Source organism: Misgurnus anguillicaudatus, chromosome 16, assembly GCF_027580225.2.
Source record: "Misgurnus anguillicaudatus chromosome 16, ASM2758022v2, whole genome shotgun sequence".
NCBI lineage: Eukaryota > Metazoa > Chordata > Actinopteri > Cypriniformes > Cobitidae > Misgurnus > Misgurnus anguillicaudatus.
The window spans coordinates 33185825-33464841 of record NC_073352.2 but is presented as its reverse complement, the minus strand read 5'-3'; the positions used below and the strand labels follow the sequence as shown (position 1 = coordinate 33464841).

The following is a 279017-nucleotide window of genomic DNA, read 5'->3' as shown; positions in this document are numbered from 1 at the left end:
AAGCCAAGTGAGGTGTGTGCTTTTCTTTTTAATCTGCTTTCTTTTCTGGATAACTCATTTTGACTCCCCGCAGACCTCGTGTGCTCTCTGCATTAGCACTGAAAGTATTAACACATGTTCCCAGCAGTATAAATGAGTTTGGGCTAAATAGTATAAAAATCATTTAGAGGAAAATTTCCAGTCTCTTTTATTTTTAATCTAGGCAGTATTTGAAACCATTCTTCTGGAAGTAATTACAAAAATATGGAAAATTGTGTTATGTTGATTTAAAACGTAATGTGTTTAGAGTTAGGAAATGGTGCGTTGCATCTGTCTGAGATTGGCTGGTTTTTATCTTCTACTTTATATTAACATCAGATGCCGTCTGTGTTTTAAGCTCGACTTAATCAGGAATATTAAAGTGTTTCGGTTTTTGCGCTGAATTCATCTTGATGTCTTAAACAACTTTAGTAAAAGTTTGGTAGATGTTTCGCTGAAGGGAAGATGCATTAAAGCCAACATGGAATCAAAATGACCCCATTAGTGTATGATACATTGATGCATGCTATACATACCGTAAGATGAAAAGCGTTTGTTTTTGAGATTCTTATTTAAAAAAAAATTTGGCATAATACTTGGGGTTGTACCACAAAGGTAGCTGGTTGTAACACAAAGTCACAGATGGCAGGTTGCACCTGAGTTGCCCTTGAGCAAGGCATGTTTCCCCCAATTGGCAACCAAATTTCCCCCCAGGCGCTGCAGTGATAGATGCCTACTGATCCATGTGTTCACTGCACACTGGGATTGGTTAAAAGTCTGCATTTTTTCCACATTTGGCATTAAGCGCAGAGAGTTGAAAAATGTTTACGATCGTCAATGCCATTATTTTGACGTCCAATCGCAGTGATGGAGGGGTGGGACACCACACCAACTGGCGCATCAGCTTCCAAAGTTGTCCTCTGATTGGTTGAATTATTCAGGATTAATTGTGTTGCCACCTTTAACGGATCACCTGAGACAACAAAAAGCCAAAAAGTATGCAAGGTTCAAGTCTTTATAAGATGTCCAAGAGTGGAATCTAAAAGAGATACTTTCATATGTTTGCCATTGCTGTTATGACTTTCGTAAGACGTTCGGAGACGTTCATAAATGAATGAAATCGGTCTGTAATTGTGAAGACATTTCCTTGCCCAAAAAAATGACATGGTAAACAGCAAAATGTGATTGGTTGCTTTACATGTCGGTCATATGGCCTTTAGGAAGGTCCTTGGCCATTCAAAGTGGTCATGGCTGTAATATCACGCGAGACAGTCATTACTTGACTGACTTCTAAACTATTCTGTTTTATTTAAATTGAAAAATATAAAATTTTATTAAATAAAAATTTCTAATACATTTTATGTAATGGGCAATGTTGGGGAAAATTAATTTTTAAAGTAATGCATTACAATATTAAGTTACTCTCCAAAAAAGTACAAATTTTTCTGTTTGTTACTTCTTACTTTGCTGAGGCTTGATCTCTTTCAGGCCTTGCAGGTGGCTTTTATGACTGAGAAGTTCAGAAATTGCATATTTCTATCGCAAAAATTACTGAAACTGTGCTCAGGCGCGCACGCATAGACTGCGTAAATCCACGTTAATACGTTCAGTTTAATGCAGTACATTGCAGTACATGTTTTTTACATCGAATTTAATAATCTCAAAAAAGTAACTTGCATTACTTTTTTCAAAAAGTAACTAAAATATTAATACATTTATAAAGTAATGCGTTACTTTACTCAAAAGTAATATTACACATTACTTGTAATGCGTAACCCCTAACACTGCCAATGGGTTCAAATTCATCAAAAATCTGCGGATACATATCGGCGCTGATAAATCGGTGCATCACTAGTAAAAACCAATGCAATCCACACATGCAAAGAAATCAAACCGTAGATGTCCATAAATAAAAGGAACAGTATGTTAGAATTTATATCAATAAATCATAAAATGGCCCTGATATGTCACTAGACATTAAGAAATCATTTTCATTTAAAATACTTATATCACTAACAACAGTGGTCTAGCCAGGATATTGATATTTAAAAAGTGGAGTTGCACCCCTCAACTGATGTTTATGTTGTCATGTTGTGTATTGGCCACCAGTTGTGTGATTGCAGTACCAGTTTTAACCACAAGTTTTGTGATTGCAGTACCAGTTTTGGCCACAATCCTACATACTGTTCCTTTAAGTTATGTGTAATCATGTAAAATGACACAGGCAAAAGTATTGGACCCCTGAAGAAATAAGGTGCAAAAAGACATGGAAAGCCAAGGCAGTCAGTAATAAAAAGCAATCCTGCCCCTTCTCAGTGCTAATAAGAACAGCTGTTCAATCCCAACTGATGGCCTATAATATAGTGTATCACCAAGGTGTCATCCAAAAAACATCTCATGATGGGTAAATCCTAACCCAAACACACAGCCAAGGACAACTCAGACAGAAAAGAAAGCTGCTGGAATGGCCCAGCCAATCAGATGACTTGAATTCAATTGAAAATATGGAAAGAGCTAAAGATCAGAATTCATAGAAGAGAATCTTCAAGATTTGAAGGGTTAAAATTACACCTTAGCAATGCATGCAACATTTCAGTAAAGGGAGTCACACACCGGACGCGCAGCTCAGCGCCGCACAGCGCCGCGCCTTTCTAAAAAAATCAAACACATTGCTTTCAATGAGTATACACACACGGCGCCTACAGGTGGCGCCTGTCCGCGGTGCCCAGCATTGACTCAGGAAGTTGCTTAAATCCCTGTCACACCACATAGCGCCACTCACATAGTTTAATATTAAATAACATCATATTTGTCCCAAGTCATTAACGATTAACATTGGCTGCTAACGTACATTTTGCATTTTGAAGTATACGCTATCTGACTTAGCGTGCGCTATTTAATGTGCACTTACGGTTTACGATACCTCAGAGTTGGCATAGACGTGACGCAACATGCTGCTGAGCTGCGCGTCCGGTGTGCGACCCCCTTAAGCGTGTTCAATACTTTTCCCTGTGTCATTTTACACAATTTCACATATCTTAATTTATGGACATATATGTAAATACTTATTTTATCTGATGATCACTAGACATATTAGGCAACATTTCATTTGTGCAATGAGTAAAATGTATTATTACGTGCTAATGAGCGATCGATGACGCAGATGACGTGTTTCAAAATAATTGTGTTTGGCTGTGGACATCACAGTCACTAAAAGTCAGGTGTGCTCCACAAATACTAAAACAAGTTCAAACAGACAACAAAGCATACAAAAAGATACAGAAAACCCTAGGAAATAAGATTTTCTGATTTTCAAGGTTAGAGTTTTACTTTGAAGAACTCGCTCAGATTGCAACATCAGCTCGTCTTCAGATCGACTTCTAAAGGATCAGATGAGAGACAGTCCTTCAGGGTTCGAATAAGAAGAGAGAAAGCGATACGCCCCACCACTGCTATCAAATGACCTTCACAGAGTAAACGTATCCATCTGTTGTGTCTGCAAAGATGATGAGAGGCAGCCAAATAGTGTTTTATAATTAGGTAAAAATGAAGCCGACATAAACACATAACCATCCATCTCCGTTAATGTCTGTTTGGGCATTTAGAGGTTTAACTAAACAAAGCTTGCGAAGGACAGAGAAGCAGTCGTACATCTTTGTCTGAGCTATTGCATTAATAATGTATTAACTTTTTTCAATAACACGACATGATGTTTGAAATAAAAAACAGAATAGTGTGGCTTGCTGCTATATTATTTGGTGTCTTATTCTCTCTTACCCAATTTGGCATTTAAGAAGTTTAAAATCAAACTGTTTGCAAATTGAATGAAGGATTTTGACTTATGTTTGTAAGCAGTAATTTAACAGAATTTGAATGTCTTACCACGACAGAGCTGAATTTCCTCAGCAAACTACTGTAGGGAATTTGTGGTATTTTAAAGTGTCTTTGGTAAACAAGTTACTCATACTTACTATAGTAATAATTCTTACACCCTGAAGCTATTTTGGGGATTTTCGCCTGGATTTGGCCTACCCAATTTCAAAAGCTTCCCATACCCACATGCAGAGGTTTACATACAAATGTTTGGTATCATTTTACAGGAAACCCTTTGAAATTACATAAAACACTGTTGAAAGTGCTAAACATGGTTGTATGTGATGTCAGTCCTCTAATAAACACAAAAATAAATAGGCGCTTTTTGATGGTCTTTTTCTAAAGTTTTTATTTGAAAGTGTATAACTCTGGCCCTGGGTGCCTCAGCTCCCTGCAGACAGTTTTGTTTGATTCCAGCAATTGCCAGCTTACAGAGGAAAAGGGAATTATATCTCTATCATAATCTATGCAAAAGTTATTTTACTCCAACTGATGGGAGGAATAATACCCTTTTTGTATTTTATTTCCACCTAAAAATATTTGAAGTGCACTCAAAAAAATGATTCATTGGACAAACTCAATAAAATTGTGGGCAGGATTTCCATCCAATATGAATGTGTACCCCTAACTCATAAAAAATTGCTTTACACAATTAAAATAAATTGAGTTAGTCCAACTCAATTTAAATTAAATGGCAATACTCAATTAGTTGCCTCAACTCAATTTACTTTAGTCTGAATAACTCAATTTAGCGTAGTTTCAATAACTCAATGTAGTGTAGTCTGAATAACTGTCAAATCCTCTCTTGTTCAATTTCCAAAGGACACAAGGACAACTCAAATTTCCACTTAATCACTTTTATTTTTCTTTTGGCTTTGTCAGTTGATTATTTGTCCAGTGAATTAGGCAGTGAATTAGCAGTGAATTAGGTTGTAAACCTTTAAACAGAGAACAAAAGTAAAAGTTTTTAACTAAACATTTCAATTAAATATTCTAATTAAACATTTTAATTAAACATTTCATTTAAACATTTCATTCAAACATTTCAATGAAACATTTTAATCAAATATTTTAACCAAACATTTTACATGAATTTTATGATAAATCAAGTACTTAAACCTTTTACATGGAATAAAACAGTACACTACAAAGTAAATAAACATTTCACAAACCATTGGCGTCTTTGGACTGAACCTACGAGTGAATTTGGAGTGTCTTCTCTCTGAAGTTTGTTTCTCTGAATGACTGAGGAACTCCATGTTTTAACAGGTGCTCCAAATCAGTGACAATGACTAATCACATGACAAGCAGCTGATTTACTGCTGCTGATGCACTCTGGGAAATGTAGTTCTTTAAGTCTCATAGCTGAGATTCTGCTCAACACTTCCCACTTGAGCTCCTGGTTTTTCAAACCCAGAGGTCACACAAGTTCTTTCATACCTCTGCTTGTTCTTCAATGGGAATTAGAATGACAAGACGTCTGACATCTCTGTGGAGAATTGTGGCTGGGATTTTGGTTTGGAGCCTCTTGGTTTTTTCACTATTAGCTCTAATGGGACCTTCTTTGTCTTTCGCATTTGTGATGTGAACAGGATAGCTGGGAAAAGTTCTCACAAGCACATCTCTTACAATTCCTTTGCTGTCAGCATTAACACCGACCACTCTAGCCAGCTTGTATTGTCCTCTCAAGGCGTTTTGGTCAGCCAGCCAAACCACATCTCCAACTGCAACATTTCGCTCTTTGGTGTGCCATTTGTTCCTTACGAATAGATTTGGTCCAGCCAATTGGCTCCACTTCTTCCAGAAATTGCTTACTTCTGCTTGAATATGTTTAAGTCTTCTGTAAGGGTAGTCATCAAATTGAAAATCCCCAGGGTCTCCCTTTGGATTGGCACGTCCTAAAAGCAGAGAATTTGGGGTGATGTACTCTACACAGTCTTCTCTGCTTTGAGTTCTTGCATCGATGGGTCTCTCATTTGCAAGGTTGGCTGCCATGAAGAGAAAAGTTTGAAATTCTCCCCATGTGAAAACACCATCTCCACCAAGGTTGCTTAATGCCCGCTTTACTACTTTGACAGCTGCCTCTGCTGCACCATTTCTATGGGGAGAGTCTGCAGGGTGAATCTTCCATGACCATTCTGTACCATGAATGGCAGCTGAGTAATCAATTTCAGACTTGTTTAGTTGGTTCATCAATTAATAAAGAATCTCCAGTGCAGGACTGGATCACAAAAAGTTAGTCCCAGGGTCTGAACAGAGTATCATCGGGTTTCCTCTCAGTGAGGTGAACCTTTTATAGGCTAGCAAGAATCCTTCAGATGACATGTCACTCACCACTTCAGTATGGATGGCTCTAGAAGCCATACAGCAGAAAACTATTCCCCATACTCTGAGTCTAGTTCTCTTCTTGACCTCATCTTTCACTTCATAAGGGCCAAAAAGGTCCATAGTGGTGAATTCAAAAGGTGCAGCCGGGCCTGTTCGCTCTAGAGGCAAGTCAGCCATGATTTGTTGGCAGTGTTTTGCTTTGTTTTTCCTGCAAACCACACAGCTGTCAACCACTTTCTTGGCAAGTCTCCGGCCTTTTATTACCCAGGCTTTCTTCCTCATCCGGAGAAGGGTTCCTGCCACTCCCTCGTGGTTTGCTTTGTGGGATTCCTGTGCCAACAGTGTAGATACCCATGCTTCAAATGGTAAAACAGGCACTGCTGTCTTATCTTCATTGAACATCTGAATTCTGCCCCCGCAAACTAGCAGTCCAGAGTTCACATCTTTGTATACTGCCAGTCTGCTAAGAGTTGTGTCTGCAAAAACTGTACCTTCTTGAGCAGCAAGAAAGATGTCTTTGAGTGCATCTTCTTTTTCTTTGACAGTCAGCACAGCTTGCTTGGGTGATCTAACTTCCCACTTTAATTGTTTAGGGGCCCGACACTTCCTCTTCAGCCACTGCCTGGCAGCAAAACAAACCCAGGCAACGACTCTCACCAGTTTGGACAGACTACTGGATCTTCTTACTTCGATGAGATTTTTAACCCATCCAGTGGGCTTCATACCTAGAAGAGGAGTTGGATTTACCACAGGTATTCCCTCTTGAGTTTTACTCTTTGGACTTTCCTGATTACCTTGTGGGTCTTCATTTTTCTGACTGCTTCTGGCTTGAGCTCTAGTTAATGCAACTGTGAATGCCTTTCTCTGGAGCTTGTTGACACTCTCCCTGGCATGAGCTGCAATCTCTCCTGCTGATTTTATAAGCCACTTCTCCACTGGCCACTTCAGGAACTCTGGTCCATTTTGCCATGTAGAATTCTCCCTCAAATCTTCAGGAGCGCCCCCTCTCGTTATGATGTCAGCTATGTTTAAATCTCCACGGATCCACCACCAGTCTTGCACTAGTCCAGCCTTCTGGATTTCACCCACTCTATTTGCAAAGAAGGTTTTGTACCCATAACTGACTCTTTGAATGGCTCCCAAGACTGTTTGACTGTCGAGTAGATGGAACCATCTCTCGATTTTAATTCGAGCATGTTTTTCCACATACTTCCTGATCCTAGATGCGAAAACAGCACCACAGATCTCAGCTTTTACAGCTTCTCCCTTCTGATCCAGGGGTGTCAGCTTGGCTTTCGACTCAACAAATCGAACTTCAGTGCCTTGACTTGTCTCCCATCTTAAGTACATCACAGCTCCATAGGATTTGTCACTTCCATCAGAGAATGTGATGCCCCAAGGTTTTCCTTCCCAGCCAGCTGGTGTGAGGCTCCTGTGGAATTTTACCTGTCCAAGCTGCACATATTCTTCAAAAAGCTGTATGCCTTCTTCTCTGAGGCTTTCTGAGAGAGGTTGGTCCCAAGTTTCTTGGGTTAGTTTCCCACCCCCTCCCTCTTGGAATGCTTTTCTTACAAGAATTGCTCCCTTCTGTTTTGCAGGTGTGACTAAGCCAATTGGGTCGTACAGTCCAGCCACTTGGCTTAAGAGAGCCCTCCTAGTCAGTGGCTTAGGTGTCTCAGTTCTTACCTCCTCCTTAAGAAGATCTTTTCCAACTCTCATCTTCTTTTTCCTTTTGGAAAAGTTAACTGAGGTTAACATGTAGAGCTTGTCTTCATCCATTTGGTAGCCGATACCCAAGGCTTTATTGTCTTCACCTCTCATTTGATTTGGAAGAATTAAAGTTTTACTTTGTGTTCCTGTTAGACCCTCCTCCGTCTCTATTTCTTGCCTCCCACTTTGCCCTGACCGGACCCATGGTTTGAGGAAGAAACCTCCAGCTTTCAAGATCTCTTCCACATTTGCTGTAATGTTGTCAAGTTTATTTAGGTCATTATGGGAGGTTAAGAGGTCATCTACATAGCTGTCCTCTTCAATGACTCTGCGCTCATCTTCTAAGTGAAGAAAGTTGGGCAGGCGTGCCGTTTCCCTCATAGCCAACTGAGCAATGCAACCAGCAGGTCTGTCCCCAATATTGACTCTGGTAATTGCATATTCACCTATCTCTTCATCTGGGCTGTCCCTCCAGAGGAACCTATGAAGATGCATCTCACGCTCCTCCAGCCATACAGAGTTGTACATTTTTTTAATGTCTCCTAGAGATGCATACATCCCTTCTCTGAACCTCAGCAAGACAGCTCTGATAGGGTTGAGAACGTCTGGTCCCTTCAAAAGAAGATCATTCATACTCACGCCTTTGTATTTCTGGCTACTATTCCATACAATACGAATTGGTGTGGTCACTGAATGAGGGTTTGGTGCCACCAGGTGGCTTACGTACCACACTGGTCCGTTCCATTCATCCATAATTTTGTTGGTGAGTTTTATGGCTGCGCCTCTTTCAATCATTTCATGTATCTGATTAGTATATGCAACTTTCCAGTCTAGCTCTCTGCTTAGTTGCTTTTCCATCTTTAAGAAACAAGCTTGGACTGCACCTTTGTTGTTTGGGAGAGAGGCTGGATCTACCGTCCAAGGATACTTTGCATCCCAATGTGGCGCTGATGTGTGAGCATCCCCCTTCTTGTAGGTAAGACCTCCTTTAATGATCTCCAGTTCCCTCTCCTCTGCCAGGGTCATTTCTTTTCCTCCAGGTGGACAGTTTCCACAACGGCATCCTCCACATCTTGGCTCACATGCAGCTCCGATGCTATCCCAGTGCCACCACTCTAGGAACTTACGGTTACTGACAGCTGTAAATTTGGTCTGAGCTTCATCTTTTCGCTGTGGCTGGGCTGTATCAATTGTTGGACTTTTGATTTCTTGATATTTGACAGCTGCTGTCCTCATGGAGCGAGCAAAGTGTGTTCTGGACTCATATGCTGCTACCTCCACTTCTTCAAATAAGTCGGGATGTGCTCCACCCACTGTCTTACCCAATGGTCCCTCCCACAAGACGAGGTCTCCAATGATTTTTACTCTCTGTGGAGCGAGTCTTCTCTCTCGGTGGCTAATGAGAAGTTCAACCTCTTCTGGCCTTTCCAATTCTTTCAGTTTGACTTCTGGGAAGAATTTTCTCAATTTTTCAGGTTCAATTACTTGATGCACTCTGGCGATTTCATCCAAGCCGTAGCAGACCATTTCATGAGCTCTCTCGGTTCCTTTTGGTGTTTTGACTCTGACTTTGAGGAGATACCTTTGTGTGTTCACTTCCATAGCCATACCACCAACTCCATGCACAACTAAAGTTATCTTCTCATGTCGTAACCTTAGTCTTTCAGCAGCCTTATGGGTGATGTAGTTTGTATCTGAAGCAAGGTCAATTAAAGTCCCAAGCTTCTGCCCTGCGTTTGCAGTGACTTGCATCAACATCATTATAACTGGAAGTTCAGAGAGCCCATTTCTCTGCAGTAGCTCAGACTGGCCTGAAGCATCAAGTGTCACTGCAGTTTTGTTGGTGTTGGTGAAAGCCTTTCTGCATCGATCTGCCATTTCTGGAGAAAGTTCAGACAAGATCTCCTCTTGTTCCTCGGTTAGTTTGCCTTCACCTTTGACGTCTTTTCCAATCCTTCTCTCTTCCCCTCTTTTGAATTCTCCCTTTGGGCAGAGGAAAAAATGGTGGTCTGGGGCACCACCTTCCCTTTTACAGTCCTTATTTCTGCATAGGAATGTGTCTCTGCAGTATCCATCTTCATCATGGCATCCAAGACATTTTCTGCATGCTCCCAGCTTTCTTAATACAGCTTTCTTCTCAGGTAGTTTAAGTCTTTTGAACTTTTTACAGAAGAAGATTTTGTTGTTGTGCCCTCTCTCACCACAGACACCACATCCTTCATCAAACTCTTCTTTCTTTGTGGTTTTTGTTGAGGCGATTTTTCGGTCATACTTTTTGTCTAAACGATCTGATTTCTCCACCTTCTCCACAGTTCTGAGCTGTTCTAGTCTCTCCAGTATTTCTTCTTGACTTTTCAAGAACTTCAAAAGCATGGCAAAGTGGTTGTCTGATGTGACATTGTTCCTGGGTTCAACCATAAACATCACCCAGTCTCGTTTAATAAAGTCAGGCAACTTGCTTTCAATGGTTTTTATTACCAGTGGGTTATTTATGGCTCCAGAGTTTCCTAACTCTGTAAGATCTGCTAGGGCCTTCTCCACTGACTGTATGAGGTCAATGACCTTTCTTGGCTGGTTCCCTTTCACATGTGGCATCTTCTCTAGCTCTTCAAGGATTTCCACTGTGATGGTTGACTTGTTGCCATATCTGTTCTCCAAGACTCTGAACATGTCTTTGGCAGTGGTGTAGGTTGAAAGTCTGAGGTCCCTTGAGATTCTGTCATCCACACTTTCCAAGAGTTGAATTTTCTTAACTTCAGTTGATCCAGATGGCTCTCCCTGCTTTTGCAGGCTCTCCCAGTCTTTCCTCCATCTGTGATATTCTCTCTTGCTTCCATTGAAAATAGGTAGAGAGGTTGGCTTTATTCTTACTAATGGAGTGGATGTTGCCAGTTGGGATTGTACTGGTCCTGTGCTTTGCTCATTGATCGTCCGTGCAGTGACAAATTCAGCTCTCCTTACCTCAAGCCTGTAGTAGGATGCTCTTATGTCCTTGACTCTTCCATCTAATTCATCCTTTAACTCTTTAGGGATCCATCTCTCCCATGTTGACATTGCTGAGATTGCCTCTTTTATTCTCTTGTCCAAGAGACTGAGGTGCACTTCATAGCCCTCCAAATTGGCACTTTCCACAGCCACATCAGCCGCTTCATCATTGCATTTCTCTGCTTCCGAGATTGCCACCAGAAGTTCACTCTCTCCATACCTTGACCACAGGTTTGTTTGAACAATGGTTCTTATTTCCACCAACTTTGTTTCACCTTCCTTTACAGATCTATCAATGTCGGCTTCTTGCTGTTCATTAAGACTTGCTTCCTTATTTTCAGTCTTAATGTCTGCCTCCAGTCCAATTCTGTAGTCATCATTGGCATCAAGCATCTTCCTGAAACAATCTGAAAGCTTAGTGTATTCCTCCTTTAACTCCACTTGAAGCATTTTGCTTGCTTCTCTTGAAATGAAGTTGGCTTGTCTGGTGAAGCTGCTTTTTGCAGTGGTCCTCTCCTTTTTGAGCTGCTGGACCGTCATCCCCAGGACATCTTCTGCCATCTTGATTTCCTCTACGTCAACAGCTTATTGCTGGATCTGAAGCCGTTTATCCTCAGGCCAGGCTGCTTCGCGTGGTTTACAACTGTCAAATCCTCTCTTGTTCAATTTCCAAAGGACACAAGGACAACTCAAATTTCCACTTAATCACTTTTATTTTTCTTTTGGCTTTGTCAGTTGATTATTTGTCCAGTGAATTAGGCAGTGAATTAGCAGTGAATTAGGTTGTAAACCTTTAAACAGAGAACAAAAGTAAAAGTTTTTAACTAAACATTTCAATTAAATATTCTAATTAAACATTTTAATTAAACATTTCATTTAAACATTTCATTCAAACATTTCAATGAAACATTTTAATCAAATATTTTAACCAAACATTTTACATGAATTTTATGATAAATCAAGTACTTAAACCTTTTACATGGAATAAAACAGTACACTACAAAGTAAATAAACATTTCACAAACCATTGGCGTCTTTGGACTGAACCTACGAGTGAATTTGGAGTGTCTTCTCTCTGAAGTTTGTTTCTCCGAATGACTGAGGAACTCCATGTTTTAACAGGTGCTCCAAATCAGTGACAATGACTAATCACATGACAAGCAGCTGATTTACTGCTGCTGATGCACTCTGGGAAATGTAGTTCTTTAAGTCTCATAGCTGAGATTCTGCTCAACAATAACTCAATTCTGTTATTTTATATAAAACGTTTTTGTATCATACTAATTAGCATAAGCACATGTTAGCATGCTAATAATAATAACATTTGATACTTTGGATGAGCATGTGAGAAGAGACTGATCTCCAAACAGGCATTAACACAGCTCATTGAGAGAAATACGTCACATCCACAACCTAACCACAAGCGACACTCTTCTGCACGATGGTAACCAAACAATTTGAAAAAATATAACACAAACGCTTATAAATCAATAAGATAAACGGACATTAAACACTATTAAGTCTTTCTCTTTACCTAAAAATGCATAAAATAACACTTAATTACTCTCCAAAAGCAGTTGCATGCAAAGCATGCTGGGAAATTATTTTTCCAGAACCCAAACTCAAACTAAATGTGCTAACGCAATTAAAAAGAAATCAATAAATTATAGTACATATTCATTTTGTGTTAGACTAATTAAATATATATACTTATTGCTCTTAATGAGGTATTTTACATTAATTGAACACAATTTTAATGTGTCATTTCTAAGAAGGGCTTGAATCATTTTTTTGAGTGTGCTCCCATAACCACATACAGTGGAATAAATGCAATTTCTTTATATTATTTTAAAGAAAACCCTTTGAAGTTACATAAAAAGCTCCTGTTTGTGACAAATATTGTTATTTATGTTGTTTTTCATATGATGAAACACCAAATTTTCTTTTTTTATGTTGTAAATACTGTCTTTGATAGTGTATAACTCTGGTTCTGTGTGCTCTAGCAGACTGCAGACAGTTCTGGTTGTTACCAGCAGCAGACAGTAAACACCCAAAAAAAGAATGATCTCTTTAGCATGTCACATTCAAAAGTTATTCTTATTTTACTGAAGTGTGCGAAAATACATTTTTCATGTTTTGCACATATAATAAATAGCAAGGGATTATTCATGCACACAACCAAAGAAAATGCTGTGAATGGACTCATTGTTTAGAGTAGGACCTAAGAGAAAAGATGGTGCATCATTTGTGGCTATATGTGCTATCTGAGGCAGTTCATGCTCAAGTTTCACATACGTTTACAAAAGACGATTTTTACCTTATTATTCATTCAACTATTGTTGAATATGTGTTGATAATAGAACAAAAATAACACTGTAGCCTTATTCCTGAGAGTGAGAGCTTTCATTTGATATTAGACTTGCCCATGTTTGTCATATTTGAAAAATATGAAATATGTGAATATTAAATCATATAAAAAATTATGGGGGGGGGTGATATGTAAATTAAGTGTAAATAACTTTCTTACAGTAAAAGATTTCTCAAAGTGATGCATATCTGCAGAAAGTAGAGACTCTAAGCTTTCAAACAGTATCTCATATGTGTTACTGGGGTCCATGATGGACCATTAAAGATTAAAAGAATATTTTATATTGAGTCAAAATATGAAATTTTGTACCCGGGACAGGGTCCTCAGGGTTTAAGAGGTTAATTACTGTATGCATAATTACATGCAACTAACCCTTAACCAAACCCTAACACTATAGTAAGTACTTGTTACTTTATATTACTTAGTATTTAAATATATAATATTTAATATTTATAATATTTATAATTTAAATATATAATTACACTGTAACACGGACACTGTAAAATAAAGTATGAGCGAATTTGTTTTTGCCATCAAAACTTGCCAAACACCTATTTTTGTAAGCAATTTATCAAACATAAAAGCCATAGGAAGGAGGGAAAATAAACAATAGTTGCTCGTAAAGCCATAGCGTCCTTATTTAAATGCCGTAATGAAAGGTTTTGATGTCAAAAGTCAAATGTGATGCACATCACAGGCAGCATTTATAAAACATGACATGTGACCTTTAAATGTGAACGTCTGTTAATAAGAGATTGAATGAATGCTTGTAAACTCATTAACAATAAACAATATATGAACTTGGTTACAAGTCTGACCGCTATGCAGTTAAAAGAATCATTAGTTCATAGTTAACACTGTGTTGTGTCTTGATTCTGTGTGTTAGAGATGGATTATGTGGGCCGTCCCACCGAATCGGTGCCATTTGCATGTTGTAACTCATCAAAATTAAAGTTCACTATTTTATATTTTGTACACTAAATCTAATAACACGCATATTTTACTTTTCAAAATGAGTATTGGTCAATCTTAGGTTACTAGTTTATTCTTGGTTTCTTATTGGAGGATGGAAGCATTTCGGTTTTCAGCATAGATTTAGCAAATACATGAAATATAGCTGAATAAAATATGTGCATGAAGACACTAAACAAATTCTATTTTTATTTTAAAATAAATCTATAACATTAAAGAAATAATATAGATAACAGGACTGAGCATTAATTAAGACTGACATTCATAGTCATAGCATCAATATCATAAAATATACAGAAAAGAAAATGAGAAAAGTGACTTTTGATCTTCAAGTGGCCTTCAGAAGATCCAGATGATGTCACTTTCTCTTGACTTGTTGAAAATTCCTATTTTATATTTAAATAAAATAAAAGATGTAAAAGTAAAAGATGGGATATTGACCACACAAAAAGCAAAAAATAAAGATATCTGAAGAATTTTATGCTTTATGTTTAAAGGTAAAATATAGAGATAGAAAGCAGGGACAGATAAAAAATGCTTTTTATCATAGGGGTGGTTTCCCAGACAGGGATTTGCTTAAGACAGAACTAGGCCTCAGTTTAATTAGGAAATATAGCTAGTTTTAACAAACATGCCTTACTAAAAACATTACTTGTATGCATTTTGAGGCAAAACAAAGGGCACTCGTGTATTTTAAGATATGTTAGTGCAAGTTGTTTTTAGTTTGAACAGCTCTTACATTTACAGTACCTTAGTCTAGGACTAGTCTAATCCCTGTCTGGGAAACCGCCCCATAATGTTTTAAGTTATGTAGTTTAAGTTTGATATTATTAATTATTAATGTTAATATATACTTTGTCTCAAGATGCACACCAGTAATGTTTAAGAAGTTTATAAAACTACTTAAATGTCCTAATATAACTAAGGCCTAGTCCTGGATTAATTTAAACCCTGTCTGGGAAACCGCCCCATAATGTTTTAAGTTATGAAGTTTAAGTTTGATATTATTAATTATTAATGTTAATATATACTTTGTCTCAAGATGCACACCAGTAATGTTTAAGAAGTTTATAAAACTACTTAAATGTCCTAATATAACTAAGACCTAGTCCTGGATTAATTTAAACCCTGTCCGGGAAACTGCCCCATAATGTCCTGGGGACAGAAATGGCACTGATTGGACTGGCCTATGTGTTATGGGATCCGCCGGGCTTAGCACTCATTCCATCTGAATGATTGACAGCTGTGTTAGCACTGCCCACTTGTCTTTTACGTCTATTCATTCTGATTATGCACGCCTTCACTCTGCATTAGTCCAGGATTAATGTTGTGTGCATGCGTGTGTGTGTTTGGGTGTGCATGTGTGTGCGTGCGTGTGTGTGCGTGCGTGTGTCAGCACTTTATCAATGGACAGAAGAGTTGCATCATCCTTCATTGAGTTTCGACTCAGTCAAGCATGGTGGGCTGCATGTGGGGTTCTACATAGAGGAAAATGTTTAGATGTTTCTTCTATTGGTTAAGAGAAATAAAAACAGAAACAAATGAGACAGTTGTTCAAATACAGTAAGAGTACAGACCTGTAAAATAAGCGTGGGCTGAAATGACTGTATAAGTAAAAAAATCCAGATTTGGGTCAATTTGATAAGAAAATAATAGATCGCTGGAGAACGCATATTGAGAAACAGCCAATGTGTTTTTTTAACCATAAGCACACAAACACATTGTATACCAAATACAAAAAATAACGTTGTTTTTAGCAATGAAAGGTGCTCTTTAAGATCCCTTTTGGTTGTTCACAAGTTTACGACGCTAAATACAGGTATAAACGGGATGTGAAACATTTTGAGCTCGTCCACTTTGACCACTTTCAGAGGTAGTCAAAAAACACTGGACCTTATTGTTTTTGTAGTATAGACGCTCATGTGGTCAAATGTGTACTAGCAAGACCACCTACTCTCTGTCTACAAGTACAATATTTTTGCATCAGTCCCGACTTGTAGGGAGAACCCACAGTGTCCAGAGTGGTCTTTTGGATTTTATTGTATAAAACCAAAGCGAATAATCTTCGCCTCTTTCAATTTTGTTTCATTTTGCGAGTGTGTAAAATTATTTCAGAAATTTTGCTCTGAAATAAATAAAGAGAAAGCTCTCACATACATGTACAAAACATTGCACAGCCTGTTTACTAACAACACAACTCAAAATAACTTGTGATCCGATCAACCAAAACGTATCATAATACCAGGTGTAAACAGGGTCTGACTGCAGACTTGGCAAATCTGAGCTATATAGATATGGAGGATGAGGAGTGCAAAAAAAATAAATAAATAAATACATGTACGAAGAAATATTTAAAACAAACATAAATAAATAAATGCAAAAATAAATATGCAGAGAAATAAAAAAATGAACATAATTGAGTATTGCAACCTTTATTTATTTATTTTTCTATTAAAATATTTTTAACACATTTATTCATTTATGTATATATTTATACATTTTCATTTATTTATTTATACATTTATTTATTTTCACATTTATTTATTTATTTTTAATTTTTGCACTCCCAGTCCTCCATATTAAGAAGATCACAGATGAGATATAAAAGAGGTCTCATCTGTGATTTTCTTGTCTCATTTATGTCTTTGTCATTAATCCAACCCAGCGCACCGAGCCAAGCCATGTGTGTCTTTGTCTGCGAGTGTGTCTGTTGTTCGTGTGAGTCAGAGCATGTGCGTGTGAATTTTAGCGTGTTTTTTGATGAGGCCGTTCCAGTCAGCAGATGGGAAGCAGGAAGGGTCTCATCCCTGCCCTTATTGGCTGCTCACGTCACAGGCACGCTGGGAAACAAACATCCCTGAGCCAAGTTCTTCTTGTCTCCAGACCTGGTAAACATTCCTCATATTATGACAGATTTTAATGTGTACTTTGTGGAATAGCAACAGATCAACTTAATAATACACGAAGACGTCTTGTGTAAGGTTTATGTAAGTAATGAGATCTAATCTAAGATAAATAAAGACCTTGAAACACCCGCACATATGGTGTTTATCCCACTAGTATTAGACTGAATCAGATTGTCTCTCAGTTTTATTGTTGAGAATATGATGTAGCACCTGGTCTGACCGGGGCAGAAATATAATCAGCAGGTTGTTAGCACAGAGATCAACATTTTTGGTGTCAGTGAGCTGTCGAGACTTGTGTTCCCTTTATGTCCTGTGTGTTTAGCAACAGTGATGCGGTTATGAGTCATCCAAAACTATTTTTAATGATATTCGGGTCGCGGTCAGTCAGGTCGTTGGAAATATAGATGCCAATTAGCTATTTTAAACAATTACTACTTTTAAAAAAATGAGGGCCAGGGAGCGGATCGGGTACAATATATATTTAACATTTTTTCGCGGTCCTAGTTGCGGTCGGGTTAGTTGAAATCGTCGGTCGGGTACGGGTTGTTTATACATTGACCCGCGCATCACTGTTTAGTAAAGACTGATCTCACGGAAAGTCGTGTCATGAAAAATTTTATTAATTTATTTGTGTTCAGCTTTTTTCGAGCCTTGAGCACGAATGTCTTTTTCGTGTCACTTGCACAAATTTCTATAAATAGTTTTTCATGTCCGTGGCACGACTTTCTTTTTCATGTCATTTTTTGTATTGTTTTCTCATAGTTTTTTCCTATTTTCTTTCCATTGTCGCTTGGGGTTAGAATCACTTTCTGTTAGGTTTGTAACCCAAACCCCAAATCTAACCCCAACCCCAAGCGACAATTATTTAAAAAATTAGATTTAAAAAAAAAAACAATAAATAAAAATGACACGAAAAAGAAAGTCGTGCCATGGCCACAAAAAAATATTTATAGAAATTTGTGACACGAAAAAGACATTCGTGCTCAAGGCACGAAAAAACGAAATTCCGTGCCATGGACACAAATAAATTAATCACATTTTTCGAGACTATAACACGACTTTCCATGAGATCATGTTGGTTTAGCACAATACCTAATATTTCTAATATGTAGAAATAACTAGGATCAAGAAAGTGATTTTGGGGTAGGACTGTCTGTTTGACCAAATAATGGAAGACACGGGGAAACGTGTTTAAAGAGTCATTTTTGCAGTTTAGTTTATTGCTTACTGTAAATAAATTCATATTAACATACGTTTTTGTTTTACTTCAACTTAACAAATTAAGTGAAATAATTTCAACTTGTTAAGTTATAAGTTAAAGGTGTAGCGGAGGATTTTCTCGAATTTTAGAAAAGAACCGCCTTCTCCCCTTTTTAAAAAAAATGCAATTTCCCAACACTCCTGATTGACAACTAGGAGGACCAATAGTCTTGATGATCCACCCGGAAAAAGAAAATCCTCCGCAATACCTTTAATATACTAGTGAAAGACTTAGGGGTTGTGCACATCAAAACTTTCAAACGTGGCTGAAAACACCTGGAGGACGCCGAATGCCAGTTGTTTTTCAGCTGAGCACTTTGGTAGCTGTGATACTTGAGCTGTGAGCCAGTTGGTTGTTGTGATTCTTGTCCCGCCCCTCCTTCACTGTAATTGGATGGCCGTGTGAGAACTGACATTGACGAGCAGAGCTTTTCACCCAAAGTTGAATCTCTTTCGACTCTCGACACTCAGCGCCGAGCGCGGAAAAACCGCTGAGTGACGTATTCATGGCATGGAAAAAAAACGCTAACTGCTAGCTTATTTGAAAAATGCTGAGCTTCCATTGGAAACAATTGAAAACATGCACCAGCCACGAGCGTAAATGCTTTGGTGTACACGCCCCCTTAAAGGTGGGGTGCATGAACTCTGAAAGCCAATGTTGATATTTGAAATCACCTAAACAAACACGCCCCACCCCAATAGAATCTGGACCTTCTTTTGATAGACCCGCCCCACACATTATTCCCCAGGCAACGATGTCGGTTAGTAGACACGCCCCTTACTGCTGATTGGCTACAAGTGTGTTTTAGTAATCGGACTGACTCCCTTTTCCAAAGTGTTTTTCAAAAATCATGTACCCCACCTTTAAAATAGTAGGTTCAATTTACTTGCATAACCAATTGGTTTAAACTTGCATTCAGCATTACAGTAGAAATTAGGCACTTTATCTTTAAAAAATAACAATTCTCACTGAAATGTCAACTGAGTATACCGAGGTTTGTTACTGCTACAATAATGCAAGAAGCTATTTGCATGTTCAATTTTTATGCTTTCAATCTGCATTATGGCACAGAGTACTGTATGTTTTGGGAGATAATTGGTATTCAGGTTTTCCCAATGTCACAAAACTATTATTGGTTGCAAGGGTAGTTGTGTAGAGACAGAGGGATACAGAGAGATTATGAGGCACGGTAAAGAGAGTAGAGGTCACTAATGGCTTTATTACTGTTGTGTAATAAGAAATCGCCCGAATGGAAAAAGGACATCTGCCACATATTAAACCTTCACACATTCTCTCAATACACCTCACTATACTGAACCAGGTTAGGACTTCCAATAGGTTGTAATCTGGAAAGAGCTTTTCAACACCTTTTATTTCCTTTTACTGGAAACTTCACTGTGAAACAAATTATGGGAAAAGAGATTAAACTGTTATTGCTCAAATGTTGCTCTTTCATAGCTCAGATAGAGATTTGATGGAGTTTTTCAGTTTGGGACTCAACTTATGCTCGGTACACACCAAAAGATTATTACATCTTATAAGATTTTCAGAATGTGGTGCATTTTTGTGAAGAACTTTGATAGAAATCGAATTCAAAGCGATAATCAAAACATACACGGAGGTTGAACTGTTTGCCCTAAGGGTTACTTCCGGGTTTTTTAAGTTGGGTAAGAACGCCACCTAGTGGATAATAGTGTTATTACGCATTGCTGGAAAAACTCGTCATTAGCAGGAAAGCATTTTCTCTTTATTAACGAGTTAACTTGTGAATGGCGGATAAAGAGTTAACTTCGTACAAATTAGCCAACTTGTACGAATACGTATTTGACCTTTATTTTATTCAGAAAACGTTATAGTGACAGTAATTTTATTCATTTGTGTCACAAGTTATGAAAATCGAAGTCCATACCTGTAAAATAAAATATGAACCTCAGCATTGAGAAAAATCTCATGCATGGTCGTCATGAAAGCACTTCACAAAACAACCTCGGGGCTTTTGGTTCAAAGGCATGCATGTTTGGAGAAATATTGTTTGATTTTAAATGTTTACTTCAAATTTGAGAGGAGTAATATTTATTCCATTTTTATTCCACATTTTTAAAAACACAACAGACAGATGGTAGCGCTTTAAAGTGATTTATTTAATAAATAATTGCATTTAAATTTTGTAAAAATGGCCTAGTCCGTCTGCGCTGCCCCTGAGGAGGTCTGTCCACGCCACTGGCCAAAACACATTTATGTCCAAACACCATTTAAAAGTAGACTTAGCATAATATGAGCCCTTTAAAGCATAAAGAAATTCCTGTTACAGGAAAACCTTTTACAGATGCTATAATGATGCTCAAAGATAAATTTAAAGTGAAAAAATTATCAACTTTAAAACCAACACAAAACAACATACATAACCAATTTACTGTTGTATTGTAAACTCACCTAAAGGATTATTAGGAACACCATAGTAATACTGTGTTTGACCCCCTTTGGACCTCCTTCAAAACTGCCTTAATTCTATGTGGGATTGATTCAACAAGGTGCTAAAAGCATTCTTTAGAAATGTTGGCCCATATTGATAGGATAGCATCTTACAGTTGATGGAGATTTGTGGGATGCACATCCAGGGCACGAATCTCCCGTTCCACCACATCCCAAAGATGCTCTATTGGGTTGAGATCTGGTTCCTGTGGGGGCCAGTTTAGTACATTGAACTCACTCAAGAAACCAATTTAAAATGATTTGAGTTTTGTGACATGTTGCATTATCCTGCTGGAAGTAGCCATCAGAGGATGAGTACATGGTGGTCATAAAGGGATGGACATGGTCAGAAACAATGCTCAGGTAGGCCGTGGCATTTAAACAATGCCCAATTGGCACTAAGGGGCCTAAAGTGTGCCAAGAAACCATCCCCCACACCATTTCACCATTGCATTGTACAAATTATCGTGAGATCAGGCTGGATTTTTCGTTTTTTAAACCACTTGCCAACCGATGGATTAAACGTAGCGTGCAAACTTATAGTCATAGTTTAGCTTGACTTGCTGTTATATTATTAATGTGCTTACAAAAATATTGAGAAATTTACAACCGGGACATTAACAATTTTCTTTTTTACAACGTAGAACAAATATCTGAGACTTTGGGCCAACAGTCAATTATAGAGTTAAATTGTCGTTGTACAACCATCATTAAGAATTACACAAACCATTATTCATGTAATATTAATAAGGAGCTACAGCCATAGTGCAGCTGCATATTATAGCTCTTATACCAGCAGGGAGAATGAATTGCAAATGAGTCATTGCAAGTATTTATGAGAGAGAGAGAGAGAGAGAGAGAGAGAGAGAGAGAGAGAGAGAGAGAGAGAGAGAGAGAGAGAGAGAGAGAGAGAGAGAGAGAGAGAGATGGGGGCTAAGCTCTAATCTGCAGTCCAAGTCAGTTTGCGCTCAATTTTAACAAATTAAATAGCGTCTTTAAGTGTCGAGTCATGTTTAAATTTTCACTTTAGTTTTCATCAGAACAAAGGCACAGTTTGATTCACCTGCATAAACCTCTCTTGAATATGTATGTGCACTTGCTGCCTCATTTTGGCAGTCATTGAAAATCATTCACAGAATTTCAATCTCTCTCTCTCTCTCTCTCTCTCTCACACACACACACACACACACACACACACACACACACACACATACACACACACAAGAGTTATATTACAAGCGGTTGCTTACTGGCCCAAGTCCAAAGAGCTCAGCCAAAAGTCTTTCTGACATTTTCCTCTGTTTCAAAATCTGGCTCGGGTCTTTAATATATTTCTGCGATTTTTTGGCCTGTTTCAGCGTCCACCATGAAGAGTAATATCACAGCTCTCCTCGACATGCACCTATTTGAGGTGATTTGTGTATGTGAGACCAGGACAAGTTATGCACATAAGTTTAATATTTAGTATTGGAGATTTCTTCAAAATAGTCCAAAATGTGTAACTATTAAGTATCAACTATTACTAACTGTTTAAATTATTTTTCATAATTACAGTTTTTCTGAAATGCTAAAACACTAAATCCCAATCTCTAAACCAAATTCATAGTGGCCTAAACACATTTGTCAAATCATGCACTCTTTTTGCAAAACTGTAAACACAAACTCCTCACTAAAAGACACATTTTACACTGCAATGCACTTGTTTTATAAATGCTAAACACAGGCAAAAGTTGAACTACAACACAGTTGTCATCGAGCAATCACATGGCAGTTGCTTCAATGCATTTAGGGGTGTGGTCCTGGTCAAGACAATCTCTTGAACTCCAAATTGAATGTCAGAATGGGAAAGAAAGGTGATTTAAGCAATTTTGAGCATGGGATGGTTGTTGGTGCCAGACGGGGCCGGTCTGAGTATTTCACATCTCATTTCAAAATTTCACATTTCATCTGCTCAGTTACTGGGATTTTCACGCACAACCATTTCTAGGGTTTACAAAGAATGGTGTGAAAAGGGAAAAACATCCAGTATGTGTCAGTCCTGTGGGCGAAAATGCCTTGTTGATGCTAGAAGTCAGAAGAGAATGGGCCGACTGATTCAAGCTTATAAAAGAGCAACTTTGACTGAAATAACCACTCATTACAACCGAGGTATGCAGCAAAGCATTTGTGAAGCCACAACACGCACAACCTTGAGGCGGATGAGTTACAGCAGAAGACCCCACCGGGTACCACTCATCTCCACTACAAATAAGAAAAAGAGGCTACAACTTGCACAAGCTCACCAAAATTGGACAGCTGAAGACTGAAAAAATGTTACCTGGTCTGATGAGTCTCAATTTCTGTTGAGACATTCAGATGGTAGAGTCAGAATTTGGCGTAAACAGAATGAGAACATTGATCCATCATGCCTTCTTACCACTGTGCAGGCTGGTGGTGTAATGGCATGAGGGATGTTTTCTTGGCACACTTTAGGCCCCTTAGTACCAATTGGGCATCGTTTAAATGCCACGGCCTACCTGAGCATTGTTTCTGACCATGTCCATCCCTTTATGACCACCATGTACTCATCCTCTGATGGCTACTTCCAGCAGGATAATGCATAATGTCACAAAGCTCGAATTATTTCAAATTGGTTTCTTGAACAATAAGTTCACTGTACTAAAATGGCCCCCACAGTCACCAGATCTCAACCCAATAGAGCATCTTTGGGATGTGGTGGAATGGGAGCTTCGTGCCCTGGATGTGTATCCCACAAATCTCCATCAACTGCAAGATGCTATCCTAACAAAAAGGGCCAACATTTCTAAAGAATGCTTTCAGCACAAGGCGAAAGGGGGTCAAACACAGTATTAGTATGGTGTTCCTAATAATCCTTTAGGTGAGTGTACAATAAACATGTATTTTTCTGTAAGCAGATGTCCTGTATGTTGTGTTTTCCATTGTTTTAAGGTAGTGTCTAATGGATGCTCTTTAGTGTTTTATATTATATACTTTTATATGATTTGAAAGCTTAGTTTGATTTTGTGTACAGGTGAAATGGTTTTGAAGAGACTGTTTGATTTTGCTAGAAGAGTCAGGGCTTCTGTGAATTTAGTTTGACACTTTGGATTTGTGTTTAAGGTTTTAAGAAAATGAGTTCAAAAAATGATGGTTTCAAAAAATGTGTTTTAGCATGTAAATATTGCTAATAGCAATAAACATCTTCATATTAAACCATTAACATAATCACAATTAAAAAGAAATATAAAACAAATGCATACAGGTTTGTAACAACATTAGAGTGAGTAAATGATGACAGAATTTTTATTTTTGGATGAACTATCCCTATAACACCCAGACTGAGATGTTTCTGAAAGAATATTTAGTGCCATCTAGTGCAAAAACATTCACAGTGCAAAAACACTTACAGTAATGGAGGACGAGAAGAAATGTGGTCAAGATCAAAGTGGATAAGGCTTGTTCTAGTCTTGTAATAACAAAGTCTGACTAATCCTGAAACATTACGCTGGCTGTCATTTGATGTGTCTGTGCATACTAGGTCTTTTGTTTGTGTCGTCTGTTAAAACCACTTGCCAACAGATGGATTAAATGTAGCGTGCAAACTTATAAGGGTCATAGTTTAGATTGTCTTGCAGTTACATCATTATTGTGCTTACAAAAATATTGAGAAATTTACAACCGGGACATTAACATCATAACAGCCTAAAAGGTTGTTTTATGTATTGTTTTGTCTGTCCTTAACAAAATATATGTGAATGGTTTTGTTCCCTATACATATGTTTATACTAGATTTTATTTACTGTAACTTGTATTTCAATGAATGTGTCTGTTAACATCATATATTGTCATTTATTGAGTAATGCACTACTCCTACTGTACATAAATAAACTCAGTTTATAATAAACAACTGAAATTTTTCAACCTGTCAGAAAGACTTTTGGCTGAACTCTTTGGACTTGAGCCTGTAAGCTTGTCGTGTCAAACCAAACTAAAACATTTTCGTAGAGATCATTGACATTTACAGATATTAGCAAAATTAGTCTTGGATATTTCACAGCACTTGTGTTTCTTAACAGCACGTCTTGTCCTGTTGCCTCACATGCTGGTCATGAGTCCCATTGTGGTCCCAGCGGGGCCTTCAAGTTCAGCTGTTTACTGGACCGTCCCACACTTCCCAGAATCTGCAGTACGAAGAGCTCCTCCATTCATACCGAACCTTTGAGATGAATTAAAGTCAGACACCCAAAGATCAAGGGCAAAGTTTGGTAAAAACCAAATGGACAGGAGATTGCTGGTGAGAAATGGGCATCGTTTTTGAGTAAAGAGGAAAGTTCTGGTGTGATTTAGATAGTTAGCGAATCTAGGACAGAAAACCAAAAACGACGACTTAATCGGAGGAAGAAATCAATCGTCATGGATCCGAACGCAGACGAGTGCAGTACAGATGGTTCTGGTGTGGAGGACATGGGAACTCAGATCAATGGACTGGTGGTTCAGATCATGGAGACCATGCCGGTTCTGCTTGCGCGGATCAGGCAGAAGGTTCTGGAAGTGTCTATTTTGATCTGTGTTATTCTGCTGGTTTTCTGGGTGGCTTTGTTTCTCTACGGCAGTTTTTATTACTCATTTATGCCCACAGCGAATTATATTACACCGGTCTACTTCTCCTACAGGTGAGGACAATGAGCACAGGTGAGACTTTCATCTTAACATGTCGTACCTGATGCCTTCATACACTCTCTGAAAAAAAGTTAAAAAGTTGTACCTGGGACAGTACCTTCCTAATAAGTACCATTTAGCTACAGATATGTACCCTGAGGTTCCAGTATAAAGTACCAGCGAGTACATAAGCGGTACCAATATGTAACTTTTATTTGCAAAAGTGTACTTTTTGAAAAGGTACCACCCCAGTGACAACTTTTGTATCTTTTTCGGGGAGTGTATGTAAATGTTTTGTCTGATAAAACAAATAAAATGCAAATAATAAAAATAACATTGTTACATCAGCTTTTAAAAGAATGAGAAAACTGTAACTGTGGGTTCACACCAGATGCGAGTTCAACGATTTGCGCAAGATTAAGTCAATGCAAAGACGCGATCAGATGCGTCCTCACGTACGAATGACGCCATATGGCTGGCGCATTATTTGCCGCGAAAACACGCTCTATTCGCCTCAACCGCGTCTTCTCCCAAGTTGAAAATATTTAATTTGAGCAAAAAATTTGCATGACACGAAGTTAAATCCCGCGGGTTATCTGGAGCGAGTGATGCGATACCCTGCATGCAGCTAATATATATTCCAGCTTGTAATATTTCAGGGCAAGTTCATCCGTCACTGGAGCAGCACCCTATAAAAAGGTCCTTATGCTACGTACACACCAAACGCGTCGCATCGCGTTATTCGCTCTAGGTTGCTCGCGTGATTTCACATCGTGTCGTGCTAATTTTTCGCTTGAGTTGAATGTTTTCGGCTTGGGCGGGGACGCGTTTGGGGCGAGTGGCGCGTGTTTTTGTGGCAAAGCGCCGCCCATATCACGTCAGTTGCATCAGCCCATACGAGGACACGTCTGATCACGTCTTTGCATTGACTTTGTATGTAATCTACTCGCGCAAATCGTTGAACTTGCGTTTGGTGTGAACCCACAGTAAGATGCTCATGTTTTCAAAATATGTGTTCTGTGCGTCAAGTGATCTTATGTGCATCACGTGTTTTGTCAAAATAAGTGCCTGCTCCAGACGCGTCTAAAGGGTTTGTGATAAAAGAGACGCTCGCGTTTGCCAGATACTCGCATAACCTCATGCATAATCAGAGTTTACTGTTAAGGGAGTGTCTTGCGTGTATTTTGTGAACGTGGGCGTCTCTTTTGTCATAGGCGGCTTTGATGCGTGTGCAGCGGGCACTTGTTTTGACAAGACATGTGATGCACATGGTTTACATGAGCAACACACTTATTTTGAATTTTTTTAAGTTTATGTCATTTCTGAAGCAAAGTAATTTTGTTTCTTTTATAGTTTCTGATGATGTTTCAGACCAATATCATTTTGATATTTTCATCAAATGTGTGTTGATTCTTTTCAGGACAGATTGTTCAACCCCTCATCATGTTATGTGTTCTTTTCCCGAGGCTAACGTCTCTCTTCTGAGGAATGGAAAACACCAGGTGAATAGTAATGTTTGTTTAAATCACCATATTTGTGGTTCTGTTTGTCTCTGAAGATTATTAAAGAAGGCTATCTTTTATAAACTATATACTGTGCTGTATGTGAACCAGTATGACATCACAATGATTCATGTTTTTTGGCTGTGGGGTTGTTGTTGTTTTTTTCCATTTTAATCAGATTTTGCCAAAAAGTAAAGCAGATCTTTTTTCTTACCCATTACAGGTAATGACATACGGTCAACCCTATCAGATCACACTGGAACTAGAGATGCCAGAGTCTCCAGCCAATCAGCAGTTGGGAATGTTTCTGGTAGAAATGTCGCTGTATACTAAAGCCGGTCAGATTATTGACATATCTGCACGTTCTGCAAGTACAACTCATAAAAACACAATACTATATGTGACCCTGGACCACATAGCCATAAGAAGCACAGGTATATTTGTAGCAATAGCCAACAATACATTGTATTGGTCAAAATTATAGATTTTTTTTTAATGCCAAAAATCATGAGGATATTAAGATCATGTTGCATTAACAGAGCATTGGGCAGCTATCACCTCAGTGCCCGGGGAGCAATTAGGGTTAAGGTGCCTTGCTCAAGGGCACCAAAGTCAAATACTGCCGGCCGTGAGACTCGAACCGGCAAGCCTGACTATCTAACCATTAGACTACGACTGTGATTTTCTCCATATTTTTTCAAATAGTTGTATCACGGACAAATATTGCCCTATCCTAACAAACTTACATCAATGGAAAGCAACTTTCAGATGATGTATAAATATAAATTTCAAAAAATTAACCCTTATGATTGGTTTTGTGGTCTAGGGTCACATATACTGTAGATCAGTGGTCTCAAACATTTTATCAATAGCCTCAGTTTTTAATTATGGCTGTCAAAAGATTAATTGAGATTAATCAAATACAAAATAAAAGTTTGTTTTTACATAATATACACTGTAAAAAAAATTTACAGTAAATTACAGTATTTCTGGGTATTACTGGCAACTAGCTGCCAGTAACTTACTGTAGATTTTACATTTATGTTATTTACAGGCAACAGTTTGTTCAAAGTTAAATGAACATGAAACATTTTCAGTCTTTATCTTCTACAGTAAGTTACTGGCAAACAGCTGCATAATTACAGCAAATTTTTTGCAGTGTATGCATGTCCACTGTGTGTAATTATTTTGTATACTGTATATAAAGTTTGGACACACTTGATTAAAATGTTAACTATGATTTAAAAAATCTTTTAATCTGAAGGTGTATGGTTAAATGCATGAAATTACGTTTGTAGAAAAAAAAACCTATACCTGTGCCAAGCAGATTAATTTATATAATTAGAAAACTAAAAATTTTTTTAAATATTATTTTTTAAATAGATGACTTGCACTGAATATTAAAGGAAAATCTGTCAATAAGAGCCCAGATTAAATGTGAAGTCCTTCAATATTATAATATTATAAAATTCAGTCTAAAGTAAAACTTCGAGACGCTTCTTGATAAAATGACACAAGTATGGTTTTACTTCAGATGATAAAATATAACAGAATTTTGATTTATTTTTGGATGCTTTCAGTCACCAACATAATTCCCACAGTTGTATTTGTGTTATGCCATAGTTTGGACGAGTTTATTATTGTTCTGTTATGTGGAAAAATATATAAATAAAGAACGAGTGAGTGTGTCCAAACTTTTGGCCTGTACTGTTTATGCAAACACGAACTTTAATTTTGTATGCGATTAATATTTTGACAGCCCTAATTTTAATATTTATTTATTATTCTTTTTTAAAAGCTTGGTTTCTTTTATCTATGTTAACATTTTAAACAAAATAAATTATGAATAAATAATGATGATGACCAAACAAGTATAATGATAAAATCAACAAGTAAAATGTTTTGAGTAGACTATATTATAAAAGTATCCCTCCTGATTATTTTATACATTGTGGTAGCCCTTGCTCACAAAAAGCACCTCTGCTGTACTGTAGATCATGTATTATCTATGCAATGCAAATGGTTCAACTATTAATGTTCAAATGTTCAAAGATGTATTTTTGTGTTGGTCCAATTTTTTGCTGGTTTACATTTATGCATTTGCCTGCTGCTCTTATCCAAACTAAATGGATAGCGCAATGCTTTACCAATTGAGCTATACAGGAACACAAGAACAAGCTAGGCTGGTTTGGTGCTGGATCAGTATACTCTTTATAATGAAGCTGGGTTGTGGGGACACAATCATACAATTTGCATCCAGTTTTTAACAATGCTCTCTCTCTCGCTCTCTCTCTCTCTCTCTCTCTTGTCTCAGGCAATGCTCCATTATCGCTCCTCTCTGCTTCAGGCTATGGACACCATGATCTTTTCCCCAATGTTGTTAACAGGAGCGTCCGAGCAGAAGCAGTTAGTCACTGCCGAGCTGTACTCAGAGTTCAGAGACGATTCTGTAAGTGTAATCTTACATCCAGAGACAAAGAAGGGTCCAAAGACGTACATTTGGCTTGAACATTGAACAAGTGTCAACTGTACATGTATTCATCACTGGGTTGTATGAATTGTGTACTCTGTTGATGGACACACAGTTAGTAGCTGTCGCTTTTTTTCAGTATAAACCCACTACTGGTGCTGTTATCAAGATTTATTCCCAGCATATTCAAATCTACAGAGCAAATCTCTACATCTTTGCCCACTTTACAGGCATCAGGTTTGTGCTTGTGTGTGTTAATGTGTGTAATGTGCTGTGCATTACAGTTTTTACATTCAGGTGTTTTCCTTTGATCTGCATCAGGTACCTGCTTTATCATTTCCCCCTGATGACAGCAATCATCGGGGTGATGAGTAACTTCGCCTTCCTCAGTTTCATCATCGTTCTCAGCTTTCTACAGTTCAATCTGGGTGATCGCAGGTCACCCGCAAGGACGGGCAAACAAGAGGTTCATATCAAGTTTAGTTTTATACATGCACTCTTAAAGTCACGGAAGTAGCCCAGTCGTGACGTATATCCGAAAAATAGTAGGGCGGGACTTAAATTCATTAATTGAGAATTAATTGGATTGTTAGAACTCAGTCATGTTGCTATTTGCTAATCGTAGCAATCTTTTCCCGTGCTCCGCCCTCAAGCCATTACCTGTGAATGTAAGTAAGGAGATAAGCATTTTGATTTGAAATAAAAATAATAAAGGTCACGGAAAAGTAATTTGTAAAAAAGTACCACAATACCCCCGCAAAAAAATTAAAGGAATAGTCTACTCATTTTCAATATTAAAATATGTTATTACCTTAACTAAGAATTGTTGATACATCCCTCTATCATCTGTGTGCGTGCACGTAAGCGCTGGAGCGCGCAGCGACGCTTCGATAGCATTTAGCTGAGCCCCATTCATTCAATTGTACCATTTAGAGATAAAGTTAGAAGTGACCAAACACATCAACGTTTTTCCTATTTAAGACGAGTAGTTATACGAGCAAGTTTGCTGGTACAAAATAAAACGTAGCGCTTTTCTAAGCGGATTTAAAAGAGGAACTATATTTTATGGCGTAATAGCACTTTTGGGAGTACTTCGACTCGCCTGAAAAGTCCGCTCCCCTTCTCACTCTCATAATGGGAGAGGGAGGGTGTTACTGCGCCGAGTCGAAGTACTCCCAAAAGTGCTATTACGCCATAAAATATAGTTCCTCTTTTAAATCCGCTTAGAAAAGCGCTATGTTTTATTTTGTACCACCAAACTTGCTCGTATAACTACTCGTCTTAAATAGGAAAAACGTTGATGTGTTTAGTCACTTCTAACTTTATCTCTAAATGGTACCATTGAATGAATGGGGCTAAGCTAAATGCTATCGAAGCGTCGCAGCGCGCTCCAGCGCTTAAGTGCACGCACACAGATGATAGAGGGATGTATCAACAATTCTTAGTTAAGGTAATAACATATTTTAATATTGAAAATGAGTAGACTATTCCTTTAAGTTTTTAATTTCAATTTCATTGTGACTTTAAAAATAGAGGTGCCACAAAGGGTTCTTCACAGTGATGCCACAGAAGAACAGTTGATTTTAAAGCGGGCATATCATAAAAGTTTGACTTTTTCCATCTTTAAGAGCTATAATTGGGTCCCCAGTGCTTGCATCAACCTAGAAAATGTGAAAAAGATCAACCCAGAAACGTAGTTTTCATAAACCATTGTCTGCAAGCATATAAAAAATAGGTCATTGAAATTTGTCTCCCCTTGTGATGTCAAAAGGGGATAGTACCGCTCCTTAATCTGCACTATCCAACAACGACACTGTCATTTAGTGCATAGATCAGCTTATTTGCATTTTAAAGGACACACCCAAAAACGGCACCTACAAAGTGGCAATTTTAACATGTTATAATAAATTATCTATATGGTATTTTTAGCTAAAACTTCACATATGTACTCTGGAGACACCAACGATTTATTTGACATTTTTAAAAAGTCTCAACTTTCAATCTCAATTAAATGGATAAAATCATGCAGAATAGCTTGAATTGCTGCCGATGTGCATGTGTTTGTTTCTTACAACTTGTTTTCTTTCATCAGACTGGTTTTTCGTTTGATTTGAATGAAGATGAAAAGAAAGAATCAGAGAAACCGAATGATCAATCTGAACTTCAGGATGAGGGAAATAGCAAAGGTGCACCTGTTACCTACTGCAATTTGCAACCTATGTCTTATTAAAGTAGTGATGTTTTAGTATTCATTACAGATACAAAAACTATAATTAACAACTATCTACAAAACTAGTAGCCTTACATATCTTGATTTTAACATGCATTGTATTTTTGTTCTGTATGTGTATACAGCCAATACAAAATGCTTGTTGGATTCCCCCATTATAATAAGAAATATAGACACCACGGATTGCAGTTCTGATGAGACGGAAGAAATCATTCTGGAGACGGGGGTGGATGAGAGTGAAAACTCTAGAGAACCGGAGGAGGATGAACCCATTTGTACGTTTGGGTCGGGGGAAATGATTTTAAGGCAAAGGCATTTGTCACCTGTGATTGAACAATCATCTCAGGCATTAACAGACACTGGAGATAAAAGCAACTATGGTGTTGGTGCCTGTTTAAGCTCCTAATACCAAAAAAATCAAACTGTCTGCTAAATGGGGTAAAGGTTATGAAGAGCAAAGGCCTTCATATGATCTCATTAAATAGTATTTTTGAAAATGCAAAACTAATAGCTTGTATTTTATTTAGCCTATTTTTCAAAAAAGCTTCTGTGTATTTTGTATTCATGTTCTCCAGTTTATTTTTGTCTGCTGACAGGATTTTTATTCAAGCATATTTTACTTTTAACCTGTTAAAACTTTTCTTTGTTGCTGAATATTTAATATTAAGTATACAACATTGTTGTTGTTGTTTTTTCAGCTGCATACAGTGATACTATGCTGATAAATAGCCTTAATGGAAATGTTATTTGGTTATGGCTTATGTTTGGAAAGCAACACATTAATTTGCATTTATTTCCATGTGTGGCTCTCTGGAAAACACATTACCCAATGGAGAGATATCCATTGATGCTGTTACAATTCCTTTGTATATCACTTTATTAAAAGGTTTTGTGTGCATGTGTGTGCGTGCGTGCGTGTGTGTGTGTGTGTGTGTGTGTGCGCATGTTGAAATTTCTAGTTTATATTTCTTCATGTTCATCATGCATTCTTAGTGGAATATGATGTTATTCTGTCCTGACTTTCTGGTTGTCTTATGTACAGTTGAATAAATAGTTTAACGCTATGCTGAATCTCTCAAAACTTGAATATGGTCTGGTCATATTTCAAAATTTACCCTTAAATCCAAAGAAAGGTTTAGTGTGATTAAAGGGATAGTTCACTTTGAAATGGAAATTCTGTCGTCATTTGCTCGTCGTTGTGTTGTTCTAAACCTGTGTGAATTTTTTTTCTGATGAACACAAAAGGGGATATTTTGAGAGGTGATGGTGAACACACAGAGGAAAGTGACTATTGACTTCCATAGTAGGAAAAAAATATTTTGGAAGTATTGGGATAAATGACTAAGAAAATATTTTGATAAATGATGGTTAGCATACAGTTGACGGTACCCAATAAATTCCATCATATTTTTTATTCCTATTCCTACTATGGAAGTCTATGGTCGCTTGCTGCTGTGTGTTTGCCATTATTTCCTAAAATGTCTTCTTTTTAGTTCATTGGAAAAAGAAATTCATACAGGTTTAGAACAACATGAGGACAAGTAAATGATGACAGAATTTTTTTATTTTAAAGTGAACTATCCCTTTAAGTTTTCTTAGCATTTTTAATGACAGTAATGAAAAATACAAAAGTAAAGCATATGTTTTATAAGGCAGTGGTTTTCAAACTGGGGGGCCGCGAGATGGTGCCAGGGGGGCCCCAGTTTTATGACATTTTATGAAATACATTAATTTATCATGATTTCTGTGTAAATAAATAAAAAAAAAATAAGGCTACTAACCAAAAGCACTACTTTTTTGTATAATTTAATGTTTTTTTAATTAAAATTTTGAGTTTTAGAACAGTTTTTTGTCACAAATTTTCTTTGGGGGGCCGCGAAGGAATGTACCTTACACAAGGGGGGCCGCACGCTGAAAAAGTTTGGGAACCACTGTTATAAGGGATAATGTAGGCAGCTGATTATTACTGCAGAAATAAGCCTTAACAGTGTGATCAGGACCCGATGCGTATCAATATTTCAATATTGATTTGAAATATTTTATTAGCTCATTTTTCACGAATGCAGATCTTTCGGTTTAAAGTTAAAGGAAAACACCACAGTTTTTCAATATTTTACTATGTTCTTTCTTCAACTTAGACAAATTAATACATACCTATCTTTTTTCAATGCGTACTATTAATCTTTGTACAGCGCATCGTGAATGTGTTAGCATTTAGCCTAGCCCCATTCATTCCTTAGGATCCAAATAGGGATGAATTTAGAAGCCATCAAAATAAAACGTGTTGTTTTGTTAGCGGATAAAAAATGAGAGCTAAATTGTATGGCGGAAGAGCACTTAGTTTGCAGCACTTTGACCTCGGCGCGCAGTAACATCATCACTACTGACTACTCCCCATCTCGCTCAAACTTCCGTTAATATTACTTCCGCCATACAATATAGTTCTCGTCTAATTTTTATCTGCTTACAAAATCTGCCACCATGCTTACTCGTGTAACTTCTCATGTAACAGTCTTTAAATAAGGAAAACATGGAAGTGTTTGGTGGCTTCTAAATTAATTCCTGTTTGGATCCTAAGGAATGAATGGGGCTAGGCTAAATGCTAACACATTCACAATGCGCTGTACAAAGATTAAGAGCATGCATTGAATAAAAATAGGTATGTATTCATTTGTCTAAGTTGAGGTAAGAACATAGTAAAATATTGAAAAACGGTGGTGTCTTCCTTTAAGACAAGACGTTCCAATGTCATAAACACGCTATTTGGTTTAATCATTATATTTATTTTTTGTTTAATATTAAACTTTGCCTGTCAAAATAAACCTTCAAATTTTGCAACGGGACAATCAAAATCAAGCATTCCAGCAAACCATGTAATAAATAGACATGTCAAAGGATATGGTGTGAAAATTGCTTTATTGTCTTTATTTCCTTAAAAATCAACTGTAATTATGCAGCTGGTTGCCAGTAACTTACTGTAGATTTACATTTATATTATTTAATGGCAACGGTTTGTTCAAAGTCAAGTGAACATTAAACATTAACAAGTCTTATAAAAACTATAAAATAAAAGCTTCATGCAAAGCATTTTGGGAACCAGAAATCCTCATCAACCTTTACTGTTAACCTTTCCTTCAGATTTTGTTTCAGAGAAAGCTTTGCATGAGGCTGTTATTTTAGTTTTATTCTGTAAAGATAAAGACTTAATGTTTAATGTTCATTTAACTTTGAACAAACCTTTGCCTGTAAATAAATCTACAGTAAGTTACAGCTGCCAGTAAAACTTATTTCTACAGAAAGTTTTTAAAGTGTGTTCAGACATTTTTGTGCTGCTATCCATTACGGGGTGTAATTCTCAGGGAATGCTGATAAAATCTGTGGTTAATGCACTGTAAGGCTAAAGCATCTATCAAGTAAATGAATGTCAATGTGACTATGGGTCGTCTCTTCTCCGTTTTCCACGCTATAGACTGTGGGTGAGTCCTGGATTCAACCACGAAAGAGCTCATTGTTGGAAACTTGTGATGTCACATTATGCAAATCATTGGCGGCGGACGTTGATGGCAAAACTTTGAGCTTTAACTCTATGTTACCAAACGGCTGAAGAGATGAAAGACTGGTGAGTCTGGTACGTGGGAGTTTGTACTTTAATCCTATAAGCAATTGTTTTGAATGTGTGTGGGTTATTTCCTGGGCACAAATTAAGCTTTTTCTTACATTTTCATGCCAGTTATGTAAGAACCCAGCAGATGTGGTGTAGCATTTGTACACCAAATGTGGAATTTGTGTCCAGGATGAATGCTATGACTTTTGGGATTGAAATAGTGCTATTTTTTTATACAGTATAGTTTTAATATACTAATTGAAGAGCTCAGATGAAAAGAATTTAAATATTTTCTTTAAAATTAGCATTTTTTATGCAGTATCACTGAATGGCCTGAGGCCAGGATCAAGCAAATTTGAAGTGAAAGTATTTGATGCACGTAAAATATGTGCGAAAAGCATTCGGTTAATATCATCTAACTTTTGATGGAGGTTTAGCGGCTTTTGCATCTGAGCTCCTCAATTGTAATGCCATATATCTGTTTGTCTATCCAAGCAATTGTTTACAAGTGATACAATTGTGTTTCTTTAAAGGTCAAAACAATGAGCATTTCCATCCAAGCACCTTCATGAAGGGTTTGGATTTACCTCTGCAAAGCATGAGCACATTGTCGGGGAAATTGAGCGCTGCGGGTGATGGGGAGAGCATGAGAGATGACGTACGAGCAGAAGAAAACATTTCGGATTTTTCTCCATCTCCAATCAAACCAAATCATCATTTAAAAAAAACAGGCTACCGAATCAGACCTAAACTGGCCTCCGCTCAAGCCGTCCTGTCATCCAGACTAGGAGAACCGATAGAAACGCACACAAATCTACATGAGGATAAACCAGAACCTTTGGATTGCCTACCAAGACCTGGTAAAGAAGTTATCACAGGCATGGACACTGAGGAAAAGCAAGTGATGGAGGTTGAAGCACGTGTTGAAGAAGATTCAAAGATGGTGTTTAATGCAGAATCTAGAAAGAACATGTGGAGAAGCAAATCTGACCTTAAGGAAAAGCTGAAGGGCAGGATGAGGGAGAGACTGGGTGGAAGTCTGGATAACATTTACGAGGGCAAGGAGAGAGAGAAGATGACTGAGAGCAGAAGGCAAAGGCAAAGGAGTTGGGCTTCAAAACAAAGAAACATACAAGCAACTGGGACTTCAAGAGATGGGGAACTTTATTTAAACAAAGGTACGGAGAAAAAGGGTGAGGAACAGACTAGAGAAATGAAAGATTATGTTCCTCATCCTGTCCTCTCTCGGGTTCTCCTATACTCCTCAGCTTCATCGTCCTCTTCCTTCAACAACTCTTCAGCAGAGAGCGACGAGGTCTTCAGCGAGGGAGAGGATACAGCTGCAAGGAGAAAGACCTTGAATAAGGTGAGAGGAATTCTGGGAAAGGGAACGACGATGACTAGCTGTTAAAAATAAATGTGCTTAAAAGTTTCGCCATAGAAGAGTCATTTTTGTTTCCTCAAAAATAATTTCTTTCATACCTTTTTATAATCTAAAGAAGATTTTGTCAATACAAAAAAAAAGGTTTTTCGAATGTTAAAGGTTTAGCCAGAATTTGTTAGTTTATGGTTCCATGAAGAATTTTTAACATCAATAGAACGTTTTCGCTGTATAAAAGTTTCTTTGTGATAAATATATACTATTAAAGAAGAAATGTTTATTTTAAGAACCTATGACTGAAAGTTTCTTCAGGGAACCAATAATGGTTCTTCTGTGGCATAGAACCCTTTATAGAGCCTTTATTTTTAAGAGTGTAAAAGTGTACATTTTGATGTGTTCAAAGCTGCTAAACAATTTGCATTATTTTGAAAGAGTACCATTATGCATTTGAATATGACATTTGCATAGTTTTTTAAAGAGAGACCAAGTAGATGTTACTGTCGAATTTGCAATTTTCCTCAAAACAAACTTGTTATCTGTCAACTGTACAACTTTAGCACATGCTGTTCTTTACATGATGGACAAATACTGAGAAAAGAGTTATATTTTAGGGACTTTTATGCCTTTATTAGGATTGGTTAGTAGAAAGATGACAAGAAAGTGTTAAGGGGAAATAGGGGAGGAGGATCAAACTTAGGTCACTCACTGCAAAATATGACTTTCTTACTTGTTTTTTTTCTTGTTTTTAGTACAAATATCAAAAAACTCTCAAATGCATGAATTTGTGTTTAAAACAAGTCAAAAATCTGCCAATGGGGTAGATTGCTGCCAATCGGCAAATTGCTTGTTTTATGCACAAATTCACTTAAATTTGATATTTTTGTCTAAAAATTTGACTTATTTTCTTTGATCTTGATTTAAGAATTTTTAAATACTTGTATTTAAAACAGGACAAAAATACTAAGTAAGAAAGTAATTTTAGTGCCTTGAGCACACTGGCACTGTGGAGCTATCGGCGCTGACAGGGTTTAGGGATAGTTCAACCCAAAAATGAAAATTCTGTCATCATTTACTCATCTTGATTTTTTTATTTTGATGAACACAAGAAGATATTTTCATAAATGATGGTAAGCATACAGCTGCCGTTACCATCGACTACCATAGTAGGAATACAAATATTATGGAAGTATTGAGACAAATGATGAAGAAGGTATTTTGATAAATGATGGTAAGCATTATGGTAACCATTGACTTCCATAGTAGGATAAACAAATATTATGGAAGTATTGTGATAAATGATAATGAAGATATTTTGATAATTGATAGCACACAGTTAATGGTACCCATTGAATTCCATCGTATTTGTTTTTTCTACTGTGGAGGTCAATGTTTACCATCGGCTGTGTGCTGACAGTCATTTGTCAAAGTGTCTTCTTTGGTGTTCATCAGAATAAAGAAATTCATACAGGTTTAGAACAACATGAGGATGAGACATGATGACAGAATTTTTTCAGATTTTTTTATATCCCTTTTAGATGATTTTTAAGAGTTAATGATGTTTGATATGTTCTTTTAACCCGTAATCATTCTTACAAATAAAAGGGGTTTAAGATAGCATAGAAGAACCATTTTTGTCTGAATGCTTCTATACAGAACCTTTCTGCAGAACATTTATTTCTTTACAAAAACAGTTCTTTAGATTAAAAAAGGGTTTGAAAGAAATTATTCTTCTTAGAACATTTAACAAAATTGCTCTTGTGGAACCAAAAATGGTTCTTGTTGTGAGCACCTTCATTTTTAAGAGTGTTGTTAAAATATAAAGCATCAAGGTGATAGCAGCTTCATTATACATAACTGTACTGTACACAGTTTGAATATACTGCATGCCAAAAGAAATTAACCCTTTTCATTTTCCAGTGTCGATCATGGAGAACATTTTTGACCATGATGCAGTGGTCCAAACGCACACAGAGCTCATGGATCCAGCTGGCTGGTCACCAAGGTATGAAGATCACTGAACATTTTCAAGGTTAATTTAACCCAACAGATGGGTTTGTCCATGTAGTTTACCCAGCCATGGGTTGAAACCACCCAGAATTCTTTTGAGCGTAACCTCAATATTCTAATACTTAAAGCAAAATGAAAATTCTGTCATCATTTACCCATCCTCATGTTGTTTAAAACCGGTATGACTTTCTTGTTTCTGTTGAACACAAAAGAAGATAGTATGATAAATGATGGTAACCACACAGTGACCTTACCCAACGACTTATATAGTAGACTAAACAAATATTCTGGAAGTCAGTGGGTACTGTGAACTGTGTTGTTACCATCATTTATCATAATATCTTCTTTGAGTAATTCCTCTGAGAAATATAATGTTTTGTGTGTTCCCTTCAGGTAATGTTAAGCTGAGCGAGGGTGGTGAGGTACTGAAGAGGTTTTCTGAGGTAGAAGACAGCTGCCTGCAGGATCTCATGTCTGATGCGCTCTGTCAGTTCGTGCCTCATTATTATGGACACATCAGTCAGGACGGAGAGCGTTTCATTCGTCTAGAGGATCTATTGAGTGGTCTTAGATCTCCTGTGATCATGGACTGCAAAATGGGTGTCCGGTAAGAGCGAACCTAATGAGAGCTTAAACTCTAAATACAGAATATGTTGAATAAAAAAATTATTCAAAAGCATATAAACAAATACACAACCATTCAGAAAGATAGACAGATGGACAGACAGACAGATAGAGTAGATAGACAGATAGAGTAGACAGACAGACAGACAGACAGATACAGAAGAAAGATAGATACATACAAACAGACAGGTACAGTAGACAGACAGACAGACAGACAGACAGACAGACACAGACAGACAGACAGACAGTCAGTCAGATACAGACAGACACAGATAGACATATACAGACAGACAGACAGACAGATACAGTAGACAGACAGATAGAGACAGACAGACAAACAAACAGCAGACAGAAAGATACAGTAGACAGACAAATACAGACAGAGAGACAAACAGACAGACAGACAGACAGATAGATAGAGACATACAGACAGACAGATACAGTAGACAGACAGACAGACAGACAGATACAGTAGACAGACAGTCAGATACAGACAGACAAACACACAGACAAACAGATACAGTAGACAGACAGATACAAACAGACAGACAAAAAACAGCAGACAGACAGATACAGTAGACAGACAAATACAGACAGAGAGACAAACAGACAGACAGACAAATAGATAGAGACATACAGACAGATACAGTAGACAGACAGTCAGATACAGACAGACAGACAGACAGACAGACAAACAGATACAGTAGACAGACAGATACAGACAGACAGACAAACAGACAGACAGATACAGTAGACAGACAGATACAGTACACATTCAGACACAGACAGACAGACAGACAAACAAACAAACAGACAGACAGATAGAGATAGACAGACAGACAGACACAGTAGACAGACAGACAGACAGATACAGAATAAGATAGATACATACAGACAGACAGACAGACAGACAGGCAAACAGACAGACACAGAAGAAAGATAGATACATACAGACAGACAGACAGACAGACAGAGTAGACAGGCAGACAAACAGACAGACAGACAGACAGACAGATACAGACAGATACAGACAGACAGACAGTCAGATACAGACAGACAGACAGATAGACATATACATACAGACAGACAGACAGATACAGTAGACAGACAGATACAGAAGACAGATAGACATATACAGTAGACAGACAGATACAGACAGACCGACAAACAGACAGACAGATACAGTAGACAGACAACAGAGTAGACAGACAGTCAGATACAGACAGACAGACAGACACACGCGCACACACACAGAGACAGACAGACAGACATATACAGACAGACAGACAGACAGACAGACAGACCGATACAGTAGACAGACAGACAGACAGATACAGTAGACAGACAGATACAGACAGACAGACAGACAGACAGACAGAGACAGACAGACAGACAGACACACACACACACACACACACACACACACACACACAGACAGACAGATAGACATATACAGACAGACAGACAGACAGACAGACCGATACAGTAGACAGACAGACAGACAGATACAGTAGACAGACAGATACAGACAGACAGACAGACAGACAGACAGAGACAGACAGACAGACAGACAAGACAGACAGATACAGACAAACACAGTGAACAGACATACATACATACAGACAGACAGACAGACAGATACAGTAGACAGACAGACAGACATACAGATACAGTAGATAGACATATACAGATACAGTAGACAGACAGATACAGACAGACAGACAGATACAGTAGACAGACAAATACAGACAAACACAGTGGACAGACATACATACATACAGACAGACAGACAGACAGACACAGTAGACAGACAGACAGACAGACAGACAGACAGACAGACAGACAGATACAGTAGATAGATAGACAGACAGACAGGTACAGTAGACAGACTGACAGAAAGGTAGAGTAGACAGACAGACAGATACAGACAGACAGACAAATAGATAGAGACAGACCGACAGATACAGACAGACACAGTAAGACAGACAAACAAGACAGATACAGTAGACAGACAGACAGATACAGTAGACAGACAGGTACAGTAGACAGACAGACCGACAGATAGATGCAGATAGACAGATAGAGTCAACCATTATTAATGTTGATCAGTTGTTTAAAACCACATTCATTTGTTGATCTGTGTGTCTGTGACCTTTAACTATATTTGAGTGAGACTGCCCCTAACTGCATCATGAGTGTTATTCAAACATTATTCACAGGACATATCAGGAAGAAGAGATCATTAAGGCCAGGACTAACGCCAGCATGCGGGCTGATATGTATCAAAAGATGATGAAAGTAGATCCGGCATCTCCAACTCCGGAGGAGCACGCACAGGGAGGCGTAACGAAGCTGCGTTACATGCAATGGAGGGACGACAGCAGCACTACCTCAACGTTGGGCTTTCGCATAGAGGGCATAGTGGTATGAAAAGAGATCAGTCCCGTCAAAGGTGTACTGTCATAGCCTGTAATGTATGAAATATAATTTTAAAAAAGCTATGAAAATTCTCTCATAATTTACTCACACTCATGACCTCCCAGATTAATATGACTTTCTTTAGCTAAACACAGATGAATAACTTTATATTAAAACGCAAAAGTTAGATCTCAAAATAAAATGCTTTAAGGTGACATTTTTTATATCTTGGATATAAACATTTTAAAGTTTTTACTGTTTTGGCCAACATTTTGATGTCATTTTGCTTTGTTCCAGATGGGGAACGGAAAAGTATTACGTGATTTTTACAAGACACGCACAGATGCCCAAGTGACAGAAGCACTGTTATCTTTTACCAAGAGACAGGTTCATATTCTAGTAAGTGCAAATCCTTTCATACTTGATTTTTTGTTTGCTCAATATACTATAGAGTCACACAAACGTTTTGTTAAAATAACTGTAAAATTGGACATTTACTGTTGTATCCATGCATCGACGGGTCAGGGCGGTATTGGTGGCAAAAGAGGGACCATCACAATATGGTCATAATGTTTTGGCTGATGTCAGGTTTTATTGTGTTCAGTTAATGCCAAGCTAATATAAAAAAATTTTAAAAAAATATTAACTTTTGAGATTATTAATAGAATGTGCTTTAACGTGGGCCCATATGACTTTCTCTGTGCTTCCCTGCTTGATAAGCCTTGCTTGTTTACTTACAAATGTGCAAAAAATCAAATAAAATTCCTGTGTTACACATTGTTTATCCCAGAAGGCCTACAAATCCAGATTACAAGCACTGAATGAAACACTACAACAGTCAACCTTTTTTAGCAAGCATGAGGTCAGTAAAACTTAATTTTGCTACCCCGTTCTCCTTTCAAAATGCATTTTAAGGGACCTGGTTTCACCTTCACCTCTAAATATCTCATCTTAGATCATAGGAAGTTCTCTGCTCTTTGTCCATGACTGCAACGGCAAAGCTAATATATGGATGATAGATTTCGGAAAGACCATCCCAACACCAAACGGTGTCCAGTTGAGGCATGATGTTCCATGGGTGGAGGGAAACAGGGAGGACGGATATCTCCTTGGTCTAATCTCTCTCATCTCTCTGCTGGATGAAGCCATCATGGAAGCAGAGGAACACGGTCAAGAGCCATCATTGGAAGTCTGAGGCATCCCTTCATTTCGTTCATTGGTTTCAAGAAGAATCTCTAGAAAAAAGCATTTTCAATTGGCATGGAATTAAAAACTCTTACATTACTGTAAAAAGCAATATTTTTGTATACTCAATGAGGCTGCAAGATTGGATCCTCTAGTCAAGACTATTGACATGTAACAGTATTAATAAAGCATTTACATATCTGTTTACTTAATGCTTGAGATGTTATGAAAAGCTACTGTGAAGTGTCGGTTTGATATGGGATATGGCATGATAAGCCAACCATAAGATCTACAGAAAATGTAAATATTTAACTCTAAAAGAAAATGTTAGTCAGTGCTAAAAGTGAGTCTGCTTATTTTCCAAGCTGAATAAATGTATGTCTTTTTTAAAGCTGATAGTTTAAAATGAAAACAAAAAAGTTTTGTATGTCATTTTTTGCTCATGTCTATGGTAAAGCACGCGCATTTCTGCTTAGCTACAGTAACGTTTTCAGTTTGCCACGTGCATCGGTGAGAGCACGCGATTCCGCGCATGTGTCAGATATCAATTTAATGGGGGCATGATGATGACTCGCTACCGGAAGAATTACCCTAATCTGTCGGTGATAACACGTGTTTACCCTAGTTGTTCAGGTACCCGTTACTATAATTTATGCCTTTTATGAGTCGTTTGTGACTTCAACTAAAACTCATCAGAAGTTCAATACTGTATTAACGTTAATTAATGCAGTGGTTGACAGGTTTGATTAAACATCGTAGACCTACGCTTTAAATCTGTCGGTGTTAACACGTGTTTACCCTAGTCGTTCAGGTACCAGTTACTATAATTTATGCTTTTTATGAGTCGTTTGTGACTTTAACTAAAACACACCAGAAGTTTAATATTGTATTAGCGTTAAATATTGCAGCGATTGACAGGTTTGATTAAACATTGTAGGCCTACGCTTATCTTCACATATTAATTATACAAATTGCATTATTGCAACATCGAGCAAATACTCCAAAGCATGCCAAAGAAAAAAAATAATTTTGAAAGAAATGGTGTAAAAGAAGTATGCTATGACGTCACTCCAAGTACTGATTTTTAATAATATTTATCTTTTTATTTGTAAATTCATGTAAAAATATTTCCAAATGTGTTTTTTTATCCGTTCGTTTGTAATTTTATATATTACGTTCACGTGTATTGATAATTGAGGTCGAAAAAAATTCAACCAACATCAAAACAGTTAACTTAACAGAAGGTATAACATGAGCAATTTATACGTATAATATAATATAAAACTATATAAAACAATTTTTAAAGTTTAATTGTTTGGTAATTATCTAGCTAAGAAATCCGGAAGTGCATTCTGTGGCAATTCGTTTTGGCGCAAGGCATTATGGGAACAGTAGTTCGCTACAGTATAGTTGTTTTCTAAACAGAACGCGGTTAAAATTCTTATTGACTTTTAAAAGCACTTCAACGTATGATAAAGCAAGCGAGGTAATATGCGGCTTTTTAATAGAATTTGAATTTTTAAAAAAATCAGTAGGTTTGTAGTTTAATTATGGCGGAACAATGAACAAAAAATACAGCAAAAGTGTCCTACCCTGGCGTCTGAAATCGTCTCGTCCCCTTCCCTCAGACTCGGATGGTCCTGCTGTGAGACAGGTGTGGAGGACTGATGGCAATCTGAAAGGTAAGTATATGAGCAACCTACAGTACACTGTTTACGTGTGCACATACTTTATATGAACAGCTAAAACTGCACTATTTAAATTCTTTATTTATTTATTTATTTTGTATTTTCTGTATAGTAAGGTGACCAGATTTTTTTAAATGAAAACCGGGGACATTTCCTAGCCCAATGGTCTTAATATGATTAAAATCGTATTTGTTGTTATCTGTAAATAAAAAAATGGGGACTGGGGACGAAACATTTTCAGCAAAAATGACTTTCTTACTTAGTATTTTTGTCTTGTTTTCAGTACAAATATCTGAAAAATTCTTAAATCAAGATGCATTTTCTTCATAAGCAAAATCCTCTAAGAAAAAATCTAGCTTTAAGACAAAAAAATATTAAAATGAAGTGAATTTTTGCTTAAAACAAGCAAAAAATCGTCCAATGGTGTAAGATTGTTTTGCTTGTTTTTGCAAATGTAATATTTTTGGTCTAAAAACTAGACTTATTTTCTTGGGTCATTTTGCTTATCAAGGAAATGAATCCTGTTTTAAGAATTTTTGAATATTTGTACTAAACAAGACAAAAATACTTAGTAAGAAAGTAATTCAATACTAAGTAAGAAAGTAATTTTTTTGTGTTTCTAATCTAATTAATTTCTGTAGCATAAATCAGTTTTTTTTCCTTTTTTTATTCTGTGCACAAATATGACATACCTTATCAAAACTTAATTATAAGGTACTACTTCAGCTGATTTAATAGCATTGTAACTTTGGGTTTTCAACTTGGGCGAAGACGCGTTTGAGGCGAATAGCGCGTTTTCACGGCAAACGCCCCGCCCATATCGCGTCATTCGCATTGCCCCACTTTGTATGCAACCTACTCGCGCAAATCGTTGAACTCGCATCTGGTGTAAACCCACAGTAAACGTTAAGAACAGAGGAAATAATGCAAAATGTAAACATATTAAGCCTACACAAAACAAATGCTCGGTACCATGCTGTGATCAGTTCACTTCATTGATTTATTATTTTAATTAAACATGAGTAGTTAGTACCTTAACCCCCGGTAACTTTGACTGTTTTTATATTTTGACTGATGATAACTTGATGACGCTTTCTCATGTGTCTCTTAGTAAATTTTCTTCGCTAAATCAGAGAAGCTCAACTAAGAAATCAGTGTAGCTCGCGGCCCCCTCTGCTGGTGAAAATAATCATTACATGATTGCTCCGGTCTGGGACTATAAAGACTACATGCTGATCGGGTTGTGTATTTGCTGGTTGTTTTGGACGTGCTGTAAAACGGGGACATTTCCGGGGACAGCTTCAGTCGGGGACAGAACACCAAAAACGGGACTGTCCCCGGAAAATGGGGACTTCTGGTCACCTTACTGTATAGGCACGTGACTTAAGTTGTTGCAACAATGAAAAACACTGAAATAGAATTGAATTTAAATAGTTTTTATGATTTATTTTATGTAATAAACTAAACACATGTTATTCACTGTACTGGTTTATTGCATGCACACATGCACTTTGTTTTGCATTACAGAGCATTATGGTCGCAATGACAATCAGCAGTTTTTTAACCGTGGAGGTTATAGGTCCTTCAGGAACCATTCTCACTGGCGTGCCAAACCACCAAGGCAGTTGGGACCTTGTGGCAGGTTTCCGGGTGGCAGCGTTGATGGGTCAGCCAGTATAAGCAGTCTCAAACATGACTGTGGGAAATATTTTACTGTGATTGTGTCGTCTAAATGTTGGGGTTTAATTTTCACTCCATGTTAACCTGCTAAAAAATATTATTTTCCTGCCTAGGTCTAACTGGAGGGGAGACGGGCAAACGGAAAGGGGAAGAGGGGGAAATAAGTTTAAGAATTTTGGAAGGGGAGGTGCATGGAGAGGAAGACAAAAAGGTGGAAGAGGAGGACCGATCTTTAGGATTACAGTAAGAATCAAACAGAATAACACAGTTTATTTAAATTTTACATCAAAAATGAGAAAATGACCTCATGGTCCATTCTAACCAGTAATATTAAACAAATAGTGCTGAATTTCAGATATGAAACTAGTCAATGTCCAGCAATGGATTTAAAGATTTGTGATCTTGAATTGTAATTGATTTAAATGATATGAGTCCATAAGATCTTTATGTCTGCTACACAGATACCACGTGCAAAGAAATATAGGCAGCATTGGCTAATATCATCACTTCAGACACACAGTCCCATACCTTTCAAGCCACTACATGTAAGTAATCGCAGATGTAAAACATCCACCAGAGGTCAGCAGAGTTTTATTTGATGTGTGAAGTGTTGTGTACTTGCCTTTTTATTAATCTAAAACCTTTATTATATTTTAATTTAACTATAATTCTTTTCGAGTTTTGGTCAACACTTAGTTTAAATCGTATATATCCCTGCTAGTATTTGCAACTGCTTTGTGACTAAAATCTGTGTTTGTTTGGTGATGATGTCTCATTGTGTTTGTATCTAGTACTGCACATCAGGTCAAAGCGTTCACTTCTATGTGGAGGATGAAGCCGCTGCCAGCGCCCTGCGCAGACTGTCACGCAAAATCACAGACAGCGAGGGTTACAAAGTACTGTATCATTCCTACTATTTAAAACTCTTCTCTGTCTTTACTGGATTTATTTGGCTTTAATCAAGGCTGATGATTAAAGTCAACATGAAACATTTATTTAATCTTAGCAAAGTTTTACTAAAACCGGTTGTCTTGACATCTTTAGAGCATTGACATGCTTGTTTTGCAGGTGGTTGTCTTTGCAAACCCTTGTTCAAGTTTTCCTGTGCAACAAACCAGCCTGAAGCCAGAAGATCTGAAGCATTTAAAGGTTATAATGACTGCTGTTGATGAAAATGTGCTTTAAAAACACATTATTTTGTTAGACATGCTTCTTGTTATACTAAAGCCCGGAGTATAGTCTGTTTTTTGCATGTATGCAAAGGTACGTGCATGGTCGAACACACAACATTGCAAAGTATAGTTTATTTGACTCGTACGCGTACACAGACGTTCAGCACATGCGCATTCTGATGACGAAAATTGTCTCACGCATGCTGTACCCGCACCCTTGCGTACGCATACAAAAATTCACCATACTTTGGCCTTAAAGAGCACCAATGGTCCGATTCACGATTATACATTTCCTTTGGTGTGTGTGTATTCGTTCCTGTTAATGATATGCAAACGGTACAAAGCCTAAAGTAAACGATGACATGAGTTATCGTCTCCAACGTAGGTCTTATTTGGATTACAACAAACACACGGATTGTAGGCAACAGTTTACTTCCTGAGATTGGTGATGTAGACAAGACCGACATTATCATAATTCCTCTCGCTTCTGACTCACAGCCTGTAAGTTAAAGGTGCAGTGTGCAATTTTAAAAGAAATGCAAAATAATATACAAAACATATTATCAGGGGTGTATGACCTTTTGTAATGAACCATTATGTTTTTATTACCTTAGAATGAGACGTGTTAATCTACATACACAGAGGGTCCCCTTATGTGGAAGTCGCCATTTTGTGCCACCATGTTTCTACAGAAGCCCTTAAAGGAATAGTCTACTCATTTTCAATATTAAAATATGTTGTTGCCTTAACTGAGAATTGTTGATGCATCCCTCTGTCATCTGTGTGCGTGCGCGTGGGCGCTGGAGCGCGCTGTGACGCTTCGATAGCATTAAGCTTAGCCCCATTCATTCAACTGCACCATTTAGAGACAAAGTTAGAAGTGACCAAACACATCAACATTCCCCCCATTCAAGACGAGCAGCCACACGAGCAAGTTTGGTGGTACAAAACAAAACGTAGCGCTTTTCCAAGCGGATTCAAAAGAGGAACTACATTTTACGGCGCAACAGCACTTTTGGGAGTGCTTCGACTCGCCTGAAAAGTCCGCTCCCCTTCTCCCTCTCATAATGGGAGAGGGAGGGTGTTACTGCGCCGAGTCGAAGCACTCCCAAAAGTGATATTACGCCACAAAATATAGTTCCTCTTTTAAATCCGCTTGGAAAAGCGCTACGTTTTATTTTGTACCAGCAAACTTGCTCGTATAACTACTCGTCTTAAATAGGAAAAACTTTGATGTGTTTGGTCACTTCTACCTTTATCTCTAAATTGTACCATTGTATGAATGGGGCTAAGCTAAATGCTATCGAAGCGTCACAGCGCGCTCCAGCGCTTACGTGCACACACACAGATGATAGAGGGATGTATCAACAATACTTAGTTAAGGTAATAACATATTTTAATATTGAAAATGAGTAGACCATTCCTTTAACGGACAAACTTTTTTTACTAGGTTTTCTCCGACAATTACACATTTTTCTGGTGGCGTCTACTGTAGCTTTTCTATGCATTTCAAAAGCAAGGGGTGAGCAGTAGACTGAGCCATTAGTTGCAATTTGCAACCTCACCACTAGATGCCACTAAAAAATACACACTGCACCTTTAACTTCTGTTAGCGTTGCATTGTGAGCGAATCTTTCAAACATGGTAAGGAGCGTCACATTTTCTGTCTGACGTATCTGGCAGAGGTTTTAAGGCCAATCACAATGTACAGATTAGCTGGCCAATCAGGAACAGTTTTGTACAAAATCCATGCGTTTCAGGAAAACAGGGAAATCTGAAGCTACAAAAATGTAGGGTATGTGGAAAATGTGTTTTTTTTTATAAACCATGTGAACACATTGTATTATGCCAAATACACAAAATAATGTTGTTATTTAGCAATGAAATAGATGCTCTTTAATACTTCTGATTGTGGTTCTGTTTCACAGAAATGCATGTCTAAACGTTTTGATGTCTCCCAGAAGTGTCTTGATCTGAGCAGCATCCACACTGATCCAAGTAAAACTTAATAGCATCCCAACATTGGCCAAAATACTGCAATTAACAAATACCTTTTTGGTTGATGAATTTGTTAAATGTTTGCAAACTTTTTTTCCCCCCGCCAGCCTTGGTTTCTCAGAAAATTCAGGTGACATTGAACAAAAACAACTGCGTGAAGGCTGTGTTAGCAATCATTGAGGAGAATATCCCAGCGGTAAGATTGCACAACAGCAGGTCAAATTTTGTGAATTTACATCGCATGCATGTATCTTGGATTTATGTTTTTTACATTAGCACAGTGGCTCAATGGGTAGCACTATTGCCTCACAGCAAGAAGATTCTCGGTTCGAGGCCCGACTAAGTCGGAGGCCTCCAGGTCTTGCTAAAGCCATATTAACCATTACAACCTCCTCCATTCATATCAATACCAGTGACTAAGGGTGTCACGATTTCGATTTTACAATTTTAAATCGAAACTGATCGAAATTAAGTCACAACCTCGAACTTCGAAGAAAAATGGGATCGTCGATGCTGCCATGCCCCCATGTCACGTCCGGTCGGCTTGCCAAGTGGGGAAAAAACTCTCAGAGGTGCCTTTAAAAACATTGGTTAGGGGAACGCGATTTATATTTTAAACACAAGGGATGTTAAATGTTAAAAAAAGGGATTGCTAAAACTCCTTGAAATGCATATCATAAACGGGATTACTACCTAGTCATCTGACTTCGGACAGAGCGCAGCTCTCTGCACGTGCACAAGAGCGGGTTATATTTTAAACAAAAGGGATAGTTTGCTTCAACTCGCATGAAACGCATAAAACTGAAAAAATACGTAAGGATTACTACTTTAGTTTACGTTTAAAATTCGGACAGATGTGAGAGCGTGTGCACGTGAGACAGAGAGAAGTGCAGCTGCATGATGCGCTGCATTTATTTCAGATGCTAGGAGTCCAAGACGTGCGCATTAAGTCCATGTGCGTGCAAGAAAGAATCCTCTCTCTACAAGCTCTAAACCCCCATGCAAGAAAAAGCACGCAATGTGCATGTTAATGCAAAACTATAATAATAAATATTAATGGCATAGAATTTTTTTGAGAATCGAATCAAATTGTGACCTTAGGATCGAAAATGTAATTGAATCGAGGATTTGGAGAAAAGTGACACCCCTACCAGTGACATATCTTGGTAATATTAAATATCTTCATTTTTTATTGTTAACTGGTTCTCGCCATAAATATAGTTCAATGTATACATGAAAAAATAAGGGTTTTTTAAGATCCATGACATTTACTATGAAACTCCACTAAAGTTCAGCCACAATATCTGGACATAAATAGGAGATCAAAACATCCAGCTGCTGAAAAGGGTTAAATAAATAACCCTACAATTGTATTTCTCTGGTAAACGGCTGCGTGAGATTTGGCATAACTTGGATCTTGATTTCAGAAAACATTTGTCAGCCCTCTCAGGGTGATCTCGGGTCATGCACGGATATTAAGACAAATACATTGCTTTGGATAAATTGGAGTAAAAAGTCTCTTCTCTTTCTGTCACCCTTCACAGTTGTCGTCTCTAAATCTGAGCAACAACATGCTGTTTCACCTGAATGCTCTTGCAGATCTGGTGCAGAAAACCCCGAATCTGAAGTCACTGAATCTGTCTTGTAATGAGGTGAGAGGTGCTTTTTTTGACAATTATTATCTTACTTAATTCTTTATTTTCTGTTAGTTTACTCCAATCTTTAAATGTATTAGCATCTGTCATCTGTGATATTTCGTTCTATGTGACTGTAGCTGAGGTCTGAGGAGGAGCTCAATAATCTGAAAGGTCTCGGGCTGGTTGAGCTTTGGTTGGACAGAAACCCTCTGTGTGATTGTTTTGATGATCAGACCTCGTATATCAGGTCAGTATGAGTGTCCAAAAGTGAATTTTAGGTCTGTTGGTAGTAACTACAGTAGTTTTGAAATCCCTCATGGGTCAAGATCTGCATGGGCTCATTCAAAAGAAATTCATAAGTAAGGATTATCAGTTTTTAGTAATCCTCATCCCATCATAGCATTTACTTTTGATTTGGTTTATGCTATGCTACGCATGGGCCTGTGAAGCTATACTTTCAATCTAAATGGCATTTATAACCCCATTCATACAGCATTTTGGTCCCAATAAATTTCTGTAAAATTGACACAGAAACGATGCCGTAAGGGGCATGCCACGTTATCGCAACAAGAAGTTAAAGTTTAAGCTCTTTGGCACAGGGATTTAAATGCAGATCAACATTCACAACGAGAAATTTTGGCAATCTGGACTAAGGCAGAGATTAAGAAGCTCATCACTATCTGCGCTAAAGCTAAGATCATTCACCAGCATGACAGAACAGCACATCACACACTTCTTATGATCTTGTCATAAACTAAAAAATCACGGATGATTAGCAAACTTCTGTGAAAAAACCTAGCTAGTGCAGGACTTTAAGTCTGTGTGTTTACAGGATCTTTACGGTATGTGTGTATATGCATGCACAGATTGCGGAAAATCATTGACAGTGTGAATCAAACGATACTGGACCAATCCCAGATGCATTTTCCATGTAAATATCTGTGTGAAAAGGGCTTATTGTCCTATATATGAAGAGCTCAAATGCAAAACCCTCGAAGTGCATCTGACATGTTTTCTTGTAAATTATTTTTTTATATTTTTTATATCAGACTCTCGATAAGTTCTGCCGATAAACTGGTATTTTTAAATGCTTGAGGGCCGGAGTTAAGAGGATTTGAAGCGAAAGTATTTAATGAATGTAATATGTGCTGACAGCATTATCTTGTTTTTGACAGAGGTGGGGTTTTGAGTAGGGATGCACCGAATGTTCGGCATCCGAAGTTATTTGGCCAAAATGGCAAAAAAAAACATTTCGGTGCTTGGAAAAGTGAAAACGTCAAATAATTTTTTTCTGAGCCATAAGGTCTTTGATGATGTAATTAACTCTTTTGCAGCCAGCATTTTTCATGATTTTTACAAAAGTTTAATGCCTTCCAGAAAATGCTCCTTTTTAAATATATAAACATAATATATATAAATTAAAAGAACAGACCCTCTGCTTTCAAACAAAAAAATCTGTTTCATCCTACCTTCTGTTTTTATCACATCTCAAATATGTGTAGGTTTCATCAAAAACACACAAAATTTTGAGCAAAAAGCTGAGATAATTCCATTTTTGTGAAGGACTTTTGAAAGAGATCAGATGCTGAGCGATCTTTAAAACATACACGGACATACAGCTGTTTGCCCTAGGGCAGTGCTTCTCAAATAGTGGGGCGGGACCCCCAGGGGGGGCTCGAAGTAACATCAGGGGGGCACGCAAGACCCCGGGGAAAATACTTTTTCAGGAAGTGATTTTTTTTGCACTGTCACGCTGATAAGCCACTTATTTTTTTTTATTAATATTTATTGATTATATTTAATTTAATTTTTCAGTATCAAATGGTCAAAAAATATTATACTTTAAATAAGGATTGTTTTTTTTTAAGGCAAATTGATGCATTTTAAGTCTTTTTTTGTTAAAGGCTAAAAAACAATGTTAATAAAGTTATTCTTTGTTGTAAGTTGATCGATATTTCTATTTTTGTGTTTTCTTTAATGTTAATAAGGATACAATGTTTTGCAGATGTGTCATTTTATAGACAAATTATACTATTTACAGTCGCGGCGGAGAGTTGGGGGGCGCGAAATGTTTACTTCTTCCTAGGGGGGGCGTGACAGAAAATAATTGAGAAGCACTGCCCTAGGGCAATACTTCCGGGTTTTATAAGGTGCGGAATCCACCTGGTGGATAAAGGGGGGATTGCAGATTGACGAGAACTCGTCAATGGTGGGGAAAGAGTTAAATAGTAAGTTAGTCAGCACAGAGTGACATGTGCGCAAATGCAGCAAACATGTTGGTAAAAGCATTTAAGGTGTCAGAGAAAGACGCAAAAACATACAGCACTACAAGTTTCATTTATCTTTTAAAATCAAGACATCCTGAACACCATGCAGTGTATGAAAAACACACACTGCGGCGGCGATGAGTGTTTGTCTTCTGAATGCACAAGCACGGAAAAAGAGAGACTTTAGCTCTTCATCTCACGTCGTAGAACGACGAAGAGCGTCAGCAGTATGTAATAAAAACTTCATAAAACCAGTAAAGTCCTACAATGACAAACATGCTTATATTAAAAACATGCTTTTTATGTGTTTGAATGTGGGTGGGTTTAATTTTTATCTTTTCCTTTTGTGGGTCGGGTACATCACGTTTTCTTCTTGTCTTTATTGTCGTCTTTAACAGGGCACTGCGTGAGCGATTTCCCAGGCTTTGTAAACTGGTGAGTTTTTTTCTGCATCGATAATGTTTTGAATTAACTCAACTCAGTTGTGCAGTCAAACACTTTGTGTTTATCAGATATAAAGTCTGGCAATCATTAATTTGTCAAGGATACAATTTCATCGAATCTGACTTCCATCCTTATCTAGTCCCATCCTACTTTTTTCTCAGTAAATATCCTGTTCAAACAGACAGATTTGAATAAAAGTGAATTTTAAAAAGCGAATGCCACTAATTTCTCTTTGTAATGCTGTTGTGTCTGTAGGACGGTCATGCACTTCCACCTCCCATCAGTTTTGGTATTGAAACCAACACAGTTCTTCCTCCATGTAAGGTAAATGAAATGGTCACTTTTAAATCGATGTGAAGGAGGTCTATGTTGTGTTTTTGACAATATGTGTTTTTATTCCAGAGCAGCTATGTAGTCTCAGATGAAATCATGAGTGTCATTCAGCGCTTTCTACAACAGTAAGTCAATGTGTTTTCATGTGTGGCCATCTTAATGATTTTCCTAAGAAACTTTTGCCAGCATTGATGTGTGCTTTCTGTTTCATGGCAGGTATTACAGCCTGTATGACTCTGGAAACAGACAGCAGCTGATGAACGCTTACCATGATGGAGCCTGTTTCTCTATCAGCCTGCCACCCTTAACCAATCCCACAAGGTCAATATTTCCCCGTTATCACTTTAAAGGGATAGTTCACCCAAAAACGACAACGTCATTATTTACTTACCCTTATGTCATTTGAAACCCCAATATCTTTGTTCTTCAGAACCTAAACACAGATCCAGTTTTGGGTTTTCTGGTTATAATGGGAGTGGATGGTGAATGAGGCGGTCACCATCCTCTCCCATATGCCCCATTTCCACCAAGGCAGTTTAAGTGCTGGTTCAGAAACAGCCTAATTGTTTAAAAACAGAGACGCTGCTGTCACTACTTAATGTCCTGTCACTTTCCCAGGTGCATGTTAGGAGAGTATCATGATGATAACCGCAATCTTAAGCAGATCACTGACTCTTGTAAGTTTCACACCCTGATGAACTTGCAAATCATCCACCTGTTTCTTGACGTAAATGTGGGGGCGCCGCCATCTCTGAGCCATATTAGCTAATACAAACGCAGTAAATCTCTACAAAACATTTGTTTACCATAATCCATGCACAAGAACTGAATGTATATGTGGCGCACATGCACTCATGATCTGTATTTACAAATCCATCCAGTAAAACCTTTCATAGAAACTGTCAGTAAACAATAAATACAATAATTGTTTAAAAACAACTAATATTATGCTGATAAAAATCTGCAGATTTATTTATTCTGCTACTATAAATTATTACAAAAATGCCATTACAGTACCGAAAATATACAACATAATCTGCTTAGTTAATGTTTATAATAGATTGTAATGTGTTTGCGCATACTTTTGTTATGTTTTAAATGAAAAGCAAATACTTTAAGCAAGCAAATAATTTCATAGGCTCATGCCTCCAAGTGATGTAATAATATTTTCATAAAACGAAAACAATACTCAATACATGAAGTAGTTTAATATGTTTATTATGGGTTTTTTTTTTTAATAACTTACAATGTGTTGAATGAGAAAGATACTGCTGACTGTGTCAGACTGCGTGAAGCTCAACGTGTCGCCATAAAGTCCATTAAAAATTGCAGTTTAAAAAAAACTCAAATCAGAGGAACAGTTGTGACATTTTAAACCAGCCCCTGAAAAGTTAAAAACACTCAAGTCTTGGTTAATTGCATGTTACAAACACTCGACTGACTTTCCCATTGTAAAGATACTGGTATGTCTCTGTGCTTTTATATTTGCGCATTGAAGATCCGTCACTTCCGATCAACAACTCAAAATGATTGAATATATCTTCATATATCAAGACACTTCTTAATTTCATCTCACACTGGTTCATATATGGCAGGTGTAGTAAATATTAACTCATAAAATCAAGTTTTATGTGTGCTCCCACTACACTGTTTTCTACCGGCTGGCTATTGAACCGGAAGTCTCGCGCAGGAAGGAAAATACGTCACATCACTCCGTTTTCGAGAAACAGGTGGATAGAAAGAAATTAAAAATGTCTTTTTGAAGTTAAAATCTTACTTTATTTAATATTGAATCCTATGCTTACAGCCACACGGATCCGCAACCTAAAACGCTCCCGGCTCAATGTGGTCGCCTTTCTCAATGAACTGCCGAAGACCCAGCACGACATGAGTTCATTTACTGTGGATGTCAATACGTATACGGTAAGTTCTTTATAGGCTGTCGCTAAACATCTTGTTTACAGATTTCCTTTTATCACAAATGAATGCCATCTTATCTTTTCTGCAGAACACTCTGTTAGCGTTCACAGTAAGTGGACTGTTCAAAGACGGTGAGGCTCGTGGTAAAAAAAATATATATATAATCTATAAGAGCAGTGAATGTTCATCCTAAAAAGAAAAATGGTCCTCTTTTCAGTTATTGGTGGATCGAAACAATCTGTGAGGGGATTTAGTAGAGCATTTATCACAGTTCCTGCTCCGAATTCTGGGTAGGAAAAGGCACATTAGTGAATATACAGATACTGATGCAACTTATAAGAAGATATCCTTTCCATATGAATACGTTTATTCCTCCTCATTGCATTTTGCAGTCTGTGCATAGTCAATGATGAGCTCTACGTGAGGACGGCCTCATCTGTGGAGATGCAGCAAGCATTTAAAGCACCACCAGCCCCGACCCCCTCAAGCAGCCACCCAGCCTCCACCCTGTCGGCATCCCAGCAAGAAATGCTCTCTGCCTTCTCACGGTGCTCGCAGATGAACCTGGAATGGTCTCAAAAGTAAGAGCAGAAATTCTGTATATTGACTGAACTGGAGGGACCAGAACTATATGAGGAGCTCAGATGCAAAAGCCGCTAAACGCCAGCTCTGTCAAAAATGGGATAATGATATTGTGTGAAAATAATGTGTTTTGTAAACCATAAACCATGCAAACACATTGTATTATACCAAATACACAAAATGACGTTGTTTTTAGCAATGTAATAGGTGCTCTTTAAGGGGTGGTTTCTCGGACAGGAATAATCTTAAACTAGGACTAGAGCTTAGTTTAACTGGGAAATATAACTAGTTTTTACAAACATGCCTTACTAAAAACATTACTTGTGTCCATTTTGAGGCAAAACACAGGGCACTGATGTATTTTAAGATATGTTAAAAATAGATGTTATTAGTTTGGACAGTTGTTACTTTATTTTAGTCTAGGACTAGTCTAATCTCTGTCTGGGAAAACGCCCCTAATAGTCTGAAAGGAATGCCCATTTACCAGGGCTCCCACAGTTCCTTGAAAGTTTGTGAATAAGGGGGGAAAAATTCAATGCCCTGGGAAATTTTTGAAAATATACATGCATAGATACAGGTCATTGAAAGTGCTTGAATTTATTTTATGCAAAAAGTTTTCTGGAAAAAACTCCATATTATTCCCTGTGTAGTGTAGGATAATATTATAAAATATTTAGACTTTTTAAGCACACATGCTAAACTGTTTGCTTTAAATGCTTATATCTTCTGTATGTGAATGTTGATTCATACAAAATGCTTATTTGCATAGTTGTGTTTGACACATGAAAACGTCTCGGGTTACGTATGTAACTGTTGTTCCCTGAGAAGGGAACGAGACGCTGCGTCTTCCTTGCCATACTTCCTGTGTCCCTGTAACGTCGTCTTTGGTAATATTTCAGATAGCGATATACTTCCTGGCTCCCGCATCACCCTGTCTTTGTCGTTAAGAATTTGATAAACACATTCACACTCACTTACCCCTGGAGGCGTCACCGAAGTGTCACCGCAGTGACGCAGCGCAAGTTCCCTCGAAAGGGAACTGTAACAATGTATCTTAAAAGGTAAAACGATGTAACCTTGCTCTCACTTGAAATGTGTCCCTATATTTAGTCCTTGAATTTGAGGGTATTGGACTTTGAAAGGTCCTTAAAGGAATATTCCAATTTCTTAAAAGAAAAATCCAGATAATTTACTCACCACCATGTCATCCAAAATGTTGATGTCTTTCTTTGTTCAGTCGAGAAGAAATTATGTTTTCTGAGGAAAACATTGCAGAATTTTTCTCATTTTAATAGACTGTAATGGACACCAACACTTAACTCAACACGTAACAGTTTTTACTGTAAACGATCCCAAACGAGGCATATGGGTCTTATCTAGCGAAACGATTGTCATTTTTGACAAGAAAAATAAAAAATATGCTCTTTTAAGCCACAACTTTTCGTCTAGGTCCGGTCCAGCGCGACCTAACGTAAATGCGTAGTGACGTAGGGAGGTCACGTGTTACATATATAAAATGCAAATTTGCGGACCATTTTAAACAATAAACTGACACAAAGACATTAATTAGTATCAGTTTACATACAACAACGTAGGAACGGTCCTCTTTTAACACACTTGTAAACACTGGGGCGGAGTTTCGCGTTCGTCCTCTGTGACCTCTTGACGTCATGACGTATTGCGTGGGGTCACGCTGGCACATCACGACCGGACCTTGACGAAAAGTTGTGGTTTAAAAGTACATATTTTTTATTTTTCTTGTCAAAAATGACAATCGTTTCGCTAGATAAGACCCTTATACCTCGTTTGGGATAGTTTATAGTCCTTTTGAAACTCCGTTGAAAAAAACTGTTAAGTGTTAAGTATTACATTTTGGGCTCTATTAAAGTCCATTAAATGAGAAGAATCCTGCAATGTTTTCCTTAAAAAACATAATTTCTTCTCGACTGAACAAAGAAAGACATCAACGTTTTGGATGGCATGGTGGTGAGTGGATTGTCTGGATTTTTCTTTTAAGAAAATGGAACATTCCCTCAAAGGTGTGGGAACCCTGATTTACAAAAAACATGTTAGATGCCCGTGTTTTGCATCTAAGCTGTTCATAGAACGAGAGAGAAAGAGAGAAAAATAGTTTAGGCTAGTTGTGTTGTGTAGTTTTATAGATTTCAATCATTACGCCCACCCCATACAGTGTATCTTGTTAAGGCTTGTGTGTTGAAGTTATTTGTGTTGCTGTTAGATGTCTGCAAGATAATGCATGGGATTATCACCGAGCTGCACAGATTTTTACAGATCTGAAGGTAATGTTCAAGCAAAGATACTAAATTGTTTTTACTCATGACTTCTAAACATATTACAACATAAATTCAGATTTTTAGTTTAATTGCACATGAATTAAGCAGAATTTTCCACAATTTGATTCATGCTTAGATTATTTTGAAGTAGACGATGCTTCTGGAAATCTTATCACATTCATTTGGGACATGAAAATAGCCTTCTTGTTCCATTCACATGTTTTGTGTCTCTTGTAGGAACAAGGAAAGATTCCTGAAGCAGCATTCATAAAGTAAATGATTGAAATTCATATTAAAATACATGTTTTAATTTGTTGTTTAACAGTGAATTTGTGATGCCAGACTGAAGTGAAATGCAGAGATTTGTTTTACATTGTTTTATTTTTGTGTTTCATTTATTCTTTAAAGACTCTACCTCAGATTGTACTTGAATAAATAACACAATGCCACTGGTTCTTTGTTATTTTTAAAAAGCACTTTTTCTGTTTTAATTGTCATGTTCATCATACATGTGTTTTTGTTTTACTTAATAGTAATAAACGCTAACATGGATGTTTACATGGAAATAAAGTTTACGTTTATTGCACATTTTCTTCAGGTTTTCTATGTAAGACTTGCATCAACTGAGTACCTCAAGTCAGTTAGATCAAAGAAGATTTTTATGTATATTATCACAAGATGTGTGTTAAAACTGTGAGAAAGCAAAGAAGAAACATGCATCAAGAAAAACACGACTGAATTTGTGTTTCTGAGGATCATAAAAAATGTGATCTTAAGATTTTAATTTGAAGGCACGAAATTAATTTTGTAGACAAATATAAACTGTTCATATATATATATGACAGACAGACAGACAATATAGAAATCTCTGTCTAGTAAAGCAAAAGCTTTAAATGTCTATTATATTTAACCAATCAAGTGTGATTTAATTTATTGCTTATATTTTGACCTTCCCAAGATGGCGGCGGCTCTGCAGTCCAACTTCCGTGTTCTTCTAGTCGCTGTGACGTCACGACGCCACTCGCTCATTCCTAGTATGAAAACAATAAACAACCCAGTGAACCCACTGCCTCAGAAGGACCGTAGAGCACCCGTCGCGTATTTTCCCTGACATTTGTGATTAAAAGAAGAACCAGGGCGTCGGGTTGCTTTGTATAATCTACCCGCTTAGCACAAATCCAGGTCCAAACACGAAGACTCGGGGCATTTTGGTGTCAAAGCATAGGAAGTTAGACGGTCTCGTCCATCTCATCTCGCGTTCACTTCGTTTTTCTCGTCTGCACACAATACCGAGGGCTCTTAAATCTGTTATGCAGGACTGGTCTCTTGTTTCGCCACCTCTCAGCTCCCTCTCCCCGTCTGTCGTGGCCCTATGTCTCGGTGGCTGTTCCCCTGGTCGGGCTCAATAAAGAAACGGGCCTGTCGGTACCTCCTGCAGCACTACCTGGGCCACTTCTTGGAGGAGAGACTGAGTTTGGACCAGCTGAGTTTGGACCTGTACAATGGCAGCGGTGTCATTAGGGAGATTAACTTGGATGCTTGGGTAAGTGAGACATGTCCAGGCCTTGTTCTGTAAGATATATCCACCATCATGTGTCTCTCATTTGTCCTGCCAGTATTTCGCAATGTCTGGACACACTCGAGATCAACACAACTTTAGATTGCACTTGTGACGTCATTTGTGTTTTTGATAACTTCAACTTTCACATTCTTTGTCTGTTTCTGGAGTTGTCATCAGTCACACCATTTTACATGGTTACATTTAATCCAGATTAACTCTACATACAGTATGATACATTTTATCAATGTTTGTGTGTGTAAAACCCACAACATATACACACTGTTAACACAATTTGAGCTACACGAACCACAACATCCTTTGCTTGTTTTACAATCACCGCCTCTTTTGGCATGTTTTCCCTGTTTTGTTTTTGCGGGTTGCCAGATGTTCACCTTTAGATCCCCTAACACAAAAATCTTCTCTTTCAGTCGGTCAATGAGTTCTTGGAGTCTTTAGGAGCTCCGCTAGAGATTGTCGAAGGTTTTGTGAGCAGCATAGCGGTGACTATTCCCTGGGCGGCACTTGTGACGGACCACTGCACCCTTGAAGTCACTGGATTGCAAATAACATGCAGACCCAAATACAGAAACAGTAAGTAGGGCTTTATAAAGCTGTCTGAACTGCTACTTAATATAGAGGAGTACCAAATGTTATCATAACTTATGTATGTGGTGTTTTTTGATTAAAATACTCTCCAATCCCAGTTCACCATCCAGAGCTCTGGTAAATTCTTTGGTAACCTTAAATGGGAGATTTTTCATGTTTAAGTGCTATAATTGGGTCCCCAGTGCTTCTATCAACCTAATGTGAAAAAGATCAACCCAGTAACTTTTGGTTTTGGTGAACCATTCTCAAGCATGTGAAAAAAATTGGTCATTGAAAGTTGGCTCCCCTTGTGATGTCAAAACGGGATCTTAATATAATAATACCGCCCCTTAATCTGCACTATCCAACCACGACACTGCCATTTAGTGCAGAGAGAGAGGAAATAATTGACCACCCAAATGAGTTTCAATAAAACACCATTATGGCAATCAGTGTTCACATTTCATCAGCTCATTTGCATTTAAAAGGACACACCCAAAAATTGCTAATTTTTGCTCACACCTACTGGTAATTTAAACATGCTATAATAAATTATCTATATGGTATTTTGAGCTAAAACGTCACACACGTATTCTGGGGACACCACAGATTTGTTAAACAAGTCTTGTGAAATGCCCCCTTTACCATGAGTTCACACCAGCCGCGTTTGAGGCGTCAAATTCACATCTACCGTACCTAGTTTGAACAGTTTGAGTTTACTTGCTTCATTCGCGCGTGAAATTCTAGTAACTGAGACATTATGTGGAAATTCGCGTCATTGGGTAGAGCCTTCTGCGAATCTGCTCACTTTCTGTAATCACGTCACTTCTAGAGCCAGCTCCTGATTGGTTAACACTGCACGTTTTTCCGCCAAAGTTAAAACATTTTAACTCGCGCATTTGCCGCGGTAATGCTCAATTCATTCCATTTGCGCAAACGAGGCGGAATCTCGTCTACCGCGCTGCACTAAACGACTCATTTCCGCCGTGAGACCTCCAGACGTGCGTCAACATGTCTTCACATTGACTTAACATTGAAATCACTCGCGCATGATGCCTCTACCGCAGCTGGTGTGAATGAAGCATTAAAGGAATATTCCATTTTCTTAAAAGAAAAATCCAGATAATTTACTCACCACAATGTCATCCAAAATGTTGATGTCTTTCTTTGTTCTGTCGAGAAGAAATTATGTTTTTTGAGGAAAACATTGCAGGATTTTTCTCATTTTGGTGGACTTTAATAGACACCAACACTTGTTACTTAGCTCAACACTTAACAGTTTTTTTCAACGGAGTTTCAAAGGACTCTAAACAATCCCAAACGAGGCATTAGGGTCTTATCTAGCAAAACGATTGCCATCCCCGACAACAAAAACAACAAATATACACCTCCAAAGCACAACCTTTCGTCTAGGTCCGGTCCAGCGCGACCTAACGCAAATGCGCAGTGACGTAGGGAGGTCACGTGTTACATATATAAAACGCACATTTGTGGACCATTTTAAACAATAAACTGCCACAAAGACATTAATTAGTATCAGTTGACATACAACAACGTAGGAACGGTCCTCTTTCACCACACTTGTAAACACTGGGGCGGAGTTTCGCGTTCGTCCTCTGTCACCTCTTGACGTCATGACGTATTGCGTCGGGTCACGCTTGCGCATCACGACCGGATCTAAACGAGAAGTTGTGCTTTAAGAGTGGATATTTGTTATTTTTATTGTCAAAAATGACAATCGTTTCGCTAGATAAGACCCTTATGCCTCGTTTGGGATTGTTTATAGTCCTTTGAAACTCCGTTGAAAAAAACTGTTAAGTGTTGAGTTAAGTATTAATTGTTGGTGTCCATCAAAGTCCATCAAAACGAGAAAAATCCTGCAATGTTTTCCTCAAAAAACATAATTTCTTCTCGACTGAACAAAGAAAGACATTAGCGTTTTGGATGACATGGTGGTGAGTAGATTGTCTGGGTTTTTCTTTTAGGAGGATGGAATATTCCTTTAAAGAAGTCCTATTATCTCCTTTTACAAAAGTCTTATTTGTACATTATTGCAGCACTTCTCTTCCCAAATGTCTCTGGCTCTGTCCGAAATATCCCCCCTATACCCTTAAATAGTGCACGAGTTGAGGGAACATATAGTGGACATTATTGAGTGCACTCATTTAACCCCACAATGCACTGCAATAATAAGTGTACAACCGATGTACACTCGCAGATAGTCACTGTTTGTCCACTGAGACACGCAGCGAATTATTTCTCGGCGGAAAGTGGCACCCGCACTGCAGCGCTTCCACTTGTTTTGATTCACTTTTTCGAGTGAGCTATATTAGTGAACTAATGTAGAGAATAGTGAATGAAGGTATTTACGTATTTATGAAGGGGGCTTTTTCGGACACAGCTTGAGACTCTCTCTCTGTTGTAGCTCTGTTAGAGCATGCTTTTGAGATGTCCCACCCCTTACCAAACAGCCAACTTCAGCTTATTAGGTGTAAACAGCAATTTTGTCAATGGTTTTGAGCCAGAGTCCGATAATGACAATAAAGAACAACAATTGGATGAACCAGAACCCCTTTGTAACTTTGCAGACATTTTTAAAACAGGAAAATTACTAAATAAAAGTGTCTGTTAGATGGGAGCTGGGACTCCCAAGGATGGTCCTCGTGTATGACGTCCAGCATGCAGCTGGCCCAGGAGTGCCTGAAGGACCCACCCGAGGCGTCCGAAGAGCCACCTGCTCCGCTGGAGGGGCTGGAAATGTTTGCACAGACCATAGAGACTGGTGTGTATCCATCAGATTTTATGTTGATCAACATTTTTTAATACTGATTTAGATTGATTGGAGTTTATTACATTAAGAGAGTTTTTTTGCCTGTATATCATATATTCATGGCTGTCTTCCATATCTAGTTTCATGTGGTACAAGTTTTCCTCACTTCATGTCTAAAAACCTCTGTGAAAAAAGTGGTTAGTATTGTGTAATAAAAATCAATCAAAACAGAGTACATTATATTGTCTATTCGCCAAAAAAATACAAGGTGGAGTAATGAGAGATGCATGAAATTCAGATTTCATGCATCTCTCATTAAATAAGAAATTGTTTAGAAAATCTGTACAGTTTAGGGCTGCATACGGATTGCTCGCAATTAATCATTTGCAGAATAAAAGTTTTTGTTTACATGTATGTGTGTACTGTGTATAAGAATTATGTATATAAAAATACACACACACAGGCATATATATTTATGAAATATTTATATGTATATATAGTTAATATTTTTATATAATTTATGCTATATATTTAATATATAAATATATACTTATAAATATATTTTTTCTAGGGCTGTCAAAAGATTAATCGCAATTAATCATATACAATATAAACTTTTGTGTTTGCATAATACATTTGTGTGTGTATTGTGTGTAATTATTACGTGTATATATAAATACACACATGCATGTATATATTTAAGAAAAATGTTATTTATGTATTTTTTGTTTATTTATATAATCTAAAATATATCAAAATATGAATACACACACACACGTACATGTTTCTCAAATACATGCATGTGTGTGTGTTTTTATATACAAAATAGTTATCCACAGTGCACACACACATATATTAATGCAGAAACAAGCTTTTATTTTGTATGCGATTAATCACGATTAATCTTTTGACAGCCCTAATTTTTTCTTTAAATTATACGTGTGTGTGTGTGTTTATATATACATAATTATACATTACATGTACACACACATATGATGTAAACAAAACTTTTTTCTGCGAACAATTAGTTGCGATTATTCTTTATGCTGACCTAGTACACTTACTCGGGATTAGGGGTGGCACGGTTCATAAAAAAAATCCAAACCGTTCGGTTCGCTTGTCTCGGTTCGGAGCGTGTGTGCGTCGCACGGTTCGATGGTTTATGGCATGCACCATGTATGTAGCCTCGTGCCCTGTAAGTTACCTCAAATAGCGTGTTTCCCTTTCGCGAATCGCGCGAAACTACTGAAACTATAAGTTTAATGTGTTTGAACAGCCACACGCGACAGCCTTCTCTCCGCTCATTTATCTAATCTGAGGTACTGAACACAATTGTTTTACGTCTTTTCTGACTTCTACCGCAAACACACGGTGAACAGCGCTATTTTTAGCCTTACATTGATAAAACGAAAGCGGCTGATTTCCGCGTAGTTTCATTTTGCTAGCGTGTGAAAGTTGCGCGATCTTATTTCATAAATTGCCCCTCAAAGTAATCAAGACAGAAGTGGTCAGAAGTGGACAAAAGAGACGGATTTAAATATTACAGGTGTAAACGTTAAAAAATTAAAAGAAAAAATAACAACAAGAACCGTACTGAACCGAGAACCGTGACCCTAAAACCGTGATACGAACTGAACCGAGGGTTTTGTGAACCGTGCCACCCCTACTCGGGATACAGTATTTTACCACATCATGCCGTAATAGACCAACCAGAATCAACTTTTCAAGATAAGCGAATAATGTCAGTAATAATGCACTATTATTATTCAATTCTGCTGTGCCATTGTCTAGATATCAGCATCAGCCATTAAAAACTCTTAGCAGTTAATCATTACTGCCTGTCATGACATATTTAGATTCAATGGCCTGTTTGTATGTTTGCAGTCCTTCGTCGAATTAAAGTCACCTTCCTGGACACCATCGTGCGAGTAGAACACCATCCCCTGGATGCTGAGACGGGGGTTGCCTTAGAGATGCGCATCAAACGGTCAGCAATTACATCTTTACCCAAATACTCTAGTGATGCATCTAAAACAGTATTGTCTGTTTATTTTTTATGTGTGACTCTGTCTGTAAAAACCCAGCTGAAGTAATTTTATGTGATTTTGTGTGTTTTCTGCAGAAAATTAAAAATGTACATTTTGTGAAAATATAACCTAGATATCTTTAATATTGACTGATGTAGGTGATTTTTAGATATGATTTTGCTTGTGTATTGTAAATTAAGGTTGCTGTTAAAATTTTTTGTTATTGGCATAACAAAATGCATACTTTCTGTTAAATACCTTCCAGATTGTTAACATTCTTTAGGTCGATTCACAAGTTTAACTGGAAACACTGTTGTGACATCTTCATTGACACATATAATCATAGTTTCTTATAAACACACCCAAGTTCATTACTTTAATAGTGACTGAGCCTTGTTCTATCTCTGGTGGTGGTGTGCGGTATTGCAGGGTGGATTATTGTGATGAGGCTGTGAGAGACTCAAGCCAGACAGTGCCTGTGGACATCCACCAGCCACCAGCTTTCCTGCACAAGATCCTACAGCTTAACTCTGTACAACTTCTCTATGAGACCTTAGGAGGAACGCAGGTCAGACTCAATATTCAAAACATTTATTCAACCAGGAAAGCATCACTAGGGTTTGAAATTGAAGGTTATTTGATCCTCTTTCATATTTTACAGGGGCTGATTCATTCTGATGTTATGGTGGACAGCAGGGAGGACACGAAGAAGTCAGATGAGGATGATGAAAAGGATGAAGATGTAGTAGATGATGCTTCAGAACCTCCTCATCCATTACCATCCCAGAAGCCCCCTGAGCCCCTGCTGATTGGACAATGCTCAGGATTTATAGAGACAACGGTCAAAATTAAACAAAATGAAATGCTGCCTGGACCCAAGGTTCGTGTTCACAGAGAAAAGTATAAATGTATAAGAAAGGTTTGAGAACATTTCATCTAAGATACATAAATCTTCTGAATCAGTGTGATCAAATGATTAAATTAATGATTTGGTTCAATGTGCATGAATCATTTTGATAAGTTTGAATCTTATTTCAGTCATTTGCACCGTTTAAATCTCTCAGGAGCTTAATGATGTCTCTCTTCTCGTAGTTTGAGTTGGATGGTAAGGTTGGTTGCATCCACCTGCTGCTCTCCCCTACTCAAGTTACTCACCTGACGGACCTCCTATCTGCCCTCTGCATAGAGACATCAGGTACGATCCTTACCTGAATGTGGTCATGTGCCACAGAGATTTGGACAAAGCAGTGCTCAATCTTGTTACATCCAATATCTATTACTATGAATAGGAGACAATGCAACGCTCATTATGGCCACTTTGTTGACAAAAGTCCCGTCTTAAGGGAGTCACACACCGGCCGCGCAGCTCAGAGTCGCGTCTAGGACAACTTGGAGGTATTGTAAACCGGAAGTGCACATAATATAGCGCGAGCTTCGTCAGATAGCGTCTATTTCAAAATGCATGATGAATGATTTGGGACAAAGATGATGTTATTTAATGTTAAACGCTGTGTGGCGCGACATGGATTTGAGCGACTTCCTAAGTCACAACTGGGCGGCGAGGACAGGCGCCATCTGGTGGCGCCGGTGAGCGTATACTCATGGAAAACAATGTGTTCGTTTTTTTTTTTTTTTTTTTTTTTTACGGCACGGCACTGAGCTGTGCGGCCGGTGTGCGATCCCCTTTATGGCAAAAAGAACCAATCATGACTCGATAATTCGGCCTCGGAACCTTTTCATAGTTCCCTGACTATTTGTGGTACTACATGTTTTGAATGATTTTAGTACCGTACCACACTTTGCTGGAACTAAATTAGCTCCTACTCCAGAGTAGAGTATAAACGGCACAAGGCAAACTATTAGTAACGTAAGGGTATGTTTATTGGCCAAAAGCATGCTATAAAAACATCTCAAGCCACATTATAAATTATAAATATACAGTTTTACTCACTTTACGAACATGTTATGCAACATAAGCGTACCCAAGAGTACAGATATACAAAGTCAATGAAAAGACGCGAATTGGCACAGGTCAATGCAAATTGGGTGGCCCCGAAAACACTCGTTATTTGTCTTAAATGCGTGAAAATATTAAACTCAAGGAAAAAATTAGCATGACACGAAGTTAAATTGTGGAATTGGTGTGGAATATTTTCTTGAGAAATCGCCCCAGTACTCATTTTAGTAAATTAGATCCTGAACTAAGCGGTGCGAAAGTGACTAAGACTGGTGATTATCTGTAGCTGAAACCACTTTTAATAAACATGTTCTTAGTGCAATTTGAGCTTAAAGGAATAGTCTACTCATTTTCAATATTAAAATATGTTATTACCTTAACTAAGAATTGTTGATACATTCCTCTATCATCTGTGTGCGTGCACGTAAGCGCTGGAGCGCGCTGCGACGCTTCGATAGCATTTAGCTTAGACCCATTCATTCAATGGTACCAATCAGAGATAAAGTTAGAAGTGACCAAACACATCAACGTTTTTCCTATTTAAGACGAGTAGTTATACGAGCAAGTTTGGTGGTACAAAATAAAACGTAGCGCTTTTCTAAGCGGATTTAAAAAAAACCATTGAATGAATGGGGCTAAGCTAAATGCTATCGAAGCGTCGCAGCGCACTCCAGCGCTTACGTGCACGCACACAGATGATAGAGGGATGTATCAACAATTCTTAGTTAAGGTAATAACATATTTTAATATTGAAAATGAGTAGACTATTCCTTTAACGTTACATTTACATGGGGCGTAAGCGGTAACGCTTCCCATTCACTTTCAATGGGGGACGAACTGTTTCATGTGTTGCCGAACTGAATTGTAGATCCGTCAGCGCCGCGTCACTGCCCTTGCTCACGGCAGATGTTTGAACATTTCTCAACTTTTCATGTGGCGACCCGTGTGTCAACCAATCAGATAACCTTATGCAAATAACCTAGGCAGAGCCAGCTAATTACATTTATGGAAGACCAGAGCATGTGTTGCGGCCACGATGATTGGCTGTTGGCCACACTTTAGACGAGCCTTCCGTCAAGCGTTTACGCTTCCGTCCCATGTGAATGTACCGTAACAGACACATTTAGAAAAGCTTTAGGGTTTAATTAACCAGTCAGTCAGTGGCCGGAGCTTTATCAGTGTGACATCACATTAACAAGAATCAAAACAGCAAATTTAATGAGACTGCTTTGGTTTAATGTGGATTACAAAAAGAGAGGGCGGATTTTTGTTTTTATCGCAGGGTTGTTGTTTTCACACACTGCCAACACACCAACAAGCACCTTGTAAAAGTGGATTTTGCATAAAATTTCCCCTTAAAAACTTTATCTTTGTAGCTATTGGCATGAACAAGGCCTTACTGTGTTTTATATTTTCGTCCATCTCTGTATGTTAGAAGGCAGCAGTGGTGGTGGGGTGTCTGGCGGGGGAGTCTCCAGACCTCTGGGTTCGGATGATTTGCGTTTAATTGAGGAAGATCTCAGTAAACAGCTAAGTGCAGAGATGATGGACAGAGATCTGGAGCTGGATGCAGAGCCCTATGTCACCAGTATGGAGAATGGAGGCAAGTACAGAGAGAGAGAGAGAGAGAATATAGTTGGAGTTGTTATAGCTAATTTAGATGTCTGATTTCAATTGTGAAGGCATACTTTCAGAATACTATGCAGGCATAGCCAGATTAGTTTGTGATCTATAGTCAATATTTTGTTCTTGTTCTTTATTTCCTCAGAGATGTTTTTCTCGATGGGTCCCGGCTATATGACCAGCAGTATGTTGTCCACACGCTCTGGCAGTGAAATGTCTGACAGCATGGAGTCGTCCATTCACAGTCAGAGTAGCGTGGCCCAATCAAACCCTATGTCGTCACAGGTGCGTTCTGTTGCTGTCCACTTCCTTTGAAATTTTGTGTCTGCAGCTTGTGATTGGGTTCTTTATCATTTTAACCTGCAGGGTTCTCGCCGTTATCCTGTACCAGGATCCTTAACTAGTTTACCGCAATGTAGCAGACCCTCAAGTATGTATCCGAGTACACATGCATAGTCTTTTGTCTTTCTTTTAATGCAATCTATACTTCTTTATCCCCTTTAGAACGTTCATCCCGTGGTGGCCAATCAGAGCCACTAAAACCAGACTCCTTAATCCGCCTCTCTCTTGGCGGAGTCACTCTGACTCTGCTGGAGCAGGAACCGCCCACCAGGCCCGACGGGCTCTCGTCATTGGCCGAGGTGTCACGGCTGTTTTTTAAAGAGCTTGCTTTCTTTAAAGACAGCATGTTTAGCGAGAGAGACTTCCAGAATCTACGAGGGGGTTTTTCTAAGGCGTGTCCACACTCTCACATCAGGTACATAAGGAATCAAGTTGCTCGTTTTGTAGATCTATGTGCATGCATTTCCTCTGATCCTCTCTGACCTTTTCCAGGTTGACCGGTGCCGCTGTGCAGCTGGTGTGTGAGATGCGGAGCGCAGGGAAGCACATCCGAGCCATGACCTCTGACCTCTCATTCAGTAGGCTGGAACTACTGGAGTCCCTGTGGGACTCTGGTGGTCCACAGTACACAAAGGTACACATCACACCTGTCAACAAAACATTCGAAAAGCCTTATTACTTATTAATAAATATGTGTGCACGCACACGTTTTGTTCTCCCAGCTTTTGCAGTTTCAGTCAGCTGGCGGCTTCACGATGGGCACCGCTACCAGACCATGTGCTCAGATTCACCACAGTCTTTGTGAGAAGCACATGCGCAAGGTACCACAATTCATCTGTGATCTTATACATTTACACACGTACATGTTTCAAGTGTGTCCCTTATAGGATTATTAGGAACACCTGTTCAATTTCTCATTAATGCAATTATCTAATCAACCAATCACATGGCAGTTGCTTCAAGGCATTAACGGCTGTGGTCCTGGTCAAGACAATCTCCTGAACTCCAAACTGAATGTCAGAATAGGATAAAAAAGGTGATTTAAGCAATTTTGAGCGTGGCATGGTTGTTGGTGCCAGACGGGCCGGTCTGAGTATAATCTGCTCAGTTACTGGGATTTTCACGCACAACCATTTCTAGGGTTTACAAAGAATGGTGTAAAAAAGGGAAAACCTCCAGTATGCGGCAGTCCTGTGGGCGAAAATGCCTTGTTGATGCTAGAGGTCAGAGGAAAATGGGCCGACTGATTCAAGCTGATAGAAGAGCAACTTTGACTGAAATAACCACTCGTTACAACCGAGGTATGCAGCAAAGCATTTGTGAAGCCACAACACGCACAACCTTGAGGAGGATGGGCTACAACAGCAGAAGACCCCAGCGGGTACCACTCATCTCCACTACAAATAAGAAAAAGAGGCTACAATTTGCACGAGCTCACCAAAATTGGACAGTTGTAGAAAAATGTTGCCTGGTCTGATGAGTCTCGATATCTGTTGAGACATTCAGATGGTAGAGTCAGAATTTGGCGTAAACAGAATGAGAACATGGATCCATCATGCCTTGTTACAACTGTGCAGGCTGGTGGTGGTGGTGTAATGGTGTGGGGGATGTTTTCTTTGCACACTTTAGGTCCCTTTTTGCCAATTGGGCATCATTTTAAATGCCACGGCCTACCTGAGCATTGTTTCTGACCATGTCCATCCCTTTATGACCACCATGTACTCATCCTCTGATGGTTACTTCCAGCAGGATAATGCACCATGTCACAAAGCTCAAATCATTTTAAATTGGTTTCTTGAACATAACAATGAGTTCACTGTATTAAAATGGCCCCAACAGTCACCAGATCTTAACCCAATAGAGCATCTTTGGGATGTGTTGGGACGGGAGCTTCGTGTCCTGGATGTGCATCCCACAAATCTCCATTAACTGCAAGATGCTATCCTATCAATATGAGCCAACATTTCTAAAGAATGCTTTCAGCACCTTGTTGAATCAATGCCACATAGAATTAAAGCAGTTCTGAAGGTGAAAGGGGGTCAAACACAGTATTAGTATGGTGTTCCTACTAATCCTTTAGGTGAGTGTATGTGTATATATAATGTTTATCAGCATGTTTGTCCTTTTCTTTGTGTAGAGTGGAACCAGACGGCGTGTGGTGCGCAGAGACAGTGCCCTACAGGTTGAGCTCGAAGAACTGAACTCTGAGTTGGACCTGGATATTTTAGGTCGACTGGAGTACATCTTGCAAGCTCTGAGTCACTGCCCAACACCACCTCAAAGAGCACACACTGCTGAGGTCACTGCGCATCCTATCCTGTTCAGAAACGCCAATCAATTCTCCTTTTAGTTTTATGCTAAAATTCCTCTCTTTTCCTCTCTGAGCCTCAGTTGTTAGAGCTGCACTCCTCTCTGGTGCTTCAATCTCCTCACGCTGTGCTGAAGGTGCGTTTCCCTATCCCTGATCTTCGACCCCCAGGACTGAGACGACCCCTGAGCCAGCGTGCGGTGCGTAGTGAGATCTTGAGCTTGCAGATCTCCAACCTGGAGCTGAAGTCTCAACAGGGGCCAGATGTTCCTCAGGAGAGCCCCTTGAGCCCTGGAGCCAAACTTACCAAACTGCTGGAGGCTTGTTTCACAGATCTGCATGGTGAGGGGATGATGAGTTTTAATGAGCCATCCAGTGTACATGTCAGCATGATATAAAAATATATCTGCATTGTATACACTTTTTTATTATTGCACAATTCATCAATGGATGTTTTTTTGTACAAAAAAAGTGTTTTATCTGACAAGCAACTTAAAAAAATATGTTGCATTACTGCATTGGGTTAAGCATGTTCAGAAGGCCATTTCATGTTGTGTGTTAATATTGAAGTGTACTCTCTGAGCTATTCGTGTGATAGTTATATGTTATGTTTGCTTTAGGAGTGTATGAAGGCTGGGAAGGGGAGGCATTTCCCTGTATCCGTGTACAGAAGAGTCCAGATCCGCACAACCCTGAGTCCATGCCCAGGTGAGAAAGTGACTGTGTATATATCTACTGAACAATTGTCTGAAAAGGTGTACATAGGGTTGCCAACTTTCTCAGTCTGAAATACGGGACAAAATATGGCTTGCCGCAGCAGTCCGGATATGGTTTTGTGTACAGTGTATTTAAGCCATTTGTCAAAATAATAGCTAATCTCCTAATTAAATATTAATCTATACCTCTTATGCCATGGCAACATACGGTAGGTTTATTTAGTTTGTCAATTTACTTTTAACACAGTCCTTCAATCAAGTAAACATTTTAATTACCTTAAATATCTGTCTAAAACACTTGTGACACTGCTGCTGTTGCTGCTGACATCAAAGTACCGCGAGAGCATTGCCATAGCAGTCTCCTCTGTATGATTTCTCAAATCGCTCTTGCAGGATTTTTTTATGTTATCTGCCTCTTGGTTCTTGTGGCACCACATGAAGTCTAACAAGCCTGTTAAAACAGTCACTGGTTAAATCAGCGTAGCAGTCAAAAAACTGGATGCAGGACCCAAAACACGGGACGTCCTGGCTAATACAGGACAGTTGGCAACCCTAGGTGTACATCAGACAAAATATTTATTTTTTGATAATTCAAATTAATTATTTTTTAATCAACATAAAAATCCTTTTAAGATATTCTAGTTTTTATAATGAGTTTTATATAAAAACTAAATTCGTACGTCCTCATTTAGCAAGGTAATGTATTTATTTCACAAATTTGCCTGAATTTGATTTGGGAATTACACAAGGAAAATCTCCGGAATTGCTTGACATCAAAAACATTTCTACCCAATTAAAATGTCAACATCAAGATCATCAATTGTGTTTCTTGAACTCAAATAAGAAAAACGGTGATCGAATAATGTTCAACTTTACCTGCTGTCTGTAGGATCCAGGTGCGTGTGCATGAGGGTGCGGCAGGGTCTGATAAAAGAGGTCCGTGTGAAGGTCTGGATGGAGATTTAGGTCTGGGCTCTGTGTCTCTGGAGAATCCCTGTGAGCTCAGAGAGAAGAACAGCTCTCCATTCTCATCCAACCGCACTATGTTTGAGACAGAGGAGGTAAATCTGTTTCTCATTTGTTTATTTGTTTTATTGCTTGTTCTTTATTTTGATTGTTTTGTTAAAATTACTTCTATATCACACGTGTTTTATCAGGATGTATTTTCTGTCTTTTCTGTCGATTTGATTGCAATTTATGACGTCATTTCCGTCACAATTTTTAAAATGGCAAGAAAACTTTAAAGGGGGGGTTCAATGGTATTTCATGCATTCTGATTTATTAACACAGTTTTAAGAGTTGGTTTTGTCATGCTAAACAAATGCAAAGTGTCAAAAAGGCAGTAGGACGTGTTACAGAGTATTTCTGTGCCGAATGCACTTCGCCAGGGTTCGTACAAGTTTTGGAAAGTTTTAAAGTTTTTTCGAATACGGGACGGATCCAGCTGACGTTTCAGGTGTAAGCCATACATATCACTTCTTTTTATGTGCACTTCCTGTGGAAAAAACACGCCCACACGTCAATCAGTGGGAGAATGAGAACCGAGGACGCTAAGTCACCAGCATTACTTCACGCGACAACTTTGTTTTTTATCCAGGCTCAGCAATGGCCCAAAAGAAAAAGTGTGTTTTTGGATGTAAGGAGAAGAAATTTGGATCAGTGAACATTATGGAAACAATATATATGAAGAGTTTCGTTGCAAAACGAGATAAATCCATTTTTTAACATTTTTGTGAAAACATGTTTATTATTATGTCATCATGTTATTATTTTGTTTCTACTTAGCTGTATTTTTTAAGTTATGAAGGGATAAATCAAAACAAACCAACTGCAGGTGCATTGAAATTAATTGGAATGCACAACCAAAAAACGAGATTTCTGAACAATTAAAAAAATGGTGGTTATCTCGTTTTGCAACAAAACTCTTCATATATAGTCTGTTTATCCGGGGTTGCAGCGGAGTTCTACAGAACACCGGATCCATAAAAATCACAGTTTAGCTCTAAACACTTCACATCCCTATTGCGGAGCTGTCACTTTCTGCCACAAGTTGGGCTCCGCCCACAAAAAACATCATCTCTCTTTGCAAACACACAAAAGGTCTATAGGTACTCCAGATTAACATCAGATACGCAGAAACAGTGTGTGTTATGGGAGCTTTAAAGCGTTTTTCGAAATTGCACTAGGGATGCACTGAATGTTTGGCAACAGGAACTGTTCGATTGAAAATAGCCAAAAATAAGATCAAATAAATGCTTTCACACTGCCAACATCTTTGCTGCGTTTATAAAGCATGTGCGCGCCCCTCACGCTATGTTCACATTACCATGTGTGTCGCCCATCTCTTTTAATAAAGGTCGTTTAGAGGCATTCCTAATTCTGGTTGTATGATCAAATGATTAACCATCCTTTTAGTAAATGACAAAAGACAGAGGACATAAACTACACTGTTTCACTTTTATTGATAGTCGCTCCTGAAAGTCGCTCATCATTTGCATAAAATTGAACTGTTATGTTGCTGAAGACACCCATGCCGGTAGGATTTTGTCACTTTGTTCCTGTGTGGCTTGTATTGTGAACGGTGCATAACTCTATGCTGGTTGCTTTTTGATTGCGTCATCAAAAACATTTTCACATTTCACTTATCCAGCCAAACACCAAAAATGCTTTTTTGCTATTTGTGGCGGAATAGTTTCGGTTGCCAAACATTCGGTGCATCTCCTGACATAGTAATTAAAAGATTTTAGACCGATCCATTATCATATGAAACTGAAAATATATCTCTGCCAGTCTCTGGTTTTAAAAATGTCAAGCATGAAAATTTAAAAATGGCTTAAATTTACTTTTTTTCCCACCAGACATTGAAAAACAAAGTCTGGAGTAAATGGGAACATTAATTTAAAAACTCTTACTTATCATTTAACACTTTTTGTAGCATAATTTAAAAAATTAGTCCTAAAAAATCTCATTACCGCAACAGTCAGAAAACATCAACACTGACATATTTTCAAAATGACATGACAAACCTGAAAGAACATAATTTGGAGGTTCTGCATTTAAAATCAAAGTATTATGCTTCTATTAATTAAATTAACATTTAATAAGCATCTGTTGCGGTAATGATAATCAAAATGTCGTGTAAGCATTCTGACAAGACAATATTTCAAATTAACTGTAAAAAATGATCTTACCTGGTAGCCATCTTGAAGTAACTGGTCCATGTGCTTGGTCACTCAAAATCAAACTTTATTAAAATTCTGTATGTGTGCTTACACTGTTCTCAAAAAGTGTTGCGGAGGATGAGAACATCAGGCATGGATACATCATTTTCCTAATTTTTCTTCATTATTATTATACATGAATATTCAGTACATATTTTTTCTGTCATCTAAAGTAGTCTAGCAAAACATCCATTTATTTTTTTCTTAATATTTTTGTGTTAATTTGATTAAATTACAACATAACGCATGTTCAAACACAGCCGGACACATTGCGGTAATGAGAATTTCAGCAGAAAATGAGATAAAATGTACAATTATAAATTCTTATGTTGAAATCACACATTGTGCAAGGTAGAACACGGTATTGTGTTAATTCTGATGCTTTTTAATGTTACTATATTACACATTTTAAAGCTAAAATCATTAGTGCCGTGGTGTTTCAATGGTTTCGTGAGAATCACCCATACAACTGTATCTTCTGTCTGGTTTTCATCATTTCATCTCTCTTTTTATTTCAGATGGTGATACCAGCAGACCCAGAGGAAATGAAGGAGTTTCAGTCTCAGTGTATATCTCAATGTCAGTATGTGGTTGATATCACGTTTCCCGTAGCATGTGTCCTCCTGCCCAGTAAAGAAGCCTTCCAGAGCATATACAACAGGTTTGCTTACACTACTACCATCAAAAGTAAATCTCATATTCAGCTTTAGGATTTTAATAGCATTGTTCGTCTTTCTTTCTCCCTAGGATTAATAATGATCTGTTGATGTGGGAGCCCCCTCCATCTCCACCTCCCCAAGGACCCTCCTCTTCTTTACACCGTAGTCCCTCACATCATCGCAGAGCTGAAGATGATGAGTTTTACCTTTGTAAATCTGCCTTCAGACTGGGTCAGTCCACATGTCGTATTTCAAACGATAACATGCTTTGGTTTCAATGAAAGATTATCTTCTAATATTATTTTCGTATCCTCTCATCGCAGAATCGGACTCGGAGGAGGAAGAGACTCAGTTTTACTCAGCCAGCCAATCGAAGAGGAGGAAACAAGTGGAGCCTCAGTCTAGCCATGGACTCAGCTTGCTTTGTTTAACCGTGCTGATCGGCAAAGGTCGCCTTCAAGCCGTGACTGACTGCAAGGTTATTCTCAGGAAAAATATCATTAGTTCACAAGAGGATATGTAATTAAATATAAATAAAACACCTTTGTTGGACCAGGTATCAAAATGTCACTACATTAAATATGTTGATGAGTCGTTCTCTTCATCTCTAGAATGAAGCTGGTCGCAAAGTGGAAGAGTGTCACGGGGAACTCGTTTTGGATTTAGAAGGGGGGAAGATTTTTAGTGTGTCGCAACATCTGAACAACCCCAATCTTAACTTCCTGACCATAGAGAGCAGAAAAGTGGAGCTCTATCATAAAGGTAACATCATAAAGGACACGTTAATTTTGAAGTTACAGGTATTTAGCATCTTTCTCTTATATTTACAGCGGAGGTCGCCGACTCCCCTATCCCTGCAAGATTGGAAATGCCCAGATTTACTGCCCCTGGATATCTGGACCCTACCATTTACCCCACGGAGGTGGGGGTGAGCAGCGTCGGTGGCCGAGAATCTGACATTCAAATGCTGTCGACCGCCATTAAAATCACATTAGACCTTGAGAGAAATGTCAAGGTTTGTGTTTCACCGCCTTGTTTGCCACTGCATGACCTGTAGACACTTTTATTATTATGAAGTTATACATTTGACCAATTCCAGCGTTATGCATGTGACGTTTGCAGTATATTGAAATATAAATTCTTAGAGAATGAACCGTCTATACTCTTGTTTTCTGTTTAAGATGAGGCAAACATGCATGCGATGCGACATAAAAAGGACACAAGTTTTTGGGAGACAACACACTTTGGAGGAATTTTGTTGGAACCAAAAGCAATAATAACCAATAAATGTAGAAGGGACGGTTTTTTACCTCTTTCCCTGCCTGCGTTTTTAATTAAAAGTTTTTTATGATTTCCAGAAAATGTTCTTCTTTAAATATATAAACATACAATACGTCAAATGAAAGAACAGAGCTTCTGCTTTTAAGAAAAAAAAAAACATTTCATCCGATCTTCATTTGTTCTCTTTTTATCACTTCTCAAATATGAGTAGGTTTCTTAAAAAATACCAAATTTTGAACAAAAAGATAATTGCATTTTTGTGAAGGACTTTTATTAGAGATCAGATTCAGAGCGATGATCAAAACATACACTGAGTTTTTACTGGTTTTGGATCAGTGGCACTTTAGTGTTTTATAAGTTGTGTTAGAGCGCCACCTAGTAGATAATAGCGGAAATATGGATTGTCATAAAAACCTGTCATTGGCAGGCATGAGTTTTCTCTTAACCCGTGTGGGTTGTTCAAATTCACTACTCTTTCGGGTTGTTCGCGGCTGTTAACAGCTGTAAAAAATTATCAGATGAATATTTTTTCACTTTTTTTGCATAAATCCATTAATCAACCTCAGAACTGATTAAAACTAACAAATGTTTCTTAAAAAAACAATTTTTGAGTTCATGACTGATCTCATTGATTTGGGGGGGGAAACGCACAAAATGACTTATTTTCAATATAAAAAGTGATTGTGAACTAGATTTGTGGTAACCTTTTTGGGCATGTCAAAGATTGGTAAAAATATTGGCTTTGATACATTCTTAGTTTTTGTGCAGCATCAGATTTGATTTTTCTCCCACATTTACTTTTTTTGCCCAAATGACTTTCATTATAACATTTTTTGATTGCATGATTTTTTTGGGGGATTTTTTGAAGCCATGACATCATATAATCACACATTTTTGATTATTAGTGGTTTTTCCTTTTGCAAAGAGATAAAATTTGTAATTTTTACTGTTGATCACCATTTGGCACCATTAACCCTTTACTAAAGTTTTAATGGTGCCACATTTGTCAGCCGTAAAAATGAGACAACCAACAATAAAGAAATGTGGTTATGATGGAAGTCAAAGGGGCTAAAAAGCCACAAACAACTAATTAGGGAGAAAAAAATTAAATCTGATGCTGGTCAAAAACTAAAAATGCATCAAAGCCAATGTTTTTACTAATCTTTTACCTTCTCAAGACTGTGAAAAAGTTTTTTTTTTTTAATAAACAGTCCACAATCACTTTTATATTGAAAATCTGTCATTTTGGTGTTTTGATGTTTCCCCAAATCAGTGACATCACTTATAAACTTGGCAATTAAAGAGTTAAATACTGTAAACATTTGGTAGTTTTGAACAGTACTAAGGATAATATAACAGATTTATGCCAAAAAATTTGAAAAATTAATCTGATTTACAGCAATTTAATTTAGTGTCTGTTTTCATCCACGAACAACAGAAAGGGTAGAAAATTTGGCCACAGTATATTGAGTTTTTGTTAAATTTCAAAGCATTTTCTCAAAATATGTGTCAATATAGGATTTGACACCAAAAATCATTCCATTTGCTGAAACAGAGAGAAAGTTGTGGCCAAATTAAGACAAAAAAAAAACAGTGGCTGTTAACAGCCCGAACAACACATCTCGAGTTATTTCGTCCATTAACCCTTATAACTCCTCAATGGTGTGGAAAGAGTTAAGGAACATTTATTATTTATTTTCACTTGATTTTTGTATGCGCGTTTATGAGAAAAAACAACTTTATGGATGTGACATTTCTGAAATTTGCACTTAACTATTAAAAAATAAAAAATGCTTTAAAAACTTTAACCAATACTTTGCATGGGTACCACCAAATATTGGCATCTAAGATTTCAGTATAGTTAAAAACTTTACTTTTCATGATAAAGTTGACATTTTTGGATTTGCTCATTTCTGACTTATTTCTTTTGCAGGAGTTTGTGGTTGCGTTGCGACTCCATGGTGCTACTTTACGACATCACATGGCATTGACCAATCACAGCTGGCATGAACAGGTTGGCAGTCTGCATATAAAGCTTAAATCTTTTCACGGTGTGTCGGATTTGTCTAATGTGCATATTGCATTTTTTTATGCAGATAGTTGATTTCCTTGATGTTATAGATGATGATATTTTAGGATACACCGCACCTGCTGTCATTACAGTACTACACACTCATCTGGCCACCTGCGCGGTCGACTACAGGTATCACAAGACTCCCGACATCACAAGACTTTTCAAATATCCCTACAGACATTCTTACTCTTTCTTTGTCTTTTCTCTCCTCCAGACCTCTTTATCTTCCTCTGCGAGTTTTGTTTACCGCAGAGTCCTTTTCTCTGTCCAGCAACATCATCGTGGACACGGCAACCTTTCACCTCAGGTACCGATGATGGGTTTCCGACCCAGACGGTTTTATGGATTTGATGAAATTTATGTTCATTTGTTTTGTGTTTTGTTTTTCTTGTAAGGTTTATCTTGGATGACTCTGCGCTGTACCTGTCAGATAAATGTGAAAGCGATACGGTGGATTTGAGACGAGGTTTGTTTTCAAATAATGCACTTCTGGTTAAATATGTGAATAAGCAGTAAAAAGTATTTTTTAATTATATTTTCTCTCTGCCTTAGACTATGTGTGCGTGTTAGACATCGATCTGTTGGAGTTGGCCATCACCACATGGAAAGGAACAGACTCTAGTAAACCAGTTAGTGTCCCACTATGACTGACATGAACTTTCCATACATTTGAATTATTAGTATATATTTTTCGGTGTTAAAGTGATATTAAAGTAGCATTTCACCCATAGAAACATGAATCTTTATTGAAAGTACGTCATATTTGTAGTCGAAATGTAACATACATTTTGAATTTGGTGCCTTTTTGACTGAGAAAAGGGGTGTTTGTAGTCTCACCCCCTCAACAAAGATATTGGACTTCCTGCTTTCAATGATGCAAAATGATGATTTTTACATCATTGAAAGAAGGAAGTGCAACCCTAAAATATGTATTTCTCCTGTCTCGGCGGCAACTGAGGAAATGATGCACGACCATTCAAAAACGTGACTCAGGTTCCAACTATACAAAGCTTAATATTTAAAGGGACACTTCACCCATTTGCATTAAAGCTGTAACGATAAATCGCGTATCATATTAAAAAGACCCGTCTAAAATCGATTCTGAATCGCAAGGCTGCGATTTTGTGTTTTATGCGCAGCTTGTGCGTGTCAGTAAGAAGTCCTTATCAATCTAAAATCATTACGAGTCGGAGTCATTTATAATGTGCATTTAAAAAAGAAACACTCGTTAAACAAAATCATTCAAATATTCTTTATTATCATGAAAATACAATCTGAAGAACGGCAATATAAATATTCTTCTAGACATTTCCTGGAATAGTGTTTGTAATCCTACTTCTTCTGTGGCACAAAGGTAGTTTCTGCAAGAAAGCGCCCTCTGGCTTTTGGATGTGCTCGGATTTCATCGTAATTCATTCAAATTCATTCATTGAGAAAATGCGCATTTGCACGATTAATCGTTACAGCCCTTTTAAATATGTGTTCAGAGTTTATCACACCACAATAAAATGTGTTATGAAATACCCAGACAAATTTGAAATGATAAAAGCCACCAAGTAAATTCCTAAAATCCGGGAAAAGTAAGCAGAATTAAAGTATGCTCTGCAATCAAACGTTGGGGGCGTGTCCACTGTCATTGCTGAAACCATGCCCACTCATTTTCCAGCCCCCTAGAGTTAAATATTTTATTTTTAACGTTTTGGAATCGATTCAGCCACTTTCCGGGTCTGGTGCTAGCACTTTTAGCATATCTTAGCATAATCCATTGAATCTGATTTAGGGATGTTAACAATTAATCGATCTTCGATTAATTGTCGATAAGAATAAAATCGATAAAACTTAACGATTGTCGAAAAAGCAAGCACATGTGTCCGGCGCCTGCGCAAAGCACATACACAGCTGGTGAAAAAACTAACCAAGCGCGAAGAAGTTAAACTAGCCATGATCACAATGATGCTCGATGCCAAACACACACTTGGGCTTTTTGTCCTCATTCGAGACGAGGCTGGCTGCTAACATAACAAAATTGCATCCGCAGAGGATCTGAGAGGGTCCGATGCCGAAAATCTAAACAGTTAGGATACTGAAAGCAAAGACCCTCTTCAGGGAAGCCTGCAAGATTAGCATAGCAGCGCTGCTAACGCTGCTTTAGGGAAGGCGTCCAGAAGCCGTTTTTAATAAACAGATTAAAATGAAAAACTTAAATTCTGGCAAGAAACTGTTAAGTGTAAACTGTAACTGACTGTCGTCCGAGGCAAAATCCGCTTCTTGTGGGAGGGGCAAGTGCTATGCGGTTGTCTGTTTGCAAGATGACTGATGTTGATTGTGCATTTATCAAGAGAGTTACCAGTTTGTATTGGGTAACCTTACTATAGGGGGAAAATAAACGGCGCGGATCGATAAACGTCACGTGACTCAAAAGTGAAGTGTGTATTACAACTTACCAGGTTGCCCAAAGTCCTTACTGACACTCTTCCAAGCGAGGTCCTTTTTATTCCTGTCTCCTCTATAGAAATAACAACTTGTGTCATATAGCTCAGAGTGACTGCTTGAATGAGTGACTCCGGGCGGGGCTGCCACCACAGCAGCAGGCAGGCTCCTGATTGGTTAACGCGGCGCGAAATTCCGCCAAAGTTCAAACTTTTCAACTCGGGCGTCACCTGCAAATTCGCGTGAATCGCAAAACACTTGATGATAATGAAACTTTTATTTTGTCATGGATGCATACGACTGTGCGGAGTGCCCGTTATGAGGCGGAGTTTACTGTGTCTATTAGTCATTATATTTCGTTACTAGATTAAATTGATGATTTTTATCAAAACACCAACTACATTGACTCATTTTACAATCCCACTAGCATATTATTTAGACAAAATAAAATCTTTTAATTCGCGTGAGGAAGCTGGCGTTTTATGCACACTTTTATGTCATTGGCTATATGCCACTGCTGTAATGGCTTATTGCACTATTACTGTTAACGATTATTCGATTGATTGATCGTTAATTTAAATGATCATCGAATATGGGAAAATGCATAATTTGACATCCCCAATCTGATTAGATCATTAGCATCGCAGTCGAAAATAACCAAAGAGTTTGGATATTTTTCCTATTTAAAACTTGACTCTTTTGTAGTTACATAGTGTACTAAGACTGACAAAGAATTAAAAGTTACGATTTTCTAAGCAGATATGGCTAGGAACTAGATTATTACGCCAGAATGAGAGTATAGTTCCTAGCCATATCGTCTTAGTACACGATGTAACTACAGAACAGTCAAGTTTTAGATGGGAAAATATTTTTTATACTTTTTAAAGCGATGCTGATGGTCTAGTCGGATTCAGTGGATTGTGCTAGGCTGTGCTAGAAGTGGTACCGCCAGACCCGGAGATCAGCTGAATGGATTCCAAAACTAAAAAAAAAATACAGTATTTTCCGGACTATAATTCACACTTTTTTTCATAGTTTGGCTGGTCCTGCGACTTATGCTGAATTTACACCAGCCGTGGTAGAGGCGTGAAGCACGAGTGTTTTCAATGTGTCAATGTGCGCGTCTGGAGGTCTCGCGGCGCGGATGAGGCGTTTGGTGTGGCGGGAAACACGCGATTCCGCCTCATTCGTGCAAATGGCGTGAATTGAGCGCCTGGTGCGAGACGCGTGAATGGTGGTTTTTGTGCATTTTGCGTTTGACGCGAAATGGCGGCTGCCGCCCGAGTTGAACTTTGGCGGATTTTCACGCCGCATTAACCAATCATGGGCCTGCTTGCTGCTATGGCGGCAGCCCCGCCCAGAGTCACTCATTCAACCTGAAGGAACGCTTGATATTGTCTGTGAGCAGTCACCCGGAGCTATACGACACAAGTTCTTATTTCTATAGAGACAGGAATAAAAAAGACCTCGTTTGGAAGAGTGTCAGTGAGGACATTGGGCAACCTGGTAAGTTAATACACATTTAACTTTTGAGTCACGTGACATTTATCGACCCGCGCCGTTTATTTTTCCCCTATAGTAAGGTTACCAAATACAAACCGGTAACTCTCTCGATGAATGCACAATCAACATCAGCCATCTTGCAAACAGACAACCGCATAGCACTTGCCCCTCCCACAAGAAGCGGATTTTGCCTCTGACACTCGTCACATGCAAAATCCGAATGCATTCAAACTGTTCAAGCGGCACACTAGGCGCGGTAGACGCGATTTTGAAGCCCGAAAACGCGTTTAATGTAAACGCAGCATTATAGTCAGGTGCGACTTATATGTCAAAACTAACATGAACCAATAGAAAACATTACCGTCTACAGCCACCAGAGGGCGTTATATGCTGCTTCTGTAGCCTACCCCTGAAAAAATTAACTGAAACATAAACTTAAAGACAACTGAGAAAGACTAACAAAAAAGACAAACAAAATGCCCCCAAAAAGAAACTTTTATTCTGCAAATAACAAACTGCAGTTAGTAAAATATGCAGCCGAAAAAAATAATTTTCTAAGTAAATGTGATTTATAGTCCAGTGCGAGTTATATATGGTTTTTCCTCTTCATGATGCATTTTTTGACTGATGCGACTTATACTCCGGAGCAACCCAACTTATAGCCCGGAAAACGCGGTAAATGTTTAACTCTAGGGGAGCTGGAAAATGGGTATATTTTCAAAAAAAGTGGAGTGTCCCTTTGACTTCCAAATACCGCTACAACCTGAATGGATGCCCGTGATTGTGTTAGGGGCGGAGCCCCATCTTCAGTGGCTCCAGTGTGTCATCGAGCCACCATTTTAACCCTGCCCAAATCATCCTGAACACAGAAATCTGGAAAAACTGTTTAATGCTACATAAAATTCAGCAATACATTTCGAACATTTATGATGTGTTTATAAACAATTCTCTGAAATGACTTTATTATCGGTGTGCAATATTTCCAGACCCAGCCGCTGTTCGAGCTTCGCTGTTCCAATAACGTCGTTCACGTGCACACCTGCGCAGACTCGTGCGCTGCTCTGGTCAACATGCTGCAGTACCTGGTCTCTCAGGGCGACCTTCACCCTCCACCCCGCCACACGTCTCCAACAGAAATCGCCGGACAGAAGCTTCCGGTGAGATTTGTCTGCTACAGTTCTGGTATACTTTATATTTTTGACCTTTGAACTCAACTCTGGAGTGTCTGTTTCCTTCCGCTGTCTGAAAGTCCCGCCTCCCTCCCTTCATGCCCACCAGCGGAGACAGCCGAGATTAATCAGTATGACCTCACAGATGCCTTGATTGACACAGAGAGAATCCTACAGGAAGACGGACAAGATTTTGGTAATGCAAGCAACAGTATCTGTGTGTGTGTGTGTGTGTGTGTGTGTAACAGAACAACATTAATTTGTCCACCCTGTATTTGTCGAGCAGGCTCTCCCTCCATCCGACGAGCCTCACCTGTCTCCGTCTACTTGTTCCCGGGAGAAGCCCCTAAGCCCCGCCCCTCAGTATTGGAAGGGGAGGAGTCTGATCTTGACGGACTGGTAACCACGGCTATGGAGGTTCATGCGGATGTGATGTCAGAGGACGGCTCCGAAGGTTCCACCGACAATGATGACTTTTGCATCCTAGAAGCTCCTGGGATGGGCATTCCGGTTTGTACCTGCAGTTTGATTGACATCCATTTGCTAACTACGTTTACAATTTTTAAAAAATATAATGCTAACTCCTCTGACAGCCTCGAGATGGTGAGCCTGTGGTGACGTTGCTGTCTCAGGACCCTATAAAGGTGCGTGATGGGTATTTCTCACGACCACGAGGCAGTTCGGACCTTCTGCGTGCTCCGGTCCGGTTTCCAGTGCCTCAGAATAGAATCGTGCTCCGAGAAGTATCCATTATATGGCACCTGTACGGTGGGAAAGATTTCGGGGGCAAACCCAGCTCCGCTCACGCACAGCACAGTCATAAGTAGGTTTGAGATCAAAGTCTCACAGAAATCACAAGATACACGCAAGCTACAAAGCCTTGAGATGTTTACGTTTTTCAGGGTTCGAGCAGCGGCTCCCGGCGCACGCGGATCCCCTTCTCGTTCAGTTGGACCTTCGCGGCCCCAAAATTCTTGGCGCTGGGTTGGAGGAAGTGGCAGGCAGCACACGCTGCTCATGGAGATACAACTCACCAAGGTAAAACGAGTGTGTTGGATGGTAAACTTTGTTCAGGGTTCCCACAGGTCCTTGAAATCCTTGAAAGTTTGTAAAATCTGGGGGGGAATTCAAGGCCCTGGGAAGTTTTTGAACATATACATACATAGATACAGGTCATTGAAAGTGCTTGAATCTATTTTATGCAAGAAGTTTACTGGAAAAAAATCCATATTATTGTCCTAGTTTAGGATAATATCATAAAAATTCTTGACGTGCTAAACTGTTCGCTTTAAATGTTTATATCTTCTGTATGTGAATGTTGATTCATACCAAAATGCTTTTTTGCATAGTTGTGTTCGACACATGAAAACGTCTCGGGTTACGTATGTAACTGTTGTTCAATGAGAAGGGAATAAGACGCTGCGTCTCCCTTGCCATACTTCCTGTGTCCCTGTAACGCCGTCTTTGGCAATATTTCAGATAGCGATATACTTCCTTGCTCCCGCATCACCCTGTCTTTGTGGTTAAGCCTCACCATTGGTTAAATTTGATATACACATTCAGACGCACTTACCCCTGGAGGCGTCCCCAAAGTGTCACCGTAGTGACGCAGCGCGAGTTCCCTCAAAAGGGAACTGTAACAATGTATCTTAAAAGGTAATACGATGTAACCTTGCTCTTACTTGAAATGTGTCCCCACATTTAGTTCTTGAATTTAAGGGTATTGGACCTGGAAAGTCTTTGAAAGGTCCTTAAATTTGAAGTTAACTAAGGTGTGGGAACCCTGTTTGTTTCACTCAGCAGTAGCTGTAACCACTTCCTGTGATCTCCAGGTCAGTTTTCAACATGAGACGTACCCAGTGCTGTCGCCCTCGGGGCAGGACGCAGAGGGGGCGGGGCTTGGAGAGCAGCCTATTTCCCGTCAGGTGTTTATTGTACAGGAGCTGGAGGTGAGAGACCGACTGGCTTCCTCTCAAATCAACAAGTTCCTGTACCTGTACACCAGCGAGAGCATGCCGCGCAGAGCCCACTCCAACATGGTAAGGTTTACTGTGCTAAAACTGACTGTTTACGATAATCAACATTACGCTCCCTTTTGCATAATGAATTACGCTCTTGACATGTTTTAACCCATTATTATGTGATATCAGGTACTTATGTAGTCATATGGATTGATGGATACATACTCACTGACTTTACCCACTTTATTAATCCCTGTAAGGGAATTGGTTGTTTTTTCCTTTAAAAATTTGTCTCTGTTTGTGTTGTTTTGTGCTGTAGCTCACTATCAAAGCACTACAGGTGATGCCTGAATCGGGTCTGGGCGGTCCAGAATGTTGTCTGAGAGTGAGTCTGTTACCACTGCGACTCAATATAGACCAGGTACGTTATCATCTATATGACATCATATCTTTATTATTCTGCAACTTTAAGGTTAAAAGACTCCAGTGCACATCATGCATCATTTGTTTTTATTTTTCAGGATGCACTTTTCTTCCTAAAGGACTTTTTCAGTACCTTGGCGGCAGGAGTTAATCCGTACCTACCGGTCGACCCTGCGGCTGAGGTTAAGGGCCAATCTCATTTCTCTGTCTTACCCCTTCCCCTTTGTCTTCGTCTTCCCCTTGCCCCTCGAAACCGAGTAAAGGGGAAAGGGGTAAGACAGATCGTTCGTCTAAAAAATGAGACACCACTCGATTATCGTTTGTGTCACTTTCCCTTGCCGCTAACCGGCTGCTACGTAAACAGAGAAGCGTTGACAAACAAAGAAGATGCCGTTGTCTCAGGTTGTGGTATCGATTGCCTGAGCGGAGCTCAACAAATAGCGCGTAACTTAGCTGCTAGCTAGCGCCTTAACTAGCGATTCAAAACAAAAACATTACAATTAAAACAGCTTGAACATTTTATTAAAAGTATCATAAAACATGTGTGTCATATAATCTCAATTAAACTGCAGAAAATAACGTTACTTTCATTTGTGCGACTCCTTGACAGTTCGACTCTTGATGTCGGCTCTCCTGAGAAATTCCTACGTTAACGTTTACCCCTCTCTTTCAAGTGTGGTCCTTATCACACTTCGTTTCAAGGGCTATGTATCCCTACGCCTTGGCCCTTAGTTATTACAATTTTTTAATCTAAAGCCTGATTTATACTTCTACGTCAGACCTGCGCCGTACCCTCTACGCAGTACTATACAATTGTTGTGTATGTTGTTGAAGAAGCCTCAGCAGTGGTGCTTTGATGGATTGCAGTTGGTATGGATCACGAACCACGGTTTGGCTGGCATGCGATTCACGGATTAATACGCAAACTTAACGTTAAAGTGAATTTAAACAATTTAACCGCAAAAAAAAGGCGTTAAAGTGAGCAGTTTACGCACAAATGCGCATATGGTTGAATGTGTCCGCTCCTGCTCCAGTCAGACATGATCATCCCTATGCCCTTCGAAGATTAAAGTTTTTATGTGAAGCCACTGTTTATGCTGCGCTGTTTAAAATTCGCCCACCGTCTGTGTGTGCGCAGGGGTTTAAGGGCACTCAAAAGTGTACACATGGAGAGACGCGTTTCAAAGAGCAAGCGAACATAAAATCTTTCTGTTCTTGACAGGGCACATATAAACAAAATGATCTCCACAATATTCTTTTTCTAATAAAAACATTTGTTTATGTCTTAAGTGTATGTATAGATTAACTTTTTCCCCGCCAGCGTTTTTAAAAAAGTTGCCAGCCAGCGCCAGCATTTTTCATGATTTTCACAAAAGTTTAATGCCTTCCAGAAAATGTTCTTCTTATATAAACAAACAATATATCAGATGAAAGAACAGACCCTCTGCTTTCAAACAAAAAAAACGTTTCATCCTACCTTTATTAGTTCTCTTGTAATCACATTTCAAACATGGGTAGGTTTCTTCAAAAACACCCAATTTTGAGCAAAAAGCTGAGATAATTCAATTTTTGCGAAGGACTTTTGATAGAGATCAGATGCAGAGCGATCTTTAAAACATACACGGAGTTCTTTCTCTTTCACGTGACGCGCAACTTCCGGGTTGTATAAGTTGTGGAAGTGCGCCACCTGGTGGATAATAGCGGTATTGCGGAAAGACGGAAAATCTCGTCATTGGCGGGGGAAGCGTTTTCTCTTAATTGACGAGATATCTCGTCAAGGACGGTGAAAGAGTTAAGATAAGCAGAACTGTGAAGAGACGGTAACCTCAATTAACCTACTTAAGTCTGTGTCATTAATGTTAATCAAACAGCCCAAGACAAGGAGAAAATCACTTCTGTAGCTCGAAAAAAATACTAATTATATTTAATTTATACAATAAAGACAGTTTTATGATTCATTTGATTTGATTGTACCTACTGCTAATTTTAGACTTTACTTAATGTGCAATTTTGTCCTTTTTTTAATAGATGTTATTTCTTTATTTGTTATTAGATTTTCCCACTACTTTTTTTTGCTAATCCAAAAAATGATCCAATCCGTGCCTCAAAACCGTAATGTGACCTGAACTGTGAGTTTTGTGATCGTCACACCCCAGTAATGGCGGCATATAGACTCTTGTTACAATCCGATTTGTCAAATATCACTTTTTACTGTCGCAAGCAGAAAAGCATACGTGAGCCTGGACCACAAAACCAGTCTTAAGTCAAATGGGTATATTTAAATTATGAATTTTTTTATGCCAAAAATCATTAGGATATTTAGTAAAGATCATATTCCATCAAGATATTTTGAACTGTATATTTCCCAATGTAAATATATCAAAAGTGTATTTATCATTGGTAATGTGGGTAGCTAAGGACTTAATTTGGACAACTTTAAAGGTGATTATATTTATTTTATTTTTTTGCACCCTCTTATTCTAGATTTCCAAAAGTGTTATCTTGATATTATCCTATCCTAACAAACTACACAACAATGGAAAGCTTGTTTTTCAGCTTTCATATGATTTATAAATCTCAATTTCAAAAAAATGTACACTTATATAAATTTTTTTATGAATTTCATAGCATCGCTTTTCCTCATATGTGACCCTTGTTTTGTGGGCCAGGGTCACATGAGGAAAAGCGAAGCTGTATGTCGCAAATTTTTTACCTGAGGAAGGGGTTTCTAGCAAACCAATCACAGTGCTTGCGGTCCGCATAGAATGATGTGTTGTTATATTTTTGGGGAGGTACGCGACGCGTCAGGGTATGGCGTAGGGTATGCATGCAGCTACCTCGATGTGGAAGTACAATATAAATTGGGCTTAATCCTGATTATTTGACATGACTACCATTGCTTTAGTCTAGGGCTGCAACAACTAATTAAAAAATCGATAATGACATTCATTGTGAACGAATTTCGTTCTTCATATTTCGATTACATGCTCCCACACCACTGTTAGACAGCGCGGACACGAATCCATTTCATACAGCCTGAGCTGTGCGCTTATATTTAAAGGGGTGGTTCAATGGTATTTCATGCATTTTTCTGCAAGTTAGAGATGAAAGGATTCACTAAATATAGTCATTGGGATGCTTTTGGACTAATTTTGAATGGCCATTGGGTTGGTTTTGTTATGCGGATCTGGCAAACAAAGTGGTTAATAAAGATTTAATTTCCTTTAATATAAGTGAGTATTTTTGAACCTAACAGCTGACTATTACATTTTATTTCACCGTTTTAGTCTTTTGGTGAATCCTGGTTTAGTTTCAAAGACGACATTCAGTGTCCAAATTCTGACCACTACATCTCTTTCGCTCGTTTCTTTTTCCAGTTAAGACTGACGCTTCTCTGAAGCATCCGGACGACACAGATCCTGCCTCTGCATTGGGTCCCGATCTCGCAGCCTCCGTAGAAACGACCTTTAGTGAGCAGAGCTCCTCTTCGGCTGGCTCCTCCTCATCTTCTGACCAACCAATCTACTTTAGGTAAAGACAGACACCAAATCGCATTGCAATGTGCAACAGGACCTCTTTGGTCCATTATCAGTAACGTTCTCTTTCTTCTTTAGGGAGTTCCGATTCACATCTGAAGTCCCCATCTGGCTGGACTATCAAGGAAAGCATGTGGTCATCGAGCAGGTCGGAGATCATATTATTGTGTAGTTCCTGTATTGAGTTATGAAATGCCAGTTTTTTACTAGATATAATATAAGTCTCAGGTGTGCCTAAAAATACCCAAAAAAATTTAGCATGTCCGAAATGCTCCTTTTTGAGTAGAAGTTTTCATGTGTGTCCCTTTAAATGCAAATCAGCTCCATACTCCCTTACCAATAGACAGTGAGCGCTTTTAGTTCAAATAGGTCTGATTTCTGTGAATACAGTCTGGGGAAATAGTATACTTAGCTGCTTAGGGTTACAACGTGCTAACAAACACATTTAGTAATGCTTTTGGATAAAATGAACCAGTCAGTCAGTGGCTGCGGGCGAGGCTTTATCAGTGTGACATCACATTAACAAGAGAATCAGAACGGCATGTCTAATGAAACCACTTTGGTTTAATGGGGATTAAAAATTATTTTTTTTTTCTTTGTAGGGTTGTTGATCACACCCTGCTAACACGTTTATGTCCAAACATTTTGTAAAAGTGGATTTTGCATAATAGGTGCCCTTTAACAGCATGCACACATGAACTAAAACTAATCTAGAAGGATCTTTAAAAGATTGATGGATCTTTAGATATCATCTGTTTTTTTTCCATAGGGAACATTTGCGGGCATTCTGATTGGTCTGGCTCAGCTGAACTGCTCTGAATTAAAGCTGAAGAGATTATGTTGCAGACATGGGTATTAAATCATCTCCCGTTCTCTTTAATTTATTCATTTTTAAGTTACACCTTGTCTGCATTAATGTTATACACCAGCTAGTCTCGCATAGCCAAATGTTCACTTCCATTAAATCCACACGACGTGTCTTGTCTCAGGCTGCTGGGTGTTGATAAGGTGATTCAATACGCTGTGAACGAATGGCTTGCCGACATCAGGAAGAACCAGCTGCCGGGGATTTTGGGAGGTGTCGGACCCATGCATTCTGTCGTACAGCTTTGTGAGTACATGTATTTTGCAGTTCTGTAGTGTACTGTAGGTGCATGCTTATATTTAAATGACTTTTCACGTTGTAGTTCACGGCGTACGAGATCTCTTCTGGATGCCCATTGAACAGTACAGGAAGGATGGGCGCATTATTCGAGGGCTCCAGAGGGGGGCAGCATCATTCGGCACCTCCACAGCCTCTGCGGCCCTGGAGCTCAGCAACAGACTTGTGCAGGCGATTCAGGTGCGTGCACAGGCAAATAATAACGACATGATACACAAGAACTGTAAATAGAATTAATTTACGTGCCATATCTTTCTGTTTCCAGGCCACCGCTGAGACCGTGTATGACATCTTATCTCCCACTCCTCCTCTGACACGTTACATTACAGAGGGACGGCCCACCACGCGTCCCAGGCGCACCCCTCAACCAGCTGATCTCAGAGAGGGTGTGGCCAAGGCCTATGACACCGTCAGAGAAGTAAGTCTTTATTTTTATGAATTCTTTATTGTTTATATATATATATATTATGTAACAGTTCTCTATTACAGCTTTATCAGTTACGATAAGTAAAATAAACATCATATTGTGTTTCACAGGGAGTGATGGACACAGCTCACACCCTGTGCGATGTGGCATCTCGCGGGCACGAGCAGAAAGGTCTTCCCGGAGCAGTGGGCGGGGTTTTGCGCCAAATCCCGCCCACGGTCGTCCGCCCCCTTATAGTTGCCTCGGAGGCCACTTCCAACTTGCTCGGAGGCATGCGGAACCAAATTAAACCGGACGCCCGGAAAGAGGACTTCTTAAAATGGCGCACAGAAGACGGGCAAGAATGAGATTGACGTGGACTAAAGTCGTCAGATTTTTGTTAGCGTGAATGTTGAAATGAAGTACGAATGTGAGTTTATCTGTGAGCACCATGCAAAAACATAGGACGACAAACTTGGCATTTTTTAATCGCTTCCACACGGTTGCACACTTTGTCTTGTGCAATGCAAATTCGTTTTGCACTTTGCAAGAAGCTGAGCTCTCCATACAGCCGAGTGCAGTTCGTCTTCATCTTGACGTATGTGTATAAAGAAGTATGCAATCATATCGGTTTGCAACCTGTGAGCTCAAGAGCAGATGTTTTCCCTACTCATTCAGCATTGGGTTGAATCAATATTTCCCCTATAAAGTATTACAAACTTAGTTTAACAAATTTCTGATTTAGGTAAACGCTCATTATGTGACTATATTCTGGTGGCCTTACTAAATTTTGTGAGTGATTCTTTGACCTCTGATTGTGTTTTTAAGCACAGTCGATTTTCCTGGTGTCCTAGTGCCATAATATATTGACATAAACACTTTAAATGTCTCTCTCTCTCTCTGTGTTTAACTCTTTCTGTCTTTATTAGTAAGGGAAGACCATTTTTATTTGTAACTTACTATGTTTCAGAATGCATTTTTTCCTTATGAAAACATGTCTGACAAATATACCCAAAATCAAAGAAAACATTATAGAAAATTAAAGATGCAAAATTTGCAATGTTACATTAGTTAAATGACAAAAACATATCACCTCTATAAATGCTTTTAAGCATTTTACCTTGAACTGTTTTCAATACAGATTTAGTTATACTGTAATACAGTGATTTGTTTTGCTATAGCCTATTATTGTAAAAAATAAAGTTACTGGATTGCAATCATTTTTTTATTAGTAGTCAAGCAAAAGGCAGTGCAACATTTTTGGCATTTATCAAATGTGCTTGACTTTTTCCCAAAATAGGTTTTGTTTTAAAGGAAAACTCCACTGTTTTTCAATGTTTTACTGTGTTCTTGCCTCAATTTGGACATGTTGATGCATGCCTCTCTTTGTTTAGTGCGTGCACTTGGTCTTTGTGCAGCGTGTTGTGAATGTGTTGGCGTTTGGCCTTGCCCCGTTCGTTCCTTGGGATCCAGGCAGGGATGAGTTTGGAAGCCACCAAACACTTCCATGTTTTCCCTATTTAAAGACAGTAATATTGAAAGAAGTTTGAGCGAAAGGAGTAGTAGTCAGGAGTGATGATGTTACTGCGTGCCGAGGTCAACGTGCTGCAAACTAAGTGCTCTTCGGCCTACAATATAGTTCTCATTTTTTATCCGCCACGTTTTATTTTGTGCCACCATACTTACTCGTGTAACTACTCATGTAACAGTCTTTAAATCGAGAAAACATGGAGGTGTTTGGTGGCTTCTGGGTTCATTCCTGTTTGGATCCTGGGGAGTGGGTGGGGCTGGGCTGGGTGCTGGCACATTTACGACGTGCTGTGCAGTGATTGGGTGCACGCATTGAATGAAGAGAGGTATGTATTAATGTGTCTTGGTTGCGGTGATAACATAGTAAAATATTGAAAAACGGTGGTGTTTTCCTTTAAGCAAAACTCTTAATCGACCCTGACATGTTTCTGACTAATTTTGTGCGCTTTACCCTTTATTTAGAAATTTACCCCCAAACCAAACAGCTTGCTTTCATTTCATAATTGCCGCCTTGTTTTTATTTTTATTTTGTATTTCTGGCTTATGAAATGTAAAAGTGATGTTGAGCATTCGATGCCCTTTCTCTCTCTCTCTCTTCATTAATTGTATAATGTATGCGGGATGTGAGTTTTGGGTATTTTGTGAGTTTATGTGTACAGCGTGTGTTCGGAGTGAGTGTGTAAGAACATGCATGTTTGTGTATTGATGGTTGTGACTGGTTGCCTGTGTGATTTGTGGCTACCAGTGTACATTTATTACGTCTGTAATTACAATATCACACGCTGTAAGAAATACCTGTATAGTACCAAGACAATGCGTAAACAAATTAATACAAAAAATAAAATTGTGCATTAGAAAAACATTTAAGAAATTACATTTTGTACCATGACTTTATTTTTTGGATGTGCAACTGGATGCATAACAGTGCCAGGACGAAGACAAAGTTGTGTTCACCTTATATTTAAAAAATAAACACATGATAACAGCATGTGAACGTAAAATAACATGAAGTTATGAACTGTCGCATTAAGGTAACAATGCTTTTTTAATGAACTGAATTTAACGTTCAATAATAAAAAATAAAAATTCAATTGTACACATTTAACTTGGGCAGTCAAACAAAAAATTTATGTACAGATAACTTTAAACGTCACTTAGATTGACAGGTCTGTGTTTGGTCAATCACTTTGCTATTCTTGTGTTTATTATAATGATGAATGATGTTCCTCATTTGAAACAGCTGTGTTGATGGTGAAGACGTCCTCAAAAAGTAATTGTTTTTATTCATCTCGGTAAACAGCTGCTTTACGATCCGGCTGTTTACTTTTCCGGCAAGCTGAGGGACTGATGTAACGTTCCTTAAAACATCTCTAATGTCCTTGTGATTACCTTCATGAATCTTGTCATACAGCACATAACGATCAGAAGATCCTGTAACGGGATGTTCGTAAACATCTGCAACAGCCGCCTTGCTCTGCAACCACGGTAGCGACACGTTCAACTGCCCACTTTTGGCCAGATCTACATTAGCTTGAGTGGGCTCCGCTAAGCATCCTTCAAATGGAGCGATGGGTATCTGTTCGGGTGCCCTGCGATTCGTGTGAGTGGCGAGACCGTGTGCATACTCATAAATGATGATGTTTGGCATGTGTTTCCATGACAGTAACAAATCGGCGAAGTCTTGAGGAGTTTCAGCTCGCAGATTGTTTCTCAGACTGTACACAATCCCACAGGGACACATGATCACTCCCCACCCTCCTATTGCACAAAAAAAATGTTGTGTGCAAAAATTGTAATAGTTAAAATATTTTTCCTTTTTAACAAAAGCAAAACATTGTATATCAGAAAAGACGCTCACCGGATGGAGCCCAGATCTTCTCATAAACTTTTTTATAAGTTTCCCCAGACTTCATGTCATCTGACAATCTCAGTAGGAGTTCACTGTAAGATCCAGTGGAGTCCAAACCACAGTCTGTGCACAAGCTTCGAACAACATCAACCTATCAAAAAGATCATGAATTTAACAAAATATAAATTTCTCAAAATATACCTTGTTTTTATGTAAACAAACCTTCTGTTTGAAAAGTTCGTCTCTAAGCTGTTCTTCTGAAATCAAGTTCTCTGATGCAGAATTGGAAACGTGAACTTTCTCAAACTCTGTGTTTAGCACCGTGTCGGAGCGCCGTGTGTTCCTGCCAATCCAAGGAGCCCAAAAGTGAAAGGATGGTGGAACTGAAAGTGGATTATAACCATCATCTGCAAACGGCAACAAAATAATAAAAATAAAGGAATTATTTGGCATGTGCAGAGGGGCTCAGAAGTTATAAAAAAGTTTATATAAAACTATGAGATTAAGAGTTGACCTGAACAATTAACATGCTTTTCTTTAATAAAATTTTTTTTATTACATTTTCATAAATGAGTGACCTAAAAGCCGTCACTAGGGTGGTACCCCCTCATAAATTACACATTTGTACCTAAATGGTGCATATTTGTACCTGAAAGGTACCTCAATGATACATATTAGGATATTTTAAAGGGATAGTTCACTCAAAACTGTATACATTTCTTTGCTCAAAATATTTTCCTTTGTGTTCATGTTTGGAGTCAAAACATTTTTAAGCACCACTGACTTCCATAGTATTTTTCTTTCCTACTATGAAAGACAATAGTGCTCCTGTGTCCTGCTCGATCTTCCTTTATTTAGCAAAACAAAGACATTTATACAGGTTTAAAATAACTTGAGGAAATGAATAAATAAATATTGAAGAATCTTAAATATTAATACTTAAATATTATTTGTTTTAATTTTTGTTTGAAATTTTAGAACGTGTGCATGTACTTGCAACAAATCCTTGAGCAATCATCTCCTTGGACAAAGCCTCCCAGAATATTTCCACATTGACCTCCCCTTTAAAATCCTCGGGAGGTTCTTCAATGTCATTTTCTGAAAACATAAGAAGCGGCAACTTGTTAAAAAAAAGTACTAAATAAGTTAACAGTATTTAATTTTAAGTAAAATTTATTTTTATTTTGCAAAGCGGCTTTACATGAAAATAAAGAAATGTTTTATTTTAGTGCTGGGCACAGATTAATTGTGATTAATCACATACAAAATAAAAGTTTGTGCTGTGTGTAATTATTATGTATACATAAATACACACATTCATGTATATATTCGAGAAACATTTACATGTGTATAAATTTATATTTATATATATTTTTATGATTTCTGTATTATTTATAAATTAAAAGACACACACATATATATTTCACAAAAAATAACTTTTATTATGTGTGCGATTAATCTTAATTAATCTTTGCCCAGCACTATATATAGTGGCTTTATATATATATATATATGAAGAGTTTCGTTGCAAAACGAGATAAATCCATTTTTTTTTATTTTTGTCAAAACATGTTTATTATCATGTTATCATGTTATTATTTTGTTTTATGGTGCTACTTAGCTGTATTTTTTAAGTTATGAAGGTTTAAATCAAAACAAACCAACTGCAGTTCAATTGAAATTAATTGGAATGTACAACCAAAAAACGAGATTTCTAAACAATTAAAAAAACAATGTTTATCTCGTTTTGCAACGAGACTCTTCATATATAGCCACAAAAAAATAGAGACCGTTTCAATAGTCCCTTTCAGTTTTTCGAGATTTATTATTTATAGATGTGTTTAAATAAATGATCATTTTGGTTTTTATTCTGTCAACTACCAACAACATTTCTAACAAATTCTTAATAAAAATGATGTTTTCATTTTTACTGACAATTGAAATGGTTAAAACACTGTCAAAAACACTGTCACACACTGTCAAAAAAAGATGCAGTGTTTTCTGATCTTTAGTACTGCAGAGAAAACAATTAAGTTCAAATTCATTTCTCAACACCGAAACACTAATGTTTTTACATGTATTTTAGGATTTTTTTTTGGAAAAACCTTTCATGGGTCTTGTATTAGTAATACTTGTCAAAGTATTAAATAAAAAAATGTCAATACTTATTCCCTGTGTCATTTCACTTGATTTATTATGACTCAACTTATATACTTAAATGTTCTGATTTCTTTGTATGAATTCAATATTTGGCTTGATGGCTACATCAGGGGCCTCATTTATAAAGCATGCGTACGCACAGATTTGATCGTAAAGTGTGCGTACACAAAAATCCACGGCAAAGTTCATAGGGTCTTTGATGTGGAAAAGTGCTTAGTGCCACGTCAGGGTCTGAGCAGACGTACACACTTTTGCTTGTCTGATTGCTGCATGTTTTTGGAAATATAAACTATTCTTGGTGTTTGAAATTGGGTTTAAACATTGACAAGCGCTCTTTTATATGTCTATGACATTAATTAGGGATCGTTTAAAGGCGGAGATCTGAAACTGCTCGGCTGCGCGCAGATGTTCAAGTTCATTTGCGATTTATAGATTTGAAAGGGGTACGTTTGGTTAATGAATCACACGTACGCATGTTTGATAAATGATTGTAAGATCAAATGTAGGATGTTTTTTTATGCAGCATTTTATAAATGAGGCCCCAGGTGGAAATTTTGTGTCAATAGCCCACTTAGAAATCCCCTTACTGATAAATATATATATAGTTTTTTGGGCCATTTTAGCCTTTTTTTTACACAGTATGTAAGGAGAGGACAGAAAATCACAGAATGGAGAGAGGGGTACTCGGCAGGACCTCAAGCCGGGAATCGAACTTACATCACCAAAAGCGTGTCTCCGCCATATGTCGGATCACTGCCCACTACATCAATAAAATAAAACAGAAAACCTAGTAAACTTTATTCAATTTATGATTTAGAACTGTCTTACCTGAATCCTGCAAAGGTTTTTTCTGTAAACCCATTATGACCACAGGTGGATGATCTCCACAGGAAACACACGAGAACTTGTATTCATGCTCTGTAAGAGCTTCAAAATGTAAATATGCACGCAGGACAGCGTCTGCCGGTGGATACTCCACACCTGTCATGAGCTGCAAAAACTCCACCGCTCTGCTCACTGAAGTATGAACCTAAGAGAAAATAAAGTATCATTCAATTTACATTTATATAGCGCTTTTTCATAATGCTGCATTGTTTCAAAGCAGCTTTACATGGAAAAACTTATTAAATGCATTGCATACATATAAAATATAGTACAATTTTATTGTCCTCAAAAATATTGTAAATCTACTAAAACTGTATATTTTACTGTGACATTTTGGGGTGGTTTTCCGGACAAATCTTAAGCCTAGTCCCAGACTAAAATACATGTGTGGACAGAGCCTTAACCTATATTTTCTGAGGAACAGATTAAAACAGTCATGATGACCACTTACTGTTATAAACAACTACCACAAAAGAAAGTCAAATGGATTTCGACATGAGCGACTCCATGTACTAGCTCCTTTAAAGGGGACATTTCACAAGATTTTTAAAAGATGTCAAATAAATCTTTGGTGTCTCCAGAGTACATATGTGAAGTTCCATGTAGATAATTTATTATGTCATGTTAAAATCGCCGTTTTGTAAAAATGTGCCGTTTTGGGTGTGTCCTTTAAAATGCAAACGAGCTGATCTTAGCACTAAATGGATAGTGCAGATTAAGGAGCTGTATTCTCCCCTTCTGACATCACAAGGGGAGCCAAATATCAATGACCTATTTTTTCACATGCTTGTAGAGAATGTTTTACAAAAACAAAGTGACTGGGTTGTTCTTTTTCACATTTTTTAGGTTGATACAAGCACTGTGTACCCAATTATAGCACTTAAACATGGAAAAAAGTCAGCTTTTCATGATATGTCCTCTTTAACATGTTCATACAGTGATATTAGCCTACATGTTGTTACCTGCAAGAGGTTTCTCAAGGTTATGCATAAGGGGATGTCGAGGATGATGTCATCGTTGAAGTTATGGAGGCCATCTTTCCATTCCTGGTACCGGTAACACATTTCACACTCTGGACACTGCTTATAGTAGGTGGCAACATCTAACATTTAAAAGAATCATTGCCTTTCATGACATCATAGCCGAATAGCACACAAGCATCTTGATAAATCAATACCCTACCTTCAATAATGCACCAGTTGGTGAGTATTTTTGCAGTCTGTGTTATCAGGATAGGGTCACTAAGGGGAACGGCATCCGGACATCTCTGACATATAATTTCATTTGGCCAAAGCGATCTTGGGTGGCTCCTCTCTGTCGATGGCACGCAGATATCGTACGGTAGGTTGGCAGGTATCTTCTTGTTTTGAAAAATGTAATCTACCATGTTTTTGAGTTCATGTTCCTTTGGGGGATACACGGTATAGTCATCCATCTCTTCTGGATAGTCATGTTGGTCTTCGGATAGCGCTTCTTCAGTGCTAATGAGTGGCCGAAACAGCTCAGGATGGGTCTGAAACAGGTGCCAGTGGGCGATGTATCTGTGAATGCATGACTGTCGCTTTTTTGCGCAGGGGCAGTACCACTTGTTCAATTTTGTCTTATAAACCACCATGACACGGCCCAAAATGTGGTGGGACTCGAAAACCGAAACGCATTTCTTGGTTTGCAGGGCCCCAATTGTAACGTGAACAGAAAGCGGCACGCAGTTGCTTTCAGCAAGCCGCTGGTGAGCGAGACACATCTTTTCGGTTTCCTCGCTCAACCACTTCGCTCTCGCCATCTCTGTTAAAGTTTCTTCTGTAAGCGAGACCTGTTCGGCAGAAGACCGGCAGTAGGTCACAGACGTAATGTGCTTGCATTGGCGCGGCGGTAAGCCGCTACTCTGAGCAAGTTCCAGGTTTACCTGACACTCGTTGGATTCACAGATGACTCTGTGATTTTCTCCCCATGTTTTGTACTGTACGTGGAGTGGCACGCAACGACCGTTTGCGATTTTTAAAACGGCAAATATGCCGTTCGTGTTATCAATACACTGGCTGGTGAGGTGAAATGTGGCGTTTAGGTCTTTTATCGGGTCATTGGTGTGTTTGCGGTCAATATGTTTCTGTAGGTTGCATTTATTCATTAGGGCATTGCAAATCGGGCATTCTGTCTTGACAACGGGTCGGACGCGAACCTTGTTCGAGAACACCTTGTTGGAGGACTCTGTGTCTGTATTGATGTTTACTGAAGTATCATTTGAACTGTAGGTGGAGGGTGTTTGTTGGACATCTGGAGCGGTCACTATTGCTGTAGAGGTTACTGACGTTTCTTTGGTTTTTGGAGATGTCACAGCTTTTTCCGTGGCTGATGGAAGATGCAGTTTGTGTTTACAGACTTCCAAATGGTTTTGAAAATCTTCTTTCCTCAGGACCGTAGTCGTGCAGAACACGCAGTGATAATGGAGTGTCGTTCTACAGCCCAGTCCACATCTGTGAATGGTGAAGTCTAAAAGAAAAAAAATGACATTTTAGTCATTTATTGTGACACAGTATGTTTGGACAGCTAATATTTAATCGGCTAGTGTTGTTCATACCACCGTGAGTAATTGCTTTTTTATAGTGACATTTGAGATGCGATTTTAATTTAGCCAGTTTTGCTGGCTTGAAGACGCTGGACTTGCAGAAAGGGCAGTGGAAGCTGCTGCAACAGTCTTTGCATTTTTCCAACTTAAGGATTTTTCTCCCTCGCTGAATCGTAACATGCGTCTAAAAAGGGAAACATTGAGAAACATTGCTTAGTTTTGGGAACTTTGGGAGCATAAAACGCAATACAATGTAGTACAGTGTTGTAGGCTACACTACTTACAGCCGTTGATGTAAAGAAAACCATTAATAAAACTTTCATAATGCCAATTGAACCTATATTACTGTGGGCGTTATATTATAATAGACATAAGTCACGTGACTAGATCCACTTGTGAGGTACATTTGACCTACAGTATTTTCTTTAAATAGCTTATGTTAGGTTATCAACCAAATACATAATTAATAACACAGAATGCAAAAATAATTGAAAAAAAATGAAAGTTGGTTATAAGTTCGTAAAGGTAGGCTTACAGTGACGAGTGCAGCCGTTATCAAACCAAGATATCTCATTCATATTAGCGTAAGATTAACGAAAACTTGTCTACAGTTAAAAGCCCAATTTGAACCGATTCATTGCGGACAAAATAAACATTACAAAAACAACTTACCACGCTTTCTGCCATTGTTCATTTTCTAAACTGCGGTCCTGTGCTGCTGTCCGGAAACTGCTGTGACGTCATGTCTCTGCGACTTCTTCACAGATCCGCTGGCGCTGGAGGTCCGCATATCTAGGCTGCATTCGTCATCAAGACTGTCGTATTTTAAAATATTAACTATTATAAACGTAACTATTATTCTCGGTTAATCGTAAATTGTTGTCATATGCTTATGACTTGCGAATGTAATTCTCAGTTAACTTAAATAAACCAGGCTTGATTACGTATCCAGCCTGCATATGCGACCTCCGCAGGCTGCAGCATTTGGATTGAAAAACGGCCTTTGACATATTTATGTTCACTGAATAAAACTCGAAAAAAATTATTTCTGGGCTGAAAGTTGTCTCTTAAAAAAATAACAACAAGATATATCGTTTTTAATTAATAATGGTTGATTTCCATGTATAATGCTAGGGAGAATGCATTTGATAGTTACAATATAAATATAATTGTTTCATCTTTTAATTACTGTTAACGTTAGTGTTATTGTTGTTGTCAAAAATGCACTTTAAAATTGTTCCTCAGGCGGAACCAAAAATGACTGTATTGTTTCTCGCCGTACTTATTTTCGCCGTTGCACTCAGTCATCCCTTCAGACGCATGTGGTTATTATGCGTGTTTTTTTAGTTCATTTTGTACTTCTGTAACTAAACACGTGTAATCTGTAGCAGAAATATATACCCACTGACTGTCAAAATGAAGCTGTTAACACATAACATGTTAACGTCACACGTAAAAGGCGTAACTAAAGGATACCCGCTTATCATTAAGGTAAGCTTGAAAACTCTTTAATCAAGTCCACTTAAAATTACCCAGCAACGTTTAGTATGAATCGGCATTTAAACGATGACTCTCTTTATTGTTGTTGTCTTTGATCATATTTGTGTGAAGGCTACAGAGGTGAAAGTGAATGAAGTTGAGTTTAATCCTCAATTTGTGACCCGGATGATACCAAAGCTGGAGTGGAATGCCTTGATCCAGGCAGCAGAAGGGGTGAGTCTGCAGGTATTCAATCATACATTTATTTACTACGTGTTTGTGTATCTGGAGTTACAGAATTTGTCAGCATAGATGCTTTGAATGTTTATTAACAGCTTGGACATTCGCAAGACCTTCCCAGCACGCTCATACCAAACTATGAAAACGATGACGATTTTCTGCGCAAAGTTCACAGAATTCTGATGGAGGTGAGGAAGCAGTAATCCTGCAAGGCCATTTTCCATGAAAAAAAAATAGGGGAACAAAACTAGTTTCATGCCATTTGTTTTTTAAAGTGTTTAAATAGTGCTAATAATTGTGTCGTCTACTTTCAGGTTGAGGTTATAGAGGGATGTTTACAGTGTCCTGAGTCTGGAAGAGAGTTTCCCATCTCCAAAGGTGTTCCTAACATGTTACTCAACGAAGATGAGTGAAAGGTGATGCCGCTGTTATCAAATTCCTACAGCATCCCAGACAAAATGTCTATACTGTGTACTGGACCTGAACGTTTCTTGGATGCCATTTTGTGTTATTAAAAAAGATTACAATATTTGAACACAATCCACGAGTGTGTGGATTCAACTAATGTTTTTGTTTGTATTTGTTTCTCCTCCGAATTGCCATTCTATTCTGTACCATATTAAATAAATTTGTATTGATTTAGTTATTCTTTATCAGATGTCTTTCAATCAAGTTGTGGTCACCATTTAAACGGAAATCTCAGTACTTCTTAAAGATTACAAATGGCAGGCATAATGTACTCATTCAAAGAAAACACTTATATAAAATTTAGATATGAACTCTAATACATTTGGTCTTTTCATTATGTTGTAAAAATATTATTTTATAATATTATATTATGTTATCTAGATCAGTGGTTTTCAAAGTTTTTCAGCGTGCGACCCCTTGTGTATGGTGCATTCCTTTTCCTTTTGCCCCCCAAAGAAAATTTATGACAAAAACAGTTCGAAAACTCAACATTTTAATAAAAAAACATATTAAATTATACAAAAAAAGTAGTGGTTTTGTTTAGTAGCCTCATTTGTTAGGTTTAATTACACAGAATTCATGATAAATTAATGTATTTTATAAAATGTCATAAAACTGGGGCCCCCCTGGCATCATCACGTGGCCCCCAGTTTGAAAACCACTGATCTAGAACAGAATTTTTCAAACTGGGGGTTGCGCATCCTAGTGGTTGACGAGTGAGCTGCAGAGGGTTAATGTGTTTATAAAAAACAATTAATTACAATTAAATCATAAAACGTAAATAAAAAATACAATTAAAAAAATCTAACATATAAAATATTTATTTCATATTATATCAATAAAGGAAACTTGTGCCAAATGCACAGATTAATGCAATAACATTTAATGTGTTGTCCTTAACTAGACACATTTCTGTATTGGAACAACACACTTTGTGTTGTTTTTAAACATCTTGTGTTATCCCTTTAATTTATTTGAACACAAAATAGGCACGAAATGACACATAATGTGTTAAATAGGATATCACAAAACAATGTTTAAACAATTAACATCCTTTCAGTGTGCCAATAAACTTACTAGATGAAGGTCCAACAATAACCAAAATACTACTCATAAAAACTTTAAAAAGGGCTGAAAAATGTTTTTGAAGTTAAACATGCAAATGTTTAAGATATTTTTATTAGGATATTTACTTTAAATCTTAGGGGGAAGGCTACTTCATATAAATAATTTAATATAAGAGGGGGTTTGGCCGACAAAAAAGTTTGAAACCCCTGACATAAATAGACCCTGACCACATTATTCTGACATTTAGAATGGTACAACTATAGCAGTCCATGTGAAAAAGTAGTACACTTTCATAGAGTACTTAAAGTACTATATTTTCGCACACTAATTTAATATAAGTGTACTTCACTGTGCTATTTTGAGACACCATAAATATGAACTAAAATGTGCCAAAAATGTATTTAAAAAATGTATTTAGGTAACACTTGTAGTAAACTTGAACCCATCTTTGTATGAAAGTTAAGTTCAAGTTTAATAACTAAATATATATTTTTAATACAGAGATAGTGAGTTAGAAAAGTGCATTTTAGTTCATATTCATGGTGTCACATAATAGCACAGTCAAGTACACTTATAATCTTAAGAACATCTTAAAAAGTACTAAAGATTCATTTTTTGTATATTAAGTACAAAATTAGTGTGCGAAAATAAAGCACTGTAAGTACACTATGGAAGTGTACTACTTTTTCACCTGGGAGGGGTGAGTAAACTTAATAGGGACCAGATTTGATTTTAAAATTTGACACCTGGGTCATAAATCATACCTCAAGCAAAATAAATAAATAACTTGGTATAACAATATTACCATAATGATACAGTGGTACTGCTAAAATGCATCTTATGCATCCCTACAAAGGGATTTTGGATTGTTGCAACTGTTTACTTGAGGTCAGCTATAGTAGTTACTCTTGAGTAGAGCAGCCAAATATTTTTTCACATCACACAGAAAGCTCAGAGCAAGATGACGTGGCAAGGCGGATACTATATTTAGTTTAAGGGAGGTTAAAAGGAAAGCACGGGATATGCTGTTTTCTATGCTCTATTTTTACATCTCATTTTGCTACACCGCAGCTAACCACCGGAGCAGCCCTGCAGTTTTCATTCACCCGCCACCAGATGGCGCTCGAGAGTTCAACCCGCCGTCGGGAATTTTCCACGTTTAAGTTCCAGTATAAAGATGAAGTGCTAAAGTCATGCTTGAACAAGAATATAGTTGCTCTTTGGAAATTAAATCAGCCCTTGAAAAATTCCAGCCCTCCGGTGTCTACTTTTTGGTTCCTAATATCTCATTTCTTCAAGGCATTTGGTGCGTTTCGTAGCTTTTCTTTTTACTTGAAGTTCAATTACAGCCTTCCTGGCCAAACTATAATAATGTCATTAAAGAGAGGTGAAGAGAAGCCTTTTTTTGAAAGATTAACGATCGTGTATTTGGTGAACTGCAATTAAAAATGAGAAGAAAGTAAAATAAGGAAGGGTGTATATAACTTACATTGGTTGGTCTATTCTTTTTTTATTAATATCGAGTAGATTAATTTGTTTAAAGGCAAAAATGTAAAAAGAATTTGCTGCACTTAAATATAAAAAAAAAATAGTTATCAAAAAGTTACTATCAATTATAAACTGTAAGAACTTAAACTTATTTAACTATTGTCTTTTTAAAAGTATTACCAACTCATTTCATGAAAGTTGAAGTGATTTGTTAATTCTAGTTGTTTTAACCTAAAATATTTTATTATTTTTTACAGTGCACGAAATTACAAATTTCAGCATGCTTGTGGATTTGATAAGTAATGAACAAGTAAACATTGTTGCAAAGAAATCTGTCACAATTACGCAACAGTGAACTAAAATAACAGTAAGCAGAAAACAAACTTTAAATAACATTATGTAATGGCCAAACACTAAACTTTTTAATGTGACGTCATTTTAACACGAATTAACATTTAATTAGTTTGATACTGTCTCTTATATCAGTACACGTCGCTCTCTCTCTCTCTCTCTCTCTTTCTCTCTCTCTCTCGCGCGCGCGCACACACCGTCTCAAAACTTTAGAGACAACTTGTTAAGGCGGAGAGAAGGAAGAACATGTCGGTCGATTTAAACCCCCAAAGAAGGGCGTTGTGTTTTTAATTATACAGATGTGGTGTAATCAATCTCACCTTCAAAGACTCGCTTTACCTTCTGACGTGTTGATGGTTTTCTCGTTTCCCCCTCTGCTTTAAATGGATTATTCTTAGTCCAGCCTAGACTAGCATTTCTGTGAGTCACAATTGTTTATACCAAGTCCAGTTCAACCTGGAGCTGTTGGAGACATCAGCCTTTTTCATGGGATCGTTTTATTTTCCTAATGCAACTTTAACGGCTTGACCGAACATTTGGACGACAGATATGCCTGACTCAGTGCTGAAAGAAACAGAAATCGAGGAGAAATAAAATGGGATCTGATCTCTTTTAATCGAATGGTGTAGCTGTCATGGGAAAATAACTGGAGAAAGAAAGAACTAGAAGTCCTTTCTGAAGCTCAAAGTCAAACCGCAAGAATTCAAAGCAGCACTTTTTTTGAATCCTTGGATACCAGACAAGCATGAGGGACTATTCCGTTTATTACCTTACCGGTAAATACTTCAAATCCAGGGAAGCGTGATGGGAAAGAAATGAAAAGGTCTGTTTATACATTCCACATATTATAGTTAATATCACAATGTGGTGTTGCTTTAAGAAATGTATCGTACTAGGTGCAAAGATTAGGCCTTTATTTCAAAGATAACAATGCAATTGGCGCACTTTGCAAAATCTTTAATTTGACCGTATAAAATTATATGCATTATTTACATGATAGGCAGTGCATAAAGAGCTTAAGAAAGAGTTGCATATAACAGTCTAGTCCATTCACCTGGTGAGTACAGTAAACGCTGTGAGCAGCGCAACCTACGCACTTTGGGTTTGTCCCACTGCGCGCGCTGCGCCGGCGCGCTCTCCAAGGAAACCAAGACCCAGATCCCACAGCAGATCCTCTCATCCTGTAAATCAATCATGTGGTTCATCAATCTGGCTTTGCTGGTTCTCAAACTATCCGTGTCTGCGGAGGGATTCTCCACGTGCCAGTCCTACAACTTGGACGACCACAAATCCAAAAGGATCGAGGCGGTGCGCGGGCAGATTTTGAGTAAGCTGCGCATCCGAAGTCCACCGGATCCCGACGCCAGTCCGACGCCGGAGTCGGTACCGACGGAGGTGATGTTACTGTACAACAGCACGAAAGAGCTGCTGAAGGAGCGCGCGCGCCAGGCCGAAGCCGCGTGCGATCTGGAGAGCAGCGAAGAGGATTACTATGCGAAAGAAGTACAGCGGGTGAATATGATACCACAGCGCACCGAAACGAGTGAGTGCATTGGATTTTATTAGACGGGAGTTGTTAATGTACTGTTTGAAGAATGCATTGTGGATCTAACAAAAGTGCTGTGCCAATTTTAGTATTCATGAAGCCAAAAGATTTGCATAAATTGGGATTGGTAAAAAAAGTTTTAAAGAACACAAACAGCTCATACTTGGATGTTTTTTGCATTACAAAAATATAATTATGTTTTTATTGCACACTATTTCGTTTTCTTTTGTAAGTGTAGTTGTGATCTTTATGATAATTTCTGTTACATAAGGCAGCTTTAGTTAAATAATGAGTCTCAATGAGGCTTAAGAAGACTTCACGGGGTTAGTCAGTACATCTGCCGTTTTTGGCAGTGAAGCAGGTTTTATTTCCTTGAGGTCCATCTGAAAACCAAACTCAGACCACAGAGTGTAAACATTAAGACCTTGAATCCTGCTTCTGTCCCACAGACTCGATTCATCATCATCCTCACAGCCCATACTTCAGGGTGGTGGGCTTCGATGTCACCAACGTGGAGCGAAACTCGAGCACTTTGGTTAAAGCAGAATTTCGCATCTTCAGAGCGCCAAACCCACAGGCGCGCACGACAGAGCAACGCGTGGAAATATACCAGGTTAGTGAACTTCACAGACAATAGGTCATAAATCAACAAAGACTTTAATTATCCAGATGTCCATGGAGCATTTTTGATAAAAGTGAATTTTTGCCCAGTTGACAAATCTTCCAACCATCCATAGATTCTCAAAGCTGATGATGTGACGGCTCCATCCCAGAGATACATCGATTCCAGAACAGTCGATCCGCGTGCCAAGGGGGCGTGGATGTCTGTCGACGTCACAGAGACTGTAAAGGAATGGATGGCGTTCAGAGGTCAGTAAGTTCATTCTGGGTCTTGAACATATATTTACTGCAAGTAAAAGCAGGATGGACATTCAAGAGACGAATTTCCTTCTTTTCTCTCTCAGAAAGAAATCTTGGACTTAAGATCAGTGTACACTGTCCCTGCTGCACATACGTCCCCTCCACAAACAACATCGTCCCTAACAAGAGCGAAGTGCTGGAGGCCAGGTTTGCAGGTTGTTATCCTATTTCTATTTTACCCTGATACAGAACTGATGTGATGTGATGTCATATTTAAAACATTATGCATGATGTAAAATGTTACAATGTTGCAAATGTTTGCAACATATACTAGCATTCAATGTTTTAAAACAAAACTTGACTGAAATGTTTTTCATATTTTATAATAAATTCATAAAACATGTATTAGAAAACTAACATTTTATATGACTTAGTCTAAATAATAAACAAAAAGCTATTAATAAGAGTGCAGAATGGATGGAAATTCTTTCAATACTGTTTAAAAAGCATCCCAGGGTGAGATCTCAAAAAGCTTCTTGATAAAATAAAATTTAGCAAATTCTAGGCAAAGGGTGACTCACTGAAGATGCTAAAATCAACAGCAATTTTTTTCCAGGAATACTTTTTGTTATGCTGGTTGTCACATCCTAATAGCAATCACTAAGCATAGCGGTCTAAATACATTTATATAAATATATATTTTCCAGGACCAAAAAAATTTGTCCAATCATTGCATCAGTTGTCAATCTTAAAGGGACACTACTTTTTTGAAAATATACACATTTTCCAGCTCCGTTATGCTGCGTTTACACCAACCGCGTTTGAGGCGTCAAAATCGCGTCTACCACACCTAGTTTGCTGCTTGAACAGTTTGAATGCATTCGTGCTTCTAGAGCAAAGTAGATGCGCAGAAAAAGCAAGCATTTGACGCGCGTCAGAGGCAAAATCTGCTTCTTGTGAGAGGGGCAAGTGCTATGCGATTGTCTGTTTGCAAGATGACTGATGTTGGTTGTGCATTTATCAAGAGAGTTACTGGTTTGTATTTGATCACCTTACTATAGGGGGAAAATAAACGGCGCGGGTCGATAAACGTCACGTGACTCAAAAGTGAAATGTGTATTTACAACTTACCAGGTTGCCCGATGTCCTCACTGACACTCTTCCAAGCGAGGTCCTTTTTATTCCTGTCTCTATAGAAATAAGAAATTGTGTCGTATAGGTCCGGGTGACTGCTCACGGACAATATCAAGCGTTCCTTCATGTTAAATGAGTGACTCCGGGCGGGGCTGCCGCATCAGCAGCAAGCAGGCTCCTGACTGGTTAACGCGGCGCGAAAATCCATTCAAAATTTTCAACTTGGGCGTCATCCGCAAATTCGAGTCAGACGCAAAATGCACAAAAAGCATCATTTGCGTGCGTCTACCGCGCCAAACGCCTCATCCGCGCCGCGAGACCTCCAGACGCGCGTCAACGCGTCTTCACATTGACTTAACATTGAAATCACTCGCGCTTGATGCCTTTACCGCGGCTGGTGTAAACGCAGCATTAGAGTTAAAGATTAAATTTGTACCTTTTTGGAATCCATTCAGCCGATCTCCGGGTCTGGTGCTACCACTTTTAGCATAGCTTAGCATAATCCATTGAATCTAAAACGCGCTAGACGTGCAAATGAGGCGGAATTGCGTCTACCGCGCCAAACGCCTCATTCGCGCCGCGATACCTCCAGACGCGCGTCAACGTGTCTTCACATTGACTTAAAGGTGCAGTGTGTAAATTTTAGCGGCATCTAGTGGTAATGTTGTGAATTGCAACCAATGGCTCAGTCCACTGCTCACCCCTCGCTACGGTAGCCATCACCTATTTTCGGGCACTGCATAATATCATTGCGCCATGGTATGGCAGCAAAGTCGTTGATTATTACGCCAGAATGAGCTTTTTTTTTAAAGTGGAGTGTCCCTTTAAGGTAATATTATATCTGGACCACAAAAACATAAGGGTAAATGTTTTAATTCAGTTATATGTGTCATCTACACTGAAAAAAATGATTCATTGAATGTAATCATCTTCTTTTTAAGGTAAGTGGTTGCAATCAATCCATTTAAGCTACATTTAAACAAAAAAAGATTAGTAAAGTAAAATAAAATATAAAACTTTTGTTTAAATGTGGCTTAGGTAAATTGATTGCAACCACTTACCTTGAAAAATTGATTAAATTCAATGAATCATTTTTTTCAGTGTAAAGGCTGAATAAATAAGCTTTCCATTGAAGTATGGTTTGTTAAGATTGCACAATATTTGGCTGAGATACAACTATTTGAAAATCTGGAATCTAAGGGTGCAAAAAAAACAAAATTGCCTTTTAAGTCCTTAGCAACATAAATGACTAATGATAAATACTTTTTTGATATATTTACAGTAGAAAATTTACAAAATATCTTCATTGAATATGATTTTACTTAATATCCTAATGAATAATTTTGACCCATACAATGTATTGTTGGCTATTGCTTCAAATATACCCAGCGACTGTTTTTGTGATCCAGGGTCACATTTGATTTTATTTATAAAAGCAACGTTTTGATATTTGGGCTAGCTTCATCACGGCTAGTTTTGATTGGCTATTGAGATGGTTTTGTTATGCAGATCTGGCAACCCTACATGTTTCGTTATGGGATACAGACAAACAAACTACCTTACGTTTCTCCTGAACTGAAAAAACATGGCACAAGTAAACTTAAAAACAAAGACACGGCTTAGAAACGGCTATGAAGAGAAAACGTCTGGATTGAGAAATAGCTAAAAGCAAAGTTCACATTTTTCGGAGTAGGCGTTGTTTTGGAAAGGCTGGGATCATATGCTTTCAAAGCTAGCTTCCTATTGGTACGAAACTGCTTATCGTACCTTTATTTATTTTATTTTTATTATTATTATTAAATTGCAAGCCTATTAAATATTAAATGTTTAGATACACAAACTAGTTGTTTTATTAAAATTTAGAGTAATAGTAAAATCATCAAAAACGCAATTGCACAAATGAAAGTAAGACAGATTTTTACAAAAAGTTGTGCAAAAGTAAATCTTAGATGCTTGAGGTTCATCCTGAGATGCTTTTTCGAACATAAGTTCCCACATATAAAGGACACTTGTTGTCTGCTTTACAATCCTCCCTGCATTTTAAAGCATTTAACTTCAAGCATAATCAATCAATTTCTGTAATGATGAAAAAAATAAATGCAATGTGTCCAAAAACAGTATTTAAAAACCAATTTTCATGCAAAGAGGGTTAAAGCAGTGGCGGCTGGTGACTTCTTTTTTTTTTGAGGGCGCACGATGCGAAGTTCGTCACAACATGTAGCTTGTCATGTGTGTGGTTCAAAATTTCAAAATATGTGGCTTTGAGAGATTGTGTGTGCATCACGTGTCATGCCAAAATAAGTGCCTGCTGCAGACGCGTCTAAAGGGTTCATGATAAGAGAGACGCTCACGTTTGCCAGATACTCGCATAATCTCATGTGTAATCAAACTTTACTGTTAAGAACGTGTCTAGCGTGTATTTTGGGAACGTGAGCGTCTCTTTTATCATAAACAGTTTTGACGCGTGTGCAGCAGGCACTTATTTTGACAAAACACGTGATGCACACAGGATCTCTCCACACGCAGGATTTTGAATTAGCGCATCCTCGGATGAGCAGTCACGAGCCCCCACTGGGTAAAAGCTTTTGGAGCTTATAAGTAATTTTATATTTTCCCTTCCACAATATCCCCAGGGATTGATGATGACATCATCAAGGTGAACCGAAGACCAGGTGCGACTAAAGGACAGATTGAATTCAGCACTAAAACGCCACACTTGATACTGACGCTGTTACCCAGTGACCGCCTGGACAACCCAACCAGGAAAAACCGCAAGAAGAGATCAGCAGCAGACACATCTATATGCTCACGGTATAGAGAGAGAGAGATTAAATCAAATCAAATGCATTTATATCAGATCATCTGCTTGAATGCTAGAAATGTTATGGAGAAAATCTCACACGCCCAAACGCAACACATGCATTAACTTGCCCAGGGAGTGTCATGTCTAAAACTGTAAACTACATTTAGTCTGTTCTGGAATTAAACGATCCCTTTAATGTGCATTTGTTAGGTGGTTTCCACATCAGGTCTCTGTGCCAAACATTTGGACTTCAAACTAAAAAATATAAATGACTTATAGTTATCATTTGATCTCAATTAGGGCCGACCAGGGCTGCTGTCTGAGGTCTCTGTACATTGATTTCCGTCGGGACTTGAAATGGAAGTGGATCCACGAACCGAAAGGGTACAAAGCAAATTTCTGTGCAGGGAACTGCCCTTACCTGTGGAGCACAGACAATCACTACAACTTGGTGAGCGATGTCGGGCTGAGCGTGCATATGAGTCAAAAATCAAGGCCTATTAGGATAGCATTCAGCTTACATGACGTCTCTTTTTCACACTCAGATTCTTCCGCTGTACAACAAGATGAATCCAGAAGCGTCCGCGTCTCCATGTTGTGTACCACAGGATCTGGAGCCCCTCACCATCGTTTATTTCCTAGGCCGAACCCCTCGTGTTGAACAGCTCTCCAACATGGTGGTCCGGTCCTGTAAGTGCCGTTGAAGCAGCGGAGAGAGAAAAGATAAATACAGATAAAGAGGTGGATGAGTAAAACCACAACTGACAAGAACAATATTTTAATAACGAACAATATTTCTTACAGTACGAACCTGTATGGGTGGCGAGTTGTCGGGAGGAATATCATATATCTTAAGCATCATACGTACAGTATACACATCCTGCATCGGTCATATTTTAATAGAAGAGCTTTTAGACAGCAATATCGCAACAGTGACAATAGTTTTCATACAAAGTTTATTGTAGAATTGTTTATTTTTGCAATTTGCAAGTGTACATAGTTTTTGGTGAAGTTTATATTTGATTATTTACTTAAAACAATAAATTTCGATTATGTAATGCTTGTTATTTGTGGAATTTTTAATGATTGAAAGAGTTTTCCCAAGTGGCCGAACGTCTTCAAACGATAAATGTGTGGTCCGCTCTTGCTGAAAATGCAGTTTTGACTGGTGGACCCTTCAGCCAGATGCAGTTCGAGGTTGGAAAACCTTCGACGTAAACAGGATGTGAACCATTTCCAGACACCGGCCACTCACGAAATGCCAAATTTAAACGCTTGGGGTTCAGGGTTTGTGGTGAAATGAACACTGGGTGCAAATGGCCTGCAAGACTCGAGTCGAATGAGCCGTGCGATCGCTTTGGTTTGCGTAATATGGCAGCGCCCCCCTCCCTCATACAGTATGCTGAGCAATATATTTTAGTCGGATACGTAAAAAACAATCTTGAGTTGGCTTACATATATATTGCTTGGTTTCTTCTTTTTCCCGACGAAGCCTCAATGTGTCCTTTAAAAACCTATAGCTGCAGGCATCGCGTTAAAAGTTTGTTTTCGAGTGTTTTTCCCTGCAGTTTAAATGTTTATCTGTGGCCGGCGAGACTGATCTGCAGGGAATGACAGGGCTTCTGTGTTTGGTTGCCAGGGCTAAATCGAGCCAATGCCTCGGTCTCTCGCTTAAGGAAAACAACTTTCCTATCAAAAAAGGGATGAAATGGCTCAGAGGGAGATCGAGAGCAAAGTCATGAAAAACGATTACATAGCCGACCTCGAAATGAATCGACAGAAATACTTATCAACTCTTGCGCAACATTGACTCAGCAGCACGGCGCCCCCGCAAAAGCAGGTGGGCGAGCGGAAACTGGAAACCTCACGGGGAGAAAGAGGAAGATCAGCCGTCTGAGGAACGTGTGGTTTGGGAAGAGCTGTCTGGGTGTGAGTCCAGCTTTGGGCCTCATGGTTTTCATGGGGTGTGAACTTAAATGGGCTGTGTGAGTTACGCAGAAGCATGTGAGTCTACAGATGGCAGTCGTGGGCATCTGTATAAATCTACACTGTTTAGGAATGGCACAGTTTAGGATTTGGGTTCTTTGGCTTTTATGACAGCGAGAGTCGAGTGTATATTTAATGACATTTCTAACAGTGCAATTTCAAAATGTAATAGTTGCATCATTTGTTGGCTATTGTGAAAGTACTGACATAATCGTAAATAATGATCGGGGCAGCACAATTTGCTTTTGGGAGGTGTAAGATTTGATCTGTAATGGGCACACGAACATCCTACACTTGATTTTCTCTCGGATTCTCGGGAGGAGCCCAGCAAGCAATTTTGGCTAAAACAAGACACAATTTGGGCTGTCAATGAAGTCTAATAGACGTCTATACATAGCACAAGAATAGACGATGAGTATATGTTTAAAACATGTAAAAGAAATGAAAGCAAACACCTTGAACACCTGACTTTGCTTACATGATGGAATATTCTCAAAGTTATTTTGACAAAAACGGCATGTAACCAAATTCAAGGTTATTAAGGGTAGAAGTGGATTACTCATAGCCAGACTATATTGGGTTTGCAGTTAGCTATCATTTCACTGTCTTGGTTTTTGCTTGCTGGGAGAAAATCTGGGTAAATTCGGTGCAAAATCCTGTAGTGCGAGCCCGGCTTAAGAAAATCACTTGAGCAAACTAGCAGAATAAAGGTTCAAATGTCACTGGGGTAGTACCCTTACAAAAAGTACACATTTGTACATTTGTGCAAAGGTCCTAATAATGTACCCTTTGTGCTTAAAGGGTACATTATTAGGACCTTTTTGAAGGGTGCCGGTCCCAGTGATAGCTTTTGTAGCTGATATTGGCCTTAAATATCAAATATAATTGGTATAGAAAATCTGAAGGCTTGAAGCAATACCAGCTAGATATTTTGAACATGTATGTTAAATACTGCATTTTAAATCTATTGCATTGTGCATTCCCACTTATGAGGATCAAACTGGACATAAGATATTCAGACAATGTAAAATAATTACTGTTAAAAACTGGCAAAATTTGGTAGTAAGTTTTTTCATTACAACGGCAATCTACTAGAAAACAATGCAATAATCGTCTGTATACCAGGTTCCCACTGTTTCTTAAAAATCCTTGAAAGTTTGTGAATCTGGGGGAAAAAATTTTAAGGCCCTGGGAAGTTTTTGAAAATATACATACATAGATACTTGTGCTAAACTGTTCGCTTTAAATGCTTATATCTTTTGTATGCGAATGTTGATTCATACCAAAATGCTTTTTTGCATAGTTGTGTTTGACACATGAAAACGTCTCGGGTTCAATTCAATTCAATTTATTTATATAGCGCTTTTCACATTTGTTAATTGTTTCAAAGCAGCTTTACTTTAATAGATGTAGGAAAAGCAGAGAAAAGCAAGCGTAGTAATAATGTAACGTATACAGTAAAGTAGTAAGTTAAGCCAAAGGTGGCAGACTCTCCAGGGGAAGAAAAACCCCCCCTAGGAGAAAAACCCTCCTGGCTAGTCCAGGGGGAAAACTCCTAGGAGGGAAAAAACCCTTGAGAAAGATACATTTTTTTTAAAGTTATATTTTTGGGCTGTTTTTTGCCTTTATTAGATATATAGTATGGTAGTAGAGGACAGGAAAGTATAGACCCCTTCAAGGTTTGTAAACATTGAATGATTATCGGGTGCGCGCGCAGCACGGGGTCGAACTGTTCATACCATTTAGGCTTTATAATTTAATCTAACAGTGCTGAAAAATGATGACTTACCTCAAATGAAGTGAGCACTACAAACACAAGCCTCTTTGATCTTTGCATTGTCCCAGTCTGCACGTTAATTGCTTGCAGACGCAAATGCTGTATTTTTTGTTTTTGAGTTTCTGCATGAATCGCGAAAACTTAACGGAAGACCTGGTGCGATTTTCACAGCCCACGACGTAAGTAGGCATTTTTGACGATACCGAATAATACGCAACTCAATCTGCTGTAATGACTTTTCTGACCCCGACATGCGCAGTGGGAACAGCCTGTGACGTGAACCGTGAAGGGGTCTATAGGGTGGAGAGAGGGGTACGGGATCGGCAAAGGACCTAGAGCCGGGATTCGAACTCGGGTCGCCGAAAGTGCGTCTGCACCATATGTCGGAGAACTTGCCCACTACACCATCGGCTCCGACTTTGAGAGAGATACATATATATTTACGCATGTAACTGTTGTTCCCTGAGAAGGGAACGAGACGCTGTGTCTCCCTAAGTTGCCATACTTCCTGCATCCCTGTAACGCCGTCTTTGGCAATATTTCAGATAGCGATATACTCCCTGTCTTTGTCGTTAAGCCTCACCACTGGTTGACTTTGATATACACATTCAGACGCACTTACCCCTGGAGGCGTCCCCAAAGTGTCACCGCAGTGACGCTGCGCGAGTTCCCTCAAAAGAGAACAGTAACAATGTATCTCAAAAGATAACACAATGTAACCTTTCTCTTGCTTGAAATGTGTCCCCACATTTAGTCCTTGAATTTGAGGGTATTGAAATTGAAAAGTTCTTTAAAGGTCCTTGAATTTGAAGTTAACTAAGGTGTGGGAACCCTGTGTATAGAGTAATTTACTGTGTTTATGTTGTACGCTTTTGTACTGTTTTTTGTTTTGTTTTGCTATGCATTGTGGGTTGCTTCTAGTATGCTAATGTTTGAAATTACAGTAGCATGCAATATTTTTTGTGCACTTTAAAAAATGCAGGGTTACTTTCGACCCAGCGTTGGCTCAGAAAGGGAAGAACCCAACCCGTTGAGTTGTAATTTAACCTATGCTGGATTGTTTTAACCCCAAATGCTGGGTTGGCCAATATAAACATTTTCTGGGTTAATCCTTTTGATGCTATGTCAAAAATAACCCAGCATGTTTCTGAGTACAAGGTGCAAGTCTGCTGTGCAGATTTATAAAGATCCTTTAAATAAATTCACTTTCGGGAAAGAGTGACTATGGCAGAATAAAAGAGGAAGATTCTTTTTCACTTTAGCATTTTTATGTGCATTTTTACACAACATGGCCAAAAGCACGCAGACACCCTTCTGATTAACGGGTTTGGCTTTTCCAGTCATTTCTGTAAGGATAAAGCTTAATTTGACAGCACACAATGACATTCTGGCGAAATTATACACTTCCAAATTTGTGGCAACAGTTTTTCCGATCCAAAATGACAATGCTCCTGCTTCATGAAGAAATGGTTTGTTTTACGGAATCTGGTGTGGAAGAACTTACTGTAACTGGCCTACACAAAGTCCAGACCTGAACTCCATTGAACTAAATTGGATTCTAGACTGTGAGCCATCATCAAACATTAGGACCTGACCTCACCGATGCTCTTGTGTCTGAGTGAAAACAAATGCCCGCGGTCACGTTCCAACATCTAGTGGAAACAACGTTACAATGTAGTGGAAAGGTTTCCCAGAAGAACGGAGGCTGTTATAGCTGTAAAGGGAGGGATTAATGCTCATGATTTCTCAATTAAATGTTCAACAAACAAATGTGGGTTTCTACATATTTCTCATAGTGTAGATCTGGATCAAATGATTGATTTCAATAACAATACATTGAAAACACACCAGACCTTACAAAATACATGCTTATGTTTAAGCTTTAAGGAAGCAGCTACAAATTCTGGCGAATAATGGGAATAAACAAAGATAAAAAGAAGCCTTTGCTGCTTTATTTTATTTTCAACCCAGCGTAAGGTCAGAAAGGGACGAACTCAACCTGTTAGGTTGTTATTGAACCTACTATATGCTGGGTTGTTTTAATCCATTGTTGGGTCAAATATGAACATTTTCTGGGTTCATTTAACCTAATGGCTGGGGCTGCCCCCTTTTGGGCACAATGCTGGGTTGAAAATAACTCTTTTTAAGTGTGAAGAACTTTTTCCTTAGGAGATGAATTTGAGAACAAAATTAAAATAATGTTAACTTGTTTATAAGCCAACTAAATATTAATCAAAATGTAACATTTAGGTTGAATTAACTTGCATAGCCAATTTGATTAAACTTGCACACAGCACGGCAGCATTTCTTTTTCAGTAGCTTGGTTTCCATTGCAGATTAGCGTTATTTTCCAAATGTTGATAAACGACTATTGCGAAATGACGGCGTTTCCATTAATCAATGATATGCAACTGAAACGTAGTTTGTCCACTCGCGATAAGTAAACCAAACATCACGTCGACTGATGTTGATAGGTTTACCATAATCCATCAACCGCACCAGGCATTATTTTTAGCCGATTGAGACGAGTATCATCCAAACATGAATGTCAAGGCCCCTTATATACTTAGGAGTGTCAACGTATAGGTGTTTCTTGGGGGTTATACATTATTTTAAATAAAAAGAGATGTAGGAGTGTTATCCAAACATTATTGGCAAGGAAAGCCTCTTATATTTGGAAGCAGACACGCACAGTGTTTCTGGGAGGTTCTAGACCTACTAAAAAAATCCAACATAAGTTGGTCTTAGCTGGACTCCCAGCTTGGATTTAACTGGTTTTGCTGGTGTAGCAAGCTGCTCTAGTAGTTTTAATAAAAACATACTGCATCATCATCAAATAATGATTATTTATGTGAGTTACTTCCATCAGGTGACCTGAAAATGCGAATAAACGGTTTTAAGTTTTGTGAAATATACCTTTTCCGAATTGGCTAAAAACCACCTCATGTGAGCATAAAAAAGTTTTTTTGCGATATATGGGAGTTTTGCAAAATAGCTGGATTTCCATCCAAACGTGAAGCAAATTTTTTTCGCAAAAAAGAAAAACAAACAAATGCGTTTCTATCAAGTTGTTCGAGCGAACAACGGTGGTATTCATAACCAACAGTAAACAAAACAAGGCACTCGTGGAAAATGGAGACAGACTGTCTGTGGTCACGATGGGGCACGTTATAAATTTACTAGCAGTGCAGTTTATATCGCCAAAGTGAATGCTGCGCATAGAAGAAGAAATGCAGCATTTTTGATGCAGGCACTAGCAGCACGGCCATTAAGACCATAGAGAGGTATAAAGGCTAGATGTCTTGGCTGCGCTGCTAGCCAATTGAGTGGAACGTCCACATTTGGCGGCCATCTTACCACAGGCAGCTCGCTCACTCGTACCATTGTGTTTTAATGGTGCAGGTACTTTTAAAATGACCATAACTTGCTTAATTTTCTACCGATTTTCAAACGGTTTCGTTTGTTGTAAACGTCAAAGATGTACCTATGACACTGCATACTTATACAAAAAAAGCATCCAAAATTATAGCCACTTTAATAACGTTTGTTAGAAACAAAACCGTTTGAAAATTGGTAGAAAATTGAGCAAGTTATTAATTTAATTTTATTAAGTGCATGTACCATTAAAACACAATGCTACAAGTGAGCGAGCTGCCTGTGGTAAGAAGAGACTCCGAGCTAACACATCTAGCCTTTATACATATCTATGATTAAGATGACGTCGTGCCCCATATATGGTAAAGGCAACTCCAGCGAAAACAGCTAGACGGTCAGTCCCGTGGGTTTAATGTTCAGATTTTTTTTTTGGCAATTTTTTTTGCGAATTAAGGGATTTTTAATCGAAATTTGGCATTTTCACTTGCCGTATTTTCAATTCGCAACGTCAATTCGCATCTCTTTCAATTTGTGCAAATTCAATGGCATTGGAAACGCAGCTAGTAAAATCTTTTCAAAATTTGCAAAAGGAAAACAACCAAAATGAATTAGATGCGTTTCCATCACGATGTTTGAGCGAATAATGTTGGTATTTGCAACCTAGTAACAAACAGTAAACAAATAAGGTACGCGTGGAAAATAGAGACATGACTGCATGTAGTCACAATGGGGCAAGTTATTCATGTATTAGCCGTGCAGCTTGTAATTGCCAAAGTAAGAAAAAAATGCAGCATTTTTATTCAGGCACTAGCAGCAAGGACATTGCGATGACGTCAAGCCCCATATATGGTAAAGACAAAGACAGCGGAAACGTCTGCTAGTCAGGGTCAGTCCTGTGGGTTTAATGTTTGCTACGTCAGAATTAATTCAGCACATGGGTTTCCATCTCTCATTATTCCCATTATTTCTTTTTAGAAAAAAAGACCACCTCAAGCACTGTGAGCGGTTAAACTTTTTTTGCAAATTAAATTCATTTGACTTTTCCACCCCTCGTTTCTACTTCAAAATGCAATAAAATCATGGTTATGTAAACATTTTTTTTTTGCATTAAATTTTTCCAGTAGCCTAAAAGTAATTTGAGTCAACTTTGATTTTTATTTCATTACTAGTCATGATTTACTGTAACTTTTTGTAGCTTCGTTTATTTAACTTTATTAAGTTACAGCAACACATGACTTGTAAAACCAAGTATATAGTCCAGTTGCTTTCTAGGAGAAACAGCTGTGATATTACTGAAATCTCATCTGTGAAGTTTCTATGGGAAACTTTATTTTCTTTCAGCAACAGTGTAAAAAACTGGAAAGAGAAAGAGAGCAGAACAGAGAGCGCATTTACAGAAACTTTAACTGATTCGACTTAACAGATTATGTAATTTAGAGAGTATTTTGTGAAACTATCAGCCATCTCACGACATGAGGTTGACGTTACTCAAATACTGAACTCCTGATGCCCAGAATTCTGCTGAGCTCTTTTGCCAAAAGTGAATCAAGACTTGAAACCATAGAATGGAAACCTATTAAGTGGTTAAGAAATCATTTGATATCTTCTGACAACTTCATACAGACATTATTTTTGGAACTGTCATTTCCAAACTTTCTTGCCTTCATTGACATAAATGTGGTTTTAATCTATTCAGGAACAGGAGTTCAGAAGTATACATTTGTGGTCTCACTCGCAGTATAAAAACATAAACTTTAATTTCCCTTTGTGGTAACACACACACAAAATAATACAAAGAACCACCACATCATAGGCAAGTACTGTATTTATATTTAAAATTCAAGAAACAAAGTCACCTTTACATATAAAAAGGAATAAATTACCTGACATAACGAGATGCGATGGATTGGATACGTCTCCAAATTTTCAAAGGCGACTTGAACACGTCTTGCATATTCGGTTTACATCAGCTCCTGAGACAAAAATCATTTCGGGATTTACTCAGAATTTCCTCTGGCACAATAACTAAAATGTATCTGCTTCAAAGTAAAACAAGCCTGAGGCAACAGCTGTTATTGATTATAGATGTACAGTAATAGGCAGAAAATATACAGACAATGCATCTCAAGACCTTTCCAAAGGAAAAACCGTGTCTGTAAAGTCTACTTACATTTGCGTCTTTATGTGCTGTCATTCTGAATGACCTGTGAAATCACACAGAACCAGTCAGTACAATTACCAGGATAAACGTGTGTTATATAAAGTGTCAGTGCTGTTAAAAGCTTTGGACACTGAATGGGACACTTACTGTGAAGACTCGATATCCACATAATACCAAAACTATATTCCCTGTTATTCCAGTAATGTAGATGTCGGAATTCTGACAAGAGAAGTTTTTTAAGACAACAGTGTCTGAATAATTTTCATATATTTATGTTGCTGAAATGATTGTCATCAAAACCTTAAACTATCAGGGTATTATTTTTAGATATTTGTTGTTGCTGTAGAGTTAAAGGTGCAGTGTGTAAATTTTAGCGGCATCTAGTGGTGAGGTTGCAAATTGCAACCAACGGCTCATCCACAGCTGACCCATCGCTTTTGAAACGCATAGAGAAGCTACGGTAGATGCCACAGGACAAACATGTCTACATCAGAGGCAACTTATTAAACAAAGTTTGTCCGTTAAGGGCTTCTGTAGAAACGTGGTGACACAAAATGGTGGCTTCCATGTAAGGGGACCCTCAATGTATGTAGATAAAAACGTAATATGCTAAGGTAATTAAAACATAATTGTTCATTATTTGAGGTCTTTATACACCCCTGATAATATTGTTATGTATATTATATTCTTCTAAAAGTTACACACTGCACCTTTAAAGGCAAAAAAATAATTTATACGTATTTTATGAGGTTCTCATTCATACATTTTAGTGCACTATTCCTTCACTCCTGTGACATTGGGGTTAGCCCTGCTGGAAAAACCAGCATAGTTCCCATGCTGGTACATGCTGCTGGACCAGCAAGACAATGCTGGTCTAGTCTTGGTGGTTATGTTATTCAACCAGTATGGTCTTGGTGGTGATACCAGCTCCAGAACGCAACATATGCTGGTCTTGCTGATAAATATGCTGTTTTTTTCCAGCAGGGAGTGGTAGGGCTTATCTTTCCTTTATTTCTAATAATCTTATGTTTTGTACTTACGAAGTGATCACATCGTAAAATACTACAAAATCTTGTGAGGTCGGCTTGGTCCTAACCATATGATAATAATATAAATGCTTTATCTTAAAGTCCCCTTGAAATCAAATATTTTTTATAAAATATTGGATTGTTTATTATAAAAATGTATCCGTGTGGGTCATAATTTTCATGTGCGTTCATAAACTTTAAGCTAAATCTTATTCTTTATTTTAAAATTATTCTCTGGTGACGTCAGCTAGACCCTTGGGCGGAGCATCCATTAACCCCGCCCCCTTCATCTGTCAGTCTGCTGCGAGTTCCATTTCTGACCAAACGCCTACTTTTCTATATCCAAACAATTCACCTTGTAAATCACAAGCCACGCCCATTATTTTCCTTTAAAATCCCTAGATTGCATTGGTCATTATGGAAATTAGCTGTGTTATTTAATTTGCGCCTTTTTAGTAAATATCCTGCAGATATTACCATTCCCAGCGGCACTTTTTTATAATTGTGCGCTCATGCTAATTTGCCCCGTTTAGTAAATCTGGCCCTTAATCTGATTTTATTGAACATCATTGGATAACCTTTATGAAATCAATGTTCGTTTATTAAAATAACAATTTTACATAAATGCAAATTAATAGGGATGCACCCAATGTTAGCTAATAGCAAAAAATAGCAAAAAAAGCAATTGCAGTGTTCGGGCAAATATGTGAAAGACTGAATCATTTTAACAGGGAATCCTATTCAAGGGGACTTTAAAGACTTTTGCCTTCATACAGCAAAAACATTTTTTTCAATGATAAATTATAAATATATTTTAAAAAATGGCCAAAGATTATATGAACTGAAATATATTTTGAAATATGCTTACGAAAATGTATCTTTTACTAATATATTTTTTGACCATTTTTGTATATTTTGAATATTTATTTAAAATTAAATATATATAAGCATTTATATTCATGTCACATTGGGAAAAAAACTTTGTAAAATTTTGTAAACATAACTTGAAAAGATTAAAAATAAGCAAAAATAAACTTATAGCTTTATATTTTATATATACTTATACATTTTATACAAAAATATTTTTTTGCTGTATGGGTTGTAAAATATGAAATGAATTTGTTTCTCCTGAAATACATTTTGAATAATTTATGAAGTTTAAAAGTAAATATATTTTAAAATTCAAAAATACATTTAATTAGGCTTTCTACAAAATGTATTTAGTATATATTTAAAACATATTTTTGGGGAACTTTGTTCCCTAGAATTTTTAAAAAGAATATTTAATTATCGAGGATGAATGTTTATTTGTCTGAATAAGATTCATCATGCTTCTCAAAAATAACCTCTGGGAACAAAACCTTTTAACCCAAACAGACCCTTTTTCAGTTAACATTGTGACGTTTATTGTAAGTGGAATTTATATAAGACTGCTGCCCTCTTTACTAACGCTAGCAATATTAGTTTTGTTTATTAATACTTAAATGAATACATGCTGAAGAAGTATTGTTTATTGTTAGCTAATGCATTCACTATCGTGATAACAAAAACATTCAATGTATTGTATCTAAACAGAATAAACACAAACTTCTTAATTTATAATCTTGTTCTAGGTGTTCATTTCTACAACAAACACAATCTTTTTCACACTTTCTCCACTGAATTCACCTTCATACTACAATTGATTTCTAAGTGGAAAGGGAATAAAAAAGCATCCGGTTGGAGACATCAATGCTTTGGGAGTAAATGGCATTTAGGTGGGGCTCTGCAGCAGAGGTAGAATTTAAGGGTGCTTTGGTAACGCTGCGGAAACGCTCCTCTGTAAGCCACCACCATGTGTTTGTCGTCTTCCCTCTAAATACCCCCTTTGCTCTGTAACCAGCATTTATCCCCACAGCCAGGGCCTTACAAAAGCCATTCCTGGAGCTGTCTCACGCTCGGATATAACGTTCCTCTCACTCTCTCTCTCGTTCTCCAAAGCTTCCCACACTGACAGCATTTCAAATCTGGCTCCAAGTTTACGGTGGAAACGACTTCTACCTCTCTGTAAACACGCTGTTTGTGTTTGTGTTCTATATCGGTAAGTTGTAAAATGTGAACATATGGATATCTGCCATGGGAAAGTGTGTCGAGAATGGGGCCACTGTGTACGGGCCATGTGCGTTAAGCCACAAGCCGCAGTAAAAATATACCACGTGTACAAACTTCAGAATGATTCTGTTACGTAAGATATAAACAAAGAAAACTTGAGAAAAATAAAATGAAAGCAGCAGTCAACAGTGAAGGTAAGTTTGGCCCTCGTTTCATCAGATGACCACAAGAGGGCGCCCGTCATAAGTCTGAGGATAGTGCAAAGTTAAAACCATTTTGTATTCATTACAGTAAAATCTGGCACATACATGACATGAAATTCTGTTATAGGCTACAGATGTGTCTGTAACTAATAAAATGTTTGCTTACATCAGTGGTTCTCAAATTTTTTGGTGTGCGCGCCCCCACCCCTTGTGGCATCCCCCAAAGAAAATTCATGACATAAAACAATCTCAATCTTAGAATTTGAATTGAACAAAACATATTAAATTATACAATTTAGTGTTGATGATTAATAGCCTTCTTTAATAACTCAGAATTTATGATGCATTCATAATTGTTTTAATGTCATAAAACTGGGTCCCCCTTGCACAATCTCACGCACCCCAGTTTGAGAACCACTGGCTTACATTGTCATCATGAAAAACCAGTTATAGGTCACACAGGGTTTATTTGTAGCAATTGCCAAAAATACACTGTATCTGCTAAAAATCATTAGTATATGATGTAAAAATTATGTTCCATGAAGATATTTGGTAAATGTCCTACCATAAATACAGTGAGGAAAATAAGTGTTTGAACACCCTGCTATTTTGCAAGTTCTCCCACTTAGAAAGCATGAAGTGGTCTGAAATTGTCATCGTAGGTGCATGTCCACTGTGAGAGACATAATAAAAAAAAAATCCAGAAATCACAATGTATGCAAATAAGTATTTGAACACATGTCTTTCAGCTACAATTCTGACCCTCAAATACATGTTAGTCTGCCTTTAAAATGTCCACCTTCACTCCATCACTTCACTCCATATCCTAAATTGTTTGAGGTTGTTAGCTGCGTAAAGACACCTGTCCACCCTATACAATCAGTAAGAATCCAACTACTAACATGGCCAAGACCAAAGAGCTGTCCAAAGACATTAGAAACAAAATTGTACACCTCCACAAGGCTGGAAAGGAAATTGCCAAGCAGCTTGGTGGAAAAGGTCCACTGTTGGAGCAATCATTAGAAAATGAAAGAAGCTAAACATGACTGTCAATCTCCCTCGGACTGGGGCTCCATGCAAGATCTTACCTCGTGGGGTCTCAATGATCCTAAGAAAGGTGAGAAATCAGCCCAGAACTACATGGGAGTAGCTGGTCAATTACCTGAAAAGAGCTGGGACCACCGTTTCCAAGGTTACTAAGACATCATGGTTTGAAATCATGCATGGCACAGAAGGTTCCCCTGCTTAAACCAGCACATGTCCAGGCCCGTCTTAAGTTTGCCAATGACCATTTGGATGATCCAGAGGAGTCATGGGAGAAAGTCATGTGGTCAGATGAGACCAAAATATAACTTTTTGGAGACTGCACTGTATTAAGGAGAGGATGACCGGGGCCATGTATTGTGAGATTTTGGGGAACAACTTCCTTCCCTCAGTTAAAGCATTGAAGATGGGTCGAGGCTGGGTCTTCCAGCATGACAATGACCCGAATCACACAGCCAGGATAACCAAGAGTGGCTCTGTAAGAAGCATATCAAGGTTCTGGCGTGGCCTAGCCAGTCTCCAGACCTAAACGCAATAGAGAATCTTTGGAGGGAGCTCAAACTTCTCAACGACAGGCCGGAAACCTGACTGAACTAGAGAAGATCTGTGTGGAGGAGTGGGCCAAAATCTCTCCTGCAGTGTATGCAAACCTGGTGAAAAACTACAGGAAACGTTTGACCTCAAATGTACCAAATATTAACAATGACTTTCTCAGGTGTTCAAATACTTATTTGCAGCTGTATCATACAAATAAATAGTTTAAAAAATCATACATGGTGATGTCTCTCACAGTGGACATGCACCAACGATGACACCCCCAGACCCCTCCATGATCTCCAAGTGGGAGTTCAAATACGTATTTCCCTCACTGTATATAAAAATGCATTTATCATTAGTAATATGTGTTGCTAAGGACTTCATTTGGACAACTTTAAAGGCAATTTTCTCAATATTTAGATTTTTTTGCACCCTCAGATTCCAGATTTTAAAATATTCTTGGCCTATCCTAAAAACTATACATCAATGGAAAGTTTATTAATACTGCTCAAAAATAAAAATGGACTAAAATAATACTGTACTTTTGCATTGAAAATCAGATTTTTGTGTTTAATGAAAATCATACAGGCTTGGAATATCATACGTCTGAGTAAACGATGACAGCTTTAATTGTAAGATGAGCTTAACCCTTAAAATGGTGGGAAAAATGCATATTAATAATAATGCATACTATATAATGTATGTAAGGAATAATTGACGACAGCCATTAAATTATAAGAAAATAATGCACACCCAAGGTGGTCACTGCGTCATGCCGTTACACCGCGGGTGTGCATTATATTAAATAATTCAAAAGGACCGGAGTCAACTATTACGCTTATACCACGATTAATACAAAAATTGCTCTGGTGCCCATTTTTAAGACATTGAACAGGTTAGGTGTGCGGTTTACAGAAAAATAATCAACACCCCATAGAACATTCCTCAGCCAATCAGAATAAAGCATTCAACAGGCCCATGGTATAGACATATAATAATGCATCATGCATAAGTAACATATAAAAGATATAAATAGCAAGATATCACTTTAAAAACACCCAATACATTTGAGAGTCAAAGGCACAATCCTAAAAAAAACTGAAAGATGTTATTTGCAGTGCATTCTGGCAAGCTCTTCAGCTCTCTGTATGTTTGTCTTGTCTAATGTACTGTGACTGTACACAATTACAGTGTTCCAATGGTTGGTTTTCAGTCCACGTTTGGCATCTTTAAAGGTGCAGTGTGTAATTTTTAGAAGGATCTCTTGACAGAAATGCAAAGTAATATACAAAACTAAATAATCAGGGGTGTATAAAGACCTTTCATAATGAACCGTTATGTGTTTATTGCCTTAGAATGAGACGTTTTATGTACATACAGAGAAGGTACCCTTACATGGAAGCCGCCATTTTGTGCAGCCATGTTTCTACAGAAGCCCTTAACGGACAAACGTTTTAATAAGTTGTCTCCGACAATGACATGTTTGTCTGGTGGCGGCTGCCGTAGCTTCTCTTATGTGTTTCAAAAGCAAGAGGTGAGCAGTGGACTGAGCCGTATGTTGCAATTCACAACCTCACCACTAGATGTTGCTCAAATTTACACACTGCACCTTTAAACTATGATGAACAATTGTAAATAGCCTCATACACAGTAATTATGAAATGACAACTTGGATATTTCACTCTGATTTGTCCAACAACCAACTAGTCGATTAGAGATGAGAAGGATTTTGCTAGTTGGATTCTTATAATTACAACAGTTTTAACATGACAACATAAGAAGGCTGAGTGATGTTTCTTATTTATCAGGTGGGGTTTGAGGCGGAGGCGTCGGTGATTGTGAAGGAGGTTGTGGTTCACTACTAATATTTTTCCGTAATCCAGCGGGATGCGAGTGGGGAATTTGTCTCCTCATGCTTCTCCTCTTAGGTTTGCGAGGATGGTTCGACCCATTCGGTTTAACGCGATCACTAAGAGTATCTGACGACTCGTCAATGTATGCCAGGTTCTCGCCAAAGAAATCTAGCAGGGAAGGTTCGGGAGGTGAACAGGCGCTCACCACGAGGACAGGAACTTCATTCTCACTTCCCAGTGACTTCTGAGAGCCCTCGTCTTCACATTCCGGCTCCTTTGAGTTTGGGGAATTTGACTCGGATTCCGACCAGGATTCTGACGGTGTCACGGATCCAGAGACCGATCCTGATGCCGATTCGGATACTGAAGGATACCCGGAATGGGCTCTGGATCCGGGTCTCGACTGCGTTTTCAGTTCTAGCCGCGAGATGGATCTGGACCCCGATCTGGATCCGGCTCCTTCCGCCAATCTGAATCCCGGTCTCATCTCGTACCTTCCATCTAATCTAGACCAGGACCTGGAATGGTACATTGCTTCGGACCTGATATCAGATGCTGAAATATACTTCGATTCAGGCCAAACAACAAGCAAATGACCGTTTTCTCTGATGGCGTCAGAGATCCTACGCGCAGATCCTGTCACGCTCACTCTCCGGTGCCGATGCCGACGATGCCGCTTCCTTCTGCGTCTGCGCTGGAGCTGAAAGGGGTCATTGAGATCGAGCGGGACGGGAATACGGAAGTCCATGGACATGTTCTGGATGTTCTGAGACCAGTCTGTGGCATGAGCTCTCAGCTCTTCCATCTGAGAGAGAAATATCCAAGAAAACAATTTTATATTAACATTAAAAGAGTCATTGTTTTTCTCTATGCTTGGCTTCTACTTCAATTACTACAATAAGATGCTTAAAAATAAGATGAAGTTTGTCTCTCACCTCTGCACGAGTTTTCTTGGACAACACCCGTAGCCAGTTTCCAATCATAGTGAGGATGGATGCAAAATAGGCCATACCAAATACTATCCACAACCAAACCAAGGGCTTATACAGGGGTGTGATATCTCTCCTGTTCTCTGGGGTAGATGAAAGATAATAATAATATTTCACATTTATAATACTTCACAGGAGTGGTGTGGCTCAGTGGTTCAAAGCTTAGAGAGGCAATAATTGGAGAATTGCTGGTTTGAGTCGCCCAAAGACCTGGAGCAATAAGCTGTCACCATTGAGCTCTCCCAGTAACTTATTCTGGGATAAATACATCTTCTAGTAGTTCTAGGAACAGCTTATGTGGCATGACGATTACCACGGAAAATTATTTCAACTCGTCCCTCGGTTTGTAAAAAACAAACGGTAATGCACCTACAATAGAAGTAGTCTATGGGGCACGACATCACTAAAGACAAAGCTTGAATCTTTATTAAAAGTTTGTATAGAAATGTTGATGAATCGATCTTTTGGTAGATTCTGGGTCAAGCATTACTAAAATAATGTGTGGAGTTTTGTCTCTTCCTAGTATTCTTGTGCAGATTGGATATAACTTTGCACTTGCATGGTACATGGTATAATTTCTTGAAACTTTGAAACTTTTGAAACCCGTTGTAGAGGTCTTCATGGGTCCACTTAAATTCGGGTCTAAAAGTTTCACATGTGCCTCGGACACTGGTCGGGTAAAATATTAGCAGCATCTGGTAATTTAAAATGAATGTGTTTTTGCCAAACGGACCCGAGAAGACCTGATCTCGCGTGTGTGCATCAAGTCCTTTTCCAACCCCTCTTTGTTTGCCAAGAGCACTTGCGACATCAGGTGGCTCATTTTCGTTGAGACAAACCTGTCAATCAATTTTAAATGCACATTAGCACTTACCTTGGTGTCGTCGTCAGATATCACAGTGAAATAAATGAAGCAGTGGGCCAAATTGGTTGCGAGGCCACTGGGGTTTCTTTCTGTCTGACTGGTGTTTGCAAGCTGCAGACTGTGCCTTTTACATTTTTTTGTAAAAAATATTACCACTGGGTCGGAATTGGGTCTAATTTTCTCTGGTTTGTACTGGGTCAGGAATTTATTTAAAAAAATAATTTCTTCAAGTCGAGTTTGGGTAAAAAATGATTCAGGTAATTTTGGATCGACACGACATTTCTTTGCACCCGAGAAGACCTCTACCCCGTAGACAACTGTACAGTGTAATACATTTTTACTTAGTTTTCACAAACTCAAAGACAAGTTGAAATTGTTTTCTGTAACCCTGTCGTGCTAAAGTGGGAGCGATCCTTTCATAAGTACAGTTTATATGCATGTGACAGACGCTTTAAGGGGCGTTCACACTAGACGTCAAAGTACTTGTCCTGATGAAATTTGTAAATTATGTATTTTCTGTGTTTTGATGGCTGAATGAACATCATCTAATAACAATAGGTTTAAAGCGCACGCTTTGGGGTGCATTTCCCGAAAGCAACTATGGTCGCAAGTTCTGTCGTTACCAATAGAGTTCAGTGGTAACAACGACCATAGTTAGCTAACAAAGCTTTTGGTAAACGCAGCCCTGGACGTCCATCTCTCACAACCTCGTTTTGGAATCAACATGGCGGTAGGCTGATTAAGGGGCCAATCCCACCAAACACATTTATGGCAGTTGCAGGCTGTTTATGCACGCCAAACGCTTTGCGTTTTTGCCATTGGCCGCAGCACGCGCTGAGAGTGGAAAAAGCACTTGACGTCACTTGCGTCTTTTCATTGTTCAATCGAATGAGGGGAGAGGCGGGCCTTTGGTTGTGATGATGGAGGTTTACAGTTGCTTGAAGAACCCAGGTTTTTTCCAGGCGCGTCCGCACTGCATGGAGTTAAAAACATTTAAACTTTTCAGAATGCCGCAAGCGCACCACAGGTCATGTGACAAGAACCTATGCGCCTAGCGTTTTCCACACGTTTTAGGCGCGACATGTGAACGACCCCTAAAGTGAAAAAAAGGCAGTGCAGCGCGCCTTGCATTTCCAAGCGTTAAAACACGTTTGGTGCAATTGGCCCCGAATGGTACGTACACACCAAACGCGAGGTATCGCGTTACTCGCAGGATTTAACTTCATGTCATGCGAATTTTCCGCTCGAGTTGAATATTTTTAACTTGGGTAAACATGCGTTTTAGGCGAATAGTGCGTTTTCACGGCAAATGTGCCGCCCATATCGCGTCATTCGCATCGCCCCACGCGAGGATGTGTCTGACCGCGTCTTTGCATTGACTTTGTATGTAATCTCGCGCAAAACGTTGAACTTGCATCTGGTGTGAGTAAGGCGTATTGTGACCCAATTTAAAATTAGCACACAGTATGAGATCTGATGCATTTTCCGGCCCTTTTGATTGTCAAGATATAATCTGCCCGGATCATTGGCTGTTTTTAAACAAATGGCCGATGTCCAATAGTGTGAAAAATGCATTTATCTGCCAATACCGATTATAGGCAGACATACCGGTGCATCACTAATCAGTTTGGGATCGAGCCCACAACCTTTGTGCTGCTAATACACATACTGTAGTGTAGGTCACCATGGTCAAATGTGTGGATAGACTCCGTAAAAGATTAAAAAAAAATGTTACTGTGCAAACATACAAGCTCTGGTTACAGGATATTCAACAATAATTAGTGGCAGGGTCTTTTGACGAATTGAATAAATTAGTTAATAAAAATGACTGCAAATCTATGGCTGTCTGGATGCAATAACCACAAAACTTCCTGCAGTCAAGGCGTAATACGATATTGAGTTCCTTAATTAAGTTTAACAGACTGCCACATGACATTTAAACTAAACAACATTATGATTAGACATGTGTATGGGGCAGACTTAATATATATGTGCACCTGTCACATAGTCCCCGAAGCCCACTGTTGTCAGCGTGATCACCACAAAGTACCCTGCTTCCAACAGACTCCAGCTCTCCATTTCCTGAAACACCATGGTCGGCACGGCAATAAAGATCAAGCAGCCAATAAGGATGGAAAAGACGGCAGAGATTATGCGGACACTGGTGGGCTTCACACCCTTGCGCTGTGGCAGAAACCAAACGTGAATAGATTTTATTATTCAGTATATTAGTAACTTTTTGTGCTGCTAACAGAAATGATTTCATCTCAGATAGTCTGCCTCTTTATTGTTCATAAATTCAATTAATATGACACACCATCAATAACAAGTCTTCATCCAATAATTAAAAATCACTGATAATCTAATTGTTGAAGTCACTCACCAAGAACAAAGTCTCGATCTTTGCCACGGCCTTTCGCAGCAGGGTACCCATGTGGTCTCCAACCCCTGCTAACAGAATGCCAAACATGGGGATCCCCACCAAAGCATAAAATATACAAAACAGCTGACCAACTTCAGTCTTAGGAGAAATGTTTCCAAAGCCTAGAGGCCAAAGGAGAGGAGATCATGAAGATTTGATTCATTCTGATATTCTTAAATGAATAGTGTTTCAGTCTCACCAATAGTTGTGATGATGGTACCACAGAAGAAGAACGCATTAGAAAAAACCCATCTGCTGCTAAAGTTTGACGTGATTCTGGCATCCAAGCCCGCCTCAATGGCATCAACCACTTTCTAAAGAAAAAGGCGAATCATTTATACCTAGACGTATGGGCAAATCCATGCAAATGTCAACATTATCATAAAAAGTCAAGTATTTACCCAAAGTTTTTAACCGTCCTGATCTCTCAGATATAAATAGTTGGTGGTTTAAATACCCATATCTCCATTTAATTTTTGAAAGCTTTTTTTATGTTTTATAGACCCTTTTACAATGCACGTAATCAAATAGCATGCGTGCATTTTGGCAACAGAAGTGGTGTTATTACCCAGTGGTTCTAACGTGTTAGCAACTCAGAAAGTTTATTAAAACGGTTTCCCAGCATCAAAATATCTGGTTGTTGCGTTTGGTTGCACTAATATAATATACTAATATACGTATTTATGTATCTGGCAACTTTATATTTTGCCATCTGCTAACGTCTTCTATCCACTCCTTTATAGTACATGGATCTGGTGGCTGTGTTGAAAAAGTCAACTTTTTAAAATAACTTTCTCTGTTTGTGTTGCTTTACTGCTGATTCTTGCCATACTTTCCAAAATGCGTGCGCATACGCTGCCACGTCATCAATGTGTACAAACTGTAAAAGGGTCTATAGAAGAGTGCAACTTTTAGAAGTGTCAGGTCCATACCGGAGAAATGTCACAGCCAAAATGCTGTTTCTTCCTCCTAAATGCGTATATTTAATGGTGTCATGTGTCAATTTTAGGTAGGATCTATTGACAGAAATCCAAGATAATGTACATAGCTATATTATCAGTGATGTATAAACACATTAGATAATAAACTGTCATGTTTTTATTAGCTTAGAATGAGTCGTTTTTATCTACATACACCGCGGGTCGCCCTACATGGAAGTCGCCATTTTGCACCTCCATGTTTGTAGAGTAGCCGTAAACGGACAAACTGAGCGCGTTTCATCACTATGTTGACAAGACATGTTTTTCCTGTGGCGGCTACCGTAGCTTCTCTATGTGCTTCGAAAGGGAGGGGTGAGCGGTGGACTGATCTGTTGGTTGCAATTCGCAACCTCACCGCCAGATGGCCCTTAAATCGACACAGTTCACCTTTAAAATAAGTATTGCCGTGGGTTCACACCAGGCGCGTTTGAGGCATCAAATTCGCGTCTACCGCGACTAGTTTGCCGCTTGAACATTTTGAGTTTACTCGCTTCATTCGCGTGTGAAATTCTAGTCATCGAGACATTCATGCGGAAATTTGCGTCATAGGAGGGGCTTCTGCGACTCCGCTCGTTCCCTGAAATCACGTCACTACTAGAGCAAGCTCCTGATTGGTTAATGCGATGTGTTTTTCTGCCAAAGTTCAAATTTTTCAATTCACTCGTTTGCCGCGGCAATGCTCAATTTGCACCATTTGCACAAACTAGAATTGCGTCTACCACGCCGCGCTAAACGCCTCATTCGCGCCGCGAGACCTCCAGACGTGCACCAACATTAAAATCACTCACGCTTGATGCCTCTACCGCGGCTGGTCTGAACGCAGCATTAGGGGCCGTTCACATGTCGTGCTTAAAACGTGTGAAAAGGTTCTTGTCACATGACCTGCGGTGCGCTGTCGGCATTCTAAAAACTTGATGCGGTGCGGACACGCCTGGAAAAAACAAACGTGTCGCACCGCATGTGCGTCACAACCATTATGAGCACGCATACAACGCGCCTATATTTTAAATAACGAACTTAAGCGCGCAAAAGTCGTAATATGTGAAAGGCCCCTTAAATGTTCTTTGAAGAGCCGTCCCTTCTTCATTTGTTGGGTATTTTGTGTCCACCAGCTAAAACCAGCTGACCCACCAGCTTGACTAGGCCGGAAGAGCAGCTTGCCAGGCTGGATGGACCAGCTTAAATCAGCTACTTCCAGACTTAAACCAGCTAAGACCAGCCAACCAGCCTCGTCAGGCTATGCTTGGAGACCAGCAAAAACCAGCCAACCAGCTTAGGCTGTTTTTAGCTGGTCTTTTCAGTGAGGATGTATTACTGTGTTTGTGTGCATTTATAATGACCTCAGTAAACTCAGTCAGACTATGATTACTGACACAGCTGTGGTTCTGTAGAAAAGCCATTCTAGAGTTCAGTAGCTCCCGCTGGGCCCATTCCTCTCTCGAGGACTCCAGCCAGCCGAAAACCAGAGCTCCCAGCACCAAATACAGCAACACAGCCGTCAGGATGGTTAACAGCGTTGAGTTGCGCATGGCTGTGATGACGTCAAACGTCTCCCCTGTGCTGGATGAAAACTAACGCTGCAGAGGAGAAATTTGTTAGGCTTTTAGGTTAGACAGAGCAAGAATAGCAATTCAATGTATGATATATCATAAAACACTGAAGAAAAACAACTGTGACCAGTCTGTGAAAACCGAGTTTGTGATTTACATAAAATCATCCTGCATGATGTCAAGAAATTCTGTGAAAATATCACCTTGAACTCTTAAATATCCGGTTTTAAATCTATTCTCAATTTGTCACACACCAAAGAAAAATGTGTTATTAACCACCCAGTCAAATTTGAATGATAAAAAACGCCAAGTAAATAAAATAAGTATATAAAACAGATAGGATTCTCTGCTCTCAAACGCTGGGGGCGTGTCCGCCGTCGCCTCTGAAACCACGCCCACTCGCGGGAAAGCTGCGCCGTCTCTTAACTTTCAACGCTACTGCCTGAATGGTACGGAAGAATATTGGCAGGAATTTTCAAATCTTCAATGAATTTTGTTACATGCATCACACGGTATGTAAAATAAACTTAATCCCAAATATCCTACCTGTTAATGTAAATGCATTTAGGTAAAATTACATTTCTTGTTACAGTTTCGCTTGACCACGTAAAACACATCTAATCAGTTCGGGTAATACATTTTTATTTTAACTTTGCAACGTATCAATCGTTAAAACTGTATTTAAATTACATATGAAAATTAGTGAAGAAAATTACTGAATTTTAATTTTGCACCAAACGTATATTTTTATACGCTAAACCGGAAGTTAGCAGGACACGTGTTTCCTTACTAAAAAGCCATTAATTCATTTTAAACTCTGTTTTAACAAAAGTTTATGTAAAAGTTTATACCTTCACAGATGAACACAACTTTTATACATTTTGATGATAAAATTTGTCTTTTTATATTTCTAGTAAACCCATTTAAAAATGTATAAAATGTGCATGCTTATATGGTTTTGTGGTGTAGGCTCACAAATATTAACAGCCCACTGTATATGTAATGTAAAAGAGATAAAAGTGTTTACCTTACAACATCAAGCTTTCCAAATCAACAGTTTTCTCATTCTCCTCCATTTTAGATGTTTAATGTCGGCATCTATATCTCTCTCCTCTTTCCTTTTGATCTTTTCCCTGCGCTGCCTTTTTCATTGGTTTGTTCGGACACCTATGAAACATAACTGTTGTGATCTGAAAGTAAACCTGCAACTGACCACAGGTCAGTGCTGAGCTTCAGAACATTTGACCCAGTCCAGACACATGAAGGTAAAGAAGTCAACATATGACGGCATTAAAGCAGAACCTCTGGCAGAGCTCCATGTAAACAGATTGTTCCTGTGACAAGATCTTGATGTTCACCAGGGATTTCCAGGACTGGCTTCTAAGTACTTATGTTAAAATATATTACTGTATATATTGCGTTGTCACTATATATACACTTCCAAACCTTTTCATTTATAGCATTCTTTGATATTTAACTAAACATGCACATGTTGAAAGAAAACGATTTGGTCTAAAAACATGTTTTTAGTACTACCGTCTTGTTTTTCACTTCGGCGTTGGGTTTTAATTTAACCTAAGAAGGGTTGTTGGGTCAAATATACATTTTCTTGGTTAATTTTAAATCCCATCAGCAGGGTTTGTCCCTTGTAGACTCAACGCTGGGTTGAAAATAACCCAGCATTTTTTTTAAAGTGTACTTAAAATCAAGTAAATAGATACCAAACTCTTGCACTATGCAGCAAATCTTAAATGCTTTACTTTATAATATGTTGCTTATTTACCGCAACAACTGATTTCAAACATAAAAACAACAAGTGACCACTTATTTGTTTACAAACTATTACTATAAGTAATTAGTATGAAATACTTTACAAAACACAAAGCGTTCAGGACAGTCAAGTTAGGGAATGATTCGATCTTACCTCAGCTTGAAATCAAGATGTTAAGTTCAGTCTGGTATGTTGTGATATGAGGAGTTCCCTTCCTCCAGCAGATCAGCGTGAAGATACACAATCTCATCAGGTCTTTCCCCATTACCAAAGACTTACAGGAACCTGCCAACATGCGAACGGCGAAAGAGCAGGGAAGAGACGGAGAGAAAGGGGAGGAGAGAGGACACTTGGCAAAGACACAAATGATACACAATGTAACCTGACAGTTTATTCATCTCTACCTTGACATGTTTAAGCAGCCTGCTCTTATTCTTCTGTCTCTCATCCGTTTGCATGGAAACCACCGAAACACAGTGGATCTCAAACTTTTTCAGCATGCGGCCATCCAAAGAAAATTTATGGCAAATTTGTTCTAAAACGTAACATTTTAATTTAACAAAACATATTAAAGTAGTGCTGTTTGTTAGTAGCCTTATTTGTTTTAGGTTTAATTACACAGAGTTCATGATAAATTAATGTATTTTATAAAATGTCATAAACCTGGGGCCCCCCGGTACCATTTTGCGGCCCTCGGTTTGAGAACCACTGACATAACACATAAAAACAAGTTGAAATAGTTTTTCTTAATTTGTTAAGTTAAAGTAACATAAAAATATGTGTTGTTTAACAAAAATGCTGGAATTTTTATAGTGTATAAATACTAAAAACCAACACTTTAAAAAATAATTTAATGGTTCAGCAAGTAACTGGTTGCCTCAAAAAATGTTGTTCATTCAAAAAAAGTTTTATAAAAATTGTTGTGTTTTGTCTTTTTAAAAAGATAATAATAACTGGGTAACTTACTTACCGTATTTTTCAGTCTATAAGCCGTGTTTTTTTTCATAACTTGGCTGGTACTACGTCTTATAGTCAGGTGCGCTTTGTAAGTCAGTATGAATTAATTTTGACATTTATGAGGCAACATTACCGTCTACAGCCGCGAGAGTCCGCCATATGCTGCTTCTGTATTTATGTAATTCAATGGATTCAGTGATGTGGAATGATGAGTATGCAAACTTCTTGCTAGTTGGCTTTTTCGGTTAATTTAGACTATTCAACCTTCCAGGTAAGTTCTGTATGCTATGGTTTATCGTTTAAATAACTGATAATATTACTTTAACGTACAGACATCTTTTCAGCCTGCTGTTCTGTCTGCTATTGTTTAGTTTAATAACTCGCCTTTCCAAATTAAATGTCTGTTCTTCGGCTTGGATTTTGTAAAATCATTTTCTAAATAAATTGTGTACTAAGACCAACAGAAAATGAAAAGTTGTGATTTTCTAGGCAGATATGGCTAGAAACTATACTCTCATTCTGGTGTAATAATCAAGGACTTTGCTGCTGTAACATGGCTGCGGCAGGCAGTGGTATTATGAACTGCCCCAAAATAGTCCCCTGCCATCGAAAGTAACCAAGGGGACTATTTTCGGGCAGTGTGTAATATAACTACGCCTCTTGCAGCCATGTTTCATCAGCAAAGTCCTTGATTATTACTCCAGGGGTGCGTTCCACTCCAGTTTTAGATACACACTCGCGAACTTCCCTAAGCACTTCCCCTCGGGGGAATCCCTGTCGCCATTTTGAAGTGCGTTCCACTTCGTCAAGTGGACGAGGGAAGTTTGTATGGACAGACCCTCGCTCCCTCGATTTTGACAGAGGGAGTGAGTCTGCTTCATATGTACACTCCACGCAGCTTCATATCCCACAATGCAACACGATTGTGACGTCACTTCAGCAACTCGCGCTTTGCACATGGAGGGGGCGGTCTCCACTTTTCATGTGATCAAGGGCTTAGGGCAATCCATTTGAACCCACTTCAAGTGTTCTAGCAGTAGTGGGCACTCGTACAACGTAAGCAATGACGTACATCCGAGTGAACGAGACTGAGGAAGTTAGCGAGGGAAGTTCATAAAAAAACAAACTGGAACGCAGGGCTGAATGAGAGAATAGTTCCTAGCCATATCTGCTTCGAAAATCACAACTTTTAATTTTCTGTCGGTCTTCGTACACAATGTAACTACAGAAGAGTCAAGTTTTAAATAGGAAAAATATTGAAACTCTTTGGTTATATTTTAGCGCAATGCTAATGGTCTAATCAGATTCAATGGATTGTGCTAAGCTATGCTAAAGGTGCTAGCACCAGACCCGGAGATCAGCTGAATGGATTCCAAAACGGTAAAAATCAAATGTTTAGGGTAGCTGGAAAATGAGCATAAGTGGAATGTCCCTTTAATATTGTTTTAATAAAAAATTGCATCTTAGCACACACCCTTTCTAAAACCCCGCCTCCTAAAAACATGTCAGCCAACCTAAACTTGCAAAACGATTCTGATTGGCTGCATTTTAGAAAATAAAGCACTACAATAGGTCAAGCCACTTGAAGCGTATTTGTTACCAGACATGAAATGTCCCAGCTTCCATCAAGTGTAAATGGACCGTGTCAACATCTCCACATACTGTAGACCTCTTTTCATCTGTGGGCGGCAGTGCAATGGTTAAGTAATAACCTCAAACATTAAAGCTCAGAATTCAAACTATTCCCTGGATGTATTGAAACGGCCCTGTGGACCCAAGCGAGGCACAGAGGAGATTAAACAGAACTCCCTGACCGGGCTGATGCAAAGACCGAAATGGACTTTGCGTCCTTTTAAAGCTCTGATATGGGATATGATATCCCTAGACATGCCTTTGATTTCTGCTCCAGCAGTGACTAATGTTTGTACATTAGCTTGATCTATTCTTAAATTAATCTCAAAAACAGGTTGTACTTTAACTGTGGAAATTACTCATGACCAAAGCAGGTGTGTGATGAAATTATGCCAGCTGTTCATATCTTTCATGTTGGAATGGTCGTGAACAGTAGGAAAGTATTCACTCAGGACTAAACACAGACCTGTGGAGCCAATAAGACACAAAGGAAAAGTGCCTGAAAAATCCTCAAGTGACTTACAATGCATTACAAAATATATTTTTAATCAGTATGTGTTCCCGGGGATCAAACCCATGATCTTTTGCGCTGCTTACCCAATGATCTACCAATGAGGAGCTACAAAGAACCCTAAAGTTGGCAAGAAAAAAGGTCATGGAGTGGTTTGAGGAACATCAGTAAAAATTGATTACCTGGAAAATCTTTCAAACAATATAATTAACATTTTTATACATACAATAATTCCGGATTGCAGAATGCATCAGTTAAGTTAACCAATCAGATTCAAGTATTCCAGACAGCCAAACAATACAATTATCCAAAGTAGTATCTATTAGGGTTCCTACACCTTGATTAACTTCAAATTCAAGGACCTTTTTAAGGAATTTCCAGATCCAATAACCTTAAAATTCAAGGATCTAATGTGAGAAAACATTTCAAGTGACAGCAAGATTTTTGTGTGTCAAACACAACTATACAAAAACATTTTGGTTTGGATCAAAATTAAGTACAAAAAGATATAAGAATTCAAAACTAACAGTCTAGATTATTTATGACATCATCCTTAAACAGGGAACAATATAGTTTTTTTCCAGGAAACGTATTGCACAAAATATATTCAAGCACTTTTAATGACCTGTATCAATGCATGTTTATTTTCAAAAACCTTCCAGGACCTTGAATTGTTTTTCCCAGATTCACAAACTTTCAAGGATTTCAAGGACCCATGGGAGCTCTGAGGGATAATTTAAAGGCAGCAGGTCTTTAAAAATCGCAAAAATAAGCCCCGACAGTGTGATTTGGACCAACGCGAAGTGGAGGGTCTTGTATGACACTGAAGGGGTTTATTTCGCAATAACAACCAGCTGCCTTTACATTATCCTGCTTTTTACAGCCATTTACCTCGTAAGTAAGGTTAGAAATATTAAATATTGATTTTTAACGAATGCAGACCTTCCTTGAGGAAAACATGTTTAATTTTGGTTTTAAGACGGTCATGTGTCATGAACACACTTTTAGGTTTAATTATTTGTAATATATGTTATTAAAAGACATTTAATATTAAAATCTACCCATCAAAAGGATTTGCAGCATAACCGGCAGGGTTCCCACGGGTCCTTGAAAGTTTATGAATCTGGGGGGGAAAATGTAAGACCCTGGGAAGTTTTTGAAAGTATACATAGATAGAAACATGTCATTGAAAGTGCTTGAATCTATTTTATGCAAGAGGCTTTCTGGAAAAAATCCATATTATTCCCTGTGTAGTGTAGGATAATATCATAAAAATTTGATACTTTTTAAGCACACGTGCTAAACTGTTTGCTTTAAATGCTTATATCTTCTGTATGCAAATGTTGATTCATACCAAAATGCTTTTTTGCATAGTTGTGTTTGACACATGAAAACATCTTGGGTTACGTATGTAACTGTTGTTCCCTGAGAAGGGAACGACGGTTACGTATGTAACTGTTGTTCCCTGAGAAGGGAACGAGACGCTGCGTCTCCCTTGCAATACTTCCTGCAGGGTAATGTCGTCCTTGGCAATATTTCAGATAGCGATATACTTCCTGGCTCCCACATCACCCTGTCTTTGTCGTGAAGTCTCATCATTGGTTGAATTTGATATACACATTCAGACGCACTTACCCCTGGAGGCGTCCCCAAAGTGTCGCCGCAGTGACGCAGCCCGAGTTCCCTCAAAAGGGAACTGTAACAATGTATCTTAAAAGGTAACACAATGTAACCTTGCTCTCACTTGAAATGTGTCCCACATTTAGTCCTTGAATTTGAGGGTATTGGATCTGAAAGGTCCTTGAATTTTAAGTTAACTAAAGTGTGGGAACCCTGAACCGGGTTACCGTGTGTTATTAGTTTTGAGCGGTTGTTATCTGGTAATAGAAACAAGCATTCCAGTGAGCAGTGTAATAAAAAATACTGTTTTACACTTAGGATGTTGGAGAATGTAGATAAAAAGCAAACTGACATCTGTATTTTATTAACTAAATTTAATAAATGTAAACATTTTCAACTGAAAAGAAAAACTAATTACAGAAAAAGTAAACAAATATACAGGAGCACAGAAATTCACTGAAATATATTAATCTAATCCAAAATGCATCCATCAAATGCATCTCTAATGCTGCTGTATTACAAACTGAAAAATTATATAAATACTCCAGCGTGCATTATAAAGCTATTAGAGACAAAGAGAAAGACAAACAGTCTTTGACAGTGAATCGCCATACAAGGATCGGAAACAGGCTCAGGTTGATCTGAGTCATACCACACACACACACACACACACACACACACACACACACACACACACACACACACACACACACACACACACACACAAAGTAGTGCACAAACGGAGGTCTACAAGAAGTGTCTGTCAATAAATAAGGCTATTCACAAAATTCAAGTCTCATAAAACAGTGGCTAACACCACCTCTATGCAAACAAAAAATATGTTACATCAGTATGTATAAGCAAAGCTGGAAACGGCTCCACTATTGAGAACAAAATCAATGACATTAATATGCACAGTAAGGCAGCTGGGGATAAAATAAGAAAACTTCAATGCTCTTAAATCTAAAACATATGACTCAAGAACAAGTATCCTGTGTAGTCAGGTGGGCGATTATATAATTGCAAGTACATTATGGTGTCCAAAGTCATTACATGACAATGAGTACCAAATTATTCAAAATATAACCTTTTGAAAAAAGCTGAAAAATATAATATAATGACTTTGGACACCTGCATTAATATAAAACCACCCAGGTACCGTTGACACTTGAAAGGGGCAGTGACATTCCTTCAGCATTGAAACATGAAAACAGACAGGCAGAAAAGTATTAATTGTTCTTATTCATCCTAAAACAGCCGTAAAGACCAGTTGAAATGACTCACAAACATGTACGAGAGCATGCAGAGACCTCTGAGAGGTAATAGTGTTCTATGCTACGTTAGTAAGTGAGTGCTATGGCTCCAAGTCTTCATCATCCTCAGGGGGTGTGGCTTCTTTGAGTGGGAGGGGCATTGCGTCAGTACCAAGAAGACCACGCCGCAAGACGTAAGGACAAGCCGGCCCACTGGGGATGTCAGCAAAGCCTAGAGAGAAAGTAGTGAGATAAGACGAGTGTCACTTCGTTATTAACAGAACTGAACTAAACTAGTAGTTAACACTATTAAACTAAACGTGTCGTTGTGTCACATTCTACCAAACTCCATAAAAGGGATAGTTCACTTTAAAATAAAAATTGTGTAAATCATCATTTACTCATCCTCATGTTGTTCTAAACCTGTATGAATAGATGAAAAGATATTTTGAGAAATGATGGTGAACACACAGCAGATAGTGACCATTGACTTCAATAGTAGGAATATAAAAAATATTTTGAAAGTATTGTGATAAATGACTAAGAGAATATTTTGATAAATGATGGTAAGCACTCAGTTGACGGTACCGATTAAATTCCACCATATTTTTTTTTATTCGTACTATGGAGGTCTATGGTCACTTGCTGCTGTGTGTTTACCATCATTTCTCAAAATATCTTTGTGTTCATCAGAAAAAAAGAAATTCAGAACAACATAAGGTCGAGTAAATGATGACACAATTTTCATTTTAAAGTGAAATTTACATTTAAATTTTATTCAAGCATTTGTGCAATTAAAAAAAAATCAAATTGCTCCTGAAATGTTTTCACTAGTCCAAATAAAAAAATATAATATTTCTGTTTTTATTTTTGTCTATTTACAAAGTCACAACACATAGTAATTATCAACAACTCTAATTTGAAAGCTATTTGTTTTCTAAAAAAAAACCTTGCACTTAATGATTGCACACCGTTTTAGAATTTTACTATAAAAAAGTTTAAAATTTACCTATTTTTGATTTAGGTTGTAAAGAATTAATGTGGTGATGTGGATGTATTTGAAGAGTTTGGTTCCAAAACGCAATAAACACAATTTAAAAAAAATAATTAGTTACCGCCAAAATTAGTATTATCAGGGCAGTATCAAATAGTAAATTCTTAATTTAATACAAAATTTGACATCACCTTTTTTCCTAAAACGCAATAAACGGCAGTCTTCATTCTCTGCAGAATGCAATAAATCTGCTCAACAAATCACAGCGCACCATTCCACGCATTGTAAACAATAATGGGGGCGTGTTCAATACACACAGAATCCTAGTTTTCCTCGTCTACTTTGTGATCAAAAAACAAACAAAAACAAAATAATATTTTGATGGCATTGATAAACCTGTGGTGGTTTTCTGTGGCGGGGAAGAAACGTAAGCCATCAAAATCTAATAATTTACCTGAGAGCCACTCGGGAGATGGAAAAATGACGGCTGTTGCTTGCTCTCACACGACAGCATCAAGCTTCTGTCATGCTAACACATTGACCCCAGGGGATCTTATGAAATAATTTCCACTATTTTACTCAAAGTCAATGAAAATCAAGCAGGACCAAAACATTTTACAGCTGATCGCAGCAATGACAATGTTGTTAATATTAAGTGTTTTGATTAATGCCATTAATGTTTATTTTATGTATCGGCCACCGATATTTATCGGCCGATTTTTGATGAATTTGAAACCATCTGCATATCGGCAATAGCACGAAAAGCCGATACCGATTGTTTATTAATTAACTGTATAAAGAAATCCATTATATGTAAAAAATGAGTTAATGATGTTAATAAAATAAATGGTGAATAGCAAAAAACACCTTTGAAGGTTGTCATGCTGTCTTATTATATTTGTTTTAGCTTAATTTGTGCCTCTCTTATTATGTTGGTCAGTTGAATGTTAATTAGATCCAATCCATGTTCAGTAAAAATAATTTGATGCAGAAATAAACTAGCTAATAGACCAACTGTATAGTGTTGTATACAAGTGTTTAATATCGGTATTGGCATCGGCCAGAAGTTGTCTGTTTAAATTGGAATCGGCCCAAAAAAATCCTATCGGTGCATCCCTAAATAAAATCAAATTATGGATTTGAATGTGTTATATTATTATAACCTAAAGATGCTATGTGAAAGTTTGCAACAGAAAATGGTGGTTTTCATCATTAACTTTCTTGGTATAGAAAACACATTTTTACCCAAATTAGTCAAAATGGATTTATTGCGTTTTGGTACCAAACTCTTTATTTATGTTATTATAGCTATATTAGTCGTGAGGGTTAATCTCACCTTTCATAACAACTTCTGGCAGGCCGTACGGTTCGTACTCTGTGTCATCATAAGCGGCAGACATGCGGTTGCGGTTTTGACGTATGCGCTCGGCGAGGTGAGCCGGGTCGGTCATGGGGAACGCCTTGGACAACAGCGTTTGATTTGTAACAGACAGTGGGGTGGGAGAAAGAGGTGGAGAGTCAGTGGGTTCTTCATCACTCTCGTCTTCATCAGTGTCCAGCTGTACGTCATCAGTCTGGGTGCTGGTGTGGATAAGCGGGTGTTTCAATGGAGGGTCACCCATCTCCTCTGTTTGGGTAAACGCACTGTGGACACCCTGGACCTCTGTCCTGTTAGGATCTCCAGTGACCTCACTGACCTCAGCCCTTTGACCCGGAGCAGACTCATTTCTGCGTGATACTGAACCCACTTTAGCAGCATGGCCATTGTTTGGTTTATCTGTTGCATTTCCATGATGATACTCGTGTTTATGCAAAGCAACAGTTTTTGTTTCAATCTGATTATCTACAGTACATAAGTCAGAATTCTGGGAAGGATCACTCCTGTGAAGCTTCGAGTTGATTACATCGGTCTGATATTTGCTTGAAATGGAAACATTGATTAAGGCATCTTCCTGTCTGTTTGCTTTGGCAATCTGCTGAAGATCTAACAGTCCATCTTTAGTGTTACTAGTCATTACATCTGACGTCGTTTCATCGCTGTGGTTAACAGAAGTGCGCTCACATTCTTGAGTGTTTTCTAGGTCCGTCGGTTTTTCATTTCCAGTCGCAAGTCCCTAAAAAAAATCAAAAGGGTTTATTAGCCCATAAACTACATTTCAACGATCTGCAAGTAAACAGCACCACATGTTCCCTACAGCGCTATTTTGTATTAAATACTGTATTATAATTTATAAAGCCATGTCAAAAGAAATAAGGCTATATTATATATATATAATATTATATATTTTATATTTCAAGCAGGCCCTTGCAGTCTGGGTTTAAATGGCGTTCAAGGAAACACCAGTTGATTGGCCAGTCGTGACATTTGCATGTTTGTTATTCCCAGATAACAACCACTTAAAAATAATAACACACGGTAACCCAAATGCTAATCAGTTTGACAGGTACAGTTTAATATTACACAAATATTAACATAAATATTTAACATTATATTTACAAATGATTAAACCAAATAGTGTGTACGTGACATTTAAACGTCTTGTCTTGTCTCATCTTAACTCTCTCTTTCGTCTTGTCTTATCTTGATTTTAACAAAAGTTTAATTCCTTCCAGAAAATGTTCCTTCTTTAAATACATAAACATATAATATATCAAAAGAAAGAACAGACCCTATGCTTTTAAACAAACAAAAAAGAAATCGTTTAAAGCCTCAATATTTTTATCACTTCTCAAATACGGTAGATTGCTTTAAAAGTACTAAATTTTGAGCAAAAAGCTGATAATTGCATTTTTCTAAAGGACTTTTGTTAGAGATCAAATTCAGAGCCATAATCAAAACATACACAGAGATTTACAATTTTTGGCCTTAGTGGATGCTTTTGTGCTTTATAAATTGGGTAAGAGCGCCACCGAGTGGATAGTAGTGGGAAAATGGATTGCCATAAAAACGATTCATTGGCAAGAAAGCCGAGATAACTCGTCAATGATGGGGAAAGAGTTAAATGGTTTTTCCTCACAGAAGGTCTGCATTTGTTAAAAATAAGCAAATAAAATATTGCAAATCAATATTTATTATTCCTAAACCCCCAGTCACATTAGCTACAAGAGACAGAGCGACAGGCTACCATTCATTTTCAGCGGGAGCAGCCGTTTGCCAGCAACAAACGATGAGCTCGCTGCTGCGCAATTGCTGAGCGATGCGACAAAGCGACTGCCAATCAGAGTGAAGGGGCAGCGTGACGTAGGTCTGTGGCCAAGTCAAAGAAAATAATTCAAAATGTCGGAACATGCGTATTTCTGTATATATCTAATAAGTTTGGCATTTTATCTCATATATTTTGTTACTTTTATCGAGAAATAAATAATTTTAAATCCAAAAACATCGTTATTGTAACTTACCAATGCCTCTTAATTGACGTTTGATACCGCTTTTAGATACTAGCCAAGGAACGCCCATCAAGTGAGTGCGTGTCGCTCGGTGTGGCTCACTTTTGTAGCTAATGTGACTATAGGGTTACCTTACTTATGAGGTAAATAGCCGTGTAATAAGCGTGATAGTACAGCAGCCAGTTGTTATCATAATGCTGCGTTCACACCAGCCGCGGTAGAGGGTCCAGCGCGAGTGATTTCAATATTAAAGGGATACTTCACCGATTTAGCATTCAGCTTTGTATCTGTAGAAACCCGGCAGTATTACTGAATGACCATGTTTCCCTCCATCATTTCCCCCTGAGAGGAGGGATATCTGCATTTTGGTTCTGCAAAAAAGTCCTCCGATGATGCAAAAATCGTCATATTACATCATCGGAGGACTTTTTTGCAGAACCAAAATGCAGATATCTCTCCTCTCAGGGGGAAGTGAGGGAGGGAAACATGGTCATTCAGTAATACTGCCGGGTTTCTACAGATACAAAGCTGAATGCTAAATCGGTGAAGTATCCCTTTAAGTCAATATGAAGACACGTTGACGCGCATCTAGAGGTCTTGCGGCACGAATGAGGTGTTTAGCACGACGCGATAGACGCGATTCCGCCTCATTTGCGCGTCTAGTTCGTACGAATGGCGCAAATTGAAAGTTGCCGCAGCAAACGCGCAAGTTGAAAACGTTGAACTTTGGTGGAAAAACGCACTGTGTTAACCAATCAGGAGCTTGCTCTAGTAGTGACATGATTACAGGAAGCGAGTGGAGTCACGGAAGCCTGTCCCATGACCCGAATTTCTCCGGGAATGTCCCGATGACTCGATGAATGTCGTGCGAATGAAGTTACTAAGCTTAAACTGTTCAAGCGGCAAACTAGGCGTGTAGACGCGATTTTGACGCCTCAAACACGCCTGGTGTGAACCCAAGGTCCGATTACAAATGGCTGGCTATACATTAACCCTTACTTAATTATCACAAAACACTCCAAATAATTTAAACAGAACAGTCAGCAAGACTCAAAGAATAATAAAGGATGTTTATATTCACAAAGAAGTCCTGTTGCAATAAATATTTTTTTTACCTCAGCAAGCTTCAGAGATTCAGTCAGACCATGTGGCAGTTGTGTTTCAGCTAAATTGGTCTTATTCCCGTCCTTTAATCCACATTGATGTGTTGTGTCTGTAGTGCGCTGATGCTTCATGGTCCTACAGTAGACCCATGAAGAAACCCAGAAGAGTTGTGTATAAACATCTCTCTTATATAGAACATGTGTTACTCCCCAAAACATTCCAGGCCCAACATACCCATTATTCACTTTAAGTACCCAACACTGCTTTTGAATACAATATGAATAAACAGTTTTCCATGACTATAATTCTTATCGCTAATTAATTTCAAACAAATTCCAATTCAATCTCTTTTACCCTATCTGTTGTGCACGCAGCTTGGTAGACTTGCAGGGAAGGAAAATCTCAAACTCTCTTAGCGTGATGGACGGTGAACTGTCGTTCTCTGCTTCTCCCATGGCTGAGATCTTCCAGAGCTCAAGTTCTTCAGCTTGTGTCCGGTTCTGCTCGGAGAGGTTCTGGATTTGGTCTTTTAGTGCCTGGATCTGAGACGCACCAAATATGAAAAGAAATGAATATGACATAAAAACCAAGGATGTACCGCTAAAAAATGTCTGTGCTGAAACCAATATTCATCGGATGTCACAAATAGAAATGGGACAGTATTGCTTTAAACTCCTTGTTTCAAAATGGTTATGTCATAAAATCCTACATGTGCAGAGTAGGCCTGGGGAGGTAACTGGATAACCGCCATACCGCGGTTACGTGACCCATGCCACGGGTCTAAGCTCCTCACAGTCATCACCGCAAAAAAAAACTTGAAACATTGCACTTGTGTAATGGATGTTACAGACGCAGCTTGTTAACTGAACATTAACCGTTAACTGATGATATGATATTAATATTAAATTGTCATTGAGTAGAAATACAGTTGACGGTTGTTTGTGACTCGGTAAAAGCATTCATTTGAACGTGCAAACAGCCGCAACAGATCAACAACAGAATCGCGATTCATACATTATCAAATTTTCACACAACAAAGAGCATGCGATCAGTCCAAATGATTAATATCCAAAGAGGTTAGATTGTCTCCTTTTGATCTAGCCTACCACAGTGGCCATTTCTGACACATTGACTGTAAGGGCAGCAATAATTTGCGTTATTTACAGGCCATTCACAAATTAAGGATCGAAAAGTGGCGAAATGTCTGCAGGCACGTGTGGACACGCACAATGCGTTAAATTCTTTTTCTTTTAACTGATAATATTAATTGTTCAAGTTGTTAAATGTTGAAATTGAAGAAACGTTGAACGATATTACTATTAGTATATACTACTTGTAGTGATATCTTTATTAAAGTAGCTTTATTGACATCTCTTTATAATATTCAGATCAATTGTTTTTCTACCCTTAAAGACCAAATTTCACATTTATATACACTCACCTAAAGGATTATTAGGAACACCTGTTTCTCATTAATGCAATTATCTAATCAACCAATCACATGGCAGTTACTTCAATGCATTTATGGGTGTGGTCCTGGTCAAGACAATGTCCTGAACTCCAAACTGAATGTCAGAATAGGTGATTTAAGCAATTTTTAAAGTGGCATGGTTGTTGGTGCCAGACGGGCCGGTCTGAGTATTTCACAATCTGCTCAGTTACTGGGATTTTCACGCACAACCATTTCTAGGGTTTACAAAGAATGGTGTGAAAAGGGAAAAACATCCAGTATGCGGCAGTACTGTGGGTAAAAATGTCTTGTTGATGCTAGAGGTCAGAGGAGAATGAGCCGACTGATTCAAGCTGATAGAAGAGAAACTTTGACTGAAATAACCACTCGTTACAACCGAGGTATGCAGCAAAGCATTTGTGAAGCCACAACACGCACAACCTTGAGGCGGATGGGCTACAACAGCAGAAGACCCCACCCGGTACCACTCATCTCAAGCAAGAAATAGGAAAAAGTGGCTACAATTTGCATGAGCTCACTAAAATTGGACAGTTCAAGACTGGAAAAATGTTGCCTGATCTGATGAGTCTCGATTTCTGTTGAGACATTCAGATGGTAGAGTCATAATTTGGCGTAAAAAGAATGAGAACATGGAGCCATCATGCCTTGTTACCACTGTGCAGGCTGGTGGTGGTGGTGTAATGGTGTGGGGGATGTTTTCTTGGCACACTTTAGGACCCTCAGTGCCAATTGGGCATTGTTTAAATGCCACGGCCTACCTGAGCATTGTTTCTGAATATGTCCATCCCTTAATGACCACCATGTACTCATCCTCTGATGGCTAATTCCAGCAGGATAATGCATAATGTCACAAAGCTCGAATCATTTCAAATTGGTTTCTTGAACATGACAATGAGTTCACTGTACTAAAATGGCCCCCACAGTCCCCAGATCTCAACTCAATAGAGCATCTTTGGGATGTGGTGGAACGGGAGCTTCGTGCCCTGGATGTGCATCCCACAAATCTCCATCAACTGCAAGATGCTATCCTATCAATATGGGCCAACAAGAATGCTTTCAGCACCTTGTTGAATCAATGCCACATAGAATTAAGACAGTTCTGAAGGCGAAAGGGGGTCAAACACAGTAGTAGTATGGTGTTCCTAATAATCCTTTGGGTGAGTGTACATTATAAACATTAATATCATGTGTTATGTCAGCCAGAAAGTATAGTAATTTCAAAGGCAGAGATTATAATCATAGATTATAAAGACAAACACAATTTCTCTTTGTAATAATGTGCACTGATGAATCATTCACAATAAGACCCACAAACCAATAAACGTACCTGCTCTTGCAGAGAATGAAGGTCTGCTGTAGTATTGCGTTCATATTCACACCCTATGCTCTCATCAGTTTCTCTCCTTTCCTTCATCTCTTCATCTTTAGAGTTTTTATTAGAAACAACCGACTCCTCCTGTCCTGAGGGGGCACTGTCTGGAAATCCTTTTACGTCACTGTTTTCAGTGTTCATTAAGGATAAAGCAACATCTTTCTCCAGCTGTCTAAGTTTCAATTTTAACTCTTCATTTTCTTGTCTGACAGATAGCAGCTCTTTCTTGGCCACGTTTTCTTTATAACCAAGCGTCTCATTCTGAGCCTTCAGCTGAATTTGAGTTTCCTGTAATTCCTTTGCCATCCTTTCCAGCTCACGGTCATCATCTGTGGAGTGTTCTGGGACGTCAGGTAGCAAGTTAATAACTTCTGACTGGTCGTATTGCAAACATGAACTAGTTACATGCGAGTTTTCAGTATTGGTCGTCAATACCTCTGAAAGTTCAAGTCCTTCAGGATTTACACTAGAGGATGAACCGTGTTCACAGCGTGTGTCTGAATTTACATATAATTCACACGGCTTTCGTAGCTTATCGGATACATCCATAGTGTTGGTTTTTTCAACGCCTTGGTGTACACCAGGCCGCAAGTCCTTCTTAAACGTTTGCATCGTATTGTCATTAAACATTTCTTGGTCGCTTATGCTCATGTTGCTAATAACAGAATCACAGCTTAGTTCTCTTGCGATCTCTGTTGAAGGTTCCTCACTAAAAACGATGTCTACTCCGGTGCGCTGTGCTTCAAGGAGAGTGATTTTCTCTTGACATTTCTGCAGTTCCTCCTCTTGCTTCTGGAGGGCGCTCTCTTTCTCAAGCAACTCTCTCAGCAGGTTCTCAATGTGCTTGCTCTGGCTTTCAAAAGCGAGAGTCAGGTGCTTGGTTTGAGTGGTCACTTGCTTCTGTAGGTCCTCCAGCTTTATTTGTGCTTGTTTTGCCTTATCCGACTCTCGATCCTTGGCCACCCTCAACTGCTCGATCTCTAAAACTAAAACGGTAGTGTCGTCCAAATCTGCAGCTTCCGAGTTTATCGCCTGTAGCACTTCTTCCTTCGCTGTTCCCGTTGGTTTAGTTTGCGCTCCAAGATCCATAATAAGCTCCATTGCTCTGGTTTCTTTGGAGACCATAGTGTTGTGAAGGTTCACAGAGACACAGATAGATTCAGGAGAAGGAACCGAGTCTCTATTTTCGGCATTGTTAGTGTTTGGGTGGCATTCTAGTTGTAAATATGTGACTGGAAGATTTTCTTTTGATATCTTTTCTTCTAAACGACCGAATCTCTTCAGATTGTCCAACTCTTCTTGAAGCTGTGTGATCTTAAGTCGTTCTTCTTGCTCTTTTTGGATCTGCTTCATCTGCTCTTCTCTTTCCCGTTCCCGTTCTTCTCGTTCCTGCTCAAGCTTGAGCTGAAGGTCGTCTAAGTCTTTTCTCATTCTCTTCTTTTCTTCTTCCATAAACATCTTCTTTTGCTCCATCTCAGCTATGACTTCCTTCAGCTCTGTGCTTTCATCTTGGTCTTTCTCCTTTTCTTCCTGCCTCTTCTCAGCTTCTCTTTCTAACGCATCGAGAGCTTCTTGTAGTTTTGTGCTCTCTTTCTTCTCCTGCTCCAGCTGGACTTCCAGTTTAGCCACGCTGTCTTTGAGCTCAAGTGCTTTGGCACGTTGCTGCTCTGTCTGGGTCGAATGTTTGCGACTCAGTTGTTTGAGTTTGGTCCTGGCCTCGGTTTCGGCCCTCCTCTGGGACTCCAGGTCTTCGAGACGCTTCTGAAGTTCGTATTTAACATCTCGGAGTTCATCGCGGAGCTCAGAGTTCTCTTTCTTTAGATCTTTTAGAGATGCTGTGTCTCGTTTATCTATATTTCCCACTATGTCGCGTGTAATATCTTCACTTTTAGACATTGTTCCGATGGTTGAATCAGACGTGAGTGAGTCTGTGTCCACGTCCTCTATGCCGGTATCTTGTTCAGTCAGCGATATGTCCACATCAGTGTCACTTCGTTTAAGTGAGACACTTTTTTCTCTAAACCTCTGTGACTCCTCAGACCCAAAATTCCCAATCTGCTCGGAATCTATGCCCTCTCCAGGCTCTCTGCCCGAGGGGTACTTCATCCTCTCCTCTACTCTTGTTCGGCTTGTTTGTGGGGCTCTCTTTTTCTGAGCGGAGTGGTGGTATGGGGGAGAACTGTCACGATGGATGGAAACGGAGGGAGGGAAGCAGTCTCCAGCGGAGCTGAAGTGAGGAGCAGAAATGGGTGGAGGAGGAGCAGCCAGCTGAGCTACAGGAAAAAGACAAATCCAGAACACAGAAATGAGGGAAATCAAGCCACTGCATTCACATACCTGCACATACATCTTTCAAGCCTTAAAGCAGGGGTTGGCAACGTTGGTCCTGGAGTGCCGATGTCCTGCAGATTTTGGTTCCAACCCTGATAAAACCTTGCCTACCGGTAGTTTTAAGGTGACTCTTTAGACCATAATTAGTTGTCCACGTGTGTTTGATTAGAGCTGGAGCTAAATTCTGCAGGACATCGGCACTCCAGGACCAATGTTGCCTACCCTGCCTTAAAGGGATACCTCCAGCCAAATATCATAATTACGCCAGGATGTACTTACCATCAAGCAATCCGAAATACATATATCCATCATCATCGAGCACATTTGGAGTTATTTTAGTAAATGTCCTTGCTCTTTTAAGCTTTATAAATGGTAGAAAACAAGGATCAGGGAACAACGTCTGACTTTAAACCTCAATAAAGTGCATTGATCCTTTACATAAGTAATCCATACGACTCCAAGGGGTAAATAAAGGTCTTCTGTGGGTTATTGATGCCAGAAAAATATCCATATTATACTTTTAAACTGTTATAACTAGCTTTAGTTATTTGCCCCATCTTGGACTCACACGATTCACGAGAGTGTTTTAGCATAGTGAGCGTTGGTTGCCATACGTACATTGGGCAGTGACTCTCGTTATCGGAAGCTTGTTATTATAGTTTAAAAAGTTTAAAATATCGATAAAAAAAAAACTCACCATTAACCGCAGAAGACCTTTATCTTGGAGCCATGTGGATTACTTCTGTGAAGGATGAATGTACTTTTTGGGCTTCCAAGTCGGAAGGTGTTCCCCGACCCCTGTTTTGCACCACTATCAGCCCGGAAAAGCAAGGACATCCACCGACACGACTCCAAATGTGCTCGTATGATGGATACATGCATCTCGGATTTCTTGAGGATGATTTTGATATTTGGCTGGAGTAACACCAATAAATCGAAGAATCGATTATTATAAATTAGGGCTGTCAAAATTAACGCGTTAATAAAGCATTAACGCAAATTCATTTTAACGCAACTAATTTTATTAACGCCGATTAACGCAACGCGCAATTTCTGTTTGACCCTTGGTCCAGCCCATAGTTGAATGAAAAGAGACGTAGACAAATGTGACCCTGTCTAAATGATTCAAAGGTTTTCATAGAAATAAGAACATTAACCAAATCGTCTAGCAAATCCAATGCTCTAAATGCTCGTTGGACATCTGAAATGATCTTTATTTATACGTCTGAGGTGTAACGTTCCCGTCCTCCTGATGCTTAATCTAATGCAAAGATGTGTCTCTATTCATTTTGGTTTCGCTTTTATGCATGACTTAGAAAATAGACTGCAGGACTTGCTTGATGTTAAAAGAGTCATTAAGAGAGATAAAGTTCGGTACCTGATTATTGTTAAAGAGTTATTAAGAGCGACAAGACTTAAAAGCGATCTCCTCACGCTGACTGACTGACATCTGAAGCGCGTGCACACAGACGCGCGAGTGCGCGACCCGGATATATAGACATCTACACAAAATTAAAGTTTTACAAATATCTGCTTTGATAAGAATTCACGCAGGTAGGATCTATAATCTGTTATGTCTTAAGTAAATGTTTGGTTAACTGTTGGGTAAAAATATCTGATGTGTAACATTACATTAGATCACTTAGATTTTAAGCAGTCTGTCACAATGTCAATCAAACAAAAGAAAACAAGTTTAACATATTTTGATGATGTTTTTGCTTCGTGTGTGCTAAATCTTATAGTTTTATCAGTGATTTTAAGGTATTGATGTGGTAATTTAATGTATGGATGTGGTAATTTTTCTGGTAATTTAACTTTGGGTAAATTTAGAACGAATAAAAATGTGCGATTAATTTGCGATTAATCGCGAGTTAACTCATGAAATCATGCGATTAATCTAGAATAATTTTTTTATCTATTGACAGCCCTATTATAAATATATTATATATAAAAGACATACATTAACCCAATGGAGTAATTTGGATTACTTTAATAATAAATGTATGCCCTTTCTTGAGCTTCGCCGTGTTGGCTTCCATATACAAAAATAATATGATGCCATATAATATAAAAATATATAATATAAAAAGAATATAGAATTATTAATCTGTGTTTAACTGAAGAAATTAAGTCAAATAAATCTGGGGTGACATGAAAATACTTTCATAATTTACTCACCCCCATATTTGGGTTAATCATTCCTTTAAATCAATGGTTATCAAACTTTTCAGCGTGCCCTCCCACTTGTGTAGGGTGCAACCCTTTGCACCCCCCCAAAGAAAATTCATGACATAAAACAATGCAAACTTAGAATTTGAGTTAAAGTTCCCATAACACAAGCTGTTTCTGCGCATCTGATGTTAATCTGGAGTACCTATAGAGTTATATTACACCCTTCATATCTCTGAAAAGTATTTAGTTTTATCAGGTTTATAAAAGAAAGATCAGCTTTACCGATTTTTTGGGATAATGTAAGAAAAAAATCAGAATGAGGAGTTACTAGCTACGGGAGGAGCGAGTCACGAGTCTATATTTATACAACACTGACTGGATAACTTATTATATAAACGACACGAACATGTAGTGAATCATATGCACTTACGCGCCTATTTCCAACATAACACAGAAGTCTTACTTACCACATAAAATTCATGACCCAGTTGGGACTTTTCAATGAAATCCACTGTTAAACAAACACACACGCAAAACTCTGCTGCTACCCCAGATAAACAAACTAAATCCATTGTTTCCATAATGCAGTGCTCCAGACTAACTTTTTTCACTAGGAGCACAGTGGCCCCCAACTGAAAATTTTAGGGGCGCAACCAGAAAATTTAGGGGCACACACCATAAATCAACATGCTAACCAAATATTCACATTTCTGCAAATTTCCACTGTATTACTAATAAATACTATAAATATAAATGCAGAAAGTACAATGTGCTATTTCAAATTCAGTGTCACATCACAAAAAAGGTAAAATTAACTGGTCACACATGTGCGACTGGATGTAAAATTCAATGGCACGCTCTCAAATTTTGGTGGCAAAATGTCACCATTTGGTGGCAGTCAGGAGCCCTGTATGCTGGCTTTCTTCTCCTTACATCCAAAAACACACTTCTTTAATGCTATTGTTGAGTCTTGATAAAAACAAAGCTGTCACGTGAAGTAATGCCTATAACGTAACATCCTCGGAAACTTGTACGAACCCTGGCAAAGTGCATTCAGCACAAAAATACTCTGCAACACGTCCAACTGTTTTTTTTACTCTCTGCATTTGTTTAGCATGAGTAAACAACTCTTGAACTGTGTTAATAAGTCAGAATGCATGAAATACGGTTGAACCCCCCTTTAAAGAAAACTTATAAAATAATACTATGTAGTGCTGTGGGTTGGTAGCTATATTTTTCTGTTGTTTGTGTACAGAGAGATTACGATAAATTACTGTATTTTATAAAATGTCATAAAACTGAGCCCCAGTCTGAGAACCACCGCTTTAAATCATCACAGACTGTTGAAAGATGAATTTAGAACAAGTCTGGTCAGCAGGGGGAGACAAACAAATAGGATAAGGCACAAGGCACGACAACTAAAACACACACTACACTGCATCACAACTTGTCTACAATTCATCCTAAATCGTCCCAAATCGTAGTATGTTGAAATGAGAATCATCTGTAAAGTTACAGGATGGTCTGTTTTAGGTGAAAATTCAAAGTCGAATTCATGGACACTCAAAACGGCTGATTTTACCCACCCACAACTCCACTCTAGAGTACACAGAATTGAGAAATTAAATAAATGATGCGTCACTGAAAAAAGTACCCTAAACTATATAGTAAACAAAACAAGAATTAATGATTAAAGAAATGCTTAAATGCAAAGACGAGTTTTATTCTAATGTTTGTATTTCTTACAGATCAACACAGCATCATCCTGGGCAACAGTGGTCATTTCCCTTTCACATTAGGTTGTCCCAATGCATTTCAAAGTATGTACTTTCACAACACAGTACATACAAAAAACAGTACATACTGTTAGGGCATAATATAAGCAGCAGGGTTCCCACACCTTAGTTAACTTCAAATTCAAGGACCTTTCAAGGACTTTCCAGGTCAAATACCCTCAAATTCAAGGACTAAATGTGGGGACACATTTCAAGTGAAAGCAAGGCATTACAGGGACGCAGGAAGTAGCGCAAGGGAGACGCAGCGTCTCGTTCCCGTCGCCAGGAACAACAGTTACATCCGTAACCCGAGACGTTTTCATGCGTCAAACACAATTATGCAAAAAAGCATTTTGGTATGAATCATCATTCGCATGCAGAAGATATAAGTATTTAAAGCGAACAGTTTAGCACTTGTTCAAAAAATTGTATGATTTCATCCTACACAACACAAGGAATAATATGGATTTTTTTCCAGAAAACTTTTGCATAAAATAGATTCAAGCACTTTCAATGACCTGTATCTATGTATGTATATTTTTAAAAACTTCCCATGGCCTTGAATTCCCCCAGATTCAAAAACTTTCAAGGATTTCAAGGACCCATGGGAACCCTGAAGCAGGTGAATTGGGACACAGCTACAGTTTCTTTTCCGTGAGAAAGAGCTTGTGCGCTGCCTCACCTTGTAATTCTTTTATTAGCTTGAGGGCCTCGGCGAGCTCGTCTGTCAACCTTTTCACTTCCTCCTGCAGAGCTTTTTCCTGTTTTTTCAATTGCGCCAAAGACACAGTAAGAGTCTCGCTTTCTCTGAGCGCCTCCTGCAGTACAGGATAAGAAGTGCATGCACACAAGAACAGCTTGTTAAACAAAAGAACACAATTCATAGGCAAGCATCCATTATAAATTCATTTAAAATACACTGGCCTCAATCTAAGGCAAAAAATAATGCTCAACATAAGTTATGTTTGACAAAGGTACACACCTAAATACACACAAAGAAAGTATTTAATTGGACAAAGAGATTATTCACCAAAAGTGCAATATAATATCCACAGCCTGATATGTGCATATAATATTACAATGCCCTCAAGGGCTGGTTTCTGTGGTATATAAATGTGCATACAGCACAAAAAAAGTTTCTGTAATTATAATACAAGGCTCTCATGCTGAACATAGTCTAAAAATAAAGAGATTATGTCCCAGCCCCAGCGTGAAACATAAGTCATAATAAGATAATGGTGCTATATCTGAGACTGAAATCTGCTGAGTCAATAACAGTATTGTAGAGCTGGGAGCAATGGCCTGTTTGTGTCCTCTCTCGGCTCATTTGAACTATAAAAGTATACTACTATAACATAACAAGATTTTGAGATAAAGTATAATGGGATGGTTAAAAAATAAAGTTGATTTTTTTAAAACCACTGAAAGGCACTGTGAGAAGGAGACACGACATAAAGTGTTGTCTCAGATAAAGAGAAAAGGTATTTATTTATTACTTCTTCATCAATTGTGACCCAACGGCTACAATATGAGATACAATTGCTTATCTCACTCTTTCACACTTTTAAGAGCCCATCCTCACGGAGCCTGTACTAGTAAAAATGTTATATCAAATCAGCATTTTGTCCAGACGAATCCAATGTTTTGGGAGCCTGAAACCTTTATTTTTTGAAACCGGGTCCAAGAGTGGATGAATCTGAACATGACACCCTTGCGGTAAACAACAAATGATTATGGACAACAACAAGGTTTATGCGCATGCTCAAAGTCTTCGCCATTTTTAGTGTATCTCTGTGGCAGAATTACAGCGCCACAAACTGGTCTGGCATGTATACTACATCAATTTGAGTCGGTTTCAGTGGTTTCGTGTGCAGATATTTCTTAAGACGACCCGTGTTTACAGACTTTTTTAAGAACAAGGAAAAAATCGGATGGGGAACGCTCTGGCCTGGTGTGCAGATGTGGCCTAAGTAGGGCACATGGATGGTTTTAGATGATTGATGATACTGTTGTAAGTATCGTTTAGTTTCTTGTAAAGGCCATTCGATTTGCTGTATAATACTTAAAGGCAGGTGCACAATGTTTGAAAAACGCTTTGGAAAAGGGAGGTGGGCCGCCTACCAAAACACACTTGTAGCCAATCAGCAGTAAGGGGCGTTTCTACTAACCAACATCCTTGCCGGGTTGCGTATGTGTGGGGCGGGTCTATCAAAAGAAGGTCCAGATTTTTTAGGGGTAAGGGGCGTGTTTGTTTTGGTGATTTCAATTGTCAACATTGGCATTCAAACATTGTGCACTTCGCCTTTAACTCATTCACCGCCATTGACGAGTTATCTCGTCATTTACGAGTTCATATTTAACTAATAAATATGCCTTTCTGGACGAATTTCAAAGTGAAAGTGTAATACCGCTTTTATCCACCAGATGGCGCCAAACCGAATTTATCAAAAACGGAAGTTAAAAAGATTAATGATTTATTTTAACTGCCTTTATGTTTGATAGTCATTCTGAGTCTGATCTCTAACATAAATTCCTTTACAAAAACGCAATTTTTTTAAGCTTTTTGCTCAAAATGTTGTATTTTTGAAGAGAAATATCCATATTTCAGTGGTTAAATTAAGTGGAAAAAGTAAATATATAATGAAACGTTTTTTCCCCATTTTGTTTGTTTGTTTGTTTGTTTATTGTTTGTTTGAAAGCAGAGGGTGTGTTCTTTAATTTGATATAATTTGTATGTTTATATATTTATAGAAAATAATTTTTCCTGCAAGGAATTTTGTGAAAATAGTGTTAAAATCACAAAAATGCAGGTGGGCAACTTTTCTCAAAAAGGCTGGGGGTGAATGAGTTAAGTATATATCATCAATAGCCTTGGGGATTGCTTTTGGGTTGCCCATGTCTGCTTTTTGGACTTTCAAACCAGTGTTGGAGAAAGTTACTTTTAAAAGTAATGCATTACAATATTAAAATACTCCCCAAAACACGTAACTTATTGCGTTACTTTTCATGCAACAATACACTTAGTTCATGGTTTAATACAATTTTCGGTTCTTGTCCACGGTTTTCGATTCGATTTCGGTTCTGATGCCTTTGCCTATTAAAGTGTTTTTAAATGATTCTATGCTGAGGTAACAGGAACAGCGAGATGTTAAGAAGCAAAAATACTGGTTTTAATTGCAGCTCTCTTTATTTTATGTAAATTCAAAAACCATTTTATATTATTCTATTAATACACTAGAAATGTATAAGATATAATTAAATAAATATATATAAAAATGATATCCTACAGTGTTCAAACTGTGGAACATGTGAATTCATCACATTACATAAATTGGCCATTTTATATGCCTGTACTTAGTAAATTTTAATTTACATTGTAAATGAAGGCTATACCTTACTGCACTTCTGTTAAGTTCAACATCATGCTGTCTGTGTAGAAACCAAAAATGCGTTCCCCAATCAAGATTACTGGTGGGATTTATTTTAGCATCATGCGCATTCTCTTCTTGAGTTGAACTTTTTCAACCTGCGTGGAAGACGTGTCTGAGGCAAATAACGCGTGTTTGCGTAATTCGCGTTGCCCCACGCGAATTTGCATCTTTACATTGATGTTGTATGTCATCTACTTGCGCCAATAATCCACACCTCAGATTTAAAAGACAGTGGTGCTGCTTCTTTTTGTTGTTGTACTTCTGTTGGGTGTGTGTGCGCGCGAATGAAATCTGACACCAGCATTGCAAGCAGCTAGCGCACAGATCACACAGGCGCGCACATTAACAAAAGTGCAGGAAATATAAAACTGAGAGATTTGGTTGGAAAAACAAAAAAAAAAAAAAAAAAAAAACCGCAATTCACATGCGCGTATTGGACCGTGGGGGGCGAACCGAATGTTTCAATATTGTACTGAGAATTGTGGCATACCTAATGCTTACGTTACTTTTAAGTTATTTTTCTTGGCTGAGGTTTGATCTCTTTCAGACCTTGCAGGTGTTTTTATGACTGAAAAGTTCTGCATTTAGAAATTGCATATTTCATCACAAAAATGTCGAGCTCTGGCCTGCCATCTCAGTTTCTGACTCAAACTGTTCCCACACAGGCATGTACGTACAGAATGTGATACATTTAGTTTAATTCAATATATTTTTTATCAAATTAATTAAAACAAAAAAGGTAACTTGCATTACTTTTTTAAAAAAGTAACTCAAATATTAATGTGTTCATTTAAAAAGTAATTCGTTACTTTACTGGTTACTTCAGAAAAGTAATATTATTACGTAATGCACTCTTACCTATAATGCATTACCCCCAACACTGTTTCAAACATTCGGAGCCCCTAAAGGGGGTCACACACCAGACGCACAGAGGTAGGATTATAAAGATGAGAACCGCGGCTCTGGCCAAATGAGATACAAATACATCCTACAATCGTGTGAAATTTTGTGTTTAGAGTTGGGTTTGGGTGAAGGATTAGGACAAAACAGTGTTAATCCGGTGAGATTTCATTTGCTGTATCCTTTCTATCCACAACCGCAGGCGTGGCTGGGATGTTTTAGGCGTGGCGGGCCGCCACGATAGAACGTATGTAGCAGAAACACTGTAATGTATATTTAGCATTTTGAAGTAGACGCTTTCTGACCAAGCTCGCGCCATTTAATGTGCATTTCCAGTGTACGATACCTCCAAGTTGTCCTAGACGCGACTCACCAAGGACCAAAATTCGGCTTAAAATCATTTAGGCTGTTCTTCTGATTAAAGTGCACCCATTTCATTGTTTTTTGTGTATTTGGTATAATACAATGTGTTTGCGTGGTTTATGGTAAAAAAAACCCATCATTTTCCACATCCCATACATTTTTGTAGCTCCAGATTTCACTCTCTTCCTCAAACGCAATAATTTTGTACAAAACTCATCGATTTGAAAAGCGCTGTGTCCCTGATTGGCCAGCTAATCTGTATGTTGTGATTGGCCTGAATACCTCTGACGTCAGCCAGAAATGTGACGCTCTTTACCATGTTTAAAATATTCGGTTGCTAACAGTTAATTTACAGGCTGTGAGAAAGCGGGAGGAACTATGATAATATCGATCTTGTCTACATCACCAATCCCAGGAAGTAAACTGTTAACTACAATCCGTGTGTTTGTTGTAGTCCAAGAAAAGAGATTTACGTTGGAGACCATAACTTGTGTTATCGTTTACTTTGGGGTTTGAACATTTTGCATATCGTTAACATGTACTAACACACACTTACACACCAAAGGAAATGTAAAAACGTAAATCGGACAATAGGCGTCCTTTAAATGGTGTGAGGGTGAAAGTATAGTTTTTTTTTAAGCAATAGGAGATCTAGTCTAGACTAGATTAAGTGTATTCGTGTTTCGTACCATGAGTTTGGACTCAGTCTGGGTCTCTCTCTTCTGACTCTCTTTCAGGTCAGTTTCGGTGCTCTTTAGTTTTCCTCTCACATCTTCTAGATCTCTCTCCAGACCCTGCTTCTGCAAACACACCTGATGAATCCACAGATAGACAGTAGAAAGGTTAATGTGCGTGTGAGAAGAAAAATGCATGAAATTTTCATCTTGTTGTTTGAGTGGCAAATTGTCATGTCAAACAAACACATGCAGAACATCACACACAAAGTGTTACATAAACCATGACAAACAAATGATTAGAGCTTGTGAGTTTATTTCATGGAATGAAAAAAATACAGTGTTTCCCACACATTGACTATACTTAAGGTATATTAACAACCACCCAAGTAAATCTGGCATCAAATTTTTATTTTGTTCTTCCGTGATGAGATTTTGAGTTTGATAGTTTTTCACAATATTAATAAATCCTTTCACATGTGTCATCTTTACAAGTATTACTTCATTTCAGTACAAAGCAGTAAGGTCTTTTGACAAACAGTGTCCGCTTTGTTCATGGCAAAGAGAGTTTGGGGTGGTTGGACCTATGAAATTTAATTTAAAATTAATATAAAATGTTCAATTAATCAAAGTATTAGGTTAGGTTTAACATGGGTATTCGGTGGGTACTAATTTATCGGCTACCACCACAAGTATATTTCAGATCTGTGGGAAAAGCTGCAGACATTTTTTTTTCACTTTAAACTTTTTTTTCACATCAACGCAATTTTAAAATAAAATGTATGGCTTGTTCATGGAAATAAGACATTTATGTGTTCAAAAATAGGTTGGTAGTCTCTTAGTTAGAGGAAACATTTTTATAATAAATTTAAAACATCTGTTTGGCCACAAAATGCATAACTCAGCATTTAACAAATTCAAAACAGCACATGGCAAAACCTCAATTCAGTTCATTTGTATCGTGTCATTTGAGACACACCAGCACACAGACAATGTTACTGTATGTGTAACAAAGATTTCTGCATTGACTGGTATGTTTGATTATGTTTGTCTTATTCAACTTTTGTCAGCCCAATAAATAAATAAGAAATATAAAAGTGGTTTTGTGCAACTAAGCTTGCAATTATATATTAGATTAATAGGACCTATTTTTGTTCAATGACCGAACATTGCAAGAGAATTGATTTGAAACATTAGTGGATGGTATGTGTGACGTCAAACCTCCATATCCTCTTCCTATACTGAAAACAAGACATCCCAGAGAAATCATGCTATGGTTTTCAAACAAAACTCACACTGACATCACAACACTGACCTCTGCTCTTGTGTCCTCTGAGAGAGAAAAAAAACAAGAAAAAGAGGAATAGTAGCATGTAAGAAAACAGAGACGCAACAGCGGGGAGAGAGACAGAGAGATGGGAGAGAGAGGTGACATTAGTGCATTGACTGAAGCTCCCATGAGAGAGAGAGAGAGAGAGAGAGAAAGAAAGAGACAGCAGAGGAAAGAAACGGAAAGCAGGGATATTTTTAACAAATGTTTAAAGTGAATTATCTGGGGGCAGTCTAACTGAAATATGATTTCTTAGCCATAGAGAGATGTGGGTGTAGTCCTATAGGGACTCTACTCTGAAACTGTAGGATGGACCTATAAACTGCTCAGTCTACTAAAGTAAAACTACATCTGAACAAAGCTATACTTCCAGTTAATAATAAAAACTTGTTGAATCTGACAGCGAATGCAGTCCTTTCACATTATAACACCGATTTCTAAAATTTATTTAAGTCAGTAAAAATGATCCCTACACTGTAAAAAAAGTCTGTAGAAATTACAGTATTACAGGGTATTACTGTAATTTATGTTTTACTGTAATTTATATTTATGTTTACTGGCAACAGTTTGTTCAAAGTTGAATGAACATGAAACATTTTTTTTATCTTTTTTTCTTTATCTTTTACAGTAAGTTACTGGCAACCAGCTACATAATTACAGCAATTTTTTACAGTGTCGCTGTTATCAGGGAGGTACACAAAAAGTACACCTTTGCACCTAAAGAATTAATTGTAGTACCTCAAATGTACATATTGAGATAAGGGATGCACCGGATATTCGGACACCAAAAATTTTCGGCTGAAAATGGCCCAAAAGAGCATTTTCGGCCGAAAGACTTTTTTCACCGAAACAATACGGCCGAAATGTTGTGATGACGCAAACAGAAACCGCGACCTGCACGTGCTTGTCTGAAGCAACATGTGGATGTATTTAACCGCAAAAAGGCGCTAAAGTGAGCAGTTGTCTCTACGCACAGATGCACATGTGGTTGAATGTGTCCAGTCCAGACGTGATCATCACAGTGAGTACGCCGTTCAAAGATCAGAACTCTTGGTGTGTAAACTAGAGAGTCGCGCAAATTTGTCTTATACTGTATAGTCCATTAACATACATTTGCCGAATAGAGCAATGAAAAACAAACGTAACGTTTTTATGTTGCGCTGTTTGGGATTCGCCCTCGGTCTCTGTGTGTGCGCGCGCGCATATAAGTGCCCTCAATAGTGCGCACACGAGTGAGAGTAAAATCTCTCTGTTATTGACAGGGCACATATAAACAAAATGATCTCCAAAGTATTCTTTTTCTAATAAAAACATTTGTTTATGTCTTAAGTGTATGTATAGATTATATTCATAAACCAGTCTGTGCTTATTTGGTCTTAAAAGAGACAGTAACCTCAATTAACCTACTTAAGTCTGTGTCATTAATGTTAATCAAACAACCCAAGACAAAGAGAAAATCACTTCTGTAGCTCTAAAAATAATAATATATTTAATTTATACAATAAAGACAGTGTCATAACTTATTTAATTCGATCGATTTCTGTACCTAATGCTAATGTTAGCCCTTATTAATGTGCAACTTTGTTCTTTTTTTATAAATGTTTGCAATTTCTTGATTTGTTATTAGATTTTCCCCACCCCCTTTTTGCTGATCTGAAGAATAATCCGATCCGTGCCTCAAAAACTATAATGTGATCCAAACCATGAGTTTTGTGATCCGTCACAAACCCCCTAGTAAAGTTAGTACACAGTTATAGCCATAAATGCATTTGTACTAATAATTGGCATAATAATTTATTTCGGTGTTTCAGTTTCGTTTTTTCGGCCTTGGTTTCCTCTTTTTCAGTTTCGGCCAAGAATTTTCATTTCGGTGCATCCCTAATTGAGATATAAAGGAGTGCATATTAGTATAAATATATTTATATCTATATTTATATCTATATCTATATATGAAGAGTTTGGTTCCAAAATGCGATAAACACCATTTTAAAAAGAAATGACCAAAATCAGTATTATATCAGGTCAGTATTTAAAAGTATATTCTTAATTTTATGCAAAATACAATATCCGTGTTATTCTTTCATCTTTTCTCCCTTTTTTCCCAAAACGCAATAAACGCCACTCCTCCTTTTCTACAGAATGCAATAAATCCGCTCCAAAAATTACAGCGCACCATTCCATTACCATTAAGGTTGCCGTTAGAGCATAAATAATACCTGTAAAATGATAAAGCTCAAAGTTCAATGCCAAGAGATATACTTTCTTTAACAGAATTCCCCTTTCAAAGTCTACAGCGAACGGCCGGTTTGGTCTACAGCCCTCTACTTCCTGATTGAATGATGTCAATAAGGGATGTTAATAATTAATCGATCTTCAATTAATTGTCGATAAGAATTAAATCGATAAAACTTAATGATTGTCGAAAAATCAAGCATGTGTGTGCGGCACCTGCGCAAACACATACAGCCGGTGAAAAAAATGAAACCAGTAAAACTAGCCATCATCACAATGATGCTCGATCCCAAACACACACCTGGGCTTTTAAACATCATTCGAGACGAGGCTGGCTGTTAATGCAACGAAATGGCATTCGCAGTGGATCTGATAGGGTCCAATACAGAAAATGCAAATACGGTTAGGATCCTGAAAGCAAGACCCTCTTCAGGGAAGCCTGCAAGATTAGCATAGCAATGCTGCTATACGAGTGATTCTCACGAAACCATTGAAACACCACGGCACTAATGATTTTAGCTTTAAAATGTGTAATATAGTAACATTAAAAAGCATCAGAATTAACACAATACTGTGTTCTACCTTGCACAATGTGTGATTTCAACACAAGAATTTATAATTGGAAATTTTATCTCATTTTCTGCTGAAATTCTCATTACCGCAATGTGTCCGGCTGTGTTTGAACATGCGTTATGTTGTAATTTAATCAAATTAACACAAAAATATTAAGAAAAAAAATAAATGGATGTTTTGCTAGACTACTTTAGATGACAGAAAAAATATTTACTGAATATTCATGTATAATAATAATGAAGAAAAATTAGGAAAATGATGTGTACATGCCTGATGTTCTCATCCTCCGCAACACTTTTTGAGAACAGTTTAAGCACACATACAGAATTTTAATAAAGTTTGATTTTGAGTGACCAAGCACATGGACCAGTTACTTCAAGATGGCTACCAGGTAAGATCATTTTTTTACAGTTAATTTGAAATATTGTCTTGTCAGAATGCTTACACGACATTTTGATTATCATTACCGCAACAGATGCTTATTAAATGTTAATTTAATTAATAGAAGCATAATAGTTTGATTTTAAATGCATGTGCAGAATCTCCAAATTATGTTCTTTCAGGTTTGTTATGTCATTTTGAAAATATGTCAGTGTTGATGTTTTCTGACTGTTGCGTTAATGAGATTTTTTAGGACTAATTTTTTAAATTATGTTACAAAAAGTGTTAAATGATAAGTAAAAGTTTTTAAATTAATGTTCCCATTTACTCCAGACTTTGTTTTTTAATGTCTGGTGGGAAAAAAAGTAAATTTAAGCAATTTTTACATTTTCATGCTTGACATTTTTAAAACCAAGTTTTCGTGAGAATCACCCAAATAACAGTACTTCATTTTATTTTTTGCTACAGACAATGCACTCTCTTTGAATCTTTTTTTCAGAATCAGACTTATCAGTCCTACCTTAGAAAAAGGATATAATAGATGTTTGATTATCATCTTGATAAAATGCAACATAAAAACCGTGAATTTGTTAACTTAAAAACAGCCTTTTTACTGGAACCGCTGAAATTCTACTGAGAAATGTAGTAAAGTTAATAGCATCATTGGTTATGTAGCATCCAACAAATGTACCTTGTCATGTTGGGACTGCAGCGTGTTGTGAAGGACCCTGGCCTGCTGGATCTCCTGGTTGAGTCTGTTAACTTCCTGCTGATGTTGTTTCTCCATAACTTGTCTCTCTCTCTGCTGCTCCAACAGCTCCTATAACACATCAACCACAACAATCTGTTTTTCTTAAGTCATCTAGCTCTAGAAATGAGGATTTATTTAGGTAGGAAATTTGACTTTAGAATTTTAAATTGGGATTTGACCTGAACGAAAGTGATCAGACCAGTGCATCTTGAAGTCCTAAAGCATTCTGCAGTAACTAAATCCACCCATTTTTTTTGCATTTTTAGAATAGCTTAAAATAGTTCCTGTCTTGAATTAGAATTGAATGCCGCTTACACTTCAGTGAAAAAGTCAGTTGTTTAATCCACAGTCAATGATTGATTCATTCAGTGAGTATTGAACTACTTCAGCCTCTCTTGGGGGCTGTTTATACCTGGTATTAAAAGGAATATTCCATTTTCTTAAAAGAAAAATCCAGATATTTACTCACCACCATGTCATCCAAAATGTTGATGTCTTTCTTTGTTCAGTAGAGAAGAAATTAAGTTTTTTGAGGAAAACATTGCAGGATTTTTCTCATTTTAATGGACTTCAATAGACACCAAATATTAACACTTAACTTTTTTTCAACTGAGTTTCAAAGGACTCCAAACGATCCCAAACGAGGCACAAGGGTCCCATCCAGCAAAACGACCGTCATTATTGACAACAAAAACAACAAATATACACTTTCAAACCACAACCCCTCGTCCAGGTCCGGTCCAGCGCGACCTAACGTAAATGCGTAGTGACGTAGGGCGGTCACGTGTTACACATATAAAGCGCACATTTGCGGACCATTGTAAACAATAAACTGACACAAAGACATTAATTAGTATCAGTTGACATACAACAACGTAGGAACGGTCCTCTTTCAACACACTTGTAAACACTGGGGCGGAGTTTCGCGTTCGTCCTCTGTGACCTCTTGACTGATGACGTATTGCGTGGGGTCACGCTGGCGCATCACGACCGGATCTAGACAAGAAGTTGTGGTTTAAAAGTGTATATTTGTTATTTTTCTTGTCAAAAATGACAATCGTTTTGCTAGATAAGACACTTATGCCTCGTTTGAGATTGTTTATAGTCCTTTGAAACTCCGTTGAAAAAAACTGTTAAGTGTTGAGTTAAGTGTTAATTGTTGGTGTCCGCCAAAGTCCATCAAAATGAGAAAAATCCCGCAATGTTCTCCCCAAAAAACACAACTTCCCTTAGACTGAACAAAGAAAGACATTAACATTTTGGATGATATGGTGGTGAGTAAATTATCTGGATTTTTCTTTTAAGAAAATTGAATTTTTCCTTTAAGATGTGTTTTGGTCAATCAAAAAGAAACAAAGAAGAAGGTTCAACACGCACAGCCTCCTAGTTTCTGATGAAGTGATTACATGTCCTTTTGAGCAAAAAAATGGAATTATCTGTTTTTGAAGAAACCAACCCATATTTGAGAGGTGATAAAGAGAGAATAAATAAAGGTAGGATGAAACATTTTTTGTTTGAAAGCAGAGGGTCTGTTCTTTCATTTGATATATTGTAAGTTTATATATTCAAAGAAGAAAGTTTTCTAGAAGACATTAAACTTTTGTGAAAATCATAAAAAAAGGTATAAACCACCGCTCTCAATCCGATTCGATTTTTTAATCTGCTTGGCTCTTTTATTCCGATTGAGTTGTTTACATGGAGCATTTTCATTCTGGTTAAACATTTAAACCGATTAAAATTGTCCATGTAAATGCAGCTACTGAAAGCCTAGTGATTGCACTGAACACTTTGGGTTCACGCTAGAAGTCATGTCCAATGGAAAAACATTGTGCTAGGTACATTACATTAGATTAATAAGCGGAGAGTAGGCGACCTTTTGTGGCCATTCAAACATATTCATGCACCACAAAAGCAATCTGATCGAATGCGTTTTCGACTACCTCTGAATGTGGTCGAAAGTGAACAAGCTCAAAACTTTTACACCCCATTTATACCCGTCTTTAGCATCTTCCACTCCAATCGACCAAAACGCATCTTAATTCCAGATGTAAACAGCCTCGAGTTCAATTCAGACTGATTCTCAGATCAGTGCGTGTTTCTTAATCAGACCTGATTTATTTAAAAGGTCAGTTTAGTAAACACACACACACACGCACACACACACACACACACACACACACACACACACACACACACACACACACACACACACACACAGGTCTCACCCTCTGGTGCTCTCGCTCCATGTCTTTCCTGCGCTGTTCTGCATTGCAGCGAGTCGCTTCTGCGTTCTGCCTTTGACATTTCAACTCCTCCTGAAGCTGTTTGACTCTCTGCTCAGCAGTCTGGGCCTACACACATGCACGTACATCACACAATTAACTCATGAATACACACTTGCTTTAGTGGAACTTGTGCTGCGTCACTGCGGTGACGCCTCCAGGGGTAAGTGTGTCTGAATGTGTATATCAAATTCAAATTTTTGTGTATACCTGCGTAAGCATTAAAGCAATAGTTTGGCCAAATCATTACCCCATGATTTACTCACCCTCAAGCCATTTGAGATACATACATACATCTTTTTTCATAAAAGTAAATCATGGGGTTATTTAAATTTTTGGCCAAACTATCGCTTATTACAATTTTGAACGAGACATAAATATGACTGAAACACACCGTTTTGGGTGTGTTTTGTCCCTGCAGTCACGTGTGCTCACCCGGTCAGTCTCCTGTGTGATGCGGGTCTGTGCGCGGGTCAGCTGGTCCTGAATGCGTGTTAGACTCTGATCTTTGGTGCTGATGTCTCTGTTAGCCTGAGCCAGACGTGACTCCACATCCTTCAAATGCTCAGACTCAATCTGAGCCTTACGCTGCAGGTCTGATACACGTACACGAAGACCTGACAGAGACAGAGGCTAACATTCACAATACAGACCACTTTTTGATAGCTGACAGTGTAAAACCCACCTGTTACATATATTAAAGGATTAGTCGGTTTCTTAAAAATAATCCAATTAATTAACTCACCACCATGTCATCCAAAATGTTGATGTCTTTCTTTGTTTGGTCTAGAATATTTTTTTTTTTTTTTTTTGAGGGAAACATTACAGGATTTTTCTCATTTAATGGACTTTAATGGACCCCAACACTTGTAGTTTAAAATTGCAGTTTCAAAAGACTCTAAACGATCCGAAACGAGGCATAAGGGTCTTATCTAGTGAACCGTTTGTCATTTTTGGCAAGAAAAATGAAAAATATGCACTTTAAAACCACAATTTCTCATCTTCCTCCGGTCCTGGATGCAACAGCGCGACCTCACGTACACACCCGTCGCCATGGGCGGGCCTTAGGGGGCCGGGCCCGCCCTCAAGGACGCTTGTGCCCCCCCAGTATTTAAAAAAATACTGTCATTTTAAATTATTAATGTTGCTAATTTTGTGTTGCATTAATGTTGTATTCTTTATAATTAAAACATTAAAAATATAAAAAACAATGGTGTGATTTTGTTTGATTGATGGGAATCTAGCTACACTGCAACAGCCTATCACGAGGCTACGTACGACACGTACGTGACGTAGCCTACGTCAGTGTAGCCGCTCAACAGTTACCGCACTTTTTTTAAACTGGATGAGTTTTCGCTAGCTATACTGCTTTAAGATGGATATTATCCGCAAATGGTTAAAAGCCCAACAACAGTCTCCAAAAGACGCGCAGCAGTCAGACAGAAAGAAACTCCGGTGGCCTTGCAACCAATTTGGCGAGCTGCTCCATTCGTTTTACTTTGTTATCTGACGACGACACCAACGTAACCGCTAAAATGTACATTTATAATTGACTGACATGTTTGTCTCAACGAAAATGAACCTTCCGACAACCACACAATGTCGCAAGCGCTCTTGGCAAACAGATGAGAGGTTTGAAAAGGACACTGACGCACACAGGCGAGAGAGTTCGGGTCTTCTCGGGTCCGTTCAGAAAAAACACATTCATTTTTAAATTACCCGAGACCCGATGCCGCTATTGTTGTACCCGACCCGTGTACGAGGCACATGTGAAACTTTTAGACCCGAACCCGATCGGGTCTCGGGTCGGACCTCGGGTTTTCGGATCTAAGTGGACCCGTGACGACCTCTACCGTGGAGCCCTCTACCGTGGAGCCCGACCCCGGGGCTAACAGACTCCTACATTCAGAAGATCTGGACTTGTTCACTGCGGTGATTCAGCTTGCTTCTGAAAAGGACCTCACTCACAAGTTTAATTCCGAGTGGACACTTTATTAATGAGGAGCTTCTGCTCGGAGAAACGCCGCCTGCCGCTGTACTGACAGGAGGGGAGGGAGAGACGACAGCGCTGCCTCCACAGTACCGTAGGTTCAAAGTCTGCGTGCGTGTGTGTGAATGTGTGTGTGCGCGCGCACGTGTCTCATGGCAATGCATGTCCCTCTGTTGACTGCTTTAAAATGCAATGTTTGAGAGATGTCTCTGGTGTTACATGTAATATGTTGTATAGATTTATGGATATTCATAAAATTGTTTCTATATGTAATGTGGTGTGTAGGCTATAGGCTATCTGGTCATATTGCTGATGGTTGTTTAAAGTGATGATTACGTGCTGCGCGAATAGAGTATATATTATTATAAGTATACGTACTGTAGGCTAATAATAAGTGTGCCCTCCCATGCATTTCATATGCCCCCCTTAAGACTGAGGTCTGGCGACGGGTCTGCTCACGTAATACGTCATCACGTCAAGAGGTCATGGATGACGTATGCGAAACTACGCCCCAGTGTTTATAAGTGTGGAGAAAGAGGACCGTTCTGACATTGTTGTATGTGGAATGATACTAATGAATGTCTTTGTGTCCGTTTATTGTTTAAAATGGTCAACAAATGTGTGTTTCATATATGTAACACATGACCTTTCCACAGCATTACGCAATTACGTGAAGTCGCACTGGCGCGTCACAGGACCGGAGATAGACGAGAAGTTGTGGTTTAAAAGTGCATTTTTTAATTTTTCTTGCCAAAAATGATCGTTTCGCTAGATAAGACCCTTAGGCCTCATTTGTGATCGTTTAGATTCCTTTGAAGCTGCGTTGAAATTGCAATTCTAAACTGCACTAAAACTGTTAAGTATTGGGGTCCATTAATGTCCATTAAAATGAGAAAAATCCTGGAATGTTTTCCTCAAAAAACATAATTTCTTCTCGACTGAACTAAGAAAGACATCAACATTTTGGATGACATGGTGGTGAGTAAATTATCTGGATTTTTTTTAAAGAAAATTGACTTATCCTTTAAAAATGTACCATAGCATAAACATAGCATAGCATAAATGACAGAAAGTACTACACTGTTTTGGATGTAAGGAAAATAAAATGCCATAAAAGTGTGGATTACGGTCTCTTTAAATGACCGCTGAATCATGACACCGTGGCTGTTTATTATAGCTGATGAGCATTTACATTCCAGTAAAGTTTACAATCCCAACCAGGAAGCCATGTGAAGGTTGCTGTGTTTAAAGTACGAATCGGTTCTGATATAGAGAGCTGTCACAGTCAGCTGTGTGTGAATAATGACCAACCCTGATGACTCAACAAAACAATGGAGAACATTCTTCACATGCACACAAAAACCCTCATCTCTTGAGCGCACTTATACACACACCCATTAAAATCGCTCTTACCAACAGCATACAAAACAAATTTAGCTATTTCTGGCAACAGACTGCCAGTCTATCTACTGCACTCATTCTCTCTCTCCATCTCTTCTGCATGTCCTCATCCTCTCGTGCCAAGTGTACAAATTTGAACTTGAGCATGGAAGTGAAATGAAACGCTCAAACTCACTCTTTAAAGCACATTTGCACAACAGCTATTAACACATCAAAAATATCCAAAAAGCTATCCAACTTTCCTACTGCACATTATTACAATGTTTTGATACCCGTTATCAGCACATAACATTCTAGATTATAATTTAAGACTAGTAATACCAGTCCTCATATCAGTTACCAGCTGCTGTTTAAAAACAATCATCTGGTATCTATTGACCAAAGTTTATATAATGGCATTAAAGGAAAACACCACAGTTTTTAAATTTTTTACTACGTTCTTACCTCAACTTGGGCGAATTAATACATACCTATATTTATTCAATGTGTGCCCTTAATCTTTGTACAGCACGTCGTAAATGTGTTAGCATTTAGCCTAGCCCCATTCATTCCTTAGGATCCAAACAGGGATGAATTTAGAAGCCACCAAAAACATCCATGGTTTCCCTATTTATAGACTGTTACATGAGTAGTTACATAAGTAAGTATGGTTGCACAAAATAAAAAAATGGCACTTTTTTAAGCAGATAAAAAATGAAAAACTATATTGTTTACCAGCTTCGCCCTAGGCGCGCAGTAACATCATCACTTCCCCTCTTGCGCAAACTTCTGTCAATATTACTGCGCCCGAGATCGAAGTGCTGCAAACTAAGTGATCTTCCCCCATACAACATAGATCTAATTTTTATCCCCTTAAAAAAATGCCACGTTTTATTTTGTGCCAACATACTTACTTGTGTAACTACTCATGTAACAGTCTTTAAATAGGGAAACCTTTAAGTGTTTGGTGGCTTCTAAGGGCGCACTCACACTATCCAAACCAAACCGCGCTCTGGCGCGTTTGACCCCCAAAGCCTGGTTTGTTTGACTAGTGTGATTGCTCTGTTCCGCGCCCGGGCGCGGATTGGTTAATCGCGCTGCGGCCGGGTTGCAGAGGTGGGCCAGAGCGCGGTTCAAAAGGTGAAGACGACCACTCACCTTCATCTGCCTCCGTAAAAATCTTTTGATGCGAGCAGCGGGGTTACGTGAATGTCCGAGCTGCACGCGTGACAGATCAACTAAGCAATATGATGACATGTGAGAGGTCTGTCTGTAATCGCGCCCCAAACGCTTTACTTCCTGCTTTTTTCAAAACAATCACATCTTAACGACGAAAGCGCGCCGGGACTCGGATCGTTAAAAAGTACTGTGTGAGTGTGTGCACCTTGGGGAGTAGGGAGGGGTGAGAATCGCGCTGGGGCATGGTTTGGTTTGGATAATGTGAGTGCACCCTCAATTCATCCCTGTTTGGATCCTAAGGAATAAATGTGGCTAGGCTAAATGCTAACACATTCACAACGCGCTGTACAAACATAATTGCACGCATTGAAAAAGATAGGTATGCATTAATTTGTTTAAATTGAGTTAAGAACATAGTAAAGTATAATAAAACTTTGTTGTTTTCCTTTAAAGGGACAGTTTACCCAAAAAGAAAATTTTGTCATAATTTACTCGCCCCCATGTTGTTACAAACCTGTATACATTTTTTTTCTGATGAACACAAAGTTAACAAAACCAATCATAAGCCCCAATGACTTCCATAGTAGAAAAAAAAGAATACCATGAAAGTGAATGGGGCTCATGATGGGTTTGGTCAAATATCTTCCTTTGTGTTCATCAGAACAAAGACATTTATACAGGTTTGTAACAACAATAGAGTTAGAAAATCATGAGATTTTTATTTTTGGGTGAACTGTCCCTTTAACACTGATACTGTATCATATTCTGATTACAGAAAACACACCCACAAAAACCCAGATCAGACTCTCTGATCATATTCAGTTTGTGCTGGGTTAGGTTCTCTGCCTGCTGCAATGGGATTTGCATTATTGGAAACCTGACATTATCGTTAATTAATAATCAAACTGGCTACGTCAATAAACTGATATGTCATGAATAAATACAGATCTGCTCCTATTGATTAATTTATCGCAAACACAGAGTTTAGCAATTTAAAACTTCCTTGAATGCACTATATTAATCTTATACGCACAGCTTCTTACAACAAATCAAGATATATGCTTACTCTCAATACTGCTTGTATTGCTATAGAAATACTTCCTTCACTAACATGCAAAAACTACACAAATCTGTCCCGCCCACTACACAACAGTGCACTCCCATTAAAACGCATACTCTCATAATACAGCACAATACACTTGCATTATTTAACACTCTTCGTGTAATGTAGGGCCAATGTGATGAGAGAGAGCAAACTGTGACTTATTTCATGGTTTTCATTTATGACAATTAAAGGATTACTTCACTTTCATAAGAACTTTTCCTGATACTTTACTCACCACCAACCAAGATGTTTTAGTCTTTATTTCTTCCTTCAGTTTTTTGAGGGAAACATCTTAGGATTTTTCTCCATATAGTAGACTTCAATTGAACCCAACGGTTTGAAGGTCCAAATTGCAGTTTCAATGCAGCTTCAAAGGGCTCTAAATGATCCCAACCGAGACATAAGGGTTTAAGGGTTCAATTAAAGTCCACTAGCTGGAGAAAAATCTTGGAATGTAGGTCTGCAAAATTAAATAAAAATTTTTTAATCGGGATTAGGACTGTCACTTTTTATTCGATATTCGAATATGCATTCGAACATGACGTGAAATATCCGTATTCGAACTATGAATAAACCATTTTTTACCAGCGCTTTTTTTTTTACAGTAACACCTCGTAATAGGAAGGAGGCTGAAAGTGAGACCAACGACGGCAACTGTGCACAAGAGAGGGAAGACGTGGCTCCGGCTTCTGGAGACTTTTTTGCTTTTCCTGTGGAAATTGTGCGGAATGATTTTACTTTTTTTTTATATATTAGAGAATTTAAGCTGTAAATATTACAAAATTGCTTCTAAAATAATTACTTTTCAAAGGCTTACAATGAAAATTAATACACCAAACCAATGAGTCCTCTGAATCAAACTGCACCAACATTAACCTAATGTGCATGTCAAGATTATAGTTTGTATATAAAATAACATATATTATTGTTTATAGTGTTAAATATTATAGCAGAATAAAAAGCTTGTGTTAACACGTTCGCATTATGAAATTTGCACAGACGTCATCATTGTCTTGCTGCCTCCTCCCCGTTCTGTGATTGGTTCCCTATTTGAGGCGAAAAATTAGTCCATGGTTTCCATGCTAGACTTGCAGAGTGAATAAATCTGCGCAAGACAGCATGGGAAAACCCAGGCTAGGTGAAACCGTCTATTTACATTATATTATTTAGTTTGGGATGTTTAGAATTTACAATGCAGCTGCTTTACAGAAAGTTATAAAACATTTCAAAACTTTGTTGTAAAGTCTATCAATCGGCAATAATAACAACAATAAGAATCATAATCGCAATTACAATATCAAGGGAATAATCGACAATTATGATTTTTGTTATAATCGTGCTACCCTACTGGAATGTTTTCCTCAAAATACTTAATTTCTTTTTGACTGAACAAAATACAAAATAAAAAATCAATCATCTTGGATGACAGTGGGGTGAGTTAATTATCAGAATTTTTAATGAAAGTGGAATATTCCTTTAATTGGGTTTTTGGGTCAATTTTAGTCAGAGGTGCCCCAACATAAATCTAATCCTTATGGAAACAACAAACGCTATACACAGTAAATGCCTGCCAAAACATTTAATTTATGTAATACTACACAATTCTGAGTAAAACAGAGAGGGAAATGATTCAGGATGGGATTTAATAAAAAAAAAATTAATGGATTATTAAAAGTGGGAGGTGTAAAACAAGCCGCAATCTCCTTAAACCCAAATCGAGTGTGTAGAAGCTCACCATCGATCTCGTTTCTCAAAGCATCTTCTATCCCCGAGTCACTGCTCTTTACGACATCACAGGATGACACAGAAGAAGCTGGCCGTCCTTTGGGAGTGGACCACAAATCATCACGTTCCCATGGAAACATCGAGGAGGGGGTAGATGCTTCCGATTGGCGGACGTGACGCCGAAGGGGTGGGGATTTCTGTGGTTGCTGTGGAAACGGTGATGAAGCCCCACCCACCACAGGCTTAGGGATGTCTCCAAACTGCAGCTGCTGCTATAAGAGGAAACGAGACGAGTCAAACATGTAACCGACAGGAACTGTTTTTATATAAACAGAATACATTTCAATAAGAAAGGCAACTGGTTTTTGCTCTTCAAAGCAGACTTACTCTGGCATGCTGTGCTTTGCTATCACCCTCTGCTTTGAAACCACCTGCAGAGTTCAAACATGTTACAAAACCAGTGACGTACAGATCACTCCATCCATATCCATTCCACACACTCAGACACCCACCAACCCACTCAAAAGAATACAGACGCACAGCATAGGTACGACTAATAAAACACAGACCAGAAAGACAAACAATGTAATAGCAAACTGTGCTATGCAATCTGGGATAAGTCACAAAGAGCTCTTTCCCCTAGTTTATCATGCAATGTTGTGTAATCAAAAGAGGGACATTGTGAGAATCAAATGACAGACATAAAACAAAAGAGTCCAAGTCTAAATAGACTGAATGTGAGGTATCATACCGCTGTAGTCCCGTGGAGAGCTCATGTTCCAACAAGGTGTGGAAAATAACATTGAATCCCCAGAGCCATTTCCCTTCTGCAGCTTTTCCAGCTCTGCCTCGAGTCTACATAGAGAGGAAGAGAAGCTAAAATTCACAATACAGACCACTTTTTGATGACAGACACTGTAAAATCAACCTGTTAGCCAATCACAGCTAAGACTCTTTTCAAATAAATATCTTAAATGTACCGTAGCATAAACTGCTCATTTTATTCAGAGTCAAAAAATAGGGTGCAAAATGTCAAAAAGTACTACACTGTTTTTGATATAAAATCCCTTTAGTATGAGTGGACTTTGAGAAAAATAAAAATGACAGAAGCGTGGACTATGGTCTCTTTAAATAACATGACACTATGGCTGTTTATTATAGCTGAGGAGTATTTACATACCAGTAAAGAGATGTGTTAGGTTAGGCTCTTTGACTTTGCAGACCCCATGACACCAAAATAAGTTTTGATCATATATTTGGTAGTGCAATCTTAAACGCTGATAAAATTCAAAATGTAAAAAATATATGTTTTTACTTTAAATATTCCAAAACTACTAGCAGTGTTATATATTTTGATTACATTCGTTACTTAACATTGTCCCAAATAAGGCTGCATAATGATTAATTGCAAAAGTTTTTGTTTACATCATAAATGTTTGTACTACTAGTGTGTATAAAATTCTGTATATATAAATACACACACGTGCATGTATGTTAGGAAGAACCAATAAATATAATAACCAAATATTTTTAATTGAACATGAGGCAGTGTAAGTGTCTACGTGTGTGTACAACAGGTTCCAGTTACACCGAATTAAATATTATGGTGCAAACAACAAAAAATGTGATGTCCACATATGTGGACACATCAGCTCTTAGGAGGTTAAAGGAATATTCAATTTTCTTAAAAGAAAAATCCAGATAATTTACTCCCCACCATGTCATCCAAAATGTTGATGTCTTTCTTTGTTCAGTCGAGAAGAAATAATGTTTTTTGAGGAAAACATTGCAGGATTTTTCTCATTTTAATGGAGTTTAATAGAGCCCAACATTTAATACTTAACAGTTTTTTTCAACTGTTTCAAAGGTCTATAAACGATCCCAAACGAGGCATTAGGGTCTTATCTAGCAAAACGATTGTCATTTTTGACAAGAAAAATAAAAAATATGCTCTTTTAAACCACAACTTTTCGTGTACTTACAAGTTTTTTACAACGGCATGAGGGTGAGTCATTAATGACATTATTTTCATTTTTGGTTGAACTAAAAAGAGCCAAAATATTGACTTTTGCACTACATAGATTTTTGATTATTTATATGAGCATGTTGAACATGTTTGCTTATATAACACAAACAGCAAGTAACAAATAACAATTTGTGATCTCGGCATAACCAAGATGATTAAAGAGTAAAAGGGGGAGGAGCAATGCTCATTAAATGATTTATTGGAGCCTTTAACAAAAAAAACCTGCAGCTCTTGAGTGATAACTTACTGCACTGTATTAAAAATATGAGTATATTGTACACCTCACCGTTTAATCTCTTGCGTGAGACTTTGTGTCAGGTTTTTGGCAGAATCGAGTTGGCCCTCCAGCGAGTTCACTTGTCCCGTTTTGACCTGTAGGTCATGAGCCAGCCGCTCCCTGATCTGCACCTCTGTCTGCGCTGCTTCACGCACCCCTCCCAGCTCCCTCTGAACCGCAGCCAGCTCCACACGCACCTCCTCATACTGAGAGAGAGAGATAGATAGAGATGGATGGATGGATTAAAAGAAGAATGACATGAGAAAATTGACTTGACAAAGAAGCAAAACAATTCTCAGCGAATGACTAATGAACCAGTTTATGAAGAATCTATTGTCAGATCTCCAGGTGGACAACCTAAAATGCCTATTCACTTTACCATAGAGCAGCACAGTAAATTTAGGCTAGGCTTTAAGTTTTGTGCTCAATTGTGACTGGCTCAAGCTCATTTCCTATGGGGATCAAACCAGCAACTTTCCACTTACCATTATGTTTATATGGTTTGTACCCTGATGATGAAGGCAAGGAAACCAAAACACGTTGGTAATACCATAGATATGTATAAAGGCTAGATGTGTTACAGCGGAGTCTCTAACGTCATCCCCTGGCGGCCATCTTACCACAGGCAGCTCGCTCACTTGTAGCATTGAGTTTTAATGGAGCAGGTACTTTTAAATGACCATAACTTGCTCAATTTTCTACCAATTTTCAAACGGTTTGGTTTCTTACAAACGTTATTAGCGTGGCTATAATTCTGGATGTTTTAACATGTTTCATTATTTTTTTATTTATTTAAGTATGCAGTGTCATAGGTACATCTTTGACATTCATAACAAACCAAACCGTTTGAAAATCATTAGAAAATTAAGCAAGTTATGTTAATTTAAAAGTACATGCATCATTAAAACACAATGCTACGAGTAAGCGAGCCGCCAAATGCGGACGTTCCACTCAATTGGCCACTACACCAGGGGTGTCCAAACTCTGTCCTGGAAGGCTACTGTAATGCAGAGTTTAATTTGCCTCAACAACACATCTGCCAGGATGTTTTGCAGATCAACATTCACAAATATCGGCAAACTGGACTGAAGCAGAGATCAGGGAGCTTGTCACTATCCGCGCTGAAGCTGAGATCATTCACCACCATGACAGAACAGCAAATCACGTGCTCCTTATGACCTTGTCATAAACAAACACGCACGCCCGTGGTATCTCGAGAGAAAAATCACAGATATTAAGCAAACTTCAGATGCTGTGGAAAAAAATCTACAAAGTGCAGGACTTGAAATGTGTCACGTCTTTATGGGATCTTTACGGTATGTGTGTGAATGCACGCACAGATTCCGGAAAATCATTGGCAGTGTGAATGTAATGAACCAAAAATCAAACTATCCTGAACAAATTTTCCATGTATTTTTTGTAATCCGTGTGAAAAGGTCTTAAAGGATTAGTCCATTTTCTTAAAAGAAAAATCCAGATAATTTACTCACCACCATGTCATCCAAAATGTTGATGTCTTTCTTTGTTCAGTCGAGAAGAAATTATGTTTTTTGAGGAAAACATTGCAGGATTTTTCTCATTTTAATGGACTTTAATAGAGCCCAACATTTAATACTTAACACTTAACAGTTTTTTTCAATAGAGTTTCAAAGGACTATAAACAATCCCAAACGAGGCATTAGGGTCTTATCTAGCGAAACGATTGTCATTTTTGACAAGAAAAATAAAAAATATGCACTTTCAAACCACAACTTTTCGTCTAGGTCCGGTCCAGCGCGACCTCACGTAAATGCGTAGTGACGTAGGGAGGTCACGTGTTACATATATAAAACGCACATTTGCAGACCATTTTAACAATAAACTGACACAAAGCCATTAATTAGTATCAGTTGACATACAGCAATGTAGGAACGGTCCTCTTTCTCAACACTTGTAAACACTGGGGCGGAGTTTCGCGTTCGTCCTCTGTGACCTCTTGACGTCATGACGTATTGCGTGGGGTCAGCTGGCGCATCACGACCGGATCTACATGACGAGAAGTTGTGCTTTAAAAGTGTATATTTTTTATTGTCAAAAATGACAATCGTTTTGCTGGATGGGACCCTTGTGCCTCGTTTGGGATTGTTTACAGTCCTTTGAAACTCGTATTAAATGTTGGGCTCTATTAAAGTCCATTAAAATGAGAAAAATCCTGCAATGTCTTCCTCAAAAAACATAATTTCTTCTCGACTGAACAAAGAAAGTCATTCAAAATGTTGATTTTTCTTTTAAGAAAATGGACTTATCCTTTAAGTGGGGTTGGAGCAGGTAGGAGAGTGGACCCCCAGGAGCAGCATTATGGCGCTTTTCCATTGCATAGTACCCCATGGTTTAGGTCAGGTCAGTAGCAGCTCACCTCACTTTGGCTTGGTTAGCTTTTTTATCGAGTTTAGTAACATGTCGTTATTTTTTTAATGGGGAACGCAATGCATCATCACAGCCCTACGAGAAAGCGCAAGCTAGCATGAAGGTAAAGCTAATCTTTTACATTATGGTGATGACGCTGGCAGTGGTGATTCTCTCAGACCAATCAGTGATCTACAGTGTTTTCGCATCAAGTTTTGGTATCAGCTCGGCTCGCTTGGAAACCCAACCGAGGTGGTACTAAAAAAAAAAAGTATTGAGTACTACTATATACTGCACCCAGTGGAAAAGCCTCCAAAAGTAAGCTGACCCAACCCAAACCGTGGGGTACTACGTGATGGAAAAGCACCATTAGACACCCTTGCACCTCACCATTACAAAAGATAAACCATTGTGCAGAGGTTCTCATCTTTTCTAACCTGGGAACGACTCGGTAGGTTTCAAAATTCTTTTGACTTCACACCACTGTGCCAAGCCCATATCAAGTTAAATGTCTTTTGGCTTCGAAAACACATCTCGAGACGCCTAGCTTGAGACGATCAATAGCACTCTATAGCTACAAAGGCACTCAACTCATCTTTATTGCTACATTCAGCTTAGAACACCATTTGGTCTTAATGCAAACAACATCTGGGAAACCTACCGTTATTGAATACCTTGCAACTCTGCATAAGCCTTGATATTAATACACACATGTAAACATAAGATCATGAGGGCTTCACTACACACCTTTAGCTTCTGTTTGTGTAGCGCTACTTCCGAATTGTCCAGCTGTAGTTGTCTCTGCTGTCTTTCCTTGTTCAATTTCTCATTTTGTGCCTGAAGCTGCTTCACCTTCTGCAGGACGTGACCCGTCAGACCCACGGTCCAGTCCTCCCCGGGCCAACTCATCTCCACAGATGCTTAAAGGGTATAAACCGATGCTTCAGAGACCTCAGCTGGTCATTTTCCAATGCTAAGAATAAAGAAATAGAGGGAATGTGAGTTTGCTTCGGCTCTCAGTTTTTGTTCGTGAAGATCCACCGTGACGCCTCGGGGAAGAAGCTCTCAGCTGTCTGTACTTGTTTTAAACCAGAAATATCAGTTTACATACTTATAACATTCACTAATGAATAACAAAACGAAAAGTTGAATTAGTGTGTCCGCATCCTTAAAGTAAAAAACACAAATGTTTGTGTGGGTAGGTGTGTGTTTGTCAGCTAGAGTGTTCATGGAAACACTCATAAGGGACCTTCATAAAAATGAGTAAACGTCAAGTCTGGAGTATGTAAGCATATACAAACAAACGAAATGGAAGAGTCTGTTTACTTTATTACCGTCTCTCATCCTGCTAGTTTAGTTTGACTGACAATAACAAACCAGTCGCATTGCTTTAACAGAGGAATGAGGAAAATCCAGCTCGTGAATTTCACTAAACTGTGATAATCCAGGTTGGGTTCCTTCATTAACATTTCAAAGCATCAAAGATGGTGCTTTCAAATGCAGCTGACGCCAGACTGGATTAATCAATGACCAAACCGGCCGGCTAAAAGATTATTTAACATATTTAAATAAAGTTTAAATACACGTTAACTTGGATATTTATACATATTTAAACAACAAAAAGCGTTTTCTTTGAGCGAATATAATAAACATACTATGACAAAGCATAGGCTCATAAATATTAACTAAGCTACGTGATTGGTCGCTGCAGAAAGGGGCTAATTAATATTGATTACATAGACGTTGGCCATAGTACGATTTGTAAATTCGCGGGCGGGCAGTAAATAAAATAAAGTTTGCACAACGCAGGAAAAAGTGCAAGAGAAATCGGTTATTTATATAATTTTTAGACAATATTTAAAAGCAAACCAAAACCCAGATTTTATTTTTAAATGCAAAGAGATGTTACAGTGAAATGAACACAATGTGACATCACTTACCGGGCTTCTGATATTCTTCGGGAAACGCGATCTACTCCGCTTGCGTAGCTGTCAATCAAATAAAATTAATCCTTTCCGGTGACACGTTTGGCAGCTTAACGTTTTTTCGAGATTGTCGTTATTTTGAACAGTCAAAACCAAGCACACGCGGCCACCGCCTCGTGCCCCTTCGGTCAGAACTGCAGCGAAACCTGATTTGACGCGAGGCGTGGGGGTAGATGACGTTTCTAGAGGAGGCGGGACCTGTGGAAGTACAGAATAAGCGACAAATCTCTTCTGGAAGTTTAATTAAAATATAAATACAGAAATAAAAAAGGTCATCAATATTTGCTTTCTTTAATTTCTGTAGGCTATTATGCAATACAAAAGAACGTTAGACAAACTGTGTCGATTATTTGCAAATAAGAAAATTTATTAAAATCTGACATTGAAGCATTTAACACGTTACGGTGAATACAATGCGTTAAACAATCGCTTAAACAAGAAACAAGCGACCAAACACACAATATAACAAGATGTATACAATTTCCATATTAATGCGGTTCCGATCTTTTCATTCAGGTTGGAAATTAAAACAGGTAGACGCTTTAATTCAAAGCAATTTACGGTGCATTACAAGCACGTACATTTTCATCGGTAACTTATGTGTGTTCTGGCTTCGAACCCTACTACTGAGCTATACTACTAGTACTAGTGTTCATCATGCATAAGGTAACACACTGTTGTACAATACGTAACCAGATTATCCTCGCTGCTTCTCAGAAGCGTGTATTGGGACGCTGTATAATCCATGATCATCAAACACATGCAGATTAAAACTCTGAAGTGCTGAATTAAGCGGAAACCATTTAACCGGGCTCACATTTCTGTCCCCACCTTCCAGACTGATCACAACCGCAGACTGTGTACAGATACACAATGATGACTTATGTAACAACTTAATGCTATAAGTTGCATAAAAAAAACCAAATAAATTTGCAGAAATATTAAAAGTACTTATTGTTTACAAGGAGATATTGTGCAGTCAGCTCTTTATGCTGTGCACGAGGTCACAACTGTTGTTACATGTGTGTGTGTTCATCGAGCTAATCAGATAGCTAAATACCAGCTTGTATATTTATATAGGATTACACACACAGTGTCTACACAACACAGAGCAGCAGAGCTGTCTCATCTGGAGTGCTCAAGGTGGAAACCAAACCTTGATTTGGGGTTCTGATATTTTGGCTTCACCTACATTTTTCTTTGAATACAAAGATTATCATCTTCAGCATCTGAAAACATCTCTCATTATCTGAAAGGTAATATTCATTTTATGCTAATGAGTGTTATTAAACGTATATGGAGGATACTACATACTTTTGCAGTAAGGGCTGTTAAATGCTTCATTCTCATTGGTTGAAGAACGTAACGTTGGGTGTGCTTTTTTCAGTCAACGCACACCTATGAAGTAGTTCCAGGACTGTCGACCGCATTACAGCTTTATATTACTACGCCAAGTTTGTCTGAATTAACGGATTTATTTAATTTTAACCAATAAAGCATAAATATACGTGTGGTAGTGAAATAAATAAAAATTATAAAATAATTCAAAAGAGAAGAAAATGCATACAGTAAAGAAACACTGTCTGTTTGATCAGTTTTTCATTCCTGATAATATAAAACTAGAACAAAGATACACAAATACAGAAAAAAACAATATACAAAAAAATGATAAGACAACTTGTTCTGTAAACACAAGTGCAAAAACTTTAAAACCATGTCTAATGTGGTAACCACCATGTTATGGATTAATTGACTTAACATCGTGGCTGCATTACCGGATCGGGTGTACATTATTTTCAAAAAATTCAACTGTCCATGTCGTCAATTATTCCTTACATAACCCACTAAAAAGGAAAACACCAACGTTTTCAATATTTGACTATGTTCTTACCTCAACTAAGACATATTAATACATACCTAACTTTTTTCAATGCGTGCATTTAATCTTTGTATAACGCGTCGTGAATGTGTTAGCATTTAGCCTAGCCCCATTCATTCCTTAGGATCCAAACAGGGATAAATTTAGAAGCCACCAAACACTTCCCAATTTTCCCTATTTTTTACAATTTGTTACATGAGTAGTTACACAAGTAAGTATGGTGGCACAAAATAAAACGTGGTGAATTTTTAAGGAATGAATGGGGCTAGGCTAAATGCTAACATATTCACAACGCGCTGTACAAAGATTAAGTGCACGCATTGAAAAAAGATAGGTATAGTCTAAGTTGAGGTAAGAACAGTGGTGTTTTCCTTTAAATAGTAAGGTACTCTTGTACAAGTAGTGTGGTCATTAATTAACTTGATGCATGTTTTTAAAGGTGCAATGTGTAAATTTTAGGGAGGATCTATTGACAGAAATGCATTATAATACATACGTTTTCAGTAGTGTATAAACTTTTTATTATCTTGAAAGAGCCGTTTTTATCGGCATACACCGCAGCATTCCCTTACATCTCTCATGAAGTCGCCATTTTGTGCCTAAACTGACGCGTTTCGTCACTATGTTGACATGACATGTTTGTTTTGTAGCGGTTACCGTAGCTTCTCTAAGTGCTTTGAAAGAGAGAGGTGAGTGGTGGACTGATCTATTGGTTGCAATTCGCCCTAAAGCTATCAAATAAACACCCCAAATACCTGCACTGTGTGAGCAGTAGTATCGGTGCAAGTTACTTTAAAAAGAAAATGAATACAGACTCTATTTTGTCTGCCAAATATTACATAGGGATCATTGTTGCAACCTTCTAAACATAGCATAAACATGCAATGTGTTTCCACATATACCATATGCATGCAATACCCAAAATGATAAAAAAAGTTTTGATCTAAATTCTTCTGATTTTGGTTCTCATTCCTTCATTCTCTTTTTGCTTTTACAGATGTTTCCCTGGTCTGTAGTGTTTTCCCTGGAGCCAAAGGTTCCTGGCCAGCGGACTCCAGAAGAACTGGTGACCAATACTTTGATGTTGGAGCTGGGTGCCATGGTGAAACGGACCGAACGGATCAGACTAGAGAATGAAGCACTGAGCCGCAGACGTCGAAACTCTTCCTCTGCAGACTACAGCTGGCTGGCCGGGTCTAAACCTCGTGTACCCTACGAGCTCACTCCTGGAGATGTTCTGGACCTGCAAGACCTATGTGCCCAGATACCACCTCAACAGTGTGGTCCGGTCATTGCGAGGTAAGAACATTGACCAGTGAGGTCTAAAAGAGTGCCTCAAAGCACTCAAATCTTTTGAAGAGGAATTGTCTTAATCTTTAAAAAATACCAAGTTGGTATTAGTAAGTTGCATGAACTGTAGGAATCTGAAAGGTTTCCTTATTTTGCAAAGGTTCCGAAAACTAGTGTCAGAGTTTGAGCCGGAGGTGCCGGAGGTCCCGAAACTGTTCAGGAGTGTCCTGCAAACCTGTCTGGATGAGCTTCAGGGCGATGCTGAGCTCCAGAATCGGGTAAACCGCTGGGAGAAACAGCGCAGCAAAAGCCTTTCCTTCGTCACGTTCCGATCCAAGTTTCGCACCCTGGGCCGTGGGAAAATTAGTTTTGGTGGTTCCCGCAACGACCTCCAAGAAAACGCATGGTCTGATGAAGAGGAGGAGATGGCTGAACAGGTGGCGACAGCCATGTGCACCAGGAAGGGGCGGAGTCTCAGCATGCCAGAGATCACACCTCTTGAGCAGGCAGCACAGAGATGAATGAAGCAGGCAAACTTAAAGAGGGAAGAACAGAAGCAAGGCAATGAAAGGCATGATGGAAAGAGATTGGAAAAATACATCCTGTGAGGATTAAGGGACGGACTGGAAAACAGAGAGCAAAGAAAACAGAGACATGTGATCACAAGATCACAGGTATAGGCATGTGTGAGCCTATAGCCTATTTCTGAGGGTATTTACTGTGATGACATGTATATATTTAGCATATCACTGTAAAAATTCCTTGTTGCACTGGCATTTTTGGGTTTAATCAACTTGAATATACAATTCATTTTAACTTTCTTGACAATTAAGCTGTTAAATAACGTTAAAACAACCTGGTTTTCCAAGTCAATTCAACCTATTATTTTAAAGGATAACATCAATTTTTTTCAATATTTTACTACGTTCTTACCTCAACTTAGACAAACGAATACATACCTATCTTTTTTCAATGCGTGCACTTAATCTTTGTATAGCGCATCGTGAATGTGTTAGCATTTAGCCTAGCCCCATTCATTCCTTAGGATCCAAACAGGGATGAATTTAGAAGCCACCAAACACCTCCATGTTTTCCCTATTTAAAGTTACATGAATAGTTACACGAGTAAGTATGGTGGCACAAAATAAAACGTGGCGATTTTTTTAGTGGCTTCTAAACTCATCCCTGTTTGGATCCTAAGGAAAATATAGAAAAACTGTGGTGTTTTCCTTTAAGTTTTGGCATGTGAAAAGTTGACTTAACTTATAAAATCAAGTTGAAATTGTTTAACTTAATTTTTTAAGTTAAACTAACAAAAATATAGACCCCTTCACGGTCCACGCCACAGGCAGCTCCCACCGCGCATGCCGGGGCCAGAAAAGTCATTACAGCAGATTGAGTCGCGTATTATTCGGTATCGTCAAAAATGCCTACTTACGTCGTGGGCTGTGAAAATCGCAACAGGTCTTCCATTAAAGGCGGAGTCCATGATGTTTGAAAGCCAATGTTGATATTTGAAATCACCTAAACAAACACGCCCCTACCCCAATAGAATCCGGACGTTCTGTTGATAGACCCGCCCCACACATACGCAACCCGGCGTTTGATTTGATTTTATTGGCTATAAGTGTGTTTTGGTAGTCGACCCGTCTCCTTTTCCAACGCGTTTTTCAAACATCGTGGACTCCGCCTTTAAGTTTTCGCGATTCATGCAGAATCTCAAAAACAAAAAAAACAACATCTGCGGCTGCAAGCAATTAACATGCAGACTGGAACAATGCAAATATCAAAGAGGCTTGTGTTTGTAGTGCTCACTTCATTTGAGGTAAGTCATCATTTTTCAGCCCTGTTAGATTAAATTATAAAGCCTGGATGGTATGAGCAGTTTGACCCCATGCTGCGCGCGCACCCGATAGTCATTCAATGTTTACAAACTTTGAAGGGGTCTATATGTTGATTTGACAAAAATGCTGCATATTTTACAGTGTCAAAATTATTAAAAACTATAGCTAAAATAACTTTAGCTAATTTAACTTTATTTTAATAATTTATATCAACTCCTCACTAGCCAAGAAAGTTGAAATGAATTGTAAATTAAAGTTGATTGAACTTAAACATGTAAGTGCAACAAGGAATTTTTACAGTGTAGTATATTCAGTCTTTAAGGGTATTTGAATTCGGTAAAGTCCTCAAGAGTACACTGTCAGAAAAAGTGTCAAAATATGTACCCCAGCTTTCAATGGGGGCGAACCTAAAGAGTTCATATTAGTACCAAATGTATACATGTCTGTATCTAATGGTACATATTAGGACCTTTTAAAAGAGTACCGCCCCAGTGACAGCTTGGTTATATATTTTGAAGATTTTATTTGACAGCTGACCGCTTTACCGAATGGCCAATAGTAATAATACCAAAATACAATTTACAGATGACATCAACAAATGTGTTGGAATAAAATGAACACCTAATTTAAATAATTCACATTTACATATAGCATATGCTGGGATCAAACCCACAACCCTTTTAGTACGATCAGGGCTCAACATAAAGGACTGCCCGGTGGCCCGGGGCAAGCGTGAGAGCCGTTCGGGCCAGTAAAAAGTATTTTCACTTGCCCGATCGGGCCAGTGCTTCACCCTCAGTCACTAAAATATATTTTTATCAACGTATATTATTTAACATCTTGGAAGTAGACATTTACTTGGGCAAAACACGGCGAAATAAACTATGCAATATTTTGCACAATTTGCTGTCAGTTTACAGGTAAAGCAGAAAAGTTGGAAGCCTTTTTCATTGGAACATACAGTTATATTTGACTTTTGAATTATTATTTTTAAATATGTGACACTGACTTTTTCTATTGGGGCCAGTGAAAATTTTGGCAGGGCAAGTGAAAACCTGAACCACTGGCCCGACCGGACCAGTATCAAAAAATATTTGCGTTGAGCCCTGACAATGCTATACTATAAAACTCACCACCAAACATTTACATTACCCCATAATTTGAAAAAATTGGCCAATTCACTGGCTCGTCCAGTTTCGGTCTCTACTCTACAGTCGGGTGATTCTCACAAAAACCTGGTTTTAAAAATGTCAAGCATGAAAATGTAAAAATTGCTTAAATTTACTTTTTTCCCACCAGACATTGAAAATCAAAGTCTGGAGTAAATGGGAACATTAATTAAAAAACTTTTACTTATCATTTAACACTTTTTGTAACATAATTTAAAAAATTAGTCCTAAAAAATCTCATTACCGCAACAGTCAGAAAACATCAACACTGACATATTTTCAAAATGACATGACAAACCTGAAAGAACATAATTTGGAGATTCTGCACATGCTTTTAAAATCAAAGTATTATGCTTCTATTAATTAAATTAACATTTAATAAGCATCTGTTGCGGTAATGATAATCAAAATGTCGTGTAAGCATTCTGACAAGACAATATTTCAAATTAACTGTAAAAAAAATGATCTTACCTGGTAGCCATCTTGAAGTAACTGGTCCATGTGCTTGGTCACCCAAAATCAAACTTTATTAAAATTCTGTATGTGTGCTTAAACTGTTCTCAAAAAGTGTTGCGGAGGATGAGAACATCAGGTATGGACACATAATTTTCCTAATTTTTCTTCATTATTATTATACATGAATATTCAGTAAATATTTTTTCTGTCATCTAAAGTAGTCTAGCAAAACATCCATTTATTTTTTTTCTTAATATTTTTGTGTTAATTTGATTAAATTAAAACATAACGCATGTTCAAACACAGCCGGACACATTGCGGTAATGAGTATTTTAGCAGAAAATGAGATCAAATTTCCAATTATAAATTCTTATGTTGAAATCACACATTGTGCAAGGTACAACACAGTATTGTGTTAATTCTGATGCTTTTTAATGTTACTATATTACACATTTTAAAGCTAAAATCATTAGTGCCGTGGTGTTTCAATGGTTTCGTGAGAATCACCCAGTCACTATTGCAAACAAAAAGCAACATTAGTCATGATCAGATGTCTCAGATGTGTTTTACTCTGTATTATATGTCATTTACATTATAGCAGTGTTCAGTTTATACAAGAGATGCAGAGCATTCAGCTAAAAAAGCCTGGAAACAGTTTTCATAAAAAGTGCTCATTAAATAATACACTGTACATCGTTCATGAGTCTGAGCGTGTGGTGTGAGTCCATGTTTATCATGTTTGACCTTTAAAATGCTGCTTATATCAGAGGGATTTTCAAAGACATCATCTCTACTAGCTTCTCTGGTGATTCATTATTCACAGAATCACAGTATGAAAGAGCAGATCTTAAATTCAAGACCGACTCCTCGTGCAAGAGTCTCAAGTGTTCGTCAGGCCAAAGCTGCTCTTCAAAATAAAGGGCGAAAACATCTGAGGTCTAGCACAGATCTTCTTCATTAGCAGATGTTCGCAGTTCCAGTCTTACTCATGCAAATTTCTCATCTGGAAGAAAACACATCCTGAAGTGATGAACGAGCAGTCCAGAGCTGCCTGCAAAACCGTCTGGAGTCTCTTTCGGCTCATTAAACTGCACTTTAATCTTTCAGAGTCTCTACAGTTAGCTTATATATAAAAACCTTTGGTCTTCATTTGCCCTTAATATGTTTCTTCATCAAGCAGTGCAAAATCATAAGACCAGACAGTTTCTCCTTCTCCTTATGTATTTGGCAGAATCAAACTCAAATGAAAAAGCGGTGAGCATTTGAAACAGTTTGTAATATTACAGACCCTATATTCGCTCCTTGGCTAACACTATAAGAGAAAATCTCCCAAAATCTATCAAGAAATGTGCCTTTCATATATTTCACCCAATAAAAGAAAAAAATATGAATATTTAGCAAAAAGACAATGACCAAGACAGAAAATGTGCATATAAATAAAAAATTAGCTTTTGAGGGGGAAAATAAATTTACATCACAATCATAACAGCTAATAAAACAGGTTTCATTGTCTTTATGACAAATATATTTCTTCTGCTGATTTTGGGGTTAAATAATGAAATAACATTTCTTCAGAATTGTAAATAAGAGCCCAGATTTGATATAAAAATGAATTATCGGGTTTATCAGAAACAATGGCATATAATTTATTGTAAAAATGTTATCGCTGATTATGGATAACACTGTCAGAAAACAACTAAACCAGTTTGGAGAATCAAACCATTCAAAAAGAAAAGCCTTATTATTATTATTATTAGTAGTATAAAAAAATGAAGGCTCAAATATTAATGCAGATGCAGAACAGCCTCCTCTGGCTGAATACACAGTAAATCTCAGTTTCAACTTCATCAACATCACTATCATTATTCACTTCTCATTCTCAACAGTGAGAAAGTTAAATTCTGAACAGTGAGAGAATTAACTAGTGAACTGACACTAAAATCATTTCACCTATGAGCATCAAAAGTCAACCCCTCCAGAGCCCCTTTGGTCCATTCCTCGAGTGTTTTGCACATTCGCCCATAAGTCCTCCACCGCTTGCCCCCTCCTTCAACCCCTTTGACTCCGTATCCAGCCCTCCTTACCCGTTCCCTATCAAGCGAGGAAGACCACAAAGATGATGAAGAAGATGATGAGAACGAGGAATATCTTGATCATGAGCCAGCGGTTGGAGGAGACAGACTGGAAGTATTTGAGGATCTCGCCGTGGGCCATTTCTACATTTAACTGGGTGTCTTCCACATTGCCGTCGATTCTGATGGTAAACAATTAACAAACATTAAATATCAGATTGATCTCTGTGTGCTGTATTGCTTTTTATGTAAAGAACTGACCTCTGGACCGTCTCCTCCTGCTCTTTGACCATGTGTGCCAACTGCTGAAATATCGAACCCAATTCCACAATAGTACTCTCGATATTCTGCATCGTGTCTGCCCGGCTCTGGATGTATGAATCCTACACACACAGCAGAGGGATGTTTGAGAATCCAGTCACACATCTCATTGTCTATTTCTAAGTGTTTGAGAAAACGGTACCTGTTCATCAATGAGCTGGAGTTGAAGGGGGTTTGCTCTGGAGTCCATGTCAATGGCAACCTCTCCTCCCAAACTCCTCGACTCATCCTGCATCAGAACTGAACTATCTGTGAGAGCAAAGAAATTAAACACTGTTAAAAAATCTATAATAAATCATTTATTTTCTGATTATCTTATATTTTTAATTCCACAGATTGTATAGTAACTGGTGCATACAACGGAGTTCCCACACTTTAGTTAACTTCAAATTCAAGGACCTTTCAAGGACTTTCAAGGACTAAATATGGGGACACATTTTAAGTGAGAGCAAGGTTACAACGTGTTACCTTTTAAGATACATTGTTACAGTTCCCTTTTGAGTGAACTCACGCTGCATCACCGCGACGACACCCCGGGGACACATCCAGGGGCAAGTGCGTCCGAATGTGCACATCAAATTCAATCAATGGTGAGACTCAACGACAAAGACAGGGTGACGCGGAAGCCAGGAAGTACATCGCCACCTGAAACACTGCCAAAGACGGCGTTACAGAGACGCAGGAAGTATCTTCTGTATGCAAATGTTGATTCATACCAAAATGCTTTGTATTTTACACATGAAAACGTCTCGGGTTACGTATGTAACTGTTGTTCCCTGAGAAGGGAACGAGACGCTGCGTCTCCCTTGCCATACTCCCTGCGTCCCTGTAATGCCGTCTTCGGCAATATTTCAGATAGTGATACACTTCCTGGCTCTCGCGTCACCCTGTCTTTGTCGTTAAGCCTCACCATTGGTTGAATTTGATATACACATTCAGACGCACTTACCCCTGGAGGCGTCCCAAAAGTGTCACGGCAGTGACGCAGCGCGAGTTCCCTCGAAGGGAACCGTAACAATGTATCTTAAAATGTAATCATGCACCCACTTGAAATGTGTCCCCACACCCAGTCCCCGAATTTGATGGTATTTGACCTTGAAATGTCCTTGAACTTGACATCAACCAAGGCGTGGGAACCTCATGGACTCAACATACTAAAGTTATTGGTGAGGAGAGGTGATGCAGAGACAGGAGCCTGTGAGAAGTGCTCTCTTCTGCTGCGCTGTTGCTTCAGATTCTAGACACAGACGATAAAAAAAAAAAAAAACGATTACAAACAGTGTGTTTACAACTACATCACGACTCATTAATTCTGATACAATACAGTCTGTTAAACACAAAAGTAACTTTAAGTAACAGATGGATTAACCAGACTGTGACATGCATTGTAGATTTAAATAAAAACATACCTCTGTTCTCACTTCCAAGACTGACTTGAAGTCGTTTGACATGGATGCCAGCTTTGACTGCAACACAAACATCAACACACTGTCAAATCGTGTATTATACCGCAGTGAGAAAATAAAAGGTGTGGTAGCCCCTAAAGATAGTCTGCATCAATCAAAATGAAATCAAAAACCCTACAGTCTACAGCAAGAGCAACCGAAGATAATACTTCCTGGAAAGTCTCAAATATCTGTCATCATCTGAATGCATATAAGATCGTACCTGGAGGGAGACAACAATTGTGTTGGAATGTGTCTGGATGTGGCGGCCATTTTGCCCGCTGCGAGATCGTACAAGGTCTTGCAGCTGTGCTATCTGCTTATTCAGACTGTTGATGTCCTGATGAGAGACACAGACAGCATATCAGATCTCTGCAAGATGTTTGCTTTTACAAAAAACATGATGGCTTCAAGAAAGATGCTGACAATGATCGCAAACAATCCCATCTTAGCAATTTTACAGAAAGTAAAGTAAGAGTTTTTGAGATACATTAATTTGATTATTTATATGATTCCATACAAATAATATGCACAAACCTGTTTAATGATGTATGTTAACTCTTCGATTTCCACTGCTTTATCATCAAACAAAGATTTCCGTTTGGCCACTGAGGAAGAGAGGAGGGTAAACTGAATAAGGTGATATTAAACAAGACCACCATAAAATTATAGACAGAAATCGTAAAGTCAGGAAAAAAACTATTTGACTTCTTTCTTTTCAAAATATTTATACTGCAAAAAATGAGTTTCTTACTTAGTATTGTCTTGTTTTAACTAAATATAAAACAATTCTTAAAACAAGATGCATTCTCTTGATAAGCAAAATAACCTAAGAAAATAAGTTGAGTTTTTGGACAAAAATATCAAATTTAAAGACAGAGTGCACGATATCTAAAAAACGGTTTGGAAAAAGAGTCAGGCCGACTACCAAAACACACTTTTAGCCAGCAGTAAGGGGCGTGTCTACTAACCAACATCATTGCCTGGGTTGTGTATGTGTGGGGTGGGTCCAGATTCTATTGGGGTAGGGGCGTGTTTGTTTAGGTGATTTCAAATGTCAACATTGGCTTTCAGAGATCATGCACCCCACCTTTAAGTGAATTTGCACATAAAAAAAACAAATCTTGCCAATGGGGTAAGAAAAAAATATATAGATTTTCCTAAATGCACAGAAAAAATGTCTTCAATGGCAGATTTTCTTTGTTTGTTTTAAACACAAATGCACATAAATTTGATATTTTTGTCTAAAAACTAGACTTATCTTCTAAAGGCCTTTTTGCTCATCAATTTTTAGATAATTTTACTAAAAACAAGACAAAAATAGTATGCAAGAAAGTATTTTTGCAGTGTAACAAATACAGGGCTAGACTTGATTTAAGGAGCTTAATAAATCATATAAAATCGGTATGGATAAAAACCAGAATGGACGTTTGCAATGGATCGTGAATTTACTCCCAAATCACTAATGTTTTTGATGTTGAGTTTGAAGTCTGTGTAAACTAGGGCTGGTTACATAGGTCATAATACAATGTATCACAATACGATACGATATGTTGCATGATGCGATACACTGCAATACTTTTTCTTTATCAAAAATGTAAAAAAAGAACTGATTTTTAAAAACTTTTTTAAGCCAAAATGCTTCCACGCGTTGGCTTTGAAAGCAGCAGGTGGTTTTAAATTTTCTGCCATTTTCTCACTCCCCCTAACTAGCCATATATGACAGATGACTGGACAGAGACAACTACAGCAGCAGCGGATGAGGTCGTTTGACACACACAAATTTTTTATATCGATAGTAGAGATTGAAATATCGACACACTATTGTGGAAAAATGTATCATGATAGTTAGCTGTATCGATATTTTTGCACAGCCCTAGTGTAAACACATCATAAATGTTAGAAATGTATTGCTAAAACACATTACCAAGACTGTAAAATATGTAGCACTGAATTTGGAGTTACACTGTTAAACAGTTTTTCCACATTTCTGAGGATTTATTGGGCGGGATTAAAATCATCGATGATGCCCCTGCATAATTGGAAGCATCCATTCAGGTTGCAGCGATATTTAAATGTCAAGAGATGACAGCTTGTCCCGCGAGTGGGCGTGTAGCCGCTGAAACCACGAGAAACTGAGACTGGGGTCTCTGCAGAACAAAAAGAGGCGTTTCCCAATTTTGGGGCGTTATCAAAAGAAAGAGGTGTTTTCCACCTCTATGTCTGATTGGCTCAAATTGAGTGGCCGATTCCAAAATGCATTTTTGAGAAGGAGGTCTCTGCTGAACAAAAAGAGGCGGTTCCAAATTTTGGGTTGTTTTCAAACTGGAACAGGTGTAAAAAAAATTATGATGTATTGCTTTTCAAGGCTTCTGGAATTTTTTGATTAAATGGTTATAAACGCCTAATCCCAGTTTTAAAACGCCTGGAAATTGGCAAATGCCCCTTTTTTGTTCTACAAAGACCTATACTTCGAAAAACCTGCCTATTTTTACAAAAATTTGATAACTTTTTTATTTACTTGCTGTTTATTCATTTTTCAAATTTGACTGGGTGGTTTATAACTAGGGATGTAACGGTATCAAAAAATCACGGTACGGTAGTATTTCGGTATGATGCCCACGGTACGGTAATTATTGAAACATTTGCAGGAAGAAAAAAAAAACAAATGAAGACTTGGAAAAACTCCCATAAGTGTTTATTAAACAAGAACATTACAATGTACAAAGTGTAGTTAAGTATTTACAATTTTCATAAAAAGGACAAAAAAATTAAGTTTCATTTTAGTTTGTCGACTTTAAACAACTCCCAATCAGTCAGGTTTTAAGAATTGAGTGACTCCCTCAATTGACCTAGTTTTTATTATTATTAATATTAATGCTAATGCTTGGTACTCCTATGAAAGCAACGGTTGTGATTGTAGAATCAAGAAAAGATGATGGGTTTTAAGATGGGTCAATTCCTGAAAACAAAAACAACCCAGTAAAAAATGAAAATTGCTTACTTATTGTAGCTGGACTTAATACAGGGGCGCGTTTCCCAATCGGAAGTCTGCAGCCTCTATGGGTCGCATTTGTAGGCTGCATACGTAATGAAGACCGTCTTATTTCAAAATATTAACATTTTTCAAGTTGACTATTATTCTTATTAAATCGTATATTATTGTAACACGCTTATGACTTGCGAATGTAATACTCAGTTAACTTAAATACACCAGGCGTTTAATGACGGATGCAGCCTGCATATGCAACCTAAGGAGGCTGCAACCTTCTAATTGAGAAACGGCATACACACTCTGCTCATTCACGGATTTTTACTCACTCGTTTTTTGAATGTCCATCACATTTTGTCCTTCCTCGTTTCTTGTCACAGCGAACGCGAACTTTTTCGACACATCAGATTTAAAATCCGTGTTTCTTTTGCTTCCGCCATTGCCGCTCCACTTGTAGAGAGGCGTCAGAGTAGCACGCATGGGATTATGGGAATTGTAGTTCCCGCGTCCCTCCACTCGCTTTACTTGACCGGAAAAAAACTACACGTGTTGCCCGGAAGACCTAACGTTTTACCGATCATGTGACCACGGTGGTACCGGGAAAATCTTCTACCGCAATACCACGAAATTTATAATACCGTTACATCCCTATTTATAACACATTTTTCTTTGGTGTGACAAACTGAAAACACATGTAATATCGCACTTTACACTTTAAGGATGCAATCTGTACATGCATGTTACTTACAAATTGTCAGCTTTTCCAACTTGGCAAAAGTGTTGCTCAAGTCTTTCCCAATTCTCCTGTTACAGGAAAACAAAACAACATCTCTTATGGGCAAAGTCTCAGGACAACAGAGATTCAGTTGCACTTAAGAAACTGAAAATACAGCACTGAGCAAAGACCAAAGTAAATTCATGCTTACTTGGCCATAAGAGTGAAGTCACTTCGCTGTTTAAGGGCATTAATGACAGGTTTAGCGTGTGTCCCATTCTGTGAGAGAGAAAGAAAGACATTCATTATATCAGCATATTGACAAAACAAAATATCTGACAGATCAAGAATGCAGGTAATGTAGGCAAATACAGAAAAGGGTGCTAGAAAGCATGATAAAACGTTTATGTAAAAACAAAGTATAAATGGCTTTAAAGGTAAGAACCAACTTTTGCAAATATGAATTGTAGACATCTTTTTGAATAGATTATATATCTAATAATACATTTATTGTAGATATTAGTATCATACCTGTAACTGTCTCCCTTGCAGTGACTTACAAGCCGACTGGAACTCAAGTGTACGATCTCGACAGGTCATGGTAAAACCGCAGTACCTCTTGTCCTCAACAATATCAGTGAATTTGAGTGACAGTGATTTCAATGTGATCCACTGCTGTGAAACGGGCCAAAGCAAACACTTCAGATGTTACCAGAGCTTTGCCGAGCTGACTGTTGTTTAGTGTCCCCGCACATCATCTGAACACAAAAGAAAGATTCAGTCAATTAAAATGTCTGCGCTGACCAAAAATATAGCCCTAAGAACACTTAAGAAAAAATGTCACAGTGCATTATAAACCAAATCAAGTGCACGTAAATTAAATTGCATCTTCTCAGAAGACTATTGACATGTTTCACCAATGTCTGACAAGTAGAAAGCATTCAAATACATTTTGGGATGGTTTCCCGAACAGGGTTTAGATTAATCCAGAACTAGGCCTTAGTTATTTTAGGACATTTAAGAAGTTTTTACAAACAAACCCTACAAAAAACAATACTGGTGTGCATCTTGAGACAAAACAATGGCACTAATTTATATTAAAATATGTCAGTACAAGGTATTTTGAAAATAAAGTAGCTCAAACATGAATTTTAGTCTGGGACTAGGATATGCTCTGTCCGGGAGACCGCCCCATAGTGTTTATTTTAAACAGATATAAATTGATTTTGGAAATAGAAAAAGCTTATTTATGGCTGAAATAATCAACACTTCAACATTAGCGTGTAACATCTTCCTTTAAAATAAATATGATAAAACAAATATTGATTTTAGGGCGGCATAATATATCGTTTAGCATCGACACAGCAAAGTTCACATCTGCAATAGACACATCACAGAACTTTTTTAAATATTTTGGATGTCTTTGCCAATGTTATACTATACGAGAGAAAGGATTTAAGCGGTCCCGAGAGAAAAAAAAATCTCAGATTGAGTAATATCTAACATCAGAAAAGACATAGGAGTGACAATACGATTCCAACGGTTTCAATAACACAAACTTGTCACTTGTCAAAATGTATGCAATACCATCACACACTTATTTCCTCATGTTGGCATCTCACAGCTGTATAAGAAATGCCAGGCTGAATTTAAAGGGAACATTTCACAAGACTTTTTTAAGATGTAAAATAAAACTTTGGTGTCCGCAGAGTATGTATGTGAAGTTTTAGCTCAAAATACCCTATAGATCATTTATTATAGCAGGCTAAAATTGTACTTGTGTGCAAAAATGTGCTATTTTAGGGGTTCCCTTTAAAATGCAAATAAGCGGATGAAATGCAAACAGTGATTGCCATGATGGTGGTTGATTAAAATTGAAACTTAATTGTGGTCAAAAAAAATTCTCGCTCTCTTTGCACTAAATGTCAGTGCTGTGGTTGGATACTAGTGCAGATTAAGGGGTGGAATTATAATATTAAGATCCCCTTTTGACATCATAAGGGGAACCACATTTTAATTACCTATTTTTTACTGGGTTGTTCTTTTCCATATTTTCTAGGTTGATATAAGCACTGTGCATTTAATTATAGCATTTAAACATTGGAAAAGGTCAGGTTTTTTATGATAAGCCCCCTTTAAACCGAAATACCGCACTGCTGGATTCCCTTAAGTATAGTGCCCAAGTTTAATGCATTAAAACATTTAATGCAAATCCATACCTATTGAAGTGTGCATTAAGGGTCCAAGTGGTTTCAACTATACCCATACCAGATAAAAACAATGAAACAAAAAACATTTTACTTTTATTAAGCTCAGACTTCCTATCAAAAGCAAAATCGTATGTCTATGAAAAAATTTGTTTTTTATAAATTAACCACAAATGTAAATAAGCAAAACCTTACAGAAACTTTAAAGGTCTGAAGGACTATGTAAACACACCTGTCTGAATGTCACGGTCACATCCTTATACGTGACAAGTAAATATTATACATATAACGAGTCATTCTGTTCAAATGATACATTAATCTTATAAACCCTTTTATTGTATAATTTCTAAAAATGAACAACACTTATCTGAGCACAGGTGAACTAAACTCACGTTATCGGATTATAGGCCAACCAGAAGATTCTGGCTCAACAGGCATAACGTTATGTGAAATAACACGACAAACAACTGTTCATTAAAATATGTGTCACAAATATAAACTTACGTCGCTTAGAGATGAACTGACGGTGTTTAGGTTTGTTTATGTCTCAGTGACTGACACCCATCCGCAATCCAATAGTACCAAACAGTAACGTTACGCAGCTCTCAGCGCTAACTGACTCGAAACTCGACAATTTACCACTTAATTTTAAACCGTTAGGACTCCAAATGGGTCACAATCATTAGATAACACATTCTTATTATAGTGTATACATGTCTACTCACGGTTATTGTGTCATTTCGTCGTTATTTTCCAGTATTCCCGGCTTATTGGTGGTGGTATGGAGGTCGGTGTTTCGCTTCCAGTTCTGACCGCTTCCGGTGTTGGCAACGTCACTGCCACGTCTACGAATGCGCATGCGCACTGCCTCTTCCTAAAGCGTGAATTGTGACGCTCTATTGTCAGTTTTATGCTTTTTGACGTTACGATTAAAAACAACGATGGCATTCAGTGATTAAACATCTTTCCTTTGCAAAGTACAGAAACATAAAATAACTTTCCGTCAGTCATTTTTTATGCAAATGAATTCAGAGTGACGTTGTTGCACGAGGCCAGCAGATGTCGCCAAAGGTATTAAAACGGCATCTTTATATTTCCCAAACAAAATGTATTATAGATAAAAACAGTAAACAATTAAATATGGGTGCTTTAATAATATATCATCATATCATATAATTTTACCTTTAATAAATTAAATGGTTTTCGACACTAAAGCAATTATATTTATTAAACAGAAACCGATTGAAAACATAATTAAATAAATAAAAAATATTAAAAATGAGAACAAGTCACTTTTGTGAAATGGTTTACTATATGTGTACTAAACCAATCATTCAAACATTTACATTTTATATCATGATTTATCATGGCATATTTTTACCCTATAAACTAAATCTTAACATTTTCCATTATATTTTTATTTATAAAACACTATTTAGTATGTTTATTAGGACTTTTGCCCCATGAGAACTGTTGGGTAGTCCCTAAAATGTAGGTGATAACAGGGTTTACAAACCTTGTGGAAGATATTTGGTCTCCACGATGTACTGTAGGCTAAACCTTGACCCATATGCACACATTTCAACATGAAGCAGCATGTAAACTGTTTTGATGTCCTCTCAGTGTAAGAGCTTTTTGTTGTCCTTATCTGCTTGGTGTGGATGAGCACAGCTCACTTTGAATCAAGAAACACTGTAACATATCTCAACATCTTCATTATTATGAGGGTTTTTGCAAAGGGACTGATGGCACAGCTTTTTTGGCACATACGAGACATTGTTCAATAGCAAGCATTTCCCTAGAGGATACAGTAATACATATAAGTAATCCAGTCATTTTAAGCTGAATTCATGTATATATGAATTGGGTCTCCTCGTGAGATTACATGACCAGGCAAGTCCTACATTATCAGACCATTTAAAGGCCACCTATTATACAAAATCCACTTTTACAAGGTTGTTGAACATAGATGTGTGTTTTGACAGTGTGTGAACACAACAACCAAAAAATAAAAAATCCACCCTTTTCTACTTTTTTAATCACCCTTAAACCAAAGCAGTATCATTAGACATGCCATTTTGATTCTCTTGTTAATGTGACATCACACTGATAAAGCCCTGCCCACGGCCACTGACTGACTGGTTTAATTTTACCCCAAAGCTTTTTTTAAAGTGTTTGTGAGGCTGAACATACTATTGTCTCAGGCTGTATTCACCAGATTCAGATCTATTTTAACTAAAAGTGCTTACTATCTGTTTGTAAGGCGGAAGTGAGGAGCTATAGCTCATTTGCATTTAAAGGTACAGTGCTTTTTTTGCTCCGACTCAAATTGGGGCATTTAGACATGCTATAATAAATGATCTATGGGGCATTTTAAGCTAAAACTTCACAGACACATTCTAGGCACACATGAGACAAATATTACATATTGTAAAAATGTGCATAATATGTGGCATTTAATGCATATCTACTGTAATGCACCTTCAAGGTTACAATTTTCTTTCTCATACAAACTCGTTCCTGTCTCTCGATTCATCCTGTCTCACAGACATACAGGCTGCGGTCGGACAATGTCGTCGTCTCTCCCAGATAACATCACAACATACACATATTCGTGTTGTCCAGATAGCATCCAGACCTGCTGGAACACAGCTGCTTCAACAAAGAGACATAGTGTAAACATGACTGATGTTTTATCGCTGCTGCCACTTTGGACACAAACGCATTCGTGCACAGCAAAGATCCGGAAAAAAACACAGGATTGTGTTTTTAGCTGGAAATGAAAAAGGTTGAGTCGGGGAGAGGAAGAGGGAGGCCCTGCGATATACAATAAAGGCACGTGAGATGATAAGAGAGCCATTTTGTTTCGGCAGATGAAGCCGAGAAAAAGATGCATGCCAGTTTCTGGACGGATGAGTCATGTCTCTCCCTTATTCCTCCTCTCTTCTATTTTCATATTCTTGCGAGCGGATGCTAAATTTAGTCCTGGCAGAGAGCCCTGACAGACAGGTAGGCTGGCATCTGCCTCCAGAATGAGACTACATGCAACCACCGCAGAAGCCCCAATTAATGGCCCTAAAAACATCAATACAGATTCATTCACACAGGCTGGGCCATATGTTTACATTTATGCATGGAAAAACAATTTTCCTGTGTTTTCTCCTGGGATCAAACCCATGTCCCGTGTGCAGACACACACACCACGTTCAAAGCACAGTCATCAAATATGCTGTGAAATATTTATATGAGAACTGTGGACTTCAGCATCTCGTGGGTTCTAGGATGTTCTAGTTTGATAATGTCAAATGAATCAGATATCTGGCGCTGTGTTAATGCAGAACAGTGCAGACAGTGAATAAAATTCCCCGTGATAAAAACTAACCTTTACAAAACTCTCAATAAAAACTCACTGCTTTAATATGGCTCTGACGTGTATAGTACGTCATAACATGGTTCTGTTTAGGCTAACAGCACATCTTGGCCAAGCTTCGATAAAAAAGGTTGACTGAATACAAGCAGCTGTAATAATGCAAGCGCGACACAACAGGCAAGATTTTGCATAGGCACTGCATGGGCAAGTGGCATTAACAAGCAGTTTTTTTGCTCTGAGTCTGACTCAGCAGCAGTGCTGTGAGTGGGGAGAGAGAGATAATATTATTACTCGCATCATTACAGTCGTGCTTTGTACCTCCCAGAGTAAGTGATAATTATCACAGTGTTTATCTTTCATTACTGTTAAACGTCAGGAAAGAGAGCGAAGAGGGAGGGATGGAGGACAGAACATAGGGAGGTTGAATTAACACTAACATCAACTGATACTGTACATGTAAGGTCATCAAATCATTGTACATGTGGAAAAATATGAACCATATAATAAGTATTTGAACACCCTGCTATTTTGCAAGTTCTCCCAGAAATCATGGAGGGGTCTGAAATTGTCATCATAGGTGCATGTCCACTGTGAGAGACATAATAAAAAATTTTAAAAAAATCCAGAAATCACAATGTATTGAACTCCCTCCAAAGATTCTCTTTTGGGTTTAGGTCTGGAGACTGGTTAGGCCATCCCAGAAACTTGATATGCTTCTTGCAGAGCCACTCCTTGGTTATCCTGGCTGTGTGATTCGGGTCATTGTCGTGTTGGAAGACCCAGCCTCGACCCATCTTCAATGCTTTAACTGAGGGAAGGAGGTTGTTCCCCAAAATCTCGCAATATATGGCCCCAGTCATCCTCTCCTTAATACAGTGCAGTCGCCCTGTCCCATATGCAGAAAAACACCCCCAAAGCATGATGCTTACTACCACCCCCATGCTTCACAGTAGGGGATGGTACTCATCATTCTTCTTCCCCCAAACACGTTTAGTGGAATTATCTGACCACAACTTTCTCCCATCACTCCTCTGGATCATCCAAATTCGTCGTTGGCAAAATTAAGACAGGCCTGAACATGTGCTGGTTTAAGCAGGGGAACCTTCCGTGCCATGCATGATTTCAAACCATGACGTCTTAGTAACCTTGGAAATGGTGGTCCCAGGTCTTTTCATTTCATTGACCAGCTCCTCCCGTGTAGTTCTGGGCTGATTTCTCACCTTTCTTAGGATCATTGAGACCCCACGAGGTGAGATCTTGCATGGAGCCCTAGTCCGATAGAGATTGACAGTCATGTTTAGCTTCTTTCATTTTCTAATGATTGCTCCAACAGTGGACCTTTTTTCACCAAGCTGCTTGGCAATTTCCCTGTAGCCCTTTCCAGCCTTGTGGAGGTCTACAATTTTGTCTCTAGTGTCTTTGGACAGCTTTTTGGTCTTGGGCATGTTAGTAGTTGGATTCTTACTGATTGTATGGGGTGGACAGGTGTCTTTATGCATCTAACGACCTCAAACAGGTGGATCTAATTCAGGATAATAAATGGAATGGAGGTTGACATTTTAAAGGCAGACTAACAGGTCTTTGAGGGTCAGAATTCTAGCTGATAGACAGGTGTTCAAATACTTATTTGCAGCTGTATTATACAAATAAATAGTTAAAAAATCATATATGTGGATTTGACCTATACGATCACAATTTCAGACCCCTTCATGATTTCTAAGTGGGAGAACTTGCAAAATAGCAGGGTGTTCAAATACTTATTTTCCTCACTGTACGTGGGTTTTTTAATTGTAATAATTTGGTGCTTATTGTCATGAATCACAAGGATGTTACAGGCCAAAACAATATCATATTTTCTGTGAAAAGTGTCTTATGTAGGAAAAAAAATCATGATTTCCTGTCGGCCGACTTAGTCAGACAACTCTGTTACCAAGGTAAAGTAACAGTGTTGACAGTCATGTATGTGTATGTGTATGTGTGAGAGAGAACATGTGTGTATGTGTGTATGACTGTCAGGTCCTACGTCGTAGCCGCGACAGTGTAGGTTCCACGTCGGTTTTCATTTATACTTTTGCGCCTTCCTCCGCGTCGACGTGCAAACACACGCGCAAACGCTGGTAGGCAGTATCCACGCGTGTAACCACAGTAGCAGCGCGACCGTCAGAGAAGAAGAAGCTTGGCAAGTTAACCCACAAACGAAGAAGAAACAGCAACTTGTTGTGTATGAATTGAGAAGACCAGCAATGATGGAAGTAAATAAACAGCGACTTTTGTTAAAGTTTGAGTTAAATCACTCCTCAACTTTCTCATCTTTGTTTTCACCGTGGCAAACGGAAATACCTATGATGCAGTTTTTTTACCTGACGGGAGGGGTTCTGGTGGATCAATCACAGCGCTTGTGGTCTGCGTAGAACTGACGCGCTGTTAAAATTTTTGTGAGGTGCACGTCAGACGACGCAGAGCTACGCACAGGCTACGGATAGCCTACGCCGTAGCTACGAACTTACGCACGACTATAAATCGCCCTTTACTCTACATTGGTAACGGAGTTTGACAGTAACAGAGTTGACACTGACTAATTTGGGCAACAGGAAATCATGACAATAATATGATAAATATATAATAATATTTTATTGTTATGGCCTACATCTTGTGATTCATGACAATTGAGTACCAAATAATTAAAATTTAAAAAAAATATAACCATTTGATACACCCAGGGTAAGTCTCATGAAAATATGTCCAGCTTATATTCCACTTCAATATAGAAGAATAAAATAACTAATTGTTTGAATAATTAATAATAGAGTAATTATAATTTGCAATAACAAAATGAAGCCATATTGTTAGGACCAGACATTTTTGTAATTTCCATTATTATTAATAGTTTTCACATTAAAGGGATAAAAGTAATAATTTTCCAATCCTCATGTTTTTCTAAATCTGTATAAAAAAATTCTGATGAACACAAAGAAGTTATTTTGATAAATGATAGTAAGCACACAGTTGAAGGTACCCATTGGATTGATCAGAATTATGACCATATTTTCATTTTTGGGTGAACCATCCTTTTAAAATTAGTTGATATAATAAACAAAAGGAATTTCATAAATACATTTTAATAATAAGAATAATGCTAATGTACTTAATTAGTCACAATAATAAAGCTAATAATAATGTTGCATTACATTTGAATGGCCCTGAAACAAACTTTATTTCCATCTCATTTTGCTTTTCATGTCTTTCTACTAATTTTAAAGTAAAATATGACCCACATGTGTTTGTTGCACAGTCCATGTCAATTTACCTTTCGCATGTGTGAAGGAATTCATGTTTTCAGAATTACCAAATCATCACAAACCTTTCTCAAAAATAAGTCATTTCACTTTATTTATATTAATATATAGCACATTGCTTTATGGCTGTTGTGTTTTTTATATACTGTACGTGTGTGATAAGACCTAGTGTTTGCATTTATACACATTGAAGACATAAAGCAGGTAAAGTTATGTCTCTCTGTAACAAATCATTTACACACACACAAAAATTTTGGGCACAGATGGAATAGCAGCAATAACCATTAATCATTATGTTATTAACAAACACTCAAAGCTTATATTGTGTATAGATTATGGTATATATCGGGTTCTGTTGGGCCCTGTTATATCTGAATACATATGACAGATACATTTCTACACACAAATTATCCAAACAAAGCGACAGGAGGCAGGAATGAATTTTACACGGAAAAGACTGGAAACACTGACTTTTTGTAGTTACATTCATATCGTATGCATGTATATTTATATATATATTCTATGATAGTTCTTATACATTAACTGTATGGACACAGAGGTAGTTGATACATGGTACTGTCGAGAGAGAATGCTACGTTTATAGCACAGGATATTTCACACAGAACATTTAACAGCAGCGATAAAGCCATCGTGTATGAGGACACCCAACATTAACCAGAATCCTCAGTCAGAACCCTATTAGCTTTCTGAACCCACGTTTCCCCAAATCATGGCTGTTCCAAAACAGTTAATCTCTTGTCAAATATAATAACTTGCTCAACCTCAAAACAACATTTCTGATGACATCACCAACTATGTTAGGCTGTGTTAGATGTTAAACAACCTACTTCAGTAAAAATCACATTTCAACTCTGCACTGTAAAAAATGCAGCATTTTTGTCAAATCAACATATATATAACTTTAAACTGCTATAACTAGTTTTTATAAGTTATGTCAATCATCTAAAACTTAAAATAGTACATTGGATTGACTTGCAAAACCAAGTTGCTGCATTTTCTTTTAAAGTGTGGTTCAATGCTACACTTTGCTCTTTGAACTCCATAAAATCCATGTTTAGGGAAACGCACAGGTCAGTTATTTGCTGCCTTAAAATTTTTAGTTGAATAAATTCAGATCAGCTCAAGTCATTTACCGTAACTTACTGTTATTTATCTTGACCAAAGATGAGTTGTTTTAACTTATAAAATATAGTTAAAGGGAGATTCCACTTTAAAAAAAAAAAGGTTTATTTTCCAGCTCCCATAGAGTTAAACATTTGATTTTTACCGTTTTGGAATCCATTCAGCTGATCTCCGGGTCTGGCACTAGCACTTTTAGCATAGCTTAGCATAATCCATTAGCATCGCGCTAAAAAAATAACCAGAGAGTTTGGATATTTTTCCCATTCAAAACTTGACTCCTCTGTAGCCACACCGTGCATTAAGACAGACAGAAAACTTTCAATAGCAGGGGACTATTTTCGGGCAGTGCATAATATCATTGCGCCTCCTGCAGCCATGTTATGGCAGCAACGTCCTTGATTATTATGCCAGAATGAGAGTATAGTTCCTGCCATATCTGCCTACAAAAATTGCAACTTTTACTTTTCTGTATGTCTTAGTACACGATGCAACTACAGAAAAGTCAAGCCTCAAATAGGGAAAACATCGAAACTCCCTGGTTAAGTTTTAGCGCGATGCTAATGGTCTAATCAGATTCAATGGATTGTGCTAAGCCAGTGGTTCCCAAACTTTTTCAGCATGCGGCCCCCCTTGTGTACAGTAAATTTTTTCACGGCCCCCCGAAAGAAAATTTATGACAAAAAGTGTTTTAAAATTAATATTTTAATTAAACAAAACATATAAAATTATACCTAGTAGTGCTGTTGGTTAGTTGGCTTATTATTTTTTAGGTTTAATTACACAGAATTCATGATAAATGAATGTATTTTATAAAATGTCATAAAACTGGGGCCCCCCTGGCACCATCTCGCGGTCCCTTTGAAAGTAGTCAACTTTATTTTATTTGAGTTGTTGCAACTCATCTCTTGTCGAAATAAAATAGTAGTAAGTTGACCTGACTTGTAAATCTAAGGTTGATTCAACAAAAAAATGAAGGCAGCAAAGTTTTTATGGTGTATCAACTGAACAGCCCAGGGTGGTATTGATCTTAATACATTTTAAAAATGCTGGTTGTAATTTAACCTATGCTGGGTTGTTTTAAACCTGTTAGGTCAAATATAAACATTTTCTGGTTTTGTCACTTTTTGACCAAACACTGGGTTGAAAATAACCCAGCATTTTTACAACCCATATTGTTGTTTACATTATTGCTTGTAATTGCCTAACACATAGTCTGAGGAATCTAATCTCCTATAGTCACTTGTAGACACGTAGACATCCTTATATGTGACCCTGGACCACAAAACCAGTAATAAGTCACATATTTGTATCAATAGCCAACAATACATTGTATGGGTCAAAATTATTGTTTTGTTTATAATGACGATATTAAGGAAATATATTTAGTACATTTCCTACTGTAAATATATTAAACATGTATTTATTATACTGCGTTCACACCAGCCCGGGCAAAGGCGTCAAACGCGAGCGACCTCAATGCCAAGTCAATGTAAAGACGCGTGTCTGGAGGTCTCGCAGCACAAATTGAGCGTTGAAATTCTGAACTTTTTGAACTTTGACGGAAAAACGCACCGCATCAACCGACCAGGAGCCCGCTCCAGCAGCGACGCGATTACAGGAAGCGAGCAGAGTTGCAGAAGCCCCTCCCATGACGTGAACCTCACGATGACCAGAAGTTCATGCGCAAATGAAGCGAACAAACTCAAAATGTTCAAGCGGCAAACTAGACGCGGTACCATGAAAGCCATGCATGAAATTCTAGTCATCGAGACATTCACGTCATGGGAGGGGCCTCTGCGAGTAATCACGTCACTACCAGAGCAAGCCCCCGACCGGCCAACGCGGCGCGCCCCTCCACCAAAGTTCACATTTTTCAACTCGCACGTTTACCGCGGCAACGCTCAATACGCGCGAATGAGGTGGAATCGCATCTATGATAAATGTCTCATTCGCCCCGCGAGACCTCCAGACACACGTCAACGCATCTTCACATTGACCCCACATTGAAATCACTCGTGCCCGACGCCTCCACCGCGGCTGGTGTGAACGCGGCAGTAGACGTGAATTTGACGCCTCAAACGCGGCTGGTGTGAACCCTATTTATCGTTAGTAATATGTGTTAAGGACTTTATGTGGACAACTTTAAAGGCGATTTTCTAAATATTTAGATTTTTTTGCACCCAGATTACAGATTTTCAAATAGTTGTATCTCAGCCAAATATTGTCCTATCCTAACAAACCATACATCAATGGAAAGCTTATGACCCTTGTGACTGGTTTCGTGGTCCAGTATCAACATATTTCAGTAAATAATGCTACACATAACGTGGAAAGAGTTGCTTAAGCACCAGCAGGTTCACTGATACTCATGGTGTTCTCTAAAGAATCCAGCCAAAATACGAAGTAATCTCAAATCACAGTTGTAGCAAAATAAACGTCTCTGAAAGACACAGACGAAACATCACAAAGCATAATATAAAATGCAATTCAATATAAAAAATAAATACGTCATACTACCGCCATAACACGCAAAAAGTGTGTATTTCCCTTTTTTTGAAGCCTGCCGAGGGCTCTGAGAGCACATGCACAGTCGAAACTGCGAGTATGCCAGTGCCTGCTTTTATAGGTGAAAATAGCAGAGATAAAGACGACATTCTTTAAGTGTACTATAATGGACTATAATAACATTAGTATTCTTTACAAAAAACATATTCTTCTTTCAATATCAACACCGGAAAGCTTATATTTACCTGTTTGCATTTGTTTGTGTGTGAAGGAGAGAGCAAAAGAAACGGAGTGAAAAAGAGACAAATGTGGGAAAGGGATAAAGAGAGAGAATAATGCAAAAGAGTGTGATTGAGGGTGTGCGAGAGAGAGAGAGAAAGTGTGCGTGTGTGTGCGTGCATGCGAGCACCAATGAAATATCACCAGGTTTCTATACTATTGGCATTCAACTCACTGGCTGGCCAGTGGGAAAAGCTCTCAAAAGGAAAAAGTCGAACAAAAAGCAAATCAAACAAACACAAAAAGACTCATTGATACAGTCTGTGAAGCCACATTATAGACCTATAGAGGCCAGGAATAAATTAGGATGGACGCACAGATCCTCATTATTCGATACTGAGACCACACAGACACTTGTCCATCCGTCTAATCGCTCATCCATCCAGTTGGCACATGCGGATGAGGCGTCTGGAATTTTTTCGTGACGAGATACTTGAAGTTAAAGGTTTGTCAACATCCATCCTCTCCAAAACTCTCCAGTTAAGTAGTTTCTTTAAAATCTACTTCCTTTTCTTTTTGTCCTCGGTGTACTCATCCTTATTAGCATCACACTAGCAGTATGTCCGTGCCTGTGTTGATTCATTCATCCCAGGAGGCTGAAAATACCAGAGGACGGTCCATCTTGATACAGAAAGTTTTGGATAAGGCTCAAAGTTCATCTCCCGAGTGCTAAATATTCCCCTTTTCCGGTGATAAGCGTCACTCGCTGTGTTCAAACAGCGATTGTGTCCATCCTACAGTCTTGATGGGTTTTGAATTTTCATCAGAATGGAGCAGAAAAGACATTTGGATTGACTGTTGTGACATCTTTTACAGCACAACGATTTCAAACAATGTGATATCTTTTGTATGCATAACCCTTTGGGAACAAAGTTGTGTATATGTAACGAATACTGCCAGAAAAGTGTTTAGGACAGGGCCAGAGCGCCCGGTGCCCGGGGGAGGGTTTGCGGTTTATTCCCAAACACAAACCTTTATTCTGGGCAAGACCCAAACTTTAGACTGAGGGATAAAAGAATAAGCAAACCTTTGACCTCCTCGAAGCTGTGCAATGTTTGAAAGGTGGATTATGAGGGAGGTTTTATTTCATTATTCACTTTGGGTCTCACATCTGAAAGAGAGAGAGAGAGAAGAAAGAGATTAGTGCTTTGAAATAACAAAATGTATAATGAAAAGTACTACACAAATACACAATGATCAAATGAGCAAAAAACAAATGCTTTGCAATGCTTTAAGTGATGCAAGCATTTTTATTAAACAGTATAATGCATTATAAGTAAATGGTAAATGCACTGCAGTTATATAGCGCTTTTAACAGACCTATGGCCATCCAAAGCGCTTTACAAGTTTGCCTCACAATCACCCATTCACGCACACATTCATAGACCGAAGTGTGGCTATATAATATAATATAATATAATATAATATAATATAATATAATATAATATAATATAATATAATATAATATAATATAATATAATATAATATAATATAATATAATATAATATAATATAATATAATATAATATAATATAATATAATATAGAGCTGTCAAAAAATTAATCGTGATTAATCGCTTACAAAATAAAAGTTTCACATAATATTTGTGTGTGTATTGTGTGCAATTATTATGTATAAATACACACATCTGTACATTAAAGAAAAATGTTATTTATGTATATATTTTTAAAATATATAATATAAAATATATCAAAATCTAAATTTGGTTCCAAAACTTGATAAACACCTTTTAAAAAAATGTTTTACCGCCAAATCAGTATTGTATCAGATCAGTGTAAAAAGTAAATTCTTAATTTCATGCAAAATCCAATATCCACCGTGTTATTCTATCATCTTTTCTCCCTTTTTCCCCAAAACGCGACAAACGCCAGTCCCCCTTCTCAGCAGAATGCAATAAATCCACTTAACCAATCACAGCGCACAATTCCACGCATTGTAAACAATAAGGGCTTTGTGCTTTGTGATCAACAAACAAACAAAAACAAAATAATAGGCTACTTTTGATGGCATTGATAAACCTGTGGTGGTTTTCTGTGCCGGGGAAAAACGTAAGCCATAGAAATCGGGAGACGGAAAAATGTCGGCTGTTGCTTGTTCTCCCGACAGCATCAAGCTTCTGTCATGCTAACACATTGACCCCAGCGGATCTTATGAAAAACTTTCCATTATTTTAATCAAAGCCAACAAAAATCGAGCAGGACCAAAACATTTTACAGCTGATCGCTGTCAAAAACTTCAGCGACGATGTCCCAATGACAGTGTTCTTAATATTACAAAGTAAGTGTTTTGATTAATGTTTTTACCGAAATTTGTCAAAATGGATTTATTGCGTTTTGGAACCAAACTCTTCATAAATATATATACACATACATGTAAATGTTTTATAAATACATACATGCATGTGTGTGTATTTATGTATACAAAAATAATTACACAAAGTGCACACACATATATTATGCAAAAACAAACTTTTATTTTGTATGTGATTAATCGCGATTAAATATATGTGTCTCTATAAGGGCCACTGAAATGCAGTAAAATCGCGAATCAAGGACATTAGAGGATATTTTTAGCACATCGAGTTGCATTTGCAGAAGTTGTTGTTGTCTTAATATAGGTGTGTGTGTGTGTGTGTGTGTGTGTGTGTTTACCGGCAGCTGTGCTGGTTCAGTGTCTTTCCTCTCTTTGTGCAGCTCACCTCCCTCAAGCTGCACCTGCACTCACACGAGGGAGGCTGTGATGTCATCCGGCGGGAAGGGCACGGCGGACACGCCTCTCTGACAGGTGGTGTAGGGGCGGAGCTAGGCGGGAGGGTCGGAGGGTGAGGGGGTGTAGTTGGCACACGTGTCCTGTTGGCATGAAAGGGGCAAAATAAGCTGAAAAAAATTATTCATTCAATTTACTCAATTTTTTAGGGTAAGTGGTCGCAATCAATTTATTCAACCTGATAAGGAACACTGTGCTGTACACGGTACACCCCCTCCCTTGCACGTGAGGCTGCATAAACGTCATTGTAACTTTGAAGCATTAAATCTTCAAAATATACGGTCATGCGGCACATCGTTGGAAAGCTTAGACTTTCGGGATTCCATTAAGCGCACACACAAAGCATAATATGATTTTTAGCAGTCATAAAACTGTAATCTAATTGTTAGTTACCTGAACCGGGTGGCGCCGATTTAGGATATTTACTTACCTTTTTTTTTTACTTACCGCTTCGGTGAAATTGTCCAAAACAAATAGTTAATAAATCCCCAAAGTCCAAGGAAATGGAATATCCAAGCCTTTTAATCCAAAACGATTTGTTCATCTCACAATCTTGACGTTTCTGACCGAATTACGATATAAATCGTGTATACAATTAGTTCACTAACAGACATTCTTGTGACTCTCACTTTTAATTCACGATTTATAATGAATATATTCGGATGAACGTCTGAGGAACAAATACGCCCCCTTGTGGAATTTCAGCCGTTCCATAAGGGGCTACGCTACATTTAAACAAAAGTTTTTTGTTTTGTTTTTCTTTTTTTTGTTTAAATGTAGCTTAAATAAATTGATTGCGACCACTTACCTTAAAATATTTTTTTTTCAGTGTAAGAAACAATATCCAATATCCTTTTCTGGGTTGTTCTTGTAGCTTAGTGGTAGGGCATTGCATTACCGCTGAAAAAGGATGTGGGTTCGAACCTAAGGAACACACATACTGATAAAATGTGTACTTTGTAACGTAGTGTAAGTCGCTTTGGATATAAGCGTTTGCCAAATGCATACATGGAATGAAAACATTTTAACCCATGGTTGGGTAAAATATGGACACATTCAAGTATTGCTGGGATGTTTCAACCCAAAATGATGTCATACCTGTGAATAAATGATGAAAAAATGTATAAAATCTATAAAGTTGTGAAGAGCACAGAGGTTAAACTTAGAAATAAATAAGAAAAGCCTCCCAGTGATTAAGTCATGCATTTCCGATCATGAGCTAAATCCGTCTCAGAGAGAATTATGGAAAACTGTGACAAGGAACAAAGAGCTTGCAATCATTAGCTGCACAATGACTTGATCCCACAACTTTAGGTTTTAAAATTAAATTCAACAGGAGGTACAAAAAGCCTCCTAATGCATTCTGAGCACGAACCGGCCCTGATGTTTCTCAGGATGACATCAGCCAAACGCTCTGGATAGCGTCTGTGGCCTTTTAGATCTTTGATATCTCATTTTTGGTGACATCACTAATGGGATGGGGCCATTTTCCCTTTTTTAACTTAACCAGGACCGGAGAGAATTGTATAGCCGAGAGTTAATTAAGTAAGAAAATCAATCTTTGTCCGCTGAAGTGCATTAGGAGGCTGATACGGTCTGTGCGAAGGGGAGGGAGGGGCGTTCTGGCTGGCAAATTAGCCTGATTTCACACCTGCCATTGACTTCATCTATGGAGGAGTGAATGATGGATAGCAGAGAGGGAGCGATGGTTCAAAAGAAACACCCTTCGCTTGCCCTCACCAAATATAAATGAGGACAAAGTGAAAGCCGAAATGCAAGGAGAGGAACTGTTGAATTCTTTCCCGTTTGGCAGAAAGAGTTAATTGTGTGTGTGGAAGTCAGTACGGCTTGAGAAAACATAGGGATTTATCGAAGGATCTGTATTTTTATACTTTTTATAGAAAATATTAAAAAAACATACATTTGCGTTTTCTCCATGTGTTTTTTTCGCTTTGGTTTTCCTCTTTGACGCTTTCTGCCTCGTCTCGTGGTCTGTGGACCTTGCCTAAACAATTGGGGAGAAAGTTACATACTTTATATAACACATAGCTTTGCATACAGCTATTACATTGCAGGCAAATTTTGTGTTACACAGACTCTTAAATGTAATTACAAAACATGTTTTTTTAAATTAAGAGATCTTAAATCTTGAGATCATTTTATTAAGTCTTAATTTTGGTGTTTTCTTTGCCTCTTTCTTTCTGCAGCTCCTCAGAGGCCAGTGGCCTAATTAAGCAATAAAATAAATGTTCTGTTCCATTGCCCAACAAAGGAGGAGGCTTCTGGGTTCTGACTCCCTTCCAACATTGCGAGACATTGGCCAGCTGGACACAAACATACCACACACACAAAGTTTCTGAATGGGTCTCTTAGAAGTCAGACTACATTTAAACCTCCCCAAAAAAAAACTTTCTCAGAGTGGGAGTTAAAAAAAATTATTGTTATGTCCTAATTTTGTTCAACATCACTTTTAAATATTGTTTTTTTTTTCAAAATATATAACCACAGAATGTCATACATACTTTGATAATAATTCTGGGTAATAAGCAACCACTTAGCAAGCAATGCCTTAGGAACCACACAGAAAACCCAAGCAACCACATAGCAATGCCTTAGCAGACACACAGAAAATCCTAGCAATGTCTTGGCAACTACTTAGCAATGCCTCGGCAACCACACAGAAAACCCTAGCAACCACATAGCAATGCCTCAGCAACCACACAGAAACTTTGGCAACCACCTAGCGATTGCTTGGCAACCACACAGAAAACCCTAGCAACAATGTAGTAATGCCTTGGTTACCACACAGAAAATCCTGGCAACCACCTTGCATTGCCTTAGCAACCACACTGAAAACCCTAGCAACCACCTTGCACTGCCTTAGCAACCACACAGAAAACCCTAGCAACCATATAGCAATACCTTGGATAACACACAGAAAACTCGAGCAACCACCCAACCACTTTTCTGTGTAAGCAAAAGCACAGAAAAACTTAGCAACCACCTAGCAATGTTTTGGCAACCAAATAGCATGCCTCAGCAACCACACAGAAAACCCTAGCAACCACCTACCAATACCTTAGCAACCACACAGAAAACCCTAGCAACAATGTAGTAATGCCTTGGTAACTACACAGAAACCCTAGTAACCCCCTAGCAATACCTTAGCAATGACACAGAAAACCCTAACAACCATATACCAATGCCTTGGCAACCACACAAAAAAAAACCCTTGCAAACATTTAGCAATGCTTTAGCAACCCCACAGAAAACCCTAGCAACAATGCAGCAATGCCTTGCCAACCACACAAAAAACCCTGGCAACCATCTAGCAATGCCATAGCAACCACAAAGAGAAAACCCTGGCAACCACATTGCAATGTCTTGGCAACCAAACAGAAAACCCTAGCAACCATCTAGCAATACCTTAGCAACCACACAGAGAAAACCCTGGCAACCACCTAGCAATGTCTTGGCAATCAAACAGAAAACTCTGGCAACCACCTAACCACTTTCTGTGTTAGCAAAAACACAGAAAACCCTAGCAAACACCTAGCAATGTCTTGGCAACCACCTAGCAATGCCTCAGCAACCACATACCAATGCCTTAGCAACCACACAGAAAACCCTAGCAACAATGTAGTAATGCCTTGGTAACCACACAGAAAACCCTAGCAACCACCTACCAATGTCTTGGCAACCACATAGAAAACCTTAGCAACCACTTAGCAATGCCATAGCAACCACACAGAGAAAACCCTGGCAACCACCTAGCAATGCCATAGCAACCACACAGAAAACCCTAGCAACCACCTAGCAATTCCTTAGCAACCACATAGAAAACCCTAGCAACCACCTACCAATGCCATATCAGCAACACAGAAAACCCTAGCACTGTGGCAAAGAGTTTAGCACTAGTTATGATAGTTAAAAATAAAATGTATGAAAATGCAAGTTTTCTCTGTTCTGGGCAGATTACACATTTTAGGTGGCAAAACAAGGTGCAAGTGTAGACTGGCTCTGGAAACGAAGAGGCAGAACTATTCATTTGAATATTACAAGAAATTTCACAACAGTCACAGGAAAGGTTCATCTTATGCCAAGTTCACACATTACAGCCCACTTAAATATATTGTTAACATACATTCCTCCAATTGAATTGGATGGATCTCATGATATAACTGCAACTTTAGTGTTAAATGAACCCCTAAACTGCTAAAGTGTTAAACTCATATTCAATGTTAAAGCTTTGGACATACAGTAGATGAAAACTAGTGTAGCTTGTGGAGGACAGGTGGATGTTGGCCTTGAATGATGTCATGAACTGTATGTACTGTAGATAGCTTTATCTTTTTGCGATGAGGTAAAGAACATAAAACCTATAATTAAAGTGACAGTCAATTACAGGTACACGACTACAGTAGCATCCTGATCAGGATCACCACCCAGATATTAGTAAAAGTGGTAGCTGTTCAGTTTAACATCAGAGTAAACCATTATCAGACTGAAATAACTTTCACACACAATTAACCCAGCATGCAAACATCTCCATGCAGTTAATGCGTGTGGGTGTTTGTGCACAGTGGGGCAAAGGGAAGAGAAAGCAAAAGCTATTTACACTGTAGCCACCTCACACCATCACCCTGAACCTTTAACACACACACACACAGAACTTTACCTGGTTGGCGCTGCATAAAAGTTTTCTTTTAGCCTGTGGGAAAATCAGACAGAAAAGAGCAGAATAACAATGAAATATGCAATCAGACATTGATCAGTAACAATTTGGCAACGTATCCTGAAAAATGACAAATTTGGATTGCACAACTTTATCCCCACACCAACCCCTTTCCTAACCCCAAAGTTGGTGGGGAAGTCTTCACATAAATCCAATAAAACTATTTAACTAATAAATATGCCTTTCTGGACGAATTTCAAAGTGAAAGTGTAATACCGCTTTTATCCACTAGACACAAACCAAATTTATCAAAAACGGAAGTTAAAAAGATTTAATGATTGATTTTAAATGCCTTTATGTTTGATAGTCATTCTGAGTCTGATCTCTAACATAAATTCCTTTACAAAAACGCAATTTTTTAAGCTTTTTGCTCAAAATGTTGTATTTTTGAAGAGAAATATCCATATTTCAGTGGTTACATTAAGTGGAAAAAGTAAATATATAATGAAACGTTTTTTCCCCATTTTGTTTGTTTGTTTATTTGAAAGCAGAGAGGGCGTGTTCTTTAATTTGATATAATTTGTATGTTTATTTATTTATAGAAGATAATTTTTCCTGCAAGGAATTTTGTGAAACTTTTGTTAAAATCACAAAAATGCAGATGGGCAACTTTTCTCAAAAAGGCTGGCGGTGAATGAGTTAAGAGTGCTCATACTACGTTTACACGACAACAATGTAGTTAAAAACTTCCCTTTACGTTTTTTTTTTATTTCACGTACAAACGACAGCGCTGTCAAAAAGATCAACATTTACACGGATCTGTGAAAACTTCATAGTATTATGTGTGACATGCCAGTAGATGGTGATGTTACTTTGTAAAAAAACACTGCAAGAATGGGGGCATACACTCTTTACAGAGCAATAAATACAAACAATCAAATCATCGAGCCTGGATTATAAAACGTAAACATTTTGTAAAATTCATTGAATTTAGAAGCTGTTTTTGATATCAAAATAAAGCATTTTCCCTCCGTACTCTACATGACTGTGGGGACGAGCACTTCTGTGCTGCTTGAAATTCTAATTAATTAATTAAAATCAAATATTGCCACTTTGATGGCTCAAGAAGGTGTAATTGTTCAAATAACATATCGTTTCATTATAAAATATAAAAAATGTAGCCCTAAAGTGTTTTTCAAGTATAATATTTCTATAAAGGCTAGTGACAGAAAAATGAACATTTCCGTAGAATGACCCAGAGATGACATGGTGAACTTTTTTAAAACATACACTTTAAAACCCATCTTAAAAAGTTTGCGTTTTCAATACGCCAAAACGTTGTGAAAACGAACAGCCAAACTACATAAAAACTTGGTTTTGGTACTGGTTTCGGTTGAAAATGTGAACAGCTGTTAAATGATCTGACAGATGATTTTTTTTCAAGGTTTTAAAGGATTAGTCCATTTTCTTAAAAGAAAAATCCAGATCCATTTACTCACCACCATGTCATCCAAAATGTTGATGTCTTTCTTTGTTCAGTCGAGAAGAAATTATGTATTTTGAAGAAAACATTGCAGAATTTTTTTAATCTTAATTGACTTTAATAGAACCCAACATCCAATACTCAACCCAACACACAACAGTTTTTTCAACAGAGTTTCAAAGGACTATAAACAATCCCAAACGAGGCACAAGGGTCCCATCCAGCAAAACGACCGTCACCCTTGACAACAAAAACAACAAACATACACTTTTAAAGCACAACTTCTCGTCATGTAGATCCGGTCGTGATGCGCCAGCTGACCCCACGCAATACGTCATGACGTCAAGAGGTCACAGAGGACGAACGCGAAACTCCGCCCCAGTGTTTACAAGCGTCTTGAAAGAGGACCGTTCCGACGTTGTTGTATGTCAAGTGATACTAATTAATGTCTTTGTGTCAGTATATTGTTTAAAATGGTCCGCAAATGTGCGTTTTATATATGTAACACGTGACCTCCCTACGTCACTACGCATTTACGTTAGGTCGCGCTGGACCGGACCTTGACAAAAAGTTGTGGTTTAAAAGTATATATATATTTTTTTTCTTGTCAAAAATGACAATCGTTATGCCTTATGCCTCGTTTGGGATTGTTTATAGTCCTTTGAAACTCCGTTGAAAAAACTGTTAAGTGTTGAGTTAAGTATTAAATGTTGGGTTCTATTAAAGTCCATTAAAATTCTGCAATGTTTTCTTCAAAAAACATAATTTCTTCTGGACTGAACAAAGAAAGACATCAACATTTTGGATGACATGGTGGTGAGTAAATTATCTGGATTTTTCTTTTAAGAAAATGGAATATTCCTTTAAGGCTTTTTATGCCTTTATTAGGATAATATAGTAGTAGAGAGTTGCCAGGAAAGTGTTGGGTGGAGATAGGGGAGCGTGATCGACAAAGGACCACAAAGACGGGAATCAAACTCGGGTCGACGTGAGCGCACCCGAGCTCTGTATGTCGGCACCGACCTGACTGATGATTTTACCATGATTGATGAAACATACCTAACAATATCTTGGCAACAACTCTTAGTCAGCAAGTTTTTATGGATTTTCTAAGAAATGCCCATTATAAAGTACAGTAATAGATGAATATACCGTTTATTATACCAGCTTGTGATTGTCTATAAACACATTTGCCCTAAGATAATAATTCAGCATGAAAGACTGTAAACATTATCAGCTAGATAAAGGTTTTATAGCATGATACAGTAACTGGTTGGCTGATGCTTGTGAAGTCAGTGTGGTTTGTCAATGGCGTGTTTGCTGTAGTGAGTTCAGATCAGTATCACAAAGAGAGAACAGAAGGGTGACTGCATGAAAATCGCTCGCTCCTCCGCCTCCGGCCCTAATCCGAAACCCCCAAACTCTGAAAAGGGTCTTTTGAGGAGAACCTTACAATGACCTGATAAAGAGCTGATGCTGACGGCTCGGCAGACTGCCAGGGGAAGTGGGATTTTTGAGGTCACGCCTCTCTGTGACCGTACACAGGAAGTACTCCGCCGAGAAATGTTGGAATTGCATGTGTGTGTGTTGCGTAAGGTTGATTTTCTATCCTAAAAATGCAAACTTATATCGAGGATATGTCCTATATTCGATGTCAAGGTAAAAGTGCTTACGTGTGTGTTTGTGTCTTACCTGCACTCACACTGGCTGTGTTCTGTGAAGGGCAGCTGCACCAGTTCATGCTTCATATAGGAGGTCCTCATAAGCTGTCGAGTATGAGAATAGTGGCCAGGAGTTAGTGTTTATACACGCACACACAAACGCACAATCTGTTCTGCATAGTAATGACTCCATCTTTTATCCTTCAATCTCTCTATACAGTATGTGACCGGGATCCAACCAGATCCATTACGCTAGAGACTCCATTCACCCACTCTGAATATGTATGACTACCTCATGCTGTGTATCCTGTGTGTGTGCGTCTCCAAGCTGTTTCTCATCCATACTAAGCTATAAGATTTGTGTGAATAAGAGCTTTGCACGGGGTGTTAACGTGGTTAATGTCACATATTTGCAGTTGGCTTACATCAGGCCTATTGTAGCCTATGTGTGGTGTGTGATAGGCATTTTTAAGGACCCATTTACATGTTTTAAAGGGGTCATATTATGAGATTTTTTTAAAGATGTAAAATAAATCTTTGGTGTCCCCAGAGTGTGTATGTGAAGTTTTAGCTCAAAATACTCCCAAGATAATTTATTATAGCATGTTAAAATTGCACATTTGCAGGCAAAATTGTGCCGTTTTTGGGTGTGTCCTTCAAAACGCAAATGAGCTGATAAAATGCAAACACCGATCACAACGATGGTGGTTTGGTGTAATTGAAACTCAATTGTGCTGTCAAGTATTTTTTCTTTCTCTCTTTCGCTCTGCACTAAATGGCAGTGGTTGGATAGTGCAGATAAAGGGGGCGGTATTATTGTAATTCGCCTTGCTACCTACCTCACAAAACAGGCAAAATCTTAAAGACTTTATTTTTTACATGCTTGCAGAAAATGGTTTACCCAAACAAAGTTACTGGGTAGATCTTTATTACATTTTCTAGGTTGATAGAAGGACTGGGGACCAAATTATAGCACTTAAACATGAAAAAAGTCAGATTTTCACGCTATGATCCCTTTAAAGGAAAACACCACAGTTTTTTCAATATTTTACTATGTTCTTGCCTCAACTTCGACGAATTAATACATACCTATCTTTTATCAATGCGTGCGCTTAATTTTTGTACAGCGCATCGTGAATGTTTTAGCATTTAGCCTAGCCCCATTCATTCCTTAGGATCCAAACAGTGATGAATTTAAAAGCCACCAAACACTTGCATGTTTTCTCTATTTAAAGACTATTACACGAGTAAGTACATGAGTAAGTATGGTGGCACAAAATAAAACGTGCCGATTTTTTAAAATATCGGATAAAAATGAGAACTATATTGTGTGGTGGAAGAGCACTTTGACCTCGGGCGATGTTACTGCGCTTAAAAAAAATCGCCACATTGTATTTTGTGCCACCATACTTACTCGTGTAACTACTCATGTAACAGTCTTTAGGTAGAGAAAGCATGGAGGTGTTTGGTGGCTTCTGAATTCGTTCCTGTTTGGATCCTAAGGAATGAATGGGGCTAAGCTAAATGCTAAAACATTCACAACACGCTGTACAAAGATTAAGTGCATGCATTGAGAAAAGACAGGTATGTATTAATTCATCTAAGTTGAGATAAGAAGATAGTAAAATATTGAAAAACTGTGGTGTTTTCCTTTAAAGTGCTGATGTGTATGTTGGCAGTTTGTTTGTGTAGGGTCAAGATGTGTGGTGTTGCATGATAAGCATGTGAGGTATGTGGTTAATATGTGGTTTGTCAGCCTATCCATGTTGCGTGTGTATGGAATGTGCGAGTCTTTGAAAATAATCACTGTATATGTGCTAGTGTTGGCATATTTTCACAAATCCTGGAGGCATATGGTTATTCGGTAACCAGCATAAAGCTGTGCTTTAGATATGGTCCCTAGCTGTTTTTGGGACAGTACCCTTTCAAAAATGACACATTTGCACCTAAAAAGTTTGTATTAGTATGTCAAAGATACATATTGGTACCAAAGAGCGCATATCAGTACCTTAAAGCTACATATTAGTATCTCATAGTTGTACAAAATGAATACATACCTTTTGAGACTGTGTCACATTTTGAGGCTGTGTGTGAACTTTATGTCTATGTTGGTGTGTGCATGTAGTTGTTGGTGTGTTTCTACATCAAAAAGTTTAGTGTGCTGTTTGTGTGCTTGTACCTCCATGACGATTGTGTGTGTCTTTGACGGCACACACTCCAGTGCTTCGTCGGAGCAACAACCTCCACAGCGGCGCAGTGTTACACATGATGGCAAGAAAAGGTGATGCGTCTCCCACGGAAACTCCTGCCAAACCTCCACCAGCATCTCTCTGGGATGACAGCCGCTTTTCTGATAGACATCCAACCACCTCACCACTGACAAAAAGAGAACAGGTGAAACTTTACACTAAAGAACCACACACAGATACCATAACACAAGGTCCACATGAATGTTTATGTTTATTGTTAATTTATCCTTTTTAAAATGTTGAGCTCTGCCGTGATTGGCTGTTTTTTAGAGCAGCTCCTTTTAGTAGCTCTGTGTGAGTGTGTAAACTGACCTTATGGTGCATTCACACCAGCTGCGGTAGAGGCGGCAAATACGTGCTAATCGCATGTAGTTGGACGATTGAACATTTTGAGTTTACTCGCTTCATTCGCCAGTGAAAGCCGCGCGTGAAATTCTAGTCATTCGAGAGATTCACGCGGAAATTCGCGTCATGGTAGGGGCTTCTGCGACTCCGCTGGGACTCTGCTCGCTTCCTGTAATCACGTCACTACCACAGCAAGGTCCTGATTGGTTAACGCGGCGTGAAAATCCACGAAGTTACAATTTTTTAACTCGCGCCTTTCCCGCGGAAACGCTCAATTCCGCGCCGCAGGATGCATAATCGCGTCTTTGCATTGACTTAACATGTAAATCACCCATGCTCGCCGCCTCTACCACGTCTGGTGTGAACAATGCATTATATCAGACGAAGATAAAGAATTTGAGGATTATTCAATTGTTTGGAGATTGTTAATGAGTGGTAAGTTTGTGTTTTTTCAATTATGGACCTGCAAAACGTAACTGCAAAAAGTTGAATTACAGCCTAAATGCTAGCATATAGCATTAACTAGCATATAGCGCTAACTCTGCAGTCACAACTTTGTTTTTAACATTTCAACAACATTGTACTTCATTTAATACATCTCGACTGTAACTTTACAGTTGGTGTTATGTTGAAATATGTTATGGTGTTTATGTTGGCCTGTTTCTTTTGCATGCACGAGATTTACATAAGAAGGAGAAAACAATAGTATTTGAGGTTCACTATATGTCATTACCATGTACAGAACTTTTATTATTCATCTATGTCTAGGTGAATACAGTTTTTCATTTTACAGCACCCTTAAAACAGTCACATTCTGAAAAATTAGGTTTCCAAAAGGGTTCTTCACAACGATGCTAATAAAGGAACTGTTTTAGGCTCTTCAAATAACCTTTTAAGCATAGCTGTAGCCAGCTAAGAGGCTATCTCAGTAAATTTTTCATATTCAAAAATAAAAAAAGTTCTCTGAATGACTAATTAGTCAATTAAAATGACTTGCATTTGGCATCTGTGTATATAATTAAGTTTGGACAGTTTTCTGTATAGTGTAGCATAAAATGACGGAGATTGACTCAAGCAGCTGTGAGACACTGGGGGCCGCAGCATTCACAGTGTTGCCAGATCCAATTGTGAAAAATCCTCTTTAGACTTAATGTTTAATGTTTTAATAATTATTGTGAAACTTCGAGAAAAGTAAGAATGTGAAGGTTGTAGTGTTAGCAATGTCTGATTTATTTCTTTATGGCCTATTTAATTTGTTTTCGTAGTAATTTCTGGCAACACGGGGTGACCGGCACATAAACAGTAATCAAATGGCACATCATGGGCAGGATATTTATTACATTCGGTAAGACACTCAATAATCATGTAAGAAACGCTTTCAACACTAAAAATCAGTATAAAATAACACCAGAACAAAGATCTAGACCAATTGGGTTTAAATGAAATATGCCGAATAATATGTAAACATTGGCCATGTTAGCAAAACATTTATAAGGGCATTAAACAAAGTTCTTGTATACAGACTAATATTGCTTATTAAAACAATAAATATAATGCTATAATAAGCATTGTTGCATGAAAATAAAGTATTAAACTGTGATCTAACAAACAGGGGATGATATTACAATGTCCACCCCAGAAACATATAGACAGTATCCATGTATCCAAAGTGTAAAATGGCAAAAGACAGAAAAAATAAAAAAATATAGTATACTTAAATGTACTAAAACTAAATTTAAATAAGTATTTTGTATGCCGTACAAATATACTAATGAAAAGTATATAGTACTTCCTAAGTAGTACTTCAATGCACCTAAAAAGTACACAATACCAGTAATACTTAAAGCACAGTACACTTGGATGTTTTTAAAGGGATAGTTCACCCAAAAGTGACACGGCTGACATGTTATCCTCAGACATTTTTGCTAAGTTTTTTTTTATCAAACAGCGTGCTTCTCCCTCAGACTGTAAACAAAGCTCGGGGGCACCAAAAAAAGATGGGGCGCACCAGATAACACGTCAGCCTCGTCACGTGACTTCATTTCATCAGTGGGTTTTACAACTGACCCCCTAATTTCACATGGACTGCGTTAATGATGTTTTTATTACCTTCCTGGACATGGACAGTATACCATAGATTTTCAATAGAGGGTCAGCAAGCTCTCGGACTAAATCTAAAACATCGTCAACTGAGGTCTTACGAGTTTGAAAAGACATGAGGTTGGGTCATTAATGACATTATTTTCATTTTTGGGTGAACTATCCCTTTAAGTTTATCTAAAGAAGTACTAAAGACTAATTTCTGGTAAATTAACTAGTGCACAAAATAGTACATTTACTAGGTGTTTTTAGTAAATTTTCTCCTGGGCTACGGCCATGATTTTAAGTGAAACGTTTTAAAAGAACTACTTCATTTTTATAGTCTGTAGGATCTTTCCTCACTTCAGAAAAACTCCTAGGTTTCTGTGAATGTTAAAGGTTCTCTTTATGAAAACATAAAGCCTGTCAAAAAACCTTTTGAGTAAACATTTAAGTTAAAAAGGTGCTTCACCATGCCATAAAGGAACCATTTCTGTCTGAATGGATCCATCAATTAAAAGGTAAGAAAGAAAATGGTTCTTCTAAGAACCTTTGACTGAAAGGAACCACAAATTGTTATATGGCATCGCTTTTAAAATGAAGAGCTTTTGAAGATGAAGAGCTTTTGAGGATGAAGAGCTTTTAAAGAGCTTTTGAAGATGAAGAGCTTTTGAAGATGAAGAGCTTTTGAAGATGAAGAGCTTTTGAAGATGAAGAGCTTTTGAAGATGAAGAGCTTTTGAAGATGAAGAGCTTATGAAGATGAAGAGCTTTTGAAGATGAAGAGCTTTTGAAGATGAAGAGCTTTTGAAGATGAAGAGCTTTTGAAGATGAAGAGCTTTTGAAGATGAAGAGCTTTTGAAGATGAAGAGCTTTTGAAGATGAAGAGCTTTTAAAGAGCTTTTGAAGATGAAGAGCTTTTGAAGATGAAGAGCTTTTGAAGATGAAGAGCTTTTGAAGAAGAAGAGCTTTTGAAGATGAAGAGCTTTTGAAGATGAAGAGCTTTTGAAGATGAAGAGCTTTTGAAGATGAAGAGCTTTTGAAGATGAAGAGCTTTTGAAGATGAGAGCTTTTAAAATGAAGAGCTTTTGAAGATGAGAGCTTTTAAAATGAAGAGCTTTTAAAATGAAGAGCTTTTGAAGATGAAGAGCTCTTGAAGATGAAGAGCTTTTGAAGATGAAGAGCTTTTGAAGATGAAGAGCTTTTGAAGATGAAGAGCTTTTGAAGATGAAGAGCTTTTGAAGATGAAGAGCTTTTGAAGATGAATAGCTTATGAAGATCAAGAGCTTTTGAAGATGAAGAGCTATTGAAGATGAAGAGCTTTTGAAGATGAAGAGCTTTTGAAAATGAATAGCTTATGAAGATGAAGAGCTTTTGAAGATGAAGAGCTCTTGAAGATGAAGAGCTTTTGAAGATGAAGAGCTTTTGAAGATGAAGAACTTTTGAAGATGAAGAGCTTTTGAAGATGAATAGCTTATGAAGATGAAGAGCTTTTGAAGATGAAGAGCTTTTGAAGATGAAGAGCTTTTGAAGATGAAGAGCTTATGAAGAGCTTTTGAAGATGAAGAGCTTATGAAGATGAAGAGCTTTTGAAGATGAAGAGCTTTTGAAGATGAAGAGCTTATGAAGAGCTTTTGAAGATGAATAGCTTATGAAGATGAAGAGCTTTTGAAGATGAAGAGCTTTTGAAGATGAAGAGCTTATGAAGATGAAGAGCTTATGAAGATCAAGAGCTTTTGAGGATCACATTTTAAAGCACCTTTATTTTTAAGAGTGTGCTAAATACTTTTTGTAAGTATTTCTTTATAAGACTATATTTTTAAAGGCGGGGTGCATGATCTCTGAAAGCCAATGTTGATATTTGAAATCACCTACACAAACACGCCCCTAACTTACCCCAATAGAATCTGGGCCTTCTTTTGATTGACCTGCAAAACCAGTCATAACCGTGAGTGCACACCAGCCGCGTTTGAGGCGTCAAAGTCCCATCTACCGCGTCTAGTTTGCCGCTTGAACATTTTTAGTTTACTCGCTTCATTTGCGCGTGAAAGCCACACGTGAAATTCTAGTCATCGGGACAATCACAAGAAAATTCACATTATGGGAGGGGCTTCTGTTACTCGCTTCATGTAATCACGTCACTACTATATCAAGCTCCTGATTGGTTAACGCCAAAGTTAAAAAATGTTCAACTGTCGCGTCTAGCGGTTAAGTGAATTCTCAACTGAAGCTGAACGCCATATTCGCCCCGTGAGACCTCCAGATGCATGTCAACGCGTCTTTTCATTGACTTAACATTGAAATCACTCGCACTTGACACGGCTGGTCTGAATGCAACATAAGAGTCAATTTTCTGAAATTGAGATTTATACATCAGCTGAATAAATAAGCTTTTGACTGATGTATGGTTTGTTAGGATAGGACAATATTTGGCCAAAATATACAACTATTTAAAAATGGACTATGAGGGTCCAAAAAAAAAAAATCAAAATAAATCGCCTTTAAAGCTTCCAAATGAAGTCCTTAGCAACACACATTACTAATGAAAAATATATATATTTACGGTAGGTTTTTACAAAATATTTTCATGGAGCATGATCTTTACTTAATATCCTAATGATTTTTTTCCTAAAAAAAATCTATTATTTTGAAACATACAATGTAAATGCTATTGCTATAAATATACCTGTGCCACTTATAACTGTTTTGTGGTCCAGGGTCACATATTTTAGTATATTTTGACACTGGTGGATCATCCAGGACCATCCACAGTATGATGCTCACGTTTTCAGTCGTGAACTTTAGCAAAAGAAACAAAGACGAAACAACACAAACACGCATTTATCACCTGACAATCAGTGTACGTAAAGCAAACGTCAGTACCTTCTCCCGATCTGTGACTTTCTGCTGGGATCCAGTGGTCTGACTAGAAGGAAGAACAGAGAGAGACGGCATAAGACACAACACACACCAGTGACAATAACAAACGCGCATAGTTGGCTGTGTGAAAATCAAATCAATGGCTGATACAATCTTTTAAGAATATAAGGTTAAAATCATGAACAAAGATTTTTTTTTGAATCAGCTGAGTGTGTTTTTGTGCCACATGAGCATAAAGGTGAATATTAGCACACGTTCACACAAACACGCCCCTGTATGCAGCGGGGTACGCACTTAAAACAAGGTCACTGCTGAGGGAAAGAGTAGACTTTGCACTTCAGTGCAAATAACACTCACATACCGTTTCCTAATGGGAATGTGTGGGTAGTTCTCTTAGTCTAGGTAACAAACGCCGTATAGTTGATTTCATAGGCCTAAACATATAGTTTACACGTGCCGATATATCAACCTATAATGACATCAAACAATAAATACAAATATTAATCAGAAAATGTGATGTACTGAACAGAAATTAACGCTGATTGGTTACGGGATGGCCGGCGTCTATAGCTGCCATATATAGTTGCAATATTAAAGTTCGGTTCAGTCAGTCAGTTCTTTACAGACCTCCTGTCTCTTTGTGCCATTGTGAAATACAGCTGCCAGGTTCAGAGCTGGCAAAGGCGATTGGCACAAACACCCACATTACCAATCACTTTATTCTCTGAAACACAATCAAACTCTCAGTGCTGCCAGTGTTTATCGCAGTAGCAGTTGGCTGGATTTGGCTGCATCAGCCTCTCTTTACTGAAAGCCCTCAAGTTTAACCAATCATCATTTCGGTTGCTCTCCCACAATCCCCGTCCACCTGCCGCCAGTGGATAAGTCTGGTATCTGAGATTGCAGCTGAGTACTAAACAGCACAGCTTAGATCAAATCAGAACATTTTAATAATCATAAAGCATATTAAAACCAAAATGACCATGCCAAATAAAGAGTATATACTATTTCTATGTAATCAATAAAGCTAAATTAAGATGTTAATCAGATTTAGGGTTAGGGTTAGGGTTGCTCTTTGATATCAGATTGCTGGGATAATCATCAGACTAAATAAAGCTTTTTGGAGTGTATGCCAGCTGGAGTGCATGCACTTATTAAAGCTACACCATAGTAGCCAATATTTTGCAATGAATTTTTATTTATTTATTTTATTTCCCAACAGACTTTTAACAGGATAGACTGTAACTGATACATGGCAGATCATGCATCCATCATTTTGCCTAATGAACTTTAGTTTCAATGACAGCAGACCTACTGTATTACAGTGTTATCATTTTAAAGGTCATCACCATGCATCTTTTGGTGCAATATAAAAGTATTTAGGGTTACATTTGACAGCATTTTTCGCAAAATGGTATTAAATATACATTTATAGCATATTAACGAAGCATTATCATTGCCAAACTGCTGTCTAAAATAACTAAGTTTCATCTATAAACACAACGGGACAGATCACATTTGCGTCGCTGGGCTGCATCATTATGAAGCCTTATGATATGCATCCATAAAGCAAAGCTCCGGTCACACGTAGACCGACCACATACCGCTACTGCTCACAAAAAAAATTAATCCCTGCAGATTTGAGCCAAAATTAGCCTTCTCCTTTCACATTGTAGCAAACAGTAGCTGTCATGTGGTCTGGTGACAGTAATTCTGACACAAAATGTGTTCAAGTGACCTATAAGAAAAATGTGCGTCACAGTATCCTCCTGGGACGCGGAATAAAATAATGATTCATTTATGACATAATATGCATAATCTACATTGTTTATTATTAAAAAAGATCTATAAATATGATATATTACATCCAATTATGTTTAAATAGTTTTAATCACATAGCCTTTTATTATAATATGATATTATAATAACCTTATTACATTGCCCCAACCATTTATTATCACATAAAGGCTTTTTCATTTAAGTGACATGAGTTCTCTCAGATATTATGAAAATCATAATATATATTTATCTGATAAGATCTTTAAACGCAACACCTTCCCTTCTGCCCATTACGCGAAACGTCAACGACCGGCAGGTTATTTCAACAAGAAAGATCCTGCTGTCTGTGCATTAACTGAGCTCTATAAAATGCATTTTACAAGCATTTAATTAATTTAGGTTTTATATAGGTGTTACAGGTTATATAAAGCCAGCCAAGAGTTTTTTTTTAATTAATGAAAGTTAAGCTTGTATACACAAAGTTACACTTTACAGCAGTGTTCAAAAACAAGTCACAATAATAGAAACTTAATTTGTAGAGATGCGTAAAGACACCTATAGAAATGCAATATTACTGTAATGTGTGCAATACAGGCCTATTATATAAAGAGATGTTACAGTGCCCATGTATAATTATTAAAACATGTTCTTACCGGAGTCTTGGCACAGTGTGTGGGGATTCTAGCGAGAGAGACGACTTGAAACATTCCCAGAAGAACTCGCAGGTTGATCCCCATTGTTTGAGTTCACCAAGAAAAGTCTGAAATAGTTGTATAGTAAATGATATAACCGGTCCAGGTGTTATTTCTCTATGAATGAGTATTCCCAACTTTAACATCTACCAAATCCAAACACGCAAACAGTGACAATTTACTTAGCAGATTCTCAAAAAACAGCGCAATCGTCGTCCATGTCATGGTTCACCGGAACATACAAAACCCAAGAGTCAATTAAATAAATAAAGTTTTAGAGGCAAATGAAAAATGGACTAAATCAGCCTGTCGCATTCTTTGTAAGCATTTAAAATAAATCCCAATAAATCTGTTCGTGTGGAGAATAGTTTGCGTGCGCCGGTGTAATCACGCGCATTTTATTTACACCGGTTCCTTCCTGGCGGTCTTGTCACAGTACGTCCTTACGATCCAAGGAAATAGATATCCAATAATATACACGTATATCCTCAATAAACGATGTTGCGTGCCTCCCGAAGGTCGGTATCTTTCCCGTCTGGCATGTTAGACCCGCTTTGCGCGGCGCATCCCGTGATACTGTAGGTCACCAGTGATATCATGCCCACCAAAAACCCACGATGACGTTTGCTTTGACAAACACGGCACCTTATATTTATATAATGCGCGACAAGCTACACTGTACGAATGCACACTAGGATTTGAAATGAGATAAGTGCACCCGGTTAAGGTCGTCTCTCTTATTTGCCCTTCAGGACTCAAGTAGAGGCGCACACGCTCCGCAACTCTCTGTGCGCGTCACCGTGCAACTTTTCTCTTTTTTTCCCCTGACGCGCAGACTTTGCCCGCGCGCAAACCAGCACAGGTGTAATGCGCGTGCATCATAAGGTGGGCAATCATTAACCGAGTGCCAATGTCTATTTTTCGGTGACGTCTTTTTAAAAGAGGCAGGCTAATACTTTTTAAATGATTTGAAAATGAATAATTATGAAACGGGTGTTTTGTCGACATCCAACTCCAAATCGTGCCAAAGTACGCAATACTCACAATAAGAAACTAAAAGTGTGCAGTTATACTGTATGATACACAGAACTGTTTCATCCTGCACTGAATCTGTATTAAAATTTTTGACTTAGAGATAATTAATTTAAATGGCACACAAAGCACAATCACAATTGAAGCACTTATAGTTTACCTGATCATTTAATATACAGCAGATGACGCAAAACACCTGCTAACATACAGTAGATACTGTGCGTATTCCTGCGCAGCACCCATAGAAACCAACCATTAACAAGGGACTATTTCCTTTTGCGGAAGGACGACATTTAAAGGGATAGCTCTCCAAAAATATAAGCTATATTTTATGATTTACTCACCTTTACCAAATCTTTCAAACCTGCTTGACTTTCTTCTCTTCGAAAGAAGTTTAGCCGACTGCTGTGTGTGGGGACCAGGGGACGTAAAGCTTAAAAAAGAAAAAAAATCAAAATAAAACATTTTAAAGTGATGCTTGTTTAAATTAATTTACCTTTAATGAAGAAATCGAATGAAATTATTTCCCAATAATTTTTTATTATTATTCAGTAACATGTAATAAAAGCAAAAAAGCACTTAAGGGCCACTGTTGTGTATCATGCCCAAAATCCTTTGACACTTCTCAAACCATAGCCTTGTGATTCTGTTACACTTATAAGAATTAAATAATAATTGTTGGTTTAACAAACTATTCAATATATAACAGCCCATGACCCCGCCCCACTTTGCTTGCATGTGAAGACCCTCAACATCCCCACAGGTATGTTTGGGTTACACCAAGAAAAAAAACTCACATGTGGGCTGCAAGAATGCGGGCTGTTCTATCTCTGCTGAACTGCTTACAGCAATCGATCTGACAACTGCAAAGAGCCCTTTCAGTGTATAACTATCTAAAGGGGTTCTGGAAAACCCAGTGGTCAGGAGAGGTCCAACCATTACATGTCCAAATAAACAAACCTGGGCTAAGGTCAAGAGATTTTGCCGTTGATAGTGTTCAGTGGTGGCCGATGTTGTTAGCTTTTCTGTAAAGGTCAGACAGCGTCCTGCAAGGGTTTACATTAAAACTGTCAGACTCGTAGAAGTTAACTAGACAGTGGGGGGAAAACACTGAAACTGCCCATGACTCATTCTTTAAAGCTGGTATCTTCAAGATCAGTCCCGAACAGAGAGGAGCACCTGCATATGGGCCCGTGCGATATCAGAAAACCACATCAAGACTGAGTGCCTGAATGTACAGTCACAGAACGAGCCTAGATTGTCAACATGTGCACAGAGTTGGAGAATGTAAAGCTTCCTTGAAATGCGCAAACTGCAGTGGACTCCAGAATGTCGTCGCAGCTTCTAGAATGTCGCAGGAAAGAAATAACATTCGAGTGTTTCAGAGATGTTTTGTTCACGAAGAGAAGTTAAGTGAGACTATGAACAAAAACTAAATTTGAATATTTTTCTGCTTGCCTGTGCAATTTTACTTGTAGCTCAGTTGGTAAAGCACTGTGTTAGAGGCACAAAACATTTTCCAGGGAGCACACATACTGATAAAAATTTATAGGTTTACATTTACCAAATGCTTTTATCCAAAGCGACTTACAAATGAGGAAAACAATGAAAGCAATCATATCAACAAAACTGCTCTTAATCTTGTCTCGGTTAACCTAACGCTTTACAAAAAGCAGGAGATGTAAAGAAAAGAGATGAGTCTTCAGTCAGTTTTTGAAGGTCCAGAAGATGTATGAACAAATGCATTGTAAGTTATTTTGGATAAAAGTGTCTTCCAAATAAATAAATGCAAAATGTGCAGCCTAATCTCACGAATTGCCATGTTATAGTCACTGAATATTTTGCCCATTTATCCGTGTCATTGTCACGGATCTCCGCATTTTTCCGTGTCCGTACCACGGACTTTCTTTTCCGTGTCAGTTTCACGTATTCAGTGTGACATCACAATGTTGGCTGTTCTGGGTGGTCAATACAGCTCATTTGACATTTTGGTCCTTTGATATGGCTTAGGTCACTCCTTTTGTGGGACTTTGCCCCCTCAAATTAGGAAAGTTTACTACTCATGCCTCAATTAAGGGCGTGAAGCACTAAACCTTGTGACATTTATCAAACAACACTGATAAAAACTAATAAACATACACTGTCAAAAAAGCTCAAAATATGTAGCCCATTGGTCACTGGGTTTGTACCTTTTAAAAACTACAGCGTTGCACCTAAAGAGTTTATAATAGTACCTCAAAAGTATTGGTACCAAAGATACATATAAGTATATCAAAGGTACATGGTGGTACCAAATGTATACATATCTCAGGGTTCCCACACCTTAGTTAACTTCAAATTCAAGGACCTTTCAAGGACTTTCCAGCTCCAATACCCTCAAATTCAAGGACTAAATGTGGGACACATTTCAAGTGAGAGCAAGGTTACATTGTGTTATCTTTTAAGATACATTGTTACAGTTCCCTTTTGAGGGAACTCGCGCTGCGTCACTGCGGTGACACTTTGGGGACGCCTCCAGAGGTAAGTTCGTCTGAATGTTTATATCAAATTCAACCAATGGTGACGCGGGAGCCAGGAAGTATATCGCTATCTGAAATATTGCCAAAGACGGCGTTACAGAGACGCAGGAATATGGCAAGGGAGACGCAGCGTCTCATTCCCTTCTCAGGGAACAACAGTTACATATGTAACCCGAGACGTTTTCATGTGTCAAACACAACTATGCAAATAAGCATTTTGGTATGAATCAATATTCGCATACAGAAGATAAAGGAATTTAAAGCGAACAGTTTAGCACGTGTGCTTAAAAAGTCTAAAATTTTATGATATTATCCTACACAACACAAGGAATAATATCGATTTTTTTCCAGAAAACTTCTTGCATAAAATAGATTCAAGCACTTTCAATAACCTGTATCTATGTATGTATATTTTCAAAAACTTCCGAGGGCCTTGAATTTTTTCCCCCAGATTCACAAACTTTCAAGGATTTCAAGGACCCGTGGGAATATCTGTACCTAATGGTACAAATTATGGCCTTTTATAGAATACTGCCCCAGGGTACATATTTTAACCATTTTTACCTAACGGTCTACAAGGCATAATTTGTTGTACATATGTGACCCTGCCTGTGAAAACATCTTTTTGTAATATACTGTTTTCTACATCTAAAATTTCTAAAATTTACAATAATATTTATGCCTTCAGCATACACTTCATCCAAAGCGACTTACACTGCGTTACAAGGTATGCATTTTATCAGTACACTTTCAGAAATAAAGGTACAAAAGCTGTCACTGCGCCAGTACCCTATTCAAAAAGTACACATTTTCTAAAGGGTGCATATAACTTCCTCAAAGGTACAAACTGGTAGGAAGATGTCAAATAAATATTTGGTGTCCTCAGAGTACACATGTGAGGTTTTAGCTCAAAATACCCCATAGATAACTTATTATAACATGTTAATTGCCACTTTGTAGGTTTGAGCAAAAATGTGCCGTTCTTTGGGTGTGTCTTTTAAAATGCAAATGAGCTGATTTCTGCACTAAATGGCAGTGTCGTGGTTGGATAGTGCAGATTAAGGGGCAGTATTATCTAGTGACGGTCGCTTTTAACTTTTATGAATCCTTTGTTACAAATCATTGGTTCGGAGCATTGTTTCAAACTGGCAAAGTAATGTTATTTTAGTAAACGTTTCGAAGATCTGATTATTCACCACTAGGGGGAGTTGTAAAAAAGTGTAAAATGTTTGGACAGATCTGCTTTCACACTATTTTAACCAGCAGGTCAGGTGTGGTGTTTTGAAGGTTTCAAAAAACTAAATAATTTTTCGAACCAATTGGTTCAACTGATTCAAGGCTTCAAAAAGCTTTGTTTCTCCCATCACTAGTATTATCCCCTTCTGACATCACAGGGGGAGCCAAATTTCAATGACAATTTTACATGCTTGCATGTGAGAATGGCTTACCAAAAACTATGTTACTGGGTTGATCTTTTTCATATTTTCTAGGTTGACATAAGCACTGTGGACCCAATTATAGCACTTAAACATGGAAAAAGTCAGATTTTCATGATATGTCCCCTTTAAGGGTACCGTCCCAGTGACAGCTTTTGTACCTTTAATTTTTGACAGTGTATGTGATGGTCCTACATATTGTAAAGAACTGTGTAAAATATAACCATGATATGCTTAACATTGACTAAGACTATGATAAAGATCAAAATCTATGTGAAATCAAAAATTAAAAACAAACTTTGGTGCTCCTCTTGTCATTAGATTATGAGACCTGGATTTTACAGATGGGGTCAATTTTTATCTACATAAAAAACAAAGAACAGTTGTGTAATGTGGGATCCATTGATATCACTTTTAATTATTCATCACAGAAAAAAAAACAATGTCATAGAAAGACATTAAAGGTCTTACATACTTACAAAAAAGTAAACTCTGGTGATTTATATTGACTGTTTATTTTCCAGAATATCCACTTTAATGGATAATTTACACCAAATTACTCACCCTCATGTTGTTACAAACCTGTATTAATTTCTTTGCTCTGCGTTGAACACATGAAAATATTTGTAATGAAGCTGGAAACTACTGCGGAAGTGAATGGTGATTGAAAACGATTTGGTTACAAATATTACTCACAACCTCTTCCTTTGTGTTCAGCCGAACAAAGAAATGAATACAGGGTTGTAACAATATGAGGGTGAGTATAAATGATGACAGAATTTTCATATTTCTCTATGAAATATAAATTCTCTATAAATACTGAATTCTATAAATAAGGCAACCGTTCAAATAACTTCAAATACTCAATTTTGTGACAGCAGCAGTCTGTGTATGAATTCTCTCAAATCCAGGATCCTGGACTATATATTAAAATCATCCTGTATAGCACTCAACGTGTGTACCAAAGATGCTATATCTTTTATTTATAACTTTCAAAGCACCATGACTTCAAAGATTATTTGAAGTTGTGAAATAACCAGCACCTGAATCCTTATACACTACACTGCTGATTCACGCACACCGGACAGCACTGGCCATCTGTAGTATATACTTGCATAAGGATTCCTCCTACATACGCAGTGAGCTTAACAAAGTGCACGGTGTTTCAATGTTTTGATGTACGGCTTTATCAGGAATGCAATGTTTCCATAACACCCTTTCCAGGTGCAGTTACAACGTCGCCTTTAAATGCAGGCAATGCAAGTAGGTGTACAGGTTTAGTTGAACCACACTCACCTAAAATCAGCCTGGTTTGTTTTCCTGCCGCGGTGACATTAATCTGACTGTAAGTTGATTAAAGATTTAAAGAGTTTGATTCCAAAACGCAATAAATCTATTTTGACTAAAATGTTTTTTCTATAAGAAAGTGACAAGATGAAAACCACTATTTTCTGTTACAAATGTTCACATAGCATATTTAGGTTATAATTACATAAAATATCAAATCAATAATTTGATTTTCAAAGATTTATTATAAAACTAAAGATTTTTTTTCGCAAAATGCAATAAATCCATGAAATGTTTTTTTTTCCAAAATGCAATAAATCTATTGAATCAATATATAAATGTGCATTCATCTTTGCCATGTTATATTCATTTAGTTGACTAGTGGTTTATACTGATTAAAAAATAAACATTTATGGCATTAATCAAAACACTTACTTTGTCATATTAAGATCACTGTCATTGCTGCGGTTATACTTAGCACGTCGTCGATAAGGCTGTCGCAATTATTAAATAATCGTCTCATCATGATGATTTCAGATCACTGCAATGATTGCACATCTCTTAAAAAACACAAGGGGGAGCTGCAGCGCCTGTATAAACGAGACCGTATCAGATGGTACTCCTGAACCAGCAATTCCAAATTTAGGAAAGTGAAGGATGTTATTCTTAACGATCTGTAAGGAATTGATTTTTTTTGCAGCCACGACATGTGGTCCAGTACTTATATGACATTAGTAGGATTGGCTACTATTTGATTTTGATTGCATTTTTATTTTCAGTTATTTTTCAGAAACTTTATTGTGTTTATTTCTTATAAAAAAAAGATAGATTGAAAGATATGTATTAAATAATTAAATGTGTTATGTGTATTAATATTTACTGGCAGGTAAACCTCACAAAATTTATTTAATCGCAACAATGTGTGAAAATTATTTCATGAACAATTTTTTTTTTATGAGAATTAAATGTCAAAGCAATAAAACTTTTTCAATTAATTGTCATAATCGACACAATTAGTTAGACAATTAACCGTCAGCCAAATTACATAATTGTGACAGCCCTAGTTGTCGATGAACTTTTTGACAGCAATCAGCTGTAAAATGTTTTGGTCCTGCTCGATTTTTGTTGACTTTGAGTAAAATAGTGTAAAGTTTTCATAAGATCCTCTGGGGTCAATGTGTTAGCATGACAGAAGCTTGACGCTGTCGGGAGAACAAGCAAAATCCGCCATTTTTCCTTCGCCTGAGTGCGTTAAAAGTATTAGATTTTGATGGCTTACGTTTCTTTCCCGTCACAGAAAACCACCACAGGTTTATCAATGCCAACAAAATTACTATTTTGTTTTTGTTTGTTTGTTGATCACGAAGTACAAAGTAGATGAGGAAAACTAAGAATCTGTGCCGTCATTATTGTTTACAATGCGAGTAATGGTGCGCTGTGATTTGTTGAGCGGATTTATTGCATTCTGCAGAGAAGGAGGACTGGCGTTTGTCACGGTTTTGGAAAAAAAGGAGAAAAGATAACATGGCGGATATCGGATTTTGCATAAAATTATGAATTAACTTTTTATTTCTGATCAGATATAATACTGATTTTGCCGGTAATAATTTTTTTTAAAATGGTGCTTATCGCGTTTTGGAACCAAACTCTTCAAATACATACGAAAATAACATTTTGTAACAATCTGATCCTTTGTATGGATTCAGCTTCATTTAATGGCACTTAATTGAGTATCAAATAATTAGTTAAAAACTATAAATGCAAAATATTATTAAAGGGATAGTTCACCCAAAAATGAAAACATCCTCATGTTGTTCTAAATCTACATTTCTGAACACCAAGATATTTTTAATAAATGATTGCTGATGGTAACCATTGACTTCCATAGTAGGAAAAATAAATACGATGGAATTCATAATCAGCTGTGTGTTTACCATCATTTATTAAAATATCCTCTTTTGTGTTCATCAGAAAAAAGAAATTCATACAGATTTAAAACAACATGAGGGTTAAATGATGACAGAATTTTCATTTTTGGGTGAACTAGACCATAAAGTTTCTCTTTCTTCATTTCACTTCTCTTCTCCGCTGCTACGGATCTTGTATCTCTCCAGGAACTCGGCGTGTTTTTGTCTCAAAATCTCCTGTTGTTTCTTAAAGCCGTTCACTCTGAGGAAGATAACAGATAGAAACATGATCAACAAAAGTAGATTTAAAAAAAAATTGAATAGTTGCTAAGGTGTTATGGGTGCTTGCCATTGCACTTCTATGTAACAGTTTTATGGATGCTTGACATCAAATAATATCTCAAAACCAGGCTGCGGCGCTGTGCTGAACTTATACTCATCAAACCATATCCCACAACAACTCCTTTAACAATGTTTCCCTTGTGATTTCAAAATCTACAAGCTTCAGATCAACATAAACATGAAGGCAACTTCAAAGCGCTCCAACCTGGCTTGCTCTTTGGATTTATTGTAGATCTCAGTGATGAGTCTGTCTTTCTCATCCATGAAGTTACTGTGGACCTCTTCCAGTTTCCTGCTTGACAGAACAACCCAAAGGTCAAAGGTGAGAAGATTTACTGCCAACATATATATTTGAAGGGGTCAACAGACATCCACAAGGTGCCGGCATAAATTTGGGGTCGCATTAGAAAGGGCACCGACAAGGCAGTTAAACGGGATCGTTTTTCAAAACATTTCAAGCGCACTTCTGCTATGCGTCAACCGAGCAGTGTTTGTTTAGAGAAGATACTTAATTTCTGTCGGCAGAATTCAAGGTGTAAAAACATTTCACCGATACTGGAAAGGATAACTAAACATCAGGGATTATGGGAAACCAGTGGACGCGCTCTACTGGGATTTGTCTGGCACTGGGGCAGACGAAACGTGCTTGAAAAACAAAGCACCATTACTATCGTGTTTTCATCAGGAAGTGAAGAAAAAACAGAGAACATTTGTACCGTGATTTCATATAAACAGTTGCAAAACACTGACTTGTTATCAGCACTGAAACATTTCGATTATCTTTCACATAATTATGACGACCGGTCAACATTTTTCACGCATACTGATGTTGATAGTATGTGCAGATGAGAGCGTGTATGTTCAAGGTCTCACCTGAACCCAAAGTAATGTGCAGAGATACTGACTAGCATGGTAAGCACGCAGTAGCCAACTAATCGCATGTTTCGTTTCTTTCTCTTTTCCCAACTCTCGGATGAGTTCTCCTGAGGCTGGGCCTGTCTGAACTGCTCCCAATATCGTATGTTGTCTGATGCCTCTCCACTGAGAGAGAGATAGAGAGACAGAGAGAGAAAGAGACATAAACATAGAAATAATAACATTTCTTTCAATTACGCTTGGTAAGCAAAAAATAGCAAATATGTCTTTATTTACAAAAACAACCAGCTTGATGAAATTACCCTGCTTATTACACAGCTACTTGCCGCATGAGTAAATATATTTAATTGACATTCCTTCAAATCGTTTCATAGCTACTTTAAAGGCACAATATGTAGGATTTTACCACTAGAGGTCGCATTTTCAAAATGGCAGTGTTAGACACATACTCATAGGGCTGTCACGATTATGTAATTTGGCTGACGGTTAATTGTCTAACTAATTGTGTCGATTATGACAATTAATTGACTGTTTATTGCTTTGACATTTAATTCTCATACATTCTTTTTTTGTTCATGAAATAATTTTCACAATTATTAATTATTGCAATTATTTAAATGAAATATTTTGCAAGGTTTACCTGGCAGTAAATATTAATACACATAAAATATTTAATTATTTAATAATTATCTTTCAATCTATCTTTTTCATAAGAAATAAACACAATAAAGTTTCTGAAAAATAACTGAAAATAAAAATGCAATCAAAATCAAATAGTAGCCAATCCTCTGTAGTGGCTGAAAAAAAAAAATTCCTTACAGATCCTTAAGAACAACATCCTTCACTTCCCTAAATTTGGAATTCCTGGTTAAGGAGCACCATCTGATAAGGTCTTGTTTATACAGGCGCTGCAGCTCCCCCTTGTGTTTTATAAAGAGATGTGCAATCATTGTGGTGATATGAAATCATTTTTTAATAATTGTGACCTACACAATACAAATAATTTCTTATTCAAATTATTACTCTACCAGGCCATCAGGGCAGCACTGATTTGACAACATTTACAGTACATTAAAAAAATTTGGTGAAGAAAAGTAGCCGATCCACCATTGCAAACAAAGCTTAGAACAAACATTATGGTGACAAAAATGCTCCAGAGAGAGCATTAATAGAATTTATTTAACACCAATTTAATCTTTATGTAAGGATTTATTTTACTGCTAAACTGAAATTGTTTTTAGTAAAATTTAAAGCAACAAACAATTTGATAAAAATATGTAAAATTCCCTGACTTTCAATGTCTGGTAAAGACATTTTAAAATTCCATGACCCGTTGTTTAATGCTCAAATAATTGATTTCATTATCAGTTTTTTCTCATTGAGTATTGTGTTACTCCATTAACTGTAAAAAAAAAAGATGGACGTAGTGTCTGTGACATCACGCATAGGTTTCTGAAGATCGTTTTTGAAGCTTAAAGTAGGCGTCTCCTACCGTCCCCATCTTGGCCGCGCGTCACCGCGCATCATTCCCGGATATCCGAAAATGGGTAAAGAGGCGGGACGGGGGGGAAGCTGAGGTGACTGGTCGCTGAAACCACACCCCCCTAGCTTGCCTCTAGTGACTGCAGTGGCTGTTCAACCATCACTCAACTGGCCACGCCCTTAATTATGCAGAACTTTAAGGCTTAATATCATTAAACGGATGAGTTACAAAAAAATTCACCCCCTCATAGTTGTCATGAAGGGCAAAAATAGCTACACAGACCAAAACACTTTTTTACCAGGCTGTAAACACATAATTTTCTACTGTAAAGTTGGCTATTTTAACATGGAGGTCTATGGAAATTGACTTCCTTTTGGAGCCTCTAGTGGCCAGTCGATGAATTGCAGTTTAAATCACTTCCGTATTGGCTTCATCAGAGAGATCGGAAGGTTGCCCCTCGTGTTACTCTCACTAACAAATATACACACATCAAAAGCTAAATGTGCTTCTCAGTTTGAATAAATATCTGTCAAATGACTTAAGTTTTATCAGTTTGAGCTCACGGTCAAAGATCTAAAAAAGACTGTGAAGCTCCCTATTGGTGCAGCTCACCTGGGGCTGTACGTGGATGACCCGAAGGCCTGACCTCCAGCGTACTGATACCTCAGCTTGAGGTCATAGTCCCGTCGGGAACCTTCTCTGCTCAGCACCCTGTAAGCTTCATTCAGCTTCACAAACTGACTGTGCAGACCAGGATTAGACAGGTCACTGTCTGGATGCATCTAAAGTAGTAGAGAAAAATGATGCTTAATAAACAGTTATTACCCTGTTCTAGATTTAGTTAAATGTCAAATGCTAGTTAATGACGAGACCACTCACACTAAAAACTAGATGCACAATTTAAACAAACTATGGTGCATGGTCTGCACAAGAGTGATTTGGTATCTCTAGTGTCAACATGAATGCTCAGCGCATTCAATGTAGCTATACATTTTATCCGTTTGAACATTCCACAGGAATCGAATCCATGACCTTGGCGTTGTTATGGCCATTTTTTAACAAGTTCAACTACAGGAATGTGTTATGGATGTCCCGCGCCAGAATGAGAATTAGTTTTGTATTACTTTAGTAGTTTTGTAGTTTTAAGTAATTACAAAGATTACAACATAGTTTTTCATTGAAATAATAATAAATCTTGCACAATAAGACAAAAAATAAGGGTTGATAATGTTGATTAAATACCTTACATTTTAAAATCATGAAGTAATGGCATCATGTCTCATACATCTCATATCTATTGAATGGGACATGGCATGTGTCCTCATCGTGACCTGTTCACCTCTCTGCTCTCACTTGTTCTGGATGTCACATCAATCATAAAACTTTTATCTGCTTCTGACTCGGAAACAAAGCACCCGTATTCCCTGCCTGTACCCTCATCTCCTCTCTCTCTCTCTCTCTCTCTCTTTCTCTCACACACACACACACACTCATCTTCCTCACAAAAATACATATACAAACTTTTTGTCTCTTTCATACATTCAATTATACAACAGTTTCTCACTCTTTCTCCACACACAGACCCACTTCACGTTCCTTTATCTTTAAAGGATCCATGTTTAAGTGTTATAATTGGGTCCCCAGTGCTTCTATCAACCTAGAAAATGTGAAAAAGAACAACCAAGTAACGTTTTGGTAAACTATTCTCTGCAAGCGAATGAAAAAATAGAATGAAAAAAAAGGTTATTGAAATTTGGCTCCCCTTGTGATGTCAGAAGGGCCCCTTAATCTGCACTATCCAACCACACACGCTGCCATTTAATGCAGAGATCAGCTCATTTGCATTTTTTGCTCACACCTACAAAGTGGCGATTTTAACATGTTATAATAAATTATCTATATGATATTTCGGGCTAAACTTCACATACGTACTCTGGGGACACCAAAGATTTATTTGACATCTTAAAAAAGTCTTGTGACATGTCCCCTTTAAACATTTACTCTCTGGGTTCAGGAAGATATAATACAATTAATTCACTAAAAATGAAAATATAAACATGCTCAGGGACGTCAATAAATAACTACAAACCTTAATATATATATGCTATGAAAAGCATTCATTTCTGTAGCTGTAGTATAGAGCATTATGCATTGACGTCACTTTTTCACGTGACCATGCGAGAGCTCGCCCGGTTGAGTGGTAAAACGTGCAACAAAATGGCTGGTTTTCATAGAGGCAGCTGCAAAAATGGCAGTAAAACTGACTATTATCAGCTTAAATTAAGTTTAGTTGGACTCGATAACAGAAGTGGGCAATACTTAGTTACATTAATTAAATTTTCCAAGCATCTGTGCTTTATTAGGATGTTTCTATTTGAAAATGTTTACTTCACTACATTCTAAAGCATATAATCATACTGTGTATTCTTTAATATTGCAAATTTAAATTTACTTAATACCTAATTACATTTAAATTGTGTACTTTTACTTGAGTAAATATACGTTAATGTACTTAAATATTAAATGTAAAACAAACACGTGTATTTATGAAATGTAATAGATTAAAAATTATGATAGTATACTTTGGAATGTATGTTTTCCAAAGAAAAACACGGATAAAATACAAATACTTGAAAAATACTTTTAAGTAGAAAGTAAAACCTCTGCTTGATAGTGACCCTAGCAACTTATCGTCTGTAAAACGATAACTCCGAATTCTTGTTAATCTGTTAGTACAGTCTATCGCATAACAGCCTTTTCCCATTTTGACACGTTTTCACCGTGTTGAGTCAATGTCACGCTGTACTCAAATGCTGCCGCTCTATCTTTTGCCACTCAGTGGGCGTAACCCCAGTCCCTCTTGCCGATGGTGACGTCATGTTCATACCCTCTATTGGAGGTTAGTCCTTCTGCCACATATAAATAGCTCCCTCTAGGGGTGAGGTGGAAAATAACAAAACAAAAGCCATTTCTACCCTCTTTCTGTTTACGGTGCAACAAAAACAGCACGTTATAAAATTAAAACTCATAACTTTGTTGTATAATTACTCAAATCAAAAAACATTTTTGATTATCCTAGTCCTAGACTAAAATGCATGTTTGAGCTGCTTTTATGTAAAAACATCTTGCACTGACATATCTTAACATATCTCAGTGACATTGTTTGATGCACAACAGTATTGTTTTGTATGTAAAAACTACTTAAATGTCCTAGACCTGGATTAATATAAACCCTGTCCGGGAAATAGGAGCCTTCCTCTTATTAAAGCCGGCAAATGACGCAATCAATATATTTAAACGCTTGAACGTGTTCATGTGAAGTAAACCAGAGATAAACAAACCTTTTTGGACTTGTCGAAAAAGGCATTTTTTATTTGATCCAATGTGGCGTCCGGTTTCACTCCGAGAAGGTCATAGTAATTTGCTGATGACCTTATAAAGACCCAAAACAAGGATGAAACAAAATTACTTCAATTGTAACAAACAACTCAATGTCACCCGGTCTGTGAAAACACAGCTAAAGTCATTTTTTGTGTTTTTTTTTCATAAAATTATTTTACGTAATATAAAGTACATTCTGTAAAAAAATAACCTTTTAATAATAAATAATAAAAAATATCTTTAATATTGACTGAGTAAGGCCATGTCAAAAATGAATGTGAAATCGAAATTTGATGTTCCTAATCTCATCATTAGATTATAAGACTTTAAAGGTGCAGTGTGTAAATTTTAGCGGCATCTAGTGGTGAGGTTGCGAACTGCAACATACGGCTCAGTCCACTGCTCACCTCTTGCTTTTGAAACACATAGAGAAGCTACGGCAGCCGCCACCAGACAAACATGTCATCGTTGGAGACAACTTAGTAAAAAGGTTTGTCCGTTAAAGGAATAGTCTACTCATTTTCAATATTAAAATATGTTATTACCTTAACTAAGAATTGTTGATACATCCCTCTATCATCTGTGTGCGTGCACTTAAGCGCTGGAGCGCGCTGCGACGCTTCGATAGCATTTAGCTTAGCCCCATTCATTCAATGGTACCATTTAGAGATAAAGTTAGAAGTGACCAAACACATCAACGTTTTTCCTATTTAAGACGAGTAGTTATACGAGCAAGTTTGGTGGTACAAAATAAAACGTAGCGCTTTTCTAAGCGGATTTAAAAGAGGAACTGTATTTTATGGCGTAATAGCACTTTTGGGAGTACTTCGACTCGCCTGAAAAGTCCGCCCCCCTTCTCACTCTCATAATAGGAGAGGGAGGGTGTTACTGCGCCGAGTCGAAGTACTCCCAAAAGTGCTATTACGCCATAAAATACAGCTCCTCCCCCAAATCCGCCCAGAAAAGCGCCACGCCCCATTCTGTACCACCAAACTTGCTCGCACAACCACTCGTCCCAAACAGGAAAAACGCCGATGCGCCTGGTCACTTCTAACTCTATCTCTAAATGGTACCATTGAATGAATGGGGCTAAGCTAAATGCTATCGAAGCGTCGCAGCGCGCTCCAGCGCTTACGTGCACGCACACAGATGATAGAGGGATGCATCAACAACTCCCAGCCAAGGCAATAACACACTTCAATATTGAAAATGAGTAGACTATTCCTTTAACTCTTTCACCGCCAGCATTTATAAAAAAAGTTGCCAGCCAGCGCCAGCGTTTTTCATGATTTTCACCAAAGTTTAATGCCTTCCAGAAAATGTTCTTCTTTAAATATATAAACATACAATATATCAAATGAAAGAACAGACCTTCTGCTTTCAAACAAAAAACACAGTTTCATCCTTCCTTCAGGAGTTCTTTTGTAATCAGCTTTTGAATATGGGTAGGTTTTTGCAAAAAACACCACATTTTGAGCAAAAAGCTGAGATAATTCCATTTTTGTAACAGACTTTTCATAGAGATCCCATTCAGAGCGATGTTTAAAACAGACACGGACATGCAGCAGCTTGCCAGAGGGCAATACTTCCGGGTTTAAAAAGTTGCGGAATAATAGTGGATAATAGCGGTATTGCGGAAAGACGGAAATACTTGTCATTGGCGGGGAAGCGTTTTCTCTTGATTGACGAGATATCTCGTCAATGGCGGGGAAAGAGTTAAGGGCTTCTGTAGAAACATGGCGGCACAAAATAGCGGCTTCCATGTAAGGGTACCCTCGGTGTAAGTAGATAAAACATCTCATTCTAAGGTAATAAACACATAACAGTTCTTTATGAAAGGTCTTTATACACCCCTGATAATTTAGTTTTGTATATTATTTTGCATCTCTGTCAAGAGATCCTTCTAAAAATTACACACTGCACCATTAACCTGGATTTTACAGGCAGGGTCACAAATGATCCTCTATAAGCCCTATATGCATAAAATGTCCCACATAACAGCACAAACTCTGCAGTCATAAACTCAGCATCAAATCAATAAAGCCAGATTCAGCAGAAGAAGAAGTATCTGACTGAGCAATGCAACTTGCACAAAGGATTCGTATGTACATGAAATGAAGTAGTTTGGTTGTGATACCTGTGAAAAGTAGAAAGTGAGATCAGGCGCTGGTAACTCCTACAGTACCAAAGACAACTCTGACATAAACGCAGCTGAGCTTCCAACTGCATGATGGTCCCTCAGAAATAAACTTTATACAGATACGAATCTAAGGGAAAAGAGACAAATTAACACTGACAATAGTATAAGTATGTTGTTTTTGAATGGCACATGATGTATGCATGCTTTATATTTGTGTGATGCATATTTATCACGTTCAATGCATGTTATGGTGAATGCATACCGTTCAGTGGGGTCCCATTGAAATGCAGCCTGGGTACTCCTGAATTGACACATAGAAGATATTACACACAAATACATGACAGGTTTATGTTATATGTTGGACTTTAATTGCATTTTAATGTTTAATTCAGTTTTAATAACTATTAGCTACACCTTGATATAGTTATGCATAGACATTAACTCTTTATTAGGCTGTTTTCTCACACACCTCCCCTTAATGTAGATCTTACAATCATTGTTAAAATATGAACCACACATACATACAAGTTATGTGTCATGCACCTGTTACCTGTTCAACCACACACATAAACATTATAAACATAACACATTTAATGTTAATCTGACCAACCACAGCACAAAAACAAACACCAGGACACTGACTGCCAGTATAGTTTTGATGTCACCAGAACTTAAGTTAGCAAGTTGCTAGCGCAGCCATTCATTAAACATTAAAAAGTCTCTTACTATAACAAATAAGACACTATGTTAAAACGATAACAAATTGTTTACTAAGCTGTCTGACAGTTTGTTTTGTAACAGTTTATGCGATAATAACAAGATGTTATTAGCTTAGCCGCTATGCTAAAACAACAACAAAGTCCCGTTTGTAACATGTAGCATAGCACATAAACATTGACTTAGCGCGGTGTTAATATCGTCGAGTCATAATTTAGCTGATTAATGTCATATAATCATATCACCTCAGTGAAAGACACACATTCTGATGTCCAACCCACTGCTGCTTTCATAACACGTTAACTCCGGTCGGTTACATAAAGGACAAAGTGTTTCATTTCAGACATCAGCTGTATGCGGCATGTTTTCATTTCATTAACCCTTCATTTACATGATATGTGGATGATTTTATAATCGCAGGCACATTTGTTGTCCAAAGTTAAATTAATCTTATTTCGTATTTTTTTTTAAATTGGGAATCATTGTCATGGATCACAAAATAATACAGGATATACCATATTTAAAATAATTTCCGTAAAGTTTTCTTATATAGCTGAAAATCATGATTTCTGTTGTCTCGAGTAGTCAGTGTCAAACTCGGACAACAATAATTATTAGCTATACAAGACATTTATCTCAGAAAACATTATATTGTTAGGACTAACATCTTGACTTGTGATTCACGACGATGAGTATCAGATTATTAAAATAAAAAAATATAACCATATGAAAAAAGCTGAAAAAATATGACTGGACTCCAGATGTACCTGCAAAAAAATGAACACTGCACAAATGTAACTGCAATAAAATATTAAACGAAAGTAATTATGAACACAACTACAAAACATGCCACAATAGCTCCTGCAAAAATACCACAGTTATTTTTACTACAGCAAATGTTGCAATTTTATAGAGATCCTACAACATCAGTCAAGGGTCCATTTTTACAAATCATTTCACAAGACTTTTTAAAGATTTCAAATAAATCTTTGGTGTCCCCAGAGTATGTATTTTAACTCAAAATATCATATAGATAATTTATTATAGCATCTTAAAATTGCCAATTTGTAGGTGTGAGCAAAAATGAGCTGATCTCTGCACTAAATGGCAGTGCTGTGGTATGGATAGTGCAGATTAAGGGGCGGTATTATCCCCTTCTGACATCACAAGGGGAGCCAGATTTCAAGAGAAGGAGAACTCTGCAGAACAAAAAGAGCCATTTCCCATTTTTGGGGCGTCTTCAAACTGAACTAGGTGTTAAAAAATAATGATGTATGGCTTTTAGGGGTTCCGTACTTTTTTGGATGGTTAAAAACGTCTAATCCCTGAAGTTTGAAAACACCCCAAAATTGGGAAACGCCCCTTTTTTGTTCCACAGAAGACCTATATTTGGGATTTCAATTACCTATTTTTTCACATGCTTGCAGAGAATGGTTTACCAAAACTGGGTTGATCTTTTTCACATTTTCTAGGTTGATAGAAGGACTGGGGACCCAATTATAGCACTTAAATATGGAAAAAAGTCAGATTTTTATGATATGACCCCTTTAAATAGCTTTTCATTATTATATTAGCATAGAACAATATTTGGCAGAGACAACTATTTGAAAATCTGGAATCTGAGTGTGCAAAATTCAAAACAAAACATTGATGTTGAACAATGATGTCCTTAGCAAAACATATTACATTTTTGATATATTTGCAGTAGGAAATTTAGAAAATACTTTAATAAGACATGTTTCTTTAAATCTTTATTATTTACTTAATATCCTAATGATTTTTGTCATAAATCGATAATTTTAACCTATACAATGTATTGCTGGCTATTGCTACAAATATACCCGTGTGACTTAGGTCCATATATGACAATAAATGACAATAATTCTGAAACAAATTTGAAGAAGTTTGAAGGAATTTCCCATTATTTTATTATGACTTACAAAAAATACAGCAGTGTTAATTGTTAATTCTAGGTATAATATTACATAATACATTACATTTGTATAATATAATTTAATATAAATTGTATTTTTGTATACTTATTTCATTCTTTTCTTTAGTATTTTTTATTATTTTGTTTAATCTTATTTTTTTTAGCGGTCGACACTTGTCTTATGTTGGGTCTCAACCATGAGTATGAGGGAAACAGTATTTCAGTCCTCTGTATGTCCTGTACATATAGCAGAATTGACAATAAAACTTGACTTAATATAATAATTAATATACATATAGCAGAATTCATAATAACACTTACTATAATATAATATAATATATAAGTACTTACAGAATATGCTGCACTTTGTGTCTACTGGTCTATGGGAACAGCAGGTAGCAATAAACATGAATACGCCTACCATATACAAAAATACAGTATGAGCCGTACTTGCAGGATGCTTTAGAAAACCAGAGAACCTGAATAATTTTGCAAATGCTAAAATGCATCTAACTGTGAGTATTGTCTTAAAAAACATCAACAGTTCATTTCTGCTGTTCTGTGGTTGGACTCCGATAGGTTATTACGAAAGATGTTCCACCTTTAAAACAGAAAAAGAAATGAGATTCATACAAACAGCAGCTTTGCTATAAGTCCATACAGTTATAAAAAACACCACACTGGCTATAAAATGGAAATCTATTTATAACATGTCCCGTGCTTCAGTGCATGCATGAGGGCAAGCAAAGGTAACACTGACCTCAGAGAAATGATTATCGAGAATATAAGCAGCTCTGACACGCTGTTCTGCTTCACTGTTATATTGAATCACCTCCAGTAGAGGAACACCGTTCAACCGGGTGAACTCCTCAATCACCTGTCAAGTGCAGGACGGGTTCAGTTAACCATGCATGTCGAGCGAGTGTGACCGAGCTAACCATAAGAGAAATTAGGACCTGTGGGCTGCTGGACACCAACATGTGCAGGACTTCCAGGCTTAGAGTAACCACCTCCGGCTCGGCCATTTTGAGCGTGGCACAAAGGCCGCTGAGCACCCCAGCTTGAGTCAACCGAACACAGTATTCTGGGCCATTATGGGCAATATTACCCAAAACTCTTAGCACCTTTCATAAAATAAAGAGCATGATTGGTCAGAAGTTAAGCTTGGGTACAGTACTGTAAGTTATTCAAATGTATACGTTGATGAAAATTAAAGCAAGTAGATATAACAATAATTGGGTCATTCTACAGAAATGTCCACTTTTGGTATGTCTTAAAATTGATTTCTTGTTCTAACATTTTAAACCACATTATTAGATTACTCTTTGACTTTATGAGTACATAAATGACAGCTTAATGATTTTTATTTTTTGTGTGCATGTACTTAAAAGACTGCATACACTTTTTTTGTCACTGGTGTTACCTTAATTCTTTAGCAATATTAAAGGTGTTTATGAAATATTATTTGTAATTTTTTCCAGCTTTAAAGCTTAATTCTTAAGTGTAGCAGAATTCAATGCATTTAAAATTATCATGTCACATGTGAAAAGATTTTATTTAATGTGAAAGAAAAAAAAAACATAGTAACACCAGTGACACAACAAATGACCAGTCACTGGTGTTACTGATCTTCACTGGTGTTACCCATAAGGAAGGTAACACCAGTGACAATTTTCATGAAAACTGCATTTTATAAAATTGCTGCTGCAAAGTATCTAACCACATATTGTCAATTATTGTATACTCACTAAACTAAGTAGTTTAATCCATTAGTATTCTAGTTTTTTTGCAATTCCCAAACAATAAAGGAGGTCACACCAGTGACTTAAACTAAAAGCTTCATATGAAATCATGAGATAAATGAAAAGATTTCTAATAACTGAAAAGAGACAGTGGATTTATCATGGGCTTGTCTTCATAGATCTCCAGGAAATTGAAAGAAGGAAGTGATGTCATCAGTGTGATTTTTATATAAAAATAAGAGCTTTTTTTGTTAAATGGTAACACCAGTGACACAACTCCAGGGGACCACTACTTTCATTATATATTTTATAATATTTATTCAGCATTTAGTTTTTTAAATGTAATTTACATCATATATTTGATAGTTATGGACACATTATGTAATTGTTCAAATGACATATTGTTTCATTTTAAAATATAAAAATGTTTAACCCTAAAGTATTTTTCAAGTGTAATATTTCTGTAAAGGCTAGGGACAGAAAAATTGACTTTTCCATAGAATTACCCAGTTAGGGAATTGGAAAGACATGCTTCCCAAAATTAGTGTCTAATTTTAATTTAAGTTCAAACATGCAATGATTTCTCCACCATCACATACATTCATCAATGAAGTGATTTGTTTATTAGATAGCAGATGACTTGCTTACCATTAAATTGATTCCTTTGGAGAAGGACAGAAGATTGATTAACATAGGAACCAAGTTGAGGAGCACAAGACCAGAGCAGAATCCACTGGAACCAGCTAAAAATAAAATGTTTTGAATATGTGCAAGCAGATTTTTGTTGGTAAGTAATGACAGAATTGTTTTTTCTTTGGATGTCATGAATAAGAAAAGGTTGGGTGCCCTGCACACCTGTGAGGTTGTTGAGCACCCACAGGCTCTCTCTGCTCAGACCTATGTGAGGTTGCAAATAAGCCTGACTGAAGACGCACAGCGCGGCGAGAAGGCACGTGTCCTCCGGCATTACATCACACCCTTCGCTGACCAGCAGGTTACCAAGGCAACGGAGGAGAGGCCAAATGAGCTGCAAAGTCCGAAAATTAAGAAGAGAAGCAGGTGTGACTCAGAAGATTGAGACGGTTATATCATGAACCACATAAGCTTGGAATGAAAGAGGCAAACATTTTCTGAATCTGTAATTTAATACGCTTAAGGACTGAATACTGAATAATGTTAAACATATTTTATAGACATATTTTGTCCAAAGTCAAATAAATTTTAGCATATTATTATCAATAAAAATCAATGCATTTTGCGTTTGTGAGGGTGCTTTATTTTGATGAAATTATTAAATGAATATTGTGCATTTGTCTTTATTTCTGTGTTACTATTTTTATCAAATTTACACTATGTATGTGACTAAAAGTGGCTTTGCAATAGCTCACCAGTTCAAGTCCATCCTCAAGGTTTCCTTTAGCAACGGTGCCCCCTAGTGTTATTAAAACAGCACTGCACTGTGAAAGAGCCCCTTGAGTCACCAGCACCTTGCTATCCAAATTACTGCAAACCAGAACATGAAGTCATATTTTAGTTAAGCATTAACCTCTCTGAATGAGTGTATAAAAGTGCAATTACGTTGCTCATGCTCATCAGATTGTTTTGAAGACAACAAAATAATAAAGCAGATCAGGGGCACCACTGACTGCCACGGTAAGAAAAAATATTATGGAAGTGAATGGTGCCCCTGATCTGTTTGTTTACAAACATTATTCGAAATATCTTCCTTTGTCTACTTTGTGCAGTACAAAGTAATTTATACAAGTTTAAAACAACCACATTATTTTCTGAAAAATAATTTCTGCCACACCTGCTAATTAAATAGTGTAAACACCACGCACACTCAATTGCTGGTCCAAAGCCAAAGTCACGATCTGGATTCAACCCGGAGATCAAATCCGGTATTATTCCTGAATCCACAACTGCTCTGGGTAAAATATACAACATAGCACAAACGCATTGTGATAGACAAACACAAAAAATTATATATTTTTAACAAACACAAAATGTAAATGAAACACATTGGTTCCTCCTTACAGTATAATTTTGTCAGTACAAAGACTGTCCTGTAGCAGCTGAGACAGGGCAAAGCCGGCAGCCTCCACCACAGCCAGATTATACTTTTGACTCTAAAAGAAACAAGAAAATCTTATTGGCCAAAACATGTCCAGGTCATATTTCATACAGATAGTTAATTAATACTGAAGAGGAAGTTAAATGTGCTAACCTGAATGCAGTTTGCCAATGCCGAAATGATTCCCTGAGCCAGAAGCTTCTCTCTGCATAAACCGTTCTCAGGACACAAGTTTCCCAGAGTGTATAAACAGAGCTCCTAAAGATAAAAATGCAAATAAATTAGAAAAAAAACTTGATGAGGTTCTTCTAATATTGACCAAAGAGCTGGTAAGGTACTGACCGTCAGTTTCGGGCTCTGACCGGAGAGGTACGTGAGGAGGTACGGGCTGGCAGACAGACACGCTTGACCTACGCTGGGGTGAGGAGAGTGAGACAGCTCATGAAGAGAGCGAACAGCCTCCAGCTGACACTGGGCATTATGACCACTAAGCTGCCCGATCAACATATGCATGCTGCTTTCTGACCTGTAGACAAGAAAACACAATTTAATAGTGTTCAGCTGAAATATAGCTTTAAAGGGCACCTATTTACAAGATAATTAGTAATAATAGTCTGAGGTGAGCCCACTATGTGTCTGTGAAGTTTCAGTTCAAAATATCCCAAAGATCATTTATTATAGCATGTCATAACGTGCCAGTTTTGTGTCTGTACCTTTAAATGCAAATGAGCTACTGCTCCTCACTCCCTTACAAAAAGAGACAGTGAGCGCTTTAAGTTACGTGAATACAGTCTAAGACAGTGGTTTTCAAACTGGGGGCCACGAGATGGTGCCAGGGGGGCCCCAGTTTTATGACATTTTATGAAATACATTAATTTCTCATGAATTCTGTGTAATTAAACCTAAAAAAAATAAGGCTACTAACCAAAATCACTCCTTTTTTGTAAAATTTAATGTTTTTTTTTATTAAAATGTTGAGTTTTAGAACAGTTTTTGTCACATATTTTCTTTGGGGGGCCGCGAAGGAATGCACCATACGCAAGGGGGGCCGCACGCTGAAAAAGTTTGGGAACCACTGGTCTAAGACAATAGTATCTCACTATTGATATATGGCAGACAGCGTAACTATGGTAACGGAGGACTGTCAGTCAATGGTTGTGGGTGGGGCTTTATCAGTGTGATGTCACATTAACAAGAAAATCAAAACAGCATGTCTAATAAGACTGCTGTGGTTTAATGCGAAATAAAAAAGGAGTGGGTGGATTTTTTGTCTTTGTGCTAATGCACATTTATGCCCCGACACCTTGAAAAAGAGGATTTTTGCATAAAAGGTGCCCTATAAAATGTAAAACATCTATATAGACTAGTCACATGAAGTCATACTTGATGAAAGTGAGTTGGGTCTCAGGGTTTCGAAGAGCTTTTCTAAGAGATGCAAGACGAGTTGCTTTCTCCTCACCTCCACACTGGATGCCACGTATCATCTCTCTGACCTAATGTCATACATACAATAAAAACAACTGTTCATTGAACAACAGCAACAGTCTTCTTTATCTATGCATGAATGGCAAAAATAAAATTTGACCTGTTCAGATGACAGATGGACAGAGTCTGTCTCCACACAGTCTTCATCTTCATTCTGCAGCAGTCTCTTACTGATAAGCTGTCTGTCTCTTCTCGCCTGCCTAAGAGCTATGGAGAAATAAATACATTTATTAATGTACATAGACTGCATTATTGGGGTCACAAACCGGATAAAATAGCCTACTGCACGTGTAGTGTTAACACGTGCACACAAACATACCTTTCTCAAATTCTCTCTTTTTATGTTTAAACTCCTCCAAATCATTGGCAGATCGACATGCTTTATGTCTGATGGTTTTCAGTCTCCACATTTTATCGCTAAAATCACTTTATTTATTTTTTAAAAACAGCTAGATTAATGCAATAATTCATGATCTATTCGTTAATTTATTAATAAAACTAAAGAATACGATTTTTAGAAGGAAGAATTTAAACTCTGTTGTCATCATCAGCCTGCGCCTGGGTGACACCGGCCGCGACCTGCGTTCGGATCCTTTCAAAATAAGAGTATCGATTCAAAACATCTTTTTTTGAACTAGTGAATGTTTTTTTTCTTTGTGAATATAATGCACATAAGGCCCTTTGATAAAATGCTTGTATACATACATCTATATATGAAGTGTTTCAGTTCCCCTAACATTACTTTAATTTCTTTAATTTGTGCTTTTATTTTGAAATAGTAAACCTCCGGCGTCACAGTGTTTTCACGCTCTATCGCTTCACACTGTTCTGTAAAGAAGATTCGAGTAAACGTTCGCAATTTATCTCAATGCAATTAGTAAAAACACACAGGTTATATTCAGAGTTCCATATACACTTTCTAGGTAAGTGACTCTGCGATTACGATATAAATAAATGTATACGTTGGAGGAGCTTTTAATTTATGTTAACCAACGCAGCACGAAGGCCACATGTCAATGCAGCATGCGATGAGAGATGCGTCATCTAACTTGTTTTCTAAATATACTATTTTATAATGTTCATTGGTACAGGTGACCACCTGTTATTGTGTGGATGTTTTTTATTAGAATATGGTAAGTTTGGTGTCTATGTGATAAGGTTTGTAGACAGTCAAAAGATTACATAATAATTGATCTTGTCTGTGAAATCCAGAAGTTACTTAAGTATGAGATTTAAGAGCATTAAAGTAGTCACTGTCATAAAATCACGAAAATAGGTCATGTGTGGCCTTACTAGTAAACAGTAAATCACAAAAAATGCTGTGTTTTCACAGACTGGGTTGCACTTTTTATTTGTAATTGGGCAAAGTTATTGCAAATCCACACTGTGGTCATGATCACAAGAAGATACACTCCTTGAAAATCTGTTTCTTAAATGTTTTTCAGGTGATACACTTTTCAGATACTTACATCCACCATGTCAAAGGCAACCAAACGCAAGCACGTAGTCAAAGAAGTTCTGGGGGATTATGTCACACCCACCGAAGACCAACAAATTATGAGGGTACGTATGTAGTTGAATTTTATAAACACAGTTTTGGAATATGTAAGCTACTGAGAAGATTAAAAGCCACAACATTGTTTTACTACGTTACAGGTCTTGGGTAGCAATGGCAACAATCTCCACGAAGCCGTGACTGAAAGTGGCGAGCAGTTTTTGCTCAGCATGCCCACAAAGTTTCGCAAGAACATCTGGATCAAACGAGGTACGTTTGCTTTGTCTTTTCTAGATTTCAGACGATCTGTTTTTAATGTGTCTAAAAGGTTTGTACTGCCTTTTTTTAGGAGACTTTGTCATTGTTGATCCCATAAAAGAAGGAGGAAAAGTCAAGGGAGAAATTACTTTCATACTTTACAGGGACCACATACAGTATCTGAGGAAACTCGGGATCTGGTGAGGAAGATTTGATTTAGCTACATAAAATGCTAAATACAACCCTTCGGTTTCAGGATGATAAAATATCCTTCTGCTTTGTTTAACAATAATAACGATCATATTCACAACTGAATTTTTTCTCATTATGTTTTTAGTCCCAAACTGTAACTGTAGTGTCTTTATCATGCATTTTAAAATCTGTTCAAGAAAAAGCTGTAAATGTGTTCAGTAAACCGTATTTTCACACTTCACACAGGCCAAAAGGATTCCAGGAATCTCACACATCCGCTGAGAGGAACGAGGGAACGCAGACAGATAGGAGTGAAGAAAAAAACGAGCAGGAAGAGGCGGAGTGTGACAGCGATTCTGAGAATGACGACAGCGATCTGTTTGTGAACACTAATCGTGCTACCGTCCACTACAGCGAGAGTGAGGAAGAGACAGATGAGAATGATGGCAGTGATGATGATGATGATGAAGAGGATGCTTGTAATGGGAGAGCAGAAGACAGTTTGTAGACAGACAGAAAAAAAACATCTAATCCAGGAGTGACCAAGAGCAGCTTTCTGTAATAAACCTTGAGCTTAAATACCTGGACAAACCACATTGATGCCTGAGACTGAACTGAATTTCAAAGCTGTAATTACGGTTAATGATTCCTCTCTGATGACATTCAGAAGTGTTCTCAAACTTAATTAACAGATTATTTTTACTTTAATTTCTGTCCTCCTGGTGAATGAAACTGATTGTGTATAATGATTTTTGTAAATATTGCATTATAATAAACTTTGTTTTGTATGCTTTGACCACACAAAGATATTTATCAGAATGACTCTTACAGTAGATGAATCTCCTGACAAAAAAACCCCATAATTTCTGCACATAACTCACTCAAGTTTACATTACATTTTGGGCACAATTATTTATTTTACAGTAAATACCAACATAAGTTATAAACAGGTAACAAACATTTATAAAAATAATTTTAACAAAATGCAAAAAATGAATGGTTGTTAGGCTTCATCCGCTTTATGTGTGAGTTAGCAATACAGTTATGGGCTAAGGCATTGTTTAAATGCGTTTAAAACACTTGTTTAAATGTAGTAAATTGAATAAATCATTTTTCAATGCATAAGCGAACATGAACTAACAATACTTCTAAAGCATTTATTAATCTTAGTTCATGGTAATTTTAGCATTATGCACAATGAACTAACATTAACAATTGTATTGGCATTAACTAACATTAACAAAAATGCTGAAAACTATCACTTTAAACAATTTTGTGTCAGAAAGGGTCAAACCCAGGCGTTAGGTTAAGTTAACCCAGAACATGTTTATATTTACCCAGCAATGGGTTAAAACGCAACCCAAACCCCAACCCAGGTTAAATTACAACCCAACAGGTTAGGCTTTCGACCCAGTGCAGAGTTTAAAATAACCCAGCATATTTAGTTTGTATATGAAACATTGCTAGTTCATGTAAGTAAATGCATTTACTAATGTTAACAAATACAACTTTATTTTAAAACGTTACAGATTATGGTCATATTTATGAAAGATTTTTAACCAGAACTAATGTTAACTTGCTTTAAAAAAAATGACTAGATTAGACAAAGACAGCCATTGGGCTAAAATATGTTTATATTTGACCCAACAATGGGTTAAAACAACCCAGCATAAGTTAAATTAATACCCAACAGGTTGGGTTTGTCTCTTTTTGACCCAGACTGATCTCACAGAAAAGTTGTTTTGTAGTCATGAAAAATGACAAAATTCAGCTTTTTTGTGCCTTGAGCACTTTTAAAAAAAATTTAGAAATAGTTTTTTATGTATGTTGCACGACTTTTTTTCATATGTATTGTTTTGTTCATCGTTTTTCCTATTTTCTTATCATTGTCGCTTGGGGTTAGAATCACTTTCTGTTACATTTTTAGACATCCTAACCCAAATCTAACGCCAACTCTAGGCGAGAATAGTTTTAAAAGTGGAAGAAAAACATGTAGAAACCAATAAATAAATGTACATCCTAACCCAAATCTAACCCCAAGCGACAATGATTTAAAAATAGGGGGAAAAAAATGAGAAAACAATACATAAAATGACACGAAAAAGAAAGTCGTGCCACCGACACGAAAAATTATTTATAGAAATTTGTGCGAGTGAGACGAAAAAGCTGAATTTCGTGCCATGGACACAAACAAATTAATCAAATTTTTCATGAATATAACATGACTTTCCGTGAGATAAGTCCGCAGAGACCCAACACTGGATTAAAAACAACCTAACATTTCTAATCTGAATGTGTTACTCTTTACAGATGACTTGAGTACTATTGCATCTAATACTGAAACTACAACTTTGCGTTGCAGTGAAATAGAGGTTACAAAAAATTTTAATTACAAAGCAATCAGCCTCCATTTAAATTCATACAAAAGTACATGGAATGTGGGTAAATTGCCTTAATTCTTATTAAACACGAAAAACACACCAAACAGGCTACAAGAGACTGGCTTTCTCAATGATTTAACATACAGTCATTAAATACTGGTTGTCTAAACCTGCTAGATGAGAACATGTTTTAGCATAACAAAAAACTGAGATGTGGCTTCAGTCCGCTTAAGCATCTCTACGTTTGACTCTCAGCGTTGCATTTCTGCATTCGGGACTAGGCGTCAATGTTTCCGACCAAAGCCGAAAAACGTCCGTCGGGCTACGCTTGTGGACCAGGAGCACGGTGTGGTTTGCACAGGGATCATTAGGTTCATCTATAGGGAAGTCAAAGGTGAGAAAGGCCGGGTGGTGGATAGGCGAGACCCCTATTCTCTGGAGGCACATGCCCACATAGACATCATCAATAGGAAAGAGATGAACTCTCTGTGACACCCGAGAGAGTTTAAGGGCCAGAGATCCAGAATACACCACCCCTCCTCCACCAGGATATGAAGGGTATAACCCTTTGTAGAAGCTTTCTGGGACGAAGTACTTTGTTTGGTTCGAGCGTAAAGGCGCTGCGTTGTTTATTACATCACCAACAATAAACTGCTCCATTTTTGTTTGCATAGACGCCAATGATAGTTGTTTTGTAGTTAAGTTAGTAAAGTTAATTTCGTTCTTCTCCTCAGCCAGCAGATAGTCCAGGATGGCAGGCGTCCTAACAAACACATCGTCATCACCCTTAAAGATGAAACGGGCGTGTGGGCAACGCCTTGAGAACCAGTCCCAAAATAACACATCCTTCAGCGTGAGGTTAAAGAAGGTGTCTGCAAAATCCCACTGTATGATGTCACCATGCATTTTACTCTCAAATGTTAATTTATCTTCAACAAGCAAGTCTTTGGACATCCCCAAAAGGAATATCCTACGGACAAGGCCTCCTTTACTTTCCCTACCCATCACATTTCCCGATCGTCCCCAAGTTTTTCTAATCGCTTCCCTGTTTTTAAAGTTCCCACTTTGAGATTTGATGGCAAGGAACAAGAGTGGAGCCCGAGTCTTTGCCAGTGGTCCGTCGTCACAAACGTCCAACGGCTCGAGAATCAGCGGATAGTCTCGACAGTGCATGGACACAACAAAATCTTTCATTTGAGTTGTTAACATGTCGTAATCTGGCATTGCATCTTTAACCTGATAATCTGGATTACATGATCCACCACTTTGTCTCCCAGTGGATCTGTCGCTGAGGCCTTCTGCACTATCCAGTGGTTTCCTCAGGATTGGGTTGTATCGGCGGTCTGTAATATGCTGGATAAAGTTCCACAGCGCTCCGTTATCTAGTTCGGTTCTCCAAAAGTGCTCTTCAGGATGAGGAGACAGATCTTTAGTGAATCTGAGGCCAGAGGCAATAAAGCGCGTGGGTAGCATGGGACGAACGGCGGATGTCCCGTGTGTCATGGCATAGGTCAAAGCTATCGAGACGTAGATGTACACTGTGATCAGCACAAAACATGGTGAGCAGATGAGCAGGATTCGTCGACGATATCGGCAAAAGTTTAAAGCCATACACTGTGAAGAGACAGAAATCGAACATTTTCAAGTTTAACTTTTTTATATATAATGATCCGTAATTTTGTTACAGCTGTCAACCAACAATCTTATCCAATCAGGGGTTGAGTATGATTACAGAGGATTATCACACAATTCACAACATTATGGTATAAAATTGAGTACAAACCTTACAAGTATGTACCATGGTAATCATGATAATACTAGTAAAATTATATATTTAAGTAATAATAGGAGAACTCTTTCTGTTTCTTAACTCATTTAATGAAAGGTTGGGTTAATTTTCTAAAATTCTACCCAAATGATGAGTTGAACATTTTGAGTAATTAAATTGGGTTATTATGTCTCTTTCTTTGTGTAACCAACTATTTAAAGAAGCAAATATGTGCATAAACAGTCTAGTTTACATGACTTGGGTCTGGTTTCACAGCCAAGGCTTAGATTAAGCCAGGACTAGGCCTTGGTTAAATGAGGATGTTTAACCTCTTAAGATATCAACATTGTTGTTGTTTGCACCATAATACTTAACTGTGTGTAATTGGAACATGTTGTACACAAATGTGGACACTCTGCTTCATTTTTAAATAAAAATATTTGCTTTTTATATTTATTGGTTCTTCCTAACACCAAATAGCTGGAAGAAATCTGAAAAAAGGCAAACCAATGCTCGGGTCTTAGGAGGTTCAGCATCATTTATAAACCTGCCTTAGCAAAAGATATTACTAGTGTGTATCTTGAGACAAATCAATGACACTATTTTAAGATCTTATCATATTTTAAGATTGAAACAACTCAAATGTGTCTTAGTAAAGAACTACACTGTAAAACAATTAATGCAGTAATCCAGCAGTTTGACAGTAACTTACTGTAGATTTATATTTATCTAATTTATTGACAACAGTTTGTTCAAAGAAAAAATAATATTAAGCATTAACAATTCTGTGTCTTTACAGAAAAAAATATTTTAAAAAACATAAACAAAAACTCATGCAAAGCATTCTGGGAACCAGAAATCTGCATTAACCTTTTGTTCCCAGAAACGTTTTGCATAATGCTGTACTTAATATAGTTATTTTCCTTTAACGATAACGTCTTGTAAATGTTTAATGTTCATTTAACTTACAAATAACATAAATAACATATATTTAAATCTACAGTAAGTTATTGGCAAACAGCTGCCAGTAATACTGTAATATCTACATTTACAGTTTTTTTGCAGTGTTGCCGTAAGCCTCGTCTGTAAAATCAGGTGTAAGTGTTATTAAATGTACTATTATGATTGTTTGGCAAACTTGTTTGTAATGGTAACTGGTTTAAACTTATTCTTAGATTAAAATCTGGCATTTTTTATTGATACAATTTATGAGTCGTTTACTTTAAAGCATACAAAAACCCAAAGCAAACAATACTGTAAACAAGATGACAGAATGAAATACAATTTTATTGTATTTTTAGTTTAGTTTTTCAGGTAAAGATAATTATTAAAGCCCATGAACTGAGATTTAGCCCTACTATGTTTATATAAATATAATTTGTGTATATGTATATAAATTTGCATATTTTGCTGGCTTACAATTAGCAACCCAACCTGATGGGTAAGTTTAGACCATGTGTTTTGTCCTTTATTTAACCAGCCTAATTTTGTTTGTTTTTTAGGTCGTAACAGCACAGCTAGTACAAAGTTAGTATCTTTAACTGTAATAACTATGGCATTAAGCTGAAACTATGATTAATGTATAGCATACATAGTATAAGAATTCATGTATTATAAACAGAATAAAATTAGTTAGGATAAAAATGTAAACGTACATGATACAATATCAAAACCGTAAACATGTAACAATAATTAAACTGTTAATAATACAAAATATTTTATTTATTATGAAAAACTACAAAACATGATATATACGTAAAACGCATATACTAAGAATACTTTTTGTGTTTCTTTGCTGTCTTTTTTGTTTTTGTTTAATCAACTCAGATTTACAAGTCATTTTAACTAGAGATTATTTGATATGAAGTTGACATATTTCAACTATATTTTATAAGTTATAACAACTCATCTCTAGTCAAGATATATAATAGTAAATTACTTTTTTTACTGTGATACAGCAGAAAATAGTTTTTAAACTGCAATGTATTTGTTCCAAATATGCATAAAACATACAATTAAAAGATGTTTTGAAAGTAATTATATTTTTAACTTACCACTTTTCTCATAAGTTTCCTGAATGTCGCCATTCACCTTATCATAATACGTATGAAGTATGCAGAAGCTAAAATACAAAGTTAAAATAAATAAATAAATAAAATCCTCTCTGTTGAAATACCTGTGACTGTGTGAAGTGATCACGTGCACACAGGTGAAGCTTAAACAGGTGTAAGGCCACACCCACTATCCTCAATTCACATTCATCATATCCGTAATGCAGTGAAACCGGGACTTTTTTCAGTTTAAGAACTTACCGTAAGTCCTGGCTACCAAATAAAGCAGTTAAACATCAAACAGCGCTATCGCAGGAAGAGATACAATTCATGGCACATGTTGTTACAGATTTGTAAGGATGGCAACCTGCCATTGGGTAGCTTATTATAGGCTTTTCAACACACAAAAAATGAAAAATATTTTAAATTGTAGTTGTACTGAGAACTCATTATAGTTAACCCATGCCTTTTATGGTGGGTTTTATTGTGTTTATGTACTTACCAACAGCTTTAGCAAAAAGCATTTTAGTATTAGAATATAGTTTGGATTATAAATAACACAAAAGATAGTCTTTAATACAGTTTTGAACAAACAAACAACTGCTGAGAAAACACCTTTGTTTTAAACCCTGACCTCGTCTACTTTTTATGTGATCATTTTATGAGGAAATACATTTCCAGAGTATGTCAAAAAATTTCGGCAAATTCTATGAACTCCGATACTTCTGACATGTGGTTTTGAGAGCTGTGGTTTCACCCATCAAACTTGTTGTTAGACAAGTGTGGTGAGTTGTGCACAGATTGCTCATGGGTTAAATGTAAAGACCCGCAAGCTTTACAAAAAACCTTCCTCTGTTTCACCTACGCAGTACAAACAGTTCATAAGTTGAAGTACATAATCTTAGTTAAATCTAAAACTTGAAATCAAGGTGTTGCTGATGTTAATATTAATATGAGATCACCACGCATGCATGTGGTATTTTCAGGCACCCTTCCCCAAAAGACCTCAGGAAAGCATGTGATCCATACCAAGCATAGTTTAAATGTATAGCATAGTATCTACAGCTATGAATCTGAGTCAAGCAGGTTTTTGGGAAAGCATGAGTTTACCGAGTTTATTTCTTTTTGTCTAATCAGTACTTTTTGATATTTAGTCTGTTTAAACTTTGTATGGTTGTCTATGTGGCCAAAAAGGTTGTTTGGTTTTGTTTTCAAGTTACATTCAACTAGTTAACTGAACATAATCCTGAATAGAGCTTACTACCTATCTCACAATTTAAATTAATGCATTTAGCAGACAGTTTTATCCAAACCAACTCACAGTGCATATAGATTTATATCAGTATGTGCGTTCTCTCAAACTCACAGCCTTTTTGTGCTAAACCAATGCAATCCCTTGGAATCAAACCCACGACCTTTGCACTGCTATTGCAATGGTCTACAATTTGAGCTAACAATATGAGTAGCTCATGCAAAAGCCTTCTCCGTCAAAAATGAGAAGGATATTGATCGAATGCTCTCAGCATGTATAATACTTTCTTTAAATACTCAAATAGAAATGCTACTTGGTTGGCAGAATCCAACAAAATTCTACGCAGATTTTTAAGCAAAATCCTCAAAGTGGATGGGAGATAAATTTGATAACGATGGCACGCAAAACGACTGTGGATCACATTCAAACTGTGTCCCTTGTGTAGGACCTGAATACAACCCGAATATGGCAGTGATATGAATCACAGCGCCCCTTAATGTATTATATATGTATGTTTCTTTATTTTTACATTCAGACTTTCATCATTTGCATCTTTAGACATTTTGCAACTGTTTACTATGGAGGTTTTTTTAGAAGTGGAGGCTTTTGGAGCTTGCCAATGCCTCTCTTTATGGATCTATCTGCAATAATCATCTATTTGTCCCCTCAACCTTAGATTCTGTATTCGTTCCATGGAAAATTAAAGGCCTATTTTTCTGACTTATTTATTGATGGAGTTTTCTCTACTTTAAAATTCAGTTTACCACAATCTAATATGTTTTGTTTTTTTCAAGTACACCGTTTTGTTCACTCTCATTGTCCCTCCTTTCCGGATTTGCCTAAATCTTCTTTATTTGAGAAGTGCTTAGTACAGAACTATAGGTCTGTATCCTCCCTATATCATTTAATTTTTCCTTCATCCTCTCGTGCCAGATTGAGTCTGATTCAATTTAAAGTTTTTCATAGAATTCATTTTACAAATCTCAAATTAAGTAAATTATTTCCAGGTGTAGGCTTCTTGCGATAGGTGCTCTATAGCTCCTGCTGACCATACCCATATGTTTTTTTCTTGTTTGAAACTAAAAAAAATTGGTATTCCTTTTTTGATACTTTTTCTAAAGTTTTGAATATCCCACTTGAACCGTGTCCTCTGATTGCCATTTTCAGTGTCCCATCGGCTCTGAATATAAACACTGAAAAAAATTAAGTTTGCTTTAAGAGGTTCCAATGACAAGTTTTATAAAGAATGGGGTCCTCTACTTGCTTTTGTACATCACTTAATTTTGCTAATCCTTAATATGTTTAATTATTCCACAGAGTCATCCGTTTATTTTTCTATTCAATTTTTTTTCCTTTTATTATTATTCTATTCATTTATTTATTTAGCTTTTTTCAATTGAAATATGTATTTAATCTCCTCCGTTGTGGTGGGTGGGGACTGAGAGTTGGGATTGTTCATGTTTGTGTCCACCCTTAGTATTTGTTAATGGGGGGGAAAACAAAAGGAATTGATATTTGTGTTCCATATATATATGTGTATTCTCTCTCTCTCTCTCTCTATATATATATATATATATATATATATATATATATGTGTGTGTGTATTCCATGTGTTTATATATAAATATATATATATATATATATATATATATATATATATATATATATATATATATATATATATATATATATATATGTATGTCTTTTTTACCTATTCCAATAAAAAAAAGTGGAGGTTTTTGCCACAAAAGCTTGCGTGCACTTAGAGGATTTTGCAGCGAAAGAAAGTCAAATTGTTTAAATACTAATAAAATGACTTTGGAAAATAAGGCATTTCAATTACTCACCTAATAACCTTTTCACTGGCATTAAAGTGAAATCACTATACCCAAAACATAAGTGTCTGAAAGTTATAAAAATGCTCATTTACAAGAAAACATGTAAGACCAGATGCATTTAAAGAGGACATATCACAAGACTTTTTAAGATGTAAAATAAACCTTTGGTGTACCTACAGATAATTTATTACAGCATGTTAAAATTGCCACTGTGTAGGTGTGAGCAAAAATATGCCTTTTTGGGTGTGTCCTTTTAAATGCAAATGAGCTGATTAAGTGCAAACACTTGATGGTGTCATAATGGTGGGTTGTTGAAATTGAAACTTAATTGTGCTGTCAATTATTTATCTCTCTTTCTCTACACTTGCAGCATGTGGTTGGATAGTGCAGATTAAGGGTCTGTATTATTATAATAAGATCCCCATCTGACATCACAAGGGGAGACACATTTTGAATAAACCTATTTTTTCACAAGCTTGCAGAGAATGGTTCTTATTTACATTTCTAGGTTAATAGTAGCACTGGTGACCCAATTATAGCACTTAAACATGGAAAAAGTCAGATGCAAAACTTTTAAAGGGTTTTGCATCTGAACTTCTATAATATACCCAAGAAATACTGATTTACTTAGTACTTGAATTTCTTTTTAAGCAAACTGCAAGAGGGTTGTCAATAATATCAGCACACTATCTAAAACACAAAATCTAAACCGTGTTAGAGCTATTGCTAGCAAAAGACTGTGTTTTAAAGGGACCATGGCACAAGACTTTTTTAAGATGTCAAATAAATCTTTGGTGTCCCCAGAGCACATATGTGAAGTTTTAGCTCAAAATATCATATAAATAATTTATTATAACATGTTAAAAATGACACTTTGTAGGTGTGTGCAAAAATGTGTCATTTTGGGTGTGTCCTTTAAAATGCAAATGAGCTGATGAAATTCAAACACTGATCACGATGATGGTCGTTTGTTGCAATTAAAACTCAATTGTGCTGTCAATTATTTTCTCTCTCTCTTTTTCTCTGCACTAAATGGCAGTGGCGTGGTTGGATAGTGCAGATTAAGGGGCGTTATTATTATAATAAGAGCTCCTTATGACATCATAAGCAGAGCCAAATTTCAACAACCTTATTTTTCATGTGCTTGTAGAGAATGGTTTACCAAAACCAAAAATTTACTGGGTTGATCTTTTTCACATTTTCTAAGTTGATAGAAGCACTGGAGACCCAATCATAGCACTTAAACATGGAAAAAGTCAGATTTTCATGCCATGGCCCCTTTAAATTTTAATGCACTTCAATGAGGTATCGTTTCTGTATTTACTGACCAATATAGAAATCAAATGTGAAATCATAAATGAGCAATTCCCTGAAAGAAAGAAAAATAGGCAGAAACTGTTAATAGAAAATTACATACATCCTCATGAATTCATTTTTTAAAATGGTAGGAATTCAGATTTATTTTTTTCTCCATATGAACAAGTGGTTTGATTTTATTTCATTTTTTACAAGTACTATTTTTTTGAGAAAACTTGCAAAAATTTCTAGCATATTCCAAGTCAAGAATGAACATGAAAAAGGGGATTTATTGCTGAATGTCAAATGAAATCTACACCTTTACCGTGTGAACACGACTCGGTTGCTGCGGTAACCATGCACCCATCTACCTGAACCACTAGTACATGCAGAGGGAGGGACGCCTTTACAGGCAGACAGGAAGAACAGAAGAGAAAGACAGGAAGAAAGGACGAGTGCTGCTGCTGTTTATAGGTGAGTAAATTAATTTTCTGTGTGTGTAAGTGTACTGTATGTATCTGCAGGTGTGTGTAAGAGTGTAGTGTTGGGTCATCAAAACGAAAAATTCAGTCAAATCTGTCGTTCTTCTGTAAAGATTCACAAATTAAATATATAATGATGTTTCCATGCAATTACAATAACGAGGGACTGGAGCTTTTAGGCATAAAATGCATCATAAATGCGCACTATATGATGCCAGAAGTCATACTGAACACTCACAATGTTTACAATAGTGATGCTTTTGTGTCCTTTTTGAAACCTAAAAGCCCCATTCCTTGTAATTGCATGAAAATGAACAACCGCTTGGGTGTTTTTAATAAAGTAAGAAAATAAACACATTTCTATTTTTGGTATGAATCTGTCTGTGTCTGTGCACGTGTTGTTTGTCTTCTTAAATGTATCGTAGGCTGCTGGGCTTTGGAAGGAGGGGTTAACTCGACATAATCCACCTAAAGTTGCACGTCTAGTAGCCAAACACACGTTGCTTTGAGCAAGTTTCCAGCTTGCACACAGATGTGAAAGAATAAATAATGCTAATGAAAACCACGGCCCATTAACAGACAAACACAGCTGGTCGTATCATTCTGTATGGTCTCCCCAGCATCGCATAGACAATATGGGCAGTAATGGATCCGTTCTGCTCGGAGAGGTGCGTTTTCGATGAAAAGTCCTGAGACACAGTGCGGCTTAAAGCTGCTGGCATAGTAATGGAAACATGTGGGCTAAGATAAGAGATGTAGGTCCGTGTAGGCTAGAATCAGGCTGGATTGGTTCCCCCGCAGGTAGCACTGCGGCCAATGACTACTCATGGAAGGAAGATACAGTGCAATGAGCTCGTCTCACCACAAGGGGGTGACAAAGTCACCAACATGTCTCTCTCTCCGTTTTAACCCATTAATGTTGTCAACATAATGCTAAAAAAGAGAGCTTCCTTTTGATAACGCCGACATCCGTCAGAAAGAATACAAGCATACTTGCGCACGTTTTCACTGGAGCACTGGTACACACGGGCGTATGTCTACACGCACTCGAAACGTTAACCTGAAGACGAACACGACGCTAAACGCACAAACTAAACGCGTCCTCACACGAAAAGGCAGCCACTACTGTGTACACATAGACACGTAGATATACACTGAGATTCAACATTCACAGACTACTCTTTCACGCGCGCACACACGGAAGTGTAAACACATTCATTGGACGTACAGACCACCATGTTTGAAAACCCTGAACGCCAGGTCATGCCCTGTGAACTCCTGCATACATCTGTTTCCATGGAAACAATATGCGACGACCAGTTGAGAAACAACTATGAACGGAAAATCCAAAGTAAACAGCGATTACGTGTTTTGTCGGTACAGAACGAATCTGCATCGGCTGCGATTTACGAGTGCATGTAGATACCTAGTAATGTAAACAAACACCTTACACAGGAGTGACTTGATATTGCATGGTGTCTGAATAATATCACAGTTCAAATGGGGAGATCCTGAACGAACAGAACGAAAAAAAAACGAACGAACGAACGAACGAACGAAAAAGAGACAAACGTGTCTATAAAACCCAGGAGTCTGTTTTACGAAAGGCTACAAAAACTCAACTGAACCTCCCTCATCGGCAAACAGCAAAAGGCACCACAATATTATTCTATTTCTAACTCGTGAAAAAATTGGCACGTAATTGTTTTTCATAATGCTGTAAATCAAAAAAAGAAATCACATATAAATCGTTTTCCCCCTATAAAAAAAGTCTTTGCTGCTAGCTAGTAGACAATTTTTGCTGAAATGAAAATAAATATTTCATTTGTTTAGAATATCTGTCTGTTATATAAAATAAAAAATATTTCTCATAGGTGCAGGTCTATAGCATATCATTTGTTTCTCCGCTCCTAGATACGTTGTCGTTCTTTTTTTAAAGGGGTGCATTGTCTGGTTTGGACCGAGATTGTGACAGTTTGTTCGACTGCACGTTGCCGCGGGAACCGGAGCGTCCCGTGTTGCCGCTGTAAGTCCGCGTGTCGTTGGGTCGATAGATGGTGGCCGGCTCGGTGGCGTTCATATTCTGCATACTAAGAAACGGCGTGCTTTCGCCGTGGCCGAGGTCGCCTACCTCATCGTCCTCCCATTCGCTATCCGACAGGCAACTTTGAGAGCTGTAGTTCCTGGGCCCTGGCGCGCGCGGCGCCACGTGTCCGTTGACCCGCGATCTTCGGCGCCAACGCCGCCCGCTGCTGCTCTTTTTGGGCTGCTCTCGGGTGGACATGTACTCCTGCGTGGTCTCGTAGTCCTCGTCGTCCACGAAGCGGTACGGGCTGGACGGAAGGGAGCCCGTGCTTTCCGCCGCGTAGTACGGCCGCCGCGAACGCCGGTAGCGGTGCAGGAGAGGCTGGTCGTCGTCGGGCGAATACGATGCCATGGCGACGGCGGAGGCGGCGGGGGGCAGGGAGAGGGCGTGGCTGGCGTTGGGTGTGGTGATCTGAAAGGTAGGCACCTGCGGGGGCAGTGAGGAGTGGAAGTCCACCGGAGACAATCGCGCCGGCGTGGTCAAAGCGGACACGTACCTGAAATAAGGTTAAAGAAAAACATGTAGCCGCGTAAGCCTTTAAATATATGCCGAATTATCAGACACTAACCTGTCACTGTGGGGTGAATCCCGCAGGGAGTCATAAGAGTCTCCATACTGTAGGTGGCACTGTTGGGCATCTGGGTAACCACAGTATGCTGCACGGCGGGCACGAGCCTCCATACACGCCGGGCTGCTGCATTTACTAGTGCCAACAGAAGAAGAGAGCGCCCCCGACTGGCAGTCAGAGTGTATACTGTCTGTGCGTTCTATACTCCATGTGCGGTCCTCGTGCCTAAAGGGACATCGAAAAGGGATGAATTAACGATTGACTCATTGATAAACAGATGGATACAAGGATGGATGGAAAAATGTGACCCTATCTGCGAAATCAGGCTAATTATGAGATTTGGAGCATCAACGTTTTATTTCAATTATTGGTAACAATGTGTAGCATGACCTTACTTAGCCAATATTCAATTTATCAAGGTTATAAAAGCTGGGTGAGAGAATCAGTACCGGTGACTGGAAGCATGTGAAGCTGTGGTGGTGTGGTGAGACCTCGACGACATTCGGCTGCCTGAAAAATTGCCTGAAGTCTCCGTTACATGACGTGTCACTCGCTCAGTCGCCGGGGCGTTTTTAGATATATACTGCAACAAAAGAATGTGATCGTGAGATTTCGAACCCAAATTCATTTAGTGTTAAAAGATACTCACATCCACCATGGGGATTTCTTCCGGGCCAGGGCCGGGGTGGTTGGGTCCATTGGCCAGCATACGATTCGGATGCTCCGCACACATGTTCTGGTGTAGATGGTTATGCATCTTCTTCCTTTGTTTCCTGTAGACAGATCCAGTTAGTGCAATTTTAGGATTTAGCTTAGGGTTGTGTATATTTAGGTTAATATAGCTTTAATTGTAATAGAATTTAATTGTTACTTTTGTAGGTGTGTGGTGTTGGGGTGCACTTAAAGATTGTTTTCTTTACGCTTTTTACACTGTTGCTGATGGTATTATTGCAAATTCTTTATGTAATAATAATATTATTATTAGATATATTTTTTTTCTTTTAAGGGCCATTTCAATGTTAGAATAAAAAAGCATGTCTAATGTTTAACTCTTTCCCTGCTATTGATGAGTTAACTCGTCAATAGGAGAAAACGCATTCCTGACAATGACGAGTATTTCCGGCTTTCCACAGTACCGCTATTATTTACCATGTGGCCAGTTCTGCAATTTATAAAACCAGGAAGTATTGCACACAGCTGTATGTCCATGTAAGTTTTGAGGATTGCTCTGCATCTGATCTCTATCAAAAGTCCTTCACAAAAATGCAATTATTATTTAAGGCATTAAACTTTTGTGAAAATCATAAAAACTGCTGATGCTGGCTGGCAACTTTAAAAAAAAAACACAGGTGGGGAAAGAGTTAATGTAAAGCCTGTTTTTATATTATCTCTTTCCCGCCAGCGTTTTTTTTAAATAGTTGCTTGCCAGCCAGCGCATTTTTATTATGATTTTTACAAGGTTTAATGCCTTCCAGATCATTTTCTTTTATAAATACATAAACATACAATATATCAAATGAAAGAATGAAAAAAATTATCCTATCTTCATTTGTTCCTTTTTATCACCTCTCAAATATGTGTAGGTTTCTTAAAAAAAATTAAAAAAAAACTGAGATAAGTGCTTTTTATAAAGGACTTTGGTTAGCGATCAGATTCAGAACGATGATCAAAACATACACAGAGTTTTTACTGTTTTTGAATCAGTGGATGCTTTAGTGTTTTATAAGTTGGGTGAGAGCGCCACCTACTGAATAATAGCGGAAATACAGATTGCCATAAAAACTCGTAATTGGCAGGGAAACGTTTTCTTTTAATTGACGAGATAACTCGTCAATGGCTGGGAAAGAGTTAAATGGATAGTTCACCCAAAAATGAAAATAGATTTATTCACTCTCACGTCATTCGTTGTCACTGCATCACTATGTTTCGTATGCTATGTCATACACTGAAAAAACGCACGTCGGTCAGCTAGTTATTTTAATTTGTAAATTTTAAAATATTGATATTTTTCTCACAAAATCGCATCGATTTTCCTCAGAAGGCCTTTATTAACCCCGTGGAGCTGAATGAATTACCTCTATGAAGGAAGGATGGACTTTTTTGGACCTTAAATCAAAAGCACCATTTATCACAATTATAAAGCTTGGAAGAGCCAGAACATTTTCTAATATAACTCCGATTGTATTCGTCTAAAAAAAGATAATCATATACATCAAGGATGGCTTGGGGGTGAGTAAATCATGGGGTAATTCTCGTTTTTGTTGAACTATCCCTTTAATTGTCTAAATGTCCAAAAGGCAAGGCAAGGGAAGGCAAGGCAAGTTTATTATAGCACATTTCATACACAGAGGTCATTCAAAGTGCTTTACATAGAAATGAGAAAACAAAAAAATCAAAGATACATGAATTTAAAATATCAACTAAAAGAAAATAAATGTGATTTTAATAAAAACTGTTTAAATGTGTGAAAAAGAATAAAACAGGAATAACAAGAGAAATAAAAGAATTAAAATAGTGCATATAAAATATAGTGCCACTTTTATAGTGCCAAAAGTGGAAAAAGTATACAGTTTAATAAGATTTACACTGCAAAAAATGACTTTCATAGTATTTTTGTCTTGTTTTTAGTAAAAATATCAAAAATTCGTAAATTAAGATGTATTTTTTGTGATGAGCAAAATGACCTAAGAAAATAAGTCAGAAAAAGTATACACTTTAAGTAAATAGTGATTAAAACAAGCAAAAAAAATGGCAATGGAATAAGAAAAATGTATATTAATAAGTTTACTTTTTTCATAAACACTTAATTCAAAAACATTTTTCTTATTCCATTGGCAGAATTTATTGCTTGTTTTAATCACAAATTCGCTTAAATTTGATATTTTTTTAAATAAAAAAAATTCTCAAACTAGACTTATTTTCTGAGGTCATTGTGCTCATCAAGAAAATACATCTTCATTTAAGATTTTTTTTTATATTTTTACTGAAAACATGACAAAAATACTAAGTAAGAAAGTCATTTTCTGAAGTGTATACACTGCAAAAAATGATTTTCAAGAAAAAATTTTTTTATTATTTTTGTCTTGTTTTCAGTAAATTAAATAAGTCTAGTTTTTAGACCAAAAATATCAAATTTAAGTAATTTTGTGCATAAAAAAAGCAAAAAAATCTGCCAATGGGGTAAGCAATTTTTTCTTGAATTTAGTGATTAAAATTTTCTTACACCATTGGCAGATTTTTTTACTTGTTTTATGCACAAAATCACTTAAATGTGATATTTTTGGGTCTTGGGTCGTTTTGCTCATCAAGAAAAAACATCTTAATTTAAGAACTGAAAACAAGACAAAAATACTAAGAATTTGTTTTCTTGAAAATCATTGTTTGCAGTGTAATAATACAATTTCACTTTGCATACTTAAAATTTACCCAAGTGTATCTTTTCTTATTTTTTCATGTAAAGGTGCTCTGCAATAATAATATAAAATAGCCCTATATAAATTTGACTTAATCTGATCTATAACAGCACACAGGGTTCCCTGACCAATGAATTTCTAAGACTTTCACTCATTCAAGATTAAGGAAAATGATTTACATTTCAGCAGTTTCCAACTGATGAAATATTGTCCAGCTGAACATAAGCAGACTGAGATTTATATTCACTACAGAAATTTCCTTGATTTCTCAGGCCAGGGATTCTCAATTTTAAAATATCATTTCTAGGTTTCAATGCCAATAAGAGCACTCTTAAAAGTAAAGCTTTTCTAAAAGGAATGCCATTGAAGGCATGACATTTTTGTATGATGATTGTAGTGGTTACTTATTATGATTTGGTAAGTGTTAACTAACATTATGTTAATTTGTGAATGTGCGTGGCTCTTTTTGGCCGTCTGTAGAGCTCTTGGGCTTACTTGGTTTTGCAGTATGCCACCACACAAACGATGCCAACCACCAGCAGCGCCACGCAGATGCCCGTTATGGTCAGCACACGCTTTTGGTACAGCTCCTCGGCCTCTGAATGAACGACAGCATGGACAAACACACACATATGCACAGACGTAGACACAAACAAACACACATATACACAAACGTCCATTGAACACAAGACGCACACACACATAAAAAGAGACAGCCGCTGCGTCAGTAGCAGCATATTAACACTGTTTCGATCAAATATTTGCTAAAACACATTTTGCTTTAAGTCCACTTGATTTAAAAAAATGCAGTTGTATTCACAAAAGTACAGAATAAACATCTAAACTAGTTTAAAGTAAAAATGAAAATTTTTATGGGCATCAAGGGATAAAAACTGTAACATCAGATGGCTGATATTACAGTGCATCATGGGAAAGCATAGCTGTGTAATACAAATATAGTAAAGTTGATTAGGTTATCGGTGGGTGAATGTTTGCTACCTTCAGGGGTACAAAGAAAATGCAAAGACGCCAATAGACACAAACATCCTGGCCGATGCAAATTTGGCGGCGCGAATGATGCAAAAACACGCACAATTTGCCTCAAATGCGTCTTTGTGCAAGTAAAAAATATTCAACTCAAGTGAAAAGTTAGCATGACACGAAGTTAAATCCCGCGAGTTATCTAGAGCGAGGAACACGATGCTTCCCATTTGGTGTGTACGCAGCATGATGGAGCATACACACCAACGCAAATTCAATGTTTTGCAGGAGTAGATTACATACAAAGTCAATGCAAAGACGCAAATAGACGAAAAATCGTATTGGTCGATGTGAATGATGCGAATCAGGTGCCGCGATTGACACGAAAACACACACTATTCGCCTTAACGTGTCTTCGCGCAAGTTAAAAATATTCAACTCAAGAGAAAAATTCGCATGACACATAGTTCAATCCCCCAAGTAATCTAGAGAGAGGAACATGATGCTTTGCGTTTGGTGTGTATGCAGCATTAAAAATAAAGGTGCTATATATATGATGCCATAGAAGAAACATTTTTGGCTGAATTGTCCAAAAGAAAGCTTTAACATCTGAGAAACCTCACTGTTTCACAAAATGTTTTTTATGTGATGGAAATAGGTTGTTAGACTATAAAGGGTAGGAAATAAAGGCACAATAAGTCATTTTTGCCGCTAAAGGTCGTCAGACAAAAACAAAATTGCAGCTGGATGATGCCATGAAGGAGCGTGGAATAATGAAAATTATTTACCTACAATGCCAATTGGAATTTAGTCCAACGGGACTCACAAATCATGTGTATGGATTAGGCATGAGCAACGGTATGACCAAAAATCCATTTCACGAAATGAGGTATTTACCGATATATTTCACGGTATATATGTTTTTTAGCTCACTACACTGCAAAATTCTTCAGATTTTTGTCTTGTTTTCAGTAAAAATATCAAAAAAAAATTAAATTAAGATGCTTTTTCTAGTTTTTAGACCAATTATATCAAATTTAAGTGATTTTTTGCTTAAAACAAGCAAAAAATCTGCCAGTGGGGCAAACAAAAAATCTTGAACACACTAAATCCAAGAAAAATTCAATAAAAATTTGCTGATTTTTTTGTTTGTTTCACGCACAAAACCACCCAAATCTGATACTATTGGTCAAAAACTAGTCTTATTTTCTTGGGTAGTTTTGCTCATCAAGAAAAAGCATCTTAACCCTTATGTGTTGTTAGGGCCATTTTTGCAATTTTTTTGTCTTAATTTGGCCACAACTTTCTCTGTGTTTCAGCAAATTGAATGATTCTTGGTGACAAATCTTATATTTACACATATTTTAAGAAAATGCTTTGAAATTTTAAAAAAATTTAACAATATACCGTGGGCAAATTTACTACCCTTACGTGTTGTTAGCGGCCAAAAAAGGCCACTAAATTAAACTGCAGTAAAATTTTATCAGATTCATTTTTTTCACAATTTTTTTGCATAAATCTGTTAATCAACCTCAGTACTGATCAGAACTACCAAATGTTTGCAAAAATTCCATGATTTTAACTCTTTCATTGCCAAGTTTATAAGTAGTGTCACTGATATGGGAAAAAAAAACACACAAAATGACAGATTTTCAATATAAAAAGTGAATGTGGACTGGAT

General features: G+C 37.8%; 17 protein-coding genes and 2 long non-coding RNA genes across 35 annotated transcripts in view; 9 read left to right on the top strand and 10 right to left on the bottom strand.

The window, feature by feature from the left end:
• The first annotated feature begins 16880 nt into the window (after nt 1–16880).
• On the top strand, nt 16881–32818 carry bscl2l (BSCL2 lipid droplet biogenesis associated, seipin, like). 2 transcript variants are annotated; one of them, XM_055178898.2, is made up of 9 exons: nt 16881–17142; nt 24970–25566; nt 26973–27054; nt 27278–27421; nt 29369–29503; nt 29664–29761; nt 29846–29990; nt 31617–31710; nt 31880–32818. In XM_055178898.2, exons 2-9 carry the CDS (start codon nt 25307–25309, stop codon nt 32158–32160), a joined length of 1239 nt encoding a protein of 412 aa, XP_055034873.2. In that variant the 5' UTR covers nt 16881–17142; nt 24970–25306; the 3' UTR covers nt 32161–32818. The 2 variants fall into 2 exon arrangements, with proteins under 2 accessions (XP_055034873.2, XP_055034872.2); XM_055178897.2 differs by lacking the exon at nt 16881–17142 and having other exon boundaries at nt 24205–25566.
• Nucleotides 32819–35896: 3078 nt separating this feature from the next.
• On the top strand, nt 35897–43369 carry LOC129422789 (inositol-trisphosphate 3-kinase A). 2 transcript variants are annotated; one of them, XM_055178896.2, is made up of 8 exons: nt 35897–36536; nt 36627–36724; nt 38657–38741; nt 39140–39353; nt 41590–41794; nt 42086–42187; nt 42579–42650; nt 42744–43369. In XM_055178896.2, the coding sequence occupies exons 1-8, from the start codon at nt 35927–35929 to the stop codon at nt 42981–42983; spliced, it is 1626 nt and encodes a 541-aa protein (XP_055034871.2). In that variant the 5' UTR covers nt 35897–35926; the 3' UTR covers nt 42984–43369. The 2 variants fall into 2 exon arrangements, with proteins under 2 accessions (XP_055034871.2, XP_055034868.2); XM_055178893.2 differs by having other exon boundaries at nt 35897–36724.
• Nucleotides 43370–43455: 86 nt separating this feature from the next.
• nxf1a (nuclear RNA export factor 1a) lies at nt 43456–59437 on the top strand. Of its 3 annotated transcripts, none has more exons than XR_008637536.2 (22): nt 43456–43606; nt 44602–44655; nt 46189–46327; nt 46455–46584; nt 46803–46886; nt 47133–47237; nt 47410–47490; nt 49442–49511; nt 49619–49707; nt 51056–51163; nt 51286–51395; nt 53814–53850; nt 54115–54183; nt 54262–54317; nt 54409–54513; nt 54811–54869; nt 56000–56115; nt 56201–56255; nt 56330–56402; nt 56505–56693; nt 58900–58994; nt 59226–59296. XR_008637536.2 is itself a non-coding variant. In XM_055178891.2 (22 exons), exons 1-22 carry the CDS (start codon nt 43534–43536, stop codon nt 59262–59264), a joined length of 1902 nt encoding a protein of 633 aa, XP_055034866.2. In that variant the 5' UTR covers nt 43457–43533; the 3' UTR covers nt 59265–59437. The 3 variants fall into 3 exon arrangements, 2 of the variants coding, with proteins under 2 accessions (XP_055034866.2, XP_055034867.2); XM_055178891.2 differs by having other exon boundaries at nt 43457–43606; nt 58934–58994; nt 59226–59437; XM_055178892.2 differs by having other exon boundaries at nt 43458–43606; nt 56201–56243; nt 58934–58994; nt 59226–59437.
• A 465-nt stretch (nt 59438–59902) lies between these two features.
• On the top strand, nt 59903–95106 carry atg2a (autophagy related 2A). Its single transcript, XM_073854533.1, has 42 exons — nt 59903–60531; nt 60978–61140; nt 63767–63916; nt 65789–65891; nt 66361–66499; nt 66593–66811; nt 67024–67126; nt 69324–69491; nt 69657–69796; nt 69878–69941; nt 70016–70268; nt 70346–70487; nt 70576–70674; nt 71991–72152; nt 72239–72503; nt 72782–72869; nt 73767–73938; nt 76617–76759; nt 76846–76988; nt 77081–77235; nt 77369–77519; nt 77588–77772; nt 79972–80052; nt 80135–80241; nt 80327–80419; nt 80508–80578; nt 80665–80741; nt 85032–85202; nt 85284–85410; nt 85501–85724; nt 85808–86037; nt 86117–86252; nt 87047–87253; nt 87495–87596; nt 87697–87786; nt 90981–91129; nt 91213–91282; nt 91904–91986; nt 92124–92245; nt 92322–92476; nt 92562–92714; nt 92834–95106. Exons 1-42 carry the CDS (start codon nt 60361–60363, stop codon nt 93068–93070), a joined length of 6063 nt encoding a protein of 2020 aa, XP_073710634.1. The 5' UTR covers nt 59903–60360; the 3' UTR covers nt 93071–95106.
• On the bottom strand, nt 95104–102826 carry LOC129422787 (uncharacterized). The gene is made up of 9 exons (XM_055178890.2): nt 102365–102826; nt 101705–101876; nt 100309–101616; nt 100089–100228; nt 99070–99271; nt 97075–97179; nt 96304–96488; nt 96091–96232; nt 95104–95990 (listed from the first exon to the last, which is right to left on the bottom strand). Exons 1-9 carry the CDS (start codon nt 102377–102379, stop codon nt 95383–95385), a joined length of 2877 nt encoding a protein of 958 aa, XP_055034865.2. The 5' UTR covers nt 102380–102826; the 3' UTR covers nt 95104–95382.
• A 129-nt stretch (nt 102827–102955) lies between these two features.
• On the top strand, nt 102956–104057 carry trmt112 (tRNA methyltransferase activator subunit 11-2). 2 transcript variants are annotated; one of them, XM_055178900.2, is made up of 4 exons: nt 102956–103183; nt 103304–103417; nt 103507–103599; nt 103726–104057. In XM_055178900.2, the coding sequence occupies exons 1-4, from the start codon at nt 103109–103111 to the stop codon at nt 103822–103824; spliced, it is 381 nt and encodes a 126-aa protein (XP_055034875.1). In that variant the 5' UTR covers nt 102956–103108; the 3' UTR covers nt 103825–104057. The 2 variants fall into 2 exon arrangements, with proteins under 2 accessions (XP_055034875.1, XP_055034876.1); XM_055178901.2 differs by having other exon boundaries at nt 102957–103183; nt 103304–103405.
• A 2929-nt stretch (nt 104058–106986) lies between these two features.
• On the top strand, nt 106987–114188 carry tgfb5 (transforming growth factor, beta 5). The gene is made up of 8 exons (XM_073854532.1): nt 106987–107609; nt 107787–108329; nt 108782–108945; nt 109070–109202; nt 109298–109408; nt 112961–113138; nt 113431–113581; nt 113676–114188. Exons 2-8 carry the CDS (start codon nt 107981–107983, stop codon nt 113832–113834), a joined length of 1245 nt encoding a protein of 414 aa, XP_073710633.1. The 5' UTR covers nt 106987–107609; nt 107787–107980; the 3' UTR covers nt 113835–114188.
• On the bottom strand, nt 108974–113787 carry LOC141350082 (uncharacterized). Its single transcript, XR_012358034.1, has 3 exons — nt 113652–113787; nt 113438–113551; nt 108974–109175 (listed from the first exon to the last, which is right to left on the bottom strand). It is a non-coding gene; the product is annotated as an uncharacterized lncRNA (long non-coding RNA).
• A 13749-nt stretch (nt 114189–127937) lies between the features above and the next one.
• On the bottom strand, nt 127938–138055 carry kcnk4a (potassium channel, subfamily K, member 4a). 3 transcript variants are annotated; one of them, XR_008637507.2, is made up of 9 exons: nt 137916–138055; nt 137019–137158; nt 135782–136018; nt 133661–133775; nt 133423–133583; nt 133037–133223; nt 130121–130257; nt 128942–129990; nt 127938–128559 (listed from the first exon to the last, which is right to left on the bottom strand). XR_008637507.2 is itself a non-coding variant. In XM_055178735.2 (8 exons), the coding sequence occupies exons 3-8, from the start codon at nt 135968–135970 to the stop codon at nt 129130–129132; spliced, it is 1650 nt and encodes a 549-aa protein (XP_055034710.2). In that variant the 5' UTR covers nt 135971–136018; nt 137019–137158; nt 137916–138055; the 3' UTR covers nt 127938–129129. The 3 variants fall into 3 exon arrangements, 2 of the variants coding, with proteins under 2 accessions (XP_055034710.2, XP_055034711.2); XM_055178735.2 differs by having other exon boundaries at nt 127938–129990; XM_055178736.2 differs by having other exon boundaries at nt 127938–129990; nt 135815–136018.
• LOC129422691 (uncharacterized) lies at nt 136343–138338 on the top strand. Its single transcript, XR_008637508.2, has 2 exons — nt 136343–136503; nt 137987–138338. It is a non-coding gene; the product is annotated as an uncharacterized lncRNA (long non-coding RNA).
• A 4499-nt stretch (nt 138339–142837) lies between these two features.
• LOC129421936 (uncharacterized) lies at nt 142838–185407 on the bottom strand. Of its 2 annotated transcripts, none has more exons than XM_055177539.2 (16): nt 185266–185407; nt 184073–184298; nt 180950–181146; nt 179389–179492; nt 179025–179068; nt 178648–178909; nt 171694–171875; nt 171202–171327; nt 168917–169045; nt 163725–163847; nt 159024–159159; nt 152019–154336; nt 149575–149762; nt 149232–149355; nt 146066–146843; nt 142838–143967 (listed from the first exon to the last, which is right to left on the bottom strand). In XM_055177539.2, exons 2-16 carry the CDS (start codon nt 184232–184234, stop codon nt 143837–143839), a joined length of 5004 nt encoding a protein of 1667 aa, XP_055033514.2. In that variant the 5' UTR covers nt 184235–184298; nt 185266–185407; the 3' UTR covers nt 142838–143836. The 2 variants fall into 2 exon arrangements, with proteins under 2 accessions (XP_055033514.2, XP_055033515.2); XM_055177540.2 differs by having other exon boundaries at nt 178648–178906.
• Nucleotides 185408–185411: 4 nt separating this feature from the next.
• On the top strand, nt 185412–189796 carry LOC129421939 (protein RD3). The gene is made up of 4 exons (XM_055177545.2): nt 185412–185516; nt 186391–186566; nt 188187–188488; nt 188640–189796. The coding sequence occupies exons 3-4, from the start codon at nt 188187–188189 to the stop codon at nt 188998–189000; spliced, it is 663 nt and encodes a 220-aa protein (XP_055033520.1). The 5' UTR covers nt 185412–185516; nt 186391–186566; the 3' UTR covers nt 189001–189796.
• Nucleotides 189797–192494: 2698 nt separating this feature from the next.
• stx5a (syntaxin 5A) lies at nt 192495–202584 on the bottom strand. 3 transcript variants are annotated; one of them, XM_055177542.2, is made up of 12 exons: nt 202426–202584; nt 200025–200251; nt 199705–199772; nt 199527–199582; nt 196324–196394; nt 196010–196126; nt 195751–195807; nt 195497–195578; nt 194484–194590; nt 194282–194403; nt 194033–194202; nt 192495–192951 (listed from the first exon to the last, which is right to left on the bottom strand). In XM_055177542.2, the coding sequence occupies exons 2-11, from the start codon at nt 200091–200093 to the stop codon at nt 194043–194045; spliced, it is 909 nt and encodes a 302-aa protein (XP_055033517.1). In that variant the 5' UTR covers nt 200094–200251; nt 202426–202584; the 3' UTR covers nt 192495–192951; nt 194033–194042. The 3 variants fall into 3 exon arrangements, with proteins under 3 accessions (XP_055033517.1, XP_055033516.1, XP_055033518.1); XM_055177541.2 differs by having other exon boundaries at nt 192495–194202; XM_055177543.2 differs by lacking the exon at nt 202426–202584 and adding an exon at nt 202205–202344 and having other exon boundaries at nt 192495–194202.
• A 6834-nt stretch (nt 202585–209418) lies between these two features.
• Nucleotides 209419–235580, bottom strand: vegfba (vascular endothelial growth factor Ba). Its single transcript, XM_055178143.2, has 10 exons — nt 234914–235580; nt 234298–234386; nt 232883–232989; nt 230454–230496; nt 225078–225274; nt 222930–223003; nt 219758–219790; nt 217001–217084; nt 214965–215162; nt 209419–213404 (listed from the first exon to the last, which is right to left on the bottom strand). Exons 3-10 carry the CDS (start codon nt 232964–232966, stop codon nt 213383–213385), a joined length of 735 nt encoding a protein of 244 aa, XP_055034118.2. The 5' UTR covers nt 232967–232989; nt 234298–234386; nt 234914–235580; the 3' UTR covers nt 209419–213382.
• Nucleotides 235581–240820: 5240 nt separating this feature from the next.
• Nucleotides 240821–250436, bottom strand: dnajc4 (DnaJ (Hsp40) homolog, subfamily C, member 4). 2 transcript variants are annotated; one of them, XM_055178332.2, is made up of 8 exons: nt 250287–250433; nt 249587–249625; nt 249322–249451; nt 247145–247235; nt 244416–244585; nt 242318–242485; nt 241650–241736; nt 240821–241364 (listed from the first exon to the last, which is right to left on the bottom strand). In XM_055178332.2, exons 3-8 carry the CDS (start codon nt 249411–249413, stop codon nt 241268–241270), a joined length of 705 nt encoding a protein of 234 aa, XP_055034307.1. In that variant the 5' UTR covers nt 249414–249451; nt 249587–249625; nt 250287–250433; the 3' UTR covers nt 240821–241267. The 2 variants fall into 2 exon arrangements, with proteins under 2 accessions (XP_055034307.1, XP_055034309.1); XM_055178334.2 differs by lacking the exon at nt 241650–241736 and having other exon boundaries at nt 250287–250436.
• Nucleotides 250437–251940: 1504 nt separating this feature from the next.
• On the bottom strand, nt 251941–257864 carry tmco6 (transmembrane and coiled-coil domains 6). The gene is made up of 13 exons (XM_055178657.2): nt 257595–257864; nt 257376–257482; nt 257174–257283; nt 256133–256316; nt 255944–256048; nt 255754–255845; nt 255527–255643; nt 255105–255219; nt 254572–254743; nt 254365–254459; nt 252931–253098; nt 252735–252851; nt 251941–252575 (listed from the first exon to the last, which is right to left on the bottom strand). Exons 1-13 carry the CDS (start codon nt 257683–257685, stop codon nt 252558–252560), a joined length of 1491 nt encoding a protein of 496 aa, XP_055034632.2. The 5' UTR covers nt 257686–257864; the 3' UTR covers nt 251941–252557.
• A 178-nt stretch (nt 257865–258042) lies between these two features.
• eif1ad (eukaryotic translation initiation factor 1A domain containing) lies at nt 258043–260025 on the top strand. Of its 2 annotated transcripts, none has more exons than XM_055178658.2 (5): nt 258043–258198; nt 258721–258838; nt 258932–259040; nt 259120–259228; nt 259467–260025. In XM_055178658.2, exons 2-5 carry the CDS (start codon nt 258752–258754, stop codon nt 259726–259728), a joined length of 567 nt encoding a protein of 188 aa, XP_055034633.2. In that variant the 5' UTR covers nt 258043–258198; nt 258721–258751; the 3' UTR covers nt 259729–260025. The 2 variants fall into 2 exon arrangements, with proteins under 2 accessions (XP_055034633.2, XP_073710629.1); XM_073854528.1 differs by lacking the exon at nt 258043–258198 and adding an exon at nt 258292–258408.
• Nucleotides 260026–261066: 1041 nt separating this feature from the next.
• On the bottom strand, nt 261067–265591 carry LOC129422833 (N-acetyllactosaminide beta-1,3-N-acetylglucosaminyltransferase 2). The gene is made up of 2 exons (XM_055178976.2): nt 265424–265591; nt 261067–263215 (listed from the first exon to the last, which is right to left on the bottom strand). The coding sequence occupies exons 1-2, from the start codon at nt 265454–265456 to the stop codon at nt 261830–261832; spliced, it is 1419 nt and encodes a 472-aa protein (XP_055034951.2). The 5' UTR covers nt 265457–265591; the 3' UTR covers nt 261067–261829.
• A 4347-nt stretch (nt 265592–269938) lies between these two features.
• Nucleotides 269939–279017, bottom strand: part of nrg2b (neuregulin 2b) — a 97436-nt gene continuing 88357 nt past the window's right edge. For all 5 annotated transcript variants that reach the window (XM_055177715.2, XM_055177712.2, XM_055177713.2 and 2 more), the window contains 5 exons: nt 276851–276953; nt 273592–273715; nt 273392–273525; nt 272943–273167; nt 269939–272870 (listed from right to left, as the gene is read on the bottom strand). In XM_055177715.2, coding sequence (XP_055033690.2) covers nt 272222–272870; nt 272943–273167; nt 273392–273525; nt 273592–273715; nt 276851–276953 — 1235 coding nt within the window. In that variant the 3' untranslated portion in view covers nt 269939–272221. The remainder of the gene's footprint in view (nt 272871–272942; nt 273168–273391; nt 273526–273591; nt 273716–276850; nt 276954–279017) is intronic.

Bases quoted from the DNA above. Each gene is read 5' to 3' on its own strand.
- LOC129422833 (XM_055178976.2), bottom strand. From the start codon at position 265,456: ATGGCGACATTCAGGAAACTTATGAGAAAAGTG. The intron at 263,216-265,423 runs GTAAGTTAAAAA...GTCTCTTCACAG, and splicing joins GGAAACTTATGAGAAAAGTG to TGTATGGCTTTAAACTTTTG.
- tmco6 (XM_055178657.2), bottom strand. From the start codon at position 257,685: ATGTGGAGACTGAAAACCATCAGACATAAAGCATGTCGATCTGCCAAT. The intron at 255,220-255,526 runs GTGTGGCAGAAA...TCTGGTTTGCAG, and splicing joins TTACACTATTTAATTAGCAG to TAATTTGGATAGCAAGGTGC. The intron at 252,852-252,930 runs GTCCTAATTTCT...TGCACTTGACAG, and splicing joins TGGTGTCCAGCAGCCCACAG to GTGATTGAGGAGTTCACCCG.
- nxf1a (XM_055178891.2), top strand. From the start codon at position 43,534: ATGATGATGACTCGCTACCGGAAGAATTACCCTAATCTGTCGGTGATA. The intron at 47,491-49,441 runs GTTATAATGACT...TCTGTTTCACAG, and splicing joins AAGATCTGAAGCATTTAAAG to AAATGCATGTCTAAACGTTT. The intron at 54,514-54,810 runs GTCAATATTTCC...TCACTTTCCCAG, and splicing joins CCCTTAACCAATCCCACAAG to GTGCATGTTAGGAGAGTATC.
- LOC129422787 (XM_055178890.2), bottom strand. The intron at 100,229-100,308 runs GTAGGGTATTGA...TTTAAATGTTAG, and splicing joins CAACTGGTGCATTATTGAAG to ATGTTGCCACCTACTATAAG. The intron at 96,233-96,303 runs GTTTGTTTACAT...TCTTTTTGATAG, and splicing joins ACGAACTTTTCAAACAGAAG to GTTGATGTTGTTCGAAGCTT.
- kcnk4a (XM_055178735.2), bottom strand. From the start codon at position 135,970: ATGCGCAACTCAACGCTGTTAACCATCCTGACGGCTGTGTTGCTGTAT. The intron at 130,258-133,036 runs GTGCACATATAT...CATCTACCCCAG, and splicing joins CTTCGGGGACTATGTGACAG to AGAACAGGAGAGATATCACA. The intron at 129,991-130,120 runs GTGAGAGACAAA...TTTCTCTCTCAG, and splicing joins CCAAGAAAACTCGTGCAGAG to ATGGAAGAGCTGAGAGCTCA.
- eif1ad (XM_055178658.2), top strand. From the start codon at position 258,752: ATGTCAAAGGCAACCAAACGCAAGCACGTAGTCAAAGAAGTTCTGGGG. The intron at 258,839-258,931 runs GTACGTATGTAG...ACTACGTTACAG, and splicing joins AAGACCAACAAATTATGAGG to GTCTTGGGTAGCAATGGCAA. The intron at 259,229-259,466 runs GTGAGGAAGATT...CACTTCACACAG, and splicing joins CTGAGGAAACTCGGGATCTG to GCCAAAAGGATTCCAGGAAT.
- tgfb5 (XM_073854532.1), top strand. From the start codon at position 107,981: ATGTGGTTCATCAATCTGGCTTTGCTGGTTCTCAAACTATCCGTGTCT. The intron at 108,330-108,781 runs GTGAGTGCATTG...TCTGTCCCACAG, and splicing joins ACCACAGCGCACCGAAACGA to ACTCGATTCATCATCATCCT. The intron at 113,582-113,675 runs GTGAGCGATGTC...TTTCACACTCAG, and splicing joins CAGACAATCACTACAACTTG to ATTCTTCCGCTGTACAACAA.
- LOC129422789 (XM_055178893.2), top strand. From the start codon at position 35,927: ATGAAGGGTTTGGATTTACCTCTGCAAAGCATGAGCACATTGTCGGGG. The intron at 36,725-38,656 runs GTGAGAGGAATT...TTCATTTTCCAG, and splicing joins GGAGAAAGACCTTGAATAAG to TGTCGATCATGGAGAACATT. The intron at 41,795-42,085 runs GTATGAAAAGAG...GCTTTGTTCCAG, and splicing joins TTCGCATAGAGGGCATAGTG to ATGGGGAACGGAAAAGTATT.
- atg2a (XM_073854533.1), top strand. From the start codon at position 60,361: ATGTCTCGGTGGCTGTTCCCCTGGTCGGGCTCAATAAAGAAACGGGCC. The intron at 80,579-80,664 runs GTTTGTTTTCAA...TCTCTGCCTTAG, and splicing joins TACGGTGGATTTGAGACGAG to ACTATGTGTGCGTGTTAGAC. The intron at 92,246-92,321 runs GTGAGTACATGT...TTCACGTTGTAG, and splicing joins GCATTCTGTCGTACAGCTTT to TTCACGGCGTACGAGATCTC.
- LOC129421939 (XM_055177545.2), top strand. From the start codon at position 188,187: ATGTTTCCCTGGTCTGTAGTGTTTTCCCTGGAGCCAAAGGTTCCTGGC. The intron at 188,489-188,639 runs GTAAGAACATTG...TATTTTGCAAAG, and splicing joins TGTGGTCCGGTCATTGCGAG to GTTCCGAAAACTAGTGTCAG.
- stx5a (XM_055177541.2), bottom strand. From the start codon at position 200,093: ATGACCTGTCGAGATCGTACACTTGAGTTCCAGTCGGCTTGTAAGTCA. The intron at 195,808-196,009 runs GTACGATCTTAT...TTTGTGTTGCAG, and splicing joins CAATTGTTGTCTCCCTCCAG to TCAAAGCTGGCATCCATGTC. The intron at 194,404-194,483 runs GTACCGTTTTCT...CTGTGTGTGTAG, and splicing joins TCCAGCTCATTGATGAACAG to GATTCATACATCCAGAGCCG.
- dnajc4 (XM_055178332.2), bottom strand. From the start codon at position 249,413: ATGCAGTTGGAAGCTCAGCTGCGTTTATGTCAGAGTTGTCTTTGGTAC. The intron at 242,486-244,415 runs GTGAGCTGCACC...TCTCTCTCTCAG, and splicing joins TCATCCACGTACAGCCCCAG to TGGAGAGGCATCAGACAACA. The intron at 241,737-242,317 runs GTGAGACCTTGA...TCTGTCAAGCAG, and splicing joins GCACATTACTTTGGGTTCAG to GAAACTGGAAGAGGTCCACA.
- bscl2l (XM_055178898.2), top strand. From the start codon at position 25,307: ATGGATCCGAACGCAGACGAGTGCAGTACAGATGGTTCTGGTGTGGAG. The intron at 29,504-29,663 runs GTAAGTGTAATC...GCTTTTTTTCAG, and splicing joins CAGAGTTCAGAGACGATTCT to TATAAACCCACTACTGGTGC. The intron at 29,991-31,616 runs GTTCATATCAAG...TTCTTTCATCAG, and splicing joins CAAGGACGGGCAAACAAGAG to ACTGGTTTTTCGTTTGATTT.
- LOC129421936 (XM_055177539.2), bottom strand. From the start codon at position 184,234: ATGAGTTGGCCCGGGGAGGACTGGACCGTGGGTCTGACGGGTCACGTC. The intron at 149,356-149,574 runs GTAAAAGAGATT...GGTCTACTGTAG, and splicing joins CTGCGTGCACAACAGATAGG to GACCATGAAGCATCAGCGCA. The intron at 143,968-146,065 runs GTGAGATTAACC...CTTTCTCTCTAG, and splicing joins GCCAGAAGTTGTTATGAAAG to GCTTTGCTGACATCCCCAGT.
- vegfba (XM_055178143.2), bottom strand. From the start codon at position 232,966: ATGGGGATCAACCTGCGAGTTCTTCTGGGAATGTTTCAAGTCGTCTCT. The intron at 230,497-232,882 runs GTAAGAACATGT...TCTTCCTTCTAG, and splicing joins CACACTGTGCCAAGACTCCG to TCAGACCACTGGATCCCAGC. The intron at 217,085-219,757 runs GTAAAGTTCTGT...CCAATTGTTTAG, and splicing joins TTTTATGCAGCGCCAACCAG to GCAAGGTCCACAGACCACGA.
- trmt112 (XM_055178900.2), top strand. From the start codon at position 103,109: ATGAAGCTGTTAACACATAACATGTTAACGTCACACGTAAAAGGCGTA. The intron at 103,418-103,506 runs GTATTCAATCAT...GTTTATTAACAG, and splicing joins CAGAAGGGGTGAGTCTGCAG to CTTGGACATTCGCAAGACCT. The intron at 103,600-103,725 runs GTGAGGAAGCAG...GTCTACTTTCAG, and splicing joins TTCACAGAATTCTGATGGAG to GTTGAGGTTATAGAGGGATG.